Source organism: Ochlerotatus camptorhynchus, unplaced genomic scaffold (assembly GCF_037179485.1).
Source record: "Ochlerotatus camptorhynchus isolate MF236.1 unplaced genomic scaffold, CSIRO-AGI_Acam_v1.1 ptg000370l, whole genome shotgun sequence".
Classification (NCBI taxonomy): Eukaryota; Metazoa; Arthropoda; class Insecta; order Diptera; family Culicidae; genus Ochlerotatus; species Ochlerotatus camptorhynchus.
In genome coordinates this window covers 231,752-503,276 of record NW_027040858.1, presented here as the reverse complement: position 1 = coordinate 503,276, position 271,525 = coordinate 231,752, and the positions used below count along the sequence as shown (strand labels likewise).

Genomic DNA, 271,525 nt, shown 5'->3' with positions numbered 1-271,525 from the left:
TTAAATCAAAAAAGCTTAAAAAGTATGCAGATTCCCGCTTCACCTAATTGAGTCCGAGCCATGATTACTTCGGCAGTAGTCATGCATGATTAAAATCGAAATAATCTTTCCAGTATTAAATTTTAGTCTTTTTCAATACTGATATATAATCAAAAATGATTAAAATTCAATAAAAAAATATTAAAATAGAATCAAAAATGATTAAAATTTATTCAAAAAAAGATAATCTACAATCTAATCAACCATGATTAAACTGGGAATAATATCAAATGCTTATATTTTAGAAAGAGAGGATTATTTTTTAATCATTCGATATGATTAAACTGAGTTTAATGTCAAATTGATTAAATTTCAAGCAAAATGGGAATAGTTCAATTTATCAGTGTATAAACTGTAGAACAATGCCACTAGCCACCACCAGAGCACGCTGTGTGCAGTCATGAATGGACGTCCATAGGGGTGGCGTAATCGGGCCATTGCGTGGAGAATTCGTGGCACGTACGACGGTTCAACGGTCACGGTTCGGGGTCATCGTCCACCAAGAGGCACAGTCATAAGCCTGGTGATCATTATAGACTACGGTCACATAGCGAAAGTCAAAGCTAAAAATTAATAGTTTGAAGGTGCTAAAGTGAGCTAAGTTGGAAGTTTGAAGAAGTTGTAGAGGAAGTTGCCACATACCATTGGACAGCCAGGACCTCGCGGTTTTACCGTAACGCCAGTGAACTCAACGTATTTTTCCGGAGTCGACCACGCCAATCGCCGATAGTGTGTCCGAATCGCAGTTCGAGAATCTGATCCCTCAGCTACAGTGTGCGCCATCAATCCAGGCAAGTCCGTCACCATACTCGAGGGGCGCACGGGACAGGTAGAGGCGTCCACTTCTGGCCCAAGAAGGAGATGCGGAAGGAGAGGAACGACGACGGCAGTGGCAGGTGAAGGGGCCCCGAAGACAAAGAAGAGTAGTGCTAGCACAAGGTAGGAGTAGACATCTAAGGAAGTGGGAGACCGTCCGTGAAGTGAGTGTCGTCAAAACTTATAAAGTGGGAGTTTGTCTTAAGTGAACTTTGAGTGTTTTCTTGGTTCGCGGAATAATCACGAGCGTGTGCCGACCCTGAGGCTTGGAGACGGGGGTCTCATCAGTGCTGGGAGTGATACCGCATTGGCACGTTACAGATCTTCACTAACACGCTCTCACACATCGCACCAATACAACCGGACGTGAAAATCTCTATAAACGTTTGACAGATAAAATTAGGGGTTCATGAATTTTTCTATGTTTCGAGGGGTGCATCGATTAACCTGGGACCGAAGATAGTACCAAAGCTGAGTCAAAAAGTTGAGCACGTTTCTTTGGGATCTTCCGGTCTTAGAGTTACCTCTATGATTCAATGCTCTACAATATTCTACTTTATCGACTTCTACTTTACCGACTCTAAAATTGAATCGACAAATATATAAACAAAACTGCCAGAGGGCAGAGCATGCACATGCCTTTTTTTAATGGATCCGATTTGGGATTTGATCCTGGACCACAGACAAACAGACGTAACTCTTCATTGTGTATCTTCGTTCACGCATTTAACGGTTGATTTAAATATTATCAGTTTCGCGAACTACTCGCCGCAGCGCCGATCACTTTGACGTTTCTATACATTCTATAAAACTTGTATGCAATATTGTTTGCGAGTTAGCGAGCAATCTTGTTTTCCGCGAGAAGCCAGAGAGATGTCGCTACTGAGGTCCTATGTTTTGAGATACTATGTTTTCAAGAGAAACTTTTTCAAAGAGTTACGTCTGTTTGTCTGTGCCTGGACTGTTGAGGAGAGCTGCTGCAGTTTTCTTCGTTCGATCTCACTGGGCCACTGTTGTTCTCATATATGAGGCGAGATATGAGGCTGGTTGATAAGGATGAAGTCACAACTCTAGACTAACATTTGAAAGGGGTGGAAGTGCCAAAATGTAAACAAATCATATTTTGCCACATATACAGATAACAGTTCACAAACTACTCGATAAACACGAAAAAGTAGAAGAAAATATCATTTCAAATAATCAAAAACATTTCTTCTTACATGGCGTACTTCCAACTTTCAACTCTATGATGCATTTTTTTTTTTTTCCTTTATTAACGAGACTTTTAGCCTTAGGCTTCTCTATGATGCATCTGGTTGTTACGCCTTGCACCAGAACAACGAATTATATTGTTTTAATATGTCAAACGTACTGATTCTTTTTATTTTTTTTTATTTTTCTTTGGTTTGTTTTCCGTCGATCTTGTTTTCCGTGCTGAGCACCAATGCTACCGACGCCAGGAAGGCAGCTCCCACACCTGGACCCTACCTATCGACTCATCAACTCATGAACCGGGGACCAACGGCTTTACTTCCCTGATCAGAGATGTTATGCCTCAGAATATCCCGGCGGCGCCGACTGGGATTGAACCCAGGCCTGATGGGGTGAGAGGTAATCACGCTTACCACTACACCACCGGTGCCGTTAACGTACTGATTCTGTAGTATCTAGTCACGCCCGATTCATTTGAAATGCATCCGATTGATATTTCACGTGTAAACAGAAGACCAAAAAAAATCTCCGGCGTAATTCGATCCACTATCACAAAAATTGCGAACTAAGAACCAAGGCGGAACAACAAACAAAAAATCCTGAGGGTGTAATATTTGCACGGCGTATCACCAGTGTCGGCAGTTCAAAGGATGGAAGATCCGGGTGGTAACAACATGTAAGAAATTATCAGGGCGTATGATGTTTTCTTCTCAATTTCACGACAAAGAAAACTTTTTTGAGTTTTTAGTGATGTATGATGATAGATTACACTATTAACTATATGTCAAGCTTATAAAATAACACAGAAAATGGAAAGTCATGGAATAGGAATAATTTTTAGGTCATCAAAATTCGGAAGCGATTTTCTCGATAAGATCATTTTGGAATTACGCCCTTTTCAAATGTTAGTCTAGAACTCATGTTTTCAATGTTTACCTTGCAGAACATGCAATTCACATATCATTGAAATGCAAAACACTTCAAATCCATCTGTTTTAGTGTGATTCAATGTGCAATACACTTGAATTGATAGAGAAAGAAAGTTTGAAACACTAGAAATCAACGTGAAGAACACATTGAACCATAGTGAAATACACTTAAAATTAATGTGATTGTGCATATGAAAAATCAAGTGTTTAAATCAAGTGTGGACTTTTTAGAGTGTACGGTAACGGAAAGGGGAAAGGTGGCAGACATTTTCAAACATATGAAACTGTCGAAGTTCGGTAAGAAATTTCTGGTTTGGCAGGCTATCTGTACCTGTGGCATTTTCATTTCAACCGGGACCGTCAACCGAGGGGGACGACTCTATCTACGCTGCAGGAAAGATTGTGTTGTGTTGTTGCTAGCTGCTCGCACGCTGAGTAGATAGAAAGAAGATTGATGACGATTCTGAAGATTTCCTGCAAAAAGATGATGCGCGATGCAAGTAGATGCGAGAAATGCAAGAAGATTTTTCGAAGGTTGATTCGCGAGTGTGAGATTTTTTGAGTATCTAAAATTGAGATTTAGATGTGTCGCCCCCCTCGCCGTCAACCAAGAAATTTACGTCTGGAAAAACGTATGCTGCCTTTCCTAATCAACACGATTGTTCCAAGCTGTTGGTTAGTTTTGAAATCCTACCATTAGGGGAAAAGGCCATGGAGTGGTTTACCGCCAAGAACATGCAGGTTAGACTGATGCAAAATTTGAAATTTCCGCTCCACAGTCCTCAAACGGTTCCAAATTGGGCCCTGATTAGCCTCCCAAAATTTGAACTCATTTAGTGAGAAACTGACTTGGTACAAACCATTTGAAGTTTATATGGGAATTACTATGAAGAAACCATAATTTCGGTTCATGTCTATCTCAAAACTCACCAGTTCACTCTACTTTTCTCAGCTACAACTTTGTTGAAGACCACTTTTCGATCAAATGTAAGGAACAAAAATTATCAATGATTCAAGTCACTGATGTCTTATGATTATGCGCAATCAACTGTTCAGCAGGCAACATTGGTGTTTATGGCGCGTAGAATAGAGGACAAAAATCATGGCTACTATGTCACACTGCAGAATACAGTGTGGCCCACAAAACAGTTGCTTAATCTTGCCATAAGATTATCAATCTCTTAAATAATTAATAACTATTTAATTTGACGTTTGGCTGAAAAACTATTTTCTGCAAAGTTGTAGCTGATAAAAATTCCCATAAGAATAGCAAAACAATTTGTTAACAGTACAATATGTAAAAAGACTATAAGACAATGAACAAAAAGTTTTGTTTTCCCATAGTAATTTCCATGTAAACTTCAAATGGTTTGTGCCAAGTCAGTTTCTTATCAAACGAGTTTAAACTTTCAGAGGCTAATCAGGACCCGATTTTAAAACCGTTTGAAAACTGTGGAGCGAAAATTTCAAATTTTGCATCAGTCTAATGCAGGTGGTGCCCAAAGACAAGAACCCTCCCAAAAGGCCAGAGCTCCGCCCATTCGAAAAAATATTGGGCCATCGTAAACTGGAACCTGAAGAAGACCCAAAAACCTGTTGGAAGCGAAAAGCAGCTTAAGACAAATTGGCGTACTGTGGCGTACAAAGTAGACGAGGTTACTGAACAGAATATGATGGCAGGAGTAAAACGAAAGGCTCAGCAATTTGCATTCGGTCAACCGGAAGCTTACCGGATTTTTTTTGTATTTTATACTAATTTCACCAGGTCACTCTACACACTTATTTTGCGCCAACTTTTTTTTCAGTGTGCCTCAGTGTGCCGCAGCTGTGCTGGCAGTGCCGATAAGTCATTGAACTGAGTTTTGTTTGCTTGAATAATGGCAACCCGGTCTCGAACCCGGTATTTTGATAGCTCTTGTTTCGTTTTTCGAATCCTGAGATGAGCCGGGAGTAGGTAAACAGAAAAAAAAAAGTTGTTGAATATTACACCAAACTGCTGCAACCAGGTCAATCCATCGGTTGTGTAATATAACGTTGTACGATACACATCGATTTTGCGAACAAAATTACATGCATTTATGTAATATTGTATCTTTTTTTTAAACCTTTATTAAGGAGATTTATAGCCTTTGGCTAGTTCATCTCCAAAATATTGTATCTGATTTTTGCTATTACATCATTATTTCATACATCAGCTTCAATTACATTTTACACATCGATATTACATTTTTTTTTACTGTGTACAACATTTCCGTTCCGGACCTTGCGGGTGGCTTTTCCAAGTCGGTCCTGCAACTTTCAATGGAAACCATGCGATAAATTTACTCATAGCTGAGTTCCTGCACTGCGATTATGAGTGAACTAAACTCAAATTTGGGTCGTTCTCATTCGCCGTGTACGCTTTCCGATTATGAGTAGACTCAACTCATATATGAGTTGATCTCATTGACCGTGTAAGTGGTTTACTAATGTATCACCCCTTTTACAGAACTCATTTTCCGAGTAAAGCCCTACAGTAAAAGTATGGACGTCTGTCAAAAGTTGTTCCAATCGAACCGTCAAAATGCACCGCTTTGCTCGATTGGAACAGCTTTTTTCAGTTTTGTGGTGACAGTCGTCCATACTTTTACTGTACACGGTGTTTCGTGAAAACCCATTAATGGGTAAAAAAATACCCATTTTCAAACCATGTATGCAGCTGTCAAAAAATGGGGGAATTTTGAAATCATAAAATGGGTGAAAAAATACCCATTTTAAGAATCAGTTCACGGTTGAATAATGGGTATATTTTTTACCCATTAATGGGTGAAAAAACACTTCGAAATTTTATCGTCTCATTTCCGTCACCGGCTCATTGGGAATGCAAACCTCGATGCAAACAGTTACTGTCCGCAGCAACGATCTCCGGAAAATGTTAGAATGCCAAACGTTGGAGAGGCTTACGGATAAGTCAATACAATGGATAATTTGTATTATAATGTTTCGTGAAAAATTTGAGCGGAACACCTGCATTTATTTTCAATGTTTTAAAAACATTTTTACATCAACGAGCGCTTGCATCCTCCATTTGTAAAAATGGGTATTTTTTCACCCATTTTACGATAAACACAATATAAGAAAATGGGTGAAAAAACACCCATTTATTGACAGACCACCCATTTACCCATTTATGAGTAAACCATAGTTTACCCATTAAATGAGGAGGGGCACTTTTAGCGGAAATGGGTATTTTTATACCCATTAATGGGTATAAAAACACCCATTTCCGCGAAAAGTGCCCCTCCTCATTTAATGGGTAAACTATGGTTTACTCATTAATGGGTAAATGGGGTATCTGTCAATAAATGGGTGTTTTTTTACCCATCTTCTTAAATTGTGTTTTTCGTAAAATGGGTAAAAAAAATACCCATTTCTTCAAATGGAGGATGCTGGTGATGGGTTATTTGCCCTCGTTGATATAAAAAACTTTCTAATATTTTCATTGAAAATAAATGCAGGTGTAGCGAAAAAAAAATATTACACGAGATATTATAATATCATATTGGATAACACTGCATAGACTTATCCGTAAGTCTATCCAATGTTTCGGAATCTAACCTTTTCCGGAGATCGTCCATTTTTGCTTAAAAAAAAAAGCGGACGGAAACTGTTTGCATTTCCAATGGTCGGTGACGGAATGAGACGAACAAAATTCCAAGTGTTTTTTCACCCATTAGTGGGTAAAAAATATACCCATTATGCAATCGTGAACTGATTCTTTAAATGGGTATTTTTTCACCCATTTTATGATTTCCAAATTCCCCCATTTTTTGACAGCTGCATACATGGTTTGAAAATGGGTATTTTTTTACCCATAAATGGGTTTTCACGAAACACCGTGTAGGGCTTTATTTCCGAGTAAACTGCAGCTGTGTTGCCATATGTTTTTAATAATATTTTAATCATTGTTTACCCACGGAAAATTAATCTATAACGTACATTTGAGTTCCGTTCACTCAAATTCGCTTGGGGCTGAACCTGAGTACTGCGAACTCAGCCGATTTTATTTTTCAAGTGAGCTAGAAAACATCTTGAAAATCTTCTGACGTTTCAAATTGTTTTGCTGCAACAGCTCACGAAATTGTATATACATGCTGTCAAATGAGTTCTTGGCTCCTCCTCCTCTGCTTCAGAAATAACGTATACATGGTGATGGGAGTACACCTGCCCACAAAGCTCACATGACTCCTATAAAGTTTGATTACATTATTGTTACAGCAACCCAGTTTTGGCATTATTAATATTAAATAAAAACACTTTTTCGAGCATCACGCTCGATGATTTACATTATCCGCCTACTAAGGTTGATGTTTCGACAGTTTCATAATTATAATTCTTAATTTGTTTTCAGTAGGTGGCAACACCTTTACTTGTGGTTCAAACTAGAAATACTCAGAGGGAGAGATGGGCGGAGAGAATGTGTTGAGCCAAATGAACTGTAAAAATCTGAGCCAATTGAACATTCCTATTAGAATTATCCCGATGATTTCTTATTCTTACTGGAATAAATTTGAGAGTATTGCAATCGAACAGAAATTCAATCACCTTTATGTTTTGTGTGCTTCTCAAATTCAACTAGTTTTTGGAATCAAAAACAATATTCTAATCTCGATTCTAACTCTATCTTCGTTGGTTAATGAATGGCACCAAGAAATGTGCAAAATATTGCGATGCAATCATTTATTATTTTGCACGTAAATCAAATCAAAAATAAAAGTCATTTGAAATGCTAGCTTCTAGCAAGGGTTGCAAGATAATTTAGGAACAAATCCCTGCTGCCGAATTGTATTTTGTTTTCTCCGTCTATCTCTCCCTCTGAGTATTTCTAGTTCAAACAGTAACTACCTACGTGACTTCTGAGGTCTTTTGAATGTTTGGTTCCCGTTTGACAGTTTGACTCGGCTCCCAGATGATAAGCATTTTGAGTTAGTTCGCAGTATGCAGGGCTGAACCAATACCATATGCATTTCAATTTGGGATTACAATCATTCTACAGAGAGCATTATGTATTTCATCTGAGGTCCGTTCGCTTCTCGTATCAATGTTTCTCCTGTATTCGATAGGAGCATCATCTGGTTACAAAACAACCGTCATCCAGTTGCAGCTACATGCTCGGCTACACGATCAACCACCAACTCAGCGACTGAATTCAATTGACTCAGAGCATTTTCTTTTCATACGAAATTTACTCATATATGGAAAAACCTGCTTAGTTACTCATTAGCTATGAGTTAATGTAGGTTTTTCCAAATATGAATAAATTTTGTATGGAAATAAAATGCTCTGATTCAATTGAATTCAGTGGCTGAGTTGTTCTGGTTGGCCGTGTATCATTCAAAAAGGCGTTTTCGAGGTTTCGATATGAATGGTCTGCGGTTTCATTCCAACAGAGGATGATCTTTTGGTAAAGTGCAGATGTTTCGCAATGAGCAACATTTGCATTCAAACTTTTTGTCAATCTGGCAACCGGGCAAACCGAACCGGCATTTGAGTCACTCACTTGTACGATCCTTTGGTAACTCACGCATTCTTTCCCCTCACCGACCGGGGCTGTCAAACTCTGCAAAAAGGTGTCGAAGCAACGTTGGTTGGTGCATCGTTTAAATTTGCTTGTTTTCGATAAATCAATCACCTTCTCGCGAATAAAAATATCGCTGAAGGGGAAATCTGTGCTGTCCGATGCAGTAAACAGTGGAGATCGGTAGTGAAAAGTTAAATTTCTGTGCTTTTCGGCGTTATAAATATCCTGCACCCCAGCAGGGTGTTGCGAAAATCAAAGATGGACGACAAACGCGATGGTAAGCACCGATTGAGAGATTGTGTCGTTTTTTCTGTTGTTTACCTAGTATCGATCGGTGCTGTCGGGCTGTGTTTATGTTTGAATTAGCGGTGATAAGTTGCGTCTTTTTTGCATTTTCAGGCAAAAAGAAAGACAAGAAGGTACGGAAATCGCGTAGCCGTAGTCGTGACAAACGACGCACGCCATCCCGAAGTCCAAGCTACGGTCGGCGAAGACGAGAACGGAGTCGTAGTCGGGATCGTATCCGAAGGCGGTCGCCAAGTCCCCCGCCGATGAGAAGACGTGGCCGAGGACGTCGTAGTCCAAGTCCTCCGCCTCCTCCGTCGATGCAGGTTCCACCTCCGCCGATGATTGGGAATCCAGCTGCGACGGCTGCCGCTGCCTACATGGGAGCAGGTCCACCGATGTACGATGCGTATGGCGGGTATGCTGCTCCGCCACCGCCGGCTCCCGGTGGCTACATGGGTGACATGGGTGACATGGGTGGCGGCTATGGAGGGTATGATTATGGTGCACCGGGAGGGCCTCCTCCCGATGGTTACGGTGGAATGATGACCGCACCGGGGGGGATGATGATGGGGCAACCGGGACCTCCTGGGGAGGAATATGGTGCAGCGGGTTGGAATACGGCCCCACCACCGGTGGTGCAAGAAACCGAAGAGGAAAAGCGAAAGCGTGAAGGTAATTTGATGATGTGTAAGGATTTTGTTTGTTGTACAAATTATTAGGAATTTTATTGTTTTAGCTGCCATTGCTTTGGAGGTTAGAAATCAGCGTGCCTCGTTGAAGAAGCAACGAGACGATTATCGACGCCGTGCGGGTGCCCTGAAACGGGAGCTGAAAACTCTCAAGCAACAGAGGTCCGATTTGTGCTCGGGTCGAGATCCGCCATCACCGACGACAAACAGTTTCGTCAAGGAGAACGATAAGCTTCAGGTGAGTGCCGGTTGATCAGGAATAGCGCAACCTGTGGCCGTATCTGGTCAAAAAAAAAATCAATCCAACCGTTCAACGTTTATTTTTGAAGCAAAACACTAAAATTTTCCGAAGCTCTTCAACACCCCGGAAGAGCATTCGCTTCATTTAGTTTCTTAGTTCCACACCTGTTATTTGTGTATTCTCTCTTTCAAACGCAACACTTTTCCCCGCAGCATTTGATTGTGTGCGTGCCTTCCTACTTCACATTGATTCGAAAGCTCATTATTGCCAGCTGAAACCATCCGGGAGCAAACGGGAAATCCAAGGAACGGGTGTCATTTCTTCCTGGCCTTTCGGTTTTTGGAGCGTCAAAATTTCGTTCCATGCGAGTTTTCGATTGAAATAATGCATCTCCAGATTCTGCCGAGAAAGGGAAGAGATGTCCCCGTCAGATCTTTGGACCAATTTGGAGCACACGAGAGAAACAGTCGCGTGGACAACTTTGTTGGCGCTGTTAGTAGAGAATGTATTGTACCGAATTATCTTTGTGTGTAGAATTAATGCCTTTTGTAAGAGTGTAATGTAAGAAATGGGTTCGATTTTGTGGAACGAAATCCAAGCTTACATTTGCTCAGGTAGGGTCGCTTGTATCACTTAGTTTGTAAGCCTGCCGTTTGCCGAGAGGAACCGGATGAAGCTGGAATTGGAAGCACCCCGCTCGATCGATGTCGTATTCAACAAACCAAAAAGAGATTTTCTTTTCTAGGATCAAAAAGCCGATTGAACTTGTCACAGTAGCCACTTCTAGCTTCGATAAGTTGCTAATCTCACGCGAGCGCAAAACGCGCCAATCCTATAGAACGATGCAGAAAGGTTCCAAAATACGATACGATACCATGTAATTTGCACCCCGGACAGCGGAAGTTGACTAACGTTTCGTCTTTCTCTCTGCTTCCTCACGCTTTGTCCCCCCAACCTTTCTCCCTTCCGATTCCCGAACCGCCAATCTCCCGCCTCCTGTTTACAGTCCCAGATCCAGAGCAAGATCAGTACGATTGAGAATGTGATCGACATGTTGGATGGCATTATCGGGAAGGACAAGACGCCGACGCCTCCGCCGCCGCCCATCAGCGAAACGCCCAAGGAGCGGAACAAATCGTCCAAGAGTCCGAGCAAGGAGCGGAAACGGTCGGAATCCGGTTCGCCGGAGCGCCTGAAGAAAGAGGTGCTCCAGACGATGAAGCGCGGAAAGGACAAGAAGGATCAAAAGTGAGTATCGGTGTTGGATGATTTATGGGTAGTGTCGGCAATGCTACTTATTTTGATGTTAAAAAATAAGGTTTGATGCAGAATGCTACCCTTGTCAATAGTTTTCTGGAGATACCATATTCATATTTCCTTATTTTTTTAAATTTAAATTATATTATGAAGTACATACCCACACTTTCCCCTACTAAAACCCCATTTCCCTCCCTTCTTCCCTCTTCCAGATCCGGCGTAAAAGCCGAATCGAACGATACGGATCGTAAGCGTAAACCGGAGTTCAACTTCATTTACTACGACCCGGAACTGCACTGGTGTTCGGCGTGTGACATCTTTCCCAAAACGGCCAAGGACTACCTGAACCATCTGCACGCGGAACAGCACCGGTCGAAGATGACCGGGGACGTGGTGAAGGACTTTCCCTGGCGCGAGAAGCAACCGCCGGAGGAAACGAAAACCGATCCGGACCTACCGAGCAAGCGGACTCCCATCCGTGGCCTGCAGTTCTTCGTACCGGCCACGGCTTGGTACTGCAAGATTTGCGACTACTGGATGGGCGACCTGCCCAGTGCTTCGTTGCATCTCAAATCCCAGCGGCACAGCGACAACTACGGGGTATGTTGAGGTTACCTTTACCTTCATTCTTGTATTAATCTGGTATTTTCGTTCCCCTAAGGACTTCATCGATTCCCATGCCAACTTCGAGATCGATTGGATGTCCGACCGGCAGAAGGCTTACGAGAAGATGCGTGATACCGATCGACAGCAGCAACAGCAGCAGCAGCAAGCGAGCGCAACCACCGAGGATGGCGCACCGGCAGCAGCCAAGGTTCCATCGGGAGAGGGTGATGTAGATTTTCTAACCGGAAGTTCATTACAGAAGGAATCCAGCGATGGCCACAAGAAGCGCAAGAAGAGCAAAGAGGAGAAGAAGGATAAAAAGAAAAAGAAACGTTCCAAGAAAAAGAAGAAACGGGCGGCTTCGTCGAGCAGTTCGAGTTCCAGTTCGGATTCGGATTCGGACTCGGATCACAAGAGTGGCAAAGGGGAGGGATTCGATCCGGCTACGTCGATTCGCGTAGCGATGCGGAACTTGCTGAAGGCTCAGGAAGCTGTAAAGGATGTCCACCATGTGGAGGAATCGGCGGCTGGAAAGTGGACCGTAGTTCAGACGGCTTCAGCTTCCAAGGATCTGTCCGCTCCGCCACCTCCGTTCATGACCGACGGTGCCGAAAGCCGTGAAAAAAAGCGGGATGAGTTGATGATTTCACAGTGGGTAACTCCGGATCCGATCATCTCCGAGTCGGAAAAGAAGCTGCTGGAGCAGTTGAAAGGTAAGTTGAAGAAACGAGATGACGCACCTTCGGGTACAGGTCGCCATCAGGACGATCGGTCGGAGGATAACCGAGGTCGAGGTGGAAATAGGCGTAGCAAATCACCGACTCCGCCATGGCGACGAGGTAGTCGGAGTCCTGGGCGACGTGGCAACACTCGAAGTCCGATAAGACGTGTGAGTCGAAGCCCGATGCGGCGAGGAAATTTCGCTGGCAGGGATAGACGCAGTCCCATGGACCGAAGACGGGACCGGGACTTTGATCGGGGGCGTTTCGACAGAAGAAGGCGTAGTCGTTCCCGGGGCAGACGAAGTCCAAGCTATGGTCGAGGTAGATTCCGTATGAGGAGGTCCTTCTCAAGATCGAGATCCAGGTCTCGGTCACGATCTCGCTCGCGTGGACGACGGGTGATCGAAAAACCGGTGGTCAACTTCCCTCCGGAACCGAAACCCAAACCGGAAAAGAAGGTGAAAGAGAAAAGGGATGACGACAAAAAAGAAAAGAAACATGTTTCCATGGCTATTGGCCAGAAGAAGTTGCCATTCATTGGCAGAATGCCAGTATTCAAAAAACAGCAGCAGGAAGCTAAGAAGGAGGAATTTATTCCTGCTGAAAAACCTGTCGGACCAACCGCCGTCAGTGTGGAGAATGGAACCAAGCTACAGCCGGAAGAGTTCGTCGACATGATGCCTGATCCGTATCAGTATGTTGCGTTGATGGGTGCACCTCCACCACCACCAGCCCATCCGACTAAACCGGATGAGAGTATGCTTCCACCGGGAATCGACGAAGCGGATGCTGATCTCGCTCCGAAGCCAATCAGCGATGCTCCGATCCCTCGCAAAGGACCACTGCCGAAAGATTTCCAGGAAGCCCTGGATATCCTCTTTGACGGCGACAAGCCCAAACCGGCGGAGATGATTGCCAACGAGACCAAACCTCAGGAAATAATCGTCCCGGCTCCTGTGCCGGTCATCGATACCGACCAACCGCAGATGATTGTCCCGGAAGCTATCGAAATCTACAACCAGCAGATAGCCGCCCAGTACAGCACGGCCGTTGTATCGGCGCCGGCCGTTTCCTACGATGACGAGTCGCAGAACCAACCACTGGACATGGTATCGTCGGTTGACATGAATGTGGACCACTCGTCAGAATCGTTACCGTTGGAAGGTTCCCCACTGGATGATAACAACGACGACGGAAGTGGCGAAATGGACTCGTTGCCACCGGCTCCTCCTCCACCGGAGATTGAAAATGAGGAAACGCGAAGGAAGCGTGCCGAGCTGGAGGAACTGGCCATGCTGGGGATAGATGCGGACGATATGGCGGCGCAAATTTTCTAATCATTACACTAGCATAGATTATCCATCCTAACACATGGTTTGTAGGTTCTAGGTTCCTTGTGCTGCCATGTGGATGCACGGTTTTGCAGACTTCGGCACTTTAATCAGTACACCAAACTACCTACATTGATGTTTTGTAAGTTTTGCTCCTTTTTTTATAACATTCAAAGAATACCCGATTAAGGCAGGCATCAACAAATGGTCCAAATAGACTGTTGAAGACGACAGCTGCGTTCGAATTTTATCCATCCGAAATATCCGTGGGAACAATATCCGGTTGTAAGTGTAATTGTTCAGTGTATAGGCTGTGTCAACCGCTAAGTTGGCTTATCTAGGGACTAACCCCCTAGTCTATACACCTACTGTCCTTCCCGTTGCACTCGTCAGCTCGTGCGATACTCTAGACACACATGGGTGGTCGTATCCGGGTCCTCCCCTGGGTAGGCTCGTGTCCGTCCAGGTTCTGGTACATTAACTTATATCTATGCATGGTAATTATACTTTGCAACTCACCTTTTGATTATAAATGTCGATAATGCTGAAACTATATGAACGTTAGTGATCATTATTAGGTGTGTGCTGCAATGGAGTTGTAATTGAAGGAAATGAGGTTCTCATGTGGCTTATAGGTAATTCTAAAATAGGTAAATCATGCAAGCACACACCTTTTTACAATTCTTATCCTACTTACCAGTTCCGTCCAGTATAAATTAGCTGTCTCCAACCGGCGTGATCCTTTCTTACTGCTTACTCTCTTCTTTTCTTGTTCACACTTTCTCGTTTTTTTTCTTTTCTATTGAGCATCTGGCGGTGTTCCCATTTGTTCTCAGGCAGGTAATATTGGTACATGAGAGGAAGAAGGAAATAGAACAAGCGTGAGCCGCATGGGTTGGTTAGTCGTTTGGGTTATGGTGTTGTGTTCCCTATTTTATTTGCCTCTATTCAGCTCTCAGATCGCCCCCTCCCTCCAAACTATTGTGGATGAGAAAAAGAACCCATATTTGGTAACCTCTCGCGAGCTGCAATGCATAAGATATGAATAACAAACAAATCTCGAACGGGGCTTAAACATATAACATTTTCTAAGACTGATCATGATTAATATAGTATGAATAATGAGAATTGTATGAAGAAAAGACGATCCCAAAAGAAAGTTCCCTAGCAATAAAACTATTACTTTGTGCTAATATGAGTTATTTCAAAATGGGAATCCATACTCAGAAACTATACTGACCCCAACAAACTGTACCGAAATCAGAACAGCTAAACTACTGGGTAAGATTTTGGCATTTCTATTTAATTTTATAAAGCTACTTTATATCGAGCTCTTTTCAATAATTGCAACATGTGAATAATGCAGAACAAGTTTAACATTGTTCTAGAGCCAAATTGGTTTTGAAGGAAGGTCAAACTACAACCGAACAGCTCAGCCGCTCTGAACCCTATGAAAATTATGCTTTCCCAATATAGTACATTCTCTCACTATAAACCTGTCATTTCTAGCCTGTCTGAACTATTTAATAAATGGAAACCATAACATGGGTTACGCTCCCCCTAAGCGGGCTCTCCGCATCCTATTTCTGTCTGAAATACCAAATGCCAATGGTTTGAATGTCTTGATTGTTAGAAAGAACCGGAACAGCAAAGTTTAAAAGTAGAATGGATTTTATTTAACGACTAGCTTGAGTGGAGTCTTGAACAGGAATGAATAGTTTTTCACCGTTGTTTATTTAAGAAAACTTAGGTTGCTAGGGGTGACGTTCGGTCTCCAAGGAGGTGATCAGCACACTGCGTTACCGATTTACTCCAACACCCCCCCTGAATCGGTCAGTCCTAGGAGGGTCCTCAGTTCGCGGAAACGTCCAGGTTCCAGGGGCTTGGTGAACGTGTCCGCTATTTGGTTTGCTGTATCAATTGCTTCGATTTGAAGTCTTCCTTGTGCCACATGGTCGCGCAAAAAATGGTGCTTTACATCGATGTGCTTGACACGCTTGCTTTCGGTGTTTGTGGCCATTGCAATGCACCCACGGTTGTCTTCGTACACCTTGAATGCCGTGTCCGGTCGAATTTGCTTCAGGTCTTCAAGGATTCCGTGCAGCCACAGCCCTTCGGAGGCCGCGGCACTTAAAGCTGCATACTCGGCTTCACACGATGACAGTGCAACGGTTTGTTGCTTGCGGCTTGCCCAAGACACGGTGTTCCCAAAGACCTTAAAGACGAAGCCACTAACGGATTTCCTATCCTCAGCATCCGATGCCCAGTCAGCGTCTGCGTACCCGACAAGTGCCTCGGCGTCGTCGTTTTGCTTGTACTGGAGCTTCAAGTTCTTCGTTCCCTTCACGTAACGGACCACTCTCTTCAGGGCTTGCCAGTGGGCCTCATCAGGTTGAACTTGGAAGCGCCCTAGGTATCCAACAGCGTAGCATATGTCCGGTCGAACACACAGCATCGTATACATCAGGCTGCCCAGCAATTGACGGTATGGATGCGACACAGGATTCGCAGCTTGTGGTGGCAGGAAACAGCCTTTCTCCATTGGGGTTTTGACATGGTTACAGTCTTGCATGCCGAACTTCGTCAGCACATGGTCCACAGCAGCTTCTTGCGCCAGGTACATGCATTCGGTGGCGCGGTCGTATCGGATCTTCATTCCAAGGAAATGATTAACCACGCCGCAATCCGTCATCTGGAGCTTCTTGGAAAGAGCACGCTTGATCTCCTTCACCAGGTCCAGTCGATCGCCAGCAATGAGCAAATCGTCCACGTAGATGATTATGTATACCCCCCCTCGATCGTCGATCCTGGTATATAGACAGTAATCATGCCGGGAACGGGTAAAGCCGAAATCCAGTAGAAGGTTGTTTAGCTTGTTGTTCCAACAGCGGGGGCTTTGCTTGAGTCCGTACAGCGATCGATCCAGCTTGCAAACGAAGTTCGGCGGTGCTGCAACTCCTTCGGGTATGGCCATGTAGACGTCTTCTTCAAGCTCACCGTAGAGGAATGCGGTCTTCACATCGAGTTGGTGAACGTGCATCCTTCGGTGGGTTCCCAAGTAACCAAAAGTTCCGCATTCAACGATTAAAATCACTTTCAAGTTCCGTAAAGTTCAAATAAAGTTCCGACCGAACCTTCAAGTTCCATAAAGTTCAAATAAAGTTCCGACAGAACTTTCAAGTTCCATAAAGTTCAAATAAAGTTCCAACCGAACCATCAAGTTCCATAAAGTTCAAATAAAGTTCCGACCGAACTTTCAAGTTCCATAAAGTTCACATATAGTTCCAACAGAACTTTCAAGTTCCATAAAGTTCAAATAAAGTTCCGACAGAAGTTCCATAAAGTTCAAATAAAGTTCCGACCGAACCTTCAAGATCCATAAAGTTCAAATAAAGTTCTGACAGAACTTTCAAGTTCCATAAAGTTCAAATAAAGTTCCGACAGAACTTTCAAGCTACATGAAGCAATCCGCACAAGTCTTTATTAGTAACAAAATTTTATGTACGTAATTATTAAATGATCAGTGGCCCGAATAAATCATAATTCTTATATTTATGCAGTGCATCAACATTCTGTTAAAACATAAAAAAAAATTAAAAAGTAATTTCCTGGATCCGAACCCGTGTATTCGGCATGCGATCTACTAACGCTAACCACTGCGCCACAAATGTGTTGGAATACCATGCGGGCAAATACCAATTTCAAATTCATCAAGGTATTGTGTTTTGTATGCAAGTCAGTCAGCTGGCACTGAAAACTCCAACAGTAGGCGGGACAACAGCTCGCTTTAATATATTTCAGATGACGCAGCGGTTCGTGCTGGGGCTCTCACGCAGAAGGACTGGGTTTAATTCTTCAAACAGCTCCAAACCTACTAATGCTGATAAATCAATAAACATAAATACCTGCCTTTAGAAATAACTTTCATAAAAGTGCGAACTAAACATAGAATTGGTTTAGAGGGCAAAAACCCTTTTTAATTTATTTTCTAAAAGTTCCGTTCAAGTTCGGCCAGAAGCTGCTTAGAATTCTCTTCAATTATGATACCGGAACTTTCAAGTTCTTATAACGACTTAAAAATGAGGCTGCTTAGAATTCTAAAGACCATCACTAACTAAGCTGCTTAAGCCACAAATGGCCTTTTATCAGAACTTTTGGTTACTTGGGTAGTTCTATCATTTGAGTTGCCTTTCGTTTATGGTACATGTTTGTATTAGGGATGCTGAAGCCCAAGCATCATAGCAGCATCCAGCGCAATGTTGAACATGAGGCAGGAAAGATCATCGTCTTGTCGAATTCCTTTGAGTGTTTCAACAGAGTTGTCTTATGTCTTCACACAGCACTGGTTACCCGATCTAGGTAGGGAAGGAGATAGGGATTGGAGTTACCGTACAAGAAGCGGAGTGACCACTGATCGGGATCTATTTTATGCCAACAGGATTTTGTTCCAGCGGATAGGTGGGCGTTGGCCAGATTAGGATTTTTCAGATATAATCCTAAATAGGACCTAGATTATTTAATACTCTAGTAACCTCAAGTCCGTGCTCTGTCACACTGTTTCATTGTGATTAATCAACACTCAAAGGGGTAAAATATAAAATTTGGGGCGAATTTGAAAGAAATGGAACTTGGAGTGCAGAGCGCACTGCCCACTGGACGATTCCGAAGCCTGGCCAAGTGAGTGGGGTATGGGTTTATTTGATTGAACGTCACTTCCAATTTATATATTGATACATTCTGTTGGAGTAAATCGGTAACGCAGTGTGCTGATCACCTCCTTGGAGACCGAACGTCACCCTTAGCAACCTAAGTTTTCTTAAATAAACAACGGTGAAAAACTATTCATTCCTGTTCAAGACTCCACTCAAGCTAGTCGTTAAATAAAATCCATTCTACTTTTAAACTTTGCTGTTCCGGTTCTTTCTAACAATCAAGAGGTTATGGGCGACTCACGCAAGGATTTGGTCCACGGGATCCCGCAGTTCTCGGGCACCGGTTTCGACAATTGGCAATTTCGAGTGGAGAAGTATCTGAAGTCCGTGAAGCTGTTGGATATCATCAAGAAGGATCCTCCGATGGAAGCGGCCGAGCTCACGAAGTTCCAGGAAGATGACGGTAAGGCGGCGTTCCTGCTGACGTCATTTGTTCATGACGATTTGCTGCATTTGGTGCGGGACAAGGAGACGTCCAAGGAGATGTGGATGAGCCTTGAATCCGCCTACGCCAAGAAGTCCGTCTCGTCGCAGACATTCGTCAGGAAGCAACTTGCGAAGCTACGAATGATGGAAGGTTCGTCTGTGAAAGATCACCTGAAAACCTTCGAAGAGCTGATCCGACAACTGAAGCTGGCCGGAGCGAAGCTTGAAGAGAACGATATTGTGTCCCAGCTGTTTGCTACCCTTCCCGAGTCGTTCGATCCGTTGGTTACGGCACTGGAAAATCTAGGTGAGGAAAACCTAAAACTGGATGTTGTTCGCGAGCGCCTTCTTGCCGAGGAGCTCAAGAAAACCGACCGGGCAGCGGATTCCTGCCAAGAGAAACCTGCAGCATTCCAAGGATCGAAGCAGAAGCCTGGTAAGTTCACCGGAAAGTGTAACCGTTGCCAGAAGAAGGGGCACAAGGCCAAGGACTGTCGTGTGAAGTTGAAGACAGATGGGCGCGCTGAAGCTAACGCTGCTGCTGGAGGTAAGGCGGTGGCTTATATGACCGGGAGATGCTCCCAAACAAAGGAAGAGGGAGCAGTTTCCTTTAAGCTGGATTCCGGAGCCTCGGACCACCTTGTGAATGTGAAGCACTGTTTCGCCGACCTCACGAAGCTGAAGCACCCTGTCGTCATAAACGTGGCGAAGGATGATCAATCCCTGATTTCCCGGCACAGTGGCACGATCAACGGCGTCAACAAGGAAGGTAACTATATCAGCTTGAAGAACGTCCTCTTCGTACCAGATCTTCGAGCGAACTTGCTATCTGTGAAGAAGATGGCAAAAGCGGATCTTGATGTCACATTCACGAAAAAGGAAGCGATCATGAAGCAAGGTCGTGACCTGATTGCGAGATGTCCCATGCGGGGCGATTTTTACGAGCTCGATCTCCGTGTCGATACGGTGGCGGCCAACATGTGTGGAGCTGTGACTGGTAACCTGTGGCATCGTCGACTGGCTCATTTGGGGAGCAAGAGTTTGCAGACACTCGCGAAGCATGGCATGGTAACAGGTATTCCCGAGAAACCAGATAAATTGGATTTTTGTGATGTTTGTGTTCTCGGAAAGCAGTGCCGAGAACCATTCACGGGTACTAGAGTCCGTGCTACAAGACCTCTAGAACGAGTGCACTCCGATGTGTGCGGTCCAATTACACCAGCGGCTTGGGATGATTCTCGGTACTTCGTCACCTTTATTGATGATTACACGCACTTTGCAGTTGTATATCCCATCAAGAAGAAGTCCGAGGTGTTCCAGAAGTTTCGAGAGTACGAGGCCATGGCGAGTGCCGCTCTGGGACATTCGATTTCGAAGCTGACTGTCGACCAAGGGCGCGAGTATTGCTCCAATGACCAGCGTGATTGGTACGTTTCCAAGGGGATCCAAGTCGAGCCAACCGCAGCGTACACACCACAGCAGAATGGAGTGTCCGAACGGTTCAATCGGACAATCGTCGAAAAGGTGCGTGCGATGCTGATTGAAGCCCAAACTCCGAAGAATCTGTGGAATGAAGCGGTTCTAGCGGCGGTATACCTGACGAACAGAAGTCCAACCACCGCGGTATCTGATTGGAAGACTCCTGCGGAAATGTGGACTGGTCACAAGCCGGACGTTAGTAAACTACGTGTGTTCGGCTGTAAAGCATTTGGATCCGAAAAGCAAGCCTGCTGTGATGATCGGCTATGCGCCGAACGCCTACCGCCTGTGGAACAAAGAGAAGAAGCAGTTATTCCTAGCCAGAGATGTCAAGTTCGATGAAAACAGTTTTCCGTTTGCCACCCAGATCCGTGACGAAACTCCTTTGGTTGTTGCTCCGTACGAGTTCGAGGATCAAGATGAGGAAGACGTGCAAACCCCTGAACAGTCCGTTCAACCCGATGAGCCGCTGGTGGCTCAACATGACGACATCCTGACTGATGATGAAGAAGGCGAGGTTGAAGACGACGGTGTTGAAGAAACCGGAGCGCTCCCTTCGCAACTAGACCGTGGTTCAAACCTCGAAATGGAAACCCCGAGGCGCAGCGAACGGGAGCGCAGACTCCCCGGTAAGTTGAAAGAATTTCTGGTTGGAAAAATTTTCACTGCCGCGCAATCCCATTCTGCAGATGTTCCCCATAACGTTTCCGATGTACTATTTGACGGTTCCGTTGGACGAGATGAGGCCGAGCGTTCGATCTTCGATGTCCCGGAGGCGTACAAGGAGATCGCTGGACGAGCCGACGAAGCTCTTTGGCAGCAAGCGGTCCGTGAGGAACTGCAGTCGCTAGCGGACAACCATGCTTGGCGATTGGTGAGATGCCCTGCTGGTGTGGTTCCGCTCAAATCGAAATGGGTCTTCCGAATCAAGCCGGACGAGCATGGCGAACCGATCCGTTACAAGGCGCGCTTGGTGGCGAAGGAATTCCAACAGAAGCCCGGAGTCGACTACAACGAAACATATTCCCCCGTAGCAAAGTTAGCCACGATACGAACCGTTCTTGCTGTAGCAACCCAAGTAACCAAAAGTTCTGATAAAAGGCCATTTGTGGCTTAAGCAGCTTAGTTAGTGATGGTCTTTAGAATTCTAAGCAGCCTCATTTTTAAGTCGTTATAAGAACTTGAAAGTTCCGGTATCATAATTGAAGAGAATTCTAAGCAGCTTCTGGCGGAACTTGAACGGAACTTTTAGAAAATAAATTAAAAAGGGTTTTTGCCCTCTAAACCAATTCTATGTTTAGTTCGCACTTTTATGAAAGTTATTTCTAAAGGCAGGTATTTATGTTTATTGATTTATCAGCATTAGTAGGTTTGGAGCTGTTTGAAGAATTAAACCCAGTCCTTCTGCGTGAGAGCCCCAGCACGAACCGCTGCGTCATCTGAAATATATTAAAGCGAGCTGTTGTCCCGCCTACTGTTGGAGTTTTCAGTGCCAGCTGACTGACTTGCATACAAAACACAATACCTTGATGAATTTGAAATTGGTATTTGCCCGCATGGTATTCCAACACATTTGTGGCGCAGTGGTTAGCGTTAGTAGATCGCATGCCGAATACACGGGTTCGGATCCAGGAAATTACTTTTTAATTTTTTTTTATGTTTTAACAGAATGTTGATGCACTGCATAAATATAAGAATTATGATTTATTCGGGCCACTGATCATTTAATAATTACGTACATAAAATTTTGTTACTAATAAAGACTTGTGCGGATTGCTTCATGTAGCTTGAAAGTTCTGTCGGAACTTTATTTGAACTTTATGGAACTTGAAAGTTCTGTCAGAACTTTATTTGAACTTTATGGATCTTGAAGGTTCGGTCGGAACTTTATTTGAACTTTATGGAACTTCTGTCGGAACTTTATTTGAACTTTATGGAACTTGAAAGTTCTGTTGGAACTATATGTGAACTTTATGGAACTTGAAAGTTCGGTCGGAACTTTATTTGAACTTTATGGAACTTGATGGTTCGGTTGGAACTTTATTTGAACTTTATGGAACTTGAAAGTTCTGTCGGAACTTTATTTGAACTTTATGGAACTTGAAGGTTCGGTCGGAACTTTATTTGAACTTTACGGAACTTGAAAGTGATTTTAATCGTTGAATGCGGAACTTTTGGTTACTTGGGTATTCCATAAGTGGTTTGGATACTACCCCGAACACGTCGTTAAGCAAAATAACCATAACAAACGTATTAGGGATGTGGGTCCAGTGTTCGAAAAAACTCAAAAATTCAAATCTCATGCTTGAATTTATGCGTCTTTGAGTTTTCCCTTCCAAAATTCACCGATGAGAGTTTTCAGGTTCAAAAATTAATTTCTTTATATGTCGATGCTATTTACTGTTTTTACTATTGTTTGTGCATCAGGGGTTCGAAAACTAACACAACATGTATAAGCATGCTATCAATTGACTTCGATAAATCCAACCAGTTCATTTGCATCATACTTTATGGTCATTTAAAAGTAATATTTATTTATCTTGGTTATTTAACAGTGGTTTGAATTAAGGAAGAACTATATTTTGAGTTTGTACAGGACGAGAGTCTGATAACGAATGAACAAAGTTTGCACTTGTTGATATTTTCAAACAAACAGGTTACTAGCGAAGACAACAAATCAAGAAGACTGGCAACTCTTCCATTTTCTCATACGAACACTTTGAGACAGGTACAATCGCGTCATCTGCCGCTCAAAGGTAAATGCTTCGAACGAATTTGATAGCAAAGATTACATCCTCAGAAGAAGGATTTGTGTATTTGCTCATTTTTCTATGCGTTGCTTCCACCTTCACTCAAGCGCAGCGCCATTGTATCTGTCACTTGTATTGTGGCAAAGTTGCCAGTCTTCTTGATATGATGTCTTTGTTACTAGGGTAGTCTCCTGATTACATCGATCTTCAACACCTACTCTTAATCAGCCTATTTGCCTATTAGCGAAGACAACAAATCAAGAATACTGGCAACTCTTCCATTTTCTCATATGAACGCTATGAGGCAGGTACATTCGCATCATCTGCCGCTCAAAGGTAAATGCTTCGAATGAATTTTAAAGCAAAGGTTCCATCCTCAGAAGAAAGGTTCGTGTATTTGCTCATTTTTCTATGCGTTGCTGCCACCTTCACTCAAGCGCAGCGCTATTGTATCTGTCGCTTGGATTCTGGCAAAGTTGCCAGTCTTCTTGATTTGTTGTCTTCGCTATTAGCGACCTCATTTCACGGAATCGTCCAGCTTCGAGTGTCCTTGTGAATATATCTGCTAACTGTCCATTAGTTGCTATTGGTTCCACACGAAAAGTTCCAGTCATGGTCCCGCAAAAAGAGGCACTTGATATCAATGTGCTTAGCACGTTTGCATTCGCTATTACCATAGAGGTAACTCTAAGACCACTGGGTCCCGAAGAAAATCATTATTATTTTTGGCTCACTCAGTACCAGAACAACGGTCCCAAGCAGTCCCAAGCTATTTCACTCACCCCTGCATGTTCTGCATGAATCCACACACCCCTGATGTTATCTGTCAAACTTTCATAGCGAATCAAAACAAACATAGTGTAGTAATAGAATTTCAACTAGAATAGGGTACGTTAATCGTTTGCTTGGGACCAATAGGCTACTAAAGTGGTGAGCCAATTTAAAATCGTTAGTTTCGTATTGATTGTTGGTACAGCCGTAGACATTGAAACGGTATCCGCTTATTGGTTTTCGATCGCTGCTATCTGAAGTCCAATCTGCATTTACGGTCAACACTCAGTCATGCTCGCCACGAAACAACAATCTCGATGACTTGGTACCCTTCAAGTATCTAACAATCAATACGAAACTAACGATTTTAAATTGACTCACTACTTGACTAACCTATTGGTCCCAAGCAAACGATTAACGTACCCCATTCTAGTCGAAATTCTAGTACTACGCAATGTTTATTTTGATTCGCTATGAAAGTTTGACAGGTAAAGTGAGGGGTTATTGGTTTTTCCTGTGTTTCGAGGAGTGCATCGATTTGCTTGGGACCGCAGAGAGTACTAGAGCTGAGCCAAAAAGTTGAGCACGTTTCTTCGGGACCTTCTAGCATAGAGGTAACTCTAAGACTAGAAGGTCCCGAAATAACGTGCTCAACTTTTTGGCTCAGCTCTGGTACTCTCTTCGGTCCCAAGCTAATCGATTCACCCCTCGAAACATAGGAAAAACCAATAACCCCTCATTTTACCTGTCAAACTTTCATAGCGAATCAAAACAAACATTGCGTAGTACTAGATTTTCGACTAGAATGGGGTACGTTAATCGTTAGCTTGGGACCAATAGGCTAGTCAAGTAGTGAGCCAATTTAAAATCGTTAGTTTTGTATTGATTGTTGCTTCTAGTCTTAGAGTTACCTCTATGATATAAGCTTCTAGTCCACACTGCAAATGCTGTCCTTATGGTGATCAGCTTCGATACTAGGGCATACGTTCCAGCATAGTCCACGCCAGCCTTTAGCGACCAAGCGAGCTTTGTAGCGGATGGGGTTGCCAAATTCGTCGTCTTTGACTCGAAATACCCATTTCTATTGCAACGGCTTGATTCCCTCAGGACGCTTCACAAGTCGCCAAACGTTATTGGTGGAGTGCAAGGAATCCCGTTCATCGTTCACAGCTTTCAACCAGCATGTCTTGTCAGCTCGACCGGAGATCTCATCGAACGTAGTTCGAACATCTAGAGCACAGGGAGATTGGGCTGCAGAAACCATTTCTGTTCCAGTTAACAGCGTATTTGACTTACCGCAGAACGGGCGCTCCCGTTCGAAAGACCTCCTAGAAGTTTCAACGGAACTTGACCTACGTTTTAAGCACGAAAAGAGCGCAGTATTTGAAGCTTCACGAAGTGTCATCTTCTTATGGGTCTGCAGGGGAGAAAATAATCCTCCAAACGAAAAAAATCTCGTAACTTACCGGGGAGCTTGCGCTCCCGTTTGCGGTGCCTCGTGGTCGCCGTGTCAAGGTTATGGCCAGGATCTAGATTCGAAGGGACCTCATAGCCTAGTCAGCAAAGGCACGGTATTACCAAGCCGGAGGCGGCGGGTTCGATTCCCAGTCCGGTCGAGGGAATCTTTCGGGTTGGAAATTTTCTCGACTTCCCTGGGCATAGAGTATCATTGTGCTTGTCACACAACATACCAATTCATGCATTGGTATTGGCATCGAAAGCTCTCAATCAATAACTGTGGAAGTGCATTAGAACACTAAGTTGAGAGCACGCAATAAGCTAATATGCGGTAAGCAATAAGCTTAAAATGCGAATAAGAAGAAGAAGCGGCCGGTGTATTGGAAGCAGTATCTGGTTCGACATCCTCTTGACCATCTGATTCGACATCTTCATTTGATTCTTCCACCTCTTGCTCGAATCTTCTAGTGTCTAGTAAATGTGCTGCAACACCAGCATCCGCGTCGTCTGCGAAATCGGTAGGAGCCACAAAATAGGTGGACTCGGAGACTGCGTTCATTTTGGAAATGTGTCTTCGTTAAATTTTTCGCCTCATGCTACAAACAAGCTTTGGGTCGTTATATTCCACAGCCTATACCCATTAGGTGCGTAGCCGACCATTATTGACAACTGATTCTTCGAATCTAGCTTTTTCCGCTGCTGAGTGGGAATCCATGCCCCATGTTCTACCGGTCTTTCAGACCTTACTCGTGTGCCGTTGAATGGTTCTCGGCACTGCCACACAAGTATCACAAAAATCAAGTTTGTTCCATGGTCATACCTGATACCATTGCCGTTAGTTTACGCAAATTTTGTATCCCGATGTGACCCAGCCTGCGGTGCCACAAATCAGCATTTCGAACTACGCACAGGTTTGCAGTTGCATGCTCCAGGTAAACGTCTAGCTCGTAGAAATCGCCTTTCAAAGGACACATACCTCCAATCTAACCATTGTGGTTCATCTCAACCGATTTTTCTCCAAGCGACGACACCTTGACACCTGCTCCATTCAGCCCCGATAGAAGGTTTGCTCGTAAATCTGGTGCATAAAACGTTGTATATGGTACACTGAACACCGAGACTGTTGACTCCGATGATTTTTCCTTTGTGACATGCCGTTATGGACTGGTCATCTTTTGCAGAGATTCGAAACATCACTTCTGGTTCAGTAGGTGGTCACTAGCTCCTGAGTCCTGCCCATGAACGAAACAGCCTTTCCGCCACTTGCTGCATTTGCTTCTGCAGTCCTTAACCATATGTCCTTTCTTGTGACATCGATTACATTTTACTGAGAATTTCCGTGGTTTCTGTTTGATTCCAACAAACGCTGACTGCTTCTCTTGGTGATAATCGTTCATTCGGTCAGATTTCTTCATTTCTTCTACCAACAGCTGCGAAATCAGATCACTTTCTTCTAGTTTTGCTCCTGCTGACTTCAGTTTTCGAATAATCTCGTCGAAAGTCTTCAAATGATCCTTGATTGATGCATCTTCGGCCATTCTCTGCTTGCGAACAAGTGTTTGCGACGAAACCGACTTCTTGGCGTCCTTTAAATTTCCGTGGACGTTTATTTTTTACGAATCCAATCCAGTAAATCATCGTGGATGAAGGAGATGATCACATTCGTTGCCTTTTCATCTAACTCTTGAAACTTCGCTGCTTCAGCCGTTACGGTTGGTGCATCTTTCTAACGATTATCGTTCATCGATGTACTTGGGACCAATAAGGCCCAAGCGCAATGTGGGCGGAAGTGGAACGGAAACGGAAAGTTTGACAGTTGTCACAAATGACATCAAAAAGCCTAACCGAAGTCGATTTGGTTCTAACTAGTTTTCAATCCGACAAGTAGGCTAACTCAGATCGGGCTTTTCCGCTGCCGTTCCGCTTCCGCTGTCATTGCGCTTGAGCCTTATCGGTCCCAAGTACATCGATGAACGATAATTTAAAATCGTTAGTTTCCACTAGAAATACTCAGAGGGAGAGATAGGCGGAGAAAATAAAATACAATTCGGCAGCAGGGATTTGTTCCTAAATTATCTTGCTAACATTTCAAATGACTTGTATTTTTGATTCAATTTAGGTGCAAAATAATAATTAATTGCATCGCAATATTTTGCACATTTCTTGGTGCCATTCGTTAACAGGCGAAGATCAATTAATCAATAGAGTTATAATATTGTTTTTGATTCCAAAAACTAGTTGAATTTGAGAAGCACACTGGTGATTGAATTTCTGTTCGATTGCAATACTCTCAAATTTATTCTAGTATGAATAAGAAAAAAAATTCTAATTGGAATGTTCGATTGGCTCAGATTATTGCAGTTCATTTGGCTCAAAACATTCTCTCCCTCTGAGTATTTCTAGTTTCCACCGGTTGCTATTACCGACTCTAGTAAAAGCGCCATTTTTGTGGTACGTAATATTTCAACGGGCCTACCCACAAATCTGTATCGTTTCCAGAAAAGTCAGTACACCCCTGCCCAGAAATACAACGTTTTGACGCCAAAACGATCACTTTGCTTGCTAGTGTGTGCGTGCATAGTTGACGGTTGGCGCAACACACGCACACTACCGAATATCTTCCGTGTGTACGTAGAAAAACGTTCAGATTTTCCGCGAGTGCCACAGAAGAGTCGTCCAGCTAGCCAGAGAGAATCGCGTTCCGGTGTCGTCCGTCCAGCAGCGAAGATTCATTCGATTGCTAGCATTTTCCGCGACTGGTAGCAAAAACCCGTTCGTTCGTTCGCTGCGCGTTCAGTGTGACTTTTATAATAGATTGTAGTGAGGTGATTGGGGCCGATTGATTCGATTAATACCGTGTTTTCAGGGTAGATGTGCAAAAGGTTGGATTTTCATTAGAGGCTAGTGAAAAGGGACGCCGGAATTTTCTTCGGCGATTGAACCATTGTTCGTGACGCATTGCTACATGTGTAGAAAAAAAAAGAATCGGGATTAATATTTTGCGTATCGTGTCCTGTGAGAGTGTGTATGTGTGAGTGTGTGTGGGTGCGAGTCAGGCAGCACATGTGTGAAAAAAAATTAGTGGATATTCATTCTTTTCGACGACGACAGCTAGCAGTAGGAGCTATTAGGGGAGGAGACGGGTGTTGATCTAATTTTTTGTTCACGCTGATTCGCGACGGTAGTAGATTCTGATCAGACGTGAAAAAGGGTGTGCTTGTGTGTTGAAACTTGAGGGAAAGAATTTTCATCGCCTTTTTGGTTCAGTGTGGAGGAATTCCGGATTCGTCGAAGTAAACCGCGATTTTCCGTGCGCCTTCCATCCGATCTGACAGATGGTGAAACTTGTTATTCTTTTGGGTTAAATTGAGAAAATAAATATAAATTAGGTACGAGTGTGTTGACGGCGCGGGGGTGGATTCGCGAAATTTTCTGCCAGCTGTTGCCATCCGGGACTGAGCGTGATCGGTCGGTCTCAAGTGCAGGAGGGTTTAGACCTATTTATTCTGCACTATAAAAGGGAAGATCTGCTGTGATTGTATGTCAATCATTATCACCAAAGTGTTAACAGTGTGTGTGCCTGTGTCTGTCGCGCTATCCAGTTCCCGAACAACTCCCCAGAAAAGGCATTCGATTCGAAGTGCGAAAAGTGACTGCCACGGAAGGCAGAAATTTTTCAAGTGAAAAATTAAAGAATAAACATACGACGGCGCGATGGAGCGCACTTCTCTCTAGTAGAGTCACACACATCCAGGGCGAATAGCAACAACATTCACACCCCACATCTCGGACGTACCAACCGAAGTAGAAGAGTGGCTTTTCGGGTTCGATCGCGCCGCCACACATTCAGTCAGTCAGCCAGTCAGTGTGTGAAAGGAGGATACAGTTATTAATAAACATCGCGGAGCGGTTCGGTTGTTTTTTTTTCTCTGCTTCAATTTTCAATCTTTTTCCCTTGTTTTTTTCTCTAGCCAAAAATTTCATCGGATCGGATCGGAACAAGTCTCGGTTCTTTCTGACCGACCGACGATCGCAAGAGCAGCCAGCAGCGAGTTCTAGTGCGTGCTTTTGCCGTGGTAGTGCGCGAGAAGATTTTCACGCGAAATTCGAGTGAGTGAGTGAAGAAAATTGCCCCCAAAAGAAGATAAAAGTGTTGGTCGGTGGAAGACGGTTGACGTCAGCAAGTTTTTGTAGTGGGAGAAAAACAAGTCCGAGCGCTTCCAGAGCGGAACTAATCTATTCTTGACGATCATAAACCGACGACGACCGTCAAGTCGGCGAAGAGGCGCATCAGTTTTTGATCAAGTTACTACTACCAATACCTACTAAAACACTAGTAGCAGCTAATTATAAGCGCCAGTGACCAGCGAGCGGAACGAATAAAGAAAAGGCCGAACAATGTCCGACTACGATCTGGACGTGGATAACCTGATACAGCGGCTGCTGGAAGGTAGGATTGAACGTTTCACTTCCCTCCTCATCTATCTCTCTATAACTGAATCATTTACTACTAACACATTATGCATAGAAAGTCGAGTAACACTAAACAATATCACGTTCTGATTTTCTATTTTTGTTTTGGTTTGGACCTATTTTCGGAACGGCGATAAGAGGAAGTTATTTTCGGTTTTAATTGTTTTCCTCTTTCAATGACGAAATCTGGCTGAAATCGTAAATTTGAATCCCATTCGTTTCCCTCACCTTTCTTCTTGTAATCTACGTGCTAAGTCATCACCAGCATAAAAAAATAACAACATAGCAGCAGCAGACGCGGAACAAGGGGGGAAAGAGCATCAACAATGCTTTCATCCCCAAATGCGTTTTGTCAAAAAAAAAACTACACTCAAAAAATTTATTACGTATCTAGTGGATGAAATCCATGTGAATTCCACATAGCTTTCCTTTGCAGCTAAATCCCTCCACAAAATCACATGAATATTATGAAGCCGATGAAATTCATATGAAAAGAAATCATATAAAGTTAATGTTATCACATAAATGTTATGTGAAATTCAGATGAATTCCATTAATTTTGACTAAGGATGAAAATCATGTGCGTTTCCAATGGCAGTTACATGAAAACTATTTTCGGTGTAGTAACGGATCCCTCTCCCCCTGTAAGGTATGTGCTGAAGTGTAAACTGTTCTCGAAATGTTCGTTGCAGTTCGAATGATTTGTATGTATGTTAAACATAAAAGCTGAGATTTTCAATCGAAGTCATAAGTAATTCGTTTGGGAGACCATCGACAGCTTGTAAAATTTTCTCCCAGGATTTTTGCCTTAAATTACATTTGAAAAATCAAGTTTATAAAAAGTTTCTGACGAAATTTAGCCTATGGCATGTAGAAGTTTTTGATCTAGACTGTGTTTTACGAGAAGGTACTGGGGGTAAAATGAAAATCTTAAATTACGACCGTCACGAAAAGGTGTTAGGTTTTGAACGCTTATAACTTTGTCATTTATTGATGAAATTTAAATCCAAATATACCAATCGATAGGAACTAACTCTACGAATCTTCTAAATAACATACTTTTCCAATTTTCCATAATAAAAACATGAACAATTTAATATAAAAAGTGATAATTTTGTTACTGTTTTCATGGAATAAATGTTTTTTCTAACCGTCGTCTAGGTTCAAGTATTTAGTCATGATCGAGTATTGCTTGATTGTGCATCGTTCTACTTAAACCTATAAATGAGCGCTGCTGTCGCGCCTCCGCTCATTTTCGCATAGGACTATGATGCTTACATTTAACAGGTGGAGATCCTGTATTGTATACAAGCTTTTGCTCTGATTTTGAAAATGAATATCTGAATCCTCTCAAATTTCAATTAATGTTGTACTGAGCACCTTATTGGAAACCAAACGTTTGATTTACGAAAAACCACTTTTACTGTATTTTAAATCAATATCAAGAAAAATGCACGAGAAAATCATTAAACAGCTTAACGTAGTTTAAGTCAACCATGCGGTCGTGTCTTGTACACAACCCCACCACTCGACACAGATGGCATTTTTTTTTTCTCTGTGTGCCCCAAGTGTGCCGCAGCTGTGCCGGTAGTACCGATCATTGTACCGACTGTATTTTTTAGTGAATTGTGAACAATTGGGTATGCTTGGCAACCCAGTATTTCTGACAGTTCGAATGTTTTGAAACGGATTCGAAGCAGCACGAGACTGGAATTGCTACGAAACTTTGCTTCAATATCGACTGCTTGCTAGTGGAATTGATAAGGACTGTGGAGGACAATAGTGGCATGAAGAATAACAACGTGAAAGTAGGTAGTAGGAAAGTAGGTTGCGAGATCATGAAGTGACTGGACACTACCACATTGTTGCTTCAAGTTCGAGGAAATTCGTAGAGAACGATGAAAAGCGATTGTGTGGGAAGTATTAACACCTCCCACAATCATAAATTTCGTTTGTGATAAAAGCAATAGTCAAAGATGCCCCCGGGAAAAGTGATCGTCTGATAGGATTGTACCCCTACCAAATCAAATTAAACTTTTTCTGCGGAAGTATCTTTGCGGAACGCCTTGCTCCAGCATTGTGATCTGCGATCGACAAACGCGTTGACCAACACGCATACCTCGTTCCCCAACCCTACTCAGTTTTTCCAGCTCAGTTTAGTTTTATTTTCCTGTAAATATATAATCATACACTGGAGTCGCTTTTTACGCGGTTTTTTTTTACGCGGATTTCGGAATTTACGCGGTTTTTTTTTACGCGGATTCCGGAATTTACGCGGTTTTTTTTTACGCGGATTTTGGTTTTTTTTTACGCGGATTTCAGAATTTACGCGGTATATCGCTTTTTACGCGGTTTTTTCTTACACGGTTTTTTTTTTACTCGGTTTTTTTTTACGCGGATTTCGGAATTTACGCGGTTTTTTTTTACGCGGATTCCGGAATTTACGCGGTTTTTTTTTACGCGGGACGTATCACCCGCGTAAAAAGCGACTCCAGTGTATTTTTTTACGATTGAAAAACGATGAATACTGTTTCCAACTTGGCTTTAATGTGAAAATGTTTCTGAACGATTCCAATTCAGTTGTTTGAGACACTTTTTGTTTCTGCAAGTCAACCGGAATGTAAACAATGATAGTAATATAGCAGTGTTGCTAGTTTTGTTTAAATGTTATGAAAATTTCTGACCATGGCCAATGAGTCGTGTAGCCTTTCGGCGGCTCTCTCTCTCTCTCTCTCTCTCTCTCTCTCTCTCTCTCTCTCTCTCTCTCTCTCTCTCTCTCTCTCTCTCTCTCTCTCTCTCTCTCGTTGATAGCTCGGCTACAACACGTTTCCTGACGTATTTCTAGTATTGGAAGTTAGCAAACCTGGAAAACTGTGAAAAACTCGGTATTATTGCAATTCATAATTTTTTGTCACAATTTTTCATAAGTCATTTTGTTGCAAGATATAAACCAAATATATCATGATAGGATATTGGAGGCGAACCAGCCTAAGGCTGAAAGCCTCCTAAATAAAGCTAAATTAATTAATTAATCATGATAGGTTTTGGGCAGAATGCAGCCCAAAAAATGCTGGATGCAGTTCAATATACTTCTTTCCTTTATTTAATGGCGGTCTCTGTTCCGCAATCTAGGGCCAATCACCGACGGACATCGATTGCCATCCATTGACGGCAATCGAATGTGCAGGAAGGCAGCTTCCACTCCTACGTAGGATATCGCATCTATTTATTCAAACACACATGGGTCAGGACCAACGGATGTACTTCCCTTCCGAAGGAAGACGTGACCAGAGATTTTTATGCCTCAAAAATCCCACCGACCTCGGCTGGGATTGAATCCAGACCCATTAGGGTGAGAAAGCAGCCACGCTTACCACTACACCACCGACGCCGGCTGAAGTTCATTATAATCACAAATGATTCAATATGAAGAGATTTGATCTACCGCACAGTGCGTGTTGCTTCAAGACTGTTTTTGAACACTTCTCTGCCACTATGTGACTCTATCGCCCTGAGTCAGGGATGCCAGATTTGAAGACATGACTAAGAGAGCCAAACAAATAAAATCCAAGAGTGAAAATTTTCTCTTACGAGCTCAATCTCTCAGACAGACAAAATATAGTACCTAATACTGAAAAAATGTTGGAACCCTTCTCTAATAAAAAAAGTACCATATCTGTACTGTTCCACAAACGGTTTTGATGATACCCTGAACACGTCGTTAAGAAAAATAACCATACAAATTTTATTAGTGTGAGTTTTGCAATTAGATTTCCCATCCAGCATCGAAGATTTACAAGCATTTTTGTCCTCGAATATGTAAGAAAGGAGAGACTCCGGATGTTAATCTAACTACATATCTAGATAGAGCTGGAATTAAGGCGTAACAGCTTTTGTTAACAATGGCTTCTCTCGTTGATTTTTAGAAATTTATGCCACGCCTACACAAACCAACATATCCATCTGGTAGGGGAAGTCTTCCCCTACTTGATGGTGATGTCGATTTGCCAGGGCGAGCCATGACTTTCGAGAAATCATCGAGAGAAGTCATTGTTTACAAAAGCTCTATTTAGACATATAAAGGAACCATACATGTTTTGACCGCACTGCCCTCTGTTAACAGTTATCGGAACTAAGTGTATGCGTAATTTCTTATAGATATCACCGTTAAGAACAGCAATGACATCGGAAGGAAAATTAACGCAGAAGCATGATAACATAATTCATTTTGTGGATTGTTCTGCAGAGAATTCAAGAATGCAATAATATGTTTGCTAAGCTCATTTCAGAGGCAAGTTTAAAATAACAGGAATGAGTCTTAAGAATATCTTTGAACGCAGAAACAAATGCATGATCTACGAAAATACTGCTGTTGTAGTTATAATCTATTAAACCCAATTTAACGTAGTGGCTTCATGTATGATGTATGTATGATAATTCAAGAACAACATGTGAAAGGGGCATACAAGCTTTTTGTAAACAAACCTTCTTATACCCTTTTCTCGCCACCCATATGACACCAACGCAAACCATCATCATCATCGGGTAGGGGAATCTTTACCCTTCCCGATGATGTTGTTGGTTTGCGTGGGCAACTCTCGGTTGGCGAGAAAAGGGCCTACATAGGTTTGTTTACAAAAAGCTTGTATGCCCTTTTCACATGTGGCTCTTGAATTGTGTCTACCATCATTGTAGCACGGAAACTCCTCACTGTTTGATTTGATCAACCTCTGATTGTCCTCAACATGTCACTGTATGAAGGGCCAAAAACGGTTTTGGTGAATCGATAGGAACATTCACCTATACGCCTCCACGGGATGATAGAGAATCTCCTTCCAGCCACATGATCATACAATTGGTCAAAAAACGAGCCGTCGATCAGAAGGATACCCCAATGAGTGTTAAGAAGAGCCTGCCCTTTTTCCACGAGATGTTAACAACAGGGAGTTGACAATGTCACCCTCCCCATCCAAATCGCTTCAATTGGGTGTGCTGGTGGTCCCTCCCCTTCCCCTTTATTGGTTCATATAATATAATGTTTTATATGCATATGCTATCATTTTATGAAAGTGTATGTATACCATAATGGTCAGCAAACCGGTAAATATCAGGGAATTTGAAAAGTTACCGGGAAAAACCCGGGAATTCGGCGAGAGAACCGGGAAAAATAAATTAACCATACCAAAGGAACAAATTTTTACACCAGAATTTCGGAATAAACCATTAAAACAGAGTGATCCTTTGCCAAATGAATGTCTTGCTCTATTTGCCGCATAATTTATTCAGTTTCCCGCTCAGCAATATTGCAAATTGTCGTTTCAATTGCAGATGTAAAGTGCATGGTCCTTAAAAGAAAATATTGAAGTAGCTGGACTTTTGAAACAAAAATTTGTAAATCCAAAACTGAATTATTCTTTTCCGGGGTTTAAATTTTCCGTTGTTCAAAATTCTTATGATATGAATTCTGCTCTGAATTATCTTGAAATTGTTCTGAAATAAACCAAAAAACACTCTGCGTAATAATTACTGTTGAATTCTTTTTGGAATTTCCTTGCAACCCCTTCTAAGAATTTAATTGGAATCTTTCTTAAAATTCTCTTGAGCCTATCCGGAGACTTTGATTCCTTTGAAAATCTTTGACTCCGTTCAAAACAGCAGAAATTTTTCGAAATTTTATTTAGAAACCCCTTGAAGTATTTTAAAGAATTTCTTTGTTGAAGTGCTGTGATGAATCATTCGCACTAGGGTTGAAATTATTGCCATAACACTCTTAGAACTCTGTTTCTGGTTGAATTCTGTTCATAATTCTCTTAGAGTACTTCTTAAAATTCATCTGTCATTTTCCTCACGATCTCCATACAAATCTCCTCAGAATCACGTAGTAATTTTCCGTAAGGTTTTGTTATTCACAACTCCTTTTTAAATCTTCTAAAATTACCTAACAATTTAATTTAGAACTTGCATTCTTCTCCACAGAAATTCATCTAACATTTCTAAGGATTTCTTGTCAGAATAATTCTGGAATTCTGCTCAGAACTTCTCCTTTGGGAATCCTTCTCAATATTTGTTTGAAATCAACACTTTGAATTCTTTTAAATTTTACTAAAGATTCCAGGATTTGTCCACTAGATTCTATAGATTGTTCTGTAATTTGTTATAACCCTTAAAATGCTTCCAAGTCTCAGAGCGTGACAATTATGACTCCACGACTCATAAGTATGATTTTTTTTCAAATCTGTGATCTTGAAAATGTTTCAAAATCTCACATTTTTATATTTTTTCTCCAAATCTTGCATCACAAAGATTGTTATTAATCACAAATTTTGGAAAAAAAAAGTTCTAGTTTCAGACTCTACACAAATTTTAAAGCCCCAGAATATTGGCAATCTTCTTAAATCTCTTGTTTATCCTTTCAGTAAATTCCTTTCAGCACGTTCTTAAAAATGCGTTCAATTTCGGTTTTTTGTTGAATATTAACAACGGGAATTTCAAAATGAAAATTCACTGGCCACCCTGATATACGTTACCTTTGATGATGAAGTAACTTACCTAGCTGATAACCATCTTCCTTCTTGTCTTTTGTTGGCCTTCTTGTAGGTGGTTGGCCTAAAGTCTCCTATCCTCTGATGGGATTGCCATCTTAGTTGTAGTTTCCGGGGAAGAGCATTTCTTATTCAGCCGCTGGATGCCAGTCAGACGCTTTTTGAGTCGCACCTCCGTGGTGGATAGACGCTCGGAGACGAAGCATTTCTTCTACCGCCTGCCAACATTGCCCAGGCTACGGCACCCAGCTGTGTTCATGTTTCAGCTGGTAGTCGTTTGTAATCATATGACTCGAGGAGTCGTGAGGTAGGGACTAGTGAGGATCGGAGCTCGAAATCACTCTCCTTCCAGGTTGTCAACTCACCATTTTGTAGCCCTATTCAACCTAGTGGCTTCATTAGCTTAAATGTATATCGCACAACCAGTAAACTTTACAAAACTCCGGGAAAAACAGAACAAAATTAAAATTGCTATTTGATGTTCATCAGGTATAACGTAATCAAAAAGAAATTATTTAAATCACCTCAAAAGTTCTTCATAGGAGATTCCATTCAGAGATTAGAAGATTTTATTGAATGGAATTTTGTGTTCCAGGACAACAAAATGAGTTTATTTCAAAATCATTTACTATTTACTAGTCAAAAGTCACTATTGGCCACTATTTCCGTAATTTTAGTCTCTAAATTCACTACTATGATATCGCACCAGCACTACCAGCCCTGGAAAACGTGATTTTTGTGAACAAAATCACGGGTAGGAAACAAGATCAGTGCTTTGAAGCAGAATCTATTTTCAAGTAAAGGTTGAACACGAAGAAATTCGAACACATTAAAAACGCTGCCATTAAGGCATTTTTTGAGTAGCATTTTTGAACATTTCACTGAATCGCGCTAAGAGTGTATAGAATCACAGTACACATTGGTTGTCAGGATAAGTTTATTTGCTTGCATCATGGCTTCACCCGAGCAAGCACGTCGCTATTCGATCGTACACACTCGAAACGGAAATCCCGGTCTATCCGCTCCTGGAAGTTTTCGATCAAAATCCTGGGCAGGAATGTTATACCTCCGTTGACCGGTGCCCCAAAAGAATGTAAAATCAAAAAGGACTCGACTTCTAGGGGAAAAAAGTTTCTTGTCTGGCAAGCAATCTGCAGCTGAAAATCGAATCCTTCGTTACTTCTGGGACCATGATCAAGCAAATTTACCAGGAGGAGTGCCTACGGAAGAGACTAACTGCCTTTTCTGGAGCAGCATGAGGTGGATCGCCTATTCTGGCCGGACTTGGCAAGCTGCCACTACTCAAATTCCACCAAACAGTGGTACAGTGAAAATGGCATCACAGTGGTTCCCAAGGAGATGAATCCGGCCAATTGAGGTATACTGGTCAAGCGGAAATGGAATTTGGCAGTCAAACTAGTGGGAACAGGGCTCGTGCAAAATATGATGGGCCGTGTACGAAGGAAAGTTCGAGCAATGGCTTATAGTAAGAAGGAAGACTGGAACAATGGTCTTACAATAAGCATAATACCTACAAATGTATAGCTGTTACATTGAACTATGAAAAATAAAACGCCTCACACGCCGCGCAGAATAGGAAAGTTCTTATAATTTGCTTGTTTTTCAACAGTCTGGCACTTCAAAGATCGACAATGTTTGGCTAGAATTCTAAAGAAATTTTTAGCTCGAGAGATAATTTCAATGGGTTCCTAATAAATATTAGGGAATTTTAAGGAGAACCCTTGCAACATTCTCAGAAGAATTTTAACAAAGTTCTGAGGAAATTTTCAGGAGTGTTCAGGAAAATTATTAGAAAACTTCAACAGCAGGTCGGAGGTGAATTTCAAAAGGATTCTGAAAAATGCTTTTAGATATCTCTGAAGAAATTACCAAAGGAACAGTAATGAATATAGCAAGAGCAGTGGCGTCCCGTAACCTCACTTTTTATCTGTGCACCAACTTTCAAAATCAGATTTAATGCCATATTCATACTCGAAACGGTTGAAAATTACACTTGATCTTCTAGTTTACTCGATGTCTATCCATTGCAAGCAATATTTTGATAATTGTTTATGTTTTGAGAGTTGGTGCACAGGTAGATTGAGGTTAAGGAAACGCCACTGAGCAAGAGTATTTAATGCATACAATGGACTGAAGTGCGAGGTTTCATGAGAATACCAACAATACTGTAGAGTGAATTTCAAAAAAGTAAATGGTGAAAGTTTGAAGGGAGTTCCAATTATAGTCCAAATTGTTTCTAGTGTGTCAGAAATTTTACTTGTGAATATATATATATTTTTAAATCATCAACAAAATAAAATGGTCGATTTTTGCGACTTTTGTGAACTTTATTCCAGACTGGGATGGTCTAAAAATAATATGTTTCACATCGAAGATGCATCACACATATCAAAACGGCCAGGCCTACTGTGCAGCATTTAAGGGCAAGATGATTCAGAAAACATCGGGCCTGTTTAAATCGAAGATTTAAACACGATGCTTCAGAATCCAATAAATTGATGAAACGTGGACCGACGTACGTTCCGATTTTGGTAATTATATGATTGGTTGGTCGTTGGAAGCATCAAAGCTAGAACGGTTAAGTGATGCATACATTTTCTTCTGACGGTTGGGGCATGAGCACTAACTCTTGTCCTAACATTTTATGACTTATGGCTATAGCGCCATTACTCGCTTTCTGAAAAGAGAAGAGGGAAAGGAAAAGGAGAAGGACAAAGAGAAAAGGATTATGAACAAGGACTAAAATGTGATCCTTTGATTACTGGAAATGCCTGATTCCCTAGTTTGAAGTTGTCTAGACTAGGGTTCGTTGGTAGATCTTATACCAGTAACGCACCACAAAAAGGTGATCTCCCAACGTTACTGGTTTGAAAAGATAAAAAACTACAAGGTACAGCCCTATGGGGTTGTACGCAATGGTGACGTAGGACTACGTGGTCTTATATAATAAATCTCATTTGCAGGAGCTTGCGTTATGTATAGGAATAGGAATTTGAGCGGGGTTCTCTCTGTTTATCCTCTTTAGTAGACGCGCCTGACAAAGATGGCCTACAGCGACTCACGAAGAGCTACTGATTCCGGCTTCTTCCTCCTTCTATGGTTGCTCATGTGTGCTGTAGTTCGCTATTTGCAGGAAGCCTTTCGTGGTGCACTGGAGAACACCATCCCTAACCACGCGGTGATTGAATAAACACCGTATGGTGAGACCGGATTGTATTCAACTTTGAAATCTGTGTTAGAGAAATCGCTTTTCGCAGGCAATCGGTGATAATTTTAATTATCATAGCAACAGTTGCACATTCGTTCAATTTTCAATAGTGACATTCTGAGAAATGATAATGTCTTTATTTTAGCAGATGCGAAGGAAGGAATATTTCTGATCGATTGATGATAAAATTATTGAAATTGGCCCAGGGGTAGCTGAGTTATTAACGTTCAAAATCTTTCATTATTATGTTACATGTTCCATTTTCGGTTTTCACAAAGTGTACCCCCATATAGTAATCAAAGATGTAGTCCTACGTCAAAATTACAACATGGAACGAACTCACCAAGTTTAGCCAATTGAACCTGAAGGCTGCCTGACATGTGTTGATGTAGAAGTCCAAATTGTAGACGAACCTTGACGAAGATCAACATGAACTATTCCGGTTTATGGTAGTTGCGCGAAATGTCTTCCTTCGATTTGAGATAAACAAATGTTCGGATGTATGTAGTCGATTTTTGATGTGCATTGGCAAGTCAGGCTTGGGAACAGCTTCTCAGCGGCAAATAATAGGGACCTAGAATAAGGAACTAGAAATTGTCTCCTGGGCCTGGTTATGGCCAGATCAGCAACCGATTATAGATAAAAAAAAACTCCACGGAAAAAAACAAACGTTAGGTTCGAACACACGCACAGCCTACTCTCCTATTGGTTTCTCTTGTGAAAATAAAATTCAAATATCGAGCAGAACATGAGTTCGTAACCTTAAAAAATCTATTCTTTGGATCTTAATATCTTGCAAACTTAAGATTCCTTAAACAATTCTTAAAACCAATGTATTGATTTTCCACCCAGGATAATTATTCATTCTGGTTGTCTTCCTAATGTTATTGAGCATGATTCTCGTCATGTTTACCAATAATTTGAATGAGATAATGTGACTAAGAAAATTCGTGGGAAATTAAAAAAAAATGTCGTGAGGGCTTTCTAGGGAAATTAAAAAGAGCTATATTCCGCGTCTGCTATGACTCAAATTTATGTCAAAATTGACACTGGTATATGTCACTCTCAAAGTACCTAAATTAACATGATTTTTTCTAAGTGTGTATAGTTTTGAAAGGTTCTAGTACCCTGGATACATTATTTCCAGATTTTTTTGCCACCGCCCCTAATTTGAAACCTTACTTATGCAAATCAACCTTTACAGTATTAAAAAAAACATGAGGGTAAATTCTAGGCCACAATTCAAAACTGCTAGGGGAATTTACGTATTCTCGGCAACCTAAGCAGCGACCATCTTTCTATCTGTCTAACTGTCTATCTGTCGAAAGAATTGTCAAAACTGTTTTGATACGCACTTACAAAGCTCCAATCTTCTCTAGTGAGAGCGACTATTGTGGGCAACATCTTTTTATTCGGCAACCTTTCTATTTGAGCTGCGTGTTAAACAGCTGTGCTTTCATCGGTAACTCGAAATCAGCCCTGCATTTTTTAGTGCGTGTGTTTCATTTCAAGAAAACCCTGCTAGATTGCTTTTTCTCAGTGGTAAAAATATAATCAAATTGAAGCTGAAAGCCTAAATAATCGTTTGAAAGCATTCAACGAAGTGTTTTCGTAAGAAAATTCAGTGAAATTAGCATTTCAATTTAGGTTACCGAAAATAGTCTGTCATACCGAAGCCGTAATTTACCCTATGCATTTAAAACAAAATCAAAGAATTACTCATGTTTTGCAAGTCACTTTTCGGCCATTCCGGTAACTTTTTTTTATCGAGCTAAGTCACTTTTTTATACCATTTGGTCACTGCTCAAGTCAATCGCTCAACAGAGTGAAATTTGAATGTGAACTATTTATTATCTTAATTATTTTGGGAACAGTTTTCACGCCAGCCATCCACCCGTCTTTATTGTTATTTTGGTGTACTTCTTTCCTCAATCCAGTTCTTCTTTTCTCTTCATCGACTACTACACTCTTTTCTAATGCCATTCCATTCCAAGCACTGCTGCTGTTGCGCCTCTATATAGCGCTCTCGCCCGTGAAGTAACTGTTTTTCTTCGTCTTCTTTTCATTTGGATGATTCCCTTCCTCCTCAACTTGCACCGTCTATGAGTTTGTGTGCGTGCGTGTGTGTCATACCCCTCCACCGCGCGTCCAACCCAATCCATTTAATCCATATGATGATGATACACAAAAGAGTCGTCACCGTCGTCGTCTCCCATCTCTTTTAAAACAATCGCTTTTCTCCTATCCGCAAGAGATTTTTTTTATTGTACCTACATTTTTTTATCTAGGTGATATTCTACCCTTGCGTCTCCCTCTCACCCATTTTCTCGCTTGATCATCCACGCTCATCTCAAAGCTGCCGCACATTCGCGCGCGTTCAGCCAATTATTTAATCCCATTCATTTCACCGCTGCCGGTCGCGTTTTATCGAGTTACCGTTGTTGTTGTTGCTGCTGCTATTGTGATTGTTATTGCTTGCGTTCTTCTCCATTTTTGTTTTCCACTTCTTCATTATCGGATCGAGTCGCGAGAAATTAAGTCAGTAAGTTGCAAGATAACGCAGCTACCAGTCAACCAGTTGCAATGAGAGGCCCTCTCCGTGTTTCCCCTGAGTGTTACGGATGGGTGTGTTTTGTGGTGGATTCGGTATTTCCTCCTTTCGTTTCTTGTTTGTTTTATTTGGTTTCGGAAACAGTGTAACTCTATCCATCTTGGTTGCTGGTGGAGGAACGCCTCTCTCGGATCGCTACACGTGTTTTTTTTCATTAAATTAGTCATGATTACAATGAATTTCCAACCTCAAAAAAAAAAAAAAATGTCACATCATCTGGAATTGATCCCCGACCATCGGCGTGACCGCTGGTCACGCTTACCACTAGACCGATTTCACGCATTTTGTTTTCGTGGCGTATTCCCATCGTAATTGACTTACAAACACATCGATTCGTTTTGCTACAAGCATTTCATCCGTAAATCGTCCCCAAATGGCAAACGAATGCGAATTTGTTCCACTTTCTTGCAATAATACACCACCGCAACAGACAAAGTTGTTCTCCGCCTTGCGAGTTGGCGGGGCTTAATTACCGTCAGCTGTCAATATGGATCGTTTTAATTAACGCTTCCAAGTCTCTCTCTCTGTAACCTCGTTGGAACACGATGGATGACACAATGAACGAGGGACTAGAATGTTGTGCACATCTCATCTCATTTCGGTATGGTAGCAGTAATGTGACACGAAGGTATGAAAAAAAAAAACAGTCGAGGTGGGTCATAAACAGTGGAACTAGACTTGACTTCATTTTCTGGATCCTTGAGTGCCGAGAAAATGGGTGGTCTTTGCGGTTGCGATGGGTTTCAGGTGCAGATGCGATTTGTCTATAAATTATAGTCAAGTACAGTTGTTGGTGTGTTTCAGTAAAATGGGCCAGAAAAAGACGACTGATCAAATAGAACGCTGCTGTTTTCGGAAAGGTTTTTCAGCGATGCTGCAAGTCCTGTTGTCATCTGAAAATTGCGTGAAATTGGGAATTCGAAATCAACGGGAAAATTAATTAGTTCGAAGATCTTCCAGAGAGTTACATACAATAGCGTCGTGTAACCTCACTTTTTACCAGTGCACCAACTTTAGAAGCGTGTTATCTAGCAGGGCGATTTGCCAGTTGTTGCACAGCGTGTTGTTATTTAGCGAAAAAAATATTTATTTGACGTTTATAATTAACTTTATGAACGAGAGATCTTCAGTCCCATTGACTTTACAACAATTGAAGGAACTGTACAAAAGTTCTGAGAAATGAAAGGAAATGCTGAAAATTTCAGCGAAGCTTCATAAACAAACTGCGGGAATATACGAGAAGTTTAGATCCTGAAAATATGGGGAACTTATTGGAAGCTTTAAGAACCACTTCTGTTAGCTTCTGAGAAACTGCACGAACTTTTAAGAAGTGCCTTGACTGTCAGAGTACTTCACCGGTGCCAAGAGTACTTCAGAAATAAAGAGAACTAGATAACAGTTGTGAAAACTTTTAATAAGTTTCAAGTACCTCAGAAAAGCTTGATCTAGAGATATTTGGAGAATTTCAGAGATCTTAAGGGTAGTTCCTATAACTTTAGCCCATACTTTTGGCGCAGTTTAAAAACCTATAAGAGTGAGTTTAGCCAAATTCAGGATGGCCATGATGCGCTATACAAAAAATCGAGAACTCTTAAGATATACTGAGAATATCAGGGAAGTACGGATACCTTGAGAGAGTTTCAGAGAACTTCAGGGATGTCCAGATAAGTTCAGGGAAAATTTGTGATTTAAGGCTATAAAACTTAAGGAAAATTGTGGAAAAGTCAAGGTAATTTTATGAACTTCCGTTTAGTTGTGAGCTCTTATAAAAAATGCTGATAGCAATCTAGAGAATTTGACCGGAATTCAGAAATCTTTTTGGCAGTTTTAATAACATCGAGAATGTCTAGACTATTGATGAATTTATGAATTAGTGTCGATAAGGACAGTTCCACGAACTTCAGAAAAATGTTGAGAACTTCAGTGAAAATCATAGAACTATATTAATTATTCCATTTCATTCCACCAACATTGCGCGAGTAAATTTAATCAATTGTTACGGGAGTTAAAGAATGTATTTCAGAAGAACTTCGAAAACTTCACAGAAAAGCACAGGGATCTTCAGAAACATTTCGAGAACTTCATAGTAGTCTATGAAACTTAAGGAAAGATTCAAAAACTTCAGAAACTATCATGGAGATCAGCAAAATGCGAGAGCATTTCAAAGAAGCTTAGTAAGCTCCAAAAAAGGGGCATTTCACGGCAAGTTCAGTTCCATTAGTTTCAGAAAATTAATGGGATATTAAGAAGTTTCCAGATTTTCATAGAATTTCAGAGATGTTAAGAAGATTGAGATTTTCACTTAAGTTCAGAAGTTCGCGGATGCATCAACATGTTTAGGACAGTTCAATTAAAATCAGGGCAGTACAACAACCTTCATGAGAACTTCAAAAACTTAAGGAAAGTTAAGGAAATAACAGAGAACCTCAAAGCAGTTCCGTTAGCATTAAATAAATTACATAAATTTAACGAACTTAAGTGAATTGTTAAAACTTCAGAGAAGTTTTCGATGATCGTTAGGAAAATGTTTATGCAGCCTAAAAAAGTTTAGGAAAGATTAAACATGAGAAGTATTGTGAGCATCAGGCTAGTTTCTCAAACTCAGAACTGCCTTGAAAGCAGAATGCATTTGATGTTTTTCTCAGAGATTTTTTAATAGAACTCCCTTTGCATGAGGTCCTTAGATATTAAAATTAAATTCTATGATCCCTTAGAACTGGAATTTCACTCCATATTCTTGAAAACTTCTTGAAATATTATAACTTTTAAGTCCAGAATTTCAAAAACTTGCCAAATTAAAAGTAGCCTTTCAAGTTTCTGAGTTTTTTTTTAAATTTATTTGTTACTGAAGATAAGTCAAGATTGGATGAACTGTAAGTCACTATTTGGTCACTTATTTCTTCAACATGGTCACTAAATTCACTATTTTGGAAAGCATTGATCGCTACCAGCCCTGCAATTGAATTCTATTTATTATTGCAAGTACCTAATTAATTAGGGGTAGATTTAAAAGAGGATTTGGATTCTAAAAATATTTCCAGGCTTCTTCCGAAAAGAATGCCCAGAGGAATTTAATTTGGGGGGGGTTATAATTCCCAAGAAATTCTGAGAATAGTTTCAAGGTTATTTCGAGAATAGTACCAACGGCTGTTCGGAGAAGAAGAGAATTCCAAGTGAATTTCAAAAAAAAAAACTTATTACAATTCTGTCAGTGGCGTCGTGTAACCTCACTTTTTACCTGTTAAACAACGTTGAAAACGTTATTCAGGGTCATTTTCACATTCAAATCAGTTTCAAAAGACACAGGGTCTTCTAGTTTCACCGATTTGTATTAATAGAAAAATTGTTTTCTTTGTTTACGTTTTGAGAGTTGTTGAACAGGTAGATTGAGGTTAGGGCGACGCCACTGAATTCTGAACAGATTTTGAAGACGTTTCAGAGGCGAATTGCATAGTGGGGAATTTCAAGATTTTTTTCGTGTGCTCTACAGGGGATTTTGGGACTATTATAAAGAAAATTTAGAGTGTATGTCAGAGAGAATCTCGTGTTCATTTTAGGGCAGTTCGGAAATCAGCTTTGTAAAGGGAATCTGCGGAGGTGGCTGGGTTCGATTACCGGTCCGGTCTAGGAATTTCTCGGGTAGGTAAATTTCTCGGCATAGAGTATGATTGTACTTGTCACACAATTATACTAATGCACAAATGGTACAGGCATCGAAAGCTCCCAATTAATAACTGTCCCATCTGCATTGATCAATTCTCTTTCGTTAAAAACTCAGCTGCAAAACCTTTCACTGTTGCATTTGACGTTTTGGACGCTACATAAGAACCTCCTTTAACAAACTATGTGATCAAATTAGCGCGATATCTGTTTCCATAGCAGTGGTTATCAAAAGAGAAACTCAATAAAGAGAATCGATCAAAGCAGATAGGACCATTTGAAATGTTCATCGAGATTTGTGCTCTTGAAATTTCGAGGTGATAGTAAGATAATTCAGAAATAAGGTTTCCACCTTATGGTGCAGCACCCTGGACATACTTTCCTTCACAGGATGTCACCGTTAAGTAATCGGAGCGTTTGCTTGAAATAACATGGGCTTTTCATTTAAATTTCTCAAGAGGTTTACCTTCTAGAGTACTCGCTCCTCTAAGTCTTTGAAACTTGGTTGACGTCCTTATGAAATGCTTTGAAGGTCCCTCTGAAGGACATCTTCCTTTTGTTCTTTTGACGTCTCCATTAAATCCTCGGAGCGTTTGTTGGAGTCGATGAAAAACAAAAATCATAAACGAACGATAACCCAAATGATAAAATTACTCCACAAACAATTTGGATGGTCCCGAACATGTCGTTAAGTACTTTTCACTCAAGCCGTTGGGAATGGCTTTCAAATGACCAGGATGTACTGGTCGTCTGCCTGAAGTCCTGATGCTCCTCATTTTGGATGCCCAAAAAATGTTTCCTTTAGATAGTAATCGTTTTTCTGAAATCCTCTTCTTCTTCTTCACATTTCAAGCTTATTGCATATCGCATATTAGCTTATTGCGTGCTCTCAACTTAGTGTTCTAGATGCACTTCCACAGTTATTACTTGAGAGCTTTCGATGCCTGTACCATTTTTGCATTCGTATAATTGTGTGGCAAGTCCAATCATACTTCTATGCCCAGGGAAGTCGAGAAATTTTCCAACCCGAAAAATTCCTAGACCTGACCGGGAATTGAACCCACTCACCTTCAGTATGGTCTTACTTTGTAGCTGCGTCTTTACCGACTGAGCTAAGGGAGGCCCCAAGCAATTATAACAGAATTAAAAGGAAATAAATCAACACATCAGAAAGCTTTTCATAAAGGGATTCCGTTAAGAGGTTCGACAAAATTAAAAAAATATCTCTATAAGTGCTTTCTGGGCTTCTTTCATTTGACATTTTTGCAGTCAGGTGAGAGTGAGGAATGAACATTACAGTGATCTTTGTAGTTTAGTAAACCGTAATTATCCCCACAAAGATCACAATAGGAAGGTTTTATTAGTAGGTCGGTTTTCTTGGATCAGGATTCACCTTGATATATTCACGTGAATAAGATTTGCATTCATTGGAAGCCTGTTGAGCAAAGTCTATAATAGAATGAAGCCAGGGATTTAACCAAAGATTTTCTACTAATAATGCAAAAGCGGCTTCCACTAAGCCACTAAGCTCCCTACATAACTACAAACCATTACGCACGTCGGTAGTTCAAGCACAGCGTCAATAGAAGGAGACTGCGAGTAAACTCACGTTCTTCTGTACAGTAAACAAAACGGTCACCACTAGGCCACGGAGCCCCTCATATCACTACAAACCACGACGACCGCTTTACACACCTCATGCTTACATTTGTATCACTGGACTCGTTACGGGTTTTTGGCCAATGTTCTTCGGTCTTTTTCTGTGTTTCTCTATCAAACAGCCAGCCTGGTTCGTCTCTTTTCCTTGGTCTTGTCCCTTATTACCGATTTCACTTCACGGTGAAGTGACAACTTATCACTCACGGTGAAGTGATTCCCATTTGATTTACAAGGCAATCACATCAGCGTGAGTGACAACTGGTCACTTCACTTCGTTTTCACCGTGAAGTGACACTCGTAATAAGATTCCTTGTCTCCCAGTTTCAACATCATTCGAATTCACTTCCGAAGTTCCGTAGATCTGTCTTCAATTCTCCTGAATTCTCTCCAATCAACGCTGGTGTTTTTTGAACGACCCGTCCTCAACATCCAGAATCCTGCGTAGCTCTGTAGATTTGTCCTTCAAAGACGCATTAGTATGATAATTGAAAGATTATAATCCAAGACAGTTTATGCAGAGATCCTAATCCGGCACAACTCCTAACTCTCTTCATCGACCGGAGCCCAAATCCACCCAACCTTGTCCAACATAGTAACTAGCAGCAACGGAAGACCAGCGACAAACCTTAACCCGAATACAACTAATCGAAATTATAGCCAGACAAAACCAGCCAATCATTCCAGTGTCCACCCTGAAAACCAAATAAAACCGCCTCGCACACCATCGCAAACCCAAGTGCTAAACAATTTTATGCCCAGCGCTCTGACCCCACCTAGGGAAAGCCTGTTGTGGATTCTTGATTAATTCCAGCCCATCCATCTGGCATCTACGATGGACTTGGCCCAAAGAGATGCCAGCAAGCATGCCGTTCATGGTCAAGTGGTTTCTGGCTGCTGCTGTTCCAGTTGCATAAATTGGAATATTTTACCTGGCTGGGAACGGAACGCAAGACCCACTACCATACCGCACACACACTCATAGTGCGGCCCCGACCTACCGACCAATCGGAAAGGAAAGGCAGGAGAGAGCCATAGTCATCACGTTCATCAGTTTTAGTAGTTCAACCTGTTGCGACGAGTGGAAAAAAAGGTTGACAAAAATCAATAATTTACACCAGGAAGAAGACGCGAGCTTGTTCGGCACTACCGCCGCGAGTGCAGGGTGTGAGTTGGTGGTGGCTCATATTTTTTCATGCCAACACGCGCGCCTGGATTTCTTCGTCGTCGTATTTGCTTACAGCGCACTCCTATTGTTCCACTCGGTCTCGGGACAATATTCTGGAGTGTGACACCGACACGTTGGCCCGGGCTGTTGGTAGTCAAAGTTAAACGAAACAGCTCCGAGTACTTTCCCGGCTGCATATTGCCCTATTTGGTCGACCAGTTTAACGACGAACATCCACTCCGGGCACACAGGCTTGGTTTGCACCAGTTGCGTAGATGAATTGGCGTTAACTCCGGAAGGAAATTTCCATCCTTCAGAGCGTGGACGGCACCGGTCAAGCCTGTTCGAGTGAGCATGATGACAGACGACGACTACGATGATGATGATGATGATGAAGACGGTGGCAGGCAGCAGGAAAAGCGTCGTAAAGTTTTCTGTCACGTGTTTCTATGTTGTGCCATTATTTGCAAATTTCTCTCACCCCTTAAAAAATTTCTTCAAGCAGAAGGGTCCCGTTTCGTTTTCCCCAATAGAGAAACAGAAGGCAAGGAGAGGAAGGTGTGAAAACTTTTCAAGGGTTTATATTTATCGACGTTTTCGTTTTTGTTTTCGTTGCTTGACAGTCAGTTCACTGTTTAGGGATAAGGCAGAGGCGGATCCGTTTTGTTGGAGCTGGAGACTATTTCCAACCAACAGAGGCAACGATTTCGGCGACGCAATAACAGTAGGATATTCGCTGCAAAGAACATTGACAAGACGTGACTTGAGTTGACTTCGACCGTTGACGCTGGAGCTTTGACTGTATGGTAATGGCATAGGGTTAATTTGCTTCGCCGGGATTGGCAATGGCTGTGCTATTTCCTCAAAGAGGACATTGTTGGAGATGTATAAAAGGGTTTTTGGTTGCAGAAGAAAACCGAGAAAAAGTTGTTATCAGTGGATATAGACTGAAGATTGACCTTTTTCTTGAATTTTAAAATTAATTTACTCAACAAAACTTAGCCATTGCCGTCTCATCCTTTTTTGAGTTCATCGACCAACAAAAACCGGTTTAATTAAGGTTGTAGGTCTCTAAGCGATTTTTTTTCTGATGGATCTCACTATCACTTCGCATCTTCTAGAGCACAAATACTACCAGAAAATGTGCTATGCGGAAAATATGGAAAAGCAAACTTAATGCGAGAAAATGCAATCGCAGGTTTTATCGAGGTTATAAAGCATTCTACTAGTCTAAATCATGGTCTACAGAACCCTCATAAAACCAAAATTTTTAGGAGTGTCCGAGATGTGTGCTCTAGAAAATACGAAGTGATGGTCGCAAGTTGGACGTCTTGACGGCCATATGCAGAATGTTGTATCGTATCACCTTAAGGTGCATGTGACCTGTTGAGTAAATCGAAATTTCAAACATGGTTTTCTCTGAGACATCACTACAGATTGAAAAAAGCGTTCGTCGTTTTGTGTGAAATAGTGAAAGGAAACCCCTAGTAAACTCTTTTCGTAATACACTGGAGTCGCTTTTTACGTGGATTCCGGAATTATCGCGGTGTTTTTTTACGCGGAATTTGCATTAGTAGCTTTTTTTTAATCACGACAATCCGACAAAAAAAACTGGTAGTGAATTCGGGCGAATCCTATGTGATACGTGCGCGCATATTCGCACAGATATTTTCCGATACACTGGAATCTCCACTTACGAACCAAACCGGGGGTCGTAAATCGAATTGGTGCGTAAAAACTACAAGGGACAGCCCTATGGGGTTGTACGCAATGGTGACGTAGGACTACGTGGTCTTATATAATAAATGTTATTTGTTAACTGCAGCAGGAGCTTGTGTTTTGTGTAGGAATAGGAATTTGAGCGGGGTTCTCTCCGTGTATACTCTTTACTATGCCTATGATTGCCCTGAAAAGAACCTTTTGATATGAATTTTAGTTGGGACATGTTCAGAAATTTAACTCTTTTGGAAAACCTTTGTGGCCCTGATAAGGCCTTTGGAAGATGATGATGACGTGTAGGCAGCTGGATCAGCAAACCGGACCGGGCAATCCCATATTCGTCGGTTCAATGATTGGGCACTCGCAAGAGTCTCGGCCCGTCTGCTGCTGGACAGGGGTTGAACTGGTGTCTGCGGCAGGTTGGAAGTAGAGGTGGGCAAAACAGCTCATCTAGCTGAGCGGATCAGACCCGTCCAGCTCATTAAAGAGAGTCGATTCTTTCAAACAGCTCTTTAACTCACCATGAAATTATAGAAATTTTGACACAAATGTCACACGCCTTTTCTCAAGCTGTGCATTCCAGTCTACATACAGATTTTATTTCTGATGTTAATTCTTCCGCAGATTTGCTCTCACTATTCTCGACTTCAGCTCCAGATCATCAGCTCAGATCTAGAGATGGGCTCTCGACTCACTAAAGTCAGCCGTGGTTCATTTTTAGGAACCACAGCTCATCAGCTCACTGATATCATAGGTCTAATGGTGTATTCAGATCTGAGCGTGCATTAGCGGAGCGGAGCAGAATTTGCGTTGGAATGAGAGAGACAGCTAGTACTTCTCTGCCTCTCGTATATTCGCAAAATCTCGCCCCGCGCTTGAAATATCGCTCAAGACGGAATCCACATTGATTTTCCAGCACAATTGCTCCCACTATTCTCGGCTTCAGCTCTTGATCATCAGTTCAGATCCTGATCCGGAGCTGAATCGTGAAGAATCGAGAGAAAAAAGATCCGAAGAGCTGGACGGGTCCGAGAGCTGTTATGTCAGTGAATCATTCGAACCGATGATTCGCATCCGGAGCTGAGCTGATAAGCTGGAGAGAATGATGGGAGGAAAGGTAAGAGCACATATACTGGAGCAATAACAGCAGCAATAAGAGCCGGGTACGTAAATGCATTGAATAATACCAGTAGAAATTTAAGATCGTCTAATCGTAGGTACATGTTGAATTACGCGCGCATTTTGGTTTACGCGGTAGCTGCTCAATGCGTGCTTGTTTGATAAATTCCGCTATAAGTGACGAATTGAATGGCTTAGATTTGTGATAATAGTGTGCTTATGAGCTGCGGTTCCTAAAAAATGAACCACGGGTCATCAGCTCACTTTAGTGAATCGGGTCTTTAGAACAGCTCGGGAGCGGATCGCCCATCTCTAGTTGGAAGGCGGCAGAATATCAGTGTTCACCCAGCTAAAGCTCCTCCTCTTTTTAGTTTTTCTCGTTAAACTCCTTCTCGCAACAAGTTGGTAAATCTTAGGCCGACAACATAGTAGAAGCGATTCGAAGCGATTCGATTCGTTGGCAATAAGCGGAGCGCTTGCGTGAAAGCACCCTCTATGAGCGTTCTATGGGAATCGCCCAAACCAGCCATAGTGAAAGCGATGCGAAGAGGTGTAAAGCGTTCAGCAAAGCGACAGAGCTGTTCGTGTTGTGTTTTGACGCCTTCGAACGCAAGTGGACTGATTCTAGTGAGGAAAAATGGACACCGAAATCGATTCGGAAAATTTTGCACTGCGCGCGCGACTGTAATGTTTTCAAAAACGCTTTCACTATGTCATAGGTTGCTTCGCTTGCCGCTGCATTTCGCTTTGCCAATTGCTATCGCATCGAATCGCTTCGAATCGCTTCTACTATGTTGTCGGCCTTAGCCTTTAGCAGAAAGATGCTTTATACTTTTTTTTGGTGCATTTGTTGGGGAAGCAGCATATGCATGAACGAAATTGGTGGATTAGTTAGTTATTTCGACGCTTCTGGACAATGCTTGAGTTTTACCACTTTTTCAATAGTTTCTTGTTGAAAATCAATAGTCGGAAGCTTTGCTATCGATGCGTAGAAATATTTCTGATCTTTTGGTGATAACATTATTAAAATTGGTCCAAGGGAGCTGAGTTATTAACGTTCAAAATCTTTCATAATTTCGTTACATGTTCCATAATCGGTTTTCACAAAGTTTACCTCCATATAGAAATCACAGACGTAGACCTACGTAACAAAAAACTCGTTATTTAGGATTTACTTCGTAAAAATAGGTCTTTGAAAATATTGTCAAATACTCCACAATATTGATATTTTTAAAATCGAAGTGACCTGTAGGAATCGGAAATATATTTCTGATGCCATTTTGAATTCCAGTATGGTGGCATTCGGTTAGAGAAAAACTGGGAAATACTGTCAAATACCCAACAATATGGGTATTTTTAGAATCGGTGTGACGTGTAGGGAACGAAAATCCATGTTTGACGCCTTTTTTATATCCAAGATGGCTGATTCCGGTTAGAGAAAAACTGAAAAATACTGTCAAACACCCCACGATATAAATATATTTCTTGGAATCAGGGTGACGATTAGGGACCGGAAATCCATGTCTGACGCCATTTTGTAATCCAAGATGGTGGCTTCCAATACCCCAAAATGTGGGTATTTTTTTTTTAAATCTGTGTGAGTAGGGACCAAAAATCTATGTCTGACGCCATTTTGAAATCCAAGATGGCGGCTTCCGATTAAAGGAAAACTTGTAAATTCTGTCAAATCCCCCGTAATATGGGTATTCTTGGAATCGTGCTTACGTGTAGGGACCGCAAATCCGTGTCTGACGCCATTTTGATATCCAAAATGGCGGCTTCCGGTTACAGAAAAACTGAAAAATACTGTCAAATACCCAAAAATATGAGTATTTTTGAAATCTGGGTGACGGATAGGGACCAAAAATATATGTCTGACACCATTTTTAAATCCAAGATGGTCTTTTCCGGTTACAGAAAAAAAAACTGAGAAATACTGTCAAATAATCCACAATATGGGTATTTTTGAAATAGTGGTGACGTGTAGAGACCGGAAGTTCTTGTCTGAAGCCATTTTGAAATTCAATATGGCGGCTTCTGGATACAGAAAAACTTGGAAACACTGTCGAATACCCCAAAATATGGGTATTTTTAGAATCGGGGAGACGTGCAGAGTCCGGAAATCGAAGTCTGACGCCATTTTGAAATAAAAGTAGCAGTTTCCGGTTAGAGAAAAACTTGGAAATTCTGTCAAATACCCCTCAATTTGGGTATTTTTAGAATCGGACTTCAGTGTAGCGACCGGAAATCCATGTCTGTTGCCATTTTGATATCAAAGATGGTGGCTTCCGGTTAGAGAAAAACTGAAAAATAATGTTAAATATTGAAGGGTATTTTTAGAAACGGGATGATGTTTAGGAACTGGAAAGTCATACTTGACGCCATTTTGAAATCCAAGATGCTAGCTTGCGGATTCAGGAAAACTTGGAAACACTGCCAAATATTCCACAATATGGGTATTTTCGGAATCGGGGTGACGTGTAGAGTCCAGAATTCTACGTCTAGTGCCATTTTAAAATTAAAGATGGTGGCTTCTGGTTAGAGTAAAACAGGTGCATTCTACATTCAAAGCGTTTTTATGTTACTTCATAGGGGAAATGGATGTAATGTCGGCCTAAATACCTCTAATTTGGGCCCATACATAAATTCAGCAATCGCCTAAATTTTCAATAGCGACCAAAAATATCCATTAGTACCGTCCCAGTGATGCGTTCATCTAGATAAAATTGATAAATAACAGATAAGTTCTGGCGAAGCTGGAAATTAGGCTGTTCGTTCAATAAAGGCAGCACTTTTCGCAGAGATGGCTGGGAATCCATTATCGGCGTCACTTTATGCAGTCCGTCGCTGGTGGAAAACATGAATTGGAGAGTGTGCCAAAGATATACCCATAGTGACCATCAGGCAATCCGATATGGCATCGGCCAACGGGATCCTGTGGCAGAACAGAGGACGAGAACTTGCGACTTGAAGTGGAAGTCGAGTTGACAGGGGAGCACGTCACACTACCATGCCGAGGAAACTGGAGCCAAATAACAGAAGACCTCCAGCTTACTGGTGCAACGAGGCAATTAGCACCCTCCGCGCTAGTTGTCTCAGAGCCAGATGACGTGTTCAGAGAACAAGAATAGAAGCAGACAGAGAGGAACGTAGAGGAATGTTCCGAGCGGCCAGGGCCGCGCATAAACGAGAGATAAAGCAGAGCACGTCAAACTTTTTCAAGGAACTGGGTCGAGACGCTGCTGCCAACGACGCACACCGTGTCGTGATGACGAAGATCAGATGCCAAGTCATGCCCGCTTAAATGTGCTTAGAGAACCTGAAAGTCATCGTGGAAGGACTTTTCTCGAAACACGATCCAACGACCTGGCCACCTACATCGTACGGAGACGGAGAGGGAGATAACGACGAAGTCACCACGGAGAGTGAGCACGAATTGTCGGAAAGGCAGTTCGGATTTCGAAAAGGAAGAGCAAAAGTGGATGCAATTCGGACAGTTGTCGAGAGAGCTGAGAAGGCGTCGAAACAGAAGTGGAGAGGAGATCGATATTACAACGTCAAGAATGCATTCAACAGCGTCGGTACTTCCAGAACCGGGTTCTGATCTACGAGCCAAATATGGGACAGAGATCGATTAGGACCACGGTGGGTATTCCACAATTGGGAGCTGCCCAAACGAGTTGAGATCGTTGGCTTTGCGGACGACATAGTCTTACGGTAACAGGCAAGACGCTGGAATAGATGGAAATGTTGGCAACCGAGGCGTTCGACATGATTGGAAACTGGATGCATGGAGCGAAGCTGCAGATAGCCCACACCAAATGCGAAGTGGTATTTGATCAGTAACTTTAAAGCGCTGCAGCGGTCAGAAATCACCGTTGGGGAGCTCGCCATAAACTAGAACTGCGTGTTGAAATGCCTTGGAGTGATGGTCGACGACCGTTTGGCTTCAATAGCCGCGTAGAATACACCTACGAAAAGGCGGTAACCAGAATCATACCGAACATCTTGGGACCAAGCAGTAGCAAGAGATGGCTCCTGGCTAGTGTATCTACGTTGATACTGAGTTATGGAGGTTCAGCCTTGGTTAAAGCAGTTTAGTTTAGTTTTTTATATTAAACTGTAAACCAAGCAGAATTTAAGGAAACCGTTCAGAACATACCGGCTCATCAAACCGTACGCAAGCTTTTTGTAAGAATAGTAAACATTTATCAGTAATTCCATTAATGTGACGTGTAAGAACCGGAATCCATGTCTGACGCCATTTTGAATTTCAAGATGGCGGCTTTTGGTTAGAGAAAAACTCGGAAATACTGTGAAAATGGGTATTTTTTGGAATCGGGGTGTAGTTTAGGGACCGAAAACCCAAGAATTTCCATGGAATGCTCCTTAGAATTCCATTTAAACTATCCTCATTTGATCCCTAAAATTCTTTTCAACATTTTTCTTGAACTGTACTCAAAACTCGCATCAGAAATCCGTTGGAAGTCTCTTCAGAAATACTTTGGATTCCTGCTCAGAAATCTCTTGGTATGTTCATGAAACTTTCTTAAGACTTTCTTTTTCATTTTCCTCAAATGTTTTTCAATCGTCCTCAGAATACGATTCCTTTGTTGTTTTTCACGGAATTCACTTAAATTCTGTTTATAATTCTCTGTAAATTATTATAAGAATTTTCTTGTAATTCTTATTAAAAATGCTGTTGTTGTTCCCCTCAAGATCCCTCCTTGAAGTTCTCTTCTCAACTTCCTTGGTATTGTTCTAACAATAACAGAACTTCTTTTCTTATCTAAAAAACCACAAAATCTAGATGAACATTTGAAAAGGGCCCATGAGCCAAGGGTGAACAATGTCGTCGATTTCTTACGAATAAAAAAATAAACAAAACAATCGAAAGACTATTGGAAAAACCTATGTTCCCGAGCAGATCCAACAGTGATTTTTGGTACATTAGTACTTTATATCATGATTGATCAAACAACGTTAATTTTGGCTGCCAGAAACTGCCATTTTCAGAGGTTTTTTTTTTTTTTTTTTTTTAATTATAGTCATTTTAACGCTTTTGGGTCAATTGTGACTTTTCCGGGGGTGATATTAGAACTCGTGACTTTGGCGTGAGAGGTATGGATGCTAACCACTACGCTGGGGTCGCCCCAGAAATTTTGTTTTAGAATTGCTTTACAAAGCAAATTAAATGATTCACAATATTGTTGCGTTTAGAAATAAACTGTATTTTGAAAAGTAAAAAAAAAAACTGATTTTAAGGTAGTCGTGACAAATATATATTTATATCTCGCTAGGCTTATGAAACTTAGTGTCTTCAGAAAAGTTTCATGAAATCCATAGTTCTACAACTTTTCCAAAGACATAAACCTATTATCTTGTGATTACAAAAAAGTTAGTTTTTTCAAGTGTTACCACCTTAATAAAAATATATATGCATAATTCAAGACATCTAATCGCTTAAACATCGGGAAAGGGGTGAGAATAGGTTTTTGACCGTCTTTTTTCGGAATGGTCCCACTGTGCATCGGTCAGCGTATTTTTAAAATTGCTGTTAGTCTATTGCTGTTTTTCCTTGATTTGTTTTTCGTCGATCTAGTTTTCCGTACTGAATACCACTGCTACCGACGCCAGGGAGGCAGCTTCCACACCTGGACCCTTCATATCGACCCCTTCAACTCATGAACCGGGGACCAACGGCTTTACTTCCCTTCCGAATGATCAAAGATTTTATGCACCAGAAAATCCCGGCGGCGCCGACTGAGATTGAACCCAGGCCCCTTGGGATGGGAGGCAATCCCGTTTACCACTACACCACCGACCGAAGCTGTCTAACAGTGGCCATCGTCGAGATACTATCAAATTGAAACCGAACACAAACTAATCCGGAAATGTTGCTTGCTTATGCGACGCACTGGTAATTTCCATTCAGAAATGATTTTCGAGACGCGCCCAACTGACGTGCGCGTCCTTCACGCAAAGCCGACCCACTAATTTACACCTTTGTAACAACAAATTCCAACATCCGCCACAACATCACAACCGTGGAAGCGACGCCGGAACACCGCCGACGCTTGTCGGTTTTCCTTTTTCCTGCTCGAATGACTTTCCTTGGAGGTTTTTACTTTGGTTGGCAAAGGAATACGGCGGATATGTCGGGAAAGTTATTTTTGGAAAATAGAATATTATTTTGCCTACCTATAACTGTGGGTGCAATGTGTGGGTAAACGCTTTGGTCGGGGATTACACCGCAACGATCAAACGACGATGGTGTGTTTCCTGGGGGCATTTTTTTTTGTAGTCGTCACTTTGAAGTAGGCATTTAATTTGATATTGAAATATGATTTGATTTCAGTGAATCGTGATCGGACAACTGGTTCCGGAGGTATGGTCAATGTAGTGAAATTTAGTCATCACTCACCGGGAGTATGTGTGTATGTGATAAGACTGTGTAAGAGTAAGGTTCAATTATCTGCTAGGTAGATTGATGTAGGTTGTTTTTACCTCGCCAGTACAAGTGACTATTTTTAGGCCAATCAGAGTCAAGTGCACATTTCACTGGACTGTTCGATTGATTAATGATGAAACGAACAGTTGTGCATTATCTATCAGTAGCTATCTGCGTCAGACGATAATGATTCTAAAGAGTGGTGTGGGGATTTGTTTTTACTATCGGGCAGGTTTACCCACAGGCAGAGTTTATGGTTATATGATCGAAAAACAATCTACAAATTCAGGGTGGTTAAAAATTGCCGTAAGTTGTCGTAGTTGAAGTTTTCGGATTTTCCTGGACATCACATACTTTGAAAATTTATAACTCATGATCAATCATCGTAGAAAGCAGTGTTCGGAAAATCATTCTCAAACTCATTCATTGAACCTCCCTGAGAGAATAAATACATTCACACTCACAACGCCGAAAATCATTGCAGCTTAAAACTCATAAAAACCGCTCAAACGTTTGTTGTGTTAGTTTTCCATACACTTGCACTGATGCAAAAACCAGCAGAACTAACAATGATTAACGCCAAATATAAAACAATGCTTTTGTGAACCTGAAAACTCATCGATGATTTGTGAACAGTTGATTTTTTGCAAGGCAAAACTCATAGGCGAATAAACTCGAGATTTGAGTTTTTGAGATGTTTGCACCAACGTCCAGACTTTAATGGCTAGGTAATGATTAATGAAACAATGTTCTGGCAAGTCTAGCTTTAGTTCCATCAACCTTTCGATTATCTGTTCATACGACTTATCCTTCTTTCTCCGTTCTTCTTCCTAACGATTCGATCCAAAGCATCATATTCATGGAAAACAGCATCAAACTGAACTGAAGTACGGCCCATAATCGATTAGGGAAACTTTTTGCCGCTGCTGGGTTGTTCCGGTCCAAGTTCTTCGGGAAAAACTTTTCCCATCAACCCCCTTCGGTAGGCCACCTTAAACTACTGCAATCGGTTTTCATGCCAGCCTTGAGCCTGGCTAGTCTTCTCGGTGGAAAACTTCTTACGTGCCAAAGTTCCACAAATCTTATGCCACCAGCCGCCTTGCGGAAAGTCTAGCCAAACTAGCTAACTAACATTCATTTCAATAATTTCCGTGCCAGATATTTGCCCCAGACTTATTGGCCCAAGAAATGGGTGTTAATCATACCCTCCCGGCGCTAGCTACGTACGTAAGTATAGCTGATACAAGTAACTTTGCGCTCACTCTGGTTTCAATCCCTTCTGTCTGTAGCAGAACTTGGCTTTCAACTCATATTGGTGGTGTGGGGAGGGGGAAGCAGATGTTGATGTATTGGTAGGTAGGACTAATATAGGCCTCGTGCAGTTACGGGTTATGGCTGATATGTAGATGCCTTCCAGATTTGCGAGGTGCGATAACGAGCTTGTTTTACTTGCGGCGATGCCTCGTGCTTGATTGCTCGCTTCTCTGACACTCTCAATTATTATTGAGTTGGATTGGATTGAATTGATGCGCAGGTCGATGGAAGGTGGATGAGTCTGATGTGAGAGCGAGAGCAGGAGAAGGAAGTAGCATCACAACTCAATTTAGCAAGCAATCTAGAGTTGATGGCTTACAGGTGAATGAAGTGAATTGTTTCCCTGAAAGGCAGTGGTTGAAACGGTGTTCATTAGGGTGCCAATGAAAATGAGCATCTTGAAGTCTCGAAACAACGCCTGAACAAAATGTTTATTGCCTCGAAAAAAGACCCTGTGCTAAATTTGGGCTCAATTGGACGTGATTTGAGGTGGCGCAAAATCGGCAAAATATAATTTTTTTGAAAATTGAAAAATCACCCATGAAATTTAGGTAATCGATTTTTATCTCGTGTTATCTCGAATTGTTTTTTTTTTTCAAACATAAACTTTCTGGGACTTTTGGGATGTTTCACTAGAGTAGATCATTTATTTTAAATAGAGCGGTCCAAAAAACGTATATTTGTGCCGTTCTGAAAATTCGAGGATCGCTTCTTTCCCATACATTCATTGGCACCCTAGTGTTCATGGATGTCTGGAAATTTTAGGAAATTTCTCTAGGTATTTGAGTCTTGACTACTACTACCAATGGAGGCAAATTGCTTCCGCTAACCTGCTATAAAATTTGTTTTTCGGAAATATGAAATCATTAGATAATGTAATGATATGTTGTACTTGCAAGTAATACTTCACGACTTTCGGAGATGAACTAGCCCGTGGCTAAAAATCTCCTTAATAAAGTAAAAAATGGACATACTAAACTTGTAACTTTCAAGTTCTAATTATCATTAGAACATCTAATTATTTCGTAATTCTCAAAAACAATTTTTATAGCAAGTGAGGGGAAGTAACTCTGAAGGCATTTAGGGGGTTACTCTAGTTACATTTCGAAGCCATTTAGACAGGACTGGTAGCGTCACTTTTTCCTGTAATCAGTCACTATTTTCAACTCAGTATATATGACGTCGACTTTTGCCTTATCCTCCATGCATATTAGGATGGGTCATCATGATCATTTTTTCAGAACAATGTTTTTTGGTTCCATTTGGGGTCTCAAACAACTGTGCAAAATTTGGAGACGATTGGTTGTAACCCGGATTTCCGCATTGCGTTTAAAATTTATATGGAAAATAGTATGGGAGAACCTAATTTTTTGTATCCTTATTACTAGGGACCACAATTTTGCACAAACCTCGCATCAAAATACGTTAAAGTATAGCCCAAGATTTGCCTAACAACTTTGCTGAAGGATGTGTGGTGCTAGAATGTTCCTAAAAGAAAGTTATAGCTGTTCAAAGATCAATGTTTCGAATTAAATGCCAAAAATCCCTTTTTCTGACAACACTGCCAGTGCACCAATGAAAGTCAGTCTCCAAACTGAAATAACTTCGGAGGTTCTTATCTTATCGATTTGGTATGTTCAGATGAATTATTCACAAACAATTTTTCAATCTCATCTCACCCTCCTCACTCACATAAATGGAAGTAAAACTTCAAACTGCAATAACTTCGGTGTTTCTGATCTTGTCAAGTTGGTGTGTTCAGATGTATTCAAAAACATGTGCTCCATTATTTAATATGCGTAGTTAGATATGGGGGGCTTACTGTATGCTTTCCGGTCCTCACTTATATCAATGAAAGTAAAGATAAAGACTAAAATAACTTCGGAGTTTCCCATCTATCAAGTTGTTCGGATGGGTTATCCAAAAACATTTGCTACATCTCATAAAAGCAGTTGTAAATCGAGTACCCCCGTTCCCTTTCCTACTTTTTTAGTGCAATATACAATGTCAGATACATTCACTCAAATGTCATTGGATTGTAATGTTTATATTTCATTACAATACAATATATTAATTCTACGATTTCTCAGGGCACTCTGTTCGATGCCGTTCTATCCCCTGAAGCAAATATCGCTGTTGAACTAGGTCTCGGGTGGATCTCTTGATAAGTCAGAAATTAGCTTCACTTCTCATTCAGCCATATCGTTGGCAACCATCAAGGAAGCAACTCGTTGTATCGCATTAATCTGTATCATTACTCCACTCGTTTGCAGGTTTTTGCATAAAGCCGGTCGAAATTTCGAAAAGGAATCAGCACTGTTAGAAATGACGTTTGACTTGGGATTCCAACTGAAACGTAGCCCACTTAAAGTAAGCCCAACAAGCGAAATCCGAATGTACCTGTGTCTGAGACAAAACTGGTGAAGACAGCTCGTTTTCTCCTGTTTTTGGTTTTTGACGTACGACTACTTTTGTGTTTTCTATATGCGGGCGGCCCGAATGGCAGTTTAATATTTAAATAAAAGCTTTATATAGAAATAATATAACAGTTGGACTAATACAAATTCACTAATAGACTAATTCAAACAACATCTCCTCACTAACAAATGAACAAACAAGTGGATATTAAATATTTACACTACAAAAATTTTCGTTTTAAAAACTGCATATAGTAAGCCCCCACCCCCTGCGCTCTAACTACGCTTATGAGATTGAGCAAATGTTTTTGAATAATTCATCTGAACATACCAAATCGATAAGATAAGAAACTCCGAACTTATTTCAGTTTGAAACTTCACTTCTATTTACATGAGTGAAAGGGCGGGGTATATTATTACCCCCCCCTGTCCATCTACACATTTAAGATAGAGCAATTGTTTTTGAATAATTCATCTGAACATATCAAATCGGCAAGATAAGAAACCCCGGAATTTTTTTCAGTTTGGAATCTGACTCCCATTGGAACACCGGCAGTGTTAGCAGAAAAAGGGATTTTTGGTGTTTAATTAAAATCATAAATATTTGAATAGTTATAACTTTTTTTTAGATACATTCTAGCATCGTACTTTCTTTGGCAAAGTTGTTAGGCACTTTCTGGACTATATTTGTACATACTTAGTTGCATAGTTCATGCAAAATTGTGATCTCTAGGGATAAAAATGCAAAAAAATTCCATACAAATTTCAAACGCAATGCGGAAAGTCGAGTTACATCCAATCGTCCCCAAATTTTGCACAGTTGTTTGGAACTCCAAATGGAACCAAAAAAGGGTTGTTTTCGATTGCTGAGGTAAAGTTTGCGTTTTTCCGTATAACGATGACCCACTCTAATGCATATACTGGTGAAATCCAAAAGGTTAGTACCTATCGATCTGCCGGGAATAAATCCATTCTGGTCAGTTGAAATGTAGTTCTTCGAGCGATTCAGGAAAAATTCGCTCAAGATGATCTCAAACAGTTTGGACACTGCCGATAGACTGGTGATACCTCGATAGTTCTTAATATCCCGTTTATTTTCAGCTCTGAAAACAGGAAACACAGGACTGCTTCCACAATGTTGGGAATTTTCCTTGCTCAAAAAATGTATTAAATATGGCTGCTAAAGGTTCTGTTCTTTCCCATCGAGTAGCATGTTGGACGATATACTCGAATCTTTCCTTTTCCTGTTGACAAAGCTCCAAAAATTTCGGGGGTTACGCCGCCAATTCAAGTGGACTCTGAGGACGTGTGATTTGTACAAGACACTGTTATGTTTAATGTAAGCGATACTGGCACGCTTGAAGTCATGCTTCGTGTCAGCTGTTCTGTGACGACGTAGTTTTCTCTGGACTGCGTTACGCTCACGCCAACCAATGTTGAATCATGCTACAGAAACGCACAGTCATCTCATCAACATCAATGCATTCAACACTGCAGTATGAGACATAATCAATTTTCTTCAAGTCTAGAAGCCCTGCTCTATCATCCACGTTGCAAGCTATGTGAGATGGTCAGTCAAGTGGAGCAGGTAGCGACATAATTAAGGAAGGATGGTGAGCATCAATAGGTAAAAGCGGCACAGCGGATTCGTCGATATCGAAATCATTTTCACCGTTGCAAAATACCAAATCCAGCGTGCGGCCAAGTTCATTTCGGACTTAGATTAACGAAATCCATTCCATCAACAAGAGCAATACATACTTACAGCGATCAGTGAAGAAGACCCTGTTATCATCGATTCCCCACTGAAGACGAGGCTGATTATAATCGCCACAAACAAGAATCTTATCATCACAAGATGCCTTGTCGCACAACTCTTTGACTAAGGCAATATGCGCTTCCATAACTTCGACGTCGCATCTTCTGTCGGGTGGTATGTACACAGCGCATACATATAGTCTATAGCCATGTAAGTCCAGTGATACACAGACTTGTTCCAGTCTAGTACCGTGTCTGACATTCGCAAATGAGCTGACATAACGTTGCGTCACAGCACGCCACCAAAGCATGTTTTATCGCTATAGCGTAAGTTGCGATCACAGCGAAACACGTTGTAGCCAGGTCCAAAAATCTGAGTCGAATTGATACTATCGTCAAGTCCGGTTTCAATCAAGATGATAACGTCATACTCGCAATCAACAGCAGCCAGGAATAGATCATCAATTTTTGTCCGAATTGGTAGTACACCCAGATCCGATTTTCAGTCGAACCAGCCGGTTGTTGCTCTTGAGGCGGTGAGGCTCTGGAAGCTTTTCAATAGCTTCTTGTAACCGATAATGAACGATCTTTGGTCGTAGCTTGTTGGGATGTAAGGGGCTCGGTGGCCTTAGAGTGACCGCTTTTGCTTACTGAGCTGATCATGGGTTAGAACCCAAGCCCCTTTACATTACTTAGTTGATAGGGTCGTGTCATTAGCTTACCAGGCTTTAAAAGATCGCATCACTTTCTAATGTGAATCCAGATCTAATTCACCCTTCCCACTAACAAAAACGTTCTTCCCGTGACCACCGTGGAGATGCAGAGGTATACTCGGTCTCTAGTAACAACGGGTCTCGTAATAACAATCCTTTCCTTCCCCGATGACCGTAACGACGTGGCTGGCGCCGTTATTGCCCTCAAAAAGAAGGATTCATAGGATTTTGAGAATGGCTTGCTAATCCCAAGCCCCATATATATGGTTCTTTGGACAAATTCAGCTAAATCTGATCAATCTGGACTCATACTCATGCTCAGAATTTCAAAACTTGTTCAAATTTAAAAATATGCACATAGGGTTAACTATCCCATTTTTGGCCTATTAAGCACAACCCGCACTTAGTCTTTCTTAATCTAGCGCAGTTTAGCACCAAACGGAATGTTATTATTACTGATGGCTTCCAAATTTATTTACCTTTCTGTACGTACCGTAAGATTTGATAAAGAGAAACCAATCGTTGAGATATTGTCAAAAGTCTAACACTGCTTCTTGACGCCAAACTCGGCCTACGGATTCTAAACTCGGCCTAACGCATTGAAATGCCAATGAAACGAAAATGAATTCACTTCGGCCTATCGGATGAAGATAAAAACTGATTCGGTCGGAGCGCTTCTTTTGTGTTTGGGAATAATGGGTGCAAACCTTTATATCACGCGTTCTCATTGATTTCGTTCGGTAGCTTATTTACTAAAGTATCATACCAAACGCATAATTGACTTGTTAACTCTGAAATCATGGAATTATTTTGTGTTTTCTGCACGATAGGCCCAAAAAGGGCGATTAGGCCGAAGTAGTTCTCTACCCTACCAGAACCAAAAAAAAAACATTTCAAGCCTCTGAATTTTTAAAATTTATTTGTTACTGAAGATCAATCCTCCCTGGATCTATAAAGTTAAATGTGTGAATGAAAATAACAAGGAAAATTATTTTCTTTAAAATATCCTAGTAAGAAAATTATTAAATCCCCTGAGAAATGTTGAGATTCCCTGAGACTTCCAAGTATTTGCAAATTAAAATTCCTTGATGATTCCCGGTTTTTCAGGTAGTAGGCTAATACCGTGGGTTTTGTGATGCATTTTCTATTGAATATTTCGCTACAAAGCTTCGTATCGTACATAAGTGTTTATGAGACACTAATTGAGTAAGTCTAAAACATCAACATTTATTTTCTGAGGCATAACATCTCTGATCACGCCTTCCTTCGGATGGGAAGTAAAGCCGTTGGTCCCCGGTTCATGAGTTGATGGGTCGATAGGTAGGGTCCAGGTGTGGGAGCTGCCTTCCTGGCACGTCGGTAGCATTGGTGCTCAGCACGGAAAACAAGATCGACGGAAAAAAACAAACCAAAGGAAAAAAAAAAAAAAAACATTTATTTGGTGTTTCATCAGACCGACTACTTTTCTTCTTTTATGTCACTTTTTAGTCACTCTTTTACAACTATAAGTCGCTATTTGGTCGCTTATTTCGTCAACATGGTCATTAGAATAAATATTTTTGATAGCATTGATCGATTTGGAAGGAAACTGATAGAGCTTTCAGAGCACATAAGTAAAATGCTAGGAACTTTCAGGAGAGTTCAGATGAGTTACAGTCCAGACTTGGCCCTTAAGTGTTATGAACTTACCTGAAAGCTCTCCCAGGCAGGCATGGAAAATCGTTTGCATTCATATCATACATTCATTTGCCTCTAACTTTTTTCATCAACAGCATTCCGCAAAATGAAGTATAGAGCTTTTGTAGGTTTTCTTATTAGCTAAAACTTTTGCTCATAGCTCAAATCTGTATCTCTTATGCATCACGAACTACAGTGGGCAGAACTTGTTACTGTTTTTCAGTGAATGTAAAATACATTCACTGAAAAACAGTAGTGGCTTCGGTTCGCTCTGGTTCGTCATGCATAAGAGATACGGATTTGAGTTGTCAACAAAAGTTGTAGCTAATAACAAAACCTACAAAAGCTTTATACATCATTTTGCGAAATGCTGTTGAAGAAAAAAGTAAGAGGCAAATGAATGTAAATGAATGCAAATGATTTTCCATGCCTGCTCCCAGGTTATCTTTAAGGGGAAGCTCACCGCTCCGAAAAAAATAATTACGTTTTGATTTTTCTAAAAATATTGAAAAAAAAGTATCAAAAATCTAAAAAAATCACATTTTTTTCTATTTTTTTTAAAGAAAATTCACGTGCAAAAACATGTTTTATAAGTCATTATGGCATAAAGTTGGACTCAAAAAACTACAAAACATCAACTTTTCGGTTTTTCTGAGAGTCTAATTTTTTTTCATGATGGGATAGAAAAATTTTTTTTGCATGTAATTTTTGACAAAAATCTATGGAAGAAACTGATTTTCTTGGATTTTTGATAATTTTTCCCAATATTTTTAGAAGAATAAAAACGTACCGAAAATATTTTTTTTATTTTTGGGCCGGTGAGCTTCCCCTTAAAGACCTCTGTAAGGCCCTTAATAGCTTCAAAGACCTCATAGAGGTGTTTGAGCGCCACTTGTTGTTAGTATGTATGCACAGATAAAAATTCTGAATTTTAATTGTGATGTAAACATTCATTCACGTAAACTTGTATTTCATTTGACGCAACCGAGCAACTTGTAAACAATGTTGTTTACAACAATGGGATTTTGTATACAATATTTGCTACATTGCATGAAATGTGTCAGAACTTTACATGATACATAATGTAAACGTATATGATATGTGACGCTCCATTTATGTGCATCATATTGAACAGAAAATTACACTACTTTTTCGGACTGTGTGGTTTGATGGCCATAAACGATTAAGAGCTTCAAAGTAGATCCGTTAAGTCTCCAGAAATGACTCATGAAGGCTCTGTAGTTAACGCATAAAACCTTTAAAGTTGACTCATAAGGTTTTTTTTTTGCTTTATTATAGAGACTTTCAGCCTTTAGCTGGTTCGTCTCTTGAATCATAAGGTCTTCAGAGGTGAAACATAAAACTTCGGCAGTTAACCTATAAGATCTTAATGAGACGTTTACATTAAACCTATAACAGAACTATGAAGTTATAAAATATTCGGAGCTGATTCTGTAAGATCTCCGAATATTATTTGCAAGCCTTCAGACTTAGCTAAGAGTTGTTCTTAACAGGAAGCCTACCACACAAAAATTTCGGCCATTTTTTTATATTGGAAAAGCTATCAAAAATCTAAGAAAATCAGTTTTTCTTAGATTCTTGAGAAAATTGACATGTACAAACATTTTTATCTAGGGGAAATGACGGCTTCGGCATGCCAGACTATTTTCGGCAGCCCAAATTGAAACACTATTTTCACTGGATTTTCTTACGAAAACACTTCGCTGAATGCATGTAAACGATTCTTTATGCTTTCAGCTTCAATTTGACTATATTTTTACCACTGAAAAAAAGCAATCTAGCAAGGTTTTCTTGAAATGAAATACACGCACTACAAATTGTAGCTGATTTCGAGTTGCCGATAATAGAACAGCAGATTTACATGCAGTTCAAATGGAACGGTTGCCGACAATACTCGCTCTCACTAGAGAAGATTGGAGCTTTGTAAAAGCGTTTCAAAACAGTTTTTGACAATTCTTTCGACTGAAATTGCTAGAGCAGCTGGCAGCAAAAGATTGTAAACAAACCAATACTGCATATGTGTGTGTTCCTTAGAGAAAAGGGCTATAGAAAGAAGGTCGCTGCTTAGGTTGCCGAGAATACGTAAATTCCCCTATCTCATCATGAAAAAAAAGTTGGACTCTAAACAAACTCGAAAGATAGATTTTTGCGGTTTTTAAGTCCAACTTATTGCCATGATGCCATAGGAAAAAATGTTTTTACACTATAATTCTCTTTATAATCGAAAAAATACGGATATTTTTAGATTTTCGATATATTTTCCCAATATTTAAAAATAAATCTAAACCTTATACAGTGGCGTCGCGTAACCTCACTTTTTACCTGTGTACTAACTTTCAAAAACTAATTTAATGCCATATTCATACTCGAATCGGTTGAAAAATACATTTAATATTCTAGTTAACTCGATATCTATCCATTGCAAGTAATATTTTGATAATTGTTTATGTTTTGAGAGTTAGTGCACAGGTAGATTGAGGTTAAGGCGACGCCACTGACCTTATAATAACGTTAACAACATCTGATATTGTGCCATAAGATTCGCAAAATGTAAGGATTCTACCTATCAACCCTCTAGAGTTGCTTCAAGATTCATAAAGCATCTGAAATCAAATCATGAGGACTTTAAAATCGGGAGTCCGGAGGCTGTAGTAAATCTTAAGATCTCAGATGATGACTTGATACTCTACGGCCTGGGAAGTAAAGAAAATTTCCTGGCCTGAACCGACAGTCAAACCCGCTGCATCCGACTTCTTCATTTTCTTTCTTTGTTAACAAAATGTTCAGTCGGAGCCTTGTTCATCTCCGATTTTTGGTACAGGTATACCTCGATATAACGTAACTGTCAGTTTTGATTTCCATCGCTGATTTTTCATAAACGATCATTCAAACAAGTAAAATAATAACAACATTGGACAGATGAGATAATCCCCCAGTTATCGGTAATATTAATTTGTATGGTTCAATTGTTATTAGCGAGATATTGACGATGGAAGTCAAAAGTGACAGTTACGTTATATCGAGGTTTACCTGTAATACCGTTACAAAGCTGACCTTAAGTTGAATGAACATAGTTGCCGGTCCAAGATTAACAAACCAAATTAACCGAAGGAAACCTTACCTCGGACAGTGACATTCATAAATCTTGATCCATTTTGGGGACTCCAAACATCCCGAACGGATGATCCTTCCATCAGACGTAGCAACAACTGACAGCCAGGTCAGCGCCAACACGATTTATAATGCTTATATTTCACCAACCTGACAGACCGTCGCATCTCTTTTTCCCGTCCTTCCGGAGGAACATCATAATCGTTCTTATCGTCTCTGAACGGAGCGGAAGTCTGGCAGGATGTTGCCACTTTCGATCATTTTTTATGTCCCCAAGTAAAACACGAGCCAAAATTCCAATCCCAGCGCGCACACCACACCGAGCAAGTTAATAATTTGCATGTTGGCTCGTTAAAATTAATGAGACTTTTTCGTCCTTGCCCTCTGTTCGAAGCGGCCGTCGTGGGTGTATCGTGTTCGTCCCAGGAAGGCGAAATTTGTCTTCATTTGTTCACCGCAGGCGGCTTTTTTGGGTGGAAAATGTTTTGATCGCGGTTGTCATCTTTTGCTTTTTCTACTACTGACTGACTGAGTCACACCATCATACATCATTCCCACAATAATTTTTTCGGTTGATTATAAAATCTACTGTACTCCTCTTGTTTGGTGATGAATTTAGACAAACAATGGAAATGGCTCTAAAGATTGGGCCCATCGATAACAATCTCATGTTCTTCAATTTTGTCTTGGAACAATGCAAATGGATATTTTTGGTTGCGATTGAAAAAATATCAAAAAATGCATTCCTTTGAAATTTATGTATTGGCCCAATATTAGGTACATTAACCCTACTGCAAAATTTTCTGTTTGAAAACCGGTAATTAATTACCCTAATATTTTAACGCGATATTTCTAACTTCTAACAAATTCCACCATCATTTTGGCTCGACCTTGTAGCGCAATCCTGTCGCGAACTGTTGACAGCCCATTCCGCCTCACAAGCACACACACACAAACACTCGCACAAACACCTCGTTTAAGGTAATTGAATCGTGCCAAATTCCAGAGACAGACTGTCGGTCGTGATCAATCGAAGCAGAACGGAACAAAACAGAAAAAAAAAACTGCATGGAAATCGATTGACGTCACTTGCAAAGAGCGACTGAAAAATCGGAACCTCCGATTGAATGGGACCAGAAAAATATTCTAATGCTTAGCATAGCTCACCTACCCCCCCACTCACCCACCTACCTAGTGGTTCTGAATGCTTTTATAGGTCATCTTCACAATGGCCCATGCATTGCCTTCGCTGCTTGTGCTTTGCTGTGCGGATGACATACATGTTGTTTTTCGCATTCACACACCGGCAAACAATGAGATGACAGCGAGGAAAAAGTGTTGTTCACTGCCGATGGCAGTTGGGATCCGCTGAATGCGAGACAGAGAGAGATTCCTGCGTTTTGTCTGTCTGAAGAAGAGACTGTCGTGTCACGATGTTTTCCTTGGTTTGTTGCTTGCTATTCAAGATTGATATGTCGAGGGGCGTTGCTTTTCTGTTTTCGTTCGTCCCAGTTGAGAGGTGTGACGTGGAATTGTTTTTGTTGTTAAGTACCAAGTTACATGGGAATATTTGGTAAATTGGTTCGGGAGTGCTCAAAGAGTCTGGAAAAACTAACAGCACCAGCTTTGGACATGGTAAACAACTGTTTCTATTCCGGAGTATAGAATATGTTTTTCAAAAAAGTTGTGTCGAAATAGACGCTAGTGCAAAATTGATGGTTCTTCGTCCTGACTTTGACGCTCTAACACGAGTTAGTTGTTTTTGAGCATTGTCAGATCAGCTGTTATTATACAGAGAACCAATAGACGATACTCGGGACTAGCATTCATCCTCAATGTGTAAACACTTACTTACCCAAGTAACAATTTTGGTTTTAGGTTTTTTAGGAAGGTTCTATAGACCATGATTAGTAGTATGCTTTAAAACAACTAAAAAACTTGCAATGTTACTTGGGAACCTTACCAATCAGGCTAAGGCCTTGTTGTCTGAAGAAGTCGTCTCCACTCTACTTGATCCATGGCCACACGTCGCCAGTCTCGTAGTCTGCGAAGGGTCAGCAGGTCGCCTTATACTTGGTCGATCCACCTTGCCCGCTGCGCGTCTCTTCTTGTTCCTGTTGGATCGCTTTCGAGAACCATTTTCACTGGGTCGTAGTGCGGCATTCTTACGACGTGCCCAGCCCACTGTAGTCGCCCAATTTTTGCAATGTGGACGATGGATGGTTCTCCCAGCAGCTGGTGCAATTCGTAGATGGTACGCAACACCTTCCGTTGGTCCTCCACGAGCATAGTCCAGGTCTCGTGGCCGTAGAGGACCACCGGTCTAATCAGCGTCTTGTAGACAGTCAAATTCGTGCGGCGGCGAATATTATTCGACGGGAGCGTCCTCCGGAGTCCAAAGTAGGCACGATTCCCTGCCATAATGCGTCTTTGAATTTATCTGGTATCATTTTCGGCGGTCACCAGTGAGCCCAAATACACGAACTCGTCGACCACCTCGATTTCGTCAATGTCAATCTGAACTTGGGGTGGGAGGCTAACATTGTCTTCCCTAGAACCTCTTCCTCTCATGCTTTTCGTCTTCGATGCGTTGATGGCAAGTCCAACCCGCATGTGTAAAAACTGGTGATCTCAATTAGTCAATACCAGCGTCGACCGGGTCCAAATGCAGATCAGCCGAGATATGCACTGCACTTCCACGAGGAAGGTTGGCTTTGCTGCAGGATTCGGTTTGGTAAATGGTAAGCTGAATTGCTGTCCTAACGGTCTTCTGTTCAATAATCCACTAGGAAAACGAGATCCTTATTTTACAACACACCGCTTGTGGTGATAGAGTTGTTGTTAATACCATGATTTCATACTAACAAATAAAGCAATTAATCATAGAGAAGTGGGAATAATTCGCTTTCGATGCATATTCAGGTCAAAAAAGTGAACGACAACCTGAAGAAATTGGTCAGGGACTTTGTCGTTCAGTTTTTTTCCCGGAAATTATTGTTAAACAATAAAAATGATTTTTCCCCATACAGTTTACCTGCTTTGCTACCAGACCCCAGAGAGCCAAAAAATTCAAATTTGAGAGAGAAAATTCTCTCTCACGAGCTCAACCTCTCAACATGCCATGTATTTTTATGACACTCGATTTGTGATTTCCCTTTCACAATAGAGTACCTGACACTACAAAACATGTCTGGTATCTCTATATATGCATTTAGATTAACATTCGAAGTCCCTCCTTGTTTTACATATTCTGCACAAACGATACTTTGTGCCCCGCCCCATTCATATAATTCGGCAGGAAATCCTGTGAGGCATGAGCTATTTTGAGTGCAGAATGTGTTAAGAAGGAGGGACTTCGGATGTTAATCTTAATGCATTTATAGAGGTACCAGACATGTGAACAATTCTCACAGAATTGTGAACAATTCTGTGAACAATTCTCGGAAAACAGATGATATGTAGTTTCCGATAGATGCCACCGCCAACAACAGCAGTGACATCTGATGAAAAAAGAAAGCAGAAGCTTGACAAAATGCAGTGGCGTTTCCTTAACCTCAATCTACCTGTGCACCAACCCTAAACAATAGTCAAAATATTGCTTGCAATCGATAGATATCAAGCAGGGGCCTGGCTGGCGGCCATGTTTTTGACGCTTTCATGTGCTCTTGTCTTTCTGCTTACAACCCGATTTTGCGTCTCTTTCCTTCATGTATACGTCAGGCGGGCCGTATTTAAATAAGGCCCGTGATCTTGCCTACTGTCAAACGTATAGGATTGATATGGGGTTGCCAGTCCCCTGATATCAAGTGAACTAGAAGATTAAGTGTATTTTCAACCGATTCGAGTATGAATATGGAATTGAATCTGGTTTAGAAAGTTGGTGCACACTTTAAAAGTGAGGTTACGGGACGCCACTGACAAAATGATTAATTAACGAATCTTGAATGTGAAGGGGCTTGAGATTAAGCTCCTTCATGTGAAAGGAACTGGGATTGATCCCAAGTTTTTTTCTGCTCAGTAAGCAAAGACTGAGTGTCTAAGGGAGCCGAGTTCCTCATATTACAACACACCATTTGTGAACAAGTTGCTGTTATTAATTAATTATGTTGTTAATAAATCATATTCAGAGTTTTCAAGGAATTCTCCTTAAGGTTTCCAGGAAATTCTCTTGGTGCTCTCGTCTTAATAACCTAGGAATTCTCGTTGCACTTCCCTTGAAACTACCCAAAGAATTTCGTTGGAATCCTGATTAAACACTCCAATGAGAATTCCTTTGGAATCCTTCTTTAAATTCCTTTGTAATTATTTTGAAAATACTATTCCTTTGGAATTCTTCTCAAACAAATTTTGAACCCTTTGGAATTCATGGGTGAATTTAGAAAAGACTGTTTTTGTAATGAAATAGTGAAACGTCTAAGCTCGCCCACGAAAACTACTACTTCTACTTCTCCATTTTAGTTTTTAATTACCCTCATAATATACTTCTTTTGATATTTTTCTCAGAATTCGCGTGAAGTTCTTTTCTGAACTTTCTTCAGTATTCATTTGAAACTAACCTACAGAACACCCTTAACATTCTGTTTATTATTCTCCTTGAATTTTAATCGGAATGCCTTTTTATATTTCTTAAAAATTCACCTGCTGTTCTCCTCACGATTCTGTTAAAATTCTCCTCAGAACCAACTCCAGGGTGTCCATCCAACCGGAAAATGCGGGAAAAACCGGGAATTCGAATTTGCCGGGAAAAATGCGGGAAAACCCAAATCGCACCGGGAAAGATTATGTATACTCATCCCAAGTAACAATTTTGGTTTTATCATAGTCTTGTAGGCCAAAATTTGGTCTTCAAGAATCATTTAAACCCTTATAAAATTTGCATTTTTACATGGAATCAATCTTTTTTTTTAATATGCATAATTATATTCATTTGTTACACTTCTGTTTACAATTTTCATATTATGCTTTCACTGTGGTAAAGTATCAAAATTCCTCAAAATTACAAAACAAATCTATTCTTTTCTTTCATTTGTTGTTGAGCATGTGGAGCTACCAAGATAGCTTACAGTGTATTTTTTTTTTTCTTTTGGTTGTCATTGGATGAACATTTTTTTAATTATTTTGCTACAGTTCTCCGAGTAAAGTAGTGTTAATATAGAGCCTAACCGAGACATATCTTGTCACGAAGCTACTTGAAGATAGATAAGCAAATTCATGCCAATTAAAAAAAAAAAAGGTTCGATCTCAAACTCCTTGCATACCCCGATCATGCTTGACCTGCAAATGTTCGACACCGTACACAATCAACGAACTTAAAAAAAATCATGATGTTTGGTCCAAAGATAAATTAAAAATACTTTCTGCACTTTGTGCTAATCAGGTACACAAGATTAGTACTTGATTATCTTAGAGATAAATCATCCAGCTCAAACGTAGGGGTAATCATCATTATCATGAACCTAAATCTAACCGGGATAAGTCACGAATTATCCATGAGTGTTAAAGTTTCTATTATATATAGTATATATAATAAAATAATATATAAATTTAAAAAAAAGAATATAGATCTGAACTCCAGGAATTTTGGAAAACCTAATATTCCAAACCGCACAAGCAACATTTTCGATTTCAATGTGGTCTTTAAGTCCATTCTAAGCCTTATAGGCCTCTTCAAAACCATGATAAAACCAAAATTGTTACTTGGGCAATTATATTATGGGGCTTCCAGAAGGTTTACCCATTCTATCATTAAGTCGAATCATCGTATTTATAATCTTAAATTATATTTCGAACGGAGACTCAAAATGCAAAAAAGTGGAAATCGAACAAGATTTGTATTAACCTGTAAAATATCTCCAATACAATTTAAATATTTTGATAACACATCTTTGTGTTCAACCAAATGGTTTTAGGCATATAGAACTTCAACTCCTGGAAGATTTTAAGAATTTTTAATACTTTAATAATTTTAATACATTTTGGCTAAATTTTTGCAGGAGACCCTTTGATTTTATACGAATTCATGCTTCCATGAGATTTTGGAGATCTAGATCAACAACATATTAATGTAAATCTTATCTCATATTTTTCTGCAAAATTGACGTATTGTAGAGCAATTCTGCTGAAAAAAAAAGATTATCTATAAACAGTTATTTTTGAATGCCTTTTTAGTTTACGGCAGCGGTGATTTTTTGTTTGTTTTTTAAATAACTGGGAAAAAACCGGGAAATGGAAAATTTGATTTGAATGGACACCCTGCAACTCGGAATTTAATTCGATCACACAAATTTCGAGGCAGCAACTACTTTAAAAATGAACACCATAGTCAAATATACAATTATTTGCTGCACCGACAACCATTGTAAGGCGTCTAGCATCAAAGTTGAGGAACTGAATCTATTAAATCTCAATATCAAACGCATTATTTTATTCTGCAAGCGCTATAATCTCGATATTTGTGTTTCATTCGCCAGAAATAAAATGGAACGGCACAAGTCTAGATGAGGAGAGATGATTGATTTGTATAGATGTATTTTACTTGCATAGAATTCTTGATGACATTGTCAATGTGAGTGTTGAACTAAAGTTTGTCATCAATAATCACGCCAAGTTATTTAATCTCCCGAACGCGATCAATAGTCTCATCATCAATTACAATAGAGAAGTTTTCATTTACTCGATTCCGTGAAATTACCATACATTTAGTTTTACTTGTATTCAATTTCAACCTATACTTATACTTCAACCATCTACGAAGAGAACGCAAATCTTCATTCAAGTGTAAAACGGCATCATCTAAATCATTAGCTGCAATGAACACAGTATCATCTGCAAAAAGATTAATGTCGCAAAATCGTAAAACACGTCGCAAGTCATTAACATACATTATAAATAACAGGGGCCCTAATACACTTCCCTGGGGCACTCCAAGTTTATTCCCCACGGGACTGGAAACAGAATCATTAAAAACAGTCCGTTGAGTTCTGTCAGACAAATAGCTTTCAAACAAAGTACTCGTAATTACAAAGCGCTTGATTGATCTTAACAATAAGGGCCTAGAAATTGTTTCAAAAGCGCGTTTAAGATCCAGGAAAACAACAACAAAATGTTGCGAGATCTTAGTTATCCACATCCCTCAGGGCCCGAGAAAAACAACCAGCGATACCCGTCTTGGCGAGCTTAGAACTCGACTATTTGAATTTAATTTATGTGTTTTTTTTTAAACGGATAGATCTGAGGATTTAGTAGTTAGTGTCATCTTGTGTTCTCCCAAGTTGTTAGCTGCCCATCGGTGTACCCCCTTATTTGTCTTTTTCATCAGAGTGTTGCTTAGTTCGAGATCAAGAGCACATTGCTCTCCAAACCTTGTCTTCACAATCCCTACCCTGCCATCCATTTGTTACAATTTTTACCCCTAAACCTCGAGATAGCCGCGAGTAATCGGTCCCCACTTGGCTAACGTTAGTTTTAAGTAATTTTGTAATCTAAACAATGAATATCGGCTCCGCAAAGCTACAGCAAATGAGCCTAGAAAAATAAAAGATTTATAAAAAAAAAACAACAACAATCGTATCTCTACACTTCAAGTTATTTTTCCACTTCGCTAATACCAAATTCAATGCTGTTTCACAAGAATGACCATCCCGATATCCCGATTGTTCTGGTATCATTGCAAACTGGACATGTGCCACACATTTGAAAGGAATCCTTGGTGGTTCCTATTCAAAAAGTTGCTGGAACGATTATAGCCGAAGAGTTTCGGCCCATCAACATGTTGCACACATTAGAAAAAAAAATTAGAATTTGCTCCAGCTGTTGGAGTATTTTAATAGTATTAGTTTGTTGATACCAGAACAATCGCGATATCGGGAAAATCATTCTTGTGAAACCGCATTGAATTTGGTATTAGCGAAGTGGAAAAATAACTTGAAGTGTTAAGATACGATTGTTGCTGTTTTCTTGGATCTTCAACGCGCTTTTGAAACAATTGCTAGGCCATTATTGTTAAGATCAATCAAGCGCTTTGGAATTACGAGTACTGCATATACATGGTTTGAAAGCTGTTTGTCTGACAGAACTCAACGTGCTGTTTCCAATCTCGTGGGGAATAACCTTGGAGTGCCCCAGAGAAGTGTATTAGGGCCCCTGTTATTTATTATGTATATTAAACTAGTAAAATACTCCAAACAGCTGGAGCAAATTCTACTTTTTTGCAATGTTTGCAACATATTGATGGGACGAAACTCTTGGGCTTTAATCGTTCCAGTAACTTTTTGAATAGGGACCACTAAGGATTCCTTCCAAATTTGTGGCAAATGTCCAGTTTGTAATGATTCATTAATAAGGTCCAGCAAGATATGGCCAATGACATGAAAGCAATCTTGAATAACTCTAGCATTAACATTATCTACTGCAGTCGATTTTCCTAATGAAAAACAAATAACTCTAAGTTCATCTAATGTGATTGGGTGAAAACCTTCAAATCTACAACTACTATTAACTGGCTGTTTTATTTCGTCAGGTTCATCGACCAATTCAATAGATTGATTAATCAATGAAACGCTATCTACGAAATAATCATTAAATTTAGCTGAAATTACTTGTTCTGACTGTTCTAATGTGCCATTAAAAGTTATGGATCGCGGTTTGCAATTATTCGGTTTTAATAAAGATTTCAAAATCACCCATAACTCTTTGCTGTTGTTTTGATGCTGATCAATCTTCCTTTAAACATATTCACAACGAGTTTTCTTTATCGATTGTGAATACTGATTACGCGCGATTGTGTACCTACTCCAATGATTGTCATTATTTGATCTACAGAACTTTTTGTATCATTTGTCCCTTTTCCTTTTAAGACGCAAAAGATCCAAATTGTACCAGCTGTTCGAGTTTTTCAAAGAAACAAACTTTTGCTCAACTAGTTGATTGGTACACGTTTTCAAAGCGTTATTAAGAACAGCTGTAGATTCATCTAAATTAACAGCCGCGAATGGAAAATCCACACTTCTCTTAACAAGATTTGAACAGCTTGCTTCGAATTTTTCCTCCAGCACTTTAAATTTTACAAAATTATCGTTATCGTTAACATGGTCTAAGACATTAATCATCAAGGTCTCATAATCGGTTATTTTCAAATCAGTATCCGTAACTGAACAAATGGAATCAAAATTGGAATAATAAACGTGGTCAATTAAAGTTCTACTGTGCCTGGAAATACGCGTATACTCATTTACCGTTTGCTTAAAAAAAAAACTAAGCTAAACGCTTCAAATGGTTCGAATTATAGTCATCACGCCAATTAATATTAAAATTACCAGGCAATATATTTAATTTACTAGAATCAATGAATATTTCAAGCCAGTTCTCTAAAACTTCAACAAAACGCTGGTCACTAGAATTGGTAGAACGATACAGAACACAATAATTATCCATCTTCATGCCACGCACAACTGTAATGCCCAAGAACCAGTTATATCAAATTGATAACAATGTTATCATAACATGTTCTGGTTTGATAACTGAATATGTTGTAATTGTGTTGAATAAACAGCCAACATAACAAAAAATGCTCGTTGGATATCACAAACATAACTAATTTTTGTTATCATTGAATACATCTTGGATTTTAGTGCTAATTTCAAAAACATGCTGAGGAGTATTTCTACAAAATTCTTGGAATAATTCTGAGATGAAAATTAAGTCTTGGATTGAATTACTATGTCAAATAGAACAGACGACCAAATTGGACCAAATACACTGAGCTAGGCTAGGATAAACTAAACGCCAAATTTTACACTCTGACTGCGACAATCGCTCTCAAAGCACCATCGAACTTTTCTCAACGAAACACTTCCAACCCAATTCAACAGAAGTACACAAAGAATGGCGTAACGGTTCTCTGTCGGAAACTTCCTGCCCAATTTTACCAATGTTCCACCTCAACTTGTTCAACCTGTCAAGATTGTCATTTGAACTTTTCCTTGAAAAGTTAGTCTGCATTTTTTTTCGCTTTCTAGTTCCCTTTGAATCGAACAGAACCTTCACCTTCACCATCCATTTTATACTGAGTGCAGCCAACAACGAAGAGCACGTGCTCTTGCTTGCTCGCTCGCACCCCGTCAACCGGAAGGAAACATTTAAATTAGAGCTCCTTCACACTCTTCCAACCTGCGTGTGCAGCGCACCAGCACAAGCAAACATTCTAGGTATCGCAATTCGAACCGTTTTCCATCGTCTTTTAGGTTGCGATTCGCGCTTCACTTGTCACTGCAGTCGGCGAAATTCCGGACCCCCGCTACGACGGCGGTGACGACGATGGAAAATCGAATTTCAACCAAACCGGTTTGACCTTCCTCGGAAACTACTGCGAGTTCCCGATCTAAGTTTGATGCGGTTTTCCACTCGCACACATGCATAAACATAAGGAAGCTTTTGCCAGCTGTGGAAAATCGGAGAGGCGAAGGCAGGTGGCGGTGCCGGAACGACGGCAGTAGTGCACAGAAGTTTGCTCGTACTTCTCTATAAATAATTTAAAATTTAATTCTGACTTTGATGATTGGCTGAGGGGGAGGGGAGTGGGAGGAATGATGCGAAGAAAACAGTGGAAATTTTCCACACTAGCAACTGAACCAGCAAACAAACAAACAAACAATGGCAGGGTGAGTTGGCCAAGACCTGCGTGCTGTTTTTGTAGTGTAGGGCTTCCTCTCTACTACAGTTGGGTCCTGAGCGTCCGCTTTGGAATGGCTTCTCCTGCAGCCGGCTTCAATAGGAGATTTTCGATTATGATGCACGGTTTTGCAATAGCTGGTAGCTTAACAAGTTGGATGGATCAACCGAAGCTAAAGTTTACAGACGAGGGGGTTGGATTTGATGTATTTAGTTTTAGTATTTTATCACTATTATCAGCTACAAAATTAACATTTTGACGATCAACGATCAACGAGCCGAACGATAACGCTATGTCAGAAATGGAAAGCAATAATGATATAATCTTCTTCCCATTTTGTCATGAAAAACTGCCTTTGCAATATAGCTCGCTCGGGCCGATAGAAGGAAACGACCAAATTGTTTGCAAGCAGCTTCACGAAGTAACGCCGAAGATTTTTTTCCCTTGATTTGTTTTCCGTCGAACTTGTTTTCCGTACTGGGATTGAATCCAGGGCCTTTGGGATGAGAAACAATGACGCTTACCACTACACCACCGGCGCCGCTTAGCGTCGAAGATGATACACGTGTGTGTGAATCCCCTTAGATCCCACTATGAAGTAGGATATAAGTTGCCGAACAAAATGACGTTGAAATAACCTGCTAATGCCTGCTAACTTGCAAGATACACCCCCTTAAAGATAGTGTCAAAAAGTTATAAAAACGGACGTAAATCCTTAATACGAAGTGATACTGTTTTGTTTCATTCGGTAAAAATTTACATTTTCGAAGAACTTACAACTTTGTACAACTTAAAAAAAATGGGAAAAACCAATAAAAAAGTTAAGGTTACATAACGTATAACATTTTCACCCTATAACTTCGTCCTCTTGAGAGATAGAAAATTTCCGTGTTCGACAAAGTATTTTAAAATGATTGCATCTACAATGTTTCCATAAATATTCATCAATTTTAACAAGGCATAAAAAGTGTTTTTTTTTTATTTGAGTGCATACCTCTCTTAAGCAAACATTTTTACTACTTAAATAAAGTACTCAGAAAATAAAGAAACATTCTAGAAGACATCGAAATACTGCACTCAATAGTAGGGCTGGTAGTGAGTCACTTTTTAGTGACTTGGTCGCTTTTTTCAAGCAAGTCACTATAACGTCTCCTTTTTTAAAGTCAAGTTACTAAAGTCACTTTTTCTTGTAATCAGTCACTATTTGAAACTTTTTTTAACGTGAATTTGATTGATCATTCTTCTACATTTTGTTCTAATTTTTGAACAATTTGAAGTTGACGACCTTGTGTAGAGTTTTTTGAAGTTTAATCGTCTTTCTCTATCTACAGAGCAGCGTTGGAAAAGTTCGCGATATTTCACGAAGTTCTCCAAGGGAAAAGTTCGCGAGTCATAGTGAGTTTTCGGGAACTTTTCCATCACTGCTACAGAGTGTGTCCACTCTTTTGACTAAATAAAGTTCCCTGAGTTTTCCAGGTTTTTCCATAAGTTTGGCGGATAATTTCTAGGTTAATAATAAAAAAGCTATTAATCAAATGCGTAAAATAACAACAACAACAACTAACTCAAAAGTTTCTAAGACATGACAATCAGTTTTAAAGAAACAGCTTTACTTCATTTTAGTAAGTCTGAGATCACAACATTTTTAATGTCCTAAAGTTCCGTACTAGCAAAATTGTGGAAACTTTTAAGAAGTTCTATTTATCTCAGAAAAAACTAGATCTAGAGATCTTTGGCGGAAGTCTTCGTAATTTTAGCCCAGACTACTGAATTGGCTAAAAAATCTATAAGCGTGAGTTTAGACAAATTCAGGATAGTTCTATGATGTGCTAAAATAAAATCGAGAACCCTTAAGATGTTCCGAGCGATTCAGTACAGAGACCTTCAGAAAATTTATTAAAACTTCTGAAATATTTCAGAAACTTCACAGAAATCCAGAGAATTCCAGGGAAGTTTAAATGTGTTAAATTCCATTTATTTTAAAGCAGAACCGAGATCTTCATTAGAATTGAGAATTAGAGGAGCTCCGAGAACATAAAGACAAATCAAGGGCAGGTAAAAAAATTCAAGGAAATTGCAGAAATCTTAAAGAGTCTGTTCATAAACTACATAGACAGTTTAAGGGGGGATGGGGGGGGGGGAGTTGGCAATTGTGCACGGTCCATACAACAGGGCTGGTAACAGGTCACTTTTTAGTGATTTGGTCACTATTTTCAAGTCAGTCACTAAAAAGTCACTTTTTTCACCTAAAAGTCACTACAGTCACTATTTCTTAAAATTAAAATTTAGTCACTTAAGTCACTTTTTTACGACTAATAATGTCAAGAGTAAAATATATGCACATATCATCACATCAAGTAACAGCTTGATTTAGTAACAAATTTGTGTTAAAAAGATTCATTAAAAATCAGCGTGTAAAGTCCGACAAAGAATAGTTGCGAACCAACCAGAACTGTTCATTTGATGCTGATGGAATCACAGATATTTTTATTTGTTTCATTTTCGTGATCTAGACATTCAGGTAACGGACCACGATTACTAAGTTTTTCCTTTGCCTTGTGATCTCGGAAATGTCAAAGAAAATTTTATCACAAAATTTCTGAGGTTTCGATAAAAAAATCTTAGTCCAACATCCTGGCTTCTTTACTTCGTGATTTTGGAAGTTTTCCAAGCCTTAGATATTTCGAAACATGGTCTAAGAAAATTCACTTGCGCTAGACACTTTTTCAAAGACTATAATTTTAAAATATCTTTGAAACTCGGTAGCTTTAATATTTGTCCAAACATTTCCAAGACTAGATTTTAGAAAACTACTCTATGCCCAAGATTATAAAATGTTATTTACGTTTCAGAAGTATTTAATTTTTTCAAGGTTAAATTCCATATATTCAAAATATGAAAATTATTCCGGACCGTTTCTTAACTTGTTTGTCTTAGAGATTACGAATGCTTAAGTTCCAGCATTGAAAAATGGGTTCAAAATCTCAAAAATTTATACCGGATTTTTTATTTTTTTTATTTCAAGATGCTAAGTCCGAGAAGCATGCAAAATATCCTACACGGCAAATAAATCTAAATGTGAGTCTCGTTCACTAAAATTCGCATTTGCGTAAATTTTACTCAAATATGAGAAAATATCACTCATATTTGAATGACATTTATTTATATATGAGTGACATTTACGCATCTTTGAGTTAAAATTTACTCATTCTTGTGACCTACGTTTTTGCGAATTTGAGTGAACTTGACGATCTTTCCATCTTGGAAAATTTTCCTCGTTTCACAATAAAGAGATTTATTCTTGGACCGCTATCTAAAAAATTGTGTAGGTCCTTGAGCTATGAAAATTTGAGGTCTTTAAAATTGATTGCCTAAAAATTGTCAACATTTGTCTTGTTATTATTATTTGATTACCTGATAAGGCATAAAGATGATGCAAATAATATTTTCATTTTATGTCCGACATCACTCAAATAGGTCGAGGAGGGGCAAATATTAAATAAAAAGAAATAAATTTATGTATAAGCAATTAATTTAATGATAAATTCATAAATTATTTATTAAAAAAGATGTTTTGTGTACTTTTAGGATAAAGCGCAGAGTGGAAAACGATTTTAAAAAGAGCTAAATTTTCAAATTTTGGGTGACATAAAACAAAAATCAAATTTGCATTAGCCATAATCATGGTGACCAGCAAATCCCAATTTGTAATTTCCCTGGGTTTTTCCGGAATTTTGGTGATTTTCCCGGTTGTTTTGAGAACGAACAATTCATCCTAAGATTCGTTTCGAAAAAACTTACTAAAACTTCCTTACATAATTTACATTCTATTTAGAATAAGTCTGAATATTCCTTATAATTTTCATGCAATTCTCCTCAGAATAGTGATACAATTCTGCTCATAATTATCTTGGAGCTCTCCACTAAATTCATTCTGAAAATTCACTTGGAATTCTCCTCAGAATACCCTTGAAATTCTTCTCGAGATGCTCTTGGAATTAAACTCGGAATTCTCATAAAACTCATCTCAGAATTCCATTGGAAACAATTCAAAATTCGATTCCCTTGGTATTTATCGTGAGATTCTTGAAACTCTCTTTAGAGTTCACATGATATTATCTTAAATTTTCTAAGAATTTCCTTCGAATTTTCATTATTTTTCTTATTTTTAACATTCATTTGAAATGGAATTGGAATCCGCTTCACAATCTTCATGCAAGTTTAAAAAAAAACTACCTAAAGATTCTACTCTAAAAACCATTGTTGTTATCTGCAGAATTCATCCTATAATCTTTTCAATATTTTGTATCCTGAAAACATTTTTCAGTCCAGGCAGGGGTCTTGCAATTGTTTAAAGGTCCAGAATCTTATTTTTCCCGGTTTGACATCGAAATTCACGGGCTTTTCCCAATTTTTCCCGGCGATTTAGAATTCGCGCCTTTTCCCGGTTTTCCTGAACTCCTGGTTCACTGTAAAATAAATAAATATTAATTTTTCGAGACAAATGTATGGGATCGGTAAACCATTATTTGTTTTATTTTAAAGGAACATGAAAATACTCAGGATGGGTTGTGATTGTGAGTTTATAAGATTTCTCGAAGTGGGTTGCAGTCAACGAAATATTGTAACCATTTTTTCCCGATCAATAAAATTCCCAAGTAGCAATTAGGGTTTATGAGGGTTCTGCAGATTATGATTTAGACTTGTAGTATGCTTTAAAACCGCGATAATATTTGCAATGTTACTTGGATTCACTATTAGTCACTTTTTTATTGCTTTAAAGTCACTATTTGGTCACTATTTTCGTTGTTTAAGTCACTAAAGTCACTACTATTATATTACATATCCACTACCAGCCCTGATACAAATTAAAAAAAAAGTTGTATGGAAAATTGTCTACGCGGGGGGGGGGGGGGTCAAGAATCCCAGAAAAACTGTCTACGTAGTTAATGAACAGCCCCAAAGAAGTTTCGTGAAAATTTCCGGGTATTTCCGAAAACTTCAACGAAGTTTCATTAATTTAAAAAAAAAAATGCGAGAACTTTTAGCACGCACCGATGTTTTCATGAAATTCCAGAGAACTTCTAAGAAATGTAGATATTTTTAGATTGTTTCGTTATATTCAGTGCAGTTCCGAGTACTTCGAGGACGATCAGATAACATCACAAAAATCCCATTAACTTAAGGAAATGTGCAGCGACTAACAAGGAGTTTCTTGGAATTATGGGATATTGAGATAATGAAAACTTGAGAAGATGCAGGGAATTATAAATAGGTATATTTCAGAAAGTTAACCGAAACATTTGATAAATTTAGAGAAATTATGGTAAGGGCTGGACTTTCCAGGGGAAAAAAATAGTGATTTAAGGCAAAGTTCCGTGAGCGTTTATAACCTTTATAAAACTTATGGAATATTGTAGAACTCAAAGGCAATTCAATCAATTCCAGTAAAATTGTGGGTTCTTTTAAAAATATACTAAGATATTCAGGGCAGTCTAGAGCATTTTAAGGAAATTTAGAAATATTTTGGGCAGTTTTTAAAACACCAGGAGACTCTAGACAATTGAAGAAGGTATGAATTAGTTTCGAAAATTGACAAATCTTGAGAACTACAGTGAAAATCATAGAACTATATTAATTATTTCGTTGCGGGAGCTTAAAGAAGTTCCTGAAATTTCAGAATAACTTCAAACTCTTCAAAGAAGTAAAGAGATCTTCAGAAAAATTTCGAGAACTTCATAAAAGTCTATGGAACTTATATGGACATTTCGGGAGCATTTCAAATAAGTTTAGTAATGCTTCAAAACAAGGGGTATTTCAGGGGAGCTCAGTTCCATTAGTTTCACTAAATTAGTGGAAAATTTCAAGAAGTTCCCAAATTTTCAGAGAACTTTAGAGATGTTACGAAAATTATTGAGGTTTTCACATAAGCCCAGGAGCTTAAACATTTTTAGAATTAAGTTCAATTAAATTCAGGGTTGTACAACAAGCTTCATGAGAACTGCAAACACTTTAGAGAAGTTTCGAGAACTTCAAGATAGATATTGATCTCGCTAAAAAGCTCATAAAAAAAAATATAAAACTTCAAGAAATTATATAAATTATATAAATTTTAAAGAAGTTTAGAGAAATTCAGTAAATTTTTAAAACTTTAGAGAAGATTCATTATCGTTTGGAAAATTGTGGAAACTTTAGGAAGTCCGAAAAAGTTTAAAGAAGTTAAAAACAATTATGAGAAGTATTGTGAGCATCAGGCTAGTTTCTCAAACTGCAAAAAATCTTCAAGGCAGTTTAATTAACTTCAGGGATATTTTGGGAACCTTTCAAGTTGTTCTGAAGACCTCAGAATATGGAACTTGGTGGGGAGCACACCCGGAAGATCTTATCAGGTTGTATCGAACAACCATCTAGTCAGTTCTAGAAGTACGGTAGCTTCTGCTTTCAATCCGCGGCGAAAACACATATCTTGAAGCTGCAACGAGTTCAATACCGTTGCCTCTGAATCGCGCTTGGCTGTATGCACTCGACGCATACGATGAGCCTCGAAGTACTCGCGAGTGTTCTCCCACTGACAGATCGTTTCGCGGAACTGTCCTTCCGGTTTCTTATCCGTTGTGAAGTAATGAACCCATTGGTAATAGAAAACTTTGAGAAGCTGCTCGACAGAAATCCTCAAACAAGATTCATGAGTCTCTATTACGAGTACATGACGCTGGAGATTGGCCCTTCTTCATTCAATTCCTCTCGTGTTTGCCTCCAAGACTTTTATAGTTCCTCTGTAAATTTTGATCTGACCATGTTGCAAGAAATCCGTGGAATACCAGATCACCAGATCATTTTTGCAAACAAGTACCACCATGCTAGTAACAATAAGAGTTTTTCCACAGATGGGTCAACTATAAACGCTTCCACTGGATTTGGAGTATTCAACGAATTTCATAGCGCCTCATATCAACTGCAAAAACCCTGTTCCGTATACGTTGCGGAACTAGCAGCCATATTCTACGCAGTAGAGCAAATTGCCTCACAACCATCTGATCACTATTTTATTTTTAGAGGTAGCCTTAGCTCGTTGGAGGCTATTCGATCAATGAGGCCGATGAAGCACTCCTCGTATTTCCTGACCGAAATCCGAGCTAAATTGAGTACTTTATCTAACTGCTCCTTAGTTTGGGTCCCATCTCATTGCTCAATTCCGGGTAATGAGAAAGTGGACTCGCTAGCTAAGGTGGGTGCTATGGAAGGCGATATTTTTGATCGACAAATCGCCTTTGCGGAATTTTTCTCAATTACTCGTTAGCACGTCCTCACCAACTGGCAACAAAAATGGAATGAGAGTGATCTGTGAAGATGGTTACATACTTCAAAGCCATGGTTCAACGGATTGGACATGAGCCGTGACTTTATTCGTGCCATATCAAGGCTCATGTCCAATCACTACTCGTTAGACTCGCATTTCTTCCGAATCGGGCTCGCAGGCAGCAATTTGTGCGTGCTTTGGCCATGCACCCTCCATTGTGTTGCTAGATCCGAGTTATCCGCATCCCTCAGGGCCCGAGGAAAACAACCTATGCCGTTAGAGACATCTTGGCGAGATTACGACTATTGCAATTTAATTTATATGTTTTAAAACGGATAGATCTGAGGATTTACTAGTTAGTGTCATCTCGTGTTCCCCCAAGTTGTTAGCTGCCCATCGGTGTACCCCCATGTTTGTCTTTTTCATCAGTTGGTCGCTTAGTTCAAGATCGAGAGCACATTGCTCTCCAAACCGTGTGTTCTCAATCCCTACCCTGCCATCCATTTGTTACAATTTGTTACCCCTAACCTCGAGATAGCCGCTAGTAATCTAAACAATGAATATCGGCTCCGCAAAGCTACGGCAAATGAGCCTGGAAAAATAAACGCATTATATATAAAAAAGACCTCAGAATAGTCCATTACACAGGGTGGCAAGTAAACTAGGAAAACCGGGAAAAGATCGGGAATTTATTTTCACCAGGAAAAACCGGGAAAAAATCAGGAATTTCATAAGTCCACCAGGAAAACAATCTTGTTTGTATGATTTAAATGGGTTTTAAATTTTATGTATGTCAAAGTTTCTTTTTATAATCAGATCAAAACTAATCATTTTGTTCAAGCTAAATCTTTCACACAACTAAACATTGACGAACAAAATTTACCCTGAGAATTTAATAAATATAGGGGAATTTACGTATTCTCGTCAATCTAAGCAGCGTCCGCACTTCTAATAGCATTTTCACAGCGCCACGCACATATTTGACGTGTCTGTTTGTTTCAATTCATCTGCTGCTTGCTTCTCTATCCATTCCAATCGACAGAATTCTTCAAAACTGTTTGAAAGCGTTTTTACAACGCTCTAAACTTCTTAGGTGAGTGTGACTATTGTCGTCAGCCTCTTTTTCTTCGGCAACCTTCCCATTAGAACTGCGTGTTAACCAGCTGTTCTATTATCGGCAACTCGAAATCAGCCCCATTTTGTAGTACGTATGCTTCATTTGAAGAAAAATCTGGCATAACAGGATTGCTCGGTCCTACAAATATAATCAGATTGAAGCTGAAAGACTAAAGAATCGTTTGGATACATTCAAGGAAGTGTGTTGATGGTAAAACATAGTGAAATTAACGTTTAAATTTTGGTTGCCGAAAACAGTCAATGGGTGCCGAGCCGACATTTACCCTATTTTGTATTTATTTTTAATTTAATTTTTTCTCGAATCAATTGCATGCATGCTTTGTGCTTAATTGATAGCAGACTTAAGCAGTGCCGACGCGTAACTACATTGAAGTACCTGTTCAACATGTTCAATAAAAAAATTCTATTTCTAAAAACTTCCGATAAGCCCTTCGAACTTCATGCAAGTTCTACAAAATTCGGGAAAGTCTTACAAGTTTCAGGAAAATCCTGACGGTCAGGGAATCTCTCCGAACCTTCATAGAAGTTCTACAAATTTCAGAGAAGTCTTACGAACTTCAGGGAAGTTCTTTAATCTTTGGGGAATAACTACGAATTTTACAGAATGTTCTACAGATTTAATGTAACTTCTACGACATTTAGGCATTGCTTAAAACTTAAGGATAATCCTATGACACTTATGGATTTTTTCCGAGCTTCAGAGAAGTCTTCAATACTCTTGGGAAGTCCTCTGAACTTAACATACTTCTCCAAGCTCAAAAAAGTTCCTAGAACTTCCGAGAAGTCGATTGAACTACAGGTAGTCCTACGAAATTGCCCCGTAGATGAACCAGCGTCTGGCTGAAAATCTCCTTAATAAAGACAACCAACTAACCAACCATCCTACAAATTTCATGGGAGCTCTCCAAACTTCAGCGAATTTCCAAGAAATTAAGGAAAGACCCACAAACTTTTGGAAAACCCTTCGAAATTTAAAGCCTTATGAACTTCAGGGAAGCTTTTCTAAATTTAGGGTCCTCATATATTCAGTTAAGTCCTTCAAACTTCAGGGAAGTTCTCAGATCTTCGAGAAAGTTCTTCGAACTTGAAGGAAGTCTTACGAACTTCTGAGAATTTCTACGAACTTCGTGGTACTTCTACGATATTTAAGAAATTCCTATGAATTTCAAAAAACTCCGAACTGCAGGGAAGTCCTAAGATCTTAAAAAAGTCCTTCGAACTTCGGGGAAGGCCCATGAAATTCAGGCTATACAAACTTCAATGAACCCTTCAGGAAAGACCTTAACACTTCAGGGAAGTTCTACGAACTTTAGGGAGTTTCTATGAACTTCAGCAGTCAGTCTTCTTAATAATAAGAGTCATTAAACCAGCGTTGTTTATGAAATCTTTTAATCATATGATTTTGAAATCCTTAATCGTTGACAATTTGCGGAAAATTTAAACAAACTGGAAATCCGTAAAATTGTCAGAAGCAAAGGTTTGTTTAAAGAGTCCTCATTCATATCACACTTCGCAATTTCACCTTGAGATAAAAATCTCAATAATAAAATTAAAAACATCGCAGTTTCAAAAACAGGAATATCAACATTTAGGGGCTTATAGATCTCTAAATTTCAGATATTAGATAGGGCTCCGCGCTAGTCCGTCGTATCTCAGCTTTTCTTTGTCATACACCCCTAAAATCTCTCATTTTACGGGTTATCGCAAATGTTTCAGTGTCAATCGTAATTAATCTTGTAAGGGGCTGTTCATAAACTACGTAGACGGTTTTTTGGGATTCTTGCCCCCCCCCCTCCCCCTGCGTAGACAATTGACCATACAAAAATTTTAAAATTTGTATGGGCCGTGGATAATTGTCAACCCCCCCCCCCCCAAACTGTCTACGTAGTTTATGAACAGCCCCTAAGCAAAGATGTTTTTGTAAAAACATGAGTGAAAACGCTTTGCTATTATAGTTTTAGCACATAGAACGGAAATAGGCGCCATGATACGACGAAGTAGTGCGGCTCCCTACTAGCTTCTTTACAGCAAACAATCAGATAAAGATTTCACGGGCATTCACAAGAACCTTAATAGGGGAATTTACGTATTCTCGGCAACCTAAGCAGCGACCTTCTTTCTATAGCCTTTTTCTCTATGGAACGCACACATATGCAGTATTGGTTTGTTTACAATCTTTTGCTGCCAGCTGCTCTAACAATTTCAGTCGAAAGAATTGTCAAAAACTGTTTTGAAACGCTTTTACAAAGCTCCAATCTTCTCTAGTGAGAGCGAGTATTGTCGGCAACCAGTTTTTCTTCGGCAACCGTTCCATTTGAACTGCATGTAAATCTGCTGTTCTATTATCGGCAACTCGAAATCAGCTACAATTTGTAGTGCGTGTGTTTCATTTCAAGAAAACCCTGCTAGATTGCTTTTTCTCAGTGGTAAAAATATAGTCAAATTGAAGCTGAAAGCATAAAGAATCGTTTGCATGCATTCAGCGAAGTGTTTTCGTAAGAAAATCCAGTGAAAATATGTTTTAATTTGGGTTGCCGAAAATAGTCTGTCATGCCGAAGCCGTCATTTCCCCTACCTATTTTGGTTTCTGAAATTCCACATTGCGCGAAGAATGATGGTACAAGGATTCACTTTATTTTTTTTTTATTATTAAGAATTGTTTTTTAAATACATGGTTTTTAAAACCAGGAAATTTTTAAATCATTGACCAGGAAAACCAGGAATTTCAAAATGGAAATTCACTTGCCACCCTGATTTCATATTCTACGGAGATTTTGCATGAGTTCTCCTCATCATTCGCTCGTATTCTCCCGAAACTCTCATGGAATTATTACAGAAATTCACTTGGAACGTTTGTCAGAATTCTCTAAAAAATATCATAAGAATACTTCTCGCAACTATCCAACGAATAAAATTTTCTTTTAATTTTTCTAGGAATTGCCTTGAAATTCTCGTCAATAAGAAATTCTGTGGAAAGATTCTCAGAATTTTAATTGACTTCATTTCAGATTTCTTTTTCAATCTCACTCCTTCCCTTGGAATTCTACTCACATTGAAAGCCTCCATATAATTCATTTTCATTTCTCCTCACAAATTCCTTAGATTTCTCCCCTTAATTTGTGTGGCAATCTCTCCTGGAATTATTTTCCGAATTTCTTTGAAGTATTCCTGGAGTTATTCTCTGATTTAATTGTATGTAATACTCCTATGTAATAACTGGGAATATTGAATGTTTTTATTTTAAAATGCATTATTTTCTTTGGAATATAGGGGAAATGACGGCTTCGGCATGACAGACTATTTTCGGCAACCCAAATTGAAACACTATTTTCACTGGATTCTCTTACGAAAACACTTCGCTGAATGCATGCAAACGATTCTTTATGCTTTCAGCTTCAATTTAACTATATTTTTACCACTGAGAAAAAGCAATCTAGCAGGGTTTTCTTGAAATGAAACACACGCACTACAAATTGTAGATGATTTCGAGTTGCCGATAATAGAACAGCAGATTTACATGCAGTTCAAATGGAACAGTTGCCGAAGAAAAACTGGTTGCCGACAATACTCGCTCTCACTAGAGAAGATTGGAGCTTTGTAAAAGCGTTTCAAAACAGTTTTTGACAATTCTTTCGACTGAAATTGTTAGTGCAGCTGGCAGCAAAAGATTGTAAACAAACCAATACTGCACATGTGTGCGTTCCATAGAGAAAAAGGCTATAGAAAGAAGGTCGCTGCTTAGGTTGCCGAGAATACGTAAATTCCCCTACTTAGCATTAGCATTAGCATTAGCATTATTGACCGCCCACGGTTGCTACTCTGTTATTACCAGATCAGCTGCAATTACACAGAGAACCAACAGATGATGTTTGGGACTAACATTCATCCTCAATGTGTAAAAACTGAAGGTCTAATATTTAGCAATACCAGCGCCGGCCGTGTCCGAATGCAGGTCTAATAGGGAATGGGAAGGAATGTGTTGACGTGATACTCGCTGTGAAGGAAACCGAGAAATCCTCTGCGCTTCCACGAGAAATCACTGGGATGTTGGATGTGGGGAAAGGTTTGCAGCAGCCGGGATCGTTTTTGGTAAACTAATGCTGATTCTAGTGATTTATAATAGGTACACAAACACAAAAAGGGGCGCATACACACGCACACACACTCGCACTCGTGAGTATAAACAAAATATAAAATGATATTAACTTTATTTTAACTTAACTTTAACATAACTTCAACTTAACTTTAACTTAACTTTAACATAACTTCAACTTAACTTTAACTGAACTTTAACTTAACTTTGACTTAGCTTTAACTTAACTTTAACTTCAACTTAACTTTAACTTAACTTTAACTTAACTTTAACTTAACTTTAACTTAACTTTAACCTAACTTTAACTTAACTTTAACTTAACTTTAACTTAGCTTTAATTTAACTTTAACTTAACTTTAACTTAACTTTAACTTAACTTTAACTTAACTTTAACTTAACTTTAACTTAACTTAAACTTAACTTTAACTTAACTTTAACTTAACTTTAACTTAACTTTAACTTAACTTTAACTTAACTTTAACTTAACTTAAACTTAACTTTAACTCAACTTTAACTTAACTTTAACTTAACTTAAACTTAACTTTAACTTAACTTTAACTTAACTTTAGCCTAACTTTAATTTTACTTTAACTTTACTTTAACTAGTTCTTACTAGTTCATCTCTAAGCTGAAAAAGTGAATATAGTGACTAATATAAATGAATAAGTGACTAATATAAATGAAATATTATAATATAATCCTAGAGGTGTTTCATCATCGAAGAGCTGAAAGCAAGCTTAAATAATTAAAATCCATGCATGAAAACTGAAAAAAGTGTATTATTATTTTGTAAATCTAATGATGTCATATATTCAAATATTCAACGATCTGAAAATAAACTTATCTTATTTAAAACAATGGATCTAACTTGAGTGAAGACTGTGAAAAACTAATCATTACGTTATAAATCCAAAGATGTTCCGTCATCAACGAACTCAAAAGATGTTTCATCATTGAAGAGCTGAAAATATTTTTTTTTAATAATAATATTTCTTCAAGTGTTCGTCGCAGCAAAGCTATGCAAATAAAACGGCGTCCCCGAAAGCTGTTTATAATTTCACTTTAATAATGAATCAATAGTCAGAAAAATCGAGGTTATTTGGACAGTTAACAGTTTTCATGCACTTGCTATCATGGATTACAATATTTTTGTATTTTCCTGAACGAAGGCTGAAAAAGTGAACCATTATAATATTATTCTAAAAAATTTCCATCATCGCAGAGCTGAAAATAAACTTAAAGATTCAAATCAGTAAATCCAACCTAAACGGAGGACTCGTGAACATAATAAGCTCCCCGATCACTCATATTCCGAATCTGATTAAATGAGTATACAATTAAATATATCAAAAAGTAATGTAATTTTCTCTCCGGAAATGGAAAAATAAAATGGTTAATTGCTCTGTCATAAGCCTCTGCTACCGATGATCTTTTAAACCTGGAGACAAAAAAGCTACGAAAAAGCGCTTATGCCTTCATTAAATTCTACTCTTAATCGACGTTAATAAAAAATAATAAGATTCTCTTGAATTGGTCGCGTCGCGTTAGCAATTATGCACGGCCCACACAAATAAAAAAATGCATGGGCAATTGTCTACGCAGGGGGGGGGGGTCAAGAATCCCAAAATCCTGTCTAAGAGCAATCTTCAACTGGAACGTACTCACCAAATCAATATATCCGGGAGCACATTTCCTCTCGCAAACCCGTCGTCGTCGACGGGAACTCGGTGAGCAGTTTTGTGATACGGAATTTTCCCTGAAAAAAACCGCGAATTCACGAATTTCACCACACCCAACTGCGAAACACGTTTAGACGCACTTTTGGTACACTTTCGATATCAATTTCGTACGAAAACACTTTTTTTTTGCAAAAATAGTTGCAAGCGAACCAACATCAACACCGATCGTAAGGAGCTCTTTCACGCACATTATCACTCGCGATGCCACTAATTTCTCAATACGTAAATTCCCCTACTTAGTAAAAAAAAAACATTAAATTTCCTGAGTAATGATAAGATTCCCTAAAATTTCCAGGTATTTTCAGGAGAAATAGAATTCCCTGAGAATTCCCGGTTTTTCAGGATTTTCCAGGCAGTAGACAGTTGGAGGCTTAGTCATAAACTTTCTATTTAATTTTTCGCTTTAAAAGGTTCGTATCGTACATAAGTGTTTATGAGATTCTAATTGAATAAGTCTTAAACATCAAACATTTATTGGGTATGCCATCGGAACGACTAATTTTCTTCCCTAAGGTAACTTTTTAGTCACTTTTTTACAACTATAAGTCACTATTTGGTCACTTATTTCTTCAACATGGTCCTTAAAATCACTATTTTTGACAGCATTGATCGCTACCAGCCCTGCAATAGTTTCTTCGCAAATCGCCATGTCCCACTATTTTTCATTTTGTCCCACTGTGCGCCGCTAGCAGGTAGATTTGTGGCGGGCGATCGACAACAGACCCAATTTATTTGTTACGGCAGATCCTTCAAAAGTGCCGCGAATACCAAGTCACTATTTATCGAAGAGCTATGTAACATTATGGACTAGAATGGGTTTCCCGGGGAAACTGACCAGACTGATCAAGGTTACAGTTCTGTTTGAAAATATCGGGTGCTTTATCAGATCCGAAACACACAAAGGACATCGACAAGCCGCTGGTCTTTCCTGCCTTCTGTTCAATATTTTGCTAGAAGGTGTTATAAAACCGGGTGAGCTTTTACGTGCTGAGTAGGATGACTCTCTGAATGCGAAATTGACAGGTTTCATGTGTCAAACACATATTGCGCATTTCACTCGAAACTGGACTTAGAAATAAATGCACCGAAGACACCAAGACGATTAGACGGAAACTCGCATTATTATCACATTTTTTAATAAGTGAAATAGCGCTTGTTATTAGCATACATTGCTAGTTTTATTTGCATATCATTAGACGGTTGATTTGAAATGTTATCCTACAATTTACGTGCTTTCAGTCATCTAAATCTAAAAAAATTGCGATAAGATTTGACGTACTGACGCCTATAACCGCCTGTTACCGGTTCTCTCGCGAGAAATTCAGGGCACATACTCGTCAAATAAAAACAAACCAGCTCGATTACGGCGAGATACGCCGAATAGTTGTTTATCTGTCTACCCTTACCTGCCTAGAGGAAAGGAAACAACAAAAACACGCCCGAAAACCGGTTCAGCCAGTGAAATCCCGTTCTTCCGAAAACATTACGTCTTTCGACGAACACAAACACGTCTTCAACCCCCCCTGCCCATGTATGTTGCTGTCGGTCACAACAAAACCTGATTCAAAGGCGAATTCCGGGTAGCCCCGGAATCTATTTTTGATACGAAAATGATGATGATGATGGACCAAACTTTTCCGGCAAGGTGCAAGTCCCACGCACTGTTGTTGGTTGACCCATCCCTCCCACCCTTAGCAAGCTTCTCTTGCGGTTTAATGATGATGATGGTATAACGACGGTTTCGAAAATAATTGCAAACTTTTCTACCCACATCACATCACACCGTCAGACAGTGTGCAGCGCTTTGCGTCGGTACTGGAAATTATTTATTCCTCCGTAGAAAATTCCAGCACCCTGTAGCGAAGGGCGTCGTCCGTCATCGTACAAGTGGGTTCCTTTTGATCTCAGCGTGCGTTGATGGATCAACGACCGACCAGGGCAAACACTACCTGCTGTTGACCTCTGCTCTCGGTCGGTCGAGTCAATAAGTTCAACACTAGATTTTTCCTGTCTTGGATTGATGAGCTCCTGCTGGAGTTGCACGGATGATCACTTGATTGATTCACTATGATTCACCCCCCGCAAAATGGGGGGTAGGTAGTTCGTGAATATTCATCGCCTTCAATCCGATTAACTGTGACCCAGATCCCACCGGAATAGCAGCAGGAAAGGGAACACAAAGCACCCCATTCCATGTCCCCGCTGTGGTTGATTGACGTGCAGTTGTTCCCTTCTTTCCTACTTCCGTTGAAGGTCGCGTGCCCTTTTTCGTTGTTTCTTTCCGTATGGAATAATCCCCTCATTTTTTTTCCCTGATAAAGACTGATGGAACTCCCCCGACCGAGGGAGTCTCCGGGAAGCTATTTATATTCAACAAAGCAGAAAATGGCATTTCCCTCGATTTCTGATTTCCATCTGTGCATTCGGGGAAGGTAAATGAATTGAGTAAACCACTGGACCGCAAGTCGCACACTGGTTGATTTTCAGAGGGTTGGGTGGAAGGGGTAAACTGCTCCAGAATTAGGTTTGTAGGTTAGCAACAAAGGTGACGTGTCGTATTGTGCTCCATTCAGGTGTCTGCGTGTGTATGCGAAGTAAGGTGCTTTTATCGCAAATGGGTCTCTGTCACGGAAGCGGATCCTTGTAGGGTGATCAAAGGTGTGATTTTGATCTTGTATGGCGACTAATATTTACGAAGGAGCAGTGTTTGCCTGTCTTGGGAAAAGGTTGAAATTATTCAGTTGCATATGGTAACTTGAAAGAAGTTGTGTTTCTTTGCAGGACGGTTGAAAATTGAGTTGAAGTTGAAGAGCTTTTGGAGTGGATTGTGAGTATGTATTCCATTATAATTGCTTGTGTCAATATGCTTATTCCAAATGGTTTGTAATTCTATTTGTAAGATACAAAGTAAGAGCAAAAAATCGATACTCAGCGAACTCAAAAGATAGATACATATGAAGTCACCGTGTCTCCATCCAATGCGGCAAACAGAAGCCTGCGGAAAAAAAACTGTCACACCATCAGTCTTATCACCGAGTCCATTATATTCCCACATTCCTGCCTTTGCAGCTTACCGACTGCTTTCGCTCTCTCGCAGGACACAAATTACCATAACGAACAGCAAATTAAGATTTCAAGGTGAACGAAGAACCAAGTCAGTGACAGTGTGTTGCTCCCAGCCAGAGCCCATCAGTCTGTCAAGCTGTGGTAATACGATTGTGCAAAATAGGAAATGAGACATCCGCTGTCCCCCGGGTTCGAAGTTTTCACCATTTGCATCACCTAGGCCACCAGGACGAATAGTAATCGCTTTATAATGAGCGAATTTCAAACAGTGGTATTTTTTGTTCGATTTTTGCCAACCCCCCCGAACCCGAACCCGACGGGCCAAGTACCGGTACCGGTCTGCGAATTTTTCAGACTCTTGGACAAATTGTGTCAGCTTTCCACCGCACTGCACCGGCCAAGGTCATTCATAACCACCATCCAGCAAACGCGAAATGGAGAGGAAATTGAATTTTCCTGCCTCCGGCGAGGACACGATGGCGGTTCTTCGTTCAGACCGTGAGTCAAAAGTCGAAATTAATTGCAGCATTACCCGTCCCGCGGTCTCGTGGCAGTTGCGTGTCACAATGCCACACCCAACTTTCCCGATGAGAGGAATCAGTTGAAAGGGTGGTGTTTTGGTCATTGTTTACCGAAACAGTCGTGCTCCGGAGGGCGGACTTTGATGTTGAGGTTGCGAATAGAAATGCTGCAGCATTCACTGGTTCCCATGTCTCTAGACCTAACGTTGCGTGTATGTGCGCTTGAACAGCTGAAGTTTGGGGCTGGCAAGGATAATTACGTTCGATATCTTGGTGAAATCACTTCCAGCAGAGTTCAACTGAGTAAACTTTTCCCAACAGAAATCGATTTGAACGAACGAACAAATCGTTCGCCAGCTGGAAACCGACAAAGACCCATTAATGAAATGGTACAGAGTAGACAAATTTCCGGAGAGAACAACTCGTACTAGTGTCTAAAGTTTTGATGATGTTTTCAGGGCTGGTAATGGGTATGTGATAAAGTAGTAGTGACTTTAGTGACTAAAATAACGAAACTAGTGACCAAATAGTGTCTTTCGTTGATTGCGATTGCCACTTCGAGAAACTTGATAAACTCACAAACCATCATGCGCATTTTTCATGCTTCTTGAAAATAAATCAAATGGTTTATGGATCCCATACATTTGATCTCGAAAAATAAGTACTAATTGAATAAGCAAGAGCACGATCCAATTCTAACTTCCATTGCCTCAATCTGTACTCTTTTGTCCACCTCGATTTTTTGAAAACAAAACCAGACGCAAATCGTGAACTGATCATTAGAACGAAAACTTGAGGCATAGAGAAAAATGTTCAAAGTCACGGATTCCGACTTATTTTTAACAAGTTTAGGATAGTCAAGTTTAAAGATCTACGATGTAGTCACTGCTGTAACCAGTGCTGCAAAATTTCGACAATACACGGTGATACTCAAAATTCTGCTTTGGTCACTCGTTTGAGCTAACAGTCATCGTCAAGGCAAACCATGTCAATTGTCAGTACCATTTTTGTCAGTGACGAACATGTGCTGATTTTTTTATTAGCTAATTTTGAAATGAAATTGAATGGCTTGAGCAAAACAATTACATGAAGCCATTAAAGTGAATAAGCATCTACGTCCTGAACCACTTGGATAACAATAATGTGTTTCAGAACGCAAGAAATTACACTTTCTGTTACCAGGTGAATCTTTGTCATTGACGAAAAAATGAATGAGATTTTGACAAAGATTTTTTTGAGGATCAAGTCTATCATTGACTTTGTGAAAAACAATTTAGTCAATATCGCGCAAAAGTCTGTCAATGACAATGACAAATCTCAGCACTGGCTGTAACACCTCAAACATAGACACATTTTCATAAATCCTGGGACCTAGTCAACTTTTCTAGATAGTAGCAGGGATTTTTTTCCTTGATTTATTTTCCGTCGATCTTGTTTGGCGTACTGAGTACCACTGCACAGTGGTCCAGAATGCAGATTTAGGTGGAATGATATGTTTTGAGCCTGAAATTGAACCATTAGACTAAAAGTCTCTTCTACAAAGTTGTTCTTTATAGTTACGCCCTCATTTTTATGACAATGAATTATAGAGTGGTTCCTATTATCATTTAAATCAAAAATATAACTTTTTTGCTTGAATAAATTAAGGTGTACATTCTTCGGCAAAGTTATAGCTGAGCTAATTTTAAGCAACTTTGTTGAAAGTAACTTTTTTGTATCTCTTAAATTGGCCGATTTAGAGCTATTTTCTTGAATTGAGTTAGGGTGGCCGGAATCTTTGGTGAACTTTTTGATTTTGTGTTGTACATGTTGCGTTTTACTGTGTCTTCCTTTTAATTAGCTACGGGTGTGCCAACGATGGTGACTTCACTATGTTATATCTTCATTTTATTTCAGCAACCTTATCCTCCAGCAGACGCTCTAGACAGCAATTTCAACATTTATAAAAAATCTACATTTGCCAGCAACACTGACTGGGTGTATCCTATGGCTTACCTTCCCTACTAACATAATTCCTAAATTCCCGAGATATTTATGAGGGGTCGTAGAGTTCTCTGCTTCTCTCTTAAGTAAATGTTGGACTAACATATCTTTACTATCCCTACCAGTTGTAAGGACGTGGCCAGGACAATCCTTAACTGTTGGAGCGTTGAGGATTATGTTTTAATTTGTTATTCTACCTACTTAACCTAACGTGCCAGATGCCTGACGATCTGTTGATCGGCTCGCCTACAGCAATCTCTGAACATTGCCATGGAGTCAGCTCTCCGTAACTCCAGAGTCTAAAGACCAGCCAGGCGGTGGACCTAAGAATTTCTAGTCCGCGGGGGACTGTTAAGGATCTTGTTTTGGATCCTTTGGAGTTTGAGGTGATGTGATGGCATTTGGCATGGCATGGCAACTCTCCAAGATTGGCATCCCGTATTCTATTACGGGAAGGATGATTTGTTTGTAGGCAGCAAGCTTATTTTTCAGGGACAGGGTAGACCTCCTGTTGATGAGTGGATTCAACGATCTTATCAAGATGTTGCACTTGGTTTTCGTTTTATCAACGTGCTCCCTGAAAAGAAGCTTGCTGTCTAGTTTTAGCCCGAAATACACGACCTCTTTGGACCATTCCACCACTGAGTCGTTTAAGCAGATCTAATTATTTTCAGACGAAACAAGTCTGGGAGATTTTGAGTGTGGAAATATGATGACCTGGGTTTTTGCCGCGTTGATACGGATCTTCCAGCTGTTGAAATATTCAGACAGGACTTCCAGGCCTCTCTGAAGTTTGGCAGTCAGAGGTCTGATGACCCCACCCTTGTAGACGATGGACGTGTCATCTGCGAACAGAGACAACGATCCACCATTAGGGAGAGCCGACATATCGGAGGTGAACAGGTTGAATAAAATGGGGCCAAGGATACTTCCTTGTGGAACCCCAGCACCGTTGTTGAGAGCATCCGATGTGATGCCATTCAGAGAGACTCGGAACGTCCTGTTCGATAGATAGTTGTTAATTATCTTCACTAGGAAGATTGGAAGACCGTAGTGCTGCAATTTGAACACCAGGTCATCATGCCAGACATTGTCGAACGCTTTTTCAACGTCCAACAACGCCATGGCAGATGTTTTCGAAACAGACTTGTTCCGTCTAAGAATGTTTGTACTCAGCTGGTGGACGGTCGAACGACCTTTCCGAAAACCAAACTGTTCCTCGAGTAACAAGTTGTTTTCTTCGGCAGATGTTAGGAGCCGGTGGTACAGTGCTCTTTCGAACAGTTTTGATAACCCTGAGAGAAGGCTGATTGGTCGATAACTTGAAGGAGAGGATGGATCCTTCCCAGGTTTCCGGATGGGTATGACTTTAGCTGACTTCCAACACGAGGGAAAGTAGCCAAGTCTGAGGCACTGATTAAAAATAGAATCTGGAACTCAAGTGTTTGAGTTCCAGATTCAGGATGTTGTCGAAACCTGGGGCCTTCATGTTTTTAGATGATTTGATAAAGGCCAACAGTTCGTCAGCCGTAATCTCGGATTCCTCTGGAAAAATGTTAAGAATCTAATGAAGATTGGTTGCATTTTGTCCGAGATTATGGGAGCTCACGAAGTGTTGACCTATCGCGGCAGCCTTCTCTTCAGGCGTTATCAGATGAACCACTGGGTCACCGGAACGATCCAGTGGGGTCAGTGGTGGAATGGGTCTTGGCTTATTTTTAAGGATTTTTGTTAGTTTCCAGAAGGGCTTTGCACAATCTGGGAGAGAGCGGATCTTCTTAGCAAAATCTTGATTTCTGAGGTACACCATCCTGGCTTGGTTGGTTTTTGTAAGACGATTGCAATGGGTCTTCAAGACACGTAAACCAGAACGCTGGTATTGCCTTAGGATGGAGTTACGGAGTCTGATGAGATCTATGGTAATTCTATCAAGGTTCAGAGTATTGCTCACCTATCTAGATACTGGCACGTGTTGTTCCCTGGCCCGGGATATCGCCTCCTCGATGGAACGCAGACACAGGTCAACGCCTTCGGGCGACAGGGGAGTCGATACAGTGTTGGAACTGCTCCCAGCTGACACGATGGTAGTTGCGTCGCGAAGTTTGGATTCGGTTGACGGATGTGCCTACTTCGGCCACCACCGGATAGTGGTCCGAACTCAGCTCCTGATGGGTCACAGGTAGCGAGATGTTGTCTCCCATGTTGCTGATAAAGATATCTATCGTGGAGTGAACGCCAGACCGGCTCAACCGGGTGGGACAGTCCGGCGCTAATATGGTGTAGCGAGCCTCTTGCAGGTCGTCGTTCAGGATCATGTATTTTTTGTATTTCCAAATTCATGTATTTTTTGGCAAACTTTTTTCTGCTTTCTGACGTCCTCAGAGATAACTTATGATGAGCAGTGAAGAACAGGAGCCCCGTGCGTCTCGTCATGTATAGAGCTTCCGTTCACGTGATTTCCCTACCGTATTCTGTCGTTCATAGCGATTCGATGTCTTTTGGACTTTGTACGTGTCTCATATTGCTCGAAAGTTTTGCTTAAATGCAGTTTCTTCGCCACAACTCTAACTGAACTGTTTGGATTCCTCTTGAACGCTTGAACTACCCGCTTGGGATCTTTTACACTACACGGACTTCCATTTTGGCCACTTGTTTTTCCTTCCGATCGATGGTAAAATGTTCGTTGTACCGATTTAAAACACGGTTTACCGTAGATTCTACCATTCCCAGCTTCCTGCTGATACCACGATGAGAGAGATCGGGATTTTCGAGGCACTTTTTTATCCCTTTATATAACGTCGGTCTTTGTTCCACAATCTAGTGCCAATCACCTACGAACATCGATTGCCATCCATTAACGACAATCGAATGTACAACAGGAAGGCAGCTTCCACATCTGCGTAGGATATCGCACCCATTGGTCGGAACCAACGGCATTACTTCCCTTCCGAAGGAAGACGTGACCAGAGATTTTTATGCCACAGAAAAATCCCACCGACCTCGGCTGGGATTGAACCCAGACCAATTGGGGTGAGAAAGCAGTCATGCTTACCACTACACCACCGGCGCCGGCTAGGATTTTCGAGGCACATGCACATTTTTTGTTTGCGCCGTTGCTGTTCTTCGGAGTTCATCGTCGCAACGATTGCTCAGCTGCTAGTGAAACTTACATATTGAACTAATTTCACCTAAAATTTCATTAGAAAATACCCAATGGGTAAAAAGTTACAGCCATTTGAAAATGATGCTATTTGATTCCGTACACCCTTTATTGTGCTGTACCTTTTGACTATAGTTTTAAGATGTTTGGTATAGTGAACAAGAATCCTCCGCTCTGTAAAGTTAATTCGATTGAGCCTTAACAAATAAATTAATGACAGAAAAAAAATTCAATTAAACAAAATTATGGCCAACGTCTATTATGGCTATCGTTTTTATGGCAAACATCAGTATGGCTAACGTACATGCAAAACAAAAATTTATTACAATGAATGTTAGTTCCATTTCCTATCATCCTCTGTTCATGAACATCGCAGCGAATGTTAGATGTTGACCTTGCAGACGATGCAATGATTTTCAATCTTTTTTTTTTATTCCTTGTTCTGTATATGCTTTCACCTACACAAGCAAGCATTTGCCTTGATTTTTATGTATAACATGGTAGAATGACGCACACTTCTTCTTCTTCGCATTTCAAGCTTATTGCATATCGCATATTAGCTTATTGCGTGCTCTCAACTTAGTGTTCTAGATGCACTTCCACAGTTATTAATTGAGGGCTTCCGATGCCTGTAACATTTTTGCTATGCCCAGGGAAGTCGAGAAATTTTCCAACCCGAAAAATTCCTAGACCGGACCGGGAATTGAACCCAGCCACCGCCAGCATGGTCTTGCTTTGTAGCTGCACCGTTACCGACTGAGCTAAGGGAAGCCCCAGAATGACGCACACACTTGCCTCGATTCTGTCCAGTAGAAAAAGCAAACGAAGTCGAGTCTGCGAGGAAATAGCGCTTCTTGTTTGCTTTTAGCCTAACCATTTCCCGAAGCATGAAGAGAGCAGTGGAGAAAGCACAGGTCTGATAATTGCAACGTTCGTGGTTCAAGTCCCCCAGCAACCTTTTTTTTTGGACATGATTAATTTCACTCACTAATACACTCCACATTTTGCTTTCTCAATTTTCTTGCATTGGACGGTAGCTCGGTATATCGGTATCGGTATCCGTTCATGCGGTCTCCGCTAACATCCTCCGATGATGAATCCCACATAATTGTAAGCGAATATTACATCCTCCGGTTGGGTGATATTTATGGCTAATGTTCGATCACCTTTGTTACCAAATCAAGCAGAGATTTGATGTTAGTTTTTCAAATTCTATCGAACGAAATCCTTTGTCTCTCCGAAAGTTTCTTAATGTTTTTTTCGGAAAGATTAAAATGTGTGTTTAGAATCGGGAAATGCCAATTTTGGTAAATTTCCCTGTATGACCCGTGTAGTAAAGCACCAAGCAATCACAATGACGACGACTAACACTCAGTCTGGTCTTCTTAGTGGCCGTTCGTTTCCAGCATTCGGCTAATCAGGAGCCCCGTTACCGCTTTCTAAATGAAATGTAGCATGACAAAACCAGATTATTTTAATCAAACAGCCATGAAATTAAAACGATTCCAAAGTACCAGATTCCAATTTCCGAGCTCGATACAACCCATTTCCCGATGAAACAATCTTACCAGCTTTCCTTGAACTCAAATTTTCCGACACACTTCACTGGCAAAAGAAGCATTTCTACAGTGTCTATTTTCATTTTGCCAACCAGGTTTTTTTTTTCATTTTCGGTTTATAAATCTGACGAGAAGCACAACTTTTCCAACACGAGTTGACAGATTGCCATTTCTGAACTTGCTAGGAGGATACCGTATATGGTATGTTTGCCTATTTTGCCCATCAACAATCGGAGTGAGTCTGGCACAGGGAAAAGTTTTGCATGTATGCATCACTTTCCCAAAGTTTACCGGCAAAAGTTTGATGTCAAATTCAATCTGTTCAGTTGCCAAGGGGAAACTTACACCTGATCACTAAACGGGTTTCCAAATTTTGCAACCACACCCACTTGAACATCGAACAGCCTGGCAATGAGCAATAATCTCGGCTGTTAGTCACAGATCCTTTTTCATTCCAAGAACAGAGGCAGAGCATTTTCCTGACAAAGGATTAACCGGATGTCAGTGCGAATTGTGTCACCGGCACAGGACAACAATCGGTGTGCGTGCGTGTCGTCCCGAATGGATATATGCTTGGAGGGATACAACCGACAATCATCTACACCCACCCCGCCCATTTCAGCTTCAGACGAACGCTGCTAATTCCGATCCCGTGTGCGTCCGTCAGCCGACGTCGGTCGAGGGGTTTTATTGCCTTCCTTTATGGCGGATCTTCACAAGTACTCCCCTTTTCGCAGCAATCTTGGAAGCAAAATCAATACATTCTCATCGTTCTGAGTGAAAATGGAACGCCATATTGGCGCAATATGTGTTGTTTGCTCATTTGTATGATAATCCTTGTAATATTGCCACCGGCATCGGCTCCTCTCGGGGGCTTCTCTCCCAAGTTGTTGCGCTGGGTTCGACGGTAGGATGAGAATCTTGCGCGTTTAAGTGTTTCATAAATTGAATTTTATTGGTAAATTTCGTGGCACTCGGTAATCATCAACTGCTGGAGGTCTACTGGAAATCCTATTGAAATGGGCACACATTTTTTGTAGCAGAAAGGTAACGGTTTGTTCTTCGGGTTTCGAGCTTAATTAACGCTAGATGTGGCGTATATTGAATCGCATGATAATTCAAGTAAGTTTAGGCGTAAAACCGCAAACATCGGCAATATTGTATACAAAGTTCGATGTCTTGTCTGCATAAGAGCGTAAATTTCAAAATACGTACAATTTTATTGACTTTTGATATCCTCTATCATACCAGAAAACGTAAGATTCTATTACAGATTTGCAATGTTTAGCGACATGAACAAAATCTCTAATGTGGAAAGCAGTGTTGGGATAATATCAAAAAATCAAATCTCACCTATGCCCTATATTACGCTTGATTTTCGTAGACAAAAATCAACAAGTGCGGTTGATTTTGCAAGCTGTGATATCGCAGCTCGGAATATCAAGCTAACAAAACTCACCAGCTGCAAATCTCAACAAACTGTGGTGAGATTAAGTTTAATGATTTTTGCTTAACACCCGAACGCAACCAAAACTTCCATAACAGCTGACAGCAGTCACTTCGTGTCTACCATCGGTGAACAGTGAAAAGAGATAGCAAACTATACTTTCTCTTTCTAATATATGGTATTATATGGTATATGGTATATGGTATGGTATATGGTATTGACGAGGCCAGGCATGGAAAATCATTTGAATTCATTACGTGCATTCATTCACATTCATTTGCTCCTAACTTTTTTCATCAACAGAATTCACAAAAGAGCTTTTGTAGGTTTTGTTATTAGCTACAACTTTTGTTAACAACTCAAATCCGTATCTCTTATGCATGACGAACCAGAGCGAACAGAAGCCACTACTGTTTTTCAGTGAATGTATTTTACATTCACTGAAAAACAGTAACAAGTTCTGCCGCTCTAATTCGTGATGCATAAGAGATACAGATTTGAGTCATGGACAAAAGTTGTAGCTAATAACAAAACCTACTAAAGCTCTATACATCATTTTGCGGATTGCTGTTGATGAAAAAAGTTAGAGGCAAATGAATGTAAATGATTGCATGAAATGAATGTAAATGATTTTCCATGCCTGGACGAGGCTGACATAAGAGGTAAAGTACCAAAACTTATAATTAATTTAGTTATTTTAATAATTGACGGATAACAGACACCTTTTAACGCCAGAATACCATAACATGCTACTATTAGAAAGGTCTTCTAATACCAATACAATAAATCTTTGAGGTGTTATTGCCAAAAAACTGAAAGATCACATTTTGTTATTTTGATATTTATTTGATATTTTACAAAATATTTCGATAACTGAATTATATCAAAACAAGGTTTTCATACCAAAATAAGGTATCATACCACATTAAGATATTCATATGTTATCGGTTAGCTATCGTCTTGTTCGGGTTATGTCAGCCTCATCAATAGCAATACATACTATATTTAGGTTGCCAGTTAGTTATGCTATTTTCATACCTGAATTTGGTATCCATAAGGTATTATCTCCTGCTCGGGAAGAGCATGTGGAGAGATAAATGTTCAACAACGTTTCTATCGGCTTCCCGAGCATGAACCGATAACTTACCGATAACATATAAGTATCTTAATGTGGTATGATACCTTATGTTGGTATGCTTGCGGTAGAACACCTTGCTTTGATATTATTTAGTTATCGAAATATTGCATAAAATACCAAAATAACAAAACGTGACATTTCCAGTTTTTAGACAATAAGATCTTAGAGGGTTATTGGATTGGTATTAGAAGACCTTATAAATAACAAATTATGATATTCTGGCATTAAAAAATCGTCTGTTATCCGTCAGTTATTATAATAACTAAATTATTTATTAGTTCGTTATTCGTAGAACTTTTTTGAGGTATGTATTATTTTTGGTTTTTTACCTCTTATGTCAGGCTCGTCAATACCATATTCAGGTTGCCAGTTATGCTTTTATCATACTTGCATTTGGTTTTCGAAAGTTATTTTCTCCTGCTCGGGGAATGAATATCTCGATACCTTAAATTGGTATGGATGAGCCTGACATAAGAGGTAAAATACCAAAAAAATGTTCCCACAATACTATTCCAATACTAAATTATGATAATACAAAAGAGTCAAAATTCCTGAAGTGGACCACTGATTTTTCACAAATCATTGGATTCCGTTCAAAATACGTCTATATATTGCTCTTACCACGACAAACAATAACCCAAAATATTTCGGCAAAATTCGCATTTAAACAAAAGTTATAAACAATTAAGTTTTTTTGACCCTTTTTCGAAAAAAAATCTTATCTCTAGATCGGGCCAATGAATTTTTCTCCAGTTTTGATATAATCACAAGAAGACATGTTTCTTCCAAAATCACTAAAATTTATTCATCAAAAATGTAATTTGTTTATAATAATTACATTTTTTTATAAACAAATGCAATTTTTTTGGTGTTCCCCGCGCGATACAAGATTGCTTTTTTTTTAGAATTGTTCCCTGACTTTTTTCCCATACAGAACCGTTTCAACATTTTTGTCACCAGTATTGGGAGCCGAGTTATAGCAATTTTTGTAACGCGCCGCACCAAGCGCGCGGCGCCGCGACCCGCCGCTCGCGCGCGAAGCGAGTCGCTAGGCGTTCTTGGTCCGAACTCGTTTCCTCGTTTCGTCTTTCCCGTGTCTTTCCCGATGCGTGAACGCGCGAGCGGCGCGACGCGGCGCCGTGCGCTTGGTGCGGCGCGTTACAAAAATTGCTATAACTCGGCTCCCAATACTGGTGACAAAAATGTTGAAACGGTTCTGTATGGGAAAAAAGTCAAGGAACAATTCTAAAAAAAAATCAATTTTGTATCGTGCGGGGAACACCAAAAAAATTGCATTTGTTTATAAAAAATTGTAATTATTATAAACAAATTACATTTTTGATGAATAAATTTTAGTGATTTTGGAAGAAACATGTTTTCTTGTGATTACATCAAAACTGGAGATAAATTCATTGGCCCGATCTAGAGATAAGATTTTTTTTCGAAAAAGGGTCCAAAAAACTTAATTGTTTATAACTATTGTTTAAATGCGCATTTTGCCGAAATATTTTGGGTTATTGTTTGTCGTGGTAAGAGCAATATATAGACGTATTTTGAACGGAATCCAATGATTTGTGAAAAATCAGTGGTCCACTTCAGGAATTTTGACTCAATACCAAAATAGTACCACCCAGGTATTCTTTTGGTATCCAAATATCAATTTTTGGTATTCACAAAGTATTTTGCATGTAATTTTTTGGTATTATGCTTTGGTATTTTACCTCTTATGTCATGCTGGTCAATACCAAATTTTGGTATCAGATCAGAATTAGGTATTCATTAGTTATTTTCTCCTGCTCGGGTTGCTATTTTTCCAAATGAGACTGATATGCTTTTATAGGCAGTGCAGTTCCATTGCAAGAACTTCCATTACATTTGTTTTATGAAACATATGCAGAGGATGTAATGAATCCAACCTTACATTTGACGCAAGAGAAACTTGTTCTGCGGTAAACTGAAAAACAAATCTGAATATTACATCACATGATATAAGCATCCAGGCATGTAAACTCACTTTTTGCGTTAACTAGCAACTTGATAGGAATGATGCTTACAAAAATGGATGGTTGCATAAAATATTTAGAATATTTCATGAAATGTTTCATAATTTTACACGATCTAAAATGTAAACTTGCATGATATATGACGCTCCATTTATGTGCATCATACTAACATAAGTTTGCTCAACATTTCGAACTGTGTAGACCAGTGGTGCTCCAGGGTGTCTACTACCTGGAAAAACCTGGAAAACCGGGAATTTACAGGGAATTTTATTTTTTCTGGGAAAACCTGGAATATTCAGGGAATTTTGGTTCCACTCAGGGAATTTTCCAATTATCACTTCATTCGTAATTCAAAAGAAGTTTTTCGTTCAGTTTCTCGAAACGTTTCATAAGGACACTGAACTTGACAAGCATCTGACAGCTAAGACAACGTGTGCGAACGAGACAAGTTCATTCAGAGAGTCTTGTCACGCTCGCTCTTCGCTGATTTGTATGTGGATGATCAAAATCGTCGTAAAAAGTAAACAGCCGAAAAACAGAGACTGGCAACCGTCAAAAGGAAGCATACGGAGCATGTATTGTATAAGAATAAGCATGCCAGACAGCAGGCCTACATAGAATTTTTTTGAGCTTCAGAGAGGGTCGGAGATCTACTGAGATATTTGTTGAGCTTCAGGGTAGTTCGTAGATCTTGAGAACAGAACTACAAACAAATTAAAAGTAATTAACAGAAATTCATAAAAACAAAATCACAAGAGAGGTCGTAGATCTTCAGATAAATGTTCAAATAAATGTTCAAAACTAATAACAAAAATAATTACTATAAGCGAAATTTTGCAAATCTTCAGGGAAATTCGCATAACTTCAGACAAGTCCAAGAATCTACAGTGAAATATAAAGTATTTCACAGAAGTTTGGAGATCCTCGAAACATTATTCAACATCAGAAAAGTTCGTAGATCTTCAGAACAAAGCTACAGAACTTTGAAAAAAATTACAGGACTTCTGAAAAAATCACGAGAATCTCAGAAATGTTAATGGATCTTCAGTAAAAATTGCAGAACTTCAGGAAAGTTCGGCGGTTAAAAAAAAATATTAAACACGATTTCAGGAAAATTTGTAGATCTTGAGAGAGACATTTAAAACTTCAAAGAAGCTCAAATATTTTCAGATAAATTTTGACAACTTTAGGTAATATTCAAGGAAATTTTCAAATCTTCAGGGTAACCCGAGAGGAATTTACAAAACATCAGAGAAGTTTGCAGATCTACTGAGAAATTTATTGAGCCTCAAGTTTTTTTTTTGTAGATCTTGGGAATAGAACTACGGAGCTTAAGACAACTTTACAGAACTTTAAAGATATTTGCAGAAATTTGACAGAAAGTTTCACAGTTTCACACAAATGTGAGATCTTCAGAAAAATTCGTTAAATGTCAGAAAAGCACCTCAATTCCAAAAACAAATCGCAGCGAAGTACAAAAGTACAATATTTTGCAGAACTCCATGGAAGTCGGAAATAGATAGATCTAAAGAACTTCAGAGAAGTCCGTAGACCTTAAGAGAAGTATGTAGAACGTCAGAAAGTTCGTACGTTTTTAGAAAAAATTGCAAAACTTCAGCAAAACTCACAGATCTTCGGGAAAGTTCGCCGATCTTTAGATAAATAATCCACAAAGAAATTTAAAGAACTTTATAAAAGTTTCGGAGATCTACTGTGAAATTTATTGTACTTCAGGGCAGTTCGTAGATCTTTAAAGCAAAAATACAGTACTTCAGAAAACTTTACAGAAAACTTTAGGAACTTCAGAAAGTTCAGAGGGTAGATCGTAAATCTCCTCAAAAATTAGCAGATGTTTAAATAAATTTTCAGAATTTTACTGCGGTTCTTGGATTTTGAAAGACATTTACAGAACTTCAGGTAAGTTCACTGATCTTTAGAGATATTTGCACAGCTTCAGAAAAATTAGAAATACTTCAGAATACTTCCTAAAACTTCCGGAAAGCTCAAAAATTTCTAGATAATCTTTTAATTCTTTAAAAAATTGTATAGATGTTAAGAGATATTTGCAGATATTCATTGAATCATGAAAATCTGCAGAGAAAATTACAGAACTTTCGAGAAGTTTTTAGATTATTAGAAATTTTGTGAACATCAGAGATAATTGTTGATCTTTAAGGATCTTAAATCTTCAGGGTTTCAGGAACTTTGTAGATTTTTAGGAAAATTTGCAGAACTTCTGAAGAACACACAGAACTTCAAAGAAATCTGTAGAACTACCTAGACATTTGCAGATTGTCTGGAAAGATTGTTGATCTTTAAAGAAATTTTACCGGAGAACAGAAACAAAACTTCAGGGACGTCAGAAGGTTTGAAGACCTTGCAGAATTGAGTTGTTAACAGAAATTTTCAGAACTCAAGGAATCATCTGAGAACTTTTCCCACTAGCTTGTTTAAAGTTGGTATCGACATCCTGGCGAAGTTTTGAAATCCATTTTCATCTTCATATCGCAGCTCTAGATGGACAAGATGAGCCAGATCTCTACCGGTGTTCCTCCTGAGCAACCATTTCCTACTCCACAAAGTTCACCTTCTTTTTCTCATTTTATTTAAAATAATAAAAGCAAATACGTCTGCCGAAACTAGAGCAATTTTCCGGTAATTCATGATGGAAGTATTTACTTTTGATTTCTGATACAGTTTTGTTTTGAAATCTAAATTGACAGTTCTTTCGACATATGCAAGCAGTGTGAACACCAGCAAACAGGGGGGGGGGGAGGTGTTCGACAAAGTGTGTCGAAAGTAAATTCGAGCAGATTTTTCATTATGGCGGTGGTCAAAATCAGACCAAGAAATCAGATAGTCTAAACGGACCTTAAGAAATTTTAGACATGTGAAACCATGATTTATTCTGTCTTGATCTTCCAAACAGAGTTGGACTCAAACATATTATCAAAATAATATTTTGTTTTTGAAAACATATTGTTATCAAATTTTGATATATCAATATCATATATTTGATATCATAGTATAGACAGGTTTCTTTCTTGTATTTATATTCTTGGATTAACACAAATACCAAAAAAGAATGTAATATTGAATGACGTAATGCATGTTACTGTATGAATAACTAATGTGATTGCAAAAACCAAATACAGTATTACACCCATGGATATAATTTCTTTTCGCAAATTATGTGTAGGATAAATGCACCAATAGTGGAGGTACTTTAGTGTAATATGTTACTATGGTGGCTTATAGAGTCTCCCTAAGCCGCTATAGAAGTACATTGTACTAACGTACCTCCACTATTGATTGTACAAATTAATATTAAACAACCTATGTGCATCTGTTCTGCTGTAATATTCAATAACTTTTTTGCTCTGCCGACTTATAAGTACCAACGCCCAAGTTTGAACAATCGAAAATAACATAAATCAATAAGTACATAAAAGGGATTCCAGATGGATAAATAGATAAAATAATAATGTGTATAATTTGTATGCACCTGGAATTTTTTCATCTGACCTGGAAAAACCTGGAAAACTCAGGGAATTTGATTCCTTAGATTGAGTAGACACCCTGTGCTCATTCACTGGCCCGCGGACCACATGCGGCCCACCGACTGAGTTTGTGCAGCCCGCAGAATTCTTCCAGCCATTCCACATTGCCATTGAAACTTTTATCAAATTAAGATTCCCTTGGATTTCATATCAGAGTTCTTTTGGAACTCTCTTGGGAACTTCTTCTTTTTTTCTTTTTTTGTTTATTAATTTATTTGGTGTGGCTAAACCGAATTAACTTTATAGACCGGAGACGAACCAGCCCAGGGCTGAAAGTCTCCTTTTTTTTTTTCTTTGGTTTGTTTTTTCCGTTGATCTTGTTTTCCGTGCTGAGCACCAATGCTACCGACGTGCCAGGAAGGCAGCTCCCACACCTGGACCCTACCTATCGACCCATCAACTCATGAACCGGGGACCAACGGCTTTACTTCCCATCCGAAGGAAGGCGTGATCAGAGATGTTATGCCTCAGAACATCCCGGCGGCGCCGACTGGGATTGAACCAGTGGCGTCGCGTAACCTCACTTTTTACCTGTTCAACAACTTTGAAAACGTTATTTAGGGTCATATTCAAAATCAGTTTCAAAAGGCATAGGATATTCTAGTTTCACTGATTTCTATCAATTGGAACAAATATTGTTTTGTTTGTTTACGTTTTGAGAGTTGTTGAACAGGTAGATTGAGGTTAGGGTGACGCCACTGGATTGAACCCAGGCCTGCTGGGGTGAGAGGTAATCACACTTACCACTACACCACCGGCGCCGTTAATGAAAGTCTCCTTAATAAAGATAAAAAAAAACTTTCCACAGCCGAGGATTCTTGTTCTCTATTCAATACATCTATAGTCAAAAGGTACAACACAATTAACATTTCTAGATAGAGCTGGAATTATGGCGTAACAGCTTTTGTAAACAATGACTTCTCTTAAAGATTTCTAGGAATTCAAGGCGCGCCTACGCAATCCAATACAACTATCGGGTAGAGGAAGTCTTTCTCTACTCGATGATGATGTTGATTTGCGTGGGCGAGCCTTGATTTTGTAGAAATCCTTGAGAGAAGTCATTGTTTACAAAAGCTGTTACGCCCTAATTCCAGCTCTATCTAGATTTTATCTTCCGCTATCCAATCAGCCTCCTCCACCAGAACGGGAGCCGCTTCCAGTGGTTTCATTGTATGGTAGATTAACCAACGGCGGGGGTCAGAGCGCTTCCATTGCAGCAATGGACGTAAAACGCGGTCAGCACTCACACATTCATCACGAAACGGTTGCCTTCCTAAGTCGACGACGCATCGACTAAAAGAACTGCTGATGAAGAACAATGAGGAGGACTACACAATGGTTGCGGCCGAGTAAACAGACGATCGCGTGACACACATTGAGAGTGGTCTGCTTCTGTCGACAGCCAAGTGAACACTGAAAACCTTCTTCTTTTTCATCCTCAGAATTAATTCAGGATTTTTTTCAAAACTTATCTCGAATTACATGTTAACATGTTACATATCGGTTACAACAACCAGGTTGTATAGTTACTTGCTACAGCAGCTTCCACGCATAAATATCTCGGTTGTCAATGTTGTCTAATTTAATATAACCTAACACGAACACAGCCAAGCACCTCCATAATTTGTCTTGTCTATTTGATATATGTTTCACATCGCTGATGCGTCACACATACAGCACATACATGCAGCATTTAAGGGGCAAGATGATTCAGAAAACATCGGATCTGTTTAAATCAAAGAATCCAATAAATGGATGAAAAGTGAACCGTACCGAAGCAACACACATATTCTATAGCAGTTTATATAACCTTCGTATACCTGGTTTTGGTTGTATATAAATTTACTCAACATAATTCCATGAAGATCATCATCGGCGGTTGTTACACTAAAGTTGTAGTTAAATATAAATGAAAAATCGCAGTTAGTTGCATTAAAATGTTGTAACATTTTTTTAGAACTAAATTCAATCAACCCAAATGCAATGCACAACACAACCTACTGTTATAGCCCATGTACTATCCCCCGTGATTGCAGTATGCCTAAGCACGAAATGCAAACACTACCGGTGTTCAGGGTTTGTTCCCATTTTTTTTCCAATTTAATTTTCCGACGGAAAAGCACCCATCCGTGATGGATTGTACACGACCGGTTCGATCGACCGGTTGTTGGATTCGTTCATTCATTCCGGTATGCTTCACGAAAGGGGGGCCGCACGAACGAAGGTGATGCATTGCAGCCAGAGACGGTATAGGGAAGATCGAAGGAACGAGGGGGGGGGGGGGGGGGGGAGGGGACGATAATTGCTTCATGCAGTCGGCACATGAACGACGTGCGTTTGTTTACACTATTATTCGCTGGGTTGAAGTATGCAAATAATGGAGGAAAATTCGTTTTTTTTCTGAACGGGTAGTGTGTATATTGAGTATACATATATGCGGATAATCCACAACTGGTTTTGGTTCTTATTTTAAAAGGCAGAACCCGACGAAATTATGTTTTAATAGGGTGCAATAATAAATAGATTGTCGGTGTCTGGAACAAATGTTCGATGAAGGTTAGTTATTGGGGAAATATCTGTTTCGGGTGCGATTTTCAAGTCTCAATTAACTTACGTGTGAATTTAATGGATAAAGGATGTTCTCTTTCCCCTCTGCTTGGTACAACGGAGGGTTATGTCGATTGCGATAGCTCTATAGAAGGGTAACTGTGTCAAGCGATGTTCTTTTAAATAGAACAATTTAGGATTGCAATAAATCAAATAAAATCATCGTTAATTCTTCACGCACCTAAACCCGACTGATAACTGATGACGCGGTTTAGTTTCTATCGTTTCGTGACATCTGTAGAAACTCGTTTGTGTGTTCCGACTTGTTTCACTTTAACTCTAGACTGCAACTGTCATATCATGTTTCATCCTGCAGTCATTTGCCAGCACCCTCCAACACTCTTGCTTATTTATACCCGATCCTTTCGCTTGCCCCCCCCCCCCTTCCTCCCCACTCACTTTATTCGATTTGTGATTACAGGAGAGAATCCGTCCCGCGAAATGTTTCAGCCGTTTTCTGATTGATTTGACTTATGGTTTATTTTGTTTGTTTGATTTTCGCCTGACGGGTCCATTTTGCCGCGTCAACTAGTCTCTGATGAACAGATTGTGTCAATATTTAATTTATCAACTTGTTTCTTTTCTCTCTCTTTTTCTGCTGCTTTGTGCATTCCTGGATTCATGTTTTGTTATCGATATAAACTGCAATTTGTCGAACGTTCGACTTGCCTTCTTCTCGAAACTGTGTATGCGTGTCGTGTGTCAATCGGTGGACCCCCTCGCCTCGTCAACTGCTGGATAATCAAAAACTAACACATTTTACAACAACAACAACAACAACTACTACTACTTCTTCTTCTGACAACAACATCAACAACAACCATACTCTTCAGCACACAAACTGCAACAGCAACAGACACAGGAAACTAGGAAAAAAGGGAAACTGAAAGACATATTCTCGTCAGATAAGGGTTAGTTTCAGGTTTAATCATCAACACTAATCGAACATTTTAGCCTTTGCCGTCTATATAGTTGAGCGCAGTTACTCCAGTAGTAGAACAATTACAATTAAACTCGTTACAGTTTGGGTGTACTCGGAATTATGGAATTACATACTGCTAACAAGTTCCGACTGCAACCATTCTACATGTTAGCCAGTAGTGCCTCTCTCTCTCTCTCACACTCACTTACTCCTTTCGCTCTGTTCCCTGTTAATTGTGTTTTGTTGAGCTTGAATATTGTCTCTATCTCCCTTTCTCTTTCCTTTTTTTTTGTCTTTCCTTAACTGTCTCAAACTGGCCGAATCACTGTGTTCGCTCGCTTGCCATATGTTGCCTCCTTTCCTTGAAAGGATATGGGTTTTGCGGTTGGAAAAATTGCCGCCCATCTAATGAATGTTTGTTTCCATTTTTCCGTAGAAGCTAGTTTCGTCCAAGTTGTTATTAATTTTGTTTAATATTTTATGGTTTTCCGTTCGTAGTAAATTAACCTCTCGGTGAAGTTGTATTTTTTTATCTTGTTTAGTTATTCATCGTTTTTTTCTGAAAGAAAATAATAAATAAATAAAAATATATTTAACTCAAAATTATTGCATAAATATAAAATAAAAACTATGTTTATTGGTAAATCCATCTTAGGCGTAAAAATTACAAAATCATTCCCGAAATAAAAAGTCAAAATCAAGTCCTCCCAAGAAAAATTTCAATCTTCATTGTGGTTACAAAGCAATTTTCGAGTCTAAATCATATTACTAATATGACTTGAAGAATTTAATACGTATTCGTACACTGTACTAGGTTTAAACCCAAAATCAGGGTAGCAATGGTTCTCCATAATCTTATAATCCGTCATCATTACATCATTAGTTTGGGATTCTGAAATTTATGTTAATTCCAAGAAATATCTATGTTCAAGATCTGAAGTTTGGAATGTTGGAATGATCACGCGTATCTGGATCCTAGATCAAAGTATCAGATCAAACGATAATTCAAGGTGGCCAGCGAACCGGAAAAATCTGTAAATATCCGGGAATTTAAAAACTAAACGGGAAAAACGGAAAAAATACCCCGGAAATTCAATGGGAGAACTTGGGAAAAATCAATATGCTCAACAGACGGTCACCTTAACTATAGGTTGTATTTTTATGGATGTAGGTACATTATTATTTGATCGATGATTTGTTTTCTATCAATATTATATTTTCAGAATATCACAGAATTATCCTTAAACTTCCCAGAAACTTCCGTTGGAAATATTGAAAGTCCTTGAAATTCTCGTATGAGTTCCCTTAAAAAGTTTCGTAAGAGTTTCCTTGGAATATTTCTTAAAATTCCTTTGTAACTTTTGCAAGGATTAGATTCTTTTGAACTCAAAACTCTCCGCAGAAATCTCTTGTATTCCTCTTTTGTATTTTCTTGAAACTTTTCTTAAATGCTTTTCAATTTTCCTCAATTTTTTAGTAAACCATATTCAAGCTATGATTCGTTTGGTATTTTTCTCGGAATTCTTTTGGAATTATTTTCTGAGTGTTCCTCAGTATTCCTATTACATTATCCTCATAGTACCTTTTATTTTCCGCTTAGGGGAAGACGGGGCAAGATGGCCACACTAAGGTTGTTAATGTACATTCAATCATCGTCTACCCTAGATCTTTCATGTCTGTTCTAGAACCTACGCATTGATAAAATTTTGGATTTTTAAATAATAAATTCAAAAAGTAACCATGAGTTCGAAGATCTGCTTATTAATCTATCCAGAAGTTCCTATTTTTTTCTCTAAATAATGTTGAAACTTACGGTAATGGGACATCCTATAACATCTCTAAACTAATCGCTGAACTTCTCTAGACTTACATGAAGTTTTCTTTCCCCCATGACAATGTTCCCTAAATTATCAAGAAGCTCTCAGAAGGTCTTGAACGTTCCAACAGTTTTCCTAATATTGATGGGATTTCCGTCAAAACCCCCCATTTTTGAAGATGCTAATTTCAAATAACAGACTGTAGTGGTAATTTTTATACGATAGATGGAGTAGATGAAAGCATAGAGTTGATAGTTCCGTTAGAGTACGGCAGTGTGAAGATTGTATATAGATATTAGAATAGCGAACTAGGACAACTTTTAAGGAAGGTACAAATCGGTTTTTTCATCTCTCTTTACCAAACTCCCCCTTTGGAGAGGGATGGTGAAGGGTGTCCCCCCCCCGCCACCACTGGCAAAAAGAGATGAAAACCGACCCGTTCAAGTACCAACTGTGTGTTTGGTAAAGAGAGATGAAAAAACCGATTTGTACCTTCCTTAAAAGTTGTCCTAGTTCGCTATTCTAATATCTATATACAATCTTCACACTGCCGTACTCTAACGGAACTATCAACTCTATGCTTTCATCTACTCCATCTATGGTATAAAAATTACCACTACAGTCTGTTATTTGAAATTAGCATCTTCAACTATGTAAATCGTTGACTTCACGTAGAAGTAATACTAAAAACATATAGTCAAAGCCCCCATTTTTGCTGAATTTTTTTTAAACATTCCTGAGATTTTTAGAATTATCTATAATTTTCCCGGTAATTAATTGAAGAAACTGGTTTGAATATCTCTGATCATCCTTCAAATACTCTGAACATTCTAAAACAGAATGAAAGTGCCTAAAAATCTAAAAACTTCTCTAAAGTTCTCAGGACTTCTCTGAAAATCTGAGAACTTTGCTGAGGATATTCTGAGCTTCTCTGATGTTCTTGAAGCTGCCCGGAAGTTTGTGCAGTTCTTCGGCAATACCTTAACCTATTATCGTCAGTGGGTAAACAACGTCCTTGAGAGCTCAATGTTGGTATGTAGATACATTGTGTTTGAGAGCATCTATTGGCCAAATTTGAGTGCTCTAGGACATTGTTTACCCCCTGACGATAATAGGTTAAGGTATTGCCGAAGTCAACATTTCCCCTACACCAGAAAAATTTCCCTGAACATTTCTGGACTTCTGTTGTTCCCAAAATATGTATGAAGTTTTCTAAATTTCTCAGTACTTCTATGGACTTAAGTTTCTCGAACTTTTCCTAGAATGTATGGAGCTATTGTGAATTTCTAAAAATTGTCCTTTACAGATATTTAAACTGAAGTTATTGGGACTGCCCTTAGGATCTCTGAGCTTGTCTGAAGATCTCAAGAACTAGCTTGTTTGAGGTTCTTGGAATTTATATAAAGTATCCACAAGTTCTATGGACTTCTTGACTTCCCTGACGATCGAAGAACTTCTTAAACGTTCCTGCAGTTTCCATGAAGAGGTGTTGGAATCATCTTGAAGTTCTCGAAGCTTCCTTGAGGTGTCTAAAATGTTTAAGAAGATCTCAGACTTTACCTTCTGGTCAGATTTTACCCGCAGTTTGTCCAAGAATTTTTCCCGAAATCCCGAGTATTTCCTTCCATTCCTCAGAACTTATTTGAAGTTCTTAAAAAATATGTAGACCACTTTGAAGCTCTCTAATCCATCCTGAAGTTCTCGTTATTCTTCTGATGATGTTTCTGAAACTTCAGAAATTTGCACCGATTTTCTTTTAACGAGCCCGATATTTCCTAAAAATAAATTATAATTTGAACAGCTTGAAATTTCTCGCTATTTTTTAAATTTTAGCATCCCTAAAATTCTCAAAATATATTTGATACTCTCGGAACTTTTCTGAAGTTCTCGCAATTTTCCTGTTATTCGTGGAACTATTTTGAAGTTCTCAGAACAGCCACAAAGTGCAAAGTGGGAACCTTAAAATCTTCTGACAAATTACTGAAATGTTCCTGATTTTAATGGAACAGTTTTTGACATTTTCCGGTAATTCATAGAAAAGCCCTGGGACCATTGGAACCTAACATAAAGAATCTTAAAACATTCCCAAAGTTCAATGTTTTTGGAGTTATCGGAAGTTCCTTAAAATTCTCGGAATTATCTTCAAATTCTCAAAACTATGTTTTGCAATTTTTCTGATGTTAAGGAGATGCTTAAAGACCCGAAAACAGCGGTTTTTTCTATAAATATTGGAAATAGATCTAAAATTCCTAAATACACTCAGGTCTTTTTTACACGGGGGATATGGTCCGTGTAAAAAAAACCTACGAGATTTTGATTTTTCGCATGCTTAAATGTTTAAAAAAAATCGGATTTTGATGCCATTTGTAATTAAAGCATGATATGGTCCATATAGACATATTTTAAAAATTTCTGTATTTACACCAAAATTTTTGATTTTTTTTAAGTATGCCATTCGATTACAAATAGCTTGAAACGGATAATGTGATTGGAATCAAGTCGATAGGTTGTATCGTTGTCGAGAAATCGTTAAAAACGTACCGTGTAAATCGTGGAAAACCGTGGAAAAAAACCGTGTAAAAAAAACCGCGTAAAAAAACCGTGTAAAAAAGACTTCAGTGTATAAGGTTTTTTTTTATAAAATTTTAAATTCAGGGCTGGTAGCAGGTCACTTTTTAGTGACTTAGTCACTATTTTCGAGCTAGTCACTTTTTTCATCAAAAGGTCACTAAATACACTATTCCTTAAAATTTTGTCACTAAAGTAACTTTTTTACGACCAATGTTGAGAGTAAAAAAAAAATACTTTAAAAACTCACATCAAATCATAGATTTATTTGGTAACAAATGTGTTTTAGAAAGATTAATTAAAAATCAGTGTAAATTCTGACGGACAAGAAAAGTTGCAAACAGACAGAAATGTTAACTGTAAATTGATGTTGAAGAAATCACTAATATTTTGATTCTTTTGATTTCGAATTGGTTACAGACCTATCACAAATTGTCAGAGGTTTAGAATAAACTTCTAGATCCAATACCCTAGGCTAGTTTCCTTCGAGATCTTGGAAGTTTTCCAAGCCTAAAATGTCAAAAAATAGTCTAGGAAAGTTTTCAAAGGTCAGAAATTTGAATAATCTGTGACACCTGGTAGCTTTAGCATTTGTCCAAACACCAAGAAAAAATCATGTCACAGAATCAGGAGTTCCTTTTTAAGTTCATTAAATTGTATTGCATTTTTTCGTACTAATAATCCGGTACTACGAAAACAAATTTCCAGGTCCAGGTTTTAGAAAAACAAAATATGTCCATGATCTTAACATATTCTCTATGTTTCAGAAGCATTTAAATTGTTCAAGAACTGTTAACTTACATTCTCTATATGTACAAAATATAGAAAATTATTTCAGGCCTTACAATTTTCTCAATTTGGTTGTCTTAGAGTGCTAATCGCTAATCGCATCGCTTTATCTGTATCCTAGATATTTAAAATTGACTGTCCTAAAATTGTCAAAATTTGTCTAAATCTTTGAATTTGAACATGTTTCTCTGTACCTCAATTTTGCGATCTAATAATCAATGTGTGATTTGGATCCAATATCAACTTAGTAAATAAGTTGTTTAAAAAAATTCATACCTATTTTTTGAGAACAATGGGATCCTTAAACCGTTCGTTTTATTTTTTAGAAACAAGAAAAATGCGCATGATGGTTTTGTGAGTTTATAAAATTTCTCGAGTGGCAATCGCAATCAACGGAAGATTGAAACCATATCTTTCTGATCAATCAATGTTACTATTGGTCACATTTTTTTATTGTTTAAAAGTCACTATTTAGTCACTATTATCGTTATTTTAGTCACTAAAGTCACTACTATTAAATCACATACTCACTACCAGCCCTGAAATTTAAAAAAAAAAAACGCAAGCCTGACGATTGTTTAGATTCAAATGATTAAATTAAAAAGATAAAGAGACTAAAACAAAATTATGGTTTTATTAATCCGTGAAGTTTACGATTTTCAGAGTCGGTTGGAAATGCTATCTAACATGGAGCTTTAGTGTGATAATTTATTAGCTAGAGAAAGGTCTGAAGAGGGTAGATTGATAGTTCCGCTAGAGTACGGCAGTATGAACATTGAACAGAAGTTGAAAATGAGCGAAGGGCCATTAATGAGACAGTACTAGTCAAAGGCACACTTTTTTACCTAATTCATACATCAATGGATGAGGAGCCTTGAAGTATTTCAATTTACAGGCAAGTAGTGATGAAAGATAGCTAGAACTATTCCACAGTCGCAGACAGTATATCAGCAAGTCAATCGCGCACTTTTTTTTTATAAATTCGTTTAGAAAGCTTGAGTTTGAAGAAAAAGTTGAGATGTGTTTTGAACTAGGATGAATTTACAGGAAAGAACTTCGATGAGAATTGAGCATAATCCAAAGGTTATTCCGAAGAGAACTCTTAGGCAATTCTGGAAAGTATTATATTTTTACGTCGATTTTTCCTTTTAATTCTACTACTTTGGTATCACTTTCACTAATTCACTTCACTCTTTACTTTCACTATCACTCTGAACTATAACAGATACGTATTTCGTTTACTACTTGCAAACTTCTTCAGTGTCTAGTCAATAGACTTAAAGAAAAAGCATTGACTAAACACTGATGAAGTTTGCAAGTAGTAAACGAAATACGTATTTGTTATAATAGTTCAAAGTGATAGTGAAATTAAAAAGTGAAAGTGAATTAGTCAAAATGAAAGTGATATCAAACGTAGTATAATTAAAATGTAAAATCGACGTAAAAGGTATGCAATTACTCTACTGAAACACTCATCAATCAATTTAGATTTTGGAAAGTATTATTAAGGAATTCCGAGGAGACTAGACAGTAATTCTGAACAGAATTTGAAAGGCTTTGCTAGGAAAACTTCAAGAAAATACTTGGGCAATTTAAAGGTATTTATAAGTAGAATTACATGTCCAATTTTAAGAGAATTCCAAGGAGGAAAGGTATAGGAGAATTAAAAAATTAAATTTAAAATCTCTGAGAAGAACTCAAACTGAATTCGAAGAAGAATTCTAAAAAAATATTACAAACTCCACAACTCCAAATAAATTCTTACAAGAGTTCCAACGCAATGCTGACAAGAACTTCGTATGAATTCTGACAATAATGAATTCTGACAGAATTGTGAAAAGAATTCAAAAGGAATTTGTACATATCTGAAGTTGATTCGATTCCAAAGGAATCTTAAAGATCATTTAATATTTTCGACAGCATCAAGGAGAGGTTATTTCGCAGTCGATTTGAGTTAAAATCCATCAGAATGAAACAAATATTTGTAACGGAATTTTAGGAAAATTTAAAGAAATTGTGATACACATTATAACGGGAATTAAATGAAAAATTCAAGAGAAACTTTGAAAAAATTTACAAGGAATTTTGAAATTATGTGAGGATGAAAAAGAAGAAGTTTCAAAAAGAATTCCAAAAGAACTCTGAAATGAAATCCAAGCGAATCTTAATTTGATAAACGTTCCATCGAAGACATCATATCAAGAAGACTGGCAACTCTTCCATTTTCTCATACAAACGCTATGAGACAGGTACAATCACGTCATCTGCCGCCCAAAGGTAAATGCTTCAAACGAATTTGATAGCAAAGATTACATCCTCAGAAGAAAGGTTTGTGTATTTGCTCATTTTTCTATGCGTTGCTTCCACCTTCACCCAAGCGCAGCGCTATTGCATCTGTCGCTTGGATTCTGGCAAAATTGACAGTCTTCTTGATTTGTTGTCTTCGGTTCCATACATTCCACAGGCTGAAAGCATTCAGCGGGCCGCATGTAGCCTGTGGACCATCGTATGAGCGCCACTGCACAGTGGTCCAGAATGCAGATTTAGGTGGAATGATATGTTTTGAGCCTGAAATTGAAACTTTAGACTAAAAGTCTCTTCTACCGAGTTGTTCCTTATAGTTAGGCCCTCATTTTTATGACAATGAATTCTAGGGTGGTTCTTATTATCATTAAAATTATAAATCTAACTTTTTTTTGTTTAAAGAAATTAAGGTATACATTCTTCGGCAAAGTTATAGCTGAGCTAATTTCAAGCAACTTAGTTTAAAAAAACTTTTTTGTATCTTTTAAATTGACCGATTAGAGCTATTTTCTTGAATTGAGTTAGAGTGTCTCTAAAAAAACAGTTGTTTTGCTCTAGTTTTCTTATTTCTAGTTTCTCAGCAAAGGTGTCTTCAAATAACGTTACCCAATTATAGTAAAAAATATGAATATATTCACATTGATTTTATACGAGTTTAAAAATAACATATCTCCAATTTTTTTCATAATATTGAGAATAACATACGTCCTTGCAAATGCCGTTAAAAAAACCGTTTTTTTTTTGTTTGCCCCAAACATAGATATTAACATTTGAAAAGGGTACATTTTTTGTAGAAAAACGTCAATAACACTTGATTGGCAAAAGATATTGACAAACTTTGTGCAGCATAAATTTGCGACTTCTAAAGATCTAAAAGTTATTTCAAGACACCTTTGCTGAGAAATTTGAAATAAGAAAACTAGAGTAAAACAACTGTTTTTTTAGGGAAACCCTAACTCAATTCAAGAAAATAGCTCTAAATCGGTCAATTTAAGAGACACAAAAAAGTTTTTTTTTAAACTAAGTTGCTTGAAACTAGCTCAGCTATAACTTTGCCGAAAATGTATACCTTAATTTCTACAAACAAAAAAGTTAGATTTATAATTTTAATGATAATAAGAACCACCCTAGAATTCATTGCCATAAAAATGAGGGCCAACTTTGTAGAAGAAACTTCTAGTCTAAAGTTTCAATTTCAGGCTCTAAACATATCATTCCACCTAAATCTGCATTCTGGACCACTGTGCAGTGGCATAGAGTATCATTGTGCTTGTCACACAATATACTAATTCATACATTGGTATTCGCATCGAAAGCTCTCAAGTAATAACTGTGTAAGTGCATTTAGAACACTAAGTTGAGAGCACGCAACAAGTTAATATGCGATAAACAATAAGCTTGAAATGCGAAGAAGAAGAAATAAGTAGACCAAATCTTTACACCAACAATGTTTCATTGGAATCTGAAAAGCTGCTGCCAACTCCATAGTCGAGTTGGTGTGAAATTAGTAATTTATAACTTTGACTTTGATGTCTGTGCAAGGGAAGTTCGTGCTTGCAACCGATATACCGAATGCCACTTCCCCATTCCAGGGTGTCCATCCAACCGGGAAATCCGGGAAATAACCGGGAATTCGGATTTACGGGAAAACCCAAATTGCACCGGGAAAGATCATACATGCTCATCATGCTCATCCCAAGTAACAATTTTGACTTTATATTAGTTTTGTAGGCCATAATTTGTTCTTGAAGCATTCTTTAAAATTGTAATGTTACTTGGAATCAATCAACTTTATAGCACATACATCATTGCTTACAACTTTCGTATTATTATTTTCTTTCACTCGCAATCTGTTCGCGCCCGGATCAAGCGGTGATTTTGTCGTTGTTCCTACTGCGCTAGCTAAATTTATTTAATTTCATATATTGTGGTGTCATTGGAATGCATATGGTGTCATATGGTGTCATTGCTTGAATTCTTTTGCCACAGTTTTCCGAGTAAAGCAGTTCTAGTATAAACACTAAGAGAGACATATCCTGTTACGAAGCTACTTCAAGATAGAGAAACAGATTCATGCCGTCTCAAACTCCTTGCAAACTCCGATCATGCTTAGCATGCAAATGTTCGACTCCGGACATTGAGATAAATTAAACATTAATTTCTGCACTTTGTGCTAACCAGATACCAAGATTAGGACATCTTTGAATACCGAGGTTAGTCTGTAAAACATAAACATCTGCATCTCATGAGTTCAAATCTCACCCTGATAAAGCAAGAATGACCCGAGAGCGTGAAAATTACTATAAATAAAAAAAATAGTTTACCTCTGTTAAGATTCTATTAAGATTATTTGAAAAACCATCATTGGAGTTTCCTTGCATTTCTCTTCTCAATTCCAATCCCCAATTGAGAAAAACATATTTTGAGCTTACTACATATTACATACTGTATTCTTTAGGGTCAACAGTTAAGCGAAATAATAATCTATGCTTCAAGTAAGGATTTGGGTTTTATTATGCGATAAAACTTGTGATGGTACTTGGGGTATTTTGCCATACTTAATTGTTTCAATTAAACTGGAAAAAACCGAAAAAAAGGTTTTAAAAAAATGAACTCTGGTTCCGATATCTCTTCGTCATCTTGCAAGTTTTCCAAGCCTAAGATGTTGAAAAATGGTCTAGGAAACTTTCCAAGCGCTAGAGATTTTTTCAAAGACCTGAATTTTGATAAATCTTTGAAGGCCGTAGCTTCAGTTTCGACAAACTAATAAATTTCCAAGCCCATCAATTTGTATTTTCTACAAGTCCGGAATCAACAAATTTCCAATCCCAGATTTTAGATAAATTATATGTTGAAAATCATGAAATCTTTTCTATATTTTAGAAATATTAAATTTTTCTCGGACTGTGAACTTACATTCTAACATATCGTAAATTATTCTATGCTTTCTTAATTTACTTCAATTAATGATCGCGAATTACTAAGTACCAACATTAAACAAAAAAACGTCCAATATCTCTTAAATGTAGACCAGAATCTTACAACTTTTTTGAAGATCGAGATTTTTCCGGAAAATTTTCCTCGTTCCAGAATAATGATAATTATTGATACGATCTAGAACACTTGTCTAGGTTCCAGAGATATGAAAATGTGTCTATGTTTGAAGTTTTACAGAAGTTTCTATATTCGAGATCTTTAACTGTTTGCTTGTCTTAAAATTGACAAATTTGAGGAAGACGTTGAACATTTTTCTCTGTGCCTCAATTTTTTTTCAATTTCAAGAATTCCTAATAAATTTCTATGTCCAATCTTTCACATCCCGAAATTCAACCAATTCGCGATCTGAATCTAAATTCAACTTATTCAACGGTTGGTTTCCAAAAAATCGTGGCAGAAAAATGAGTACTGTGTGGGAAATGGAGGTAACAAATTAACATATTGATAATCCAATTAATACTGATTTTACGAAAACAAATTCATAAGATGCTTCAACCATTTGTTTTATTTTAAAAAGAGCTTGTAAAATGCTCATGGTAGTTTGGGAATTTATAATATTTGCCAAAGCGGATCGCATATCTTTAATATCTTTCCGATCAATAAATGTCACTATTGGTCACTTTTTTTTATTGTTTTAGAGTCACTATTTGGCCATTTTTTTTTCGTTATTGTAGTCAATACTATTGCATAAAATACCCACTTCCAGCCCTGCATATTGTAGAGGAATTCTGCTGACAAAATTTTATTATTATCTCTAAAGGGTTATTTTTGAACGAATTTTTTTGTCAAGGTAGAGTTTTTTTTAATAACCGGGAATTGAAAAAAGAAATTTTAATGGACACCCTGCCATTCGATTACAGCATGGTTATGACTGTCAGCATAGGTATTTAAAAATGCCGTCCTTGTTAGGGAAGCGACAACGGCTGCTATTTTCCTATGCAATCTAGGTCTCACCTCAACAATTGATCGAGCTCGTTTCCGTTACGAGCTCGTTACGCGGTCTATCTGAGTGCGTAAAATTAAATGCCATATTATTAGGGTCAGCTTTTTAATGCAGAATACAATGACTGCAACCATGGAGGGAAGCTAGAATAAGAGTTTGTGCTCTTGGAAAACGTAAGGAAATGAAAATATTGTTTAAATAGATACAAATCAGTGAAATTAGAAGATTCTGTGCAAATTGGAACCGATTTGGATGTAAATATGGCTATAAATTGCTGTTTTAATTCCAGAGAACAGGTAGAAAGTGAGGTTACGCGACGCCACGATTGCATTGAATAGCTTCCTTGGCGCATTATTGCAGTAATTCTATCGTATTTTGTTGGCCAATATAACGATAAACATGACAACCCGTAACAATCACTGATAATACCAATGAAGAGTCAAAATGATAATATTTATTGCACGTGTTTTTTGGTGATTTGTTCTTTATCCACCGCAATGGTGCTACTTGACTAGACAACATTTACAATCTATCCATCAAACAATGCTTATCCGTTCTAAGCAACAGTAAATTCAACACCTGAGACCAAGAAGCATCCACTCAATTTTCATACTTTTAATGGATTCATAATCCGATTTTCTCACCAACCGACGACGACGACGGAAGGTTTCCATTCAGTATGGAGACATCGTCGTCTTTCTACTGGTAATGGTGAAAGAATTGCTTTTTTATACCCTACGCACTTTGAACGAAAGACCATTAACTACAGTGACGACGACGACGAAGACAACAGGTGTAATACTATTACGCAAAAATATTGACGCTCATCGTCGTCGTCCGTTCGTCTCGTCGTCTGATTTCACTAAGTCACTACATATACCACTACCGCCTAAATGCGCTCAGTGTATCGCCGTTCCCGGTAATCCTATTAAATGTAATCGTTTCACAAACCCGACAAAGTGTTCGGCCTACGTGTATTGTAGTAGCTGCCATGTCAAAATGTGATTACGTGCGACTATAATGGCTCCAAAGTGATTGCCGGACGATTTTCCTCCAGGATCGACTTAATTGGTGAAGGTTCCTTTTTGCTTGCGACACCGACGTCACCGTCACAGCCGTAATCAAGGTCGATTACCACCACCGACCGCGCCGGGGTCCGACATCAGAGTCAATTGTGTGTAACGTAATATTTATGAGTATGCCGGTTTGACGTGCCGACGGAAACCTACGTCTACTCTGAACCTAGAGCCTGCGAAGTGGAGGCAATTTTCAAACCAGAAACGGATCCTCAAGATTTGCGTCAAGAGCTGTCGTTTTAACGATAATGGCCCTACCTTAGGAAATTTTTCTCAGAAGAAGCCAATGGACTTGCTGTTCAAGTGGAAGTTCCAATTTTCAATGCCGTAAATGTCATTCATTAAAAAATTTTGCGTCCGCTTTTTCGTTCTCGATAGAAAGAGGGTGGGGCGGATCACTGTTGTTAATTATAGAGGGTATTTATCTTTTTTGGGTCGCATTTGCGTTCATGTCCTTTTGAGTGTCCTTTGTACTAGTGCCTCTATGAGTAAGCTATCCATTGTTAACTTTTTCATTGTTTCCTTCTCCTTGTTGAGTTGAGTTTTGGTATTCCGTTAGCGCTACTTTAAACGTGTTCTGTAGGGATCGAATTGGTTGAATCGTTCAGAGCTAGAGTAAGAGTTAGAGTAGTTGTTCGTATTTATGTGCTTAGATGCATTGCATTCATGTATTCTAAATATTTCTCTTTTTCTTACAGGTGAGTTACACTTGAATTATTCGTACGAATTACTGGTGCGTAACGCAGATCGGACAACGGTCCGGTTGGTTTAAAGGTGGTAAGTGGTTTAACATAGATTTCCGGGACAATTTGAGTTTACTCCATCAATTTCTCACATTCGGCCCAAAGGCCTAACACCGTAGTCCACGATACTCCGTATGACTTTGTGATTGATCTTTGTAATTTGATGTGTCGCTTCAGGGAGTTTGGATCATGTTAGAAGCTAGTATGTTTTGTGTGTTCTTTGGTAATCTGGGTAGCAGTGTTCGGAAAATCATTCTCAAATCGCATTCATTGAGCCTCCGTGAGAGAATGAACTCGCGTGCGAGAATGTGGCAAATAAATCTCACGCTTGAGATTCTCATGCATTTTCACGCACTCACACTCACTACTGATAGCATGCCTTTGTATCTTGTAATACTTTCCCATCCACAATAGTAATAACAGAGAATAACTCCAAAATATAAAGCAATGAATCTTTGAAACTGAAAACTCATCGGTGATTTTTACGCTGCTGAATTTTGCAAGGCAAAACTCATTAGGCGAATAAACTCACGCATTAGATTTGAGTTTTTGAGTTTTTTCGAACACTGCTGGGTACTTTCATTCCATTGTTCCAAGCGTTGCCAACTTTTAGTTCGAAGTAACTATGATAGCGATCTAAACGCTTACTACAGTTTTGGGACGAGCAGAGGTTCTAAGAATTAGTTTATAAATTACGGATTTTTTAGGGAGAGCATAAATAAAACCTTCCTCATTAGTTGTTCAACAAGGACCAATTTCTTAATATTCGAGTGATAGGGCAAATGGCTCTAATGTTGGCCTATGAATCTAAACTTGGGCCTATCGCTAAAAATCAGCTATTTATCAATTTTATCTAGATGAACGCGTCATTGGAACGGTACTAATGGATATTTTTGGCCACTATTAAAAATTTAGTCGATTGTTGAGTTTATGGATGGGCCCAAATTAGGGGCATTTAGGCCGATATTACATCCATTTCCCCTATATCATAAGAAGCTGCTCATTTTACACACTAGCATCAAATTTGAGCGCTATGAAAGTTTTGAACTTTGCATAAATGTCGATGCAATCATCAAACCTTATGACCTTTAGCCAGCTTTATCATTGTATGCACAGACTTATTTGTTTGGGTTATGTTAATCATGATTGTTGTCACAATTTTCCCAAAATCAAGCACCCTAAAGGGGATTTAAATTTACTCACCAACCGGCTGCAATCAAATATTCATCTCCATCCTTGGTTGAACATCATTCGCCTTGGTTCAGTGGCCACACCATAAGTAAATCATTCTTGCCGCCGCAGCATTACAGATTTCACAACACCTGGGAAAATGCCGCAATCTCGGCTCCTGTCCCGTCGTCGTTCATCGTTAATGGAATTCAATGGTAAGGGTGTGCGATGTAAAATATGGAACGAAAGGAATTGTTTTAATAATTCTGGGCATATCTAGGCGAAATATTAAAACAAACAAAAATCATTTGTCGGTATCTGTTCCGCAATCGAGTGTCAATCATCGACAAGTGTCGATTGCCAATCGGTGATTAATCATCGACAACCTAATCGAACCCATCAACACATGGGCCAGGACCAATTGCTTTAAACGCAGATCTGACTGACCCATAACAGTTACTAGCTGGCCCATAATAGTGATTACGAAAAGAAATTTCTATCAATTCTTGGTAGAATTATAAAAATTATCGCCGATAATCATAGAGTGAATTTTACGAATTTGTTGGGAGCGTTTATCGTCAAACATGCATTAAAAGCACTTGGAAAGCCTTAAAACCTAAAATAGTTTAAAACTCGATTAAAATATCTTTCACAATTAAAACTCTGTACACTGGGTCGTCGTGCGGCATTCTTACGACGTGCCCAGCCCACCGTAGTCGCCCAATTTTTGCAATGTGGACGATGGATGGTTCTCCCAGCAGCTGGTGCAATTCGTGGTTCTTTCGCCTCCTCCACGTTCCGTCATCCATCTGCACTCCACCGTAGATGGTACGCAACACCTTCCGTTCGAAAACACCAAGGGCGCGTTGGTCCTCCACGAGCATAGTCCAGGTCTCGTGGCCGTGAAGGACCACCGGTCTAATCAGCGTCTTGTAGACAGTCAACTTCGTGCGGCGGCGAATTTTATTCGACCGGAGCGTCCTCCGGAGTCCAAAGTAGGCACGATTCCCTGCCATAATGCGTCTTTGAATTTCTCTGCTGGTATCATTTTCGGCGGTCACCAGTGAGCCCAAATACACGAACTCATCGACCACCTCGATTTCGTCACCGTCAATCTGAACTCGGGGTGGGAGGCTAACATTGTCTTCCCTAGAACCTCTTCCTTTCATGTATTTTGTCTTTGATGCGTTGATGGCAAGTCCAATCCGTCTAGCTTCAGCCTTCAGTCTGATGTACGTTTCCGCCATCATCTCAAAGTTCCGTGCCATAATGTCAATGTCATCGGCGAAACCAAGGAGCTGGATGGACTTCCTGAATATCGTGCCACTCGTGTCTATCCCAGCTCTTCTGATCACACCTTCTAACGCGATGTTGAACAGCATACACGAAAGTCCATCACCCTGCCGTAACCCCCTTCGAGATTCAAAGGGACTCGAGAGTGTCCCCGATACTCGAACAACGCACATCACTCGATCCATCGTCGCCTTGACCAATCGCGTCAGTTTGTCCGGAAATCCGTACTCGTGCATAATCTGCCATAGCTGATCTCGATCGATTGTGTCGTATGCGGATTTGAAATCGATGAACAAATGATGTGTGGGCACGTTGTATTCGCGGCATTTCTGCAGAACCTGCCAAATCGCGAAAATTTGGTCCGTGGTAGCGCGGGCACCCATGAATCCCGCCTGGTATTGCCCCACGAACTCTCTTGCAAATGGTGACAGACGGCGGCATAGAATTTGGGATAGTACCTTGTAGGCGGCGCTCAGCAGTGTGACCGCGCGGTAGTTGCAGCAATCCAACTTGTCGCCCTTTTTGTAGATTGGGCATACGACACCTTCCATCCACTCCTCCGGTAATATCTCCTCCTCCCAAATCTTGGCAATTACCCAGTGCAGCGCTCTAGCCAGTGCTTCACCACCGTATTTTAATAGCTCACTTGGAAGTTGATCTACACTAGTTGCTTTGTTGTTCTTCAGCCGACCAATCTCCTCCTCAACTTCTTGAAGATCGGGGGCCGGTAGCCTGTCGTCTTTTGCGCGTGCTCCAACGTCTGTTGCCGTGCCACCTTCGTTTTCTGCTGCTTCACCGTTGAGGTGCTCGTCATAGTACTGCTTCCACCTCTCAATCACCTCACACTCGTTCGTGAGAAGGTTACCGTCCAAGTCCTTGCACATATCGGCTTGCGGCACGTAGCCTTTGCCCGAACTATTTAGCTTCTCGTAGAACTTCCGTGTGTCGTTTACGTGGTACAGATTTTCCATCGCCTCGCGATCTCGGTCTTCCTGCTGACGCTTCTTCCTTCGGAAAATCGAGTTTTGTCTGTTCCGCGCTTGTCTGTATCGCTCCACATTCAATCTCGTGCGGTGTTGCAGCATTCTTCTCCTCTACTAACAGTTTGCATTCGCCGTCAAACCAGTCATTTTTTCGGTCCGGGATTGCAGTACCTAGTGCCGCTGCAGCAGTACTACCTATAGCTGAACGGATGGCCCTCCAGCCATCTTCAAGAGAAGCTGCGCCAAGCTGCTCTTCCGTGGGTAGTGCAACTTCCAGCTGCTGCTCGTAGTCCTGGGCAACTCCGGCGTCCCGTAGTTGCTCAATGTTGGGTCGCGGCGTTCGACTTCAACGTGTGTTATGCACCATCGAGAGTTTTGAGCGCATGCATACTGCAACTTGGTAGTGGTCCGAATCTATGTTCGCACTGCGGTACGTGCGGACGTTGATAATGTCGGAGAAGAATTTCCCGTCGATTAGAACGTGATCAATTTGGTTTTCTGTGTGTTGGTCAGGTGATCTCCAGGTGGTTTTGTGGATATCCTTGCGGGGGAAAAAGGTACTTCGAACTACCATACCCCGGGAGGCTGCAAAGTTCACGCATCGTTGGCCGTTGTCGTTCGATACGGCATGCAGGCTGTTTGGCCCGATTGCCGGTCTATACATTGCCTCCCGTCCTACCTGAGCGTCATGATGACGATTTTGACGTCCCGTTGCGAACAGCCGTCGTACACCTGCTCCAGCTGCGCATAGAACGCTTCTTTCTCGTCGTCGGGTCTCCCTTCGTGTGGGCAGTGCACGTTGATGATGCTGTAGTTGAAGAAACGGTTCTTAATCCTCAACTTGCACATCCTCGCGTTGATCGGCTGCCAACCAATCACGCGTTGGCGCATCTTACCCAGCACTACAAAGCCGGTTCCCAGCTCGTTGGTGATGCCACAGCTCTGGTAGAAAGTAGCCGCTCGGTGCCCGCTTTTCCATACCTTTTGTCCCGTCCAGCAAAGTTCCTGCAGTGCTACGACTTCGAAGTTGCGTGGTTGAAGTTCGTCATAGATTAACCTATCGCAACCCGGGAAGCCGAGCGAATTGCAGTTCCATGTTCCGAGTTTCCAATCGTAGTCCTTATTTTGTCGCGTAGGTCTGTGCCGATTGTTCCGATCCGTTTTTCTTTCTTCGGTATTTGCAACTTTGTTTTTTTTCCAGGGCGGCTTGTTGGGTCTGCCCCAACCCCCTGTCTCGCCGGGGGACCATCGTGCACAGCTCTGTTTAGAGTCCCACGCTGGCACTAGGACGGTGATCAGCCGCTCCTAACATGGAGAACAGACGCCGTTTTGAGCCGCACCTCCATGGTGAACAGACGCTCAGGTTTGGTGAAGCATTTCCTCTATCACCGTACTATGGTTACCGCGCCAGTGTTCGCGTCGCACCTCTTCACTTTGCTATTGCCGGACTGGCAACATTGCCCAGGCTACGCCATCCAGCTGTGTCCATGTTTCAGCTGGTAGTCTTTTGTTATCATATGACTCGAGGAGGCGTGAAGTAGGAACTTGTGAGGACCAGGGCTAGGTATTCCGCTCCTTCCAGGTTGTCAACTCACCATTTTGTAGCCCTCAATATGCTATAAGCAATAAGCAATAAGCTTGAAATGCCATGTAGTAGTATACAAATGGTATTTATAGGCAATGAAAACTTTTTTTTTTGTCGCGGTTTAGTGTTTGAAGTCGCGGATTTCTTTTGAGAAATCGCGGATTTCGCGGATCAAATTTAGAAAATCTTCTTACAGCCCTTCGTTCTGCTCAACTCATATTGAATATATGTGAAATGGGGTAACTGGTTCCGGAAATATGGCCATATGGTTTATTTATTTAATTATTTGTCAACGTCTTCAGCTATCGTGTGCAGACTGATAAAAACTTAACTATCTAGTTAACGTCTTAAACTTATTTATCGTCACATTATAATCGAACTGACAGCTTACTTCATTTAATTTTTTTTTTTCGAAACTCTGAGAACCACTATATCGTTTTGCTATGGAATGGCTATATATGGGTTTTCGCTCAATACTCCTATGCGACTAGACTACCATGCATCGTGACCGTGTTACAGTCGCTATAAACCGATGCAGACACATGCTAGTCTAGTCGCATAGCAGTATTGAGCGAAAACCCAAAACTTGATAACTTCAAAAAATATATAGCTCAAAAACGAAAAAAATAAAATACATTACTGATTTTGCGATATAGTGTGTAAAAAAGCCTAAATTTTCAATTAAAAAACATATTGCGGCCTCTATCTATAAATCATAAAAATCATAATAAACGAATACAATCATTGTATTTTCCTAAGTATTATCTTTCATTTGATATTTTGATCTTTGAAATCGGCCCAGTGGTTGAACCATTTTTGAAAAAAGTCATTTTTGAGATAAATAAATCGTGTTTTTAGAATACCCTAACATGGAAATGGTCACCCTAATGACAAAATAAATAAAAAATACAAGTCTAAGGATAGGATATTTGGCCACGCTAAAAATGATTTCTGTGCAAAGTTTTACAAAAAATTCATAAAGTGATCCAAAAGTTGTTGCTCTATGATTTTGTCAATTTTGAGGTTTTTTGAGCACTGTTTTGGATTTTTTTTTTGTATTACAAATTACTCGATTATTTTACCATGTATATTTTTCATGAAAAAGAATTATTTGTTCCTACAACTTTGCCTCACACGTCGTTTTGTTTGGAACTGACGTTTTAGAGTAATGATTCGTTGAAACTTATCGAGTACGCCATTTTTAAGTTTTTTTTTGCTAGATTCAAAATGGCAGAATTTTAGTAATGATTGATCATCAGGCATGGAAAATCATTTACATTCATTTCATGCAATCATCTACATTCATTTGCCTCTAACTTTTTTCATCAACAGCATTCCGCAAAATGATGTATAGAGCTTTAGTAGGTTTTGTTATTAGCTACAACTTTGCTCATAACTCAAATCTGTATCTCTTATGCATCACGAATTAGAGCGGACAGAACTTGTTACTGTTTTTCAGTGAATGTAAAATACATTCACTGAAAAACAGTAGTGGCTTATGTTCGCACTGGTTCATCATACATAAGAGATACGGATTTTAATTACTGACAAAAGTTGTAGCTAATAACAAAACCTACAAAAGTTGTAGCTAATAACAAAACCTACAAAAGCTCTATACATTATTTTGCGAAATTCTGTTGATGAAAAAAGTTAGGGGCAAATGAATGTAAATGAATGCACGAAATGAATGCAAATGATTTTCCATGCCTGTTGATCATAACAAATAATTACGCAACGTTTCATACGCTCGGGGATGGCGTGGAACTGCTTTTTCGGTTCCTATGCCGTTAGGTGAGCAAACTCCTTATATCGCATACCCTAAAAAGTCTATGGAGAATATGGAAACACATGCACCCATACATACATACGTGGTAAAGTTATTTGTTTACTTCAGATGCCTCTCATTACACGTCGCGGATGGGCTTAACGACCTGAAGTGAGTTGCCAGTTGTCGCTGTGATTAAGCGAAGCGTAAATCACTCATTGGGGAGCGAGGAGAGGGTAGAATGGAAGACCATCAGCGCCACATAGGATTCCAAAGTGAAGGGTGGTTATGAATACCAATTTGGTTCGGTGCTTTGTCAAGTGGTATCGTGCCAGTGTCGGGTAGCCTGAATCATAAAACTGGTTCATTATCATCATCTCAACCCCCGGTAATGAGTAACGCTAGAGGTTGTTTATCTAACGTGGCGTGAAAATCTGCATGTGATTTAACTGATGTTAGTGTAACTTAAACTTTCATCTCCATCGTTGCATGTGACCATCAAGCATTTTATGAAAATTAAAAACAAAACCGGCCAGCCAACTGTAATGGAGCAATAAGAGCAAAGCGCCCAAACAAAACAATAACTTCTGCTATTCATTATTTGTCTTCTTCTTCAAAATTATTAACGTTCCTATTGGAATGTATGCCTGTTCTTATATATGGATTCTAATAATTACTTCCTCAGTTTTCAATTTAGAGCTTTTTGTGGTAAGAAATTGTCAACCTAGTAAAGTGTACTTATCGACCGGTTGCTAAATCCTTGCGGCCATCGAAGGCCCCACTTGTGCACTTGTGTACAGAAATCTAATCTCGGACGGGACTTCTGGGCACTGTCATTATGACACTTGTATACATGTATCACACGCCACAATCCAGAGTACGGTGCTGGTTTGATATTAATGTGTCTCCGGTGCAGTGCTTATATATTTTTTTCCAGCTAGGTTTGCATATTCTCACATTTCGCATTCCGCCTCCGATGGCCTTCCTACGTGGTAATTGCAACCACCCAAAGTGTGATCCTACTTTGGAATCTATTGCCATAGCTACGGACGGCGCTGACACATACAGTGGCCGGCGAAATTTTAAATCTTAGCATGTGCATCTTCAAAGTGTCCATCGCATTAAGTTAATTTGAACTGCAAGCAAGGCGTTCAATTGCCTTGTAGCTATTAACTGTCACGGCACATCGTGCGTCTCCATGGTTCACGCCTATTTTAAGCTGACGCTCGCTGTTCACAACGACGCTCGGGCCAGTGCCACTTGATTTTTCGCATCTCCCACTTCTTCCACCAATCTGCAAACTGCGCAAATTGCACCGTACTGTTGATTATCGTTCGTGTGCACTGTACAGTAGTGGGGCACTGGGATAGATGCAAACACCCTTCGTCACGAGCACGATCTAGATATTCCATAATCATTATCAACGCCATCACCACCACCACCATCACCACCATCATCTCCAACCATTCAATTTATAGCGATGGAAGTCGGTGGTGGTGGTTTCAAGTTAAATGCAAAAAAAAAAATGAAAACGGGAACAATTGTGTCCGATCTACCGCCGCCATCCACCGCAACCGTGAGGACGTGAGACCGTGGCAAAGTGTGCAATTTTCAGTGACAATTGTGCATGGAAAGCTCTGATTTCACTGTCAATGTCATTATCGCCGCTGGCAAGGTGTGGTCTATTTCTAGATTCTTTGCTGCAAGTGGTTAAATTTGCTTAAGAAATTGATATAAAACATTGTCGATTTTTAAAGCTACCGATTCGGGCAAATTTTTAAACTCAAAAGTCTACATGATGAAAGACTGTGGCACTCAAACCACCAACGCCATCAATCACGATCAACAAACCATCCGAAGACTTTACCGTGTCAAATTCTCACATTCATCACTCCCTGGTAACCAGTAACTCACTACATAGAGATGCGATACGCGATGGGTGGTGGGTGGCATCAGGTGTGTTTCGTCAAAAAACAAAAACAAAACCAGACTAAATTATAGCACATTTGTTGATGGACACTCCGGATTCCTCCGGAGGCCTGCGCTGCGCTGCATTGAGTGAGCCAATAATTGCTAGTGCTGATTATTTTTTATGACGTTCGTTCTAATAAAATTTGCGCTTGTGATGAATGGCAATGGGTGTGTGTGTGTGTGCGCGTGTGCGTGGGTAGATTTTCGCTCCAAACACGCATCAATCACTCCGTCCGTCAACAACGACTACGACGACGACGACGATGGTGACGGTAACGACGTAGAGAATGACGGTATAGGGTAATAATGCTCTATTTTATTTGCTTCAAGATCAGGAATGGTCTATCTTTTTTCGATTTTGTTGTTGTTGATGATGATGATGGTACGCCGGCTTGATTGATCGGGCTCGGACTCGATTCTTCCCGAGTCAGTGGATAAACTTGTGAGGGAAAGTCTGTACAACAGCAATTTGTTCCGTACAAGTTTTCTTCTGGTTAAATACGGAGAACCAGATGTGTTGACGTCGTTGGCCTCGTTAGTTGATGAGAACGGAATATTGTTCAGATCGACTTTTGATATCCTGATTTTTTTTTACGCATGGAATCAAAAAAATGTATAATCCTGAAAAGTTTTTCAAACAGTATTTTGATCCCAATATTTTTATTTTCTTTGTAGGCTAGTTCATTCTGTAAGCTGTAAACCAATTCACATACAAAAAAAAAAACAAAAACTAAATCATATCTAAATATAAAGAGAATTAATCGTTGCGATTTTTGCCTAAAATTATTAATTATTTTGTTGGATATTTGTTCTAAACTTTCAACATTCGAAATTATATGTATCTCGGCAGTACTGTACCTGAGAGGCACCACAAACTTTGTTCTGAATCCTTTGAAGTGCCTTTTTCCTGGTAGTGCAACAAACAAAATCATATTGACACAGCATACAGCATGGCCGGTCTAAAAACTTGTTTAAATATTAGAAGTTTATTCTTCAGGAAAAGTTTGGAATTCCTGTTTACAAGAGAATACAAACATTTTATATATTTATTACACTTGGCTTGAATACCCTCAATGTGATCTTTAAAAGATAATTTTAGGTCAAGTACTAATCCAAGATATTTTACTTGACTTGACCAAGAGATTGGAACTCCGCTCATAGTGACTATGTGACTACTACTAGGTTTCAAAAAGGAAGCTCTAGGCTTATATGGGAATATTATAAACCGAGTTTTGGAGGCGTTGGGTGAAACTCCAATTTTTACAAATAAGAAGAGAATATCTCTAAACTTTTCTGCAGTCTGCTGCAAATAACACGAAGACTTCTTCCTTTAGCGGAAATGCTAAACAACAAACAACTAGTGAACAAAGATTTGTGGCAACCCTGATCCAAATCAGGGAGGTCCGATGGGAACATTTTATACAATATAGGCCCAAAAATGCTAACCTGAGGAACTCCTGCTCTAACAGGTAGTCGTTCAGATTTGGAATTTTGATAATTTACCTGCAGAGTGCTGTCAGTTAAATAATTTTGATCTAATTTCATATTATATATATTAACCCCGAACATGTAAAAAGAGCTTCCAAAGCAAATCGTTTCCAATAAAAATGGAAAGTTTTTAGTCGACAAAGCAGTACATGCAAATTTCTTCCCCGAATCGTTTTACAAGAAACTCCCGTACCACGTTTTCAAGTTTTACAACTTTGGCTATGAAAATATAGGTTCAATGAAAGCTCAATCAATCACCAACTTGTTAAAGGTGAAACAAAATATTCATTTTCAAAACACTATCCATCTACCATGAATTTTCATGAGCAGAAGGAGCAGTTTGTTGAAATTTGCACTACAGCCGACGGAACATTTCTCATAGAAAATTAAATGCACCTTACTAGTAGTGTAACATTACAACCTGATGGCCTATACATGTCCAAAGACAAAGCCACTTTTTATCTGTCCATGTCTATGCAAGGAGAAACGATAAACTTGAAACCTTTTGAAAACGAACATTTCTTATTGAACCAGAACGAAACATGTTCGAAGCTTAATTTTCCTGCGTTTCACCTTAGCAGAGAGGATACACTCGAACTGGTTAAAGTATTGAAGCCTTTCAAAGATGTATTCTTTGAAGAAGAGCGAAAGTTGACTTTCACGCATGAGGTTAAACATCGTATTGAAACTAGCGATGATAAACCAATAAAAAAAACTTTTAAATACCCCTACCACTTGAGAAACGAAGTATCTGACCAGATACAGAAAATTCTCGCTTCGGGCATAATTAGAGAGTCTTTAACCCCATGGACCTCGCAAATATGGGTTGTTCCCAAAAAAATTGACAACTCTGGTAGGAAAAAAATACCGGATAGTGGTGGACTACATGAAGTTGAATGAGAAGACTCCTGCAGACCGATATTCTATACCGGAGATCAGCGAAATTCTAGACCGTCTCGGAAAAGCACAGGTCTTAGACTTAGCCAGTGGATTTCATCAAATTGAAATCAACCCCAAAGACGTTCCGAAAACAGCATTTAAAATTGACCACGGCAAATTTGAGTTTGTTAGAATGCCGTTCGGTTTAAAGAATGCTCCGGCAACGTTTCAAAGAATGCTGGATTCAGTTCTTCGGAAACATTTGGGAATAAGATGTTTCGTCTGCATGGACGACATAATTATTTTCTCGACCTCCCTAAAGGAGCATTTGAAAGACATCACGCTGGTATTACAAACCCTACGTGATGCAAATTTGAAGGTTCAATGTGAAAAATCGAAATTTCTCCGCAAGGAAGTTGAGTTCCTTGGTCACTTTGTAACGAACCTCATAAGGTAGAGGCAGTTTTAAACTAGCCTTTACCGAAGACTCCGAAACAACTAAAATCTTTTTTGGGAACCGCAAGTTATTACCGACGGTTTATCTCAGGCTTTGCGAATATTGCTTAGCCGCTCACTAGTCAATTGAGAGGGAAAAGCAAAACTATTAATTATGTAAAGTTTCATAATTAATATTATTAATTATAATTGCGACATGCATTTACAAAATTAAAACAAAGCATGTCTTCAGATTTGTTATTGGCTTACCCCGATTTTGATAAGCTATTTTTATTGACAACTGATGCCTCTAATACCGCTATTGGAGCGGTATTAGCGCAGTTGGAGGAAGGAAAGGAGAGGCCAATAGCCTACCTTTCTCGTACTCTTTCTAAAGCCGAGGAAAATTATTCTGCCACGGCTAAAGAATTACTGGCTATATATTTTGCAGCAAAAAAGTTCAGACCATATTTACATGGAGGACCCTTTTCGATTTACACGGAGGAGCTAAAATTGACCGATGCAACCGGAAGAGTAACACGGCAGCGACTCTACCTGAACAATATAATTTTAAAATTATATATATAAAAAGGGAACGCAGAACGTGGTTGTAGATGGGCTCTCTAGAATCCCATCTGTAGAGGTAAATTTGCAGGAGCTGCCCAATGAATGTTATCCAAACAACAACATCTACGACCCGGAAATTGTAAATAAATTCAAAACTCAACTCATTATAAAAATAACTTCCGAAGCAAGGAAAAGTTCACACACCATGTGTAAAATATTTCCTGGTCAAGTACGCCATGTTTTCCATAAGAAAGGTTACTCGGAGGAGGAGTTAAGCAATATTATAAAGAAATATTTAGATCCTACATATAGTAATTGCATATTCGCCCCGGTAGAGATTATACGTACTTGCGGTAAAATCATCCGGGCAAACTATAAAAAATAAAAGTTGAATATTCTTATATATTCCTACCAGATCTAATTTCAGATACGGACCAGCAAGAGCTTATACAAAAACATCATAACTTTAACCATAGAAATTATAAGCTAACATATGAGGAAATTAGGATGTCCGCTTACTTTCCTGGTATGCTTGGCAAAGTTAAAGCATTCATAAAAAATTGGAAAGATTGTAAATTCGCTAAATACGAGCGCAAACCTTTTAAAATACCCTTCACTCGAAAAATTTACGAGAAACCTTTCAAAAATGTCTTGATTGACGTTTATGTCAAGGAGCAACAAAAATTTCTTACTCTCGTAGATTCTTTTACCAAATTCGCACAAATTTTCCAAATTGAAAATGAAACTACAGAAATACAACAGGAAACACTAATCGAGTATTTCAAAATCTTTGGGTTGCCGAAAATGATCAAATGCGATAAAGCGGTGGGATTTCGAAATGCTCGATTCAGAGCCTTCCTAGAGACGCAACGCATCGCATTGCATTTTGCTAGTGACAACAAAGGTAATGGGATTGCTAAGCGTTTCCACAATACATTGCTAGAAATGTACCTAGCAAACCGCAGTAAAATTGAACACCTGACACTCTATGAAGGGCTCGCAATGGTTACTACGGTTTATAATGACTCGAAGCACAGTACAACTGACTTGAAGCCTTGCGAAATTATTTTTGGAACAAGTGCCTTAAATCCAGCCTAGATTAATCTCGCGAAGCAAATTAACATACAAACCGCATGGGACACCATCCGACAATTAGTAACAAAAAGTAACGAAACAAATACGCCTAAAGAAAACAGACAATGTCAGGACATTGACAAGACTCAGATATTGGTAAAAGTAAAGGCAAAACCACATCCTTCCGGAAACCGATATAGACTTATAGACATGCAAGAACAAAACGAAAAAACGGTGACTGACAACCAGAACATAAATATTCACGAGACTAAATAACACATTCTAACTGATGGAAACTTGACCTTTCAGACAAACGCGAAATATATACACATACACAACCCTGGACAAAACCCGTTAGGAGTCATATCGATTGGCCCAGCTAGAATTAGTACTAATCATTTAAGAATTTTGCATAGGATAGATATAAATGCCATCGATGATGCGATTCATCAAATAAATACAGTCGATAGTTCAGGGAAAAATAGTCGATGAAAATATATTAGGCCCAATGATCAGACTCAAAATCAAAAAAAATAACCGAATCTTTTGAGAAACTAAAGCCAATCAAGTTAATACGAAAGAAAAGATGGGAGGCCTCACACAGGAAAAAATTAATGTTGATATCACATCGAAGTAGATGCACTTCAATCGTGTCAAAAATATGGTGTAATATTACTTGCCAAAAAGGACAAAATTATCATTAATACAGTGAATGAACATACTGCATTTGTTTATGTTTATGGCCTCCCCTTGGCTAGTTTTTGCACCTTGCTGTTGGTGGGCGGGCTTAATTTCATGCTAGTGGAGTGTTGGAGACGGTAGGTTTATGGTCGGCGTTGCTGGCTCATACCGCGATAGAATGGCGTCATGGGTAGGCAATGGGGATTACTAAGCTTCCCCTCTCTGATAAACCACTGCATGAGAGAACCAAAGATCTAGTCTAGCAGTGATAGTATCACACTTGTTACTCCTTTTATTGAGAGCCGCGTCGTAGTACGCTTACGTATAGGCACTGACGTTGGGTGTGATACTGGCGGGTTTTGCCGCAAATCACTCTTATTTTATTTATTTTTTACGATAGATTTATTTGGGTTTGCAAGGGAATTATACTATTGAAGTATTTCAGAAAGTGCCCATCGGTGCTCCTTCTATTTGCGTGACAAGCTTTCATTGTTGTTTTCATTGAGGTATTACTCAGGGAACAATGTTAAACACCATTTTGGACATGGTATTGTAAATAATCTTATATGTGCTTCATTTTGATTTGGGATAAGTGTTTGAACTATGGCTCGGGATTTCCACTGTGGTGTGCTTCTATTGTGACATACCCATATGTATTTTTGTGGTGCGACATAGTGGAAGCGTGAGAGCGTAATTGGAACATATACCCTATATAATGTAAATATCAGCTAGGAAACTAACTTCAAAATGAAGCATTTTAGTCACATGAAGGTGTTACCTGGGTCGAACTAAGATATAATAAATAGGTATAGGCTTAAATCAAAAGTACTTGAAACACGTTTAATTTTAGATTACAAGCACAAGTGCAGGTACTTTATAAAGCATGGGTTATGATTGATTAGGTGAATTAGAGCTTTTAATAATTTATTAAATTAGACTAATGAGATATCATAATCATCAAATGAACTTAAATAAGAAACTTCAGAAAGTCTAATGACATTAAGTAGATTAACAAAAGAATTAGGATGCGGGGGGTCCGCTTAGGAGGCAACTAACCTTTAAAGTTGTAGAATAAATCTTCTTATTTAGGTTTGAACATTAACAAGAAAACGCAGGCAGACCAATACTATTAAGTAGATTAACAAGGAGAGGAATAGTTTAGGAAATAAGTAAAAGTAAAGGTATGTGACAATTAATAGCTTTTAAACTTTTGGAGGTATTGTATTCCCCTGAGTTTGTTGTACTCGATTACTATATAATTCTCTCAATACGCGAAATCTCTTATATATGCGGTTAAAGCATTTGAGTTAACTTATTTCTTAGTGTTCAAGTACTTACATTTGTAAACAGCAGTCAATGCTAATCTATGAACTAAACCATACGTAAAATCGATCTTTCCTTATGTGGTATTGATGCATGTTTAACTTTTCGCGGCTGTCGGAATCAACGCGCCTACGTCTACGGAGCTTACGCAGAAGTGATTCGCAAATGCGGTAGAGCTCACCAAAAGTTGTTTTGAGCTTCTGTAGTATAGAATTTGTTCGTTACGGTCGCGAAATCTTGAAATGATTGATACGTGCGGTAAAATAACTAAATTGAAACAAAGCTCAACAGTAAAATAAGTAGAATATTTAGGGAGGAAACCAAAATTAATCAACTTGCCAACATAGGCTATCACATTTATTTTGGTGGCACTCTTTAAGTGATAATAAGTTGTTTTTTTTTTCTCTACGGTTGTTTCGCGTGGCGTTCACAATTTGCGCGATTTTCGTATCTTACGTAATTTAGATGTTTAGCTATAAACGGTTTCACTGACTTGAGGTCGTTCCTTAAGCGGTGTTGGTACAGGTTAAACCTTTGCCGACTGTCGGATTCAACGCGCCTACGTCTACGGAGCTTCCGCAGAAGTGATACGCTATACTATCTTGAAACAATACATACGGAATCCAGTGTTCAAGCGGCCAACATAGGCTAGTGCTTCTGCTGTATTGTCAAAGATAGAAGCAAAATTTATTCAAATGGGTCAAATCTTGAAAACTAAGCTGTCACGCAGCTCCAGCTTGATACCCAATAAAAAAAAAATATCAATTTGGTATATATGTGAAAGGATGAATCAGTGGGAGATGGATTTTCGGTTTCTTTACATTTAGCATCACTATGTGTCATTTCCTCAAAACCCCCCGGCCTCTTCAATCCCTTCCTTTTCCCATGGCGTTCAAGTGGTCCGCATAGACTATTCAGCCATTACCCATCCTTTATCCTCGGCTTTGGATTGACTTGCGCTCCCATTGCCCCACCAAACGCTGCAAAATGAAAATGAAAATTTATGGCCATAAAAATTACATGAGATTTTCGGCATAGTTGAAGTGCGTGCATCCTCTTGGATGTGTATGTGTGTGTGTATTCAATCTAACCCCCACTGGCCGGCAGTGGTATTATGGAAGAAATTTGCTTACAACAATCTTTGATTCAATAATTTAAAGCAAGTTTAGTCCGGGAGTTAGAAAGCGATAGCTCTACTGCAGATTCAGCAACCCATTTCAGAATACCTGGTAATTCACGTCCATTCCGAGGTTACTTTCACATACAATAAGCCCCGCATGTAAACACTACCGTTATCATATGAATAATGGTACTGCAAACACACTTCCAGATTTCGAAATGTGATGTTTCGAAATCTGGCGCGTATTTAGTAATATATGGGAATATGCATTTATGATTGATTATAAATCATATGGATCTCACCAAATTCTGCCTCCGAAAAAGGACCGGTTTGTTCACTTGCGGTAATCGAAAAAATCTTCCGCGTTGTTTTTACAACCCAACACGACATTATGAATCACATTCGAAGTTTTTCATTTGCACCGAATTTTTGCTTGACACCTAATTCGCGTGCATCCTCCGGAAGGCAGAACGCCAGCACCAAGAAAAGAAAAAAAAAATACCCGGTAAAACTCTTCTTGGGAGGGAGGCAAAGCACCAAAAATAAACGAAATGAAAAACCGACCGACGCGACACCACAGCAACACAGCTACTTGAAACAAATTCTTGTCCCAGATTTTTCACGTTAATTACAATATCGCTAAAAAAACTTCTTAAGACGTGATAGATCTTAATTTACACTTATCCACACGCGAAAACTAATATTTGTTTGATTTGGTACAATTATAAAATATGCGAAAAACAGATGAAACCAGCGCTAGCGAAAACAAAACCAACCGTTCGCGGGCAGAGCCTACTGCGTTTTTTTTTCGCGTGCATCCTCTTGGATGTGATATTAAAATTTATTTTTTGCTGTGTAGGCTCAGCTTGAACAAAATCCAAACTGCTCATCTGTAAAATTCGAGTTCGTTTTGATGTGAAGCATCATACTATTCAAAATTATCGTTTCAAAAGGTTTACTTATTATTGATGAAAGCAAACTTATTAGACGGTAGCTAGAAGCTTCAGTCGAATTTTTATCCGGCTTCAAAATTGGAACAACTTATTAATTTTTCCATTTATCAGGAAAGTATGGAAGCATCTGTTAAATAATTTTAGCAAGAAATACAAATGATACTCTCTGGGAGTTTTTTTTTATGGGGATATAGAAAATTCCATCATCACCTGGTGCATTCATATTTTGAAACTTCGTCCAAATCAGTCCCCCAGAAATCATCAAACATATTTTACCAAGAGAAAATATTCATATACTCACAAGCTACTTGATTCTCAATTGGACTAATAAGACATAAACGGACTACATAAAAAAAGGATTCTCATACTCTAACGGAACGATCAACTCTATTCTTTCATTTCCTCGTCTATCGTACAAAAATTACCACTTTAGTCTGTTATTTGAAATTGGAATCTTCAACTATGCAATTCTCAACATAGTTTCCTTGGAATTTTCCTTGAAGTTCTGCTCACAACTCCTTTGGAATTACTCTTAGAATAACCTAGGAATTCAATTCAGAACTGCATTTTCCATTCTACTTAGAATCCATTTGATCACAGAAATATGTTGGAATTCTTGTCAGATCTTTTTACATTTTTTCCAAGATTTTTGTAGGAATACACTTCAGCATTTTTTAGAAGTCAACACTTACATAATTTTTTTAAATTTTTCTCAAAATTCCCCAAAGTTCTTTGGAATACTTAGAAATACCTAATCTTACACGTGACGGAATCCATCTTTGGCATAAAGGATGAGACGTAAACAAACACATTTCATGTAAAATTAAGTTCTCCGAGACTGAAAAATTCGGAAGTAAGTGAGCTGAATTTCACGTCTCAATTTTATGTCAAAATTGACGCTCGTATATGCCAGTCTCAGAGCACCTAAATTTACATCAATTTTTCTAAGTGTGTATCTTATAAATTGTTTGAAACCTGAACATTCTTCTAAGCCCCCGAAAGTTTAAAGTTTTCCAAAGCTGATTATAATAATTCTTGTAGTGTTCAAATCCAGGATCATGGACATTTTTTAAATCCCTCATTTTGAGTATTTTTCTCACTCCCAAATTGTTGGAAACGATTCCGTTTTTTTTTCAAGTCATAAATCTCGAAAAACTGTAATCATTGGCTTCGGCTCTAAACAAATGTCAATGGCTCAGAATCATAGAAATTTTCTTGAACCCCAAATAAATAAATACATGTTGGTGCAGACTACGGGGTGTTAAAACGTTTTATTGCTCCGAGATTTTTAACAATTTTCCCTAGATATCAAGATTTATAAAATGATGTCCTAATTCAATTTCTCATTGTTCACAATGAGGGGCAGGCCCAACAAGCCGCCCTGGAAAAAACAAAGTTGCAAATACCGAAAAAAGAAATACGGATCGGAACAATCGGCACAGACCTACGCGACGAAATAAGGACTACGATTGGAAACTCGGAACATGGAACTGCAAATCGCTCGGCTTCCCGGGTTGCGATAGGTAAATCTATGACGAACTTCAACCACGCAACTTCGAAGTCGTAGCACTGCAGGAACTTTGCTGGACGGGACAAAAGGTATGAAAAAGCGGGCATCGAGCGGCTTCTTTCTACCAGAGCTGTGGCACCACCAACGAGCTGGGAACCGGCTTTGTAGTGCTGGGTAAGATGCGCCAACGCGTGATTGGTTGGCAGCCGATCAATGCGAGGATGTGCAAGTTGAGGATTAAGGGCCGTTTCTTCAACTACAGTATCATCAACGTGCACTGCCCACACGAAGGGAGACCCGACGACGAGAAAGAAGCGTTCTATGCGCAGCTGGAGCGTACGACGGCTGTTCGCAACGGGACGTCAAAATCGTCATCGGCGACATGAACACTCAGGTAGGACGGGAGACAATGTATAGACCGGCAATCGGGCCAAACAGCCTGCATGCCGTATCGAATGACAACGGCCAACGATGCGTGAACTTTGCAGCCTTCTGGGGTATGGTAGTTCGAAGTACCTTTTTCCCCCGCAAGGATATCCACAAAGCCACCTGGAGATCACCTGACCAACACACAGAAAACCAAATCGATCACGTTCTAATCGACGGGAAATTCTTCTCCGACATTATCAACGTCCGCACGTACCGCAGTGCGAACATAGATTCGGACCACTACCTAGTTGCAGTATGCATGCGTTCAAAATTCTCGACGGTGCATAACACACGTTGAAGTCGAACGCCGCGACCCAACATTGAGCAACTACGGGACGCCGGAGTTGCCCAGGACTACGCGCAGCAGCTGGAAGTTGCACTACCCACGGAAGAGCAGCTTGGCGCAGCTTCTCTTGAAGATGGCTGGAGGGACATCCGTTCAGCCATAGGTAGTACTGCTGCAGCGGCACTAGGTGCTGCAATTCCGGACCGAAGAAATGACTGGTTTGACGGCGAATGCAAACTGTTAGTAGAGGAGAAGAATGCAGCCGGGCGAGAATGCTGCAACACCGCACGAGATTGAATGTGGAGCGATACAGACAAGCGCGGGACAGACAAAACTCGGTTTTCCGAAGGAAGAAGCGTCAGCAGGAAGACCGAGATCGTGAGACGATGGAAAATCTGTACCGCGTAAACGACACACGGAAGTTCTACGAGAAGCTAAATAGTTCACGCAAAGGCTACGTGCCGCAAGCCGATATGTGCAAGGACTTGGACGGTAACCTTCTCACGAAGGAGTGTGAGGTGATTGAGAGGTGGAAGCACCTCAACGGTGAAGTAGCAGAAAACGAAGGTGGCACGGCAACAGACCTTGGAGCACGCGCAGAAGACGACAGGCTACCGGCCCCCGATCTTCAAGAAGTTGAGGAAGAGATCGGTCAGCTGAAGAACAACAAAGCAACTGGTGTAGATCAACTACCAAGTGAGCTATTAAAATACGGTGGTGAAGCACTGGCTAGAGTGCTGCACTGGGTAATTGCCAAGATTTGGGAGGAGGAGATATTACCGGAGGAGTGTATGGAAGGTGTCGTATGTCCAATCTACAAAAAGGGCGACAAGTTGGATTGCTGCAACTACCGCGCGATCACACTGCTGAGCGCCGCCTACAAGGTACTCTCCCAAATTCTATGCCGCCGTCTGTCACCATACGCAAGAGAGTTCGTGGGGCAATACCAGGCGGGATTCATGGGTGCCCGCGCGACCACGGACCAAATTTTCGCGATTCGGCAGGTTCTGCAGAAATGCCGCGAATACAACGTGCCCACACTTCATTTGTTCATCGATTTCAAATCCGCATACGACACAATCGATCGAGATCAGCTATGGCAGATTATGCACCAGTACGGATTTCCGGACAAACTGACGCGATTGGTCAAGGCGACGATGGATCGAGTGATGTGCGTTGTTAGAGTATCGGGGACACTCTCGAGTCCCTTTGAATCTCAAAGGGGGTTACGGCAGGGTGATGGACTTTCGTGTCTGCTGTTCATCATCGCGTTAGAAGGTGCTATCAGAAGAGCTGGGATAGACACGAGTGGCACAATCTTCAGGAAGTCCATCCAGCTTCTTGGCTCCGCCGATGACATCGACATCATGGCACGGAACTTTGAGACGGTGGCGGAAACGTACATCAGACTGAAGGCTGAAGCTAGGCGGATTGGACTTGCCATCAACGCATCAAAGACAAAATACATGAAAGCAAGAGGTTCTAGGGATGACAATGTTAGCCTCCCACCCCGAGTTCAGATTGATGGTGACGAAATCGAGGTGGTCGATGAGTTCGTGTATTTGGGCTCACTGGTGACCGCCGAAAATGATACCAGCAGAGAAATTCAAAGACGCATTATGGCAGGGAATCGTGCTTACTTTGGACTCCGGAGGGCGCTCCGGTCGAATAAAATTCGTCGCCGCACGAAGTTGACTGTCTACATTAAACCGGTGGTCCTATACGGCCACGAGACCTGGACTATGCTCGTGAAGGACCAACGCGCCCTGGGTGTTTTCGAACGGAAGGTGTTGCGTACCATCTACGGTGGAGTGCAGATGGATGACGGAACGTGGAGGAGGCGAATGAACCATGAATTGCACCAGCTGCTGGGAGAACCATCCATCGTCCACATTGCAAAAATTGGGCGACTACGGTGGGTTGGGCACGTCGCAAGAATGCCGCACGACGACCCAGTGAAAATGGTTCTAGAAAGCGACCCAACAGGAACAAGAAGAAGAGGCGCACAGCGGGCAAGGTGGATCGACCAAGTAGAAGGTGACCTGCGGACCCTTCGCAGATTACGAGGCTGGCGAACTGTGGCCATGGATCGAGTAGAGTGGAGACGACTTCTTCGGACAGCAGAGGACAACAAGGCCTTAGCCTGATTGGTAAGGTAAGTTGTTCACAATTCAGTCTAATTAGTCATTCAGCTAGATAGCCAAATGACCTTACAAAAATCGATCAGTATATTCTGGGACATTTTTTCTAAGTACAGTCAACTCTCCCTGACCCTATATTATGTATTTCGATGAAATTCAAAGTCGCTTCAATTTTGCAACCCATGTTCTCTCCTTAACACGATATTTCTCTAATTTGATGCCTCCTTTACTCCATGTGTTTTGATTAATTTTTCCATGTATTTGTTTTTTATCAAGTCGATATTATATTTTTTTACAATTATTTTAGATAAAGGCATTGCAACGAAATTGATCATTGAGATAAAATAGACCTAAATGGTTAACTGGAGGAAAGACTTTAGGGTAAAATAATAAGTTATTTTTTTAGTTAAAAAAAGTTTGAAATAAATATTTCACTTGACGAACAACATTTTGAATAAAATTTCAAGTTTCATATCAAAATCACAGCTAAATAGACCTAGACCATCAAATTATTGGGTTTAAATCATTTTGATTTTTGGAATCAATTAATTTTGATATTTTCCTGAGTAAGGGAGACATGACTGTATTTCTAAAATAACAAAACTAATGTTTCCTGATGAATTTGTTTATCCTTGACAGATACGCGTATTTCGTCTACAATGTGCAGACTTCTTCAGTTTCTTGTACTAATCCTTCTCTCTTTCTTTATATAATTTTTCATTGTTCCGGCATGTGTGCTTCATACCTATCCCACTGAAGTCTGCTGTGTGTCGTTTAGCTTTACAATATCCGCAGATTCCGGCTAGCAGCCTGTAAATCTTTCCAAGTTGCAAACTTCTATGTATAGCACTTGTCGTCGTGTGTTTGTCTCTTATCAACAGGTATGTTTGCTCGATAAAAGCTATTCTGGAACCCCAAGTGTACGGATATTTTTACAAACTGACTGCAAGTTGTCGCTAAATGTGTCTGTTGTACTCATTTTTTTTTTTGTTTCTCTCAAGGTTCTTCATTTGGCAAACTTTTGCCTCCTCTTCTCCGCGCAGACTTATCTTATCAGTTTTACAATGCGTAATGTTTTGCACTCTGATGGCTCACGTAGTGATGATGATTCATTTTCTGCGCTGGTGTTGTTGAACTGTATCGTTTCATGGCGGTTGAATTGACATTGAGAAATGTTACTGCAGCACTTCCGAAAGCCAATAAGACAGAAAAGCATCCTCCCCAAGTTTCAAACGAATCATCAATCACTTCCAGAATAAACAAATCAATCCAGGTTCGAAATTGTTTCTCCTTTCATCGTGTGCACTGCACTACATACCTACCTATTGCAATATACCTTCGTATATTTCTGAATGCATGCATCGACTGACTGACTGACTGACAAGTGCAATATGCTCAGTACGCTTTCAAGATCGGTCGTTTGTTGTCGCTGCCACTACTGTCGTCGCGTGGCTGCACAATGGACATCCACGTGAGTATGGAATGAGTGATATTTAATTATTCGATTCCTGCTTTTAACTCCGTTCCTTCGGTTGCTTTCATAGGCAACACTACATGGATATATAAGTCTAGTATTTAAACGTATGAGCGGTGACGTATTCTACACACAATTTGTACCGTATTTGTTTTCCCTGACACTTAGAAAAGCGGGCCTTTTCACACTGTAGCTGTCGTCTGATTTAAACCTCAAGTTGAACGTTGAGGGTGTGCTTGTGCACTTCGCCGGAGGAAAACTGGGGAAAGGGAAAGTATTGGAGTCGGGTCTAGCAGCTTGGTGACATTTAGGAAAATGGGATTGATATAGTTTTTGATGAGTTTTGTGACAACCTTAATGTGGATTTGATTGCTATTCGACGACGTACCCGCCCTTTGGAGCTGGAAATGATTGCGTCAATGGTCGCCCCGTGCGTCGTTGGCGTCACAATCATAAAAATGATCAAAATCAAGCAGCGCTGTCTGTCTTATCTTGAAAATAAATATGAACATAGACGCTAGAGGGATGTTTGTTTGAAAATTGCAAGAGGTCTTAAATAGAGAAAATTATTCTTTAAATTAAAGGGACTGGGTGGACTAAGCGTAAGACGACACAGAGAGTCTGGGACTTGGTCTATGATGCAGAGAGGTAATTTCAAGTCGAACTAATTGATGTTGATGGGTGGTACATACTGAACACCCCTAGCGAAGTGTAAAACTCTTAAAAGCGCAGGCTGTGCCGCAACATGTAATTTATTATTCTATATCCACACTTACTCTCACGGAGAGGTGGCTGACACCGCTTGCCATTGGTCGCTTTCTCGGATACTCAACAGGCTTTTAGCTAAAAAGTTCATTACGTATCATAGGCGTAGCGAGGAGCAGGGTGAGGGGGCTTGAGATTTGTAAATTTTTTTTCCTTGGTTTGTTTTCCGTCGATCTTGTTTTCCGTGCTGAGCACCAATGTTACCGACGCCAGGGAGGCAGTTTCCACACCTGGACCCTACCTATCGACCCATCAACTCATAAACCGGGGACCAATGGCTTTACTTCCCTTCCGAAGGAAGGCGTGATCAGAGATGTTATGCCTCAGAAAATCTCGGCGGCGCCGACTGGGATTGAACCCAGGCCTGCTGGGGTGAGAATTAATCACGCTTAGCACTACACCCCCGGTGCCGCTTGATTCGTAAATGTTCAAGCTTCAAATCAAAATTATCTAAGTCTCATAATATTTGATTTTTTTTCAATGTCTTCGGTCCTCTAAAATAGCTTGCATAAGCAAACCATTTTTCGGAGGTCGTTGGATCGTACGTTAGTGGGTTGCATGGTCATCAGACTCAAATATTGGAAGAAGATTGATTTTTTATGTTAAACCTTCAAGCCTCTAGGGACCTCCGTTAGCTCAGTCGGTAAAGGCGCAGCTACAAAGCAAAACCATACTGTAGGTGGCTGGGTCGATTCCCGGTCCGGTTCAGGATTTTTTTGGATTGGAAAAATTTTCGACTTCCCTGGGCATAGAGTGTGATTGTTCTTGCCACACAATTATACTAACGCGAAAATGGTACAGGCACCGAAAGCTCTCAATTAATAACTGTGGAAGTGCATCTAGAACACTAAGTTGAGAGCACGCAATAAGCTAATATGCGATATGCAATAAGCTTGAAATGCGAAGAAGAAGAAGGAAGGATGTAATGTCGATCTAAATGCCCCTAATTTGGGCTTCAGCAATCGACGTAAGTTTCAATAGCGACCAAAAATATCCATTAGTACCGTCCTAATGACGCGTTCATCTAGATACAATTGATAAATAGCAGATTTTTAGCGATGGGCCTAATCTTAGATTTGTACCTTCCTAAAAAGTTGTCCTTGCTAGCTTTCTACCTTCTATATATAATTTTCAGACTGACATTACATCCATTTCCCCTATTTATCAATTTTATCTAGATGAACGCGTCGTTAAGACTGTACTAATGGATATTTTTGGTCGCTATTGAAAATTTAGTCGATTGTTGAATTTATCTATGGGTCCAAATTAGGGGCATTTAGGTCGACATTACATCCATTTCCCCTAGTTGACGAATTGAAAAAAAAAAGTTCAACCGATTCTAAATCAGTCTAATTCTAATTCATTCTAGGGGAAATGGATGTAATGTCGGCCTAAATGCCCCAAATTTGGGCCCATACATAAATTAGTAGCGTCCCAATGACGCGTTCATCTAGATAAAATGGTTAAATAGCAGATTTTTAGCGATGGGCCCAATCTTAGAACCATAGGCCAACATTAAACAGGGTAGCCAGCAAACCGGGAAAACCTGGAATATCGGGAAATATCAGGGAATTTGAAAAGTAAACGGGAAAGCCGCGAAAAAACCCGGGAATTCGACGGAGAACCGGGAAAAATAAATTAACCATACCATAGGAACAAATTTTTACACCAGAATTTCAGAATAAGCCATTAAAACAGAGTGATCCTTTACCAAGCGCATGTCTTGCTCTATTTGCTGCAATTTACAATAAATTGATTTTTGTCGTTTCAATTTCAGATGTAAAGGGCATGGTTCTTAAAAGAAAATATTCAAGATGCTGGACCTTGGATACAAATATTTACAAAACTGAATTATTCTTTTCCGAGGTTTTAATTTTTCGTTGTTCAAAATTCTCATGATATTAATTCCAGAATTAACTTGTAATTCTGCTCTGAATTATCATGGACTTCTTCTATAATTAACCAGAAAACACTCCGCGTAATAATTACCGTTGAATTCTTTTTGGAATTTACTAGAAGCCCCTTCTAAGAATTTAATTAGAATCCTTCTTAGAATTCCCTTGAACCCATTCGGCTACTTTGATTCTTTTGATAATCTTTACAAAAATTTCTTTTTTTTTAACTCTATTCAAAACAGCAGAAACCTTTCGAAATTTTGTTTAGAAACCCCTTGGAGTATTTTAAAGAATTTCTTGCTAAATATCAGCAAATTTTTTGCAATTAATTTTGTTGGAGTTCTGTGATGAATTTTTCGCACTAGGGTTGACATTATTGACAGAACACTCTAAGAACTCTGTTTCTTGTTGAATTCTGATCATAATTCTCTTATAATTCTTCTTAAAATTTATCTGTCGTTTTCCTCACGATCCCTATAGAAATCTCCTCAGAATCACGTAGGAAGTTTACTTAAAGTTTTGTTTTCACAACTCCTTTTGAAATCTTCTTAGATTACGTAACAATTTAATTTGGAACTTGCATTCTTCTCCACACAAATCCCTCCAAATTCATCTAACAATTTCTAAGGACTTCATGTCAGAATAATTCTGGAACTTCTCTAACTTCTCCTTCAAAAACTGTGTGGGAATCCTTCTCAATATTTGTTTGAAATCAATACTTTGACTTCTTTTAAATTTTACTAAAATTTCCAGGGTTTATTCGCAAGATTCTATAGATTGTTCTGTAATTTGCTATAACCCTTAAAATGCTTCCAAGTCTCAGTGCGTGACAATTATGACTCTACGACTCATAAGTATGATTTTTTTTTTCAAATCTGTGACCTTGAAAATTTTTCAAAATCTCATTTAAATTTTTTTTTTTTCCAAATCTTGCATCACGAAGATTGTTATTAATCACAATTTTTTAAGAAAAGTTCTAGTTTCAGACTACATAAATTTCAAAGCCCCAGAATCTTGGGAATCTTATTAAATTACTTTTTTTCATCCTTTCAGTAAGTTCGTTTCAGCACGTTTTTTAAAATGCGTTCAATTTTGTTTTTTGTTGAATATTAACAATCGGGAAATTTTTAAGATTTGAACCGGGAAAAGCGGGAAAAACCGGAAATTTCAAAAGGAAAATTCACTGGCCACCCTGATTAAAGCCATTTCCCCTATATGATTTCATTTGGTTGCGATCTCATAATGAGCTTTGAAATTCATATGGGAATTTGTACTATGAGTAAGGTGAACATTTCGTTCTCATCGTCATAGCCTCTTTTTATGATGATATACGGGTAAGCTTGCTATCTGTCCTTATGTTAAATTTTCTCAGTTACAACTTTGCTGAAGACCACGTATAGGTTGAACTTCATGATAATTAGCTATTAATTGGTTTTGAAACCGATAACTTTCTGGAATGATGAATCGACTGCTTTCAAGGCAACACTGCATCTTGCACTAAAGGGTGTCCACGATGAAATTGCTCTAACTTTTTAACCGTTGGGTAGAATTTAATGAAAATTTGGGTGGATTTAGTTCATAGTGCATTATTTACAGTCCTGTGATCAAAACTCGCGGAAATGGAGTCGAAAGAACAGCTCGTGCGTGATAAAATCTTGCGCATTCATCACGAGAACAAAAATCTCTCGCATCGTTCCATCGCTAAAACGTTGGGAATCGCGAATTCCACGGTGTCGCGAGTGATTAAGCGGTTTGAGGAACGGTTGACCACCGATCGGAAGCCCAGAAGTGAAGGAAAAAGTATTCCGTACAACACCAAAAATCACAACCGCGTAGTTGGGGCCTTCAACCGAAATCCGAAAGCCTCCGTTAGGGATGTGGCTAAGAAGCTGCACCTAAGCCGAAGTTTTGTCCAGAACGCCAAAACTAAGGCTGGGCTTCGAACGTTCAAGGTACAAAAGGCCCCTAATCGCGACGAGAAGCAGAACAAGTCCGCCAAAACCCGTGCCAGGAAGTTGTACCTCAACATGCTGACGAAAGTTGAATGCTGCATCATGGACGACGAAACATATGTGAAGGCCGACTTCAAACAGATCCCCGGCAACCTGTTTTTCACGGCCAAGGATAAGTTCAGCGTTCCGGAGCATGTCCGCACTCAGAAGATGTCCAAATTTGCGAAGAAATTCCTGGTTTGGCAAGCCATCTGCACGTGCGGGAAGCGGAGTGCACCTTTCGTGACCCAGGACACGATGAACGGACAGGTGTACATAAAAGAGTGCCTCCAGAAGCGGCTGCTTCCTCTCCTGAAGGCCCACAACGTCCCAACAATCTTCTGGCCGGATTTGGTCTCATGCCACTACTCCAAGGACGTGCTGAAGTGGTATGCGGACAATAAGGTCAATTTCGTGCCGAAAATGTTCAACCCTCCCAACACTCCGGAGCTCCGCCCCATCGAGAAGTACTGGGCGATTATGAAGCAGCACCTTCTTAAACGACCTAAGGTAGTGAAGACAGTCGAGGAACTGAAGAAAGTATGGGTTTACATGCAAAAAACGGTTGATTCACAGGTTGTGCAGAATCTTATGGCCGGGGTTAAGGCCAAGGTGCGGGCATTTGCGTATGGACTGTAAATAAAATACGAGTAAAATGGTAAAATGAAGTTTAATAGTTATTTCTCAATCCCTGAAAATTTGATGGCAATCGGATGAAAACTCGAATTTTGCGAATCAATTTTGTGTGCGGCAATTTCATCGTGGACACCCTTTATGACATAGGGGAAATGAATGTAATATTGTTGCCGGCGCCGGTGGTGTAGTGGTAAACGTGACTGCTTTCTAACACCCCGATTGGTCTGGGTTCAATCCCAGCCGAGGTCGGTGGGATTTTTCTGAGGCATAAAAATCTCTGGTCACGTCTTCCTTCGGAAGGGAAGTAAAGCCGTTGGTCTCGGCCCATGTGTGTTGAATGGGTGCGATATCTTTCGCAGGTGTGGAAGCTGCCTTCCTGCACATTCGATTGCCGTCAATGGATGGCTATTGATGTCCGTCGGTGATTGGCACTAGATTGCGGAACAGAGACCGACGTTAAATAAAGGAAAGAAGAATGTAATATCGGCCTAAATGCCCCTAATTTGGGCCCATACATAAATTAAGCAATCGACTAAATTTTTATTCGGACCAAAAATATCCATTAGTACCGTCCCAATGACGCGTTCATCTAGATAAAATTGATAAATAGTAGGTTTTTATCTACTAATCTTATCCATAGGCCAATCTTAGATCCATAGGCCAACACTAGATCTATTTCCCTTATATCAGTGTTGCCTGGTGAGCAGTTGATGGAGCATGTCAGAAGAATATCATCTTCCTAATTAATTGATAACTAATTATCCTGACGTTAATGTAAAAAGTTATCTTCAGCAAAGTTGTACCTGATTAAAATTTCCATTTAGTAAGTTTATACATAAATCATTATTCTTAAAAGTTAAGACCAGGTGAACAAAAAGTTCACTCTTCCCATAGTAATTCCCGTACAAACTTCAAGGACTATGACAGTAAAAGATCGCAACCAAATAAGCTCAAATTTTGGTGGGGTGGAGCATATTATTGAGCACAAGAGCCAGCGCGCGTAGTCATAATACGTTCACGTCGTTTCAAATACCTGCATAGCTCTGAACTGAGTCGATTTTTCCCTGGATAATTTCTTGTTGTATTCGTCTGGATGTTTTTGGTTCGAGTATTTATGTGGAAGGTAGAATACGAATACTTCGAAGGTCAACCATACTTTAAAGCTTACAAGATCCTAAACAATCGAAAGATTCAGCGCCTCCCTCCGTTCCCGCTTAAGGGGCGTGACTGATCAAATTAGCAACCCATCGTGGCGTGTCTCCTAGAAGAAGCAAAAACACAAACGACCCGTTTAATCAATTAGGTTTTTATGACTTCTTCGAAATACAAGATGGGAGTCTTTTTTCCATAGCTTTGACTACGGGGGTGACACACTACAGCCATCGGCGTTCGCCCTATTTGGATTATGACGCGCTTTGGCCCACCAAAGTCAATAAAGCGTAGTCAAATTACAGCTCCATAATGAGGTGGAAAATAGGAACGGGGTTTGGTTTGGAGCAGAGTGCAAGCACACGTTTTAGGTTTGTTTTTTTTTTATATATATATAGGTATATAGCACCATAACTGTCTCTTTATGCACGGTCCGTGATGGATGAAGTTCACGGTCAAATGTAGATATGCAGTCGATCGGTGGCGTAGTGAAGATAACCTTAGAAAAAGCGTGGTGTTCCATGCGCGAACTTTGGGAGATAGTTACTCCTGAGTCCAGGGGCAATTTGTGGAGTGGGTGGGCGGTAACATAAACACCGCCATCATATAGTTTAGCAGAAGCAAACAGACAGACGATACTCTCCGCTTCAGTATATCTGGATACGTGTGAGCGGGTCGTTGTTGTGGTGGGTGCTCGTTTTTCGGCGTTTGCTCTGGCTGCTGCAGAGGGCTATCAAGAGCGGTCGTAAAATGCGATTTTATTGCCTCATTGTTTATATATTTAGCGGGTCCGACTTATCGCGGTCTGCTTTCTTATTTTTGGCTTTGTTTTCCACTCACGAGCTCGGCCATCATATTGCTGGAAAGTGTGAATGCAAAATTGATGTGCCATCTTTATGCATGACAATTTATCATGATTTATCGTTCGAGTCCATTTCGAGTACTTGGTATTTCATGAGAGATTTTTTCCAGCCATCCAAGCATTCCATTCTTAGTTTGTTGAGTAACCTGTCTAACATCGGTAGATCACAAGCTTCTTATCTTTTTTATCACTCATATTCTAGTTTATGTTAAAAACGTATTTTCATTTATATTCAGAAACACAAAGTCTTACTCAGACATTCTTTGATACTTACATAATTCTTATTTTTATTCCTGGCTTTTGACGTTCTTACACGAGCTTGTGCCTTTCTTCAAATCTGAGACCCTTATAAACAAATTATGTGCGAAATTTAAGTTTCTTTCCCTAAGTCACCTTTTGTTCCCTATACCTGATACAAGGAGTTTTTACAAATCCTGCAATGTCCCAGAGGTGGTAAATGTACATTTTTACTGTACACAAAATTGTATGTGGGAATTCAATGACATTTTTCCCCATAACATTTTCATGACATTCGAACTCACCACTCCCAGCATATTCTAATTTGTATGATCAGCGACCTCAAGTTGATTACGTTTAAGTCTTTGTAATATCTACTAATGACTCCATCCGAAGCTAACGGTTGTTATGCTTAAAATAACAACATAAACTGAAAAAGTCATTATAATTGCAACCAATAATTGATGGAATCAACTTCCATTGCACAAACTTCCCAGAATTGTCCCTGTCCTATTTCTCACCAGAACTGCAACGCCACCCGACTTCAATTTCTACCCCCTTATATTCAATCGGCGAGCACAATTCCTATCACGTGCCGACACGCCAACGAATGGCATGTACTCGCATTTTTTTCCCAGTAGTTCAAACTTACACATGAAGCACACAATTACTAAGCTCCTTCAACCCGACCGAAGCAATTTTCTATATTTTTTTTCAAAAATACCAACAATCTACTTCCACTCGCCAGCAACCACGGACGGCTATTATAGCGGTAGTGAAAAATCAATACCAGGAGGAATGTGCGAAATAAAAAAAAAATCCATACCTTCCCATCCCCTTCCCCATCTATGACGACCCGCTTGCATAAGTAAACATATTCATTTTTATTGACAGCTTTTAGCAACAAACAACAAAACCCCGGAACGTGTCGGCGATGCTCGCGCGCTCGCTCTACCTATTCAACCTAACCGCATATTGATGGTTAGATTGCTGTTATCAACACGTCGTCGTTGGTCGTCATCACTTCTAGCAAACGAACGAGCTTAAACTAGTCTGGTCACTCGTCGTCACCTATATGTAACTAACAATAAACGGACAACAATTTGTATTCAATGCCGGGTGTGCTTCCCTTACTCCTCCCCCCCCCTCCGATCGAGCGCAGTACTTGCTTGCGCGGGTTGCGGAATTAGATTCTGTTGGTACTCAGATCGCATCGGTTTGCGCTGTTTGTTTGCGGAAATCGATGCGGGACGTCTAAACTAAGGCACGTGTCGATGGACTCTTTCCGAGTTCTGGAACGATTATTCTGGTTTCATGCCCCTCAATCCCTCAGTTTTTTAATTGAAGATGTCGATATGAATATTTACAAATGATGCATGTTTCTGTACAGAAGGGTATCGTTGTTGCCTGCTCTTTAGTAGATAGCTATTCAGAAATTAACTTCGCCTGATTGGCGTATCGCTGGGATCCTCTAAAGATTTCCTGAAATCTTGAGTTTCCGTGAGTCTTTCTGAGATCTCGCCAACCTTGGCTGTGGCTCTGCTGTTCTTAAATATCCTGATTTGAAATTTACCGACTGTTGATGTAGATGAAATTTCATCAGAAATAGAACAAACTGAGGTGCAAAAAAGACAACACCATGTTTAAACAATTATAAAAGCACAATACAATATAACATTTTGAACTTTTTGCCAAACCTTCAGAGTCCCGTTAAACTAAAGAATTCTCGCGTAACATTTGGAAAAAGTCTATCAACTTTTGTAATCAAAACTTGTCCGGCCATTTTCGCGCGAACCGAAGTACGCCCACGAAAATCCAGAGCACTATCGGGAAGGGGAGAATTTTGCCTACAAGATGGTGTGAAATCGCATTTTAATTGATTTTCACTGCCTTTGAGGTTGAAGCAAAGAGTGTTAAATCATAAACCAGAAATCTCTAAGTTAAATTAAATTAAATTCCACTAAGCTCTGTAGCGCGCAAAATGCGGCTAACGGTTTTCCGTCTTCTGGATCGTTCCCTGGCTCGATAAACGGACGGCTTAAGCGCCACCTCCAAGGAGGACCGTCCGTCGAGTCTTGTTTGCCCGGCTAGAAACCCGACCTCAGGGCGGGTTTGTTCAATCAGAACCAAAAATTTAATTTCAAAACGAAACAGAAGACTCAAACAGCACAATGGATCGAGATTCTCCACACAAAGAGGTCGCCACAATCACGACGAGAGAATAGTTGATGCTACCGGTCGTTCTACCTACTCACAAAAACAACACTCACCAGTATCATCACCGGAGGAACTCACTTATTCAAAGATCCCCGCCGATCGAGACACGTGAGTGGAGAGACTGATTTCCCAGGCAGTCTAACCTGGCGTACAAGAACATCAACACAAAAAAGTAGAACGACGCGAAATGTGAGAATTCTCGAAACCAAAAAATAAGTTACATGGGAAACTTTAACATTTAACGGAAAAACATTTATTGGGGTAAACTACTATAAAACATTTAAGTAAGTTTATTTAATTGCATAGCCTAGGTTTTCATTATTCGTGTTTTTTCCTCTCTAGTTCCCTACTGTGTGCGGATTTTGATCTAGTGATCGCTAGCTAGTTGTTCTCATCGAGCTCTTCGTGGTGTGTGTGTGGTGTCGTTAACGCATGCGCATGGTTAGATTAATTGTTGGGTTTACTCACGGTACCGAAATAGCTGCCTGATGAATTGATCGGCAAAGCAGATATCGGCTGGTTTGCGGCGGTATTGTGGCTATCACCCGAAATGCGGCGATTGGCGATGATGTTGCGGAAATTCCCAGTCGATGGATGGTCTCGAAGCTGGTACTGAAATCGCGCCGAAATGAATTGGCGCTGTAGACGACGTTGGGGCGTCGATGTTTTACACGTGGCGGAAATGGCAAAATGGCCGCTCTGTCGAAACGGTTTGTTTCCTTCCGGCTTTCCCCTCAAGCCGGGACTTTTGACGCAGAATCGTGGGGTCGAGAGTCGCGCTTTATCTCGAGATGCGGTGTGCCGAGCTTCGGCCGTATATCGCTAGAAGCGAATCCTACATAAAAAGCCGTCGAACGGCTGTTCGACTCGTTAACAATAACCTTTCCACACAAAACAATTATCCACGAATTACCTTTTCTCTACGTACGCACACACAAAAATTGACCGCACGTCAACTTTGACCTAACTGCTGAACTTTAGGCTACACGAAGGAAACAAAAAGTAATATTAAATTCGATCACTAGACTTCTCACATTTTTATAGGTACCAATTAAAACACACCGCGACACAAGAAAACTATTTCACGCACTCTCGCCTCTTCCACGGTCCAGGTCAAAATGGACGAGTGGACGTTCCGAAAACCCTCAGATCAAATCGTGATTATAGTCTTCGTGGCCGGAAGTACCGAAGTAATTAACGACCTTTTCAAACGACAAATCTCATCAACTACGATCTCGAGCCGATTGAACACTCTATCTCTTTCTCGCTCGTACTGTTTGATTAAACTGTCTCGCTTCAATCTATTTCTGGTTCGATTGATTTTTTTACGAGAGAGAATGTTCGGATTTGAACCTCGGACTTTACGACGAGTCTAGCAAACTAGTGAACGTTTCCAGTGGCGGATCAAATGAATTTTGGAAGGCAGCTTGTATGCAAGCGTTTCGTTTTTATGCGGATTTACAATTCGTTTCATTTGTAATGGTGATATCAATTTAATTTAAGTGAACATGTAGTTATTATGTAATGAATATAAATAATAAATAAATAACGTGAACGATAATTATTAATGGAATTCAAAAATAGATGGAAAAAACAGAATATAAATCCAAATAAATAAGTGGCAATCCTTAAATTAGTTAAATTATATTTACATAAAAGTGACCATGCTACAGCTCTTGGGATCTGGAATCATAAAATGTCTGAATTTCTTATTTCAATTCAGGAATCTAGTATTGTTCGGAAGTGGATGACTGTTTCTTAAGCATTCGGTTAAACAGCATTCGGCAAAATGACTGGACACCAACCCCAGGGTACAGACAACTTAAGTTTTTTAAGAAAATTGTTGCATGAGAAGATATGTTTCAACTACTTAGAAGCAGATTTCATCTAGTATTACAGATGCCAAGTGAACACGAAAAAAATTAGACAAATTCATTGTAAAATAAAAAAAATAAAGTTCTAGCTTGACCAAGTGCCCTGGGTCAAATTAACCCCAAGGTATAGACAAATAGTTTTAAGGACCCAATTGATTGAATCCTTTTTCATCACAATTAGCTGTACCTTAAGTTCCTGACCACCTAGGGCCAGTGCTGAAAAATCTCAACAATACACGGCGATATTCAAAATTCTGCTTTGGTCACTCATTTGAGCTAACAGTCATCGTTAAGGCAACTCATGTCAATTGTCAGTGACAATGCTGTCCGTGACAAACATGTGTAGATTGTTGTATTAGCTAAAGTTGAAACGAAATTAAATGACTTGTTCAAAACAATTGGAGCCATTAATGAGAAAAAGCATCTACGTCCTTACCTGCTTGTATAACACTAATGTGACTCAGAATCAGAATGCACGAAATTACACTTTTGACGAAAAAATGAAAGTTTTGACGAAAAAATGAATGAGATTTTGAGAAAGGTTTTTTGAGGATCAAGTCTATCAGTCTATATGTGAAAAACTATTTTTTCAATATCACTCGAAAGTCTGTCACCTCAGCACTGTCTGGGAACTTCTCTAACATACCACCAATTTTCCTAATCTTCATGGAAGCTTCCTAGAAAACCCCACAATATTCTAGACATTTTTTGATAAATTCCTGAAATTCCCGACATTTTCCATAATTATTCGCTTCTTCAAAGCTCCTACAATTGATTAATGGAACTACTCAGATTTTTCTCAAAGTACTCGGAATATCATTGAATATACTGAAACTGCAAAAGAATCTCTGAACTTCCCCGGAGACTTCGGAATTTAACTGAAGTTTCTTGAATCTTCAGATTCCGTGATCTTGCCTGACGTGCACAAAACTACCCTGAAGTTTTAGCAATTCTTCAGCAGTTTGTGGTACTGTCCTAAAAATCTTCAATCTTCCCTAAAAATCTCTGGAATTCTGTAAAATTCCTTTGATACGTTTGAAGTTTTTCAACCTTATTAGGAGTTCTCCATAATACTCTAAAAATCCTGGAACTTCTTAAAGGTTCTTGAAGTTTTCCTGAAATTTATGAACCTGTCTTGAATTTATTAAACGTAACCTCTCCCGATCTATCCTGAAAGTCTAGACTTTTCTGAATTAATTGCGACTGCCTTTATGATCTTTGAGCTGCTTTGAAGATCTCTAGACCGAGTTTTTTCCTGAGGTTTCTTGAAATTTACATGAATTTTCCTGAATTTTCCTCATGTTCTCTTGTCTTCTCTGAAGTTTTTATGACTTCCCTTAAGTTCTTAGAACTTCTTAAAAGTTCCTGCAGTTTCATTGAACCTGACTGAAGGTCTTGAAGCACTTTTTTTTCTGTTCATGTAACTTATCGAAATCTTCAGTATTTCCTTCTATTCCTCGGAAATTCTTTTAAGCTAATTAAATGATTGTGGATCTCCCTGAAGTTCTTCAATCTTTCCTGAAGCTCTCGGTATTTTTATGATGATGTTCCTGGAAGATATTTAACTTTTCCAACGTTTTCTGCACTTCCTTGAGCTTTTGTAAAGTTTCCAGTTTGTTTTTTTTTCTTAAATTCTCTAAACTTCCATTTTGTTTTCTGGGTCATCTACAATTTTTTGAACTTCCTCTGAAGGTTCTTGCTATTTTCCTGAATTCAACGGAGCTGTCTTTATGTTTTGGAAATTTAACTGAATCGCCTGGAACTTTCCTGGAGTCCCCATAATTTTCTTGATATTCATGGAGCTGCAGTGAAGCTCCCGGAAGTTCTGAGTTCCGGGAAACTAACGTAACTTCCTTTAATATCTTTAAGCTTAATTGAAGTTTTGGCAACTTATATAAAGTTCCTGAATTTAATGGAACTGTCCTAAAGTTTTCCTGATCTTCACTTAAGTTCTCGATTTTTTTCTGGAATCAATAGAACTGCCCAGAACCTACCAGAACTTAAGACCCTTCTTCTCAAAACTATCTTGTAGTACTTAGCATTCTGGAAGTACTCGATAACTGCAATTTTTCGAATTTCCTTCTTGAGATTATTTGAATTTTAATGCAATTCTCTCTGGAGTACCCTGGATTACTTTGAATTTTTGGGCTTTTCGAAAATTTCAAGATGGCGTCTGACATCGATTTTCAACATCGTCAACTTATTTCACAACATTAGGCGAGGTCCTCAAGAGTGCCAACGATAGCGGTCTCCACACCGAGATCGTCTCGCTGGATATATCGAAGGCCTTCAACAGGACGTGGACGCCCCTCGTCTTAGAGCAGCTTGTCAACTGGGGGCTGTGTGGACCAATGATCCACTTCATCAAAAATTTCCTGATCGATCGTTCTTTCAGAGTCGCAGTTGGCAACACGGGGTCCCAGCTTTTCAGAGAAGAGACGGGCGTCCCACAAGGTTCAGTTATCGCCGTTACCCGCTTCCTTGGGGACATGAACGGAGTTTTCGGAGGACTGCCGAAAAATGTTTACATTTTCGTGTATGCTGACGATGCACTTATCGAAACAGGATCAAGGCCCAGGCAGCAGTCTCCGGTGAAGCCAGGTGAGCCAGCGCGGTAGGTTTCCAGCTTTCGGCCACCAAAAGCATCCCGGCACCGTGTCAGCGGGCCACCTATCAAAGTTCAAAACCAGCCCATACCACTGAAGAAGACGGTCCGTATTCTGGGGAATTCTTGTTGACCGGTCCCTCAACTTCGAACAACACTTTAAGGCGATCAACAACGACTGCCGCAGTAGGATCAACTCTCGCCCCCTAACAATCGCGACACTCGTTTCCGGGTTGCAAGTGCCGTCATCGATAGTCGCGTACTGAACGGTTTTGAGATGACGTGCATCGCTACCGAAAAAGCTCGTGCAGATACTAGCACCAACTTTCAACACCTACGTTCGGATTGTCTCCGGTCTTCTTCCTTCAACGCCCGCCGATGCCGCAAACGTCGAAGCGGGTATTCTGCCCTTCCGCCATCGTATAACCGCAGCAATTGCAACGAAAGCCGTTGCCTTTACAGCAATGACCTCCGGAAATGACAGGATCTTTCTCCTCGACGAGGGAAACAGACTCCTCCGCATGACTACCAATTCGGAGCTCCCCCCCCAGTGGCCAAGGCCCACTGGTACGGAGACAAGAATTGGCGCATACCTCCACCAAAAATCGAGAGTCGGATAAAGAGCAGGTTCAAGGCTGGAGATAACTCTGCAGCGCTGAGGAGAACAGTAGCCGAACTGATGGATCGCTTTCCCGAGCCGGGGTCGGAATTGGAGTAGCCGGAATTTCAGCACCGATGAGTAGCAGCCTACCGCCACAATGCTCGGTTTTTTTTTGCCGTTAAAGCACCCTCGGACCGGCCCATACTGGTGCTATCCGATTCGTACAGCGTGATACAAGCCCTTACATCTGAGACCCCGACTCATCCCTGGATACAGGGTATCGTGGAGGTCACACCTCCGAACACAATGTTTTCCTGGATCCCTGGGCACTGCGGTATCCCAGGAAATTTTCGAAGCCGACAGGGTCTGGACCAGCTGGCCCCCGTTACACCGACGAAGTGCCACTACATAAAACGATGGATAGTCAGCAAAATGTGGGAAGCCTGGGAAGCAGAGTTGTGCCAATCCCAATTCCTCTTCATCCGAAGAATCAAAGGAACGACGAGCAAGTGGACGGATATGTCGAAACTACGGGACCAGAAGGTGGTTTCTCGTCTTAGGACAGGCCATACAAGGATCTCACATAGTTTTGGTGGGACGCAGTTCCACAGAATGTGCTACGTTTGCGGAACCACTGCATCGGTGGAACACATCCTATGCCTGTGTCCGCAATACTAACATCTACGGGAGCAGTACGTACTTCCCAACAGCATTAGGGACATACTGGGCGACGAACCTTCCACTTTAGCGACAGTGATCTATTTCCTCAAGGACGCTGGGCTATACAACACATTTTAGGTCCTTTTAACTTTCTTTTGGCTGACGGGACATCTCTGCCGGACGGGGGATTACCCCTCCTACGGTGGAGCTGCGATCTCTTTCAGAACTCTTCATAACTTGGATGTACCATATTGCTTTTTTTTCGTTGCCGTATTGTTAGTATTTTACTGGAATCTGTTTTAATTGCTTCTATTTGAGTACATGTGAATTGTAAGCAAACTCCGTAACAAAATTTGCAGGCAGAACCCCTTCTGGGCCTCCTATTTTATAGAGATGAACTAGCCAACGGCTAAAAATCTCTCTAATAAAGTAAACATTAAAATCGGCATCTACGTGTCATTACCGTTCCGAAAATACCCATATTTTAGGGTATTTGACACGTTTTCTGAAATCAGAAGCCGCTGTTTTAGATTGAAAATGGTGTCAGACACCGATTTCCGGCTTCTAGATGTTACTCTGATTCTAAAAAAAATATTTATTGTTGGTTATTTGATATAATTTCCGTTATCTTCAAAATGGCGTCGGATACCGATTTCAAAAATACCCATATTGATGGTTATTTTCAACTTTTTTTTTGAACCGAAAGCCACCATTATGGATTTAAAAATGGCGGCGTATATCTATTTACAATCTCTAGACGTCATCCTGATTCCAAAAATATCCATATTTATAGGTATTTCGCAGTATTTCCAACTTTTTTAAAATCAGTAGCCGTCATCTTGTATTTAAAATGGCGTCGGTCATCGATTTCCGAATGTTTAGAAATCATCCCGATTCTTTTTTTTTTTTTTTTAATTATAGTCACTTTAACGCTCTTGGGTCATTCGTGACTTGTCCGGGGTGAGATTTGAACTCGTGACTTTGGCGTGAGAGGTATGAATGCTAACCACTACGCCGGGGTCGCCCCCATCCCGATTCTAAAAATTCCTATTTGATGGGTATTTGATAGTATTTTCCTGTTTTTTTTAAATCGAAAACCGCCATCTTGGATTTTTGATCTCTAGATGTTATCCAGATTCCAAAAATACCCATATTTATGGGTATTTGACAGTATTTCCCACTTGGATTTCGAAATGGCGTCAGACATCCATTTCCGGCCTCTATACGTCATCCCGATTAAAATAAACCGAGCCAAAAAAACTGCGTGAATTAGGATCGAACAGCTTCGCTTTAATGTGAAAGAAAGTTCATTTGACAATGATAGACGAAATCAACACGAGTCATGCCAAAACAAAAAGCATGAAAACTGATCGAAAGTGGTTCTGTTGATGTTGAAGGCGATCTGCCCGAAGAGAAGACAGAATGACTTTCAATTGTAAGCAATGGATGACAGCTTCGCCGTCGCTTGAAGATTTTCGTTTGAAAGTGACTTTTTTGAGCCGTGGTTCATGCCCAGACACAGACTCTTCTGCTTCTTTTTTTTTTTCAAATTTCACTTTTTATTGACTAGGTCACTATTTTCAAGTCAGTCACTAAAAAGCCACTTTGTACATAATAAAGTCACTTATGTCCCTATTTCTTAAAGTTTAGTCACAAAAATCACGGCACAATGTTGAGAATGAAAGAATTTACCTTTAAACACTCAAATCAAATCACAGCTTGATTTGGTAACAAATTTGTGTTAGAAAGATTAATTAAAATCAGTGTGTAAAGTCTGACAGAGTTGCGAATACACGAAAACATTAAATGTCCAATTGACTCGAAATCGTCATAGTTATAGTAGTCGCAAATTTTCTGAGGTTGCGACACAAAGTTCTAGACCATAGCGACACTTGTGGTGTAGTGGTAAGAGTGATTGCCTCTCACCCCAAACGGCCTGAGTTCAATCCCAGTCGATGCCGGGAAGGAAAGTAAAATCGTTGGTCCCGGTCCATGAGTTTGATGGGTCGATAGGTAGGATCAAGACGTGGGAGCTGTCTCTCTGGCCGTCGGTAGCATTGGCACTCAGAAAAAAAATCTAATATTCTGACTTTTATACTTGTTCATCTTGAAAGTTTTCCAAGCCTAAGATGTTAAAAAATGGTCTAGGAAATTTTTCAAGCTCTCGACTTTTTTTTCAAAGGTATGAATAAAATAGCTTTAGTATTAGTTCAAAGTATTGTATTTTTTCCGGACTTGTAATCCGGAATCAAAACATTTCCAAGGCTAAAAAAAATGCTATGTCCTAGACCATACATTGTTTTCAATGCTTCAGAAGCATTTCAATTTTTCAAGGACATTCAATATGTTCAAAATATCGAAAATTATTCCAGGCCGCATAATTTTCTCAATTTGTTTGTCTTAGACATCTCGGATTTTTTTAAAATCAGCAAATAAAAAATGTTCCAAAAACTTTAAAATGTATTTCTAATTTTTCAAGATCATGACTTCTAGTTCTAGGCGCATGCAACATTGTTTATGTCCGTGATCTGTCGTTCCAGAATAATGAGATATTTTCTTAGACTGCTATCAATTTGCCTATGTTTAAAGTATTACAGAAGTTTCTATATCCTAGATCTTTAAAATTGTCAAAATTTGACCTTTTCTATTTCTTTCTAATCACCAATTCACGATCTGCTTCTAATATCAAGAAAGTAAATTGTTTGCAGTTGAATGTATGCGTGAGGAAATGGAGGTTGGGATTGGACCGTGCTCTTGTCTATTCAATTCATACATATTTTTCGAGATCAAATCTATGGGTTCCTTAATGGGAAAGGAGACGTCATCAATGTTTGGAAATTCAAATGCAGTTTTTTTTCGTTTAAAACCAAAATTCTTTCAATGAAAATGTTACGAACAGAGTCAGTTGGCGCAATATTGTACAGCAGGTGAAGTCTCACCAAAGGACGTAAAAATAACTATATGACTAAAAATGAGCAAAATTTTAAAAAGTTTAGTTCATTATATATCAATATATTAAGATTTTTCAAGAAAAAGGCGTTTTTCTCAAATAGTTCGCAACCAAATAAGCCCAATACACTGTACCAATAATTGATAAATTTATTATGATTCAGCAGTCAGAAACAGGCATGGAAAATCATTTGCATTCATTTACATTCATTTTCCTCTAACTTTTTTCTTCAACAGAATTTCGCAGAATGATGTATAGAGCTTTTGTAGGTTGTTATTAGCTACAACTTTAGTCTAGTCTAGTCTAGTCTACACATACACAGCCAGTACTTGAAAGAATCCTGGAAAATGATACATCTATCATTTTTCTTGTCATTATTAATGCCTGCTGCACATCAAGGATGTGAAACAAACAATAAAGCGGCCAGGCCTACTGTGTAGCGTTTAGTTAATTTTTGTGGAAGTGAATGTTTACCATGTCTACTTAATAAGTATAGACAGTGGTTAACATTTAATCCACAGGTAATCAAAGAGCGGGAACATACCGTACCAACCGCTCCGTATGCAGGATTTGAAAATAGGGGTTGTTATTAGCTACAACTTTTGCTCATAACTCAAATCTGTATCTCTTATGCATCACGAACTAGAGCGGGCAGAACATGTTACTGTTACTTGTTATTTCTCTACATTGTGATTTTGAATCGGTTTTTTGACGTAGAACTACGTCTTTGTTGACTATACTGGGTGCAAATCAAAAAATATGTGTGGATAAATAGTGTTAGGTTTTGAACGCTTGTAACTTTGTCATTTACAGATGAAATTAAAATCCAAATACGCCAATCGATAGGATATTACTTTACGAATCTGCTGGAATAAAAACTTTTCTAATTTCTTATAAAAAACATTTGAAAACTGTACAAAACGTAATTTTATCACTGTTTTCATGAAATAAACGTTTACTCCAAACCCAGTCGTCATAATCGAGTACCACTTGGTTGATCATCGTTCTGCTTGAACCTGAAAAGATATAAAACAGTGCCTCTGCTCATTACCGTTTCGGACGGCGTGACACTGGGTCCTGCAACAAGCAGGAGCAAGACAGCGGTTAATATGGTGTTTACATCTATGCGGATTTACTAGCGCTAGTGTACTAGCACTGTGTAAATAAGTAGGCAGCATAATGTAAGCAGGGCATCAGATTCTACCAGCATGCTCTAGCAAATCCGCACAGATGTAAACACCTCTAGTGGTGGATCACAGCATGATCACCTTGACAACCAGCGATGGGGTCGAAGAGTTCAACTAGTATGAAACACCCCAGTGAATATTCACTTACGCTAAGAGATATACGTACCGTTTCAACATACTCCGGTGTACCTTAACTATGATGCTTACTATCAAAACATTGAACAGGTGGAGAAACTGTATACGAGCTTTTACTCTGACTGTGAAATTCAATAACTGAATCCCCCTTATTTTCAATTAATGTTGTACTAAGTACCTAGTTATTGGAAACCAAACGTTTGATTTGAGAAAAGTCACAGTTTTCTATGTTGCATCATTCTACGAACACGCTGTAAACTACATAATGATGATACATGATAATGTTATGTTAAGGTTGTCCTCCAAATAAGAGAACAAAGAGGTGCTTAAACCCCGTATGATAGTTATACCCCTTCCTCCCGTACTTCGCTGACATATGAACCAAAATTTTGTTCAATATTGAAAGTACCGTCTTCTGATAAGGAAAACAACTGCCTGTTGCGTGATCATAAAATGCAACCATCACTCTCTTCTCCCCTTCAGAGACATAATTTAAAATCAACGATGAAGCTACTGAAAAAAATCAACTTATTTTTTGACAATTGTTTTATCCCACAACGTGTATAGCGTTTTCGTAGACTATACTGGGGTGCTACTCCGAAATATATAACGGCTTTTTTAGGACCCCACATTTGAATTTTCATATTTTTTTACATTCCAGAAACAATACTTGAACCAACATTGAACTATAACCGAAACATTGAAATACTAGTTGAAATTAAGATAAAGAATAATAGTCAAAAATGCATGACACACATCAATACTACGGTCATTCTAGGACACAACCCTTCAATATTTTTTCTTCTAAAATGTAAGGACATCTGTACGCTCAATTTTGAGATACACTGTATGTACAAATGATTTTTTTTTCACTTTTCTATGACATTAAAATGGTGCCAATCACAACATCCGGCTAGGCACGAACAAAAATTGCTGGTAGCCTCTGCCTACTGCCGAGGTCAATCGATATTCCACCGGTATAAGTATAGCTACTTACCCAACATTGACCTAATTATTAGCACGCAAATCTGCAGTCGTACCACTTTCGAACGATTCGAGCACAATAAATACAAAATCACAACACAAACGATATAGACTTTCGTTCCCGCCGGAGAGCACAACCCCTAAATTAACTCTCAATTAGCTTTGATAGAATGTTTCACAACCACCTCCCGCGAGGAATCCAGCGCTGTTTACCTACTACGGGAAACATTCGTGTACATTTGATAATTTCTGTAATTAGTCAGGTAATCTCACCAGACCAGCCCCAGCATTCCGTTTCATGCAACACAGCGCGAACGACCAGAGCGGAGATCGTCACGAGACTACACGAGAGTGTGTTCTAATTATTATTGATGATCCCTCTCCATCTGCTTGATAGAATACACCTAGTCGGAGTCAATCGGGTTTCACAAGTAGCTACGAAAATTAACTTGCTGCTCAACTATTCCCATGGTAAACAATGCTTTGTAAATAGAGTAGTTGTTTCAATTTCGCGAAAACAAAAACCAGATTAAACCTACCAACTCCGTACGTGTCGATCGTTTCGTGATTGCGTAATATGTACATAGGTAGCTGAGTTGCAGCGTGTCAAAATTACCAGGAAAAGCATTTGCTCAATTTGCCTCCACTCTGGAGGATTGGGTGAAATAAAAATTGCAAACTCGCACCAGAAACACACAAACCTCAACCACAACAGCCCGCATGTTCGGATAAATCAATTTGATCCGATTACTGATTATGCGCCGATGTTGAATTATTCAAATCACGATGAAGCGTGGTCTTTCGAAACGTCGTAATTTAGAGCACATCATCCCCAGTCGGGCGGTCGGCAGCATGTCATGTGGCTTGATCGGTGATGACCATACATGGCAATTCCCAAGTTCATCGCTTTATAATGCAATGCCCCCATTGTTGCTACCTAAGTGTTTTGGCTATATGTACCTATTCGTTCAATCAACCAACCGACCAGCAGCTGCACCACCCCCACCGCCATCGCTGTTTTGGTCACAACTTATCAATATTTAATGCATATCTGGTACGTGTGGTTCCAAGGCACGTTGCCGGTAGACACTTCTTCGAACCAACCTGTACCCGATCCAGTTTCGTGACTATTTTTAGTTTGGCAGTGTCTTTCGGGGTGTACCGTACCGTCCGCCATCACCAGGAGCCACTACTCGATTATAATTCGATTCATGTTCATGGTTAGACACACAAACACATACACACCCATTTAATAGGATGCGGTTACTTCCAAATGAACAAGGTTAGGGTGGCGGTATCAAATGAGGAGTTATAGGAAAACTATTTTCGGACGGTCGGCTCAATTTCGAAACGACGCAGGGTGTGAGATTTGGTATTATTAATAGTTGATATTCTCACCTGGTGCACGAGCAAAAACATTCGGGATCGATGAGATTTGATTTATTTTTTTACAGACCGACCTCTACCTTGAAGAACCGGCAGGTTCAGCAGGTATTTAGACAGTAAGTGGCCCTTGAAACATAATTTCTTTCATGCTGAAGGCAATAATTTGACTAATGCAATTTGCATGTTAGTAACGAACTTACCGCTTGAACGGTTGCTGTAGTTTGCAATTTGCATTTGTTTGGTTGGCAGTAGTTGCTTGCCATACCGCTCTGTTTGATCTGTTGTAAACACACGAACACACACATACACAGACTTGCTAAACATGTATGTATGTTCTCACATGCTAAAGTTCGTGTTTCTCTTAGGAGCATGTTTTTCTTCCGGTTTCAGTGAAACTTTAACTGAGGGATGTTCACGAAATATGATAGACACCTGTTTACTTGATGCGTGTTTTAACTATTCGAGCACGGAATTGAAAATGAACTCGACAGTTTTTTAAAAATGATTCAGGTATCTCGGATTCTATTTATCCGTCACGAATGTTTTCATACCGTTGGAAAGGTTATTTCTTCAACTTTTCATTAAAACGCTAGTCAATCTAGAAGTGTTTAACTAAATTTTTCAGATGCCATTACTCTTTCAGCAGTGCAATGGGGGGCGACCCCGGCGTAGTGGTTACCATCCATACCTTTCACGCCAAAGTCACGAGTTCAAATCTCACCCCCGGACAAGTGACGAATGACCCAAAAGTGTTAAAGTGACTATAATTTAAAAAAAAAATCAGCTCTGCAGTGAAAAATTTGACTATGCATCATTCTACTAGATATTTTGATTAGCTTTCAAAGAAAAATATGCAAGGAGAAATCAATCAGGTTTATCCTTCTAAAACGGCTTGTCTACCGACTCGACAATCATTGAACTAACAATCGTACGGTAGCAACTACGATATGATATGGCCAATTAAACCTTAATTTAAATAAGATAAAATCATTATAAATCCGAAAAATTGAGGTTGTACTTTTTCAGTACAATGTCCGTTTCTTTTAATTACATAATCCAAGTTTAAAATTTTAATTTTTGTTTTTCTAAGTTTAAAAGCTTATTTAGGTCTGGAATCTAGAAACAAAATGCGAACAGTCCCAAGTAACCAACTAGCCCGCTAATTCGCCTTTTTGGAATATAAGGCTGATACACGGCAAGCATAGGGCATGCTAAGCTTTATATTAGCCGCATATTAGTCTTATATTGCAAAAAGGCGAATTAGCGGGCTTGTTGGTTACGTGGGGTATTCTTTGTCTGTAATGCAGACACATTTCTTAGCCGAGGAATGTTCAATTTATGCGAAGACAATAAATCCAGAAGACTGGCAACTCTTCCATTTTCTCATACGAACGCTATGAGAAAGGTACAATCGCGTCATCTGCCGCTCAAAGGTAAATGCTTCGAACTAATTTGATAGCAAAGGCTACATCCTCAGACGAAGGGTTTGTGTATTTGCTCATTTTTCTATGCGTTGCTTCCACCTTCACTCAAGCGCAGTGCTATTGTATATGTCGCTTGGATTCTGGCAAAGTTGCCAGTCTTCTTGATTTGTTGTCTTCGATTTATGCTAGAATTTCATGTTTTTGACGTACGACTACGTCTTTGTGGTCTACGCTGGGGTGCAAATTGAAAAAATTGTTTGACGAAATAGTGTCAGGTTTTGAACGGTCTTTAGCTTGAGCTTGAGCTTGAGCTTGATTGACCGCCCACGGTTGCTACTCTGTTACTGCCAGATCAGCTGTAATTACACAGAGAACCAATAGACGATGCTTGGGACTAGCAATCATCCTCAATGTGTAAAAACTGGTGATCTTAAATTAGGCAATACCAGCGCCGGCCGCGCCCGAACACATGTCAAGAAAGGAATGGGAAGGATTGTGTTGACATGACACTCGCTTTGATGGAAGCCGAGAACACCTCTGCACTTCCACGAGGAATCACTGGGATGTTGGATAAGAGGGTTGGGTTTGCAGCAGGGTTCGTTTTGGTAAACGATAAGCTGAATTGATGTCCTAACGATCATATAACGCGAAGGAGCTTGGGACTAAACCCACGGTCTTCTGCTCAGTAATCAAAAACGTTTGCCACTAGGCAGACGAGCACCTTTTTAATCACCGAGTTGCTGTTATTACCATGTAGTCATATTAACAAATAAAACGATTGACGAATCTTGAATGGGGATGGGCCTGAGATTAGACTCATGATGTTCTGCTCAGTAAGCAAAAACGGTTGCTCTAAGGCCACCGAGCCCCTCATATCACATAATACCGTTGCTCAAATTTGTGTATCCATTCAAACCCGGAACCAACGACAACAACGAGTTTCGCAAAATACACGATACACAAGCGATTTTACTATAAATCTCTTTGATATGTAAGGACCTGGGACCGCGTTTTTCTGCTCAGTAAGCAGGCCACTGTAACCGACGATCTTTCAAATCCGAAAACTAAAAACTACGAAAAAGTACTTAGGCCTTCATTAAGTTCCACTTTCACGCGACGTTCAATGACAGGGTCCTATCCAGGATTACATCTGAAAAATCCAAATCTGGCCAACGCCCACTCTAAACCTAAACCTGTTCTAATCCACCTGAAATTACTAACGAATGGAAGACTTTGACTACCCAGCCATGCAATAGTCTCATTCCGTGCCTTATGGCAACTTGATGATTCTATTGCGCTCATCTTTTGGCACCACCCAGGGGAGACTTGGTCCTGTACCCAATGCTTAACTTATCTCCATTCCACTCAGCTACTCGCAATTTCTTGTGATATAGTGGGCGGAATATTATTATATGAGACAATTCAATGCAGACGTCTTTCCAAATTTGGCAGATCGACAGGTAATCGGTGAGTTACCACGATAGTTGCTATTCAACAACTCGACAACGTCCCATCGTCAACGCCTGCTATGAGAATTTCCCATTGCAGACGCCAACGAAATGACGTCATCGAGCTATCGATCAACTACCCTGGTTATCGCCTGGTACCTTATAGCACGATGCTAGGAGGCGAACCGGAATAATCGATGAGCTACCTCTCCCCCAGTCAGGTTTTGAACGGTCTTTAAGAATGAAACTCAATTTCAATTTTGTTAAAAGGATGATAGTTGTTTATCAATGGTTAACTATTATAAATTGATCAAAGTTTTCAGCCGTAATCAACCAATCACGTGTTCGCTTGCTATGATTATCGAGAGAACAGAGACGTGCCACTGATTGCCATTTTTTCTTTGCTTGTTTCTTTTCATTGACCTACATCAGCAAAATACAAAAAAAAAATATGGGACTTAGAATACTAATCTAATTGCTTAAGTAAGGGAGTCGTAGAAAATTTGACTGTTGACTGCAGTCATCGTTTGACTGCCGAATGCTGTCAAGGGGTGTTTGTTGCGTTGTTCACTGAAAACGAAAATTACTAAAAGTGTAGGCCACGCTCAGTGCATGTGTAACCTACGCTTTTAGAAATTTCTCCATACGAAAGAGTAAAAGTGACTCACTCTCTGAGTAAGCCTCGTTTTCAGTGTAACTTGCTATCTCGGATTCAGAATGCATAATGCGGTCTAATGAGATGTAAACATTGTGATGTTGTCGTCTCTTTCGTTCTCCCGCTGTTTGAATGGTTAGTGGAATGTGACCATTTAAACATCGGCAAAACGAAAGAGACGGAACATTCGCATTCCCTCCCCTGTTTACAGGGCGGCCAGCGAACCGAGAAAACCGGAAATATCCGGGAATTTGAAAAGTAACCTGGAAAACCCGGGAATTCGATGAGAGAACCGGGAAAGTAAATTAACCACACCATAGGAACATATTTTCACACCAGAATTGCAGAATAAACCATTACTCTCACACCAATCACTCTGTTTGATGTTTTTACCAAATGAAGGAATTTTCTTCAGATTCCTGCCTTATTGTTTTTAGAATTTAATCACTCAGCAATATTTCAAATTGATTTTTGCGATTCAATTTCAGATATGAAGGGCATGGGCCTTAAAACAAAATATTGAAGATGCTGAACTTAAGAGATAAATATTTGTAAAAACTGCAACTGAACTATTATTTTCCCGGGTTTAAATTTAATTCAAAATTCTCATGATATGAATTTCAGAATAAACTTGGAATTCTGCTCTGAATTTTTATAGAATTCTTCCAAAATAAACCAGAAAACACTCTGCGTAATAATTACCGTTGAATTCTTTTTGGAATTTCCTTGAAACCCCTTCTAAGAAATTGTTTGGAATCCGTCTTAGAATTCCCCTAAACCTATTCGGAAACTTTGATTTCATTGAAATCCTTTTCAAAATTTTCTTTTAACTCTACTCAAAACAGCATAAATCTTTCGAAATTTGGAATTATTTGAAAACCCCTTGGAGTATTTTAAAGAATTTCTTTCTAATTATTAGCAATTTTTGCAATACATTTTGCTGGAGCTCTTTGATGAATCTTTCACACTAGGGTTGAAATTATCGCAAAAAACACTCTTAGAACTCTGTGTCTTGTTGAATTATCATCATAATTATCTAGGGATTCTTCCAAAATTGCCTAATAATTTAATTTAGAACTTGCAATCTTCTCTACAGAAGTCCCTCCAAATTCTTCTAACAATTTCTAAGGACTTCATGACAGAATAATTTTGGAATTCTTCTTAGAACTTCTCCTTTGAAAACTATGAGCGAATCCTCCTCAATAGTTGTTTGAACTCAACACTTTGAATACTTTTAAATTTTACTGAAAATTTGTCCGCAAGATACTATCTAGTGATAACACCAAGTTATTTTAAGGCAATCGTAGCCAAAATGTCAATGTAATTGTGTGAAGAGGATTCCAGGTCTGATTTTAACACAAATAAGTTCTTCTCGGAATTGGAGCTATGATGAGAATTCCAATGAAATTCAGAGAAGAACTCAAAGGATATTGAATTCTGAGTATAGTTTCAAGAACGGGGCCAATTCACCGAAAATTCTAAGAATAATTCCAAATAAATTCTTGCTCAACTTTTCAAAAAAGACCAGATCGATTCTCTTCACCGACTTTCTCTTTGGATCGCTATGGTTGTGTAGAATCATTTGCGAATATTTTCGACACACAAGTCGTTGAAAGCAGAGGCGATCCATCACGATACGATTAATACGTCAAGAAACGTTTTTGAAACTGAGTTATTTGAAAAAAAAACTTATTGAAATGTTGAGCAAGAATTCCTAGTGCTGTGAAATAAATAACAATGGAAATGAAATTTGATGGTTCAATGCCGAACTAATAATGAAAAGAGATTCAAAGGATTTGATTCTGAGAAGAATTCTAAGTGGCACTTTAGAAGAATTCACTGGACATTATAAGGTTCTGAACAGAGCTACAAGACATTTTCTGAAGTGAATGTCATGGGAATTCTAAGAAGAACTCAAGCAAATTTGAAATACAATTATGGAAGGAAACTTGAGTTGGTTCATGGAAGAATCTTTAATAATTTGAAGGAAATTTTAGAACGAATGTGTAACATTTAATTTATTTTTTCTAAATTTTCAACCTTCTCCAAGACTATGATAAAACCCAAATTGTTATTTCAGATGGTTAACACATATACAAATTTAGAAAATTTCGGTTGCTGAAATAAATTGAAGATCCAGGTTAATAATACTGTTTAAGCTATGATCCATTTAACCTAGTGGCCACTTATGCTCAAACGTATTTGGTTTTATGGTAAATTTTAATATTTATCGCACAACCGGGTAAATTTATGAAATTCTGGAAAAACCCGGAAATTACTTTTCGGAAATTAATGGTCACCATGTTAAGTTAGGTAGATTTATATTTGCGAGGAGAGATCTATGGCATCATGGAACTTTTTGATTTTTTTTTTCAGTGTAACCTAAACTACCTGCTATTCATAAATAACCTAAAAGCAGAGTTGCGACCTATCACAATCACCATCATCAAACAGCTGATGGTAGTAACACTTTGTACATTCCTATCAATGTGCTCGTCGAAGCTCTCTCCATGACCATCCATCAAGTTGACGAAAGAAGTAAAAAGCAACTGGTGAATGTCGTCTTCTGTTGTGATCCATCACCGATCTGGTCATTCATGACAATCACGACACTCATCTGTGCTCGTTTTGAAGCAGTTGCTACTTTGCTTACTTATGAGAGTGTGTTGGTGAGTGAGCCCAACAGCTTCCGTTTAATGTTGCCTGCTTTGTTTGTAACTCACACACTCGCGCCTGCCGAGACGAACTTGGAATGCGAAGGCATTGTTTTCATTTTCTTCTGTCGTTTCGCTTTTTCTCATGACCGTACTGCAGAAGTCTTCACTGTTTTCGTTGTGCTTTTCATTATCAGCAGCGAGTGTAACGATTTACTTGTAAGCAGCGACCATTTCTGGTGATTGTTGTTTGTCATGGCTCTAACTCTCACTGCGTGACAAAACGATCTGTAAACGATAGTCGGTTGATGCGAAGACGAGTGTCACGTTAGTGTCATGATATTTTGCATCACTGCCTAAAGGTTATGAAGTTCTCAGAACATCTAGCAAGTTCTTTAAATCTATATGAGATTTCTCGAAGGACTTATATTCTGAAAGTTTATGATATTTACAGATCGTATCTGAAACTTCCCAGACACCACCTCTGAAGTTTCTATAAATCCCATGACCTTGTCTGCAGCTCCCTGATTATACCGTAAATTCTTCCGTAGGTCCATCAATACCTCTAGCTTCATAAGCCCCTTCCAAGCCGCCTGAACAGCTTTAAAAAAAAAATCTGAAGCTGATCATCTCTCAGTCTATATGAAGCTTTCGGAATCTCTCAGTACTTTCCGAACTTCACAACTGTTACTTTTTAAATAATCACAGATCCCTGGCCCTCTCAGCTTGAGTCTTTGCTGTTCCTTAACTTTATTGGATCCGCTGAGTAGCTCAGTAAACTTTGGAGCAGTCGAGGGAAAGCTTCACAATACATCAGAAAGCAGTCAAGGGAGACGACAGAAAAAAGTATTTCACAGAAGTTTATAATGGCTTCAGATAAGTCCAGGAAACCCTATCAGAAGCGCAACACAGTTACTTTAAGGAGATAACACCAAGATATTTCTGAGAATATTTTCTAGGGAGCTTTAGGAAAACCTCTACCAGGGTTTTTACTAGATCTCCCAAGAGTAAAGAGTATTCCAGGATTCTTGAAAAATACCAAGGAACGCGAATTTCGATGGGACAATTCCAAGATAATTATGCGAAGATCTATAAGGATAGTACAAGTATAATTCCAAGCACATTTCAAAAGGAATTTCTAGAGAATGTTAATGAGAATTCCATGCAATTTTCAGAATAATGTAGAGGAGAACTCCAAGATAATTCTGACCAAAATTTGGAGACAACTCTCGGCGTGAGAATTTCGCCGGCCAGATGGTGTTGGTGGGGAAGGGGGATTACAAGTTTAGCTCAAAAACGCTAATAGGCTCTTTTGAATTGATGGTCTGAGGTGAATTCTACGGAGAATTTCATTCAAATATAACAAAATTTAAGCTCCAGCGAATTCTTAGAAAGAGTCTAAAATTTTTTTTTGAGTGTTCTACAGAGAATTTCTGTACTATTATAAAAAAAACCAAGGGCTTTCCAGAGAGAATTTCAAATTTATTTTAGAAGAATTCTGGAATGATCTATGTGAAAGGAAATTAATCTAAAGGAAAGGCTTGAGAACAATGAAATAAAAGCCAGTCAAGTGTTGAGCGAAATTTTCATACACAAATTGTGAAGACTTCAAACCTGTCGCAGATCCAAATTCAAGATCCAACAAAGGTGTTGCTGTCTTAGAAATTACCCATTTAACCTTAGGTTTAATCGCATTCAGGAAAATTGCTAATCGAGATTTTCACTATCACTTTTCAAAAAAAGTAAGAGGTTGTATCCAAGACGCGACCGTAGATTTGACGTAGGATTACGTGCTCGGTATCAATATTCGTCGACTGTGTTAGGGAAACCATTTTTTCTCATCACGAAAACGCCTCGTTTTCTGATGACAAAATTACGCATTTTCGCGCACAAAAGGCATGGAATTTTCGGTTTATTCAATAGATAATAAAAAAAGAGCGAAAATTGATTGGAGGAATTTCTTGCTAAAATTTTCCAATCACGAGATATTCGCGATCAATCATATAAAATTGATTTGTTTTTTTTTTTTTCTAGCGTCCTGGAGACAATCTTACTTTCGTTCGAAGTGTTTCTGGTTAATTGACAAGGTCATATGGTATTCGGTCGTTGAGAGAATTTTTATGTAGGGCAAATGGCTATAATGTTGACCTATGGATCTAAGGTTGGGCCTATCGCTAAAAATCAGCTATTTATAAATTTTATCTACATGAACGCGTCATTGGGACGGTACTAATGGATATTTTTGGTCGCTATTGAAAATTTAGTCGATTGCTGAATTTATGTATGGGCCCAAATTAAGGGCATTTAGGCCGACATTACATCCATTTCCCCTACCACTTCAATATTGTTACGCATTTGACCGCAAACGTTTGGTTGCTGGGTCCATTAAGCTTTGAGGGTGATGTGATGGGCAGCAAGACGAGCGAACATATAATGAAAATTATCTCTTAAACAACAATAATTTATGGTGGTCCTCCAGAACCGTTTTGTCGTGATGGTTGAGTTATGCTGAGCTATTAGGGTGTTCAACACAGATGTGGCTAGCGAGCTGTATGTTATTTGGAACGAGGGTGACGCGCTTGGCATAGATGACTCACAGCGACTCACGAAGAGCTAATGAATCCGATCAGTAGTAGCGATGCGGCTTCTTTCTCCTTATTCGGTGAACGGACGCTCATGTGGGCTGCAGCTCGCTGCTTGCGGGCAGCCTTTCGTTGTGTACTGGAAAACAATATTCAACGCCACTCGCCGAAAGCATTGCTGCTGCTGCTGATGACGACCGACCGACACCACCACACACGGTGATTGAATACGTACCGTTCGGCGAGACCGGATGGAATTCGATTTTGAAATCTGTGTTAGGGAAAGCGCTTTTTGCAGGCAATCGGTGCAACAATTGTAATTAGTATAATTTTCAATAGTGACTTATTGAAAATTGATAAAGTGTTCATTTTAGATTCGTAGAAAAATTTCCAATCGATTGGTTTGTTTAGAATAAAAATCCATCCCCTATTGACAGAGTTATAATTGGTCAAAACCTGACCACTTTTCGTAACGCGATTGGTCGATTATGGTTTTTTTTTAATTTCACCCCCAATATGTTGCCGAAAGACGTAATCCTACGTCAAATATCTTTAACTGATACGTATTTCGTTTACTACTTGCAAACTTCTTCAGTGTCTAGTCATAGTCTAGTCTAGTCTAGTAAACGAAATACGTAGGGTTAATTACCCCATTACCGGCCTATTAAACACAACCCGCACTTAGTCTTCCTTAATCTAGCGCAGTTTAGCACCAAACGGAATGCTATTATTACTGATGGCTTCCAAATGTATTTACCTTTTCGTACGTACCGTAAGCTTTGATAAAGAGAAATCAATCGTTGAGATATTGTCAACAGTCTAACACTGCTTCTTGACGCTAAACTCGGTCTACGGATTCTAAACTCGGCCTGACGCATTGACACGCAATTGAAACGCCAGTGAATTCACTTCGGCCTATCGGATGAAGATAAAACGTGATTCGGTCGGAACGCTTCTTTTGTTTTTGGGAATAATGGGTGCAAACCTTCATATCACGCGTTCTCATTGACTTCGTTCCGTAGCATATTAACTAAAGTATCGTACCAAACGCACAATTGACTTGTTTACTCTGAAATCAAGGATTTATTTGAAGTTTTCTACTCGATAGGCCCAAAATGAGCGATTAGGCTGAAGTAGTTCTCTACCCTACTAGTTATAGTTTTTTTTAAGTGATACAATGGTAGTAGAATTAAAATTAATTAATTAATTTAGCTTTATTTAGGAGGCTTTCAGCCTTAGGCTGGTTCGCCTCCGAAGAATTAAAAGGAAAAACAACGTAATAATGTATATTTTGATTGGTTTAGAAGCCACTATATTCATACGACGCAAAGGTTGGATGTTTTCAGACCTCATGAATGTTGAAATATTTAAAACCCATGCACAATGTGTCTGAATTTGATACGTTGTGGAAAATATGACGGTTAGACAAAACATTTAGCTGTCAATTTTTCGCATCGCATCAACTTCGAATGCATTTGTACTGCCTTTACTCTCCCATTCGTAAAATAAAGCGTCCGAATTCCCGATGTTCGGATTCTGTGACGTCCGGTCAGAAATGCATTCCTCTGTTCTGTGCATCATAATTATAACTACCACTGTGAACTGAACAGAATTCACACCTAAATTGAAAAAGATAGTATCCCATAAAACAATTAAAACCACCTCAACACCTTTGAACTAACTCTATATTCCATTATCTCTCTTTCATTGCAGGTAAACCACACCGTTTATTCTCAATAACTGGTTCTGTGAGTCGTCTTGCGAAGCTTTCTCGGTTGACCGCGATAATTAATTTCACTTTGAGTTAATTCAAACGAAAAGTAAACCATAATGGACACCCCCATCATCCCCATAGAACTGAAAAGCAAAGTAGCACACAAGTAGGAAAGCATCGCCAGCAGAGCCCTCTCCTACCTACTGACTGTGTCGAGATAAGCGAAGCTCAGGCGAGAGTGACAAGAAAAATTCGGTTTCGCACCAACCCACCGCCCCCTCGCTTCAACACAACAGCGGTGGAGGCGAGAGCCGTTTGCTCTCGGCAATTTAGTAGAATGACACTTCCACTCGGTGCAACTCTCTTGAATGTCCGGTAAAAACAACGAACAAGGGACCGTCACGTTCTAGAGGAAGAGGGAGAGGGTTAAAAATGAAAATAGTTATTTCTCAGTGCACAGGTTGACGCTCATTTGGGGGTGGCAGGTTGTTTGGTTGAATTTCACCCACGACATGATTGTAATAAGCGAACATACAGATGATCCACCGGCAGTAAATAGGAGTAGATGAAAGTAAAGTAAAAATAATTGACCCAATTTACACAGTTTCGGACGATGCATACTGCTTCGGTGTCGCCACAATGGCTGTAGGTAGTCACTTTGTGGTCGACCGTCGAGGGACACGTGCTTCGTGAGGCTAATAAACTGCTTTAGGGAGAAGTGGTGATTAATGGCTACTTCGGTCCAGCTTTGGAGAAAACAAAAACGAAGATTAGTTTCAAGTCACGTCAAAAGTTGTTACATAACAGTGCAAAAAAAACGTAATCTAATCTCAGCTACTCGATAAGCATGACTAGTTGCCATTTGCGTGTAGCACTTCGAACATCGTACACATCGAAACCGAATCGATTAAGGAGATGTTCAGGTGTACTACCAAAGCAACGACGCCGACTGCCTTCTTCAGCTATATGTGGCAAACGTTTAATCGATTGTGTGTCATCTTTTGAGGAAGTACTCGTCCATTGCGTTTCGGAATGTATACCTCCATACATCAGTATGTCAAACACGTGAGTGCGATTATTGAAGAGAAGGAAAAAAGCGGTAGGAGTGGAATGGAAACAACGTCTCTCGTGCAAATGGATCGAACAGACATAATCACCGGCTCTCTTGTAAGGTGCCTACTAGAGGTATCGTGGCTGAGTGAATTTTGTTACTCGTGGCTTGTGCGGAGGATCAATGCATCCATTCACTTTCACTTTCACTGGTAGTAGGCACTGCACCCAGCTGAAGCGAACGTGTCGTACGCCTACTTAGTTGCAAATCATTTAGGTTTTTCGCTTCCGTTTTTCCCCCCAGCTATTGATTGGCGCCTTTGTATCGACGTACCAATGAATCATTGGTGTGTCTAGTTCGATGATGGTTCGGTTCGTTCGTTACTTGTTTTAATGCTCTGCCGGTCGGTGGTACGTGTATGGGAAGGTTAATTACTTATTTGACTCTTGTAACGTAGAAAAAAGTAATTGGGTTGGATTTTCCGATCAACTTAGTTGCATTATCAATATTAATACTTAGTTCAACTCGTTATCTACCGTTACACCTTGTTCACGCAGTTAATTGCTACTCCCAACGTGAACGATTATGATTAAATCTAGATCTCAATTTATTGAGAGAGCATTTGATGACTTTATAACTACTGTCAATACTGAACTCCATGAGTAAAGTAGCAGTATACCTGACATCATTTTGATTTATTGCATTGCTTACACGTGTTAACGCCATTGTTATGGAAATGTGTACTTTTGTGGGTGTTACAAGTTTTCATTCAAATTAGATCGCCTAAGTTTGGATTGCTTTTGTCTAGTAAAGATAACTATAACATACTTACTATCCGCTCCAAACTGGAGTGCGCGAGAGTTGTTTGGATACCACAATATGCTGATCAAATTCAACGTTTAGAATCAGTTCAAAAGTTTTTTTTTATTTGCTTTACGTAGTAGGACTTAGGATCTCACGCTTCTAACGTGCCGCAACTATAGGAGCGTTTACCCTAAAGGGTGTCCCACATCAAATTGCATAACAAAAAAAAAAAAAAAAAACGGTGTAGAAAATTACCCATTGTGTATTTTCTCTTGAAAATTAAGATAGAAGTAGTTTAGAGTGTATTGTTTACACTGTATTTTTATCGCTGTCAGTTTTTCGAAAGTTGAAAAAATAGCGTCACCCGAAAAGCAACGTCGTGAATTGATTTTGCGCAAGCACCTGGAAAATCCTCAACTCTCTCATCGGTACATCGGAAAACAACTCGGAATCGTGCAGTCAACTGTGAGTCGTGTGATTAAACGTCACTAGGAGAAATTCTGTCAGAATGGATGTTCTATTAGTGATCAGGATGTCAGGGATGTGGCCAATAAGTTGAATCTGTCCAAATCTTTCGTTCACAGAGCCAAGGACCGGGAGGGACTGCATACGTACAAAGTGCAAAAGGCTTCAAATCACGACGAACGGCAAAATACGGTGGGAAAGTCACGTGCCTGGAAACTGTACACCCACATGCTGACGAAGCCTTATTGTCTCATCATGGATTATAAGACTTACGTCAAGCCGCTTCCGGTAGCTTCCGGGGCTCCTCACCGCCCAGCACAAGTTTAATGTTCCGGAGGAAGTAAGGAAGCAGAAACTTTCAAAGTTTGCCAAAAAATACATGATTTGGAAAGCGATCTGCTCATGTGGCTAACGGAGTGCGCCTTTCGTGATTACCGGGACTGTACACGGGAAGATCTACCTTAAGAATTGTCTACAGAAACATCTGCTTCCTCTGTTGAAGCAACACGAGGGCCCTAAGATCTTCCGGCCGGATCCAGCTTCGTGCCATTATTCAAATGTTGTCCTGGAGTGGTACGAAGCCAACGGGGTCACTTTAGTACCCAAGGACATTCAACACAGATGAGGCTGGCGAGCTGTATGTTATTTGGAACGAAGGTGATGTGCTTGGCATAGATGAACCACAGCGGCTCAAGACGAGCAACTGAATCCGATCAATAGCGGTGCGGCTTATTTCTCCTTCTTCGGTGAACGGACGCTCATGTGGGCTGCAGCGCACTACTTGCGGGCAGCCTTTCGTTGTATACAGGAGAACAATGTTCAACGCAACGCGTCGAGAGCCCTGCTGCTGCTGCTGCTGATGATGACGATCGACTGAACACCATCACACACGGTGGTTGAATAAGCACCGTTCGGCAGTCCGCATCGTGCTCTCTTGCCGTGCGGATCTATTTGCTTTTTGCTGAAGGAAGTGTTACTACGACCTAAAGCTACAACAAATTTAAACAGCACTTTTCAGTGCTCAACCTGTAAAAAATTTTCTACCTTGTTCAACTCTTATTCCTCTTCGATCCTTGTTTGGACCCTACCCGAGGTAATCCTTCTTGGATATCCATTTGGAAAATTCCTCTTCGATCCTTCAGATTCTTATAGTAATCTGCTTGGAAGTTGATTTGGATAAAAATTTACTGCCGCCATGGCGCCTAATCGCAAAAGAAAGGGGCAAACTCTTGACCCCCCTTCTGATGAAATTAATTTGAGTAATCAATTTGATTTGCTCACGGATGATGAGAATGCTCAATCCTCCAAGAAAAATTCTAGTAAACTTTCCCGACTTAATGCCAAGAAGGAAAAGATTCCCCCTATTGTGATAACCACTTCGGATTTCCATGCTCTTCACATGGAACTTTTGAACTTCGTGAAAGTTAAGTTTTCACTACAAATTGGACGTCGGGGTGAATGCCGTGTATTGGCTGAAACCTTGGACGGATTTAAATGTCTTCTCAAGTATCTTACTGAGAAGAAACCCATCAATTTTTACTTACGACACAAAAACTGAACGTGTGTTCAAGGTTGTCATGAAAGGACTGCCCAGTGGTGAATCCCTGGATCAGATCAAAGATTAACTGGCAAAATTACTTGGAGTTGTGCCACTCCAAGTAATCAAAATGAAAATGAAATCCCGCCCTGGCGATTCGCGCAAAGGGATTTCTAATGATTTTTATTTAGTTCACATCAAGTCTAGTGAACTAAACAACCTTAAGGCCTTAGAAAAAGCTAGCCTTATACTCACCCAGTGCCGTAAGTGCCAGGGATGGAGTCACGGAACTAAAAATTGCTACATGCCAGCTAAATACATGAATTGTGGAGATTCCTCTCATGCAAACAACGACTGTCCTGTGAAGGAAGATCCTAAGAAATTTGAATGTTCAAATTGGGGTGAAAACCACAAATCCAATCCACAATTGACACTTTGGGAGTTTCTGTTGAAACAAAATTTGGACAACTTACGTTTATAGCTGCCTATTTGCCATTCCAATGCGTAGGCCAGCAAAAGAATTTTCTCAAGGGTGACCTTCAGAAACTTACCCGTCATAGGTCTAAATTCTTCATTATTGGTGATTTTAATGCAAAACACCGCTCATGGAATAATGCTCAAAGCAATTCCAATGGTAATATTATGTTTGATGATTGTTCTGCAGGTTATAACACTATTCAATATCCAAACAGCCCAACATGCTTTTCTTCTGCAAGAAATCCTTCAATTATTGATTTGGTCTTAACTGATTCATGTCAACTTTGTAGCCAATTGGTTACCCATGCTGACTTCGGTTCTGATCACCTTCCAGTAACTTATGAAATATCCCAATAAATAATTTCTAATCCCAACAGCTCTACTTTCAATTTCCTTAGAGCTGATTGGGAGCAATATCGAACATTTATGGAATATAACTTCGATCCAAACAACCTTTGCAAACCAAAGATGAAATTAATTATGCTCTTGAATCTCTGACTACTTCTATAGTTGAAGCAAGAGCTGCATCAGTTCAATTATAATAGACGACGATCTTCAGCTCTTGATCCGTCTTAAAAATGTCCGTAGGAGACAATATCAAAGAACACGAGATTTTTTTTTTCTCCTTTATTTAACGTCGGTCTCTGTTCCGCAATCTAGTGCCAATCACCGACGGACATCGATTGCCATCCATTGACGGCAACCGAATGTGCAGGAAGGCAGCTTCCGCACCTGCGTAAGATATCGCACCCATTCACAACACACATGGGTCCGGACCAACGGCTTTACTTCCCTTCCGAAGGAAGACGTGACCAGAGATTTTTATGCCTCAGAAAAATCCCACCGACCTCGGCTGGGATTGAACCCAGACCCATTGGGGGTTAGAAAGCAGTCACGCTTACCACTACACCATCGGCGCCGGCTAAGAACACGAGATCCTGCCATGAAAGTTATCTGGCGGGATTTGCAAAAACAAATTAAAAAGCGATTCTCTGCCCTGAGGAACAAAACTTTTGAAAATAATGTTTCTAATTTAGACCTGAGTTCCAAACCCTTTTGGAAACTCACAAAAATTTTGAAAAAAACCTCAAAAGCCTATTCCAGCGCTTAAGGGGAAGCTTGCCGGCCCGAAAATAAAAAAATATTTTCGGTACATTTTTATTTCTTTAAAAATATTGGGAAAAAATATAAAAAATCCAAGAAAATCAGTTTGTTCCTTAGATTTTTGTCAAAAATTACATGTAAATTTTTTTTCTATCTCATCATGAAAAAAAAAATTGGACTCTCAGCAAAACCGAAAAGTCGATGTTTTGTGGTTTTTTGAGTCCAACTTTATGCCATAATGACTTATAAAAAATGTTTTTGCACGTGAATTTTCTTTGAAAAATTAAAAGATTTGTGATTTTTTTAAAATTTTGATATCTTTTTCCAATATTTTTAGAAAAATCAAAACGTAATTATTTTTTTCGGAGCGGTGAGCTTCCCCTTAAAGAAGGTGGTAAGATTTTGATCACAAATTTGGAAAAAGCTCAGAAACTTGCTAAGCAATTCGAGAGTTCCCATAATTTCAGTTTGGGTTTTACTAGTCCTATTGAGAATCAGGTTGCTCGGGATTTTCTGAATATTTTCTCTCGGGAAAATATTTTTGATGATTCCTGGGGGACTGATTTGGACGAAGTAAGGTCTATAACTAAAAAGTTTCATATATGAAAGCTCCAGGTGATGATGGAATTTTCTATATCCTCATCAAAAAACTGCCAGAGAGTACCTTGTCTTTCTTGATAAAAATATTTAACAGATGTTTCCATTTGGCATACTTTCCTGATAAATGGAAAAATGCAAAAGTTGTTCCAATTTTGAAGCCGGATAAAAACCCAGCTGAAGCTTCTAGCTGCCGTCCAATAAGTTTGCTTTCTTCAATAAGTAAACTTTTTGAAAAGATAATTTTAAATAGAATGATGCTTCACAATCAATACGAACTCAATTTTTGCAGATGAGCAGTTTGGATTTCGCCATGGGCATTCAACTACTCATCAACTCTAAAGTGTTACCAATTTAATTCGTTCAAACAAATCTGAAGGCCACTCAACTGGAGTTGCTCTTCTAGACATAGAAATAGCATTCGACAGTGTTTGGCATGAAGGTTTGATTGCAAGGACAACTTTTATGAATGAAGGTACTTATCGGTTTGATCATCTCTCTTTACCAAACTCCCCCGTTGGAGAGGGATGATGAGGGGTATTCCCCCCGCCACCACTGGCAAAAAGAGATGATCACCGACTCGCTCAAGTACCGACGATGTGTTCGAAACAGTTCTACCGATTTTTACCGCACCCCAGTTGTTATCTGAAGGAGGTTTGGAAATAGCAGCTATTGTTACCTCTACCACGGTATGTGCTCCTGTCATCTTCGACTTGACGATCTCGAGAGGACACGGATAGGGTAGGTGCTGCTACTGTACATTTCGACCAATGACAGTAATTGATGGTAAGCTCCCATCCAGAGTTATGTACTTTAACTATTTGTTTTTATATTACTTCTGCGTGAAGTCAACGGTTTACATAGTTGAAGATGTTAACTTCAAATAACAGACTAGAGTGGTAATTTTTATACGATAGATGAGGATATGCCTTCCTTCAGATAACAACTGGAGTGCGGTAAAAATCGGTAGAACTGTTTCAAACACATCGTCGGTACTTGAGCGAGTCGGTGATCACCTCTTTTTGCCAGTGGTGGCGGGGGGAATACCCCTCACCATCCCTCTCCAACGGGGGAGTTTGGTAAAGAGAGATGATCAAACCGATTTGTACCTTCATTCATAAAAGTTGTCCTTGCTCACTTTCTACTCTCTATATATTATATAGAGAGTAGAAAGCGAGCAAGGACAACTTTTATGAATGATATATTACATAGTATATAAACAATTTCACACTGCCGTACTCTAACGGAACTATCAACTCCATACTTTCATCTCCTCATCTATCGTATAAAAATTACCACTCTAGTCTGTTATTTGAAATTAGCATCTTCAACTATGACTCATAGAGTTGAATTATATTTTCTGCTTTAAAAAATACTTCCTGAAGATAATTTTCCCATAAATAATTCCAATAACATAATTCCCAAAAATTTCCAGTGGGTCACGTTTTTTAAAAATGTATACGATTTCGTTATTAGTTAAATATTAACAATCAGGAAATTTTCAAGATTTGAACCGAGAAAACCGGGAACTGATTGGTTGGTACATTCATTATGTAGGAAAAAACATTAATCGAAAACAATCCATCGATCAAAATCCCTATTAGACTTGTCCCTTCAATAAACATTGGCAGACTAAGAGGAGGGGGTTTTCCACACCAATTTATCTTCCTTAGCACCCAATCAAACGAAACTGTCTGTCTCACCAGCTTTTTATGCTACCTCTTCCTCTACATGGCCGACGAGATCGACTCAAAATTCGGTGGGATTTCACTCAAAATCGCAAAAATGTACACCCTAAGATTATTTCATAGATTTCTGTGAAATTTTACCGAAAATATACTGGTAAAATTTCACAGAAATCTGTGAAATAATTTTAGTGTGTAGATCACTCATAGATTGAGTAACATTTTTCTTCGCTTTTCCTCAACGAACATTTTACTCAGTCTATGAGTATACTAATAGAATGAGTAAAACCTCTCTCCATTTTCCTCATCTTCGTAAAAAATTCCTGGAAATTCGAGGAAAATTTTACTCAGTTTAGCGAATTGGTTTTGCGAATTTAGGTAAACGAAACTCAAATTTGAGTTGGTTTAATCGACCGTGTGCAGCAATCGGCACAGGGGAAAACTTTTCCCCCTTATTCTCGACTCGCCAGATAAACACACTCATCCGTTCGCTGCCATCACACCAAACAGACATTCAAGCCAATCCTTAAAGGGCAACCACCGCTCGTGGGCCTATTTGTGTTTTTATGTTTTTCCCATTTTCCGCGCGTCTTCCTTTGGCCAGATTTTCCCCGGAAGCAGGGTGAGGGAAACCACCGGCCGCTTACCGCACCGAAACGACGAAGGGGATCCTCACGTAAAACTCATAAAAAGGACGAGTTCAATCAAAATCCTATATAAATCATGTACCCGGTAAAGTTTGCTCCTTCCTTGGCTTGGCGCGTGAGTGAAGAACGAACCCGTGAAGTTTCGTGATCAATTTTTTCGACAGCTCCCGGTGAAGAAGCATTGATATTCAATATCGATGGCTCATTGGGTTTTTTTATTGCGATTGTGAACTTCTCACTCCGGCAGCGGTGGAAGCGAGAAGAATTTCTTAATTCAATGATTCAATCGGAATTCAGCTGCGGGGCAATAGGTTCCAGTTCGTTCTGAGAAATTCGATTACCGAATATGGGTGCTTCCTTAATCAATCAATTCCCATCATCGTCACAGTGGGAGTGCGACGGAGATCATTTATCTTCGGAGAAGTGAATGAAACCTGAGAGTTTTTTGAAAAGCGAAGAAACCCACACATGGTATTGCTAATTAGCCTATTGTTTGAAGTCAGGGCCTCGGATAGTCTAGTCAGTTAAAAGGCACGGTATTATCAAGTCGGAGACGGTGGGTTCGATTCCCGGTCCGATCGAGTGAATCTTTATTGATTTCCTTGGGCATAGAGTATCACTGTGCCATATGGAAGTGCTGCAAAGAAGAACACTAAGCTGAGAGCCGGCAAAACGCTTGCATGGAAGCCACTTGCAAGAATGAAGCCAGACTTCCCCAGAATTAATAACTTTGATCGAACATGTACCACCACCCTTTCCAGTAGGAATTAATTCAGTTCTAACCAGCTTGTTATGCTGACTGTTCTGGGAAAATACTATTCCCTAATCACGTGCAATGTTTGGTCTGCACAGCCAGAAGCGCAACTGTCAGTCTGATAGTCTTCGGGAGCGACGTGGGGCCTTGTTTATTTGTTGAAGAGAGGCCAATGGTTGCAATCAAATCTAGACAGCCACATAGGCGGGACGTCACGAATGATTTGGGCACGCTTTCTTCATGCTACGAATAGAGAGTTTGAGATGGCTGTCAATCACTGGAAGAAAGGTAGGCTGGACGGAAAATATTTTTCACACATTATTACCAGCGAACCGGGAAAACCAGAATATAATAGGGAATTTTTAAAGTAACCGGAAAAACACGGAAGTTCGATCGGAGACCTGATAAAATTAATAAACCTTTGCATACGGTCATCGCACAGCGAAGTTTTTTTTTTTCTTTATTAGGCCGGAACAAATCACAAGTTTTTCTTTTCTCGTACCAGTCGAGAGGGGGGGGGGGGAATAAAAAATAAACTAAAAATAAAATAAAATATTCAAAATTCGTTTTACATCACATCCAAACCGTATATTTCAAGCGTTTATATTACTTCTTAGCCTTTGCTTTATTTTTTTTGTTAATTACTTTTTTTGTACAGGCTCAATCGAATAAACTTTACAGAGCCAAGTTATCATTTTTTTTTATACATTATAAATGTCTTAAATCTAAAATTAAAGGATTTGAACCGATTACTCGCGGTCTTCTCGAGGTTAGTGGATGACAATTGTTTGGATTGGGAGAGGGAAAAGGAGATTTGGAATACGATTTATGAAGAGCCTTTGCTTTAGTCTTATACTTCTTTGAAGCCGTGATTGCCGACAATAATGTATAACAGAAGCCACAAATGTTGACTTTATTATGTGCAACACTCGGGTTATCATCAAGACATTTCGCGCATAAGTGTGATTTTTGGGTTTTAATAAATTCCGGGAATACCACAAACGTAATAGTTCTTATAAAAAAACGATCTAATTTCGATAGTTCTTCCTTATTCAAATATAACATGGCAGAACAAGAAACCTGAAAATACCTATTTTGTGAATTTGAACTTAGTTTTCTCAACAATTTCGCGTGCTTCAAAAAATCTAACTAGACGTAAGGATTCAGGAAGGTTAATTAAACAAAATCCAAGCCTAATATTCAGAGGTAAGAGCCAAAATCCATCTTGGCTGAACATAAAAACCAAATTTTTAACAATAATATATACTTTGGCTTTTAATCATCACGTATGAATTCAGAAAACGGTATCAAAATTCAACTTAGCAGAAAAGGAATCCAAATTTCTAAAAATATACTTTTTGAATTACAAACCTGGTTCAACCTTCACGTATGAATTTAGCAAGGTCCATTTTATAAAATACAAGCTTATTTTTCAAAACTATGAGCCGAAATGAAATTTGGCAGAACCGAAAAACAAAATTTCTTTGAAAATACGTATAGATATAGCAGTTTTATAAAATCCACGACTATTTTTAAAGGTAGGCGCCGAAATTCAACTTGGCTGAACAGGAAACACAAAATTCTATGAAAATATGATCTTTTGAGATTTTAAACCCAGTTTCTAAAAAATTGTGCATGCTTCAAAAAATGTACCATCACGTATATATTCAGCAAGATCCTGCCTATAAAATCCAAGCCTATTTTTCAAAGGACGGAGTCAAAATCCAACTTGGCTGAACAGGAAAGGGGCTGTCAATAAACTACGTAGACAAGTTGGGGGAGGTGGGGGGAAGTTGACAATTATCCACGGCCCATACAAATTTTTATTTTTTTGTATGGACAATTGTCTACGCATGGTCAAGAATCCCAAAAAAACTGTCTACGTACATAGTTTATGAACAGGCCCAAACCCAAACTTCCACCAAAATACGTATTTTTGTGAATTTAAACTCGGTTTTCACAAACATTCAAAAATTTAAATCTGACGTATGGATTTAGCAAGGTCCATTCTTCAAAATCCAAGTCTATTTTTCAAACATCGGAGCCGAAATTCAACTTGGCAGAACAGAAAATCAAAGTTTCTATGAAAATACGTACTTTTGTGAATTTAAACTCGGTTTTCTCAAAAATTGAGAAACTCAACCCTCACGTATGGATTCAACAAGTTCTATAAAATACAAGCCTATTTTTCAAAGATAGGTGCCAAAATTCAGTTCGGCAAAACAGAAAAATCAAATATCTGTAAAAAATACCTACTTTTGTGAATATTAAGCAGGTTGGTCCTTCACGTATGGATTCAGCAAGTTCCATTATATAAAATCAAAGCACAAATTTCAAACGATAGAACCGAAATCCAATCTGACTTTAAAAAAAAACTTCTACACTTATGAACTCACAAAGGTCTATTCTATAAAATCCAAGCCTGTTCTTCAAAGGACGGAGCCAAAATCCAACTTGGCTGATCAAGAAACCCAAATTTCTATAAAAATACGTACTTTTGTGGATGAACGTTTTCTCAACAATTGTGCTTGCTTAAAAAAATCTACCATCAGGAATGAACACACGAAGCTTCATTCTTTAAAATCTCAGCCTAATTTTCAAAGGATATAAATCTCACAAGAGCGATGAAAAGGTCTTCTTCTTCTTCTTCGCATTTCAAGCTTATTGCATATCGCATATTAGCTTATTGCGTGCTCTCAACTTAGTGTTCTAGATGCACTTCCACAGTTATTAATTGAGAGCTTTCGATGCCTGTACCATTTTTGCATTGGTATAATTGTGTGGCAAGTCCAATCATACTTCGACCCAGCGAAGTCGAGAAAATTTCCAACCCGAAAAATTCCTAGACCGGACCGGGAGTTGAACCCAGCCACCTCCAGCATGGTCTTGCTTTGCAGCTGCGCCTTTACCGACTGAGCTAAGGGAGGCGATGAAGAGGTCTAGGGGAGCGGAATGTATGTTAAAAGTTAGTTAAATCACTTAAGGAAAGCTCAGAATATTATTAAATAAAACTCAATCACTCAACAGAAAAGTTTGGACTCCCTAAGGAAGGTATTGAACCAGTTCTGAAAGAGTTGGACTTTGTTTTGAAAATTTAAGCTAAAAAAGTGTCGGTTCACTTCGGAAAACTTTCTACGCTTTTAGGACAGCTAGATGACCTAAACAAGATTGTCTCCTTGCCAAATGCCGCAGCGTTTAGTAAAAATTTGGAGCTCACTTAAGAAAATGTCAAACTCGTTTGGTCAAAGTTTGGATTCAGTTAGGAAAAAGTTGAATCAATGCAGGAAACCTTGGATTCATTAAGGAAAGAGATTAATTCACCTAATGTGGCCTTACTCCAGAAAATGCGAAACCAATTCTTTAAAGCCTTAGGTTCGGGATATGTTGGATCACTTCAGGAAAGCTTTGATAACTTTAAGAAGGATTGAATAACATAACAGAAAAGTTTAGACTCAGTTATAAACATGTTTATGACTTATTCGACTGAGTTTTGAATCTGCTTTAAAAAATGTCTCCTCAATTTTCTAAATCGTTTCTGATTTGGTCTCGCTTCTAAAATTTTTAAAATAATTTTGAAAATATTAGATTTAGCTCGAACATTGTATAATCACTGTAGAAAATAATTGAATCATTAAGTAGCATTGCAGCATTGTAAGTTAAGAAATTTAGATCGAATGCAAAATTCGGGCGACTACGGTGGGTTGGGTACATCGTAACAATGTTGGATAACGACCCAATGAAAATGGTTCTTGGAAGCAGTGATGTGCTTGAACGCGTTCATACTTTGTTCAGCATCTTTGAACCGAACCGAAAGATTACACTTGCACACCCTCCGTTCTGTTTTCGTTTTGCAAACATAACCGAACTATGCGTTGAACGAGTGCAAACGAACCGAGCGAACGAGCGAAACGAACCCTTCGTGTGTACGAAGAAAACGCTTCGTGTAGGTTTTTTCGTAGCCAAAACTAACGAACGGTGCGTGCAACTTTTCGAACGGTGTTGTTGTACGGCACAAAAAGATTAAACGTACATAGAAAAATTAAAACAATATTAGATTGATGTGAATATAACGTCATCCTCCGTTAATTTCCGTTTAGACGGAGCCATTGTTGGTCTGTTGCTGTGGCTAAAATTGTTCTTGAAATAAGCAACAATTCATAATTCATAGCTTAAAACCAAACACACCTTACCTACACAGGAGCTTAGACAATTTAGACAGTATTTTTTGTAACTGTATTAACACGGTAAGAAAAAGGTACCCAGAAGTAAGTTTTTTTCACCCATCTCAGCACTATAGTGCACACGGAGAAAAAATATCACCCAAAATGTGTGTTCTTTTTACTTAATTTTGAGTTGAGTCTCTCAGTTGCACCCGTTATTGTTGGCAAAAAAGGAACGAGAGATTCGACCCAATGATATAGTTCAGACCAATAAGTTACTTTTAGGTAAATTTCATATTCTCAAATTTACGTAAAATTAACTAAATTTTGGGTAGAATATACTTGAGAGTAAGTATTTTTTTGCTGGTGTTAAATGGAAACTATTTTAAGGCTGTCCACGAGACAGTTGCGATCAGCTGACTTTTTTGTTTACCAAGAACTTTTGATAGATCACAGTAGTACTGGCAATTTATTCTCATATGAATTTTTGCATTTTTTTATGTTAACATTCAGCACCATAAACACCAGATCACAAACAGATTTCTAGCTGTCAGTTCCACTGAGAAACGTCTCTTGAATCACCTTATATGCAATTTACTCAAATTTGGGTTATTGGGATGAACCCGGGAATTGAGGGAAAACTATTTAATTTTGGATGCTTTTTCCTCTCCGTGCAGGAAGACAAAGGTAGGTAAAGGTGGTCAAAGTAGTTTTCATTTACTTGTGTGCAATTCGTATGGAAAATTCACTCTCTTTTTACCCAAAAATATGTTAGTTGTACCCAAAAGTAGGTAACTATGATTATACTCAACCATGGCTTCCCACACTTTACTACTAGTTAGGTGATTTTGCTCCTCCGTTTTTGCCAACATTAGAAGGAGAAAAGGAGACACAATAGTCAAAAATAGGTAAAAGTGAACTGTCCGCTGGGTACTTTTTTCTTACCGTGTAGAAGATACGGATGGTGGGGACATTTTTTTTTAACTAACAACGTATTTCTGTTTCCGAACAGTTTTATATACACTTATTCCTTGGGGTGTTTACACTTATGCAATTCCACTAGCGCTAATGAGCCAGCTGCTAGCAAAAAAGCTCACCAGCATAATGTAAACAAGGCATTTGCGTCTACCAGCATGAAATTTCAAGAGCAACTGAAATTCATGCTAGTTGACTAGTACACTAGCGCTAGCAAATCCGCACAGATGTAAACACCCCATTATACATGTTATATTCACATCAATCTAATAGCGAATTTGTTTATTATCGGGGTTGGAACCAGTGTGAAACCGAACTTTTTATCAGTGCGAACCTGAACCTGAGGTAGGTTTTAAAAACAAACAATCAAGCTGACGTTTGTCGGAAACAAGCAGAGCCGATCTTGATACCCGATCCAAGTTTGGAACTGAATAATAAACAAATTCGCTATAATATTGTTTTAATTTTTCTATAAGTTTAATTTTTTCTGTGCCGTACATCAACGCCGTTCGAAAAGTTGCACGCACCGTTCGTTAGTTTTGCCTACGAAAAAACCTACACGAAGCGTTTTCTACGTACACACGAAGGGTTCGTTTCGCCCATTCGCTCGGTCCGTTTGCACTCGTTCAACGTATAGTTCGGTTATGTTTGCAAAACGAAAACCGAACGGAGGGTGTGCAAGTGTAATCTTTCGGTTCGGTTCAAAGATGCTGAACGAATAGACAGAGCATCACAACCGAACGCAGGGTGCTCGTTTGTTGCTCGCTTTCGTTCCAGGTGACATCACTGGGAAGCAACCCGATTGGAATAAGACGAAGATTTGCGCATTTTGCGTGGGATCAATCTGATTAAAGACGGCTTACCTAGTGAGTTACCAAACAAGATTAGGAATGAGTTACATAAAATCCGTTTTCAACAACTGAAACTGGCTGATCCGATTTCAAGGACCTGGCATACCGGTCTAGTTCAAATTTATGTAAAAACTCTGTAAAAGAACAAGGTGATATTCTACAACATAATAAAATCTAGCAAAGCGAGTATCCATACCCAAATGAAATAGATTGTTCCGGCCTAATAGAGATTTTTAGCCATATGGCTAGTTCATCTCTTTCGCACAGAGGAGTAACTAGGGCACAAACCTGACCAAAAATATTTACTGCTGTTTTGAGAGATGTTTGGGCATGGAAACAATGTAAAAATTTATTATTATTGAATTTAGTTCATTGTCCTACATTTATCCTAATTACATTGTGCAAAATCTAAGAAATTGTCTTCATCCTCCAGAATCATCTTATGCATCGGACTACCCCTCACATTCAATCCTTTCACCTTGAACAGTGCTCCTGAGGCGGGTGGTCTGCTCGGAACCGTGCCTGGTTGCAGTTGACTGTCGAAAAAATCCGATCTCGATGTGGTTACGAACAACTCGTCCAGCTTTGGCCCTCCAAATGCCACCGAGGTGACCTGCGTTGCAGGAATCCATATTTCCTGCTCAATTCTTCTATCGTTTGCGTTAATCTTGAACACTCGAGAGCCGTACCACGTGGCTACAAACAAGTTTCCCGCCTCATCGCTTGTCATACCGTCGGGGAAGAACCTAGGAATTCTCCCATTATCTACAAAACTGAACAAAACCTGTTCATGGCACAAATCCCCGCTCGGTGCGATGTCATACTGTTTCACATTCCACGCCATGGAATCTATGAAATACATCTTTCCCAGCTTATCATTCCACGTCAGCCCGTTGGAGATTCCGACGTGATTTCGCTGAACATAAAAACCTCCGCCGACCCGTCCATCAAATCTGTAGAATTTGCCTTCTTTGGGTCCGAAAAGGTTCAATCCCAGTGATTCTCGAAGCATGGTTCCAATATACAACCGTCCGTGTGAGTCCACCTTCCCATCGTTGAACCGTACATTACTTTCCGACTCACCCAAATCGGCAACGAACTTTACAAAGGTGGCCTTCTTCGAAAGTCCATCCCACTGAACCAGACTCAGCTTGTTGTCCGTTCCCAGTACGAAGTGGTCCGGATTATCCTGGATAAGAATGATAACCGAAATGGTCGTAAAGTTGGTAGGGGTGCCATCTGTTGTAGGTACAAGCAAAACAAGTGATTTAAAATATTCTATTTGATCTAATAAAATATCTTACCTATTGTGGCTCGGTAGGTCTCATTTTTAGCGTAGTCATAACGAAGGATGGCCACCTCACCAATGTCCACGTAGAATAAACATTGTCTGTCGATGTCCCAGACGGGACCTTCTCCCACCGTGGAAAGGGGGCTCGGAAGCTGCTCAACGTAGTATGAATGGGCCTGTGGATGTATATGACAGTAATCGATTTAGGAACTTCACAAGTGTGTTTGGAGTTTAGGATCTTACGTTGTTGGTCAATGTTAAAATACACGATATTAACAGCAAACGTTGGTGCAGATTAAGTGATATTTGAAGAAACATCTATAAAACTAATTGAACAGGTGCTACCGATCTGAATGCTTCTCAGCTACTGCTATTCTGCCACTCCAAACGAAACATGTCTTGTTTGAAAAGCATCTACCTATTGGTGGGTAGTGATGTTTGTTTTTTAAACACAAACGCTACCTTCCTTAGGTAAAAGAAAAAAAGCAGATTAGAGCTCGTTATCCAGGGACGGCTTTTTCATTGTTCGATAATTCAGTCATTCCATAGCAAAACGATGTAGTGGTTCTCAGGGTGGCCAGCAAACCGGGAAAACCGGGAATACCGGGAAATATCCGGGAATTTGAAAAGTAACCGGGAAAACTGGGAAAAACCCGGGAATTCTGCAAGAGAACCGGGAAAATAAATTAACCATATCATAGAAACAAATTTGTACATCGGAATTTCAGAATAAACCATTAAAGCAGAGTAATCTTTTAGCAAATGAATGTCTTACTCTAATTGCTGCATATTTTTTTCAGTTTACCGTCTTATTATTTTTAGAATTTAATCACTCAGCAATATTGCAAATTGATTTTTGTCGTTTCAATTTTAGTTGTAAAGTGCATGGTCCTTAAAAGAAAATATTGAAGATGCTGGAGTTTCGAAACAAATATTTGTAAAAACCGAAACTGAATTATTCTTTTCCGGGGTTTTAATTTTTTTATTGTTCAAAATTCTCATGATATGAATTCCAGAAATAACTTGGAATTCTGCTCTGAATTTATTTAGAAACCCCTTGGAGTATTTTAAAGAATTTCTTTCTAATTATCAGCAAATTTTTTGCAATCAATTTTGTTTGAGTTTTGTGATAAATCTTTCGCACTAGGGTTGAAATTATTGCCAGAAATTTCTAAGAACTCTGTTTCTTGTTGAATTCTGATAATAATTTTCTTGGAATTCTTCTTAAAATTCATCTGTCATTTTTTTCACGATCCCCATACAAATTTCATCAGAATCACGTAGGAATTTTCTGCAAAGTTTTGTTTTTCACAACTCCTTTTTAAATCTAAATCCGAAATCCTTCCAAATTCATCCAACAATTTCTAAGGATTTCATGTCAGAATAATTCTGGAAATCTGCTCTTCTCCTTCGAAAACTGTGTGGGAATCCTTCTCAATACTTGTTTGTAATCAACACTTTGAATTATTTTAAATTTTACTAAAAATTCTAGGGTTTGTCCGCTAGTATCTACAGATTGTTGATGTAATTTGTTATAACCGTTGAAATGCTTCCAAGTCTCAGAGCGTGACAATTATGACTCCACGACTCATAAGTATGATGTTTTTTTTCTTCAAATCTGTGATCTTGAAAAAAATTCAAAATTTCACATTTTAATTATTGTTTCTCCAAATCTTGCATCACGAAGCATGCTATTAATCACAAATTTTGAAGGAAAGTTCTAGTTTCAGACTCTACGCAAATTTCAAAGCTCCAGAATCTTGGGAATCTTCTTAAATCACATTTTTTTTATCCATTCAGTAAATTTCATTTTTTTTTTGTTGCATATTAACAACCGGGAATTTTTAAGATTTGAACCGGGAAAACCGGGAAAAAAACCGGGATTTTCAAAATGAAAATTCACTGGGCACCCTGGGTTCTCATATTTTCGTAAAAAAAATTTAGTTTTGTTCATTATCGCAAAATATTAAACACGTTTTTTATTTATATTTTGTCATTAGGGTGACCATTTCCTTGTTTGGGTGATCCAAAAATCGAAAATAACTATTTTCAAAAATTCGTAACTTGCAAACCACTGAGCCGATTTCAATGATCAAAATACCAAATGAAAGGTTATTAAAAATACGTTTTAGGAAAAATATAATGATTTTGAAAAAAAAATGATTTTTTTATTAAAAAACATTGATTGTATTTGTTTTTTTTTTGTAAAGTTTTCATCATTTGTAGACAGAAGTACAATATGTTTTTATAATTTTTCCTTCAAAATTTAGGTTTTTTTACACAACATATCAAAAAATCAGCGGTGTTTTTTTTTTCGGTTTGGTGATATATTTTTTTGAAGTTTTCTTGGGTTCTCCCTCAATACTCCTATGCGATTAGACTACCATGCACCGTGACCATGTTACAGTCGCTATAAATCAATGGAGACGCATGGTAGTCTAGTCGCATATGAGTACTGAGCGAAAACCCAAAACTTAAATAAATAAATTAACTCTATGAAAGATTAGAGATCTTCATTGCAGTCCCAACACATTGTAGGAACTTTGAAGAAGTTCTGAGGAATGAAAGGAAATGCTGAGAATTTCAGTAAACATCCATAAACAAACTGCGGGGAAGTTAACACACTGAAAATATGGGGAACTTACTGGAAGCTTTAAGATCCTTAAATCAGTTCTTTCAACATCCGAAAATTTTCAGAAGCTTTTATGAAGTTCCTAGAATTTCAGAGCACATCATAGGTGTTAAGCGAACTCGAGAAATATAGAAAACTTGAGGGGTATTGTGCAAATTTTTAAGATGTTCTAAGCACCTCAGAAAAGCTAAATCTAGAGATCTTTGGGGAATTTCGATCTTAAGAGCAGTTAACATGATCTATAATCGTAAATTTAGAAAAAAGGAACTCTTAAGATGTTTCTAGAATTTCAGGGAAGTACAGAGACCAGGGATGGAAAATCATTTACATTAATTTCGTGCATTCATTAACATTCATTTGCCTCTAATTTTTTTCATCAACAGAATACCGTAAAATGATGTATGAAACTTTTGTAGCTTTTAATATTAACTACAACTTTTGTTAATAACTAAAATCTGAATCTCTTATGCAAGACGAACTAGAGCTGGCAGAACATGTTATTGTTTTTCAGTTAATGCAATTTACATTCACTGGAAAACAATGGTGGGTTCTTATCGCTCTGATTCATCATGCATAAGAGATACTGATTTGAGTTGTTTACCAAAGATGTAGCTAATATTAAAGCCTATAAAAGCCTCATACATTATTTTACGGAATTCTGTTGATGACAAAAGTGTGAGGCAAATGAATGCACGAAATGAATGTAAATGATTTTCCATCCCTGACAGAGACCATCAGAGAATTTTTAAAAACTTTAGAAATATTTCAGGAACTTCATAGAAGTCCAAAGAATTTCAGGGAAATTTATCTTCAATATAAGTGAGAGCTTCAGGGAAGCTTCGAGAACATCAAGACAGATCAGAAAATCAAAGGGCAGTTCAAATAATTTCAAGGAAGTTGTAGAAACCTCAGTAAAGCTCCTAGAGAATTTCTGGGACGTGATAAAAATTATATGATCATCCGGAAAACGTAAGAGTATTTTAAGGGTGTTATATCATGAAGATTTCAAGGACATTTAAAAATGCGAAAATTTAGCTAAGTTGATTAGAGAATTAATTTAAAAAAATGCGACAACTTATGATATTCAGTGAAGTTCCGAGTACTTTGAGGACGATCAGATAGCTTCAGAATAATCCCATTAACTTGAGCAAATTTGCAGCGACTTATCAGGAATTCCGTGGCATTATGGGATATTCCAAGAATTTTAAGATTGATACGAAATCGTCAGGGAATTTTTAATATATAGCAAAAAGTTTGCCGGATTAACAAACAAATTTAGAGAGCTTCTGGTAACATAGATAAGTGAACGTTTATAATGGTTAGAATACAAATCAATTAATTTCAGTCTAAAGAACTTTAAAGAAATTCGGTAATCGTTTAGGCAGATTTAATAACACCAGGAAAGTCTAGACTATTGAAGAAGTTTTAAATTAGTAAATCATAGAACTATATTCATTATTTCGGTCGAATTCCATAAAAATTTCAGAAGCACAAAAGTTTCAGAAATTTAGAAAAAAAGACTTCGAAAACTTCACAGAAAGACACTGGCAGGGTGGTCAGCAAACCGGGAACACCGGGAAATATCCGGGAATTTGAAAAGTAACCGGGAAAACCGGGAAAAACCCGGGAATTCGACGAGAGAACCGGGAAAAATAAATTAATCACACCATGTAAGAACAAATGTTTACACCAGAATTTCAGAAGAAACCATTAAAACAGAGTAATTCTTTGCCAAATGAATGTCTTGCTCTGTTTGCTGCATAATTTTCCCGTCGTAGTCTTTATTTTTAGAATCTAATCACTCAGCAATATTTCAAATTGATTTTTATCGTTTCAATTTCGGATGTAATGTGCATGGATCTTAAAAGAAAATATTGAAGATTCTGGACTTTGGAAACAAATATTTGTAAAAACCGAAACTGAACTATTCTTTTCCAGGGTTTCTTATGGTATGAATTCCAGAATTAACTTGGAATTCTGCTCTGAATTTTCATAGAATTCTTCTGAAATAAACCAGAAAACACTCCGCGTAATAATTACAGTTGAATTCTTTTGGTATTTCCTTGAAACCTCTTCTAATAATTTGATTGGAATCCTTCTTAGAATTCCCTTGAACCTATTCGGAGACTTTAATACCTTTGAACTTCTTTTAACATTTTTCTTTTAACTCTATTCAAAACAGCAGAAATCTTTCACAATTTTTTTTTAGGAACCCCTTGGTGTATTTTAAAGAATTTCTTTCTAAAGATCAGCATTTTTAGTAATCATATTTTTTTAGCTTTGTAATTAATATTTCGCACTAGGGTATCGCCAGAACACTCTTAGAACTCTGTTTCTTGTTGAATTCTCATAATAATTCTCTTGAAATTTATCTGTCATGTTCCTTACGATCCCCATACTAATCTTCTCAGAATCACGTTGGAATTTTCCTTAAACTTTTTCCCAACTCCTACGATACAAAGAATGCAAGTTCTAAATTAAATTCTTAGGTTATTAAGAAGGTTTCAAACTAAAATTATTTAAGAATTTAATTTAGAACTTGCATTCTTTTCCACAGAAATCCCTAAAAACTCTTCTAAAAATATATAAGGACTTCATGTCAGAATAATAATGGAATTCTGCTCAGAATCCTCCTAAATATTTGTTTGAAATCAACACTTTATTCAATTATTCAACTTTTGAATTATACTAAAAAAAAATAGGGTTTGTCCACAAGATTCTATAGATTGTTCTCTAATTTGTATAACCCTTAAAATGCCTCCACAACTCATAAGTATTTTTTTTTTCAAATTTGTGATCTCACATTTTAAATATTTTTGCTCCAAATCTTGCATTGCAAATTTTGAAAAAAAGAAAAGTTCTTCAAGTTGCCCCAGAATCTTGGGAATCTTCTTAAATCACATTTGTTTAATCTTTCAGTAAATTGCTTCAGTAAATTACCTTTCAGTAATATTCTTCAAGTATTGGTCTATTTGACGTGGGTATTGAATTTAATGAACCATGTTTAGTTTCACGTTGAGCAAGTTCCAACGTCAGTAGGTTTTTCACATTTTTTTTTTTTCGTTTTTAACTTTGTACATCAGCGTGAGTACTGAAAGATTAATATTTATGTTAGTATAGATAACGAAGTTAAGACACATTTTCTTTATCCGATATCCCTAACAATTTCCTCTAATTCTCATTTATATCAAGTTTGACCAAATACTATCTGTAATTTTACTTTTATTACTCCCACAAATAACCTCCGAAAATTTACAGTTTGCCACGTTTTTTTTAAATGTGTTAGTTATTTGTTGAATATTAACAACCGGGAAATTTTTAAGATTTGAACCGGGAAAACCGGAAAAAACCAGGAATTTCAAAATGAAAATTCACTGGCCACCCTGCACTGCAGAATTTTCAAAAAAATTCCAAGGACTTATGTTCCGTGTTTTCTCCCACAAACTTTATGAAAATATCCTCAGAATGCTCTTAGAATTTTCCTTTGCAATTCACAGGAGTTGTGCTCCTCAGAAATTCCTAAGAATTTTCATCAGAAAATTACTTTGACTTCAGTTCAGGGTTTCTTGAAATTCTACTCAAAACTATCAGGCTTCACATGAAATCTAAAATTCCTCATAACTACCTTGAAAGCAGATTAATTAAGTGGAATTAAATGGAAGATAACCTTTTGCTGTTTTATTTAAGCATTCCGCTAACAACCCAATTTTATTACTTTAATATGATGGTTACCAAGCCTTTGGGATTTTCCTTATTAGAGATTTGAATAGATTTTTCTTCTTTAGTTTACTTAAATCTTTGGTTTTAATTAGTTAGGTAGGTTCCGATTCAACACATTGTAGTTTCATTTTTATACCTGTGATCTTGACTTTTATACCTAGGGCCCTAGGCTAGGGGATGAGTACTTAAGGGGGTTAGATTTTGAAAAGTTCTTTAGTGGGAATGACACTGATGAAGACTGCACATTGTAGTCGAAATGCGTATCTGTCATGGATACCAAAATTAATTAAGCGGAATTAAATGGAAGATAACCTTTTGCTGTTTTATTTAAGCATTCCGCTAACAACCCAATTTCATTACTTCATTGCATTTGATGTTTTTCTAAAAGATTTTTTTCCCCAGAACTCCCTTGGAATGAGGTCCATAGAAATTATTATTTCAATTTCAAATTTAAAACATTTCAAGCCTCTGTTTTTTTAAATTTATTTGTTACTGAAGATAAATCCACTGTTGATCTATAAAGTTTAAAGTGTGAATGAAAATAAAGAGAAAAATTAAATGCTTGTTTGGATTTCGTTTTGGATTGTATTTTAAACCATTATTTTCTCTAAAATATCCTTACCAAAAATATATTAAATTATGTCACTTTTTAGTCACTATTTTTTCAACTATAAGTCACTATTTAGTCAGTTATTTCTTCAACATGGTCACTAAAATCACTTTTTTTGACAGCTACCAGCCATGGATTCATGGAAAATTACCAACATAATTCTCAGGAAGATCCCAAGGTAATTCCAAGAGAGTTCTGAGAATTCTACTCCAAGGTACTTGTGAATCGAATGCCTAGAGAATAAGAAGAATCCAAATGGGACTATGAAACGATTTCAATTCAATTTCTGAGGGTAATTCCAGAGGAATTCGAAGGAATTTTCGAAAGGAATTCTAAGGAAATTTCCAAAGAAGTTTTGAGGTAAATTACAAGGGATAATTTCATTTTTAGAAAACTCAAAGAATAGTTTTTTGACGTAGGACTACGTCTGTGATTTCTATATGGGGGTACACTTTGTGAAAACCAAAAATGGAACATGTATCAAAATTATGAAAGATTTTTAACGCTAATAACTCAGCTGCACCTGAACCAATTTCAATAATTTTACCACCAATCGATCAAAAAAATTTCTACGCATCTGTTAAATTTAAGATTTTATCATTTTTCAAATGTTACTTTTGAAAATTGCACGAATGTGCAACTGTTAACTGCTAATTAAAATTATCATTGCCTGCGAAAAGCGATTTCCCTAACACAGATATCAAAGTTGAATTCCATCCGGTCTCACCAAACGGTGTTTATTCAATCACCGCATGGTGAGTGGTGGTGTTCTCCAGTACACAACGAAAGGCTCCCCGCAAACAGCTAGCTATCAAGGCTGGCCTGAACATTGTTCTCCAGTACACAACGAAAGGCTGCCTGCAAGCAGCGAGCTGCAGCCCACATCAGCATCCATAGAAAGAGGAAGAAGCCGCACCGCTATTGATCGGAATCAGTAGCTCTTCGTGAGTCGCTGTGGGCCATCTATGTCAAGCGCATCACCCCCGTTCCAAACAACATACAGCTCGCCATCCCCATCTGTGTTTAACACTCTAATAGTTCAATATTACTCAACCATCACGACAAAACGGTCCTTTTCAGGACCACCATGAATTTATAAAAGAGTAATTTTTGGACATTTGACAAGGTCATCAATCGGATGTCAGTTCTCATATCAAGATAGAGCTGGAATTATGGCGTAACAGCTTTTGTAATGACTTTTTTCAATGATGTTTTGAAAGTCAAGGCTCGCCCACGCAAATCAACATCACCATCAGGTAGGATAAGACTTCTCCTACCCGTCGGTAATGTTGGTTTGCGTGGGCGTACCTTGAATTCCTAAAAATCATCGAGAGAAGTCATTGTTTAGGAAAGTTTTTACGCATAATTCTAGTTCTATCTAGATATGTTTAAATCTAACATACCATGTTCTTGAAGGCAACATTGGGGGTGCAATTTCAAAAATCAAAGTCGGTCGCGGCATGAAAGTGGTCTGATTTTGAGCCAGAGATGATAGATTTTAATTCTTAATACGCCAATCGATAGGATTTTTTCTACGAATATGTGAATAAAATTAAGACTTCATCATTTTTCAAAATGTCACTTTTGAAAATTGCACAAATGTGCAACTGTTGCTATGATAATTAAAATTATCACCGATCGCATACGAAAAGCGATTTCCCTAACACAGATTTCAAAGTTGAATTCCATCCGGTCTCACCAAACAATTTTTTTTTTCAATCACCGCGGTGTGAATGGTGGTGTTCTCCACTACACAACGAAAGGTTGCCTGCAAGCAGCCAGCTAGAGCCCACATCAGCATCTATAGAAGGAGGAAGAAGCCGCACCGCTATTGATTGGAATCAGTAGCTCTTCGTTAGTCGCTGTGGGCCATCTATGTCAAGCGCGTCATACTAAAGAGTATAAATAGAGAGAACCCTGCTCAAATTCCTATTCCTGTACAGGGTGCGTGACGAATTTTTGCAGTAAATGACATATTTGAGAAAAAATACACCAGTTAGTTATTCTAGCAATGAATTTTGTGCGATTTATTTTCTTTCGCAACATATGGAAGTTGTAAGTAAATTTATTCAAAAAAATTGCCTTCCCTTCCGACGACTGTAGTTAGATGCTTCCGGAAGCTGCAGTATGCACGTTTTAAAATGTTTCGATCCATAGATGTCATCACTGCCTTGATTTTAGCTTTTAGCGACTTAAGTGTGGTGTGAGGGGTTCTATTGGTATCCCGTTGGACGACGCCCTATACAAAATAATCCAACGGATTGATATCGGGACTGCTTGGGGGCCAAATTTCTTCCTCCCAAATTTACGAAATATTTTCCGTAAGCCATTTCTGTGCTTTATTAGCAGTATGAGCAGGTGCTCCGTCTTATCACTTTCCCAAGCCTTTTTTAATATTATACACTGTTCTTTCAGACACATTTACCGACCGAATTATTTCTTTCATGCATACTCCGGCGCGCAACAAAGCGACAACGGCTGACAGATTGCTCTCTTGTTTCGACATTTTTACGTTTACTCAACATTGTTTGTTTAAATCTTACACCTAACAGTATAAGCTATCCAGTGCTGCCAAATATATCTAAATCATGATGCACAAGCATGAGAAATTACTATTTGAAATTTACTGCAAAAATTCGTCACGCAGCACCCTGTACGTAATTTAGAGGGGATTCCGAAGATAATTCCACGGGGATTGTAGAAGAATGATTAGTGAATACTGAGAAGAGTTTCAGGAGAATTCTTTGCGGAATTCGCTGGCAATAAATCGAATCCAATTTAGAATGTTAAGAAAATTGCGGAGTGCCTTCTATAGAGAATTTGTTGGGTATTATGGAGCAAATCGTAAGGGAATATCCGAAAGAGTTCTAAGACGCACTCTGAGAAAGTGTTGAGATGATTTCATGGAAATTCTTGAGATTTGTTTTAGAGAAATCCTGTGAAAAGTTCCAAGGGCATAAAGATAATGCAAACATAGAATTTTTAAGAGATCACAGATGAAAAATCAAGATAAAAGGTTTAAAAAATGATATCTCATGCTAAGAAGAGTTCTCTCGACTCTGATGTATTAAGAAAAATCTTCAATCCAGACCTGAACTTTGAAATATTCTTATGATTGCAAATTCAAAATAAATCAAGCGTCCGATACTTGTTTTAGATGTTTTTAAAGATTTTAAACCTAGACAAACAAGCTTACATATTTATAAAAAAACATGATTTTGATGCCATTCTTCATTATTTCATGCTTAACAATTTCTACGTCTTTGTCGACTATACTGGGGTACAAATCAAAAAATATGTGTGATGAAATAGCGTTAGGGTTTGAACGCCTGTAACATTGTCATTTATAGATGAAATTAAAATCCAAATACGCCAATCGATAGGATATTACTTAACGAATCTGATGAAATAAATACTTTTCCAATTGTTAATCTAAAAACTTTTGAAAAATGCGCAAATGATAATTTTTGCACTGTTTTCATGAACTAAACGTTTTCCCCAAACCCAGTCATCATAAACGAATACCACTTGGTTGCACATCATTCTGCTTGAACCTGAAAAGATATAAAACAGCGCTGCTTTCCTGACTCTGCTCATGATTCTCTGCTTGAACGTCAAGCAGTTGAGTTCGGTCTTTGCTCGCTTTGTCGAGTTGTTCGATAAATCTATAGTTTGTTACAAACGTTTGCAGATATACTGCACGTCGCGTCGTCAGTAGTGTCGGTCGCATCGCGTGATGGGAAGACAGCGCTCTCGGAGCCGACTTCGTGAACAAGCGGAGAAGAAGAACAGTGGTGAGGGTAGCTCGGTACCTACCTCAAATAGGTACGCTACTCTGCCCACCGATGTTGGAAATACCAACCCAGTCCCTGTGAAGCGGACGAAAAAGAGGAAGAAGAACCAAGGTCAGTCCGATGGTACGAGCGGACGAGACGATGTTACCGCGACGAACGCCAGCGACATCGGTGATTTCGGCGACGCCGTCGAAACCGAGAATTCTGCCGGCCCGAGTGCGGCGAAAATCAAGCTTCCTCCACTGGTGGTGAAGGTAGTGCCACTCAAGACGCTCATTGGCGATTTCGCATCGCTGGGCATCGCAGCTGAGTACAAAATCAGCAGGATCGGCACTAAGGTGATGCTCCGGACGAAAGCGGAATACGAAATCGCAGTCAAATTCCTGAAGGATTCCAATGCGGAATACTTCACGCACGACATCCCCGGTGAAAAGCCCTTCAAGGTAGTCATCAGGGGTCTACCGGATGTTGATCCCAAGGCGATCGAAGAAGAACTCAAGGACCGGTACAAGCTGGCCCCAATCGCTGTCTTTCGGATGACGAGGAGAGACGAAAACGTGAAGACGTACCCGGATTGTCTTTTCCTGGTGCACTTCCAGAAGGGAACGGTGACGCTGAATGCGCTGCAGGCTATCCGCTCAATCTACTCCATAATCGTACGATGGGAGCCATACCGTGGAGGCCATCGCGATGTGACCCAGTGCCAACGATGTCTAAACTTTGGACACGGCACTCGCAACTGCAACATCAAGCCACGCTGCAGCAACTGCGCTCAAGAACACGCCACTTCCAACTGCCCTGCGGATGGAGCCGTGGCGTTAAAATGCGCCAACTGTGGTGGTGCTCATCAAGGTTCCGACAGACAGTGCTCCAAACGCGAGGACTTCAAACGCATCCGAAAACAGGCGGCAACTAACAACCAACCAGGACGCAAGAAGGACAAAGTCCCGGCATTTCGGACGGAGGATTTCCCGCCCCTTCGTGCTCCTCAGCAAAGGCAAGTGAATTCGCGGGTGCATTCCGCTCAAGCAACTTCCGGTGATTCTGCTGGCCAAAGCTCTCCATCCCCCCCTGGATTCTGGAGACAACCAACAGCGCAAAACAGCAACCCCGATCTGTTCTCAGCGGATGAACTGATGGAAATCTTCGTCAACATGTCCGGTGCTCTTCGTAAGTGCCGCAATAAGCCCGAACAGATCCAAGTGCTCGGTAAGTTCATCATCCAGTATGGCGTCTAAACCGCTAAGTATCGTCACCTGGAATGCTTGCTCTGTAAGAGCAAAAGAGATTGAGCTTGCCGACTTCCTACGCAAGCACAGCATCGACGTGGGCCTTCTAACCGAGACCCATCTAAAGTCCGGTGACAGCTTCTGGTTGCCTGACCACAACATTATCCGGCTTGATCGCACCAGCTCCAGGGGGGGTGGTGTTGCGGTCGTCGTCAAGAAAGGAATAAAATACCACACTCTGTCCCATATCCGCACCACTATCATCGAGGCCCTTGGTGTGGAGGTGGAGTCGTCGACTGGATACGTCCAGTTCATCGCCGTCTACTGCCCTCGACAGTGTGCCGCCAGCAGTGGACTAGCGGCTAAATTCAAGAAGGACCTGTCCACCATCACCCGTACCGGTTCCCGCTTCGTAGTTGGAGGAGATCTGAATGCTCGCCATGAGGCCTGGCGGAACTACCAGCAGAACCAGAACGGTCGTCTCCTGTTCGACCACTCACAGCATGGGCTGTACTCCGTTTGGTTTTCGGATGAGCCAACATTTATCTCACCGGCGGGCAACCCATCGACACTAGACCTGTTCCTGACAAATATCGGCTTGTCCAAGCCGGTAGCCTTGAACGAACTCAGTTCCGACCACCAACCGGTGGTGTCTGAGCTGGGCTGCAACGTGGCTCCTGCTTCAAGCCTGCGCAAGGACTATCATCGCGTAAACTGGGCCCAGTTTGGACGCGTGGTAGACAGGCACATCATCGACAACCCGCCGCTTGACACCGTGGAGGACATCGACCGAGCGTTGGAGGGACTCCACCAAGCCATAACCGTGGCTGACGAGGCGTGCGTCCGACGAGTTCCTGTGAGGGGTAAGTTTATTGCTATTGATTCCCACACCCAACTCTTAATTCGCCTGAGAAATGTTCGTAGACGCCAGTTTCAGAGGACTGGAGATCAAGCGATGAAACGTGAAATGGCCGATCTGAACAAGGAGATTGCTTCCAGAATGGTCTCACTCCGGAACGAAAGCTTCGGGCGGCTTGTCCAGAATCTGGACGACCGCTCCAGACCATTCTGGAAAGTTGCCAAGGTCTTAAAGACGCACCCTAAACCCATTCCGCCACTAAAAGATGAAAATGATGACGATCGGCTCATAATCACCCCTCAGGAGAAAGCAAATGCGATTGGTGAGCATATTGCCAAATCGCACTTGCTTGGCTCCAACATCCAAAGTCCGCTCGAAGTTCAGGTTGAGCAATGCGTACTCAACTTTGATTCCTCCCCTTGTGCCATCCCTCCGGAGGATAGAATCACAGTGGAACAGATTTGCTCAGCGCTGAAATGCACCAAAAACATGAAGGCCCCCGGGTTTGACGGAATATTCAACCTAGTGTTGAAAAATCTCAGCATGAAGGTTCACTCTCTGCTGGCTGCTGTCTTCAACAGATGCTTGGAACTGCACTACTTTCCAAGCATCTGGAAGACAGCGAAAATCATACCTATCCGCAAACCCGGGAAGGACCCAACGCTAGCTTCAAGCTACAGACCAATCAGCCTCCTTTCAGCGCTGAGCAAATTGTTCGAGAAACTCATTCTCAATCGTTTGCTCAAGTTTGTCGAGGTAAATAACATTCTCCTACCGGAACAGTTTGGGTTCAGAAAGGGGCACTCCACCAATCACCAGCTAGTGCGGGTGATGAATAACATCCGAAGTAACAAAGCTGTATCCAAGTCCACAGCCATGGCCTTGTTAGACGTTGAGAAAGCGTTTGATAATGTCTGGCACAATGGGCTTGTATACAAGCTTTGTAACTTCAACTTTCCATTACATCTGGTTAAAATCACCCGTAGCTACCTCCAGCAAAGGTCGTTTAAGGTATCGTTGAATGGTTGTCTTTCAGACACGTTTTCCATCCCTGCAGGAGTCCCGCAAGGCAGTCTGCTGGGCCCCTTGCTCTACAGCATTTACACTTCCGACATTCCTCCCCTTGGAGACGGTTGCGTGTTTTTCCTGTTCGCAGATGATACCGCAATAGCCGTCAAAGGAAGGATGCCTCGCGAAATAACGAACAAACTTCAACGATGCCTTAACGCCTTTGCTGATTATGCCACCACGTGGAAAATCAAAATCAATGCTTCCAAAACACAAACAATCATGTTCCTCCATCGACAATCACCCAAACTAAAACCGGCTCCCTCTTGTACTGTAATCATGGATGGCACAAGGGTTGAGTGGTCCGCCGAAGTAACCTATCTCGGGATGTTGTTTGACGAAAAGCTTCTATTCCGCTCGCATGTGGAGAAAACCGTAGTCAAGTGTTCCGCCTTGGTTAGGTGTCTGTATCCGCTGATTTGCCGCAGATCCCGCCTCTCAAGGGTGAACAAACTGGCCGTCTACAAACAAATCGTAGCACCTGCGATCCTCTACGCAGCTCCGGTGTGGGAATTATGTGCACAGACTCACAGGAACAAAATTCAGGTAGCTCAGAATAGAGTGCTGAGGATGGTTCTTGATCGTCCTTTCGACACTAGAATAACAAATTTACATGAAGAGGCAGGCATTGCCAAAATAGATTCCAAAATTAACGAAATTAAAACTAAATTTGCACAAAAATGTAATTTATCAGAACATGATTTGATAAGCAATTTGTATATAGTAGGTTAGGTGTACATAGTAGTTGTAGGTTAGTTGTAGTTGTAAATAGTAGTTAAAAGTAGTCTCCCTTTTCCAATTCAAATCAAACCAATCCCACCAAGGTGGTCATACTTTAAAATAGGCCTGATAGGACTAGGAACTGTAAATAATAATTAATATCTCAAATGTACTAAAGTTGAAAAGACGCATCTGTGTCACTTAAAAAATTCATACATGTAAACCACACAATCACAAGAAATAAAGATCATTTAAATGGCAAAATGACTCTGCTCATTACCGCTTCGGTCGGCGTGGCACTAGCACAGCGGATAAAGGTGGATCACGGCGTGATCACCTGTCACATAATGAAGAATGAGACTTAGATATGCAAAATACCCCTCTCCCTCTCCCCCGTCTTTTGACGATCACTTTTTTTTCCGGGAAATAAATTTTAAGCAAACTACAATTATAAGTAAAAACAAAAGCCACAATTTTCAAAACAATTGCTTAAGAGGAGACATACATCCGATGATATTATGTTGGTAAATTACCAACAACTGACTGTAAAGCATATCTGGTACCTCTATATATGCAATTAGATGAACATCCAAAGTCCATCCTTTTTTCCAAGTATAATAGTCAAAAATGCATAACAAACATCAATTTTGCGAGGTTCTACGTCATACTGCGATCGTGTCTAAGACACAACCCTTTAATTTTTTAAAGTATGCAATTAACGGATAATGTGAATCGAATCAAGTCGAGAGGTTTTATCGTTATCGAGAAATCGTTAAAAAAGTACCGTGTAAATTGCGACTCAGCCGGCGTCAACCGTGAAAAAAAAACTGCGTAGAAAAAAACGAGTCGAAAAAAAGACTTGAGTGTAGTGAAAATTTTTGCTTAAGGGGGGTATACACCGGTAAAAAAAAATGTTTTGTTAAAATTGATGAACAACTATGGAACCATTGCAAATGAAGTCATTTATAGAAACTTTGTTCAAGACGACATTTTTTATCTCTCAAGTGGATGAAATTATAGGGTGAAAATGGAGTAAACTCGGTAGTACAGGTATACCTCGATGTAACGTAACTGTCACTTTTGACTTCCATTGTCGATTTCCCACAAATTATCATTAAAACAATCAACCTTATACCACTAATACAGATGAGATAATTCCCCATTTATTGGTAATATTAATTTGCTTTTTTTTTTTTTATTATGGTCACTTTAACACTCTTGGGTCATTCGTGACTTGTCCGGGGGTGAGATTTGAACTCGTGACTTTGGCGTGAGAGGTATGGATGTTAACCACTACGCCGGGGTCGCCCCCATCTATATTAATTTGTATGATTCAATTGTTATTAGATATTGACGATGGAAGTCAATAGTGACAATTACTTTTTTCGTGGTATACCTGTACCACGTTAAACAGCGTTTTCTTATCATAACTTTGTTGTTTGAATTTTCCCATTTCTTCAATGTTCTACCAAGTTGTTATTGCTTTGAACATGTACATTTTTGACGGTAGGATCAAATAGCCATGTCCTACATTTTTTGATTTCGTCCCACTGTGCGCCCTTGGTTGTTTGTTATGAACATAAAATGGTGCCATAGCATATTAATTGCATATGTAAAAACATAATTCACTAGTAAATTTTTTGTTGTAAAATGATACCCATAAAAAAAGCAGCATTCATGTTAAAAAATAAAACGTTTAAAATTCAGAAAATAATTTATTATTTTTAAGTAAAATTCGATGTCGGTGGTGTAGTGGTAAACCTCACCCTAATGGGACTGGGTTCAATCCCAACCGAGGTCGGTGGGGTTTTTCTGAGGCATACCAATCTCTAGTCACGTCTTCCTTCGGAAGGGAAGTAAAGCCGTTGGTCCCGGCCCATGTTTGTTTGAATGGGTGCGATATCCTTGGACCTTTTGAAATGTTCATCGAGACTCCAATAGTCTAAATAGATAGGCCTATTCTCCGTGTCGTGTGAAGTGAGGTGACTCGCTGTCACTAGTGAAGTGACAATTATAACCTCAAGTGAGGTTACTCTCCATTTGATTTCCACGGAGACTAACCTCACCCGAGGTGATACCAGCAATATTAGTAGACACCCTGTAATTGCTGATGTGACCATGAAACGGAGTAGCAACTAGGGGAGGTTAATCGAGCTCAGGCTGCTGAACTTCAGTGATTTCGTAGAGGGAATTTAAGGTAAATTCAGTGCAATTGTAAGATAAAAAATTTGATGGTTTTCAAAGATCAGGAATCTTTTAAAAATTATCTGAGCTAATACCTAACTGCTAGGCTATTTTCGGATACCTTGAAAACGATGTCCTGTGGAAATCTGAAGAACTTTTAACGATTTCCAGGGATAGTGACTTGCAGGTCAAAATAGAAATTAACCTTTAGACCAAGTTGTGATTATGTTAAACACATTTTCCGAAGACTTTCGTTGGCAGTTAAGATAACCGAAAATCCCTACCACGCGTCAATGAACAACAATCTTAGACATAGACTACAGACAAAGAAAATACCAATCACTTCTCGTCGTAGACTAGATGTTGAAGAAGATAAAAAGGAAAATCATGTCTCTTCCAAATACTAGACGGAAGCATCAAGCTCGTTATGCCGATTCTACCTACATTAGTCAATCATCCCACCCTCCCCCTCACGGTGAGCGCCATCTTCCGTGGAATGCGTGAGTAAACGCACCGTTCGATGAACATGTTCATGCTCTTTCGTGTTATGCCATCATGCCTAATTTGTCGCTCAATCGTTCGCCAGCTCAAGTGCTTCAATCAATCGACGAATTTTGGATGCCACCTAATTTAATTCGAATAGAAGCTCCTGATTGGGTTTTGCCGCCTGTTGAGCTAATGCGTCAAAGACATTCAAATCCCGATCACTCCCGATTTCGCTACTTAGTTCCAGATGATGGTATTAAGTTGCGGAATGTTTTGCCGACCAATTGAACCGAATTGCTGCATAACCACCCACCCACCTATATGTATTCTTTATGTAACGAAACGCAAATGGAGTGATTTATTGATACTAATGGATTCGTGTTTGTTCTTCTCGATTTTTTCTTCCCCAACAGTCAGAGGATGTCGACCGGGAAAGGCGGTACCTATGTCAGAGGAAGAGATTCGCGGTCTGTGCCTAAAGTCTCGGGAAATTTTCCTACAGCAGCCCATCCTTCTCGATCTGGAAGCACCGCTGAAAATTTGCGGTAAGTGGTTTGATTTGTTTTTTTTTTTTCATTGAAAACAGGTATTACGTACGCACGAGATTCAGGATGATTCATCCTTGGAATTGTTGAAGCATGGAATTGTTTTCGTTCCTGGAATGAACTCGAAGCATCGTTTGAGCTTTATTTTCGAGAAATGGTTGCTATAGCTTGCGCTTACACATGTATTCACATCGATTGACTCGTTTCAGGTGACATCCACGGTCAGTACACAGATCTGCTGCGGCTGTTCGAGTATGGAGGCTTTCCACCGGAGGCCAACTATCTATTCCTGGGCGATTACGTTGACCGAGGAAAACAATCACTGGAGACGATTTGCCTGCTGTTGGCCTACAAAATCAAATACCCAGAGAACTTTTTCCTGCTGCGGGGCAATCACGAGTGTGCCAGTATTAATAGGATATACGGTAGGTTAACAGAAAAAAAACACGCTGAGTGCTTGAGCCTCACTTATAAATCATATTTTTCCACAGGATTCTACGACGAGTGCAAACGGAGGTACAACGTCAAGCTGTGGAAAACCTTCACCGACTGTTTCAACTGCTTACCAATCGCGGCCATTATCGACGAGAAGATTTTCTGTTGCCACGGTGGACTGAGTCCGGATTTGAATGTGAGTCGCATAATTGTGCATGTTTACTCCTATATTTAGCTATTGAACATCATTCAGTTTTGAAAGCACCACCAGCCGCAAAAACGCCGAAAGTGTGAACCTTTTAAAATCAACAGCCAACAGGTTGCATGGTTCGTCGTTGTTGGTTCGCATACTTTTATCGATAGTTATTTATAGCACATTAGCCATAATCGAAGGTAGTTTACCTAGCTCGTTAGTGCTGTCTAATTATCAAATATGTATATCGATAGAAGAAGGTCGCTCACAAAGGATTAGTGTGGACGACAAACTGTTGGCTGCCGCTAGGACAGGCAGCGGCAGAAATCGATGACGGTTGCTGTGTTGATGACTTGTTTTGAATCTTCGGAGAGTCATTTTGAATGGCTAGCGAAACTCGGAAGTGGTATATATTTTTTTCAAGTAGATTCAATCATTCATTTAAAGCTATATAGAGTAACGTATGATATAGTATCAGTAACAGAACCAGGAAACATCAACATCAAGCCTAATAAGCGTAAACATAAATAGGGGTCTTGTTTGGCAAGTCAAAGGATTTATCTTTACTTACTTAGCCTGGTCCAACATCCCTCAGGATTGCACCTGCATCACAATGTTACGCCAATTCACTCGGTCCGTGGCTGCTTGTCTCTAATTTCTTGACCGTCCACACTTCCAAGATCCTGCTTATGCTGGTCTAACAACCTTGCTCGCTGTGCTCCTCTTCGTCTTGTACCGGCCGGATTCGAGGCAAACACCATTTTTGCGGGATTGTTGTCCGGCATTCTTAAAACGTGTCCCGTCCATCGTACCCGTCCAGCTTTCGCAACTTTCTGGATACAGGGTTCACCATAGAGTTGCACCAGCTCGCGGTTCATCCTTCGCCTTCGTGAAGTTTACCCGACCTCAGGGTTGTGTGGAGTCCGTAGTAAGCACGACTTCCGGCAATAATACGCCGACGAATTTCTCTGCTGCAGTTGTTATCCGACGTCACCAATGATCAGAGGTACACAAATTCATCCACCACCTCGAACTCATCTCCGTCGATTGTCACGCTTCTGCCTATGCGAGCCCTATCCCGCTCGGTTCCTCCAACTAACAGATACTTTGTCTTCGACGTATTCACCTTTAATCCAACCTTCTCTGCTTAACGTTTCAGTCTGGTGTACTGCTCCGCCACGGCCTGAAACGTTCTTCCGACAATGTCCACGTGGTCAGCGAAGCAGATGAACTGGCTGGACTTATTGAAGATCGTGCCCCGCATGTTAAAGTCCGCACGTTTCAGAACACCTTCTAGCGCAATGTTGAACAGGAGGCAGGAAAGACCATCGTCTTGTCGAAGTCCTTTGCGAGTTTCAAATGAGTCCGATAACGCACCCGATATCTTCACGCAGCACTGTACACCATCCATCGTAGCCCTGATCAGTCTGGTCAGCTCTCCGGGAAAACCGTTCTCGTCCATAATCTTCCATAGCTCTTCACGGTCAATAGTATCGTAAGCGGCCTTGAAATCGATGAATAGGTGGTGCGTATGGACTTGATATTCACGACACTTTTGGAGGATCTGTCGCAATGTAAAGATTTGGTCCGTTGACGATCGCCCGTCCACAAAACCGGCTTGTAACTTCCCACAAATCTGCTTGCTAGCGGCGATAAACGGCGAAAGATGATCTGGGAAAGCACTTTGTAGGCCGCGTTAAGAATAGTGATCGCTCGATAGTTCTCACATTCTAGTTTGTCGCCTTTTATATACTGGGCATATTACTCCCTCTTTCCACTCCACCGGTAGCTGTTTTGTATCCCAGATCCTGACTATTAGTCGGTGCAGACAAGAGGCCAACTTATCCGGGCCTATTTTGATAAGTTCCACTCCGATACCATCCTTCCCAGCTGCTTTGTTGTTCTTAGCTGTCGGATAGCATCCTTAACTTCACCTATCGTGGGAGCTGACATGTCTCCCTCATCCGCTGTACCGACGAAGCCATTCCTCCTGCCGCCTTGGTTCTCCGCCTCTGCGCCGTTCAGATGTTCATCGTAGTGCTGCTTCCACCTTTCAATCACCTCACGTTCGTCCATTAAGATGCCCCCTTCCTTATCCCGACACATTTCGGCTCGCGGCAGCTCCAGCTCTTCCAGGCGTCGCTTCTTATCCCGGGAAAGATGGGTTTGCTGTCTTCGCTTCTGTTTATATCGCTCCAAATTATGACGGGTTCCTTGTTGCAACATCGCCTCCCGCGCTGCGTTCTTCTTGTCCAAAACCGTCTGACACTCTTCGTCGAACCAATCGTTCCGTAGATTCCGCTCCACGAACCCAACGGCGCCTTCAGCAGCGCTGTTAATGGCTGCTTTCACGTTGGTCCAGCAGTCCTCAAGAGGGGCTTCGGTGAGCTCTCCCTCATCCGGCAACGCTGCGTAGAGGCATTGCACGTACTCAGTTGCGACTTCGGGCAGCTTCAGTCGCTCCAGATTGTACCGTGGCGGGCGTCGGTACCGAATGTTGTTGGCAACGGAAAGTTTTTGGCGCACCTTGACCATTAGAAAGTAGTGGTCCGAATCGATATTTGCGCCGCGATAGGTCCTGACGTCGACAATGTCCGAGAAGTGCCTTCCGTCGATCAAAACGTGGTCGATTTGCGATTCTGTCTGCTGCGGTGATCTCCAGGTGTACCGATATGGGAGGCTATGCTGGAAGTAGGTACTACGTATGGCCATATGTTCTTAGAGGCGGCGAAATCGATGAGTCTAAAGGGTGTCCACGATGAAATTGCCACACACAAAATTGATTCTCAAAATTCGAGTTTTCATCCGATTGCCATCAAATTTTCAGGGATTGAGAAATAACTATTAAACTTCATTTTACCATTTTACTCATATTTTATTTACAGTCCATACGCAAATGCCCGCACCTTGGCCTTAACCCCGGCCATAAGATTCTGCACAACCTGTGAATCAACCGTTTTTTGCATGTAAACCCATACTTTCTTCAGTTCCTCGACTGTCTTCGCTACCTTAGGTCGTTTAAGAAGGTGCTGCTTCATAATCGCCCAGTACTTCTCGATGGGGCGGAGCTCCGGAGTGTTGGGAGGGTTGAACATTTTCGGCACGAAATTGACCTTATTGTCCGCATACCACTTCAGCACGTCCTTGGAGTACTGGCATGAGGCCAAATCCGGCCAGAAGATTGTTGGGACGTTGTGGGCCTTCAGGAGAGGAAGCAGCCGCTTCTGGAGGCACTCTTTTATGTACACCTGTCCGTTCATCGTGTCCTGGGTCACGAAAGGTACACTCTGCTTCCCGCACGTGCAGATGGCTTGCCAAACCAGGAATTTCTTCGCAAATTTGGACATCTTCTGAGTGCGGACATGCTCCGGAACGCTGAACTTATCCTTGGCCGTGAAAAACAGGTTGCCGGGGATCTGTTTGAAGTCGGCCTTCACATATGTTTCGTCGTCCATGATGCAGCATTCAACTTTCGTCAGCGGACTTGTTCTGCTTCTCGTCGCGATTAGGGGCCTTTTGTACCTTGAACGTTCGAAGCCCAGCCTTAGTTTTGGCCTTCTGGACAAAACTTCGGCTTAGGTGCAGCTTCTTAGCCACATCCCTAACGGAGGCGTTCGGATTTCGGTTGAAGGCCCCAACTACGCGGTTGTGATTTTTGGTGTTGTACGGAATACTTTTTCCTTCACTTCTGGGCTTCCGATCGGTGGTCAACCGTTCCTCAAACCGCTTAATCACTCGCGACACCGTGGAATTCGCGATTCCCAACGTTTTAGCGATGGAACGATGCGAGAGATCCTTGTTCTCGTGATGAATGCGCAAGATTTTATCACGCACGAGCTGTTCTTTCGACTCCATTTCCACGAGTTTTGATCACAGGACTTTAAAACTTGCAGGATGTAAATAATGCACTATGAACTAAATCCACCCAAATTTTCATTAAATTCTACCCATTGGTTAAAAAGTTAGAGCAATTTCATAGTGTGGCAATTTCATCGTGGACACCCTTTAAGGCCGTTGGCGTTCGTTAGTTGGTGAGCGCTGAACTTTCCTATAACCGGCATGAATTTCTCCTCCTGGCCGACCTGAGCTTTAAGATCTCCGATGACGATTTTGACGTCATGGCTTGGGCAGCTGTCGTATTCCCGTTCCAGCTGTGCGTAAAAAGCGTCTTTATCGTCATCGTCCTTGCTAAGTGAGGGCTGTGCAAGTGGATTATGCTGACATTGAAGAAACCACCCAATCACGCGCTTCTGCATTTCGCCCATCACGATGAAAGCTGTACCCAGCTCATGTGTATTGCCGCAGCTCTGGTAGATGGTATAGCCATCCCTATACGTATGTACCGACGATCCCTTCCAGCAAACCTCCTGCAGCGCTACGATGCCGAACTTGCGGACCCTCAATAAATCGGAAAGAATGCGGGTACTTGAGAGACTTGCAGTTCCATGTTCCGAGTTTCCAATCGTTAGTCCGTTTCCGTTGCTTGGGTCTATACCGATTGTTCCGGTCCGTATTTACATTGCTTGCTTCCTGTACTTTTGTTTTTTTACGGCTGGCTTGTAGGGCCTGCACCAACCCCCATTGTATCGCCGGGGGACCATCGTGCACAGCACTGTTTAGAGTCCCACGCTGGCACCAGGACGTTGATTAGCCGCTCCTAACATGGAGAACAGACGCCGTTTTGAGCCGCACCTTCGTGGTGAATAGATGCTCGAAGACTGCATTCCCGGAGAGAGGAGTCCCTCCCCCCCTTCCCTGTCAGCATACGACCAAGGTCCCACCGGGGTTGGTTACCCGATCTTCCCTATGGTTACTCGTACCCCAGCCGGCACCGCGGGGAGGTAGGGATACGAGTTACTGGACAAGAGGCTAAGGACCGCTAGTGGGGTCTATTTTATACCTGCGAAGTATCAATGGTACGCATTGTCCAGCCGTTTACCAGCCAAGGATTTATCGCTCTACTTTATTTTTGACAGGATTTCGTTCACAAAATCATTTTGACCTAGATGAATTGAGCAGAAGTTTTTGATAAACCACAGTTTTAAATGTTCGCATGATATACTGCACGGTTTTCATCTTAACTTGCATTGCAAATTCTATGAAAATCTATTCAGTTTAAATTTTATCACGATGCAATGGTTAAGTGTAGTGATGCACTCAATAGTGCTATTCGACCAAGTATTCGGCATTACACCAAAATGTTAACTGATATTCGGCCGACAAGTAACCGACAAGGTGTTGGAGCAAAATCTCGAGACACCTAAGCTTGATATTTGGCCAAATAATGTGGCGGTCGGTCACTACCGTGGAGCGAGATGGTTTTATCACAGGTGGGCAGGAGCTCACGGTCTCCCAGTGTTGGTGAGTTCTGTGCCGTTAATGTTCACGAAAGGTTCATTATTTTGCCATACAGAAGTTCAAAAAAAAAAAAAAATATGGGTGGATTTGGACAGCTTTTGACCTGACAAATGCCGTGCCAAACTGATTTCCTACGCAATTAATCAACCTTTGATGTGAAGTTCGCTAATAAACACGAGAAGCATTTCTTATAGCAAAACTTGCCATAACAAATTGGGCATAGTTCCTTGTGTGGCACCTTTGATGAAGCTCCTAGACCGTGGAGGCACTATATTCGAAGCGGTTCCCAGATCGATGTACTCAATAATGTTCGATTATTTTCAATCATTGAAATGTTACTTCTGCAAATATGAGGTCCAGTGCTCTAGGGGTGTAACAAAGTTTTTTGAAATATCTTGTCAAAATCGAGATGCGATCAAAAATAGACGAGTGCGTCATCATTAGGAACGTGTCAAATATGGGATGACACAGATCACATGCTATTGTGTGGAATAACACCAAAATATTTCAGAGAAGAATGGTCAGGTAGTTCTGAAATGAATTCCATGACGGTTAGTGCAGTATTGCAGATCCGATTCTAATAAGTTCTGTGAAGAATTTCAAGAGAACTTTGCTGAAAATTTCCAGAAAATCTCTTGAACTCAAAGGGTATTTATTGAATAATCCGTGTCACTGTTGTAAAGAGAAAATATTAAATAAATTTAATTCCACTTTATAACGTTAACCAATAAAGTAGCGTTTCAATCGTACTATACAATTGGTTATGGGCCCAGGTTCCCTAACCGGATGATTCAGAAGATTTTTTGACGTAGAACTTCGTCTGTGATTTCTATATGGGGGTACACTTTGTGAAAACCGAAAATGGAACATGTAACAAAATTATGAAAGATTTTGAACGCTAATAGCTCAACTTTCCCTGGACCAATTTCAATAATTTTATCACCATTTGATCAGATATATTTCTACGCATCTGTCAAATTTAAGACGTTATCATTTTTCAAAATGTCACTATTGAAAATTGCAAGAATGTGCAACTGTTGCTTTGTGCACCGATTGCCTGTGAAAAGTGATTTCCCTGACACAGATTTCAAAGTTGAATTCCATCCGGTCTCACCAAACGGTGTTTATTCAATCACAGCGTGATGAGTGGTGGTGTTCTCCAGTATACAACGAAGGGCTGTCTGGAAGCAACGAGTTGCAGCCCACATGAGCATCCAAAGAAAGAAGAAGAAGCCGCACCGCTATTGGTCGGAATCAGCTGTGGGCCAACTATGCCAAGCGCGTCATACTAAAGAGTGTAAAAAGAGAGAACCTCGCTCAAATGCCTATTTCTACACAAAACACAAGCTCCTGCTGCAGTTAACAAATAAGATTTATTATATAAGACCACGTAGTTCTACCCCATAGGGCTGTCCCTTGTAATTTTTATTGAAGCAGCAGTATGTCCACAAGCAGAAGTTCGGGATCCGGACAGCAAGGTCAAGGGAATGGAGATGGCAACGGAAGAGGCAGGACTGAAGCAGGAAGCGTTTGAGTTAGAAGTTCCGTTGCGCTGCCAGTCATTGAAAAGCTTAAAGGAAGAGATAATTGGGTTCTTTAATTTTGAAAAATATATCGGTTTTTATATATCATCTGAAAGAACTTCGTTTTCTGAGCACAGCGATATTTCTTTCGAACCCACACACTTTCATCTCGATTTTTAAATCAAGATTTAAAGAAAAATAATAACTTCACTGTTAGACATGAAACTGACAAACTGACAGCTCAATCCCATACACAGTGACACCGAGGGGCGCTAATAAGGTGATTTTCGTAAATGTTATCGTACTTATTTAAAATAGTTCCAGTGTACCAAAATTGATACAATTTTGGGTTTGGGTTCCATTTTTAATGCAGATTACGAATATTTACCTCAATCTCCTAAAGAACCCAATTATACGACGTGGGCGATGCGGATGATTCTGATCCGTGAAGGAAGCTGGTCTGCCATTGACGGAGACGGTGAAGATGTTCCTGAGGACGTGAAGTTGCAGGCTCTCGCAACGATCTGCATAAGTCTGGAGAGCTACAACTACAGCCTGGTTCAGGATGCGAAAACTGCAAAGGAAGCTTGGACGAAGCTGCAATCTGCATTCCAGGACAGCGGATGCAGTTAAGGCTACAATTTTACAGGACGTAAAATTGGATCGCGGTCCGGTCAGCAGCAGCACAGAAGGTGTCAGCTGTGGCTACAACTGTGAGAAACCGGGGCACTTTGCAGCCAAATGTCCCAATGCCAAAAAGTCGTCTTTGAAGCCAAGCAAGTCAAAAGGACTGTGCTGTATTTTCGCTATTGGAGATGTAAGGACCGATGAGTGGTATCTGGATTCCGGTGCACCAGCCACATGGCACGTTCGGATCAACCTTTCGTCAACGCGGTTGCCATGGACCATGACGTTGGAACAGCAAACAACAGTCTGTAAGCGAGGAAACAAGGTAGTATTCACGGCGAAAAATCGTTTCCGGTTAACAGCATCCAGTTGTGACGTCTTGGCCATTTGAATGAAGGAAGCTTGAAGAAACTCAAGGAAGTGGCTAGCGGAATCGACTTCAAGAATGAAGCACTGTCTGTGTCTCACAGACAAACAGGCACGATTTTCGTTTCCCACCAGTGGTTCAAGAGCGAAGGAATTGCTAGAGCTGGTGCACTCCGACCTGTGTGGCCCCGTGGAGGTGCCATCGTTTGGAAGAAGTCGCTACTTTATTACCTTCGTGGACGATGCCAGTAAGAAGGTAGTAGTGTTCTTTCTTGAAAGGAAGAATCAGGCGCTTGAAGCATTCAAGAAACTCAAAGCTAGAGCCAAACGTGAAGGTATCCGGCATCAAACCACGTGTTCGTATACGCCTGAACAGAATGGTGTTGCAGAACGCATGAGTGGAGAAAGCAACGATGCAAAGTTTGGTAAGCAGTTTCTGGTCCATCGATGTCCAACGCGGTCATTGGAGAACATAACGCCAGAAGAGGCGTGATCTGGAAAGAAACCGCACCTCAAGCATCTCAAGATTTTTGGATCTCAAGAGATGGCACACATTCCGGAAGCGGAAGTGGAAGAAGTTCGATGTCAAGGCCAGAAATGCGATCTTCGTCGGCTATTGTGAGTACATCAAAGGCTACCGTTTGCAGGATCCTGACAGCGGTGAGTTTCAAATCAGTCGAGATGTTGTAGTCCTAGCAGAAGGTAAATCAAGTCCAAGCCTAACGAGTGATCAAAATGCACAGCCAGTGGAGTTCATGGAGCTGTATTTCCAAGAGCAGCAATACTAAGTCGTTGTAGTTTCTTCTGATGGTGAAGATGAAGACATCGAAGAGGTTGCGGATGCAGTTGAAAACGCGCTCCCATCACAATTGAATAGACCAGCTGATTCGCAGCAAGGTCTAAGGCGCAGCGATCGGGAGCGCAGTTATCCAGGCAAGTAGGGTAAACGCTCCTATAGTTGCGGTACGTTAGAAGCGTTAGGTTCCTATAGTTGTGTATGGAGACTCCATACACAACTATAGGAACCTAACGCTTCTAACGTACCGCAACTATAGGAGCGTTTCCCCTAGAATGATTACATTAGCTTTGGAGCATATTCTGGTGATACCATTTCTCCCCAGTTACCTCCTGATTTAACCAAGCGTGAATGTGCGATGGATGATCCAACGACTTACGAAGAAGTTCTGCAACGGCCTGACAGAGATCATTGGGTTCAAGCGATGAACGGTGAGCTGAGGTCACTGAGCGAGAACAGCACGTGGGTGCTTGCGGATCTGTCTGAGGGGCGGAAAGCGATTCGGAACAAATGGGTGTTCAAACCGAAGCGTGCACCTGATGGAACCATTCAGCGGTACAAAGTTCGTCTCGTCGTGAAAGGATGCTCGCAGGATGTTGACGGTGAAATACGATCTGGACATCGATCAGATGGACGCAATTACAGCCTTTTTGTAAGGAGAGCTGAACGATGAGGAGATCTACATGCTGCAGCCGCAGGGGATAGACCATCGAAATGGAAAGGTATGCCGCTTGAAGAAAGCTCTTTACGGCTTGAAGCAATCAAGCCGAGTGCTTCAGAAGTTCCGACTGATTCGTTCCTCAGTATATTGTTGCCTGTACTGGATGATGTGGAGACAAGCTGATGTTCGTCACTATTTACGTAGAAGATTTTCTGATCTTCACCAACGATCAGAATCTGAAACGAAAGCTGAAGACGTATTTGAGCGAACGATTCAAGATGAAGGATCTCGGTGAAGCCAAGTATTGTTTGGGCATCCGGATTACGAGGTATCAAGCAGAAGGAAAGCACTGGCTCGATCAACAGGTGTACATCGAGGAAATCATTCAGCGTTTTGGAATGACCGAATCGTATCCTGTAGCAACACCAGCTGATCCCAGTTTAAGACTGGACAAATCCATGGAACCGAGAAACCAGAACGAAGCCGAGGAGATGAAGAAAGTTGGTTTCAAAGAAGCTGTTGGATGTCTGTTTTTCGTAGCCCAAGTGACTCGTCCGGACATCGTTTTTGCAGTGAATGCAGCTAGTCAGTTCAGCGCCAATCCGGGACGTCAGCATTGAGAGGCCGCCAAGAAGATAATTCGGTACTTGAAAGGAACATCGACGAAGAAGTTGGAGTATTCCAAGCGATGATCATCGGAACTAGTCGGATTTAGCGATGCTGATTGGGGAGGAGATCCAGATAACCGTTGCTCTTTCATCCTGTGAAGCAGAGTATATGGCCCTGTCTCGAACAATTCAGGAAGCAATGTGGTGGAACAACTTGCGGTCGCAGATATTCGAGCAGCGGCCAGTAATTATCAATTGTGACAACCAATCTGCAATCAGCATCGCATATAATGGCTCATACAATCCTCACACAAAGCATGTTAGCATTCGCTACCACTTTGTGCACGATAGCCTACAACAAGGAGCGGCAAGCTGATGGTTTCACAAAACCATTAGCCGTTCAGAAACAACAACAGTTTTGCAAACTATTAGGTGCTCGGATTAGGGAGGAGTATTGAATAACGTAGTAGTCTGTGATAATCCGTGTCACTGTTGTGAAGAGAAAATATAAAATAAATTGAATTCCACTGTATAACGTTAACCAATAAAGATGTGTTTCAATCGTACTCTACAATTGTATTGCATCCTAAGCAGTGTTGGGAAAATATCAGCTCAAAAAATCAAATCTCACCAACGCCCAAGATCACGCTTGATTTTCGTAGACAAAAATCAACAAGCAAACTACTGCGGTTGATTTTGCAAGCTGTGATATCGCAGCTCGGAATATCAAGCTAACAACACTCACCAACTGCAAATCTCACCAAACCGTGGTGAGATTGAGTTTAATGATTGTTGCTTTACACCCGAATGCAGCCGAAACTTCCATAACGGCTTGCAGCAGTCTCTTCGCGTCTGCCATCGGTGAAGATTAAAAAGAGATAGCAAACTATGCTTTCTCTTTCTAAAAAAACGATGTGCAATGGAACCATTTTTGTGTCGAGTCAACTCTCAGCTTGATTTTTGCGCGTTGTGAATAGTCTCGCAATATCAAAGGAGCTTGTAAAATCAATATCGAGGATGATATTTTGTTTCAAATCACGCGTGATATTGCGAGTGCATGAGAGCGGAAAAATATCAATTGATTTCTGATTTTGCCAACACTGATCCTGAGAATAGTTTTTAAAAATGTTGAGACTAATTCCATGGAAATTCTGAGGATAATTCCGAGAGAATTCCTAGAAGAATGCCATTGGAATCTAGCTTTGAGGGTTGAACTCCAAAAGGGATTCCAAGAAGAGAATTCTGAGGAAAACTCCGATAGTTCTGAGCATAATTTCAAGACATCTAACAAAATTCTAAGGAGAATTCAAGCAAATTTTAAATAGAACTATGCAAGGAAACCTCAGCGCAAAGTGTTTTACAAACAACAGCAAGGGAATATTGTAATTGATGCGACTCCTCATGGAAAGAATTAAAAAGTATCCGTTGAACAATCCGACTGAAGCATTCTCCTTCCACTGTTCCTTTGCAGCATATGGAACAGATCAGAAGAATCATGAGGCCAACCGACGTTCCCGACACTGGACTGTTGTGCGATTTGCTGTGGAGTGATCCAGATAAGGATGTCAAGGTACGTTACCAGACTCGATGTTTACAAGCCAAAAAAAAAGCTTACGAATTCCATTCTCGTTCAATTTTGCAGGGCTGGGGCGAGAACGATCGCGGTGTGAGTTTCACCTTCGGCGTCGATGTCGTGTCCAAATTCCTGAGCATGCACGATCTGGATCTGATCTGCCGGGCGCATCAGGTTGTCGAGGATGGGTACGAGTTCTTCGCCAAACGCTCGCTGGTGACACTTTTCTCGGCACCCAACTACTGCGGAGAGTTTGACAACGCCGGTGGTATGATGTCGGTCGACGAGAATCTAATGTGTTCGTTTCAGGTTGGTTCCAAACCGGTTTGGGTTGTTTTGCAGTGGATTAATTAAACTGTTTTCGTTTCAGATTTTGAAACCATCGGAGAAGAAAGCCAAGTATCAGTACTCGGGCACGAACGCGCAGCGACCGCAGACGCCGCAGCGGAACCAGAATCAGCCGCTGCCGCCGAGCAAACGGAAATAATAATTTCTCTCTCTTCTGAATCGCTATCTGACCCGACGGCGCGGCGGCGGCGGTGGTGGTGGCGGCGGAAGCAGCAGGAAACAGAAATCAGCATCAACATCAACTTCATCTTCGTCCGCAGGTACACCTAACCCAGCCAATCCCGCTCCACCACCGCCACAGTCATCATCTTCATCATCATCAACAGCAGCAGCCACAGCAACAGCATCTTCATCGTCATCAGTTGCCGTCCCCGCCGGCGCCGGGGCAGTTATGTCCGATTCACTCTCCAGTAGTAGCAGTAGTAGCGCCCTAGAAAACCAAAATCATCCGCACTCGATAGCCGTTTCCTCTCGACGACCGTCCTCTTCCTCGTCATTGCCATACGCTTCCAATGATTACGAGCAAGGACACAGACACTACCATAACAATGTCCACCACGACGACGACGACGACGACGACGATGACGATCTGGAGGAGGAAGAACTGATTGTAACCATACCACCCCCACCACCACCACCGGCTCAGGTAATGGCCATGCAGCAGCAGTTGCACTCATTGCGACTGGAATCTTCATTACCGCGAGCGGTAACCGTACAGATAGCCGTGCCACCTCCGACTCCACCGTTGCCATCGTCCGGTTCTTCCTCCGGATCGCCGTGGGTACCGTTGAAGTCGTCAGCATCCGCAGCAATACATCAGAACAACATTCTAGGACCGGTAGCTTCCTCCCAAGCATCCTCGGCAGCAGCAGCAGCAGCAGCAGCCGGTGGACTACAGTCATCGTCGGTAACGTTTTCCACTTTTCGTAGGGTCCATTGAGATTGATGGATTTCGATTATTTTTTTTTCGTTTAACTATTCAGCTAAATTTGTTTGATTAAAATTAGCAGTAGCAGAAGAAGTTTAGTTTTTAGGACGAGCAAAGCAATATGGATTGATTTGATAGGCATTTGAACTTTTTAATCGAGTTTGTTTGGTTTGAAATTCTGATAATTCAGTGCGGTAAATTTGCTAGTTGGGATCAAATACATACGTGAGTTTTGATAATACTACTAACTCAAGGAAAAATTTATGCGGGTTTGCTTACCTGTGTGGTTATTTTTGCTGTACCTAGAAGTCGTCTCCATTCCACTCGGCCACGTTCTCAGCGGACCTGTTTTCCGTTGATAGTCGTTTTGTGGACGCGTGGATCTTTGCCGATTGTTTCAATTCGTATTTTCTCCTGTGATATTTGCGAATGCTGCTTTTAGGTATCTGTGAAGAGTCCTACGCTCTGACGATTATCAGCCGACCCTCACATGGAGAACATACGTTATTTTGAGCCACAGCTTCCATGTTATCTGTCAATACAGGGGAAACATGTCAGAAGGGTCTAACTCGAAACGTAAACAATGACTTGGTGCGTCGGTTTCTTACGAATTACAACACACCCACTCAAACTAACTGAATCATCTGACAGAGAAATGTTTGTCATATGAGCTGGTGTCGTCAGATTCCGTGGGTGTGTGGTTATGCAAGAGAAATCGACGTTCAAAGTCATTGTTTACGTTTCCAGTTATACCCTTCTGACATGCTTCCCCTGAATAGAGGAGCAATGTCCCACTAGGGCTGATTATCCGATCTTTTCTACAGTTCACTGGCAACATTTCAAAGGGGCGTAATTGCTTTTGTAAACAATGGCTTGAGCTATCGATTTCTCGCAAATAAAAGCCCATCCCTTCAAATTAATAATGCTAGCTGTTAAAGGAAACATTTCTCTACCTGTTGGTGTTATTAATCTTCATGAGTAAGCTTTTATTCGCTAGAAATTGATGGCTAAAGCCATTGTTTACCAATGCAATTACGCCCCTTTGAAATGTTGACACTGAGTTATTCGTACACCAGGCGCCGGGAAGTAGGGCTAGGAATTATTAGGCAAAAAGGTAATTGATAGCACCAACGATATGCTTTGTTCAGTCGTTTACCAGTCGGATTCCTCTAAAACATGGGAAACAGGCAAAGCTCTCGAAGAGTCATGAAATAACCCCTCTACACAAGTAAAAGGACGCATCCATACTAGTAAAATGGTCACAAATTTATTTTACCTGAATCTTGAATTTCTTGAATTCAGAACGATATAAGATCTGATCGTTCGTATACTCAATATGACAACCAATGATCTGATTTGTGAACTCTCATGCGATTAGATGTGCCGATTGCTGTTCAAGTCAGATTATGCCCACTTCTCGGGGGAACCCGGAACAGGTCCGTGTGTTGCCAATGTGGTACTGGGCCCTCAGTAAGACTACCAATGGTCTTATTTCTCTAGTTTTCATGTGATTTGTTGTGCCGCATGATGTGTTTTGGTTCAAGTCAGATTATGGCCACTTCTTTGAGGAACCCACAACATTTCCCGGAGCTGGACAATGATCTTATTTTTGAATTCTCATGTGATTTGAGATGTCGTGTGATGGATTTTACTTCAAGTCACTATCCCTGAGGATCCCGGAAATTGTTCGGGTGTGACCAATGTGGTACTGGACACTCACCTATACTACCAATGATATTATGCTTGAATTCTCAGGCGATTTAATGTGTAACATCAGATTCTGGCCACCTCCTCGGGGAAACTCTGAACATGTCCGGGTGTGGTCAATGGTCAACGTGAACCCTGAATAAGATTACCAATGATCTTATTTTTGAATTCTCATGTGATTTTTGTACCGAACGATGGGTTTTAGTTCTAGTCAGATTAGGGACACTTCCCCGGGGAACCCGGAACATGTGTGGGTGTGAACAATGTGCACACTTAGTATTTCTACCGAGCTCGGCTGTGCAAATCTCGACCAAAAATAAGTTTCACTGAGATCTCAGCAAAAGTGACATTTGCTTAGCTGAATCTCAGCAAAAAAGAAATGTTTGCTGAGCTGAGATCTCAGTAAGACTTTTTTTGCCGAGATTTGCACAGCCGATCTGGGTAGAAAAAACTAAGTGTGTGGTTCTGTAGATTCAATAAGACTACCAGAGATCTTATTTTTGAATTCTCATGTGAGTCAAGGTGTCACATGATGGGTTTTAGTTTGGTCCACTGACCACTTCTTAGGGGGAAACCCGAAACATGTCCGGGTGATGTAAATGTGATCTTCAATCCTGAATAAGATAATCAATGATCTTGTTGTTGAAACCTCATGTGATTTTTGTGTGTCACATGATAGGTTTTAGTGCTAGTCGGACACTTCCCTCGGGGTCCCCGGAACATGTTCGGGTTAAAGAGCCTGAATTTATAAAGAGACGATATGTCAAAATTGGAACAATCGATTGTCTGTCAAAGTCATAGGAAAAGTCATTCCAATCGAGCAGAAGACCTGTCAAATGGATAAGATGTCGCCTCGGGTGTAAACAGTTTGGTTCTGGAGATTCAATAAGTCTACCAATTATCTGAATTCTCATGTGATTTGAGGTGTCTTGTGATGGGTTTTCATTTGGTTCACTGACCACTTTCCAGGGGGAAGCCTGGAACATGTCCATGTGTAGTCAATGTGGTCCTAGACACTCATTAAGACTACCAGTGATCAAAGTTGCGACCTATCACATTCACGATCGTCAAACAGCTGATGGTATTAACGCTTTGTACATTCCTATCAATGTGCTCGTCGAAGCTCTCTCAATGACCATCCATCAAGTTGACGAAAGAAGTAAAAAGCAACTGGAGAATGTCGTCTTCGGTTGTGATCCATCACCGATCTGGTCATTCCCGACAATCATCTGTGCTCGTTTTGAAGCAGTTGCTGCTTTGCTTGCATTTCCGGAGAACTTCGAGATTAGGGCGTAATTGCTTTTGTAAACAAACACTTCATTTGACGATTTCTCGCGAATTAAAGCTCATTCTCAAAAACTAACAACACAAACAGGTAGATGAATGGTTCCCCTATCATTTGGTACAGTTTGTTCACGAGATTGTTCTTTTATTCGTGAGAAATCAGCGATTGACATGTTTGTTTACAAAAACAATTACGCCCAAATCTCAAAGTTCTCCGTATTTGTGAGTGTGTTGGTGAGTGCTTCCGTTTATTGTTGCCTGCTTTGTTTGTAACTCACACAGTCGCGCCTGCCGAGACGAACTTGGAAAGCGAAGGCATTGTTTTCATTTTCTTCTGTCGTTTCGCTTTTTCTCATGATCGTACTGCAGAAGTCTTCACTGTTTTCGTTGTGCTTTTCATCATCAGCAGCGAGTGTAACGTGTTGCTTGTGAGCAGCGACCATTACTGGTGATTGTTGTTTGCCATGGCTCTACCTCTAACTGCGTGACAAAACGTTCTGTCAGCGATAGTCGGTTGATGCGTAGACGAGTGTCACGTGAGTGTCATGATATTTTGCATCACTGCCAGTGATCTTAGCCTTCAATTCTCATGTGACTTGAGGTTTCCTATAATGTGTGACACTTTCTGGTCGGTTTTAATCTCATGACCCATACTCACCAGAACATGTTCCGGCGATATGTCCGGAAACATAATCCAAACATATTCAATAGCGGTCTATGGGACCATAGAGCAGTTGCATGCCAAATGACGAATCGATCTGATGCAATCTTCTCCGATGTGCATGATACTTTGCATAATTGTTTGCAATGGTCAAACATTCACATTTGAGCTTTGAATCTCGTAAAAAACTTGCGTATTTGATTTTTTTCATGAAATCATAACTTGAAAATGACACTTTCTAATCGAAATTACAAATGAAATTTTGGGTAAAATCGCATATAGTAGTTTCCTTTTAACACCAGCAAAAAATACTTACTCTTAAGTATATTCTACCCAAAATTAAGTTTAATACACGTAAATTTGGGAATATGCAACTTTCTCAAAAGTAACTTATTGGGCTGAACTCGTTGGGTCGAATCTCTCGTTCCATTTTTGACAACAATAACGAGTGCGAGTGATAGGCTCAATTCAAGCTTAAGTTAAAAGAGCTCAAAGTGTGGGTAGTATTTTTTCTCCGTGCGTTAGGCGATTAAACTTTAATCTCAGGCGTCATTTCGATTGGAAGTGAAGTTTACGAGTTATGATTTGTTGAAACAATCTTAATACGCCATTTTGAAGTTATTTGCTAAATTCAAAATGACTGAATTTCTGCTCTAATCATGACAAGGGGCTGTTCATAAACTACGTAGACAGTTTTTTGGGATTCTCGACCCCCCTCCCCTGCGTAGACAATTGTCTATTCAATTTTTTTTTAAATTTGTATGGGCCGTGAATAATTGTCACCACCCTAAACTGTCTACGTAGTTTATGATCAGCCCTCAAACAATTCTTTTTTTAACTAGTTCGTTTATTTGGAAGGCTCAATCGCGTTAGCTTTACAGAGCCGACAGATCATTGTTCTTTGTTTTTAACAAAATTCACTTAATTCTATGTCTAGTAGGAGTTGGGCCGAATACTCGCGGTTTACCCGAGGTTAGAGAGGTACATTGTCGAAGGATAGGATCAGGGGAGGAGCTTGAGGGTAAGGTTTCGTTGTCTCATCAGTGCGTTTTTGCCAGTATGAAGGGTAGTGCGGTTCTTGTTTCGTCTGGTAGTGACCAGTAGGGCGACGCTGAAACTCATCGAGACGGGGAGACAAGACAAACAAGACTATTAAAGAGAGACAACAGACAAAGGAATTAAATTCTTATACTAGACATTTGAAGAAACTCATAAACCGACTGCATATATTTTGCAGAGTAAAAGAAAGTAAGTCCGCGCGGTTCGAGTGACTAAAGACAAGTGAAAATTTATTTCTAACCAACAACTACTGTTGCTATGTTGGTTACTAAGCTACAGTAGTATATAAGGCATTATGTACAAAGTATAGGAAATCGTAGGTTGCTTCGATCTTTTCTAACACTCCCTTCTAAGCTACGAATCCTAATAATGTCTTAAATTCTTCCAGCTTCTGATTCATCAGCGGTTTGGTGAAACCGTCTGCTGGTTGCTGCTTCGTGCTAACATATCCCAGCTCGACGACTCCTCTTTCTAGCACATCTTTGACGAAATGGTACCTGATGTCCAGATGCTTGGTCCTAAGATTGTAGCCTTGATTGCGTGCGATACAGATGGCTGATTGATTGTCGCACCGGAGCGGAATCCCTTGGATGCCAAAAATCTGCGACTGGAAATGATGCCACCATAATGCTTCCTGGATGGTGCGGGAAAGCGCGATATATTCCGCTTCGCACGAGGATAGCGCCACTGTTGGTTGTCGCTTAAAGTTCCAAGACACTGCTCCTCCCATGAACGTGAAAACATATCCGGTGGTGGATTTCCTGGAATCCGGATCATAATCATGGGTTCGTAATGCTCCGGAAGTCCCATCAGCAACAACGCAGCGAGCCATGAATCATCGACCTTGAATCCGATTATCGCAAGTTTGTGTGTCGTGGACATCAATTCAGCGACGTACGATTCTACGCTACCGCATTTGTCCAACCGAATCGATGTTGGCTTCCTCAGCAACCCGATTTTCCGCGTCAGACCGTTGTCCTGAAAAGCATTCCGCAGCTTCTCCCACGCTTCCTTCGCATCATTCGCGTCCTGGACCAGACTGCAATTTGTCGTCTCCAGGCTCAAGCAGATGGTGGCCAACGCCCGCAAACTAACCTCACCGTCGACTTGCTGACCTTCAGTTGGCGACACAGCGCGGATGAGCGTCATTTTCATGGCGAACGCCCACGTCGTGTAATTTTCACGACCCTTCAGCTTTTCGATGATCGGCATAGCGACCGCGTTGATCCGTCCATGTCCAGCAGCTGACACTCCGGCTCCGCCTCCAGCGGCCGATTGCCCAGTTCCGCTTCCGTTGGCACCGTTCATCTGCTTACCGCTTGGTATCTTGAGTTGGAGTTTTTACTGCTTCTCGAAACTTCTTTCTTCCGGCTATGACCAGTTCTGGGCCCATAACCTTTTGCAGAGTAAAAGAAAGTAAGTCCGCTCGGTTCGAGTGACTAAAGACTAGTGAAAATTTATTTCTAATCTACTGTTGCTATGTTGGTTGCTAAGCTACAGTAGTATATAAGGCATTATGTACAAAGTATAGGAAATCGTAGGTTGCTTCGATCTCTTCTAACAATATAGCAGATATCGCGAGTTCACAACACGTCTCTGATAGGAGCATAGGGTTGTCTTCCTTGGGCCTCGAGGATATTCAAAAGTCGCTCTCTGGCGGCTTCATTATCCGTACATTGCCAAACTGCGTGATCGTTGACATCGCAACCGTTTCCACACCGACAGATGTTGCTGTCCATGAGGTTTATTCTATTGAGATGAGCATCTAGCGAGTAGTGGTTGGACATAAGTCTACTCATCACGCGAATGAGGTCACGACTTAAGTCCAAGCCTTTAAACCACGCTCTCGAAGAAACATTAGGAAAATTGAATGGAACCCTCCGTCCAAGATTTCCATTGTCCCAATCGGCTTGCCAACTCGAAAGGGTACTCTGACACGCCGCCTTCTCATTGCCTGGGATTGAGCAATGTGAGGGGACCCATCCAAAGGTAATCCTATATGATCTTTCAACCAGCAAACTCATCTGCTCCCTTACCTTTGAAAGGAAATAAGATGAGTGCCTACCTTGTTTCATCGACCGAATAGCCTCGATCGAACTGAGACTATCCGAGAAGATGAAATAATGGTCTGCGGGCATGTTGGAAATCATCCCCATTGCGAAGTTGATTGCTGCCAGCTCAGCAACAAAAACGGAACAAGGTTCCTGGAGTTTGCGGAAGGCGGTTGAGTGTTCATTGAAGACGCCGAAGCCAGTGGATCCACTGAAACGAGACCCGTCTGTAAAATATCTGTTCACGCAATTCTAGATAGAGCTGGAATTAGGGCGTAACAACTTTTGTAAACAATGACTTCTTTCAATGATTTCTAGGTCTTCAAGTCACGCCCACGCAAACCACCATAACCGTCGGTAGAGGAAGTCATCCCCTACCCGATGGTGATGTTGAATTGCGTTGGCGAGCCTTGACTTTCTAGAAATCATAGAAAGAAGTCATTGTTTACAAAAGCTGTTACGCCGTAATTCCAGCTCTATCTAGAATTGATCCAAACAATCCTATATAGAGCTGTAATTTGAACGTAACAGATTTTGTAAATAATGACTTCTTTCGATGATGTCTAGAAAATCAATACTCGACCCCGCAAATCAACATCACTATGGGGTAGGGGAAGACTTCCTCTACCCGACGGTGATGTTGGTTTGCGTGAGCTTGAATTGAATTCCTAGAAATCATCGAAAGAATTCATTGTTTAGAATTATGCAAAGTTTCATGCAAATCGGAGATGGTCGAGTCTGACGTTTAATCTTTTTTTTCTTCTATTTGGTCAGGAAATGCTCAAAAGCGCCTTTCATTTGGAGGTTGTTGTGACCAATTCGGATCAATGGTTGCCGAGAAACATGATTTCTCAATTGCCTTCAAGACCAACAACAACATTTTGTAAACAAACCATATAAGGCCATTTTCTCGCGAACCGAAACCTACATTCGCAAACCTAAAACACAATCGGGTAGAAGAGAATTTCCCTTACCTGTTCACATGCTTGGCATGCACAGTTGTACACACCAACTGCTCATTTGTTAATAAGTTTTCACTCAGTTGTTGGAATTTAGTTTTATTTAAAGTAATTGATAGATTAGGATCATAATTTACTGTAGACATACAAAGAGTAGGTAAATCTTATCATTTGAGTCAACACCAATGAATGTCTACACTTAAAGTCCGAGATGTGCAGCGAGCATTTCTCACTTCATTTTTGCAACGCAAAATCAAATACAGTTTATTGTTAGAATTCAAATCTCATTTTTTTACATACCTCTTAAACTCTATTCTATCGACTGCTTTAAATAGAACTATATTTCGTCAAGTCTGTGCAAAGTTATAAGCAAATGAGCAGTTCGTGAGCAAAACTGTGTATGCCAAGCATGCCTGTTTGTTTACAAAATGGAGTTGAGGTCTTTTCAATTGTTGGTCTTGTCTTATTCGAAGGAACTTATCAGTTTTTGTAAACAATGCATTTGATCGTTGATTTGGCGTAACTACTAGCTCGTCCACGCATGCTAACACTACCATCAGATAGGGGAAATTTTCCCCTACCAGATAGTGGTATTAGTATGCGTAGCGGAGCTATCAGTTACGCCAAACCGACTATTAAATGCATTGTTTACAAAAGCTGATACGTCCCTTCGAAAAAGTACTCGAGATTTCGACAGTGAGCATGCATAAGGGCGTATACGCGATGACCGATTCTCTTCATCGGTTTTCTCTTTGCATTGCTACAACAGCTAAACGAAACAATTTTCTAGAATTTGTTCAATACAGTGCTGTAACAGGTTGTATTGACTATCATAATCACCAGCAAATCGGCCAAGAGAATCGATAATCGCGTTTACGCCCTTATGCATGCTCACTGTCGATTTATTTTATTTCGTTACACACATACACATGTTCCGATCTCGGCGAGCTGATTTGTATGTGAGGCTATAGAAGATCATTGTAAATTTATTAACGAAGCCAATATATCAATAAGACTGGCAACTCTGCCAAATTCCAGGGGAGATATATAGTAGTGCCAACCGGTGGAAACTTACGATTTTAAATTGGCTCACTACTTGACTAGCCTATTGGTACCAAGCAAACGATTAACGTACCCCATTCTAGTCAAAATTCTAGTACTACACTATGTTTGTTTTGATTCGCTATGGAAGTTTGACAGGTAAAATGAGGGGTTCGTGGATTTTCCTATGTTTCGAGGGGTGCATCGATTAGCTTGGGACCGAAGAGAGCACCAGAACTGAGCCAAAAAGTTGAGCACGTTTCTTCGGGACCTTCTGGTCTTAGAGTTACCTCTATGGTAGTGCTGTACTAGAACAAAGGTGAAACCATTGGATAGAAATATGAACAAATTCGCATATCTCTCTTTTGAGTTTGGGATCTTTACGCTTAAGTGTTGTCAGTCTTCTTGATATGTTGTCTTCGGTTCATCCTCTGAGATCGGATACTGTTTTGAGCCACCCCTAACCAAGATAATAGATGCGCTTGATTTACTGAAGCGCACCCAGTTTTTAGCTGGCGATGAATTCTAGACCAACAATTGAAATAGGCAGAACAACCAAACGTAAACAATGGCTTTAAACGCAAATTTCTCGAAAATTAAAGCACATCCAAGAAATCACACATCATCATCTGATAGAGCAAACTTCTTCCTTTATCGAATGGCATTGTTAGTTTGTGTGGGAGTATTCCGATGCTCGAGAATTTTGTATTTAAAGCCATTGTTTACGTTCGGCTGCTCCGCCTATTTCAATTATTGGTCTAGAATTGTCATAATTTTTCAGGTGCACGGCGAATGAGAATGACTTAAAATTGAGTAAATTTGTCTCATGTTTGCTTCCCGAATTTGAGAAAAGTAAAGATTGGATTCACTCAGTCTATGGAGGAGGCAAATTTACTCATCGCTCAGTTCCTGCATCTTTGGCGATTATGAGTGGACTAAACTCAAATTTGGGTCGTTCTCATTCTCCGTGTGAAGTCGTGACTTATACAGGGTGAGGCGGGGTAACTGTCACAAAAGAAAATGATCATAAAGACGGAACACTCGCATGTTTTTCCCTCTTTCCCCTAATTACCAGCCACATTCGTCGAGAATCAGGGCAAGCACGTTTCAGTTTTAGCACTTCTGGAGTTCTGGCGGTGCGTTTAAGTCCTGATTTAAGACAGATTTTGCCGGCGCCGGTGTATTGGTAAGCGTAACTGCTTTCTCACCCCAATGGGTCTGGGTTCAAATCCAGCCGAGGTCGGTGGGATTTTTCTGAGGCATAAAAATCTCGGGTCATTTCTTCCTTCGGAAGGGAAGTAAAGCCGTTGGTTCCGGTCTAGGGACGTCTCACTTTTGGAATACAGATGCAATATGCATTTAATTAAAAAAATGCATTTAATTTCCATCGTTTGCATCAACCATTCGATGGGATGTGAACATCAAAACAAAGCATGCGCTTTTTTGGTGACGCCTCTACATGCATCGATGCGAAGATAAACAAACACAACAGGAAAAGAAAACTCGTCGCTCTGCACGATTTCGATGGAGTAGAGAATTTACGAGAAATTCTCTGCAACCTCTTCCGGCAGAAGCTTCCTCCAGAACTTCCACTGTCAACATCGAAATCACGCAAAACCTGCTCCACCGAATACGCGGGACGACTTCGTCGAAATTCCGTAGAACCTCCGTAGGCATCATCGAAAATCTCCACCGGAAACATGCGGAAGCTCCTCCACCGAAAACACGAGAATACCGTTGAGATTTTCTGAACCTTCCGTTGGCAGCTCCACAAGTCACCACCGCGAATGTGAGAAAATTCCGTTGAAATTGGCAGAATCGGAAACATCCATCAACATTGTGTAGAACCTCCTCCGTTGAGAACGCGAGAAAACGGCATCGAAATTTCGCATTTTTTTTTTGGTTCATTCTTTATGTAATTTTAATTTATTTATTTGTCAACATCAACAAGCTCAATGTAGCCCCAATGTAATTCGACAATGAGCATTCATAAGGGCGTATACGCGATGATCAATTCTCTTCATCGATTTTCTCTTTTGTTAATAACTCGCTAGATTTAACGTTTGTCGGTGCGTTTGCTGTTGCTTTTGATAGGCAATGCAACCTGTTACAACTCTACATTGAACAAATTCTACAAAATTGTTTCGCTTAGCTGTAGCAATGCAAAGAGAAAATCGATTAAGAGAATCGATCATCGCGTATACGCCCTTATGCATGCTCACTGTCGAATTCATTTATGTCGTTTTCGTTTTTGCGGTGTAGCTACACCGGTGCTACATTGCCGTACACCGAAATATTTTAGGGTGTAGATATAGGATGCACCTTTGTTTACAAACAAATGATGTTGAGCTGTCAAAGACTCGTGCTTATTCCTGCTTACACTACACCAGTGCCACACCGCAAAAACGAAAACGACATAAGTCAAACCGAGTCAAACGTAATCCTGGTGGATTAACCCTTTATCAAGACAAACAAAAATCCTAGAACCTTCGTTGGCAGCATGTAAAATCTTCGCCGAAATCATGCAGAACCTCATCCGTCGAGAAGGCAAGGAAAATCCGTTGGAATTTCCAAGAACTCCCGCTGGCAGCATCCAAAATCACCGAAATCACGTGGAACCTCCTTCGCCGACAATGCGACAATGCGACTCCGTCGAAAGTCTCTGAGAACCTCCGTTGGCAGCATCTGAATTTTCGAGGGAAGTTTCGACGGAGTTTTCACCTGTTCATGGCTTCGAGGGTTCCGGTAAATTTCAGTGGAGATTTTCGGTGCTGCCAACGGAGGTTTCAGTGAGTTTCAACGGAGTTTTCTCGCGTTTTCAGTGGAGGAGGATCAGCACGATTCCGGTGGAGATTTCTGATGGTCGAGGAGTGAAATAATTTTCTCGAGTCAGGAGTGTGGGTTTGAACGAACCGAGACGAGCAACAAAACAGGACAAAACTTTTCATGCATGGATGCATGGTATTACATGAAATGCATTTAATTTTAAGATGTTACAATAAATACACCTCAAGTGATCTTCCCCTAGGTCCCGGCCCTTGTTTGTTGAATGGGTGCGATTGCCGTCAATGGATGGCAATCGATGTCCGTCGGTGATTGGCACTAGATTGCGGAACAGAGACCGACGTTAAATAAAAGAAAGAAGAAGAAGAAGGGACGGATTTTCCAAGCATAGGTTTCTCAACATCCTCCCTTTTCACGTACCTACCTTGCAATCGGAAAGAAAATAAATTTCTAACCCTTTCTAACTGAGAATTGTATCCACTTTAAAACAAAACAAAAAACTTACCCATTAGGGTGCCAATGAAATGTATGGGGAAAAATGACCATCGAATTTTTCAAACCGACGCTATTCAAAATGTTCGTTGTCTCGAAAAACGATCCTATGCCAAATTTGAGCTTAATCGGACATGATTTGGGGTGGCGCAAAATCGTCAAAGTTTGAACTTTTTTCATCTGAAAAATGTCCCAAAACTTTTGTTTGATGCCAAATGACCTAAAGATGCATGAAACGTCGAGATTCACTGTTTAACTCGAAACATTTATTTTTGGCCTAAAATCAACTTCACTCAAATTCGAAAAAGCGTGGTACACTCTTACAATGAGTAAATTTTGATTCAAATATGAGTAAATGTTATTCATATTTGAGCGAAATTTACTCATATTTGAGTGATCTACGTTTTTTTTTGCAAATTTGAATGAACGTGACTCAAATAAGAGTTGGATTCATTTGCCGTGTACCTTCGAACGAAAACATGGTGTTATGTACACTCTAAACAAATAAATCGTATTTTACTTTGAAAGAAATCCTATACGGCCTGTCAGAAGAGCGACTGAATTCAATTAACTCAGAGCATTTTCTTTCCATACGATATTTATTCATATTTGGGAAAACCTGCAGTTACTCATTAACTATGAGTTCCTGCAGGTTTTCCCAAATATGAGTAAATTTCGTATGGAAAGAAAATGCTCTGAGTCCATTGAATACAGTCGCTGAGTTGTTCTGATTGGCCGTGTACATTAATTTGTTACTGACGATGATGAAGCAATAGAAAATATTCTCTAATATTTCAGTCATACTCACACATTTACCGTCACTGTATATACTCGTCTGTCAGAATAGCTCCCATAGGAGGAGAAAGTATATCAAACACTCTGTCTACTAAATCTTGCACTATGCTGAATCGAGCATGCATTTCAGTATGCGTTCTACAATACTGGATTATCTGTGATGATTGTCTACAAAACTATCACAAACTATAAGAAAATCACAAGCTCATCCAACTTACCACATACACACATCCCAAGCATACCTTGTAGAAACCATATAATATTCACAATCCACCCTCCTAATCATCATGTTACTGATGTGTCTCTGTGAGAGCGGAAAAGAGAGCGAGGAATTCCCGAAAGGAGGAACTGCTAACAAATGTGCGATAGCAGAACAAAAGAAAAAAAAGGAATACTGTATTTATAAACCAAAACAAAACATAACAAACTCTGTTACTGACGTGTAAAACAAAATAAACAACAGAAATGAACAGTGATGATAATCATGTTTTATACTATACAAATTTAAAATACTAAAAAAACACACACACACATACACAACACACTTGCATGTACACACATACACAAATTCACAACGGAGACACTGCAGAAGCAAACAAACAAAAAATCTCCGTGAAAATATATAGCAATGTTGTATAGAACGAGGAAAACAAATAAAATAAAAATCTTAACATAACAAAAAACAAAAACCAACATTTAATAACTGTAGGCGGTAGGGTGACAATATATAGAAGACGAAGACCGAACCGAACAAAGAAAAGAGAGAGAGCGAGGGGCAGAAAAGGAAAAGGTTCTCGAAGGAAGAGAGGCAACAAATCAAGCAAACAAATCGCAAAACAAAAAATATCAATGTATCATCTAATAATAGTAGTTAATGTATTGAAAACAAGGTAAGTTCGCGGAAAGCAAAAGCACGTATCGAAAAGATATGCAAAAACAAAACAAAAGAAAAAATCATAAACGGAAGAATAATCAAAAATGCACCAACTGATAAAACTAAAAATAAAACATAGAAGCAGGCGCCACCACGTCCGAGAGAGAAGTCGCAAACACACAGGAACAGTGAAAAGAAAAGAATGCGAAACCGATCCGTGTGCGTGCGTGTATGTTTATAAGAGAAACTGAAGAAAAAGTTATTGATTAAAATGATATAAATGTAGTTACAAATCCTATTGCGAACGCGGAGGAGGAGAACCCGGAGATCGGTGGCGGACGACGATCGTGAGCAACAAAAGAAAAGTTTTCACTTTTGTTCGATTCTTCAAGATGTTGAAATATGTTTCTTTCCGCTTGGTGGGAAAGCGTGTAGAAATTTTAATCACTTGAATTTAAATCACATCAAAAATAACAAATTGAAATGAATTGCCTTCTCGATGTAGTAATGCCCAAAAGTCGTTAACCAAACTGAAGCAACCTGTTTTATGTTTTTGTTGGTTTTTTTTTCAATTTGTCTATAAATAAAACAAGCATTCTATACTGTTTTATCCTTGCATTTATCCAATTTCCCAACAACTTTCCAGCACTGTACACTGAAGCAAAACTGCACCTGCATTCGCTGCGCAGGGCGCAGCAAAAAACCCCTTTCCCGCTTGTCGCTTCTTTGGCGTTTGAAAAATGAAGAAACACACAGTAGGCTGTGAATTACAAAAAAAAAAAAAAACAGAATGTCATTACCAGTGTTTTCATTTTTACAAGCCAACCAACCAACCAACCAATCAATGAGAATTATCCAACAAACGAACCTTTTTGGACTCAAAGCCATCTTTTTTGAAGCACTCGTATACACTCTGACAAAAGGAATCACTCTTTTTTACCCTGTAAAATATTACGTAGTATGTAGAGAATGCAAAACAGTAATGAAATTAATACCGTAGTCGTCCTTGTACGTTTTTGTTTTCTGTTTTCGTTCGTTTTCCTTTTAAAAGCTTTCACAGCAGTCGCAATATTAGGATTTTTTTTTAGAATATTGTGGACGAAAGCACCGCGCGCCGTTTGCTTTTTACCCGATCTGCAACCTACCTAACTAACTGCAAAGCAAAAAGGAAACCGATACACAATGTGAATGACGTACTAAAAGTAGAGAGGACCAACCAAATCCGTCGCAATCCGAATCCGGGATTCCGGTTGGTCCGGATTTAGAGCACTTTTACTATCTACTGCTATTATACCAACCCTGTGAGCCATGATTGTTTTTTTTTAGAAAGCTACAAAATTATTCATTAAATAAAAAAAAATTTCCTTTTTGAAAACAGCTAGCAGCTCTAAGTCGAAGATTACCTTGTAGGCGGAGCATTGAAATGCAAATGCATGCAAATGAGGAAAACAATAATAATTATATACATATAAATTATTATTATATTATTATTATTATTAAACTTATTAGGTTAAGGAAGAAGAGGAAAACAAAAATCAACTAGATGATGAGGCCAGGTAGAGCAGAAGATGAGAACAAAATAAATGAATAAATGAAAAAAGTAGTAAGTGAGGATAGAAGAAGCAAAAGTGAAGAAATAAAGGATTATTAAAAAAAAAACATTCGGTGCAGCTTCGTGGAAAGAAATCCCCGTTTTGGTCAACGAGAGGAAGGTACGGTGCACAGTGGTTCAGGTAGTATCGGATTTAGGATCCGGGATGCCTGGAGGACCCCCAATATTCCCCTTTATTCTGCGCCGCGAGTGAGGTGAGGTGACTCGCTGTCACTAGTGAGGTGACACAAGTCACCGCGAGTGAGGTGACTCTCCATACAACTCAAATGTGTCACCTCACTAGTGACAGCGAGTCACCTAACCTCACTCGCGGTGCAGAATAAGAGGGATTAATTGAATTACAAAATATTCTCTCAACCAAAGGTAAATGTCTTCTTCAAGTTTCTACTTCGTGCCATGGAGTTATCTGTAGTTGCAAGAGAATTTTCAAGTGTTAATTTCTACTTTATGGTTCAAATTTAACGTTTGTAGTACCGTATGCGTGATAATGTTTGCACCATCGTACAAATAAGGTTCCCGTTTCACCTGTGCATACAATGCCTTGGTTTTCTTTGCATGCACGCACAGAACAGAAGGGGAAGGGCAAACAAATCGGTGAATCAAAAAGTGCTCGTTTTTCTGCTCAACGAGCGATGTGATGTGGTAGCGTTCCACATGGGCTTTCTATGTGCACTCACACTATCATAGCATGCTGCCTATCTTAACTGCAGGCCGAAGATGCCTTCTACCGCTAGGTGCGCTAGTGTTCGCAAATGACCAGTGGAGCCACTTTCTGATTCGAAGTTCCACTCCTGTGATGCACGTATTAACCTATAGCTCATACCGTAGTAGGCTGTGCATAAAAGAAAATGATTTACTTAGTTTGACAGTTGCACTATAACGGAGTGGCAGCGTATTCGTGATTTGTCCCACGCGCAAATGCCGCAAAAAGACATTTCAATCGCCGTGGGAGTGTCCCGGTGGACCGTCAAAAGGGTTTTAGATCGAGAAAAGAAAGGACAACTATCCGCGAAGGTGGCCACAGGTCGTCCGAGGTCAGCTCGGGTTCCGAGGGTTATCACTGCTATCAAAAGGAAGATTCGGGTGAATGCAGTGCTTTCAATAAGGAAAAGCCAAAGGAACACGGGATCAGTAACTTAACGGCACGGAAGATCGTAAAGGAAGATTGCGGGGCGAAGTCGAGGGCACGGAAAAAAACTCAAATGATTACCCACCGCATCCGGGAGCTACAAGTCGAACGATGCAAGAAAATCTTGAACTTCCTTAAGCGAAAAAATCCGGTAATCCTGTTCACCGACGAGAGCATGTTTACCGTCGTTCCCGTATCAAATTCCAGAACCGACCGATATATTAGTTATCTTCCTGTAAAAGACGTGGCCGACGAGCACAACAACGTGTATCTGACCAAGCATCCTGCTAGCGTTATGGTGTTTGGATTGGTGGCCTCCGATGGCAAAAAAAATGGACCCGGTGTTCATTCCAGAAGGCGACAAGGTCAACACGGAGGTCTACATCGGAATTTTAAGTAAATAAATAAGAACAGTATGGTCCGAAGCCATAATGTTGTATTTCAACAAGATGGGGCTCCGTGCCACACCTCGAACCGCATTCAGAAGTGGTTGCAGGAACATCTTCCGTTCTGGGCGAAGGATATGTGGCCGCCATCCAGCCCCGATCTTAATCCGCTGGATTACTCAATATGGCGCGTCATGAAGGCCACGGCCTGTTCTAAACGCCACCCGAGTACAGCAAGCCTCAGACAAACATTGACCCGTACCTGGAGAGAAATGGATCCAGACTACATTATTAGAACCTGCCGTGCATTCCGGAAGCGTGTGGAGGATGACATGGATATTTTCCACTGGTTATGTGATTTATTTTATGAGTGCAGGCTCCGAGAGAAAGTGGAGAAGAACACTCATAAAATAAATCACATAACCAGTGGAAAATATCCATGTGAATTTCACATAACTTTCAAGTGATCCCATAATTGGAAATTGTACCACTAAATCACATGAACGTTATGTGTCCAATGAAATCTATATGATTTCTCACATAGAATTTCTTATGCTATGTGATATTCAGATAACAATCATTATTATTGTTATTGGAAAAATATTATGTCCGTTCCTAATAGAAACTTAGTGAAAACTTTTTTCAGTGAAGAACAGCGGTGAGGGTCTAGGAGCTTCACCAAAGGTGATTCACAAGGAAGAAGTGTTAGTTAGTTTACTAAAATGAACTATGCCCATTTTGTTATGGCAAGTATTGCTTTAAGAAATGCTCCTCGTGTTTATTAGCTTAATTCACATGTGTGACCAGCATACACCTTCCGGCCGTATCCAACATGTCAAAAACTGTCCAAATCCGCCCATAAAAATTTTTGTGTTGAATTTCTGTATGACAAATTAGTGAACTTTTCGTGAACATTAACGGCAAAGAACTCACCAACACTGGGAGACCGTGAGCTTCCGCCCACCTGTGATAAAACCATCTCGCTGCGGGTCAAGATGGGAATATGCTGAGTGGTGCGAAGACGGACCTCAAAATCGAACCACTTTCGAGCTGTCAAATCGAACCACTTTTTTATCATTGTGGTTCGTTGAAATAGATAGAAGTATTGTTATCGTCCAAAATAAAAAATAAATATTTTTCAGTAATGTTTTTGATCTTTTTAAAAACGTGATTCGAAACGACTCAAACAATTAAAAATAACAGTATTATTGCGTATTTTGGACCAAAGTAGACTCCTGCGCAAGCAAAACACTTCATTCTGAATTTTATTCCACTCCGTAAAAACTCCAGCTATGAACAATGTCAACAAACAATCACAAAGTCACGAATCGGCTCTGCACAAAAAGCCGTTTGACAATTCTCTCTAAAAACCGACGGTGATGAAACGTTTATTTCAACACTACCAACATAAAGAAAATTTCACTTCGCACCACTCAGGGAATATGTATAGGCAGCCCGAGCAAAGTCTGAGATCAAATTGAAATCTAAACTTGATGTTGTGATTTCGCTGATAATGATTACACAGGTTGCTGTCGTTTTGGTCGTTTTAACGGTTGAAATATCAAAATTGAGAGCAAAAAAATCTTCCTGTGACATCACATTGAAAACTATTTCTGCTATCAGTGAAAGCAAACTGAAAACTCAATTTGATATCAATTTTTCCTGTTGATAACAAAACAAGTATTCAATTTGATGTTATGCTAAGGTAATGAAAACAAACCCGCAACAACATATTTTTGAAGAGCAAATGTACAGCTAAATGAAAACAAAATTTAGTATCAAATTTGTCAATTGCGTAAACTGAAATCAAATTATGATTTCAGTTTGATGTTGATATTAAAACTTGATTTCAATTTGCTGTCATTTTGATGCTGGACTGCTCGGGAGGCTTGCAATTTCACCTTTTCAACTAAAATGCTATTTTTCGTAATTATGAAACTATGAGATACTATAATGGTAATTTTTATTTGTAAGAAGCAAGAATAGGTGGCAAAGTTTGTGTATGACATAAAAAATTTGTCAATTTTGGTTTCAGAAGGTCACAGCTAGCGATGGTATGATCATAGAGGTAACTCTAAGACCAGAAGGTCCCGAAGAAATGTGCTCAACTTTTTGGCTCAGCTCTGGTACTATCTTCGGTCCCAAGCTCATCGATTCACCCCTCGAAACATAGGAAATTCCACTAACCCCTCATCTTATCTGTCAAATTTTCATAGCGAATCAAAACAAACATTGTGTAGTACTAGAATTTCGACTAGAATGGAGTACGTTAATCGATTTGCTTGGGACCAATAGGCTAGTCAAGTAGTGAGCCAATATAAAATCGTTAGTTTCGTATTGATTGTTGGTATGATCGCTGATTGCTCGCTCATCACGTTGCTCATCGTTACAGCTAATCGCTATTGTGACCCTCTGAAAGTTAAATTGACAGGTTTTATGTGTCATACACACACTTTACCTGCTCTACTTGCATCTTATAAATAAGAATTATCATTAAAACATTTCATGACTGCCACTCGGCTCAATTTCCGGAAGACCGATTTCCGTTTGCTGAGACGTTCCTTGTCCCGGATCAACTGGAATGTGTTGAATGACCTTGATATCGATACAGCAGCCGCTCGATATAATAGCCTTTTGCGCGACTGTGTTTGTGCTTCAGTACCGAAGTGCCAACCTCCAAGAAAACCGCCTTGGTCTAACGCTACTCTCCGCAACCTGAAACGAGTGCGATCTAGAGCTCTCCGTGATCTCACTCATCGACGATGTACCCTTACCAAGCGAAATTTTTCAATTGCCAGCAATGATTATCGCCACTACAACAAGCTTCTTTACAAAAGGTATGTAATTCGTACTCAACATAATCTGCAATGCCACCAAGGGATTCTGGTCGTTTGTGAATACGAAGAGGATGGAAACTGGACTGCCGTCAAAAATGTTTCTCGGCAATGACGTAGCATTGACAACTGAGGACAAATGCAGCCTATTTGCTAGGCACTTCTTAAGCGTCTTCTCGAATGACTCCCCATCGCAAGCAGAAATTGAGCGAGCCGTCCGTGATGTGCCAACCGACGTCGTAAACATGGATGTTTTTGTCGTAGATGTACAAATGGTTCTCTCTGTGATGAGTAAAACCAAATCATCATTTTCACCAGGTCCGAGTGTTATTCCATCTGCAGTCCTAAAAAAATGCTCCGATATCTTAGCTGCTCCGTTGTCCTTGCTCTTCAACCTGTCACTTCGTCAACAGAAATTTCCCGCACTATGGAAACGGTCTACTATGTTCCCTGTTTTCAAGAAAGGAGACAAACGCAATGTGGAAAACTACCGTGGGATTACCTCGCTTGGGGTTGAATCTAAGGTGTTTGAGTCGCTGATAAATGAGAGATTGTTTGCTTCCTGCAAGCATTACATGAGTACATGTCAACATGGTTTCTTTCCTGGCCGCTCCGTGGAAACTAATCTCGTCAGCTTTACGTCGTTCTGTATGGAAAATGTATGCAAGAAACTTCAAGTGGATGCCATCTACACTGATCTTAAAGCTGCGTTTGATAGAGTTGTGCACGACGTTCTGCTAGCAAAGCTTGAAAAAATTGGATGTTTTGTTTCCTTCTGCAGCTGGCTTAGATCGTACCTCGTGCAACGTGAAGTTACTGTATGCATTGGAAACTACTCATCGTACTGTATCTCGAACAGATCAGGAGTTCCACAGGGTAGCACTTTGGGACCAATGCTCTTCTCTTTATTTGTGAACGATGTAACGTTTATTCTACTACGAGGAGGTAAATTGTTTTTTGCCGATGACTTGAAGATTTATCTAGTCGTTCGAGGCTATGCCGACTGTTTAGAACTACAAAACCTTCTTGAAATCTTTAATGATTGGTGTGAACGTAATTTTATGGTCCTGTGCGTCTCAAAGTGCTGCGTAATTAGTTTCCGTCGAACTAGGACTGCCATTTTGTATGATTATAACGTTGCTGGAACTGCAGTTCAACGTGTCGATCACGTTAAAGACCTCGGTGTCATGTTGGATGAAAAGCTCACATACACTCGCCACTTCTCAACCACGATCGACAAAGCTAATCGACAGCTTGGATTCATGTTCAAGATATCTAAGGAATTTCGTGATCCTCTGTGTTTTAAAGCCCTTTACTGTTCATTGGTACGCTCACTACTGGAATTCGCGAGTATAGTCTGGAATCCCTACCAAGCTGTATGGAGTGGACGATTCGAAGCTGTTCAACGCAAATTCGTCAGATACGCACTGCGCTATCTTCCATGGAGTGACCCGCTGAATTTACCACCGTATGCTCACCGCTGTCGTTTACTGGGTTTGGATACTCTTGCTAAGCGACGAAACATATCGCAGGTCGTCTTCGTTGCTAAAGTTTTACTCGCAGAATATGATGTTCCTGAGTTACTGGCCAAAATTAATCTGTATGCTCCTGCCCGAACACTCCGTCCGAGAACCTTGCTACATGAAGTAGTACATGCAACCAACTATGCTGCAAACAGTTCCTTTGTCGCCATGATTCATCAATTCAACGAAGCCTCTGACCTATTTGACTTTGACATCAATGCCTCGATGTTTCGTCATCGTTTGCTGTTGACCAATTTTTAATTTTTAATGAGTGACTACATTTAGATTTAAGTGTTTCATTGAGACTATCAAGTCAGATGGACTATAATAATAATAAATAGTTTCATAAATCCGAAAAATAGCATTTTAGCTGTAATGAGCATTTGCAAGCTTGTGTATAGGTGATCAAGAACTCACGGTCCGCTAGTGTTGGTGAGTTTTTTGCCTTTAATGTTCATGAAAAGTTCACTATTTTGCCATAAAGGTTTCCAAAACAAAAAAGTTTACGGGCGGATTTGGACAGTTTTGACCTGTTTCATACCACCAAAAGGTGTATGCTAGTCACATATGCCTTGCCGAATTGATTTCCTATGCAAGTAATCAATCTTTGATCTGAATTTCGCGAATAAACACGAGGAGCACTTCTTATAGCAAAACTTGCCATACAAAATCGTCTTAGTTCATTTTAGTAAACAAACTAACACTTCTTCCTACTGTGCCACTTTTGTATTACCCGGTTAGGGTGCGGGTAGGTTGAGTGTACCTATTTCGAATAGGTACGCTACTCTTCCCACCGATGTTGAGAATACCACCTCAGCCACGGTGAAGCGGACCACGAAGAGGAAGAAAAATTAGGGCCAGTCCGATGGTGCGAGTGGACGTGACGATGCCACCGTGTCGGTATTTGTCAGGAACTGGTCTAACGTCGGTGGGTTGCCCGCCGGTGAGATGAATGTTGGCTCATCCGAGAACCAAACGGAGTACAGCCATAGAGGTAACTCTAAGACTAGTAGGTCCCGAAGAAACGTGCTCAACTTTTTGGCTCAGCTCTGGTACTATCTTCGGTCCTAAGCTCATCGATTCACCCCTCGAAACATAGGAAATTCCAGTAACCCCTCATTTCATTTGTCAAACTTTCATAGCGAATCAAAACAAACATACACTGAACCAAATTGTCCATACATCAATGTATGATTATTGCTTCACTTGAGCCCCATACGGATTATTTTTCTATTTGTGAAAGATTATCATTCTCTGATTCAGCTCTCAAAGCACAGAAGAACTGAATAGCATTAATTCTAAAACAGGATGATTTTCGTTCTGCACGCTGTAAACCATTAGCATGATTATCATCCGTTCTTAGGAAGACTTGAAATGAACAAACCGTATGATTAACATTGAGATAGATACGGACTCGTCATACAGTTTCAAAATAAATTGTCATGCAACGTTTAAATGAAATATAAGTGCAATCTGAATGAAAAATATATGGAAGCAGAAAGCTTATTTTACTGTTTAAAAATTGTGATCATAACGAAATAAATCTCTTCTAAATTGTTGGAACTGTTAATTAATGTTGTAAATGAAACACTTCTGTTTTATAAGCTGAACAATTGTTTTATTCATTTATTTGTTTTATCTACACTAAATGCTGCACTGGGCCGGCCTCGCCCCTGGCGTCCCCATCGAACAGTGGATTCGCCGGTTCGGACTCGTCATTCACGGAATCGAACCCAATCACGTTCTGTAGGAACTTGTGCAATTTAGGATGTTGGCTCGGGTTGTTTGTGGCCTCAAAAAGCAGTTTGAAAATGTTGTCCAAAATCTGCTAAACGAGCTTATCAGCTGGTTGGTCTTGAAGATATCACTGGAAGATAAATTTGTTTTGTTAGAATTTTATTGCTTGAAACCAAGGACCTCCCTCCCAGTAACATACTGAAGTCTAGGAATTTGAATCAACCAGCGGATGTTGTTTTGATTACACGTTTCTGTCGATGGCCACTTGGCCAGTTTGTAAAACTCCACTCGTTCGGCGACGAGTACGAAAGAGGCAGTTCGGCGTTTTGGTACTTGCTTTCCTCAAAGTCGCTGACCACCTCCTCGAAGGGGGGCTGGATCGCGAACAATCCACGGGCACTGAAGCATTCGAATCAAACGGGAACGGAACAAGTAGATATTTTTTTGCCACATGAATCCGAAAACTTTTTTCTCGTTCGCTTTTTGGTGACACTCCGCGTGGTATGCGAAAAAACTGTGTAATACTAGAATTTTGACTAGAATGGGGTACGTTAATCGATTTACTTGGGACCAATAGGCTAGTCAACTAGTGAGCCAATTTCAAATCGTTAGTTTCCACCGGTTGAATTGAAGTGGCGGTGGGCCGGCCACACTCTACACATGGCGGAAACGAAATCTGCAAGCAAGCGCTGAAATGAACCCGGCAGGACATCGCAGCAGAGGCAGAACCATGGGCTCATGGCGGTTGTGCCTCAACAATGAAATCAAGCAAGTCGATAGGAATTTGACCTGGGCTCAGGTTACAGCAAATGCCAACAAATGCGAACAGAGGAAAAATAAATCCACCTAGTGTTGAAGGAACACCATCAGGGGTTGCATTTCGCAAGTCGAAACGACAAACTTTTTCATACAAGCGTTCATACAAAAAATGCTTCGTTTCGACTTGCGCAATGAGGCCCCAGGCTTGCATGTTTCAAGCTGTATTTTGTATCTGGGTTGAAGATCATGATAAAGGCTAAAATTGGGCTAGAATCATTGTTGATATACAGAGACCAAGCCCAGCCCGCGGCCCACACGTCGGACAGTACTACCTTAAATATTTCCTAAACATAATAAAAAAACACAGCTTAATATAATTAATCAACATTTACACTTGTATTTCTGTTCGTTAGTACAACATTATATGCATACATATATGTAACTAGGTATTATGTACTACCAGGTTACATTTTAAAACAATATATTTCCACGTGTTTTCATCTATCTAAAACAGCCGAAAGCCACTCTACTACTACCTACTACTCCTTCGTAATCAACTGCACAATCGTTCCGATCACCTTCCGCCCATGTTCGTGATTGGTCAGGTTCAACAGCGGATCGCTAATCTTCAGTTCCAGCATCTTGGCCAGCTCCAGCCGCAGGAACTTCATCATCTCCGCCACCTGGTGCGTTTCGGCCTGCAGTGCAATCCATCCGTCCTCCAGTAGTATCACAAAGTCGCCTCCATGCAGTTCTATTCGCAAATCACTTCCGGAGAACAGCACCATCGGCAGCAGTGGGACCATGGTCGTTTCCCTGATGTAGATTCGGGAGGTTTTCACCTTCTCCTGATAGACCAGGTAAGGGGAATTGAAGTGGCCGGTTTTGGAGTTGATCGACGAGGGATGCAGGTTTACGTAGCCGTCCTGCTGGGTTTTGAAGCGGAGGTCGGATGCTTGGGGGAGTCTTGGGACGGCGCCTCCAGCTCCGCTGATGAAGGATTTTTCCGGAGTCAGGACTTTGATTACGTTCGGGTATAACGCGGCGCAAAGAATTGCGGCTAGAAGGCGATTGTTTTCTCCGTTGGCGTTGATGTCCATCCCGGTTAGTTCGAGCAGTTCGTCTTTGACGAACTTCCCCCGCCGTCCACTGAGATCGGTAGGAACGAAACCGATTGAGACGAGCAGTTCCAGGAATTGGTACTTCATTTCTCCGATCGTTTGAAGCGTTTTCGAGGAAAGGTAGTTCTCTTCGGCGTAGCAATGCGCTGCATATCTGCTTCGTTTGGTAGTTTCTTTCCATTTCCGGTAGGCATTTAGCATCGTTAGGTGGTCACTGTTGGCAATTCCGAACTGACGTTTGCGACTGTCGGCTTCGTCCCGTTTGCTGAAAGGCGATACGAAGGGGCTTTTGAAGCTGAGACAAGCGGCGATCGTTAGGACGCTATCCAGACACTGGAAGATTGCACCGAAAAGCATAAGTTTGCCTATCCGCACGTCGACCGGTAGTGCAGCTAGATGGTGTCCGAGGGACGTCAATTGTTCGTCCAGATCGAACGCGCCAACATCAATTAGTCGCTTCTTGGCCGCTTCAATGTTCTCTTCCGAAGGTGGTTCGATAGTTCCCATAAGAACATCTTTCAGCGAGCTTCCTTGCAAAGTTTCCAGCGTTTTGATTCTCAGCAGCAACGGTTCCAGTGGTATCCGATGAATTTCCGGCACCGGTTGACCGAGGATGTGATTGGTGAAGCGAGGTTTCGTGAACAAATGGATGCAGACTCCTGGCATGACACGCCCGGCTCGACCCTTCCTCTGGAGGGCATTGGCCCGGGAGACCCACACAACATCCAACGATTCCATGTTCCGGTTCGAGTCGAACCGTTTCTCCTTCATCTGGCCACAATCGATCACGAACACGCAATCATCGATGGTGACGGACGTTTCGGCAATGTTGGTACTGAGAACGATTTTCCGCTTTCCCTTGGGTGCCTTCCGGAAGACCAGCGCTTGCTCTTCGTTGCTGAGAGTGGAGTGCAGTGGGACAAGGATAAATTTGCCTTCCCGAGGACCGAACAGCTTGCTATCGGTTAGGGCTTCGTGAATGGTTTGAATCTCGGCTAGACCAGGGAGGAAAATGACGATGGATCCCTCCTGGGGCCAACCGTGATCGGTTCCCTCAACTATGTATCGCAGGACGTGTTCTATCAGTTCCGGATTGATGCGGAGCGGATCCAACAGGTAGAGAGTTTTGCAGGTTGGTTTGGAGTAATCTGAAATATAAATTGATAAACTTAAGATTGATTTTGCTTAGGGGTTTGAGGAAAATGTCGTCAACTTACCCGAGTATCTGGCGAACATATCAGTCATCTTTAGGTTCTCATCCTTGATCGATTTGGCCGGGGCAGCGTTGGCCGCTTTCACATCTGAGTATTCCAGTTCCTGTAACAGTTGTTCCTCTTCGCCTTTCCGCAGTTTTCGACAGAACTGCGAGTCAGCCTCCAACACGAACCCACTCTTCTCCAGGATATCCTCCAGGAAAAGCTGCTCCACGGGGAAGGTTCTTCCGGGAATGTCCAATACCGGAACATCACCGAAGTAGGACGAAAAAAGATTTGAATTCAGCGTGGCCGACATGAGAATCACCTTGAGATCAGAACGCTTCTCCAGTAGTTGCTTCAGGATGAGCAGCAGGAAGTCGGATTCCTCGGAACGTTCGTGCACTTCATCTACCAGGATATGAGTCACATTGTTCAACATGGGTTCCGACTGCAACCGTCGCAGCAAGATTCCCGTCGTGCAGAAGGTTAGCCGAGTAGACGAGGAAATCTTATTCTCCAACCGGATCTGATAACCGACGGTATTGCCAATCTTTTCAACCCGCTCGTCCGCCACACGCTCTGCAACTCCAATCGCCGAAATCCTTCTTGGTTGGGTGCAGATAATTTCAACGTGAGGAACTTTGCCGTCCATCTTCGAAGACTGGTATAGCCAATTGTCCAGGATGAACTGAGGCACTTGGGTGGATTTACCGCAACCTGTTTCTCCGCTGATCACCAGCACCGAATTGCATTCCATCGCGGCTATAATGTCGGACATTTTATTCCACGCCGGCAGTTGCTTCCGATGCCGTAGCATATCTTTGTAGGCAGTGTTGGTCTGTTTGTCCATGAACTTCCGGATGATGTTCAAATCCTCTTTCCGCAGTTGTTCTGGATTGGATCTCGGTCCGGACGAACGGTTCGTGGTGCCCTTCTGATGGTGAGTCGGGAGATCTTCGATTTTTAGATTGTTCATTTCGTCTACTTCCGGTTGATAGAAAAGCGAACGCCTAGGATCTGGAAATTGATATCGATCCAACTCGATAAACTTCTCAATTTCCTCATCGTTCTGAAGCAATTCCGCTATGGAGTACACACACGGCATTCCTTCCTGGGTAATGGTAATCGATTCCTGTACCAGTCTCCTGCAAATCCTCAACATCAACTGCTGAGGGATGTCCGCGCAAGTCGTTTTCAAATAAACCGAAGGTGCCTCGTAAGGATATTTGCTCTTCTTAGGAAACCGAATCTCCAGGAAGAACCAATTCGGATCTTCCTCCGGCTTGTCCTTTTTCTCCTTCGTGTTCGATTCTTCTCCCTCGGAATCCGGTCCATGCGAAAAGTAACACTTATTTCCGTACCTGCACTTCCCTTTAGCGAAATTCCAGCACGGTTCCTTCTTCGGCTTTTTCTTCCGACCAATCTGTTGCCTCCTGCGTTCTTCCTCCTCCACCTGTTTCGTCTTCTGCTGTTCCATCTTCTTCATTTCCGAAGGACTGTGCGCCATCAAATGGTCAATTTTGAACTTCAACAGCCATACCCGGTTCCTTTCCTTCTCAACGAACAACTTATCGTAAATCGATTCCATCGCTTCCTTCTCATCCGCTCTCATCTGGTGGAGCTCTTCTTCCCCAAAGTCACACTCCTGATACACCAAATCCACCGGCGGTGGAAAGTACTTTTCAAACAACAGCGCCAGCGCATCATCCACATCCCCCTTGCAATGATCTAGCGCTTCCTCGCAGTGCTTCTTGGCAAATCCATAGCTGGCCAGTTTAATCAACGCATACATTCGGAACTTATCCTCGTTCGAATTCCCCGTCTTCTTCACATCCGAGAAATCGCATCCACCCTGAATGACCAGATTCCCCCGGTCCTGCCAGTATGACTTCTTCATCCGGCCACCTTTGTCTTCGTACTTGGAAATGTCACCAAGCTGGAAGGAATCTCCGTGGATCGTCCTCAGCGTGTCCATTACCATATTCTGTGAGTCCAGCTTCAGCCGAAGGACCTGCAGCTCCACCTTGACCGGGGCCTTCGTCGGCGGAGGTTCAATCGGAGCATTCCTATACATAAATGAATGAGATGGGTTCAATTATTACACCATGTTGTTCAATGTAGGTAAACAGTACTCACGTCGAACGGGGATCCACGATTGTCCGCAGAAAGCAATCGCTCAGCAACTGTTTGCTTTCGCCGTTCATCCTGCGGGGTCTTCAAAAATGGAAAATTGACTTGAAATCAAACGCAAATCACTGATCCCGGATGGAAAAGATGAAAAATCGTGACGCACAGTTCACGCGAAGAAAATGAAACGAGCTACGACGATATATTACGATCGCACGACGTGGAGTGGAGAGCAAAACTGTCAAAATCAGCTGCTTTGCGATTTTTTTTTTGTTTAATGTGGTGCGCCATGTCAGCTCGTCGATGACTGAGAGTGAAGTTAGCTTATTGGGTAAACAGCAAGGTGGTACTGAATCATGCGGCACGGAAAAAAATCCTCGTAAAAATCGGTAAAATATTGCGACATTTTCTTCGTATCATCGGTTGAAAACCGGAAAACCCCACACGTGACAATCGATTTTACTCTTGTTCTGCACGTTAAACTCATGTGTCGGACATAGGGTACTGAATTCGCACAATGATGCGCTATAATGCGCACTATGGTTGACGTTATGTTTAACTTATTCGTTCGACTGTAACAACTTTCGGTAGACGTCCCATGCTGTTACTGTATCCAGTATTTTACGATCGCTTATGGCCGCCACAATCTGGCTGAATTTCTGGTAGGGAACATACGATTTGAAGTTTGGCTTTGTAGCGATATTCTGATTGGCAAATCAAAGTTGGCTCTCGTGGAGAATAGAAGAACTATGAAAGTGATGATGGTTTCAAAATTTTCCACGGGGAAGTATACGAGTGCAATCTTAAAATGCATTTATTTTGTGAATGGAGCATTTTATTTAAATCTGGTTAGTGCTACGTTAGTAGAAAACTTCAGGACTACTCAATAGACATATAATACAGAAAACATAATTTATTTTCAGATTTTTAGGTGTAAACATAGACTTTCGCTTTTCTACCACTGTAGCAGAAACCAGATTTAAATAAAATGCTCCCTTTTCAAAATAAAAGCATTTTAAGATTGCACTCGTATACTTCCCCGTGGAAAATTTTGAAACCATCATCACTTTCAAAGTTCTTCTATTCTCCACGAGTGCCAACTTTGATTTGCCAATTAGATATTAAATTAATGTAGCATGAAGTTCAAATGCTACAAATGTTCACTGCTACGAGTTACCTCTATGCTGCTACTATTCGAAACGACACGCACTATCCCAATTTACTTGTATGCAACTGGTGAACTCATATCAAGAGTAAATTATCCCTGCATGAAATTTCACTCATTATTTTGTTCATCCGCTCACTAGGCGCGTAAGTTTTCTCATTTGAGGTGGCATGAAATTTGATCCGTGGGATTGAATATAATCTCCCAGTAGGATTACTTGTCGTCGGAAATTTAATAATAAGAAAAACGCTTTAAGTTAAAGATTGGAATGAGCTAGGCAGATGTGGGATACTTGGGAGGAAAAGAGATAGTATCTCTGATCGAATCGGAAGGTAATCGGAGATCGCCTTTTGATAAGATCGTTTTTTCGGTTTCCGGAACGAAGGCCAAGAATTGTTTTAGCGGCCTTTCTGAGGAATCCCAAGTTCTTTCTCGTCTACTTTAATCCAACCCGTGGAAGAGGCAGGACTGTGAAGTTTTTTGTATAGTTTCGCTTTGTGTTTGTAGAGGTATATTTAAATGTGAGAAGTGTCTTTAAGTTCAGTGTAATTAATTGTTCGTTAATTTCATTGATTAGGTGTAGTTACTGTTGATTTAGTTGAGTAGGCTAGTGCGGTACTGTGCGCGATTTTAGTTTCAAGCAAAAAGGTAAATTATTTGCTATGCGGTTTTGCAACAATGCGCTTATCCAATTGTACAGCCGTTTGACGGCTTTTTGTCTCTAGTTTCGTCCCACCACCTCCCGCTCGGCATACCGCGCCCCCTCGATATTACCACTACCCTGACCCCACGCGTCGGTATTAAAGGACCTAACATCGGCCGGAGTTAGAAGGGAGCTGCGCCGTCTATATCGCGCTCCAGGTGAGCATTTTTCCCACCCACCGGGATATCACCACGAAAAGCAGTTGGTGAATTAGAGAATCAAGACTCGCACCCAATTTGGTGAATCTTTTGTATTCCGTGCAGCGAGCGTCGCAGGAGCGACAGACGATGGTTAGGAGCAGTCGGTAAAGCAGAAGCGTGAGTAATAGAGGTAACTCTAAGACTAGAAGGTCCCGAAATAACGTGCTCAACTTTTTGGCTCAGCTCTGGTACTCTCTTCGGTCCCAAGCTAATCGATTCACCCCTCGAAACATAGGAAAAACCAATAACCCCTCATTTTATCTGTCAAACTTTCATAGCGAATCAAAACAAACATTGCGTAGTACTAGAATTTCGGCTAAAATGGGATACGTTAATCGTTTGCTTGGGACCAATAGGCTAGCCAAGTAGTGAACCAAATTAAAATCGTTAGTTTCGTATTTATTGTTGGTAGAACCGTACAATGTCCGCATGCATGCAATAAATCTGGATGAAGCGCCAATTATAAATAGCCATTTAGAAATCCGCACAGTTAAGTAGGGAATTAGAGAGAGAGTAAGAGAAGAATGAGGGTTCCCGGATAAAAATGTTTAGGTAATAAAATTTTCGTTCTATATGTTGTTTTTCTAAATAAATGTCTTTCTATTCTGCTAAATAATTGTGTTGATTGTTAGGTTAGAATTTCCCGTTCAATGAGTGCACTGGTCTAAAGAAGTTTCTCACGTTTCGTTCGTTGTTGTAGTTTTCGTTGTTTGGTTTTACTCCAAGTCGGACTGCTTGGGAATCTCAGTCCACCATTTCTGTCCTGAAGCGTGTCGATTTTGTGTTTGGGGAAGAGCTTCACCTGTGATGAGAAACAGGTCGTCCAGTGCATTCGCTCCGGTAGAAAGACGGTTTCTAATTAGTTAGTTTTCATTCGGTTGGATTTAGTGTTTTCTTTGAATCCCAAGTACTTAACGTCTACTAGCGCGTTCCAATCTTTTGCATTAGACTGAACTCGCCCTGGGGTTTTGAGTTTGCCGGACATCCGAAACGACAAGTGGTCCTCTATGGAGGTGGCGCTTAAGCCATTTGTTTAAAAACCAATCCACTGAACACTCTAGAAGACCGATTTAGGCTAGCCAACTTTATGCCGGCTACAGCTTTTGTCGATTACACTTAAAACGACACAACCCAAACGTCAAATCATACCAAAAACTCAGTTAGATTGTGGCGGCCATAAGCGCTCGTAAAATGCTGGATAGGGCTAGTAGGGATAGGGCTTTAATCACCGACAAATCGACATGAATGACCATAGCAAAAACAATAAAATTTCTAACCAAAGCACACTACTGACATCTGTCAAAAAACCCGAAAACGTATGCATTGTGCGCCGGCCTTAAGACCAGAAGGTCCCGAAGAAAAGTGCATAACTTTTTGGCTAAGCTCTGGTACTATCTTCGGTCCCAAGCTAATCGATTCACCCCTCGAAACATAGGAAAATCCACTAACCCCTCATTTTATCTGGTTCAATTTTGACCGATCTGGGTGGATTCTGCCCAAATTTGGGTAATTTAGAAATAGTGTGTAAGCAATAGTAACAGTAACAGTAACAGTAACAGTTGAAAATTCAGTAGAAACGGTAAAATCACAATTTTGATTTGAATTTCATGCTACAATAAAGGGTGTCCACGATGAAATTGCCACACTATGAAATTGCTCTAACTTTTTAACCGTTGCGTAGAATTTAATGAAAATTTGGGTGGATTTAGTTCATAGTGCATTATTTACATCCTGCAAGTTTTAAAGTCCTGTGATCAAAACTCGCGGAAATGGAGTCGAAAGAACAGCTCGTGCGTGATAAAATCTTGCGCATTCATCACGAGAACAAGGATCTCTCGCATCGTTCCATCGCTAAAACGTTGGGAATCGCGAATTCCACGGTGTCGCGAGTGATTAAGCGGTTTGAGGAACGGTTGACCACCGATCGGAAGCCCAGAAGTGAAGGAAAAAGTATTCCGTACAACACCAAAAATCACAACCGCGTAGTTGGGGCCTTCAACCGAAATCCGAACGCCTCCGTTAGGGATGTGGCTAAGAAGCTGCACCTAAGCCGAAGTTTTGTCCAGAAGGCCAAAACTAAGGCTGGGCTTCGAACTTTCAAGGTACAAAAGGCCCCTAATCGCGACGAGAAGCAGAACAAGTCCGCCAAAACCCGTGCCAGGAAGTTGTACCTCAACATGCTGACGAAAGTTGAATGCTGCATCATGGACGACGAAACATATGTGAAGGCCGACTTCAAACAGATCCCCGGCAACCTGTTTTTCACGGCCAAGGATAAGTTCAGCGTTCCGGAGCATGTCCGCACTCAGAAGATGTCCAAATTTGCGAAGAAATTCCTGGTTTGGCAAGCCATCTGCACGTGCGGGAAGCGGAGTGCACCTTTCGTGACCCAGGACACGATGAACGGACAGGTGTACATAAAAGAGTGCCTCCAGAAGCGGCTGCTTCCTCTCCTGAAGGCCCACAACGTCCCAACAATCTTCTGGCCGGATTTGGCCTCATGCCACTACTCCAAGGACGTGCTGAAGTGGTATGCGGACAATAAGGTCAATTTCGTGCCGAAAATGTTCAACCCTCCCAACACTCCGGAGCTCCGCCCCATCGAGAAGTACTGGGCGATTATGAAGCAGCACCTTCTTAAACGACCTAAGGTAGTGAAGACAGTCGAGGAACTGAAGAAAGTATGGGTTTACATGCAAAAAACGGTTGATTCACAAGTTGTGCAGAATCTTATGGCCGGGGTTAAGGCCAAGGTGCGGGCATTTGCGTATGGACTGTAAATAAAATACGAGTAAAATGGTAAAATGAAGTTTAATAGTTATTTCTCAATCCCTGAAAATTTGATGGCAATCGGATGAAAACTCGAATTTTGCGAATCAATTTTGTGTGTGGCAGTTTCATCGTGGACACCCTTTATAGCAAAAACCACATAGGACGTTTTGACTAGTCAAGTTGTACATCGGACATGTTACATTGGACGATTTTTCTCAATGACATAATCAATTAGTGTTACATTGGACGATTTATTCTACATGATACTAGATTCCCTTTCACAGATGTCATAGTAGAGTACCTAACTTTAGATTGGCCCCGCCTTTAGAAAATGAGCACCAAAATAATGATGTAATAGCAAAAAGCAGATACAATATTACATCAATGGATGTAATTTTGTTCGCAAAATCGATGTACATCGTACAACGTAATATTACACTACCGGCGGAATGATCTCTGTGCAGCTGTTTGAATGTAATATTCAACAACTTTTTTTCTGTGTACGTTCAGACTAGTTATAACATGTTATAGCGCTAATGGTGGATAATGCCTTGTTCAGACTACTGAGTTATAACAACAATCAATACGAAACTAACGATTTTAAATTGGCTCACTACTTGACTAGCCTATTGGTCCCAAGCAAATCGATTAACGTACCCCATTCTAGTATAAATTCCAGTACTACACAATGTTTGTTTTGATTCGATATGAAAGTTTGACAGATAAAATGAGGGGTTCGTGGATTATCCTTTGTTTCGAGGGGGTGCATCGATTAGCTTGGGACCGAAGATAGTAGCAGCACAAACGAAGTGACAGACGACCTACTGGCGAAGAAATTCATTTAAATAATGTGGTTCACTGTAATAGAATTTTCTTGGAAGCTTGTGCCATCATCCACCAGATGGGTTAGTTTTTTTGTTTTGATTTGAACAAAGTTGAATTTGTGTACAATGATTCTTTGACAGTGTGCAAAGAGTGCGTATCATTTTGTCATTTTTTTATGCATTTCAGTTTTGAGTAGAGTGAAAGAGATAGAACCAAAATATTCTAGTATATTTGGTGAAGATGCTAGTTCAATCCAATAGTAGTGTTGCCATGTGGTACAATCCAGTAGTAGTGGTGTTGCCATGTGGTACACTGAAAAATTGCAATAGAAGGTTAGTCACCAAAGTTTTCGAGCCGCTCCGTCTGTCACTTCGTTTGTGGTACCAGAGCTAAGCCGAAAAGTTGAGTTCGTTTCTTCGGGACCTTCTGGTCTTAAGTACGTTCAGACTACAGAGTTATAACAACAATCAATACGAAACTAACGATTTTAAATTGGCTCACCACTTGACTAGCCTATTGGTCCCAAGCAAACGAGTACCCTATTCTAGTCGAAATTCTAGTACAACGCAATGTTTGTTTTGATTCGCTATATGAAAGTTTGACGGATAAAATGAGGGGTTATTGGTTTTCCCTATGTTTCGAGGGGTGAATCGATTAGCTTGGGACCGAAGAGAGTACCAGAGCTGAGCCAAAAAGTTGAGCTCGTTTCTTCGGGATCTTCTGGTCTTAGAGTTAAACGCTGTACAGACTGGAGAGTTATAACATGTTATAACGGTTGTCAAATAATTGCAACACAGAAACCACCATCAAGATAGCACTATAACATGTTATAACTCTATAGTCTGAACGTACTATTACCTCTATGGTTATAACATGTTATAGCGCTATCTTGATGGTGGTTTCTGTGTTGCATTTTTTTGACAACCGTTATAACATGTTTTAACTCTCCAGTCTGGACAGCGTTTATAGTACGTTCAGACTACAGAGTTATAACATGTTATAGCGCTATCTTGATGGTGGTTTCTGTGTTGCAATTATTTGACAACCGTTATAACATGTTATAACCATAGAGGTAACTCTAAGACCAGAAGGTCCCGAAGAAACGAGCTCAACTTTTTGGCTCAGCTCTGGTACTATCTTCCGTCCCAAGCTAATCGACTCACCCCTCGAAACATAGGAAAATCCACTAACCCCTCATTTTATCTGTCAAACTTTCATAGCGAATCAAAACAAACATAGTGTAGTACTGGAATTTATACTAGAATGGGGTACGTTAGTCGATTTTCTTGGGACCAATAGGCTAGTCAAGTAGTGAGCCAATTTAAAATCGTTAGTTTCGTATTGATTGTTGTTATAACTCTCCAGTCTGTACAGTGTTTTAAGCTATTTTACGTGACGTCTTGATGACAGTTCCTGGTGGGCCACTCGAACGCGCTCGAGGCATTGTTATTGTTTACGTCTGATGTTTTTTTTTTGATTTTGGTCGTATTTTGATTTTGTATCGTGTGAAAGTGAAAATTAAAAATGTCTCCGAAAAAAATTCCTAAACATATCGCAGCAAAACTGTTGAATACTGCATCATCTTCAGCGCAATCAGGTAACATAATTAATTGATCTTAAGATGCCGTTAATTTCAATAAACATGCTTTAAGATTCCATCACTTTAAGCAAGTATGCCGCTGCTTTGACAGCAGAGCACCTGGAGCGGTACGTGCAAAAAATTACAGTGATTGGAAAAGATCCATACCTGCTGCTTATGAAAAAAAGTGAGCTTCCAGAAAATGTGTCGTACGAATCAATTATGCTACACCATTATGCATTGAGATACAGGAGAGGGTTCTTTCGGAAGATGATGAGGAAGCGCCCGAATTGCCATAATCATTTCTTTATTTTCAACAAACTTGACGTTTGTTGAATCAGTTGCTCCGGATGCGGACTTGTGACCATCGTACAATTTATCTGGATTTTCGAACTTGCAGTCGATGGCCGTATTGGTCGTTCCCAATGCCTCTTCCGGAACGGCATTATACGTTCTGTTTGGGAGCAAAAGTACGGGAATTCAATCAATGTCACTTTTGCATGCCGGTTGAGCAGGTCGAACTGCAATGGAGATGGGCATTTCAATGTTTATTACAAGATTATTGTAACAGGATGTTTCATATTATTAATTCATCAAACACACCTACCTGATACAAAGTGTCTGCTACAAATTCGACCAGTAGACGGCAAATATTCGGAAACTGCTCTCCGCCTAGCATCGAGTTGCAGTTCTGCTTGTGCCCGTAAGAAAGGCGAACTTAAGCGATCTGGATCGGGACAACGAAAGAATTTATCCGTTCCTTGCTTTCCTTTTACGCCCCTGGCCGAGCATCCCGGTACACAACATCTAAATCGTGTTTTCCCATTGTAAAACGCTACAGCTACTGCAACTGCAGTTACAAAAAACTGAGACCACCGAAGAACTTTCGCTGTACAAATTATAAACATGAACTGATGTCAACAAATCGGCCCGCTGGTAAACGTCAAAATAGGTAAACAGAAAAAAAAACAGCTGACTCGAAACGTCTCGTAAATGCCTTATTCTGTGCTGGGACGGGACTTGACAATCGAGCTTCTCACTCTTCTTAATCTTCTTGAAGAATGCCCTTCGGAAAGTTGTGCGTGGTGTTTGACGGAGTTGACCAATGATGCCAGGGATGTAAAATATTTTTTCTATTTTAATTTGGATTTTATTCGGAGTTTCTACCGCAGTCTAGCAGCTTGTACATCATTTTTGCTCAACACAATAATAACAACCATAAACAAACAACAATATCCATCGCTTAAAACATGCAGTGCACTCAATTTTTCAACTCTCCTTTCGCAAATATAAACAATTAACAACGCCATTAACGTCAACATTGATTCCGGCATCACTGCCAGCCAGATTGATGTGATCCCTCTGTCCTTTTTATTCCACGACTGCTACTGTCAAATCGACCAATCAGCAACTGGCTCGGATTTGACAGCAAATTGGCTCAAAATCGCTACCCGATTGTCAAGTCCCGTCCCAGATTCTGTGTTGCAATTATTTGACAACCGTTATAACATGTTATAACTCTCCAGTCTGTACAGCGCTTTACCAGCGTTTTACTTTTCAAGAAAAAAACACCCAAAATTTCGCTTTTTTTTGTTGCCCTGATCCCTTGAAATGGTTTAGATTTATTTGATTGCTTATTTTCCATTACAACCATCCTAATGCCTTGTACAGACTCCGGAGCTATAACATGTTACAAGGCTGTCTTCATGACGCTGTTCTTGTTAATAATTATTATAACACCCTTGTAGCATGTTACAACTCTGCAGTCTGAAAAAGGCATAAGAGATACGACGTGATTTCAACGGAAGTGGCAATGAGCTTCGTTCGACGTTGATGCATTGGCTTAACGAGACAAAAAAAAAAGTCACTCAAATTCCACGAGTGTTGACCGAGGCGATTATGACAAGTGCTTCAATTTTAACACCACCACACTAAATACCGCAAACTAAATAGGATCACTGATCAGTTATTGAAATGTGCAAATCGATTGGATGATCGTTCCAGCAGTCCATCTCATGAGGAATTTCTTGAAAGTGCGTGTTTATTTCTTATTGAAGTTGAAAATTTTAAAAGTTTCAGTCAACTTAACCGTAATTGTCAAAACTCCCCGTTTACGGCTTGCTATGATGATGATGATGATGATGGTCCACTGCATAGAAGCATGCTACTTTCCGTCATTGTGCTCGAAGCTCATGCAAAATCATGCATCGCTTTTTGGGGCCATTGTTTCCAAACAAAAACGTGTTCCGACCGGAAGTTTCATCAACCTTAACATTGAGTGGCGGTAGGAATTTGCTGTCAGACACACGACATAATCAAATCAGCTGCGTTATTTTTTGCGAAGTCGCGCGATATGACCGATCCGGTGGTTCCGCATGCAATTCAAATTCTCGTTTTATTTAGTTAGCGGGACAATGACAGATCGCATTGTACCAAAACTAATCCGAACTACATCCGCTCGGTCGAGCGCTAATCTGTGCGACCGCCGCTTTTATGATCGATGGATTAGCTTTTGAAACTCGTGTACGCTTTTTTCAAGTGCGATCTGGTTCAATTTGAATTCGAAATTGTTGACATTGTTGTGGCAATGTCGGAATCACATGCAGTATTAATCGGAAAGGTACATACCAGTATACTCGATCGATGTGTTCAAGCTGGGTGCGGGGCTGGCTGGTGACGCCAGTGATTCGCTTATTTTCTGATGTTTGCCTCAACAACGGGGGTGATAATGTGCCCTCGATCGGGATTTGTCATTTTTCCTATATTGTAACATTCAGTGGATTTGAAACACCGCGCGCGCGGCCTTTCGGTTTTTCCCAAAAGGAGGATCTTAAGCGCTGTCCAGACTGAGCCGTTATAACGGTTGTCAAATAATTGATAGCGCTATAACATGTTATAACTCTGTAGTCTGAACGTACTATTAGCATAAAGTTTCACACGACCTTTGCTTTCCGAAACGAACGACCGCTCCTAACGAAATGCCGCAATGTTATTCCCCAAAAGGATGGGATAAACTGGAAGCCAAAAGTGCGGCGCTTCGTTTAGCTGGAGCAAAACCGCGTGAAATTTTGGGGAAAATACCCCAATATTGTGTGCGATTGCAGGAACCGGGGCTTGGAATGTGCTGTGTGGAAAAACCATTGCAGGATATGACGTTGAACCTATTCAGAAACGACACGATAGTATGGTTTGAAAGAAATGACGCGAGGTGATATCACCGATGTCACGTTGGTTTGCCATGCGATGCCGGGATGGACGTCAAATATTTTCGACCGTGTTATCGTCTATAGGTGCTGCGATAATATCCGTTTGGTTTTGAGATAAAACATATTGAATCAATGACGTTGTGAACTACGGTATCGGACAAAACAGTTGCAACCATGTTTTGCAAATAAATTAAGTCATCGCTCGCTCGTTGGGGTGCGTTTTAGTTGGGCGTTTGATAGTTGGGTGACGTACTTACTTATTTTTGCTGGCCAGCTGAACAATGTTGTGCCCTCCAGAGCGTTAATGATTAAAGACTCCCAATGAATGATTAATGTATGGGTGAATGCTGATGTATAGGGGAAAATGGATGTAATGACGGCCTAAATGCTCCTAATTTGGGCCCATACATAAATTCAGCAATCGACTAAATTTTCAATAGCGACTTAAAATATACATTAGTACCGTCCCAAAGACGCGT

General features: G+C 40.2%; 4 protein-coding genes and 1 long non-coding RNA gene across 11 annotated transcripts; 3 read left to right on the top strand and 2 right to left on the bottom strand.

Moving 5' to 3' along the window:
• Positions 1-8,595: 8,595 nt before the first annotated feature.
• On the top strand, positions 8,596-13,919 carry LOC135710069 (zinc finger matrin-type protein CG9776). Its single transcript, XM_065232519.1, has 6 exons — positions 8,596-8,833; positions 8,956-9,516; positions 9,581-9,771; positions 10,781-11,022; positions 11,244-11,631; positions 11,693-13,919. Exons 1-6 carry the CDS (start codon positions 8,815-8,817, stop codon positions 13,694-13,696), a joined length of 3,405 nt encoding a protein of 1,134 aa, XP_065088591.1. The 5' UTR covers positions 8,596-8,814; the 3' UTR covers positions 13,697-13,919.
• Positions 13,920-27,969: 14,050 nt separating this feature from the next.
• LOC135710101 (serine/threonine-protein phosphatase PP1-beta catalytic subunit) lies at positions 27,970-232,370 on the top strand. 7 transcript variants are annotated; one of them, XM_065232579.1, is made up of 9 exons: positions 27,970-28,111; positions 29,258-29,736; positions 115,741-115,818; positions 218,918-219,049; positions 219,259-219,474; positions 219,541-219,680; positions 231,088-231,186; positions 231,259-231,498; positions 231,560-232,370. In XM_065232579.1, exons 2-9 carry the CDS (start codon positions 29,685-29,687, stop codon positions 231,674-231,676), a joined length of 1,074 nt encoding a protein of 357 aa, XP_065088651.1. In that variant the 5' UTR covers positions 27,970-28,111; positions 29,258-29,684; the 3' UTR covers positions 231,677-232,370. The 7 variants fall into 7 exon arrangements, with proteins under 7 accessions (XP_065088651.1, XP_065088652.1, XP_065088650.1 ...); XM_065232580.1 differs by having other exon boundaries at positions 27,970-28,153; XM_065232578.1 differs by having other exon boundaries at positions 27,970-28,168.
• On the top strand, positions 67,004-67,310 carry LOC135709984 (uncharacterized). The gene is made up of 2 exons (XR_010518385.1): positions 67,004-67,069; positions 67,134-67,310. It is a non-coding gene; the product is annotated as an uncharacterized LOC135709984 (long non-coding RNA).
• On the bottom strand, positions 200,262-218,552 carry LOC135709983 (regucalcin-like). Its single transcript, XM_065232438.1, has 3 exons — positions 218,493-218,552; positions 201,216-201,378; positions 200,262-201,150 (listed from the first exon to the last, which is right to left on the bottom strand). Exons 1-3 carry the CDS (start codon positions 218,550-218,552, stop codon positions 200,300-200,302), a joined length of 1,074 nt encoding a protein of 357 aa, XP_065088510.1. The 3' UTR covers positions 200,262-200,299.
• Positions 232,371-256,556: 24,186 nt separating the features above from the next.
• Positions 256,557-260,794, bottom strand: LOC135710080 (putative ATP-dependent RNA helicase DHX57). The gene is made up of 3 exons (XM_065232550.1): positions 260,606-260,794; positions 258,491-260,535; positions 256,557-258,421 (listed from the first exon to the last, which is right to left on the bottom strand). Exons 1-3 carry the CDS (start codon positions 260,671-260,673, stop codon positions 256,692-256,694), a joined length of 3,843 nt encoding a protein of 1,280 aa, XP_065088622.1. The 5' UTR covers positions 260,674-260,794; the 3' UTR covers positions 256,557-256,691.
• Positions 260,795-271,525: the final 10,731 nt, after the last annotated feature.

What these genes read in the sequence shown, in the direction of transcription:
- LOC135710069 (XM_065232519.1), top strand. An exon ending in AGGAGAACGATAAGCTTCAG is followed by an intron (nt 9,772 to 10,780) that starts GTGAGTGCCGGT and finishes TCCTGTTTACAG; the next exon opens with TCCCAGATCCAGAGCAAGAT. An exon ending in AAGGACAAGAAGGATCAAAA is followed by an intron (nt 11,023 to 11,243) that starts GTGAGTATCGGT and finishes TCCCTCTTCCAG; the next exon opens with ATCCGGCGTAAAAGCCGAAT.
- LOC135710101 (XM_065232579.1), top strand. Translation starts at nt 29,685, where the DNA reads ATGTCCGACTACGATCTGGACGTGGATAACCTGATACAGCGGCTGCTG. An exon ending in AGCACCGCTGAAAATTTGCG is followed by an intron (nt 219,050 to 219,258) that starts GTAAGTGGTTTG and finishes GACTCGTTTCAG; the next exon opens with GTGACATCCACGGTCAGTAC. An exon ending in ATCCAGATAAGGATGTCAAG is followed by an intron (nt 231,187 to 231,258) that starts GTACGTTACCAG and finishes TCAATTTTGCAG; the next exon opens with GGCTGGGGCGAGAACGATCG.
- LOC135709983 (XM_065232438.1), bottom strand. Translation starts at nt 218,552, where the DNA reads ATGAACATGTTCATCGAACGGTGCGTTTACTCACGCATTCCACGGAAG. An exon ending in CACGGAAGATGGCGCTCACC is followed by an intron (nt 201,379 to 218,492) that starts GTGAGGGGGAGG and finishes ATACATCCACAG; the next exon opens with GCCCATTCATACTACGTTGA. An exon ending in GACCTACCGAGCCACAATAG is followed by an intron (nt 201,151 to 201,215) that starts GTAAGATATTTT and finishes TACCTACAACAG; the next exon opens with ATGGCACCCCTACCAACTTT.
- LOC135710080 (XM_065232550.1), bottom strand. Translation starts at nt 260,673, where the DNA reads ATGAACGGCGAAAGCAAACAGTTGCTGAGCGATTGCTTTCTGCGGACA. An exon ending in ATCGTGGATCCCCGTTCGAC is followed by an intron (nt 260,536 to 260,605) that starts GTGAGTACTGTT and finishes ATTTATGTATAG; the next exon opens with GAATGCTCCGATTGAACCTC. An exon ending in TATGTTCGCCAGATACTCGG is followed by an intron (nt 258,422 to 258,490) that starts GTAAGTTGACGA and finishes TTTATATTTCAG; the next exon opens with ATTACTCCAAACCAACCTGC.